At 41.3% G+C, this 288,358-nt stretch overlaps 1 long non-coding RNA gene across 4 annotated transcripts; it reads right to left on the bottom strand.

Annotated features, from left to right (window-relative positions):
• Positions 1–131,059: 131,059 nt before the first annotated feature.
• LOC135178999 (uncharacterized) lies at positions 131,060–275,771 on the bottom strand. Of its 4 annotated transcripts, none has more exons than XR_010303834.1 (5): positions 275,662–275,771; positions 207,649–207,821; positions 179,497–179,685; positions 142,034–142,088; positions 131,060–131,179 (listed from the first exon to the last, which is right to left on the bottom strand). It is a non-coding gene; the product is annotated as an uncharacterized LOC135178999 (long non-coding RNA). The 4 variants fall into 4 exon arrangements; XR_010303833.1 differs by lacking the exon at positions 131,060–131,179 and adding an exon at positions 138,978–139,060; XR_010303835.1 differs by lacking the exons at positions 131,060–131,179; positions 142,034–142,088 and adding an exon at positions 160,721–160,795.
• Between the last annotated feature and the right edge of the window lie 12,587 nt (positions 275,772–288,358).

Genomic DNA, 288,358 nt, shown 5'->3' with positions numbered 1-288,358 from the left:
GATGTGAACTCCCCTATGTACTCCAGACCCTGGATGAAGGAGAGGAAGGCTGGAGGAGGGAATGCTCCCCACTGGATCAGTAACACAAATTAAACATTCACAAGTCCATGGGCCCTGATGAGATGCACCCAAGGGTGCATCTCCTTGTGGAGAGGGACCTGGGGGTCCTGGTGGATAACAAGTTAACCATGGCACAGCAATGTGCCCTTCTGGCCAAGAAGGCCAATGGGATCCTGGGGTGTATTAGGAAGAGTGTGTCCAGCAGATCAAGGGAGCTTCTCCTCCCCCTCTACTCTGCCCTGGTGAGACCTCATCTTGAATACTGTGTTCAGTTTTGGGCTCCCCAGTTTAAGAGAGACAGGGATCTGCTGGAGAGAGTCCAGTGGAGGGATATGAGGATGATTAGGGGAGAGGAGGGCATGGCTTATGAGGAGAGGCTGAGGGACCTGGGGCTTGTTAGTCTGGAGAACAGAAGACTTAGAGGGGATTTGATAACTGCTTATAAGTATCTGAAGGCTGGCCAGGAGTAGGGGGACAGGCTCTGCTCACTTGCTCCCTGGGATAGGACAAGGAGCAATGGGTGTAAGTTGCAGCAAAAGAGGTTCTGCCTCAACACAAGGGGGAACTTCTTTACTGTGAGGGTCACAGAGCACTGGAATAGGCTCCCCAGAGAGGTCGTGGAGTCTTCTTCTCTGGAGACTTTCAAGGCCTGTCTGGATGTGTTCCTCTGTGATCTGTGTTGGATAGTATTGTCCTGCTCTGGCAGGGGGGTTGGACTCAATGACCTCTTTGGGTCCCTTCCAGCCCCTAACATCCTGTGATGCTGTGATGTGGAAGGATTATTTTACTGATAGCCTGTGCTATATAGGCTGGTTATTAAAGAGAAAATACTAACGCTCTGGTCTGTGTATGTGGTGGCTCTGGTGCTCACATTCTGTTATTTACTGAATCAGAAATTAGAAGCATCCATAACATTTACATAAGACAAAGCACCTACTGAACTAATGACTTTTTAAATCTGAGAAAAAGGAGATTATTACAAAAAGTGATCACAAAACAATCTTTGTTCTTATACCCAAGCAGAGTATCTTTCAAAATTTAAATACAGCAGAACTGGCAGTCAGAATGGTCAGGGAGTTTGAAGTAACTTCTTCAAACTTCACAAATCACTCCCCTAACAGTCAGTCTCCCTCTATGCTGGGAAATAATTGTTGTCAAAGTTATAAATGATTCATAAGTGCAGTTATTGCTGATCTTGAAGTGTTCATGTTTCCAGTGTTCATCTTTGCCTGATGTCAAGAACTCAGACCTATACAGATTCACCTTTCTTAATACAAAACCTTGCATTCATGTGCAGACCTGTTCATCTTTCCTTCCAAAACAACAGCTGTCACAACAGTTGTGGTGGTTTAAAACTTACTTTTTATTCAAATGTGTCCAGAAAGTTCCTATCTCTTGTTTATAATTTAGAAGGGTTCATAATTTAGAGGGTTAGTTCTGAACCACCACAACAGTACAGTTTAAAACATTTCTTTCCTATAGAAAAGGGAGGTTTTTTCAGTTCACAGAATCACAGCTTCAAGACTGCACACTTGTATTTGAGCACATCAAGGACTTGAACATCTCCCCTATAAAGAGAGTCTGAGAGCCCTGGGGCTGCTTAGTCTGCAGAAGTGAAGATTGAGAGGAGATCTGATCAATGCATACAAACATCTGAGGGGATGGTGGTCAAGTGGCTGAGGCAAATCTCTTTTCAGTGGTCAGCAGCAATAAGACAAGGAGCAACAGCTACGAACTGGAACAGAGAAGGTTTCAGCTCAACATGAGGAGAAACTTCTTTTTAGGGAGGGTGACAGAGCCCTGGAACAGGCTGCCCAAAGAAGTTGTGGAGTCTCATTCTCTGGAGACTTTCCAAACCCACCTGGATGCATTCCTGTGTGAACTACCCTGGGTGATCCTGCTTGGCAGGGAGGTTGGACTTGATGATTTAAGAGGAGGCTGGATGAGGCACTTAGTGCCATGGTTTAGTTAATTAGAAGGGTTAGGTGATAGGTTGAACTCGATGATCTTCGAAGTATTTCCCAACCTGGTTAATTCTGTGATTCTGTGATCTCTGGAGGTCCCTTCCAACCTCCAAAGTTCTGTGTATCTGTTCACATGCATGCATCTGATCTGCTTACATATTTCATAGGCTAATAATGCAGTTGGAATTCCCTCTTTCTATGCTTCTGTTCAATAAACAGAAAGTCTTTTATAGTCAGGAATCGATGATCATTTGGAACCATTCAAGCTCTACTTCTTTATCCTGATTAGTGAGACTAGCAACACTCCCAATGAACAAAACTGTGATTGCATTAAGTAGAACTGACAAAAGTCCCATTAGAAAACAATGCACTCTGCTATGTTTTCCTATAATGGCACTTTTAAACACAAAAAGTCCCATATTTCTTTTGTCAGTCGGCAGCCAGAAGCTGAAATTCATCCCAAACGTCTCTGTGCTGGCTAAAACAAAGTATTTTATTATAAAGATGCTGCTGCCATCTATTGGGTGACAATACTATAAAAAAAAAAAAAAAGCCCTTTCTCTTTGGCTTCAGAAAGCACAAATAAATGTTCAGATTCACCTGATTTCCTGTGGAGTATTTTTAGCAAGTAGACTACAACAACCTTTCTTTAGTGCACAACATACACCTTGTACAAAGACCTTGGTCACCTCTTAGCTACCATCAGCAATTACATGGAGGAAGACAAAGTTAAATCTAATAGTCACAGCAAAATGATTTAAAAAATCAACAACCCCCCCACCAAACCCAGCCTTTAACACTGCCTCACATCTCAGAAAGATCTTATTGAGATGTTTTCAGGCACAGTGTCACTGAGTGCTAGTGCACTGCTTGCTCTGTTGGAAGTTCTCATTTCCATGTAAGTGGCAATCTTTTGCAATACAAAGAGATTCCTGTGATACACAGAGACTTCACAGGTAGGTTTTTCAAGTAGCCTAGTGAAGCTTCAAAGAAATATTTTGCCCATCTAAGACTGATTTTATTTTCTCATAAAATTTTAATTGAAGCTCTGCTTCCTTCTGTGACACCCCTGCATCAGCTATCTATATCTTAGGCACAGGGAATTTGCATCTTTATGAAGAATACAGGTGTCAGAAGCAGAAGCACTAAAAGCCTATACATGAGCTTTGATAGTTGTAGTTCAGTCCTTGACTTAATAAGACCTCATGGAAGTAACTGTATATGGTGAAATAAATGAAGTAAGTTGGAGATGTGGCCCCTGTGTTTTGGCAGTTCTGGCTGTGCAGAGGCTCTGAAAGTATTGCTCCTCTGCAGAAACCAGACGAATAACAACAGCAACAGAAAGCAACAAATGACAAATGTCCTTCTTATGCTTCCCCTATTGTTATATCTCTGCAAGAATATGACTGCTCAGGGCTTCCTTGTTTCTCTTCTTTCTTAGTTTTCAGTAGAGCAAGAAGACATTTTACCTTTCATGGCCTAGAGATGAGCTGACTGCAGTAAGTACTAGGTATATATCACAGAATGTCATGGCTGGAAGGGACCTCCAAAGCTCATCCAGTCCAACTCCCCTGCAGAGCAAGATCATCTATACCAGATCACACAGGAACACATCCAGGCAAGTTTTGAATATCTCCAGAGAAGGAGACTACATAACCCCCCTGGGCAGCCTGTTCCAGGGTTCTGTCACCCTCACAGAGGAAAAATTCCTCCTCATGTTTCCATGGAACTTCCTATGCCTCAACTTCCATCCATTGCCCTTTGTCCTGTCATTGGGCACCACCGAGCAGAGCCTGGCTCCATCCTCTTGGCACTCATCCTTTACATATTGATAAACATTGATGAGGTCACCTCTCAGTCTCCTTCAAGCAGCACATCCACAGCCCCCTTGGGCTCTCCTCGTAACAGAGACGTTCCATTCCCTTCAGCATCTTTGTGGCTCTGTGCTGGACTTTCTCAAGTCCTTCCTGAACTGGGAGACCCAGAACTGGACACAGTACTTCAGATGTGGCCTCACCGGGGCAGAGTAGAGGTGAAGGAGAACCTCTCTCGACCTACTAACCACAGCCTTTCTAACCCACCCCACGATGGCACTGGCCCTCCTCTATTGATGCATAGACCACTGGCAACCGGCTTGATTGTTTCCGAGATAGAGCTGGAAGGGAGGCAGCTGAAAGCAGTAGGAAGAAAATCTCTCTCCACTTCTAGACAGAACATATGTGACCCAAAACACTGAAGCAACAGTGAGCTGGAACCTTACAATGATAATTGTGCTGGCATAACAGAGAGCAGAATTTTACTTCGCAACCTTTCTGATTTTTTTATTACTGAGGTTAAGCCCAGACAAGTTTATCTAACTGTGTGCTAAGGCAAAGAGCAGACATCCCAGACAGTGCAAGATTCTATCCTGTCATGCTCAGAAACAAAAAAAAAGCAAAACATTTCTTCAGGCTAGCACTCTCCTAGGTAAGTATAAATGCCTCCCATTACCATTAATGGCATAGAAAGGATGGCTAATAACTATTAGACTAGAACTCAGAAGATCTTGCATCTAATTATACTTCTGCTACAGCATTTCTACATGACCTTGGGCCAGACACACAAAAAAAAATCTATCTATGCTTCAGGCTACCACTGGTAAATTGAGATAATGATATATTTGCCCCTTACAGCAGTGTTGTGAGGTTATATTCAGGTTACTCTAATATTAACATTTGTTTTCCACTATTGAAATGATAAAAGCCATTAAAGGTCTATTGCAGTAGGATTAGAAGGGAGTTTGACTTTCTTTTTTTGTATGCTTGCCTTTCCCTTAATACATCTGTTAAAGGAAAAGGGATTCTTTTGGCTGAGCAGCAGTGGGAAGATTTGTGTGGCAAAGCAAGTGCAGAAAAAGAACATGCACTAAAAGAGGGAGAAAGCTACATTCCTACTCTGTGAAGATTGCAGAACCTACCTACAGAAGGGCTGACAATGTGAGCTCTCTGTATGGAACAACCAGGATTTCACCATTATTAAAGGAGAAAAGTCTGCTGATGGAGGGAGTGTGCAATTACAATCTCTGCCAGCTCCAGAGGTATCAGTGCCATGTCAAAGCTGTGCCGTGGAGCTATTTGGACAAACAGCAGGTGAATGTACAGCAAACACAACTTGGATTTGCTTTAACACTAATTGAAAGCCATGGTACAATTTGAGTTATACTGTACTACGCTTCCAGTATTTCTACTGACCCAACCAGCTGTCCTTCTGATTTAAAACAGGCAGATGTTTTCTGTAAGGATTCATGTCCCCTACTATAGATTAGTAATACTTTGCAGCTCCTTTGATGGGTACTAATCAAGTTCCTGCTTTAATAAGCTTTTAAGTCTTTGGTCTCACAGAATCTTCTTTTCCTCATCCTGATGCAAACTTGATCAAGTGTTCACTGGTTATAAAGTAACTCTTCCAGCTGCTAAAAAATAAGGAAAACTCATCATTTTCCTTTCTCCTGTCTGACTTCCTATCTAAACCAGTCACAATTATCTAATGGAAATAGAATGTACCTCCAGCAGCAATAAAAACCACAAAGAAGAGGCCTTACATTTTCTTTTTTTTACATTCAAGGGCTGCAAACACAAGGACTGCTGTGTGCTGAGGTTATCATTTAGCTGCTCTGGAACATGCTACTTGCAACCCAATGTTGTTTATCAAAGCAAATTCTATCTTTAAATGGGATATTCTGAATGCTTGGCTAGTGATGGGCAGACTATATAGACAGACACAAGGTTGAAGATAAGGCTGCAGATATTTGCTCAACCTCACTTCTGCAGCAGTTCAATGCAGGGATGAATATCAAGTAATTTTGAAACACATTTTATTCTAAGTCTCCTGGACTGAAATTCTGTTTTCATTTCTGCTGGAATGTGTCCATTGATATAACACATTCAATTAACAATGCTAGAAATGTAAACAACCCCTCACTGATTAAACTGGCATCACACTTTCATTCTCCCTAGGAGCTGGATGACAATCTGTTAATGTAATGAAATATAGTTCTTTTTATTCCATCCCTCATCTGAGTGGAGCACAAGAAGAAATAGCACATGTGAGTGCAATGAGCCAGAGAAATTCAGTACTGGCCTAGTACATTTGCCTTAGTTATTCAAAAAAAAGGAAAGGGTAGCTCAACATGAGCCAGCAATGTGTGCTTGCAGCTCAAAAGGACAGCCATGTCCTGGGCTGCATCAAAACAAGGGTGACCAACAGGACAAAGGAGGTGATTCTCCCTCTTTATTCTTGCTCTTGGGAGACTTCACCTGAAGCACTGAGTCCAGTTCTGATGCCCACAGTGTAAGGACATCAAATGGCTGGAGCAGGTCTAGAGGAGGGCCATGAAGATCATCAGAGGGCTGGAGAATCTCCCCTGTTGGGACAGTGAGAGTTTGGGCTGCTCAGCCTGGAGAAGAGAAAAAAGATGGCTCTGGGGAGACCTTCACAGTATCACAGCATCATCAGGGTTGGAAGAGACCTCACAGATCATCAAGTCCAACCCTTTACCACAGAGCTCAAGGCTAGACCATGGCACCAAGTGCCACATCCAATCTTGCCTTGAACAGCACCAGGGACGGCGACTCCACCACCTCCCCGGGTAGCCCATTCCAGTAGCCAATGACTCTCTCAGTCAAGAACTTTCTCCTCACCTCAAGCCTAAATCTCCCCTGGTGCAGCTTGAGGCTGTGTCCTCTCGTTCTGGTGCTGGCCACCTGAGAGAAGAGAGCAACCTCCCCCTGGCCACAACCACCCCTCAGGTAGTTGTAGACAGCAATAAGATCACCCCTGAGCCTCCTCTTCTCCAGGCTAACCAATCCCAGCTCCCTCAGCCTCTCCTCGTAGGGCTTGTGCTCAAGATCTCTCACCAGCCTCATCGCCCTTCTCTGGACACGCTCAAGCATCTCGATGTCCCTCAGGTCTGAGGAGCTAACATCAGCCACTTTCCCACTGGAGAAGGAGAGAAATTCCCAGCAAGAGTTAAAAGAAAGGAGTCCTTTGCACAGCAAAAGCTTTATTTATAGTAACTTGGTCAAGTGACAAAATCAGCGTCAGAGCCACTATGGAGCCAAAATCATCCTTTTGCATGTACCACAGGGTGAAACGGAGGGCAGCATTTCTGATTAGGAAAGGTTTATGTGCTCAGTGGCTGCACTATGACCAGATGTAGAAAGAAGCTACTTTGGCTGCTTGTATTGCATTCTGTACTCAACTGGTGTTTGTCTCTCCAGCAGAAAAGACAAGAGACATAACTGTCCAGAATATCAGATGTGGCTGAAAGGTCATTAGCAGCAGTCAACGTTGCTTAAAATTCACATCTCATTTCTCTTAGGTCAGATACTTAAAATTAGTGGAAACCTCATAGTTCATGCTCAGAGCTTTCTTTATGAATAGGAATAGAACATAAAGATAAACAGATATGGTTAACAGATATGGTTTATATGCAGCAATGCAAGTCATAAAAACTCACAGCTGAAAATTATGTAGTGTCTTCATCATTCAGAATCACAGGATAGATGAAGAGCAACCACCCTGTGATCTTTACCCAATGCAATGCATTAGACAACACAACCAAACTGTATATAAAGCTTGTCAAGATAAAGTGCAATTAAAGACCATAACATAAACCTTTGACATCAACCATATGACACTCAGGGAGTGACAGGACTACAGGGAATGAAGCAATGCTGGAGATGGGTAGGTTCAGGCTGGACATGAGGATAAAGTTCTTCAGCATGAGAGTGGTGAGATCCTGGAAGGGCTGCCCAGGGAGGTAGTTGAGGCCCTGTCCCTGAAGGTGTTTAAGGCCAGGCTGGATGGGGCTCTGGCCAGCCTGATCTAGGGTAGGGTGTCTCTGCCCATGGCAGGGGGGGTTGGAACTCGATGATCCTTGTGGACCCTTCCAACCCTGACTGATTCTATGATTCTATGACACTTCATGACATTGTGGTATTTCTCAAATTTCAGTGGTTGAATGTATTCACTTAACAGAAGGTTGTGGGGCATTTTTTAGAAGAGGCAAGTGTTTTAATAATTTGGACTTACACAGATGCATTCAAGATGCTTGCTTACCTTAGTTCAGTGTAATCCTTTCCATTTTCCTTAATGTCTTCTGTCTCTATCTCCCCAACAATTTATAGCCTTCTCCTTTTTTTTCCAGGCTTCCTCACATTTCAGTATCTGTATTGAAGTATCTGTATTGAAATCTGTATTTTTCAGTAATCTGTACTGAAGACAAATAAATAAAAAGAGTAACTGTTAAAATAAAAATCAATGACCTTCTCCTACACACACCTCATGAAAACCCAAGTAAAATAGAGATTGAAAGAGTTCATCTAATGGTACGAGGTCTCTTTATCCACTTTTTATATCAGTCTGTAAAATAGGACTATGGATGGAAGGAGATAACTAAAATGACAGAGAGTCCCTGGTATAAAGACTTTTTCTTCCTTTTGCAGCAGCCCCTCAGAGAAACAATAAGGGAAGCGAAAATATAGAGATTCTGTTCTATAAAGTCTGCAAAGTTCAACTTACAAAAAATACTTGCTCAGTTATGTAGTACAGCCTCCTCCAGAGAAAGCAGAATCAAGACAAGAGACAAATCCTAGTTTAGAATGTCACCAAAATTAGAAAATACTTGGTAAAATTTATGTTTCCTGGCTGCAATCCAAACGTCTTTGGCTCCCATTTCCATTGTAAATGTGCACTGGACCAGTCCACTTTCTCCTTTTCCCTGTGCCACACATTCCTCAAGAACACACATTCTTTTACAGGTGAAGGGAGAGAAACAGTTCAAATTGTGAAAAGAGAAAACCATTTGCTATTGCCCTTAAAGGAAAAATGATCATGGTGAAAGGAAGCAGACGACAGCAATCTTCCAACATCCCTAACTCCACACACCCCAGAGCTGAGATCCATTATAACAAATTTTTAGCCATTCCTGTAGGTGTCAAACAGTACTTAATGAAAGTTGGTAAATTTATGAAAGGAAAAGCTTGTCCATGGACTTTGGAAGATTTTCATTCAGAAGGTTTTCTATCAGCTTCAGAAAATTCAATGATTCCACTGCACAGTGGAGATGTCTCTGTACCATGCTATAGGCATTTCTATACCCTAAGCTATATATACCCTTTACAGAGCCAGTTTGTGACAGTAGAATTAACTAATATAAAGCAAGAATAAAACCATGAGAAAGAAAAAATTATATGATAATCATATTCTTGAAATACTTCAATAACATAATTCAAATTGTTAGTTTTATTTCAGATTTAAATTAGTTGTTGTTTTTTTTTCCCAGTTCAAGAAGGACTTCTTGAGAAAGTCCAGCACAGAGCCACAAAGATGCTGAAGGGAATGGAACATCTCTGTAACAAGGAGAGCCTGAGGGAGCTGGGGCTCTGCTGCTTGGAGAGGAAGAGCTTGAGGAGTGACCTCTTTCATGGTTATAAAGATGTAAAGGGTGAGTGCCAAGAGGATGGTGCCAGGCTCTGCTGGGTGATGCCAAATGACAGGACAGGGGGTGGAAGCTGAGGCATAGGAAATTCCATGGAAACATGAGGAGGAATTTTTTTCACTGTGAGGGGAACAGAACCCTGAAACAGATTGCCCAAGGGAGTGGAGTCTCCCTCTCTGGAGATATTCAAAACCTACCTGGATGTGTCCCTGGGTGATTTGGTATAGGTGATCCTGCTCTGCAGGGAGGTTGGACTGGAAGAGGCTTGGAGGCCCCCTCCAGCCCCTGCAATTCTGTGATTCTCTGTAGTTATGGTGTTGCTGTTGAAGACATTAGCAAAGTATGTGTGACTACACAGCATTAAAAAAGTTCTGTGCCATTTTGCACTGAGTGACTTAGGTGCTACTGCAGAAGCACTGAGTGAGAGAAGCCTGCACTGTTACACAACAAAGTATTTGCTTACACCTAGGTTCAACTAATTCTTAAACATCAGCTCTCTAGAATAATACAGTATCACAGTATCACCAAGGTTGGAAGAGACCTCATAGATCATCAAGTACAGCCCTTTACCACAGAGCTCAAGGCTACACCAGGGCACCAAGAGTCACGTCCAATCCTGCCTTGAACAGCTCCAGGGAAGGCGACTCCACCACCTCCCCGGGCAGCCCATTCCAGTGTCCAATGACTCTCTCAGTGAAGAACTTTCTCCTCACCTCAAGCCTAAATCTCCCCTGGCGCAGCCTGAGGCTGTGTCCTCTCATTCTGGTGATGGCCACCTGAGAGAAGAGAGCAACCTCCCCCTGGCCACAACCACCCTTCAGGTAGTTGTAGACAGCAATAAGGTCACCCCTGAGCCTCCTCTTCTCCAGGCTAACCAATCCCAGCTCCCTCAGCCTCTCCTCGTAGGGCTTGTGCTCAAGATCTCTCACCAGCCTCGTCGCCCTTCTCTGGACACGCTCAAGCATCTCAATGTCCCTCCTAAACTGGGGGGCCCAGAACTGAACACAGTACTCAAGGTGTGGTCTAACCAGTGCAGAATACAGGGGCAGAATGACCTCCCTGCTCCTGCTGACCACACCAATACTGTATGGCCTACAATACATAAGGCAATAGATAGCTGCACAATTACAAGAATTCATAGATCTGCATGCTGTTTGAACCACAGCAACAACTCCTCATGCTCATTCCAATAACATTCAATTAGCTGCAACAAGTCTGAGTTTAACACTTAACCCCGCGCCTCTCTAAGGATGCGCTTGCAAGGAGGTATCACACAGTATCACAGTATCATCAGGGTTGGAAGAGACCTCACAGATCATCAAGTCCAACCCTTTACCACAGAGCTCAAGGCTAGACCATGGCACCAAGTGCCACGTCCAACCTTGTCTTGAAGTGCCCCAGGGACGGCGACTCCACCACATCCCTGGGCAGCCCATTCCAGTGTCCAATGACCCTCTCAGTGAAGAACTTTCTCCTCACCTCAAGCCTAGGTGTAGCTACTAGCTGGTAAAACATATCACCATCTGATCAGAACAAATTATTTTCAAAACATAACTGCCACAAAAAGGTAAAATGAAAGATAAAGTGACAGAAAACCTGCTGCTAAATTCTATTTTCAGCATTGTAATTGGGGTAATATACCATAATTTATTTTAATGAGTAACAATTAAGAAATGGTTTATAGAGTTGCAAGTAATTTCTTTCAATTATTGGTTATTAGTTGTTCAGGCATAATGTGTTTTAATATTGGTTTATCTGAGCTCTAGTAGGTGACTAAAGCCTTTCAGTATATGAGTTCTTTATTTGCAGAGGTATACATTGCCAGGACTATTCTAGCACAAGGCACTTATAAGAAAGATCAGTGACACTCGAAAGTATTTCTGAAGTATCACAAAAACGGTATGTAAAGCAATATAAGAAGGGTGTCAGAGAAAATCCTGATATGGTTAACACTGAATTTTGTTTTATCTAACTGCAGCTACAGTTTAATGGCTCCTGTCTTAATGAAATATTTAAGTTAGCCTGGTTGCAGAGTGGCCTATTATCCTACATATTTTTTCACTTTATTAGGATAAAGAAATATTAGCATGGGAGGCTATGCTAACAAGCCTAAGCACTGCTTGCATTGTTAAAGAACAGGTTCACATCACAGAGGAATGTAAAGTCCCAGAGAACTGGCATCCCTGGAACTGAAAAGGCATTCTACTTATCTAATAGAAGGCAGTCTGTTTTGTGCTAAGAAGAATGGCTTATAACAACAAACAGCCTCTCTGCTATCAGTCATTCTCACATAACACAATATTTATTGTGCTGGCTCTTATCCAGGCTAGAGGGGCTGGGGGCAGAGGGGAAAGAGGGGGAAGGAAACAAATGTTGAACAACTCTCTTCAGAAGGCAAACATTAACCTGACCTAACTTAATGCATCTTAACCTCATCAGGGTGAATCTCATGGGAGTAAAGCCCGTTCTAACAAATCCAGCCATGGAAATGTTCATAACCAGGGTATCAAAAAAAAGGCTTAGGTTGGAAGGGACCTTAGAGATCATCTACTCCAACCCCCCTGCCACAGGCTGGGACACCTCTCAGACAGACTCAGCTCCTCAAGGCCTCATCCAGTCTGCCCCCAGGGAGGAGGCTTCCACAATTTCCCTGGGCAACCTATTTCCAAGCCTCACCATCCCTTTACTGAAGAACCTAGTCTCCCTCAGTTTCAAACCATTCCCCCTGCTGCTGCTGCTAGACACACTTATGACAGGTCCCTCTGCAGCCTTTCTGCAGGATCCCTTCAGGTACTGAAAGGCAGCTTTAAGGTCTCCCTGGAGCCTTCTCTTTAAGCTGAATAACCTCAGGTATAGAGATTTTTTATTTAGTCTTTTACTTGTAATATTCTTTCAGGTTAAATTCATGATCTTTGGGCCTCCATGCATCCAGAAACTTAAAAGTATTCAGCAAACCTTTGAAGAATTTTTTTTGGGGTAGTTCCACTCTAGGTCAGTAAAATTAGGTTAAACCTCCTCAAGAAATGTGGATATATCTAACCACTGTGTATATGTTGCTTTTGCTATATTTTAAAACACTTTTTTTTTATCCAGTTCAGTTTAGCCATCAAAACAATAACACCTCACTTTGATTCATCATTCTCTACTGTAATCATCTGTCAGGACATTAAATAATGAAATATGACTGACAAGTCCCTTTTCATGAAAGTCTTTGTGGCAGTAGGATAATAAACAAATAAATTAATACCAAATACTCTTAAATATCAGTGTCCCATTGCCCTGAAATTCAGCAGAAACTGACAACTTTGCTCTTTTAAGCTCCACAGAAAGTCTTGGTACTTGGATCATTTTTAACTATCAGATGAAGTGAACAAAAAAATGAAGAGGCTATTTCATTTTACTGTTTCTAAACAAATTAAGTTTTATCTGGCAAAGACTGCTGTGATCAGCATGAAGTTTTCATGCATGCTATTTCTCAGGCTGTCGAGGATGGGTTTCCATGAGGATTCATTACTTGTTTTTCCCTTGCAATGAAGCAAAGCCTATTTTGTACAGATAAAAGGTTAACTAAATCCTTCTTAGACAGCAGCACAGAGTACATGAGCAACGCTGCACAAGGAGTATTACAGTCTGCATAATAAATTTATTGAAGCCTTTATTTTCCTGTACATTTAGGATCTTTTCTTTTCCTGCTGAAGATTATATTCATCCTGAAACATTACCCTTCAAGTGTTAAAATGACAAGTGCTGATGAAGGTAAAGCTGATCAGCTGCAAGACTCCCACTGCTGAACATTATAAAGTTTCTGTTGTTCAAACAGCTCAGTTAATTACCCAAATGTGAAGGATATCAGGAGGGGACCTGCTGAGCTTTACAGCTGACTTCCAGGGAATTATCCATAATAGAGCTGTTATAGGAAAATTATGACAGACCCAACGTACAGGGACCTCTGCTTACCTCTCTTGAGGATTTGTGCAGGACTTCATAATCAGAGTTGGGACTCTCCTCAGAATCAAAGGGAAGCTACATTTTGCAGGGGCAAAGCAGTCCAATCAACCTCATGGTGTTTTATCACATAAACCCAGAGAGGATTCCAGAGTCACGCACGTTAATTGCCTGCTGTAAAGATGACTGGCGTTCCTCTGCTGCCAGGGACTGCTTCCTCAAATTTAGGTTCTTAAAATGCCTATCATGCCTTGTCCACGGTTAAAAACATAGTCTATGCATGTATCTTTGAGAAGCTATGTGATGTCTTTAAAACTAAGCACTCAAAATGGGTGTTTACATGACTGTAGTTTCATTAAGTTGTAACAGTCAACATTTTGTGAACCTGGGACATAAAATTCCACAGCAAAAAACAATCAGGGTGAGGAAACCCCAGTGGCCACTAAAGGTGAAAGAATGAGCAGTATTGAGGTGAATTGGGTAAAGCATGGAATGTGCTAGAATTAGCTGCTGGAAAACTCAGACATTTGATAAATCTGCACAGCGCTGCTGATACGCAGCAGTAGCTAAAGCTCTGTGATCCTTTATATCATCAGCACAGTCACTTCAATCTAAACCCAAAGATATTAACTCCAACTCTTCCCTACCTCCCAGAAACCATAATTTCTGCACACAGCACTAGCTGCTGTACTAGCTCTGGGACTGGAAGAACAACAGTTGTCCTATCCCATTGTGCTTCACAAAAGCAGCGTGCCTCATTATTTTTTACTGCTCCCAAGAATCACTCTCCAGTACAGCAACAGAGTCCTGCATTCCCCTGCATGGGCAAGCCTCAGCTGCAGAAAATAGGATAGACTTGTGATTAAGTTACTAAAGAGAAAACTGAAGGCATTGAGGAAGCTTCTAGTGAGGAGTTAACATCTGAAAATCAACAGAGTCAGTATATCCAAAGTAAACAGTTAATTTTCCATGACATGCAATGGAAAATCACAGTACTATCTTATTTTAGACTGAAGTTCACCATTATGATTACATAAGCCTTTTGGAGAGGCCTTTCACCACAGCATCCAGACACTTTCCATTAATCTTTTCTAGACATTCTTTGTTTTTTTTTTTTTTTTAGACATTAACTGTTTTCTCTTTGAAATATTATTTAACTTTTCAGTAACGTTTCTAAGCAGGTGCACCTAACAGCTTCTATAAAATAATGTGCAGCAGAACGAGCAATCTGGGGTGTGATACTATCAGTGGAAGTTATCCCTCCGCTTATTACCATAAAGTCATAACTGGGATGGTATAATAATGGAATGGTAATGGAAATCACATTTCCATAATTGAGATAATCCATATTCTGTAGTACCACAGGTTAATTTGCAAAATTAATTTGATGTGTGATAAACGGCTACGAAATTGTCATGTGACAAATCAAAGCCAAAACCAATGAACAGTTTCTCTGACATAACCATTTCATTTATTATTTTTCTCCCTTCAGAAAGAGAATTCAATTTATTACTTTTCTCCCTACCTTTTTTGCAAGCTTGGAGACTTAAAAAACAGGTAATTTTTTACTACCAAACTCTTCAGCAGTAAGACTGGTAAGAAGACATCATTATTCTGGCCACAAAGCTGATGTGGCCATATACTAATTCTAGCATGGCTCCCTGTTGGGCACACAGCTTGCATGAGAACCCTGACTCAAGTATCCTTTCAAGGCTCAGTAGCCTAACTACCAGTGGTATTGCCTTTGGCAATGTTATGGCAAATCAAAGGACTTGGTTTTAGTCAGCTTTTCCCTTTTCCAGTTGCATTTCCATGTACTTCTCTTGTCCTGGCCACAAAAAAAAAATCTCCAAAGGCAGTGAGGATCACTTCTGTCCTCCAGTCCTGAGTAGCTCGTGGCCTCAAACTATATTGCCCATCAAAACAGTGTCGCCTCTAGACCACCTCTAGAGAAAGAGAGGCACAGAATCACAGAACTTTAGAGGTTGGAAGGGACCTCCAGAGATCACTGAGTCCAACACCCCTACCAAGGCAGGATCACCCAGGGTAGTTCACACAGGAACACATTCATTCAAACCCAAACAGCATCAGAGAAATGTATCAGAAACTTGCAGTAGTCAGCAAAACCTGCAAACTTCAGTAGAAACAGAATCATAGAATCATGGAATCAACCAGATTGGAAGGGACCTCCAAGATCATCCAGTCCAACCTCGCACCCAGCCCTAGCCAGTCAACTAGACCATGGCACTAAGTGCCTCATCCAGGCTTTTCTTGAACACCTCCAGGGACGGTGACTCCACCACCTCCCTGGGCAGCCCATTCCAATGCCAATCACTCTCTCTGGCAAGAACTTCCTCCTAACATCCAGCCTATACTTTCCCCAGCACAACTTGAGACTGTCCCATTGTTCTGTTGCTGGTTGTCTGGGAGAAGAGACCAACCCCCACCTGGCTACAACCTCCCTTCAGGTAGTTGTAGACAGCAATGAGGTCACCCTGAGCCTCCTCTTCTCCAGGCTAAACAACCCCAGCTCCCTCAGCCTCTCCTCATAGGATTTGTGTTCCAGACCCTTCACCAGCTTTGTTGCCCTTCTCTGGACATGTTCCAGCACCTCAACATCTCTCTTGAATTGAGGGGCCCAGAACTGGACACAATACTCAAGGTGTGGCCTGACCAGTGCTGAGTACAGGGGAAGAATAACCTCCTTTGTCCTACTGGCCACACTGTTCCTGATGCAGGCCAGGATGCCATTGGCTCTCTTGGCCACCTGGGCACACTGCTGCCTCATGTTCAACCTACTATCTACCAGTACCCCCAGGTGCCTTTCTTCCTGGCTGCTCTCCAGCCACTCTGTCCCCAGCCTGTAGTGCTGTTTGGGGTTGTTGTGGCCAAAGAGCAGAACCCTGCACTTGGCCTTGTTAAATCTCATCCCGTTGTCCTCTGCACACCCATCCAGCCTGTCCAGGTCCCTCTGCAGGGCTCTCCTACCCTCCAACAGATCAACACCTGCTCCTAGCTTGGTGTCATCTGCAAACTTACTGATGCTGGACTCAATCCCCTCGTCCAGATCATCAGTAAAGATATTGAGCAGGACTGGGCCCAGCACTGATCCCTGGGGAACACCACTAGTGACTGGCTGCCAACTGGAATCACAGTTCCCCAGCAGTATTATATAAACATATGCTCACATCTATTTTGGAACTTCATTTAGTAAAATAGTAAAGCATGAATATGGGTAGAGACACACCAAACACAAGAATTTCAGTCAGCTCCCTTTCTGAGGCAGCAATGTGACTCTCAGTTATGCCTCTAACTCTGAGCAACAGACTCACTGAGTTAACGCCAAGGCGACTCCTCCAATACCTGCGGTCTCACCACAGATCAATGAAGAGATGCATGTCCATAGCCAAGACATCACTAACTGACTATACCTCCAGCTATGACTGTGCAGCTGGTCCTCTCAAATGACAGGCCCAATGTATTGCTCCAATTTTCACAAATTAATTCATAGAGAGCAAGTCTATCTCCTTCAACCCAGAGGAACTATGTCAGCTTGACTGGCTGCAACAGAAAGCTCCTCAAGTGTAATTGCAACAGCATTGCAAATGGTTTTAAAGCAGTGACTTCTCTAGCAATAACTCCCCTTGTGCTCATGTTTACATCCTTACAGGAATCCTTTCTTTGCTTACAGCACTCTGCCTAAGGCTTCAGCCTGTGGCCTTGCTTATTCTAGCTGCTTGTCTTTTCTTACTGTTACAATTCCATGCACTCCTTTACTCATCTTTTTGTTATTATGCAGTATTACATAGAGAGTATTTGCACAGAAGGCCACAGAGGCATTATACACATTGCTGTTACAACAGCTGTTGATAAAAGTCAATGCCTTCTGAGTGCAAATGCCCACTCCATGGATTATGCAATATTTTGTAATTCAGTTACAACTTTAGACACACACTTTAAGCAAATAAAAGGAAAATTCCAAGCACACACACACGTATACACACCCAATGTTTCTAGATAAAAAAACCCCAAAACACCACTGAGTTTATAACAAATTATTCTGGCTAAGTCATTACCCAAACCACTCCAAAAAATCTAAGATGCTTTTCAGATACAAGTTACAAGCTCCAGACAAAGATTTTAAGAGTACTGTTTACTAGACATGAAACCTAAAGTGCTCCTAATGCTGTTCAGAATATCCCAGCTGTACCTCAGTGTCTAACTGGTATTGATATCCCTTTAAATTTCAATAGCTGAACTTCTCCTCCTCAATAACTTTTTTTATTTTAAATTGTCCTGTCAGACTCCTGTAAAGCACATTGCCAAAGCAAACTTCTTGAGATATGTGTACATTAATGGCCTGTCAAACACAGGATCTGAAGTTGATGTAATTTGCAAAGAAACACCTCAGTCGTTTCTGTAGGTTAAGAGGCCAAAGTTCCAGGTTCAGCAATTAAGAAAAGGGCTCACAGCAGGAAGCTTTTGGTCTGTGAAAGAATCAGTCATACTCTGCTCTCAGTGTGCCAAGTCCAGGAAACCATCCCAGCTAACTAGCTAAGCAGAAGTTGTCTAAAATGTAAAGAACATGCTTTAAATATTTGAAATATAAAGCCACAGCTGAAAACAGGATCACAGAATCACAGGACTAATCAGGTAGGAAAAGACCTTGAAGATCATCAAGTCCAATCCATCACCTAACAGCTTCTAGTTAACTAGACCATGGCACCAAGTGCCTCATCCAGTCTCTTTTTAAACACCTCTAGGGATGGTGACTCCACCACCTCCTGGGGCAGCCCACTGCAATGCCAATCACTCTTGCTGTGAAGAACTTCTTCCTAACATCCAGCCTAGACCTGCTCTGGCGCAGCTTGAGGCTGCATCCTCTTGTTCTGTCACTGATTGCTTAGCAGAAGAAACCAACTCCCAGCTGGCTACAACCTCCTTTCACATAGTTGTAGACAGCAATGAGGTCTCCCCTAAGCCTCTTTTCCTGCAGGCTGAACACCCCCAGCTCCCTCAGCCTCTCCTCACAGGGCTGTGCTCCAGACCCCCTCACCAGCCTTGGTATCCTTCTCTGGGCACATTCAAGCACCTCAACATCATTCTTAAATTGAGGGGTCCAGAACTGGACACAGTAGCCAAGGTATGGCCTAACCAGTGCTGAGTACAGAGGCAGAAGGACTTCCCTGGTCCTGCTGGCTACACTATTCCTGATAGAGGCCAGGATGCCGCTGGCCTTCTTGGCCACCTGGGCACGCTACTGGCTCATACTCTTACTGGGTTCCATGTTCTGTAGAGCAGTGGTGAAGGCAGCCAAGGCCTTCTGCAATGCAGGGCTGGGAGACTGGAGGTGGACAGTCCTTTGGTTTCATCCTTCATTGGCTTTTCCCAGCCCCTTCAGTAGGAAACAATATCCCTGCAGATAGGAGCAGAGAAGTTTGGGGAGAAAGGATGACCATGCCTTTCCTGAGAAAGGTTGGACCAGATGATCCTTGAGGTCCCTTCCAACATGTGTTCAAGGATTCCATGATCAACAGCTCACGTTTTTTATCATTAAATTTAGTGGATTGAGTCTTGCCTTCAACAGCTGAGTGGAAAACCCAACCCAACCTAACCTTCCAGCCCCCATAAAAAGGGCGGTGGGGTGTAGGGACTTTGGGATAACTGGCATGAATAGCATGCTATCATCCTGGAGGCAGGGAATTCATGTGGCCAAGTCAGGAATTATAAAAATAGAATCATTTTATTTTCCTGAAAACCCCACCCCAAACTACATACAAAACTAGTTCAGCCTTATTTACAGGTTCTCATTCAGTCGGGAATTCTTCAAAGGATGTCATGAACAAATGTAGAGATTTAGGAAGTCAGGAAATGGAAAAGGCTATCCCTCACTATCAGCCAGGCTCAGCAGAGAATTAAGGGAACAGCAGGCTTTACTCACAGAGGTGAGATAGGTGTTGGGCAATGATCCCTGGCTGGATTTCTCTGTGGCTCGGCTGCCTCCTAACACTGTAAGCAATATCCAGTAGTCTGGATCCACATGGCAGAAGCCCAAGGTGAGTGGAAAAGCCACCAAACTCAGAAATGTCTCTGGACATGGCTGCCATAAGACAGGGATTTGTGGAAACGACGTTGCCTCAGGAGCAGCAGGGGAGAGCCAAACTGCGAGGGTCTCCCCAGTTCGGGATAGCAGCCAAGAAGTTGGCTGTGATATGGCCCAAGAGTAGCTGGGTCTGAGTGCCACCGGCAGCTCTCTCAAATGGACCCCAGGACTTGCCAAGCTTGCAAGTTGGCACAGAATGGCACAAAAGTGGGGAGAGCCATCCAAAGGCAGGGATGGTGTAAAGCCAAGAGGCGTGCAAAAGGTAGGAGCCGTCCAAAAGCGGCGATGGTCCAAAACAGGAATGCTGTCATGGCAAGAACCTGTCCTGTTGGGAGCTCTGTCAAAGGTGGGAACTCTTTCAAGGCGCAAACCACCTCACGCCTTCTCCCTTGCTCTATTTATGCTTTTGTAGGCAAAGTGTCCATCTGCCATTTTATACTGGGCACGAAAACCCAGCTGACCACCAGCCTGACTTCAGCTCAGGCTTCCACATGGGTCAATACACGTGTGGAAAGGCCCCTTTTGCTGTTCCCCCTCCAAGCCTGAAGGGCTGGAGGGGGCAAAGAGGAGGCAGATTTCATGCAACCTTCTCCTTCCCATTCAACCCTGGGTGGGAGGGGGAAGAGAGAAGAAAGGAATTTGGAGTGCTCCGGAACAGCTGTGTATTTGTTTTCCAAATGGAAGCCACAAACAGAAGAAACTGCACTTTACAGAAAATATTCCTATTGCCTTAAAGTTCATTTTCACTTCAAAGACTTCATAAGAAGGATAAAGCTGCTTTCAGAGAGCTTCTTGAATCTGAAAATGAATCCTTGGTATTTCTATTCAACAGCCCAGTGATCCAAGGATTCATTCACTCGAACATGAGGCCTGAGAGCTCTATTCCTTCATCCACATTAGTGAAATAGAGCCAAATTTTCCAGCAGTTCATGAAAGTACTTTAACCACTGAGCTATCGGTTATATGCAGATGGTAACACTGGGAAGTATTGTCTTAAACACTGTGCAGACAGAATGTCTTCAAATATTACAGCCATTTGGTTCTGCTGAAAGGAAGAAGAATAATTCCACTCTACTACCTGCAGCCTGAGGTACATTTCTGAGAAAGAGCTATTACTAAGAGCAGGGGAGACCAAAGTCACTACCTAAAGTAAAAAAATAGCAAAGTCCTACTTTAATTTAGCCAGGCCTTGACAAACATCAGCCTTCTCTGGCCTGGAACACAAACCCTATGAGGAGAGGCTGAGGGAGCTGAGGTTGTTTAGTCTGGAGAAGAGGAGGCTCAGGAGTGACCTCATTGCTGTCTACAACTACCTGAAGGGAGGCTGTAGCCAGGTGGGGGTTGGTCTCTTCTCCCAGACAACCAGCAATAGAACAAGGGGACACAGTCTCAAGTTGTGCCAGGGGAAGTATAGGCTGGATGTTAGGAGGAAGTTCTTGCCAGAGAGAGTGATTGGCATTGGAATGGGCTGCCCAGGGAGATGGTGGAGTCACCATCCCTGGAGGTGTTCAGGAAAAGACTGGATGAGGCATTTAGTGCCATGGTCTAGTTGACTGGCTAGGGCTGGGTGCTAGGTTGGACTGGATGATCTTGGAGGTCTCTTCCAATCTGGTTGATTCTATGATTCTATGATTCTATCAAATTAAGAGATTACAGCCTTTTTTAAGAGATCCCCTCCCCCCCCGCCTTGCTTTCAGCAATCTCTTAGCTTACGGCTTACCCTTGTCAGCCTGTTCATTTGATGTAAGGTGAGACCGCTGCAGTGCTGTTTTGGTCCATAACATTACTTCTAACAGGAATGCCTGCAAAGTCATTAGTGGGTTCAGTGGATCCATTGTTTTGTTCTTTTTATTTTTTTTTACCAGTATCATTCTTTATTGTTCTCTCTCCCCTTTGAACTGAAACATCTCATTTTCAAGCACCGGTGTAAGCAAACAGGGTCTTCTGAAGCACCAGACAAGTTTTTCATGAGAAAGAATTGCATGGCTGCTATATTTCCCAAGAGAGCACACAAATTATTTCTAAAATACAGCCAGTATTCACTATCTAGGAGAATAAAAATCTAGCAGTTTCTCATGAAACAATGTCTCTCGAGGGCCAACTCTCAGGGCTGCTCCTGCGCTATCTAGCTGGTTTTTCATACTAAATTTCTGAAACTGAAATTGATTTTAATCAACTTTTTTTCCCCAACTCATTCCACATTCACTCGCTCCCTATTTTTATTTATTTATATTTTAAAGTCCAGTGATTTTGAGATATTGCCTTTCACATTTATAACCTCAAGGGCATCTGAAGTTCTGATGACATTGTGATCACTAGACTTCAGATGACTCTCAACTTTTATCTTATTTATCATCCTTGTCTTATTTCCCAGCAATATTAGGAGCCTGCACTTTGCTGGATAGTCCAAAATGTATCAGAGAGAGTCCTGTATTACCTCCAGGAAGAGGTAACTTTTCTTATCAATTCCATAATTGCCAGCCCAGTCAATATTAACTAATTGAATTTCCAATGATTAATGATCTTTCCTTTTTATAGGCTTTATCTTCCCTTTCTAAATCTTGCCTAGGAGGCCTATACCAATTTTCAGTGATTTTTAGGTTTTAATTTTCCTATCTTTCATCTTTGTCTAAACTGTGCCTACCCAGGTGTCTAACTACATAAGCCATTTATTTCTTTTGTCAAGTAAGGTTCTTCATACATATTGCCATGTGTCTTTCTGTCCTGCTGTGTCTGTGCCTTTTACAACATGTATTCATCAAAGCCCTTCAATCTTCACTGTGTTTCTTGGAACACGTTTACCAAAAGGATATTAGGAGCGAGACATATTTCTGTATCTAATTAACCTTCTACTTAAAGAGATCTGCTTCTCTAAGAAAGTTGGCAGCTCTGCCTACATGTTATAAGAAGCACTCAGAAAACGTGCATGTTCCTGAAGAAATAAGGCATTTCAGTAAGTGTGGTTTCACTGGATGGTCTCATTTTCTGTTTCACTAAAAGCTGTAGGTATCCTATTTGGAAAAAAAAAAAAAAACAACTCAAAACAAACAAGCAAAAATAGCCAAACAAAACCCAAACTACCCTAACTTGCTTAACATTAACCAGTCACATCTGAAAATTGTAATTTCAACAAGTCTGTGCTACAGTTTTGTTGACATTAAGAATGCTTTTCTGTGTCACCTGTGAAGTTAACTTTGTGATTGCCAGAGAACATTGAAGATATTTCCTATGTGACAGCAGCACTGCTTATTGAGCCAATGACTAATGTTAATAAAGAAGTAGATTGTGTAACCAAGAATGACTACACACTAACCAGGCAGAGGCTAAGCCAGAAAGATCTGACCCCTCTGTGTTGTTTATACTATTGGTTGCTAATTTTACCCTAATGGCATGAAGCAAGATGGAGTCAAAGATAAAGATTTTTCACTATAAAGATTCCATTTCGTTCAGAAGGTGAAAAGGTAACAGAAAACCAAAATCAAGTCCATGCCTCCATACATACAGCAAGCACTCAGCATGGTTGAGCACTGTAAATTCTGCTTTGGTACAGTGTCTAGGTTACCTTCAGCAATGCACTGAGTCATTTTAACCTGTACAGCTTAAGCAAAACCAAAAAAAACCTGAACTCTTGAGACTACAGCTTTGCCTGTGATAGAAATCTTTTGAATGTCATTAAAAGACTTAGTGTTACTTACCTGAGCCACCCACACAGCACTGCACAAGGATACCATGATTTGTTTAGCTGGAAACTTTGATACTTTATCCCAGTATCACCAAGGTTGGATGAGACCTCACTATCACCTTGGAAACAAAAAGTGAATAGGTGATTGTTCCCCTTAAAACATTGGGAGTACTGGATTTATAGCCTTGACAGCTGGCACACTGCTCATAGTCACTGACATGTGCAGTTCAGCAGTAAAACATTGGAGCTTCCTTTTGCAGCCCTGTTGAGATGCCTCAGTCTGGATAGAAGTTGCAGATGAGGACACACATTTTCCTCCCCCTCACTGCCTCCTCACCTACACCCCCTACAATTGGTTCCCAGGTAGAGTGGATCATCTATAATCTTCTCCTTGTTTTTGTAACATAGAGATAAGACTCCTAGTTCATGGTTATTAATTGCTCAATACTTATTAAAGTAATTGTTCAAAATGCAAGTTTAGGAGTTCTGGTCTAAAGAGTCTGTCTTTCTTAAAAAATTTGCTCTCTGTTATATGAGTCAAAATAAATCTTCTAATGCTAGCATATCATTATGTCACACATGGCTCTGCTTTCACCATCAAATGTGATGTTAATGGGAAAAACACCTGGTAATTTTGCACATCATCACATTACATTGTATTCAAACTGACAACTATAATTTAAGAAATACTTAGCCTATACTCAGTCTCCAAAATTGAAACTTAGGTTGTTTTGAAATCACTTTAATCATAAATAACGCTCAGCAGGGAGATGTCTGCAAGGTTTGCTGCTTTATATCCTGTACAAAAGACAGAGAGATAAGTACATGCATAGAGGAAGGGAAGGAGTCATCTCACATGATTATTTTACACTGTGTGATCTGGACAGTCTGGATCAAAGGCCTGCTAAATTGCCTCTGGGAAGCCTCACCTTAGAGCTTTTACTGGAGATTTTTCTCTTTTTCCTTCTGGTGATGTAGACAGGAAAAACAAGGCACAGCTAGATTCCTCCTCTGCCAGCCATGGATACATTTTCAGGCACTTAAGTAAACAGCAAAATTTAAACCAGCCTTGAGGTCTGAAAAGCAGTGCTAAATTAGCCTGCCTAGAAATAACAATAAGACAAAAGAAGCACAAGGATCAATCTTTTGCACACAGATCGTCAAGTTTTCATTTAAATAACACATCACAGGAAAGTATACTCCTATTATAAATATCTAAGTCAGCAGAAGGAAATATGAAGTCCTCAGCATTTAAATAGTGTCATTAATAACACTTCCAGTTGTAAATAAATGAAAACACATTGAACATGCTGTGACCTGCTAGTAGTCTCCGCATGCACAGCTCTCTCTTCTGTACCTGGAATTAGTGTCTAATTATAAGTGAGCTGCTTTTTAGACAGTTGATTTTGGTTGTTATATAAAAGCTTAACTCTTGAGTTCATTTTTAGGAGCAGTAGCAAAAGAGTATAGAATAGTCAACACTATTGAGCATAAACACAGACCAATTTAGGCATGGGGTGTACCCTGGAGCGAGGTCTGCTCCACTGTAGAACACTTTTTTGCCAGTTTAGATCATTTTTACTGATAGAAATGTGAGGTACTCTTTAGTAACAGAAGAGATGGTTAGTGCTCTAATAATCCATCTGCCCTAAAGTAAAACAAGCAAAAAAAAACCCTGCAGTAGAATACATGCAGGCCAAAATTCAGGGTATGATTTGAAAATGTATTCAGTTCGTTCAGCAGAACACAGAGCTGTGTTCTATGTAAAATATCCACTCACAAATACAGCACAGCATGCACTGAAGAATCTAGACTAACAGTTCCTCTGCCTGATATCCAATCACTTCCCTCTCCACACACCCCCCCGCCCCTCCCCCAAATATAATTAATGCAAACCTAATTGTAACTAAATGCAGACAGCAATCCATGACATTCTGGAGGCCTGGCAGCAAGTTAGTGAGTTTTGAGTATCCAATAACTGAGATAAAACTGACTCAGAGAAACAACCGAGCTGTCAGGCTGTCATTTCTAACAGGCAGCATAATGAAACCTATAACAGAGGGCAGTAAAGAGTAAATGCACAATAATAATCTGCTTGGAAATAACAATCTAACAATCATTTCCCTTATTTAAGGATAGCCCTACTTAGTGAATTGTTTATGCATTTATTTGACAGCTATGAAGCAAAGGCAGTAAACCACATGGAATAAATGAGTTTGCATTTGGGGTTTTGTTTTGTGGTTTTGCTTTGTTTTGTTTTCCCCAGGGCATGGCAGCATTTAATTTTAAAGACAAATTCTCTAGGAGAATAATTAAATCCATACAACTCAAATTTTACAGCAATAGTAGCTCTCACAGGCCTAAACACTATTTAAATATATACTGCTTGAATTCTGACCTCAGTGATTCTAACAGGAAGATGGCAAGAAGAAAGAAAAGTACATAATTGCTGAACATTAAACCTATTCAACAAGACCAAGTGCAAAGTCTTGCACCTGGTTTGGGACAATCCCAAGCACCAATGATTGGCAATGGCTGGGCAGTGACTGGCTTGAGAGCAGCCCTGAGGAGAGGAACTTGGGGGTGCTGGTGGATGAGAAGTTCAGCATGAGCCACCAGTGTGCACTTGCAGCCCAGAATGCAAACCAGCTCCTGGGCTGCATCAAGAGAAGTGTGGCCAGCAGAGCAAGGGAGTGATTCTTCCCCTCTAATCCACTTTGGTGAGACCTCACCTAGAGTACTGTATCCAGTTCCGGTGCCCCTACTACAAGAAGGATATGGACATGCTGGAGTGTGTCCAGACAAGGGCCATGAAGATGAACAGAGGGCTGGAGCTCCTCCCCTACGGAAACAAACTGAGAGAGTTGGGGCTGTTCAGTCTGGAGAAGAGAAGGCTCCGAAGTGACTTTATTGTGGACTTCCAGTATCTGAAGGGGACTACAAGAAAGCTGGGGAAGGACTTTTTAGGATGTCAGGTAGCGACAGGGTTGGGGGAACGAAGTAAAATTAGAAGTGGGTAGATTCAGATTGGATGTTAGGAAGAGTTCTTCACCATGACACACTGGAATGGGTTGTCCAGGGAGGTGGTGGGAGCCTCATTCCTGAAGGTTTTTAAGGCCAGGATGGATGTGACTCTGAGCAACCTGATCTAGTGTGAGGTGTCTCTGCCAATGGCAGGCAGGTTGGAGCTAGATGGGGCTTCCACTACCTCCCTGGGCAACCTGACCCAGGGTCTCACCACCTTCATGGTGAAGAACTTCCTCCTAACATCCAATCTGAATGTCCCCACTTCTAGTTTTGCTCCATTTCCCCCAGCCCTATCACTACCTGACATCCTAAAAAGTCCCTCCTCAGCTTTACTATAGGCCCCATTCAGATACTGGAAGGTCACAGTAAGGTCTCCTCGGAGTCCTCTCTTGGCCAGGGCTTTTATGTTCTTATTCAGCATACATTTGAAACAAAGGAAAAGAACTAGAAGCTGTTACAGTATAAATCTAATTGTTTCTTGCAGTGAACAATATATATTTTGTTTTTTCACCACAGACTGTACCTCTCATCCCTGATAAGGGATAACAGTGCTCTTTGTCTCCGCTATAAACTAAGAAACCATCTTTGTCCAGCCTCATTCCTACCACACAATTTGACCATGGAAACACATTCTTTTATGTATCAGTGCTCTGTATTTAGATGAAAATTAATTCTGCTAGTGCAAAATCTTTCAAAGCAAGATGCAGTCACCTAGTCCCACAGCTTTTACTGGAGGGAATAAAAGACATGGAAATTACTGCTGAGAAGAAGAACTGTGAGACTCTATCGTGACTCACAGGGCCTAGCATCCATCCAGTACTGTGCATAGGAAAACCATTTTTGCCAGTTTGAAGCAGGCTAGAATGTTTTGGTGAGAAGAACTAGATTACAGGCTGTGGAAAGAAAACAATGGTGATGTCTACTTCGCTCACAGGCTTGCTGAGATGTATAGGAACAAGAAATAAAAACATTACATAACCACTCTCACTCAGCATCACTCTCACTGGGGCTGCTGGCTGAGCTGCATCTCTCTAACCTCACCCTCCATTTTGGGCTAATCCACTTTGTTTCTTAAACCTCTGGCTGAACCTCCATTCTTCCTTGGGACTGGGGTAAGTTTGAGAGGGGCAGGGGGAAGGTGAAGGGGTGGTTGGGAGACCCTCCTGGGCCTCCCCCTGGGAGGGGAGTTGTGTTTCTGTATTACCTTTTACCTTGTCTATTTCTGTCTATAGCTGTATATACTGTAAATATCTGCTTGTATATTGTGCTAGCTGTAAATAAATAGCTTCATTCATATTTCCAGAGCCAGCTGAGTCTAGTCTGGGTGATTTCTAAAGTGGGTGGGGGGGTGGGAAACACCCAAACCATCACACCATTGCAGATTGTCCTGCCACTCTGGGCTCCCATTATGTACAGTGGTACTGGAGAAAAAAAAAGAGGGAAGAAAAACATGATAGTTTCCTAGCACACTAGAATGTGCTTTTAAAAAACAAGTACATTAATATCTATTTTAATTTACATAAATCCTCTGAAGTTTGGCAAAGAAATATAATAGCCTGGTCTGAAATTGTAATAAAAAAATAATTGTATATATTTTGGTGCTTTCTTCCTGCATACTGTAAAGAATGTCAGGTTTTTTTTGTAGGCAGTTCCTGATGCCTGCAAATATCAAGGCTTAGAAAACAGACATGTGCTATCGTTTTAAATCTAGGAAGGATGTTCTTGCAGCTTCTGCTTGGCTTAATGTCAAATACCATAAGCCAGTAGGATCTTTACTTGTGCACAGAAGTACTGGTGAAAGATGTGGTCTGTTTGGTTTCTATTGTTATTTCCATTATCATAATGAAACATCTGCTATGCATAATGCCACCGTAGGTAGAAAAATCAAACGCACAGGATATTTTCCAAGTTGTGCTTTCTGTTGGCTTGGGGTGGTGCTGGGTTTGTTTGGGTTATTGGTACAGATAGAGCATAGCAAAAAAAAATGTACAGCCTGGCATACAGGGACCAGTTTCAGAAAACTGCTCCCACATCCCTGGATTTGGAGAAGCCACAAAACACTGTTTGCTGTTGTTGCCAGCACCAGTCATTTGTTTTAGTTTAGCTGAATTTATTTTCCCCTTGAACAAAGTAACAGCTGCAACTGCATGGAGGCTTCATTTAGCTTCCAAAACTTAAAGAAGACGAATTTTGAACTGTAATATTCATTGAATAAAGGATAGTAACATCTTCCTTTGCTGCAGCTAAGTGGAATGTATACCTCTCTTCACTGTATAATGGGAAAACAGCTGATATTCCATGGAAACATGAGGAGGAATTTTTTCACTGTGAGGGGAACAGAACCCTGGAACAGGCTCCCCAGGGGGGTTGTGGAGTCTCCCTTTCTGGAGATATTCAAAGCCTGCCTGGACGCATTCCTGCATGATCTGGTAGAGGTGATCCTGCTCTGAATGGGCGTTGGACTGGATGAGCTTCCGAGGTCCCTTCCAGCCCCTGACATTCTGTGATTCTGTGGTATTTTCCCCTGTGTAATGTGGGAACATTTTCAGTGATCCTTTACTCACCACACTTCCACATGTTGTGAGACCTTTGTGTGACTTAAAAAGCATTAAGCTTAGGTTTCAGGTCACTGTGAAATGCCAAACCAGCTGCTGAGAGTACTGAAAGTTCCTTCCTCTACCAGCTGCTTATACAATTTGCTAATTAAGGCTACCAAGAATATCCACTGGTCTCGTTTCATCTATCAAATAACAGACTACATACTCTTTGAGCATGTTAAAAATGAGGAAACACAGGGGAAAGGAGGAAAAAAAAAAAGAAAAACAAAACAAACAGAAAGGAAAAAAAAACACAAAAAAAAAGAAAAGCACAAAAACAAGACAAAAGAGAAGCTTTTAGAAGGATGAGAAATAAGGTCCTTCCTCTTTCTTTTTAATGCAAGCTTTAAAAACACAAAATATTTAGATTCATATCCTTCCTCTGCCAGAGATAACCCACCCCAGTGCTTTATGCCAGACTAAATCATTCACAGACACACTGATGGATGGAACTTTGTATGAACTACTTAAACAGTAATTGCATCACAAATTAAAAAATAAAAAGAACTGCTATCTGGAGCTGAGGACATTTGCCTGTCAGGTGGAATATGATGGGCAAAAGATGCTGAAAAGAGACCTGAAGCACAGTCCTCTATTTCATAGGAGAACACCCTAACTTACAACCTACTGAGGGAAAAGAGGATAAATTACCATCTTTGTTCTATGGCAGATCTGTGAATGTAGTCCTTCGTTTCCTCAGTTTTTATTGCAACTGCTGAAACACTTCTCGCTATTACAAGATACTATTTCAGCATTGCATTCTTGTTTTGGCTATCATGCAAGGGTATTTTTGAGAGACAAATAATGTAAAAGAAACAGCATCATTCAGCTCAGCTTCTGATTATCTGACTGTCTTCTATCATCCCACTGTCGGGTCAGCATCTGCGGAACCACAGAATCAATCAGGTTGGAAAAGACCTCCAAGATCATCCAGTCCAATCTATCACCCAATATCGTCCAATCAACTAAATCATGGCATCAAGTGCCTCATCCAGTCTCTTTTTAAACACCTCCAGGGATGGTGACTCCACCACCTCCCTGGGCAGCCCATTCCAATGCCAATCACTCTTGCTGTGAACTTCTTCCTAACATCCAACCTGAACCTGCCCTGGCACAGCTTGAGGCTGTGTCCTCTTGTTCTGTCACTGTTTGCCTGGGAGAAGCGACCACCAACCCCACCTGACTACAACCTCCTCTTGGGTAGTTGTAGAGAGCAATGAAGTCTCTGAAGTCTCCTCTGAGCCTCTTCTTCTCTAGGCTAAACAACCTCAGCTCCCTCAAACCTCTCCCCACAGGGCAGTGCTCCAGCCCTCTCATCAGCCTTGGTACCCTTTTCTGGACACACTCAAGCATCTCAACATCTTTCTTAAATTGAGGGGCCCAGAACTGGACACAGTACTAAAGGTGTGTCCTAACATAGAATAAAACGGGTTTGCAAAGTTTTACAGCATATAGAGTTTGGGTTGCACAACAAAAAGTTAGTAAGCATATTTCCTACAATTCTCTTTGAGGTGATAACACAGTTTTGAATATTTTTGGAAGGCAGTAGAACATTATTTCAGTGAAAAAAAAAAACAATTAACATTTCTTATGGTGATCAAAGCTTTCCACATTCAAAATAATTGCACCGTAAGCAATGTGGAGCTATCCTGACTTGTTTTAGCATTTAAACCAAAACTGCAACTGAAAAAAACAATCCTGACACATTGTGAAAACGTTCTCCTGTTCCACAGCAAGTTCTCATTAAAGGACTATATCCTTACTTTTCTGTCACTCCCAATTGTTTATTATTGCAAATTAAGTTGATGCTATCAATATCCATAAAGACAGGAAATACCTTAATTCTGGGCCAGAACATGCAGGTGATGTTCTTGCACAAAAATCAGGAACATCAGATTTTTCTTTAGCTTTTCCTTCAGATTTCCATTCTCCTCCCCCCCCCCCCCCTTTTTTTTTTGTTTGTGCCTGTGAATGTTTCCCTATCCTTTATTAACTTAACATTGTCAAGGTTTCTTCCATCTCGTCTCTGCAACATTTTCTGCTACATTATCCCTTAACCAAAATAAGAGTTAAGTTTTAGCTCTAGATCCAAGAATCTTAATTTTTCATGTCTGCAACTAGAGAATACAAATTTGTGCATCTCTCTCATAAATACACTGTGTGTGAGAACGTGGAAAACGTTTTAGTAGGCCTTTCTTTTTATCTTTCTATTGAACAATATTGATAACCCAACATGAAAAACCACACCATATCAGATTTCCACAGCAACAGGCAATACAACTGCAAGAAAAGAATGCAGATCATTTACAGTCTGTAGCCATTTCCTACTTATATACTTTCTCCTGCCTATGTAAACATCCACTTACCACTCTGCATCTTGAGGTGGCATCATAGAAGAAGTTAAAAAATATTGAGACTTTTTCTTCTGCTCTAATCTTAAAAGCAAAAGGAGCATTAATATTCCTTTAAAGGCCTTTTACCCTGTTTTGAGAAAAAAAAAAACATTCTTGGAGTGCTGACCCTGTTTTGAGAAAAAAAAGTTCTTGGAGTGCTGTTGTCAATTCTGTTTTAAAATATCTCACTGCTGTAAAGGTGGAGAAAAAACAGTAACTGCATTGATCTCAGTGCTGATAATGAGTGAATTACGAATGACAGTCTGAAAAATCCAAATCCATATTAAAAAGAACAATGAGAGTTTTAAAGATCTTTTAATTGAACAGAGTAAGTAGAATCTTACATGGTTTAAATAATGTCAACAGAAAAGTTACTGTTTTCAGCTCAGCACACACGGTAAGACTTTGAGAGTCATAAGTACCTAATACCATCTCAGGAATTTAGTAGTGGGTAAAGATTAAAGCTTGCTGTCTCCACAGGGTGCTGAGCTCTTGATTCATGGTTTTTATAACATCAAGTCTGGATTATTGTAATACCCTGTTTGTAGGCCTCTTTGATACAGTGGTTTGCTGTTCACAAGCTTCAACATGCACAGATTATAACAACTCGGATTCTCCGTGGAATTGAACTGTATCAACACCCTCCCAGATTTGACTGCCTTTTTGTCAGATTTAAAATGATTTTTTGAAACATGCATGTTGCCTACTTTCTTTTTTTTTAAGCATTCAATGTGTTTTTTTAATGTTGGTTTTAGCTATTTATTTATTTAAGACGAAATGATTTATCATTTTTTCTGCTTGCTGTGTATTTTGGTGACAGTTGTTTCATTTGCTACTGTTCTGAATTATATAAAATTAATAAGTGATATTAAATCTAATATCCAGGTTTGGATATTTATATACGCAGGTAACAAGCAAAACTAGAACACTTTAAGAAATAGCTAGAAGATGCAAACATTATACTGGAAGAGAAGGTTCTTGTGGTCAACATACCACTTGTGGTCAATATACCACTTATCCACTAGATGAACTCAGAAAGCTCCTTTCTGCTTATGGCAGAGGGCCAACTGGTGAATTACAAGAGGCTTTAAGTATTTACTCACAAAATACTACTTCCTGACTCATGGGGCTAGCTACAGCTTCAGACAGTAGCCAAACACTTTCAGGGAATTCTGTTACTGTCTTGTCAGCTGCTGAGACTTCTGATTTTTCCCAGGCTTCACTGGGAAAAAGAGACAGACAATCTCTGACCTGATCCTGGCTTCTCTGGACGATCTGTGTTTCCCTTCCAGGACTCATCTTGGCAGGTGTAGGCAGAATGTCTTGCAACGTGCAATCTCAGCACAACGTCATGCTGGCTATGCAGGCCAATCTCATGGAGGCAATTAGAGCCTGGTCATGGTAAACTTGAGGCAGTGGGGTTTCCAGGCAGTTCAGGATGCACTGAGGCAACAAACAATAACAGCAGGCAGTAGCAAGCAGCAAGCAAGCACAAATAACAACAGCAGCAAACATTGTGCTACCTGCTCATGTCTAGCAATACAGCAAGAATAATGGGCCTTTGGACATAGATTAGCAAATCAGAATGGCACTTTACCAAGCTTGACCATATTAGGTGAAGCCTAGGCTTTTGTTTTCGTTTCCCACAGTTGCTTCCCCCAGCACAGAAAGAAGGGGTGCAGGGGAACATGTCTGGCCAAGCCAGAGTCCTTAGACTCAGTGGCTCTAGGTTCTTTATCCTCTTTCCAGCAGTTGCTTCTTCCCATAGCAGAAGGAGGGAGAGCACAAAAACATATCTGGGCAAGCCAGGACATCCATAAGCCTATTTTGGCCTATCCAGGCCTACCATGACAGCTACAGATATGCCCTCAATGTCACATGGAATACGGTGAGAGAAAGCACTTGGACCATGCTAAACATTATAAACTCTACAGAACAAATTTCTTAATGCATGCTTTGGTTGTTCTCTTGTTCCATGTTCCAGAGCGTGTCTGTTTGTGGCAAAGTAACCCTAAAAAATCAAAGTGTAAAATATAATTTACTCTTTTTAATTATACTTTTAGTATTTAAAAGCATCACAGAAAAAGAGCAGAAAGTACTTTATGAATCTTTTTTTTTAGAATCACAGAATCAGTCAGGGTTGGAAGGGATCACAAGGATCATCTAGTTCCAACTCCGCTGCCATGGGCAGGGACACCTCACACTAGACCAGGCTGTCTAGAGCCTCTTCCACCCTGGCCTTATCACCTCCAGGGATGGGGCTTCCACCATCTCCCTTGGCAACCCCTTCTAGTGTGTCACCACCTTCATGGTGAACAACTTCTTCCTAACATCCAGTCTGAATCTACCCATTTCTACTTTTGCTCCATTTCCCCCCCAGTTCTATCACTACCTCACATCCTAAAAAGTCCCTCCCCAATTTTACTGTAGACCCCTTTAAGATATTGAAAGGTCACAATATCTTGAGAAGGCTGAGAGGAGTTCTTATCAAGGTCTATAAACATCTGAGGGGCAGGTGTCAGGTTGAAGGCAGCAGGCTCTTTTCAATGGTGCCCAGTGACAGCACAAGGAACAATGGACACAAGCTAGAACACAGCAGGTTCCACCTCAACATGAAGAGAAATTTCTTTATACTGAAGCAGTGGTACAGGCTGCCCAGAGAGGTTGTGGAGTCTCCTTCTCTGGAAACTTACAAAACTCACCTGGATGCATTCCTGTGTTACCTGCCCTAGTGATCCTGCTTTGGCAGAGGTAACAGACTCGATGGTCTCTGGAGGTCCCTTCCAACCCCAAGCATCCTGTGATTCTGCAGTCCATACATATGAGCTATCCCAGCTATGCACTCCAATGACTGAAGGCAGTAAGTTTGTGAGCTCGCTGTACTACTAATTTCTGGAAAGTCATGGAAAGGGGAAGAGATAATAAGTGATTGGAGAACAATACAGTCAGTTGGCAATAGTGTCAACTTATAGAAAAAAGAAATGATTAATCTTTTTAATTGCTATTCTCTGTATCTATTCTCACCACAAAAGAAATACTTATACTAGAAAGAAAAAAAACAGAATCAAATATTTGGGCTTCATTTCAATAGTATTCAGCCATCCAAGGATGACTGCAAATTTCAGTACCAAAAAGACAAAAAAAAATTAGTTGAATATGAAAGCAATATCAAATCAATAAATATTATAACTCCATCTCCAAAAAAAAACTTACATAACAGAAATGTGAACAAGATCGGAGTGAAATTTAACATGAAAAGAAAAAAAAGCAATTAATTACAGTATTTTAAGGGGTTGAAAGATTTAAGAAACATAACCTGGGAAAATACTGTGTGATTTTTTTTTTCCTCTGCTAGGTAAGTAAAATATGTATCGAAGCAAGAAAAAGTGTAATGTCACCGAGTGGAATGTCAATTACCTGTAAGCATCTGAAGGTATAAACAGCAGTTGTGCACATAAATTATTCAGTTTGGTCTATGGGAATGTAATTACATTTTTTTTCTCTCAAAATGGGGGGAAAGGAGATATTGTGAGTGTTGCAGCTGTCTCACAGAACGACAGCAGCCCTGCCTGTTGTGAGAGACAAAGCACAGGGAGCTGCAATGGTTTGAACGATCTTGCATTATCAAAAGAACTGATTGCTAATTAATGTAGAACCTCATCTAGCTACATAGAAATAAACATGAATCTCTCTTACCCTCATTCCTCAGTGCCAGTTCAGTGAGGCCACTGTGTCAGCCCAACTAATGAGAGGTGCAGGGATATGGCAGTATTACGGCAAGTGGTCTCAAATGTGCTTAACTTCATTTTTGTCTTACCTAGTTTTACATATTCCATATTTTTATTCTGATTGCACTCTTTCCCAGTTACATGCTTAAAGCACGTTCACATTCAAAGAATGCTTTGTAAGAATTCCTTCTTGGATGTTTTCTTTCCAGATGAATCTCTCTTCTAAACCACTAAATCACTATCATAATCTCAGACTCACATTAGGGTAACTGAACACAAAACTGCAGACAAGCATCTTCTCTGTACAGACTGTCATGGTCAGTCCCTTTTCTCTAGCTCTTATTTCCCTACTTTTGTAAAAATATGGATTTCCTGGAAAGTTGTGGGGGTTTCCTCTGTGGATTTTTTGTGTTTTGTTTTTTTCTTTTCCCAGCTTAGCTGTTTTTTCCTTGATATAGCACTGATTATATTTCAAAATAGCCTTCACTGATGTGTCTGCTGGGTCTGCTGCTTACACAGGTTATTCACTGCCTTCACACACTGCTCTGGACAAGTCCCTGAGTTACAAAACACTACTAAAAATGATGAATATGAGATATCTTTCAACCAAAGTTTTCGAAGACCTGTCTAAATGTTGGTCAGCTGAGAAATAATTGACTGAAGCACCCTTCCCTTACAGAGTGATGAGACTTCTACTGCAGCAATTTATAAACTAGGCATTTTACAGGATCATTCAGGACTTTTTAATGCTTCACATATCAGAACTTTTTTTTAAGGGAAGAAGAGAAGAGAGGAGAGAGCCCTACATGCCTGCCTTCTCTGCTTGACATACTTGCTCAGTGTTTAAAGAAAAATACTATGCTCAGTACTGGGAAACCCCAATGAAAGGAAAGAATCTCCAGAAAGCATTGTATAAGATGCCTAAATCCCAGGGAGAAGCAGACACATCTTGTCCTCACCATTTTCTACTGCCTGATGGCTCATCTTTTCAGCTGGTTTTGTCTTGTGTGGATGAATTAGACACTGATCTTTCTCAACTGGTACAGAGAGGCAGCATGGCTGAATCTGCTCACAGAGCCTAATGTCTGGTCACAGTGCCTAAACAAGGACATGACAACAGCGCATATGGTTGCTCCAAAGACCCTCTGGGCTTCTAGGTATTCAGTACCCAGTCAATACTATTCCATGCAACTGAGAATTTATTTTTTGACAGCAAGATCATTTACTAAGTGTCACTCTGGCTTTGAAGTCAGTGCTCTGCATTTGTATCATTTCACCTAGCAGCACTTTAAGTGATGTAAATACTAACATGAAATGGCATAGTAAAAGAAAGCCAGAAACACAACAGCTTCTTCAGGCTTCTGGTAAGTTTGCTGCACTTATGACGGAGATTCATCTGCAAAGCCCTAGAAAGGAGCTAAGTTTGCCACTCACAATCCATTCCAAGCTCAGCCAGCAAAACCTGAGAGCTGAACAGCTCAGTGGGCAGAAGTAATGCTGCCTAGCTCTTTATAGTAGATACTGTAATGGATGTTTTTCTTTGTTCAAGAAGTCACCCTTTTACACTAACAGGAGCACTGAAAAGCCTGGAAATACACACTTCCTCAGAAGCCAAACCTCTTGGCACCACAGCACCTCTCCTAAAATCTCTATGTTCATCAAATTGAATTTCTTAATTATCCCTTTTCAAACACCACCTGATAATTTCCTTTTGCAAGTAAAACCTAGAGATTTGGTCCCAGATGTTATTACTTTTGCAGAACTCAGATTCAGTTTTCATGCCTAGTTCAAGAAAACACAGAAGCAGATGGAGTGCAAGGAAACACTCCCTTTGGGCCTAAAGTGTCTGATCTGTAAACCTGGACCAACAATAAATTTCTCTGTACTACTATTTCTTATTTTACAGTGAGAGGAACTATATTCTGTGTATATATACATATATATATATATATATATAATTAATAGCATTTCATAGAATCATAGAATGATTCTATGATTCTGTTCTGTATATACATACATATATATAATTCATAGCAATAAAACAATGAAAAATCTAGACAGCAAATGAAGAAGCACCACCCCCCCCCAAAAACAAATCAAACCAAAACAACAACAAAAAAAAAAAAAACCCCAAAATAAAACCCAAGCCAACAACAGAAAATGAAAGCACTGTGAACAATTATGCAGTGTTGTATATGAGCACAGACTATGTAAGGTATTCACTGGTGTTTTATTCAGTAATCAGTGAAATGCTTCCAGATTGAGAATGTTCTGTAAACATTTTTTTTTTAACCTTAAATCTCATAACGAAAAAGAGGGAATATAAAGGCTGTGCTAATCTTACTGAGAGTACTCCTCAAACTGGTTAGCAGACAACTGTTGCAGAAACCTCCTAGCTGCTGTGGGAACGTGGCCAGAGCTTACATAGAGATCAGCGTGATCAAAAGCAATGCCACATGGACTCCAGACAATTCAATGTGAATTATGTCAGAGACTCTTTATTGGTTGTTCTGACTCTCATTACACAGTCCTTGAGCACAGAGCACACACCTACACATTATCATAATTAGGCAAGGACAACCCAGTCCTCTGCATAAACTCCACCTTGCTTTCCTCATTAAGGAGATGTCCACTATCTACCCTTTCTGAGATAAGGTGGTCAGCAGCTGGTGAGAACCAAGGTCAGCATCTGCCTGTTATTATCCTTCTTCACTTTGCATTCGCACAGATAATAACATTAAGAAAATAAGAGGAAAATTTGCTGGGAAAAAAATGCATTTATGTACATGGGTTAATTAAATGATGGATTATCAAGTTGGTTTACTTTAATGACAATATTCAACAAACATACCAGCCACTTATAGGGAAGACAGATCAAACTCTAGGTGACTTACCTTTCAAGTGGGCAGAGATTTATTCCCTTTCACGAACTTCCCTTTACATGCTATCGTTGTCCAGTGAGGTCAGAGTTCAAAATCAAATACACTGGAGAATGATGAGATAGTAAACATCTCAGTGCTAAAGAATAAAACCTGGTAACAGCCCTTGGACTTAGTTTAGTATGTGCTCTATAGGAAACCGCAACGCTTTTGCTCTAACACACAATCACTATTTACAGAGAAGGTCTCAAAATGTAATGCATTAGGGACATTTTTCCTCTTGCATTTTGTTTCCAGAAATCACACCTGAAGCACACCATCAAAAAATTATGTGATATTGATGCTACTTATGGAACAGATAACAAAACACCCTAATGTCAAAAGTCATTTCATTTTTCCATCAAGAAGAATGAGGCCATCTCTAAACATATTAAAATATTATTCACTTTGACAATAAAACTAGTTCCAAGACATGAACTATTGCTGCATTAGAGAAGGGAAGCAATCAGTATTTTTCATCTTCTAAGAATCTCTATAATACAAAAAAATCCATCATTTCTAATAGAATTGGTAAGTACCTGGAAGGCAAATGCCTTTTCTTTTTTCCAGTGTGAAACCTGGTTTGAAAGAAGCACTTCCAGTTAACTCACTTCTGTAATATGCAGAAAAGTTTAACCAATAATGAGTGAATATTATCTGTAGCTTTTTTTTTGTTGTTGTTGAAATGACATAAATTTTTCATTCCTATTCTGCAGTACATTGTTGTACTATTAAAGAGTCCTAAAGGGATAGACATGTGGCTTCATTTAGTAGTACTACTAGTGGTCATATTTCTAAAGCTATGAAGCTAAAGCAGTTAGTTGTTCAAAGCTGTTAACTGTTATTACCTACTTGCTGTTATATTTTTTTTCTGCTAATCTATTAGACTTACTAGCTTCTATTAAACTAATGGCAACATTTGTGCCATATATACTAGCTTCATGCTATATAAGTATTTTTAAATGTGCTCCATGCCAGCTATCAAATCAAGTAATATAGATGTTAAGAATACAATTTCAATCATTTCATTATGAAAAAGCCTCCTTTTGACTGAGTGGCAATCATCCTTCATGCATTTAATGACACACATACTACAAAAGAAATGCACAAGAATGATGAGTAAACTTTTAACATTACTTTCACGTGCACAAGAACTTCAGTATTTCATCTGTGACAGGCTGACCCTTTCTCTGTCACTGTTTAAGCTGCTGCTGCTCTGTATCAGCTCTAACAGGTGAGTGACTGTCACAAAGACCACTACAAGTCCACAACAGATAGAGCTACAAAGCTAGATAATGGAGATAGAATTCTTCTCTCTGCTTGGGCAAGACAGAATTCTCTATAAGGAAGGGACATGGTCTAGCCTTGAGCTCTGTGGTAAAGGGTTGGACTTGATGATCTGTGAGGTCTCTTCCAACCCTGATGATACTGTGATACTGTGTGATACTGTGACAGTTACTTACCTTTTACTTACTTTAGACATGGTCAAAACAGCCACTCCATATTGCTTACTAACTTCTCCCCTATGAAGCGCTACAGATATACTGAATTCACCCTGCAGAATCAGTCAGGGTTGGAAGGGACCACATGGATCATCTAGTTCCATGGGCAGGGACACCCTACCCTAGATCAGGCTGGCCAGAGCCCCATCCATCCTGGCCTTAAACACCTCCAGGGATGGGGCCTCAACCACCTCTCCATGGGCAACCCATTCCAGGGTCTCACCACTCTCATGCTGAAGAATTTCCTCATCACATCCAGCCTGAACCTACCCATCTCCAGCTTCGCTCCATTCCCCCTAGTCCTGTCACTCCCTGATATCCTAAAAAGTCCCTCCCCAGCTGTTTTTGTAGGCTCCCTTCAGATACTGAAAGGCCACAATAAGGTCACCTCAGAGCCTCCTCTTTTCCAGACTGAAGAGTCAAGTGCCACGTCTAAGGCACAATCAAGTCTGTGTGAGGTTATCACAAGGAATTAAATGTAACTAAGGGCTTTAGCTTTCTCACAGTGTAGTTCTCTGGACCTGCATATGATGGGGAAAAAACAGTACCCTAATTTAATTCACAGTTTTCTGTCAGTTTTACTATCAACATTAATTACTTAAGCCACTGTGACTAAGCAGGTTGTGGTTTACACAATTAAAAGGGTTTACAACATGAAACATACTAAGGTTAGTTAGCTGGAGGCTTTATTGTGATGCCACAGATAGAACAGAACCCATAGAACACATACCTCTTCAGACTGGGCCATCAAAGAGAGACTTGTTCAAGGTCTCTCAGTTTCGTATTTTACCATCTTCATGGCAACTTCTCATCACCATTACTGGAGCAGCTATATCAAAATACCCAAACATCTACAGCTTCCTGAGGATCACAAGTGCATTTTACCAGTGAGGCCAAACCTTGATCTCGAAACAACCTCCTTTTACCTCCAACCTCAGCTGTATTTGAAAGGACATAAACAAAAGTATGTTTCCACATTCTAGTCAAAGCCTCTGAGATACTTGGCCACTTATTTTAGTTAGGCTTCTTAAGCCTGTCAAATATAACCAATTTTTAAAACGTGGATTAAACCAAACCATTTTTATATTGCATTGAATCATAATTTTCTTTAATTCAAAATTGCTACATTCTTTGATGCATGTCATTTTGCAAATATGCTCTGGTTAATGAGACTTTACAAAGTACAAAATTAACAATCAGTTTTCTTATTAAAAGACCAGTAGCTAATGTCTCTTTTCTGTGTGAAAATACAAGCACAAAAGCACAGCATTCAGGCTGAACTTGCAGTTACTATGGTGATATCATGAAGCATCGTAGCAAATGTTATTTTAAAGCATTCTTCCATTTCCTATTCAAATGGTTAGTACAAAATATTCTCTAGTATATTTACTTAATAGCAGATCAATGTCTTTGTTCCTCTCCTGCCAGGCAAACTGCACACACAGAAGAGTCACACTACTTAACAATATTACTATGGGAGACTGGATTACAATAATCAATATGGCTTTCAACACATGCCTTTCATTTTAAACAAAACTCTAAAATTCCATTTCTTGGATTGTCTCCTGCCAGTAATTGTACTGGATTACATTATAACTGTTATTTCCCATAGCAACTAACTGTAGGAACATAGGAGTTACTGCACAAAAATCAGATGTGTGGTCCATCTCATCTGACATCCTGTTTTCCAGACTGTCTGATCATATATGCCCTATAAAAATGCACAAGAAAACTTATGCAGACACACGGAGGAGGAGAAAGAGGTTTAGTGAGACAGCCTCTGTGTCTGGCATGTCTTGTGAAGTTAGCAAAACCACTAAGCACAGTTCTAGTTCCAGAAGTGTGTTTGATAACCCACCACAGGCCTGTTGGATTAGCTGTAATTCTGAGTTACACTGACATAAGAGATTTTGGTCGCCAGCTGGAAGCTGGTGTTTAAGCCATTTGCATCCTGTTGCAACTTAAACAGTGAACACTACAACGAAGGCCTTCCTTGCTTTTCAAATCAATTTAACTTTGAGGGAACAGTACACCTTGTGTCTCAGGAGAGAATCTGATAGTCCACATCCTCTTAAATTCATTAAGTAAGTAGAATTGTTATGTTTGTGCACCTCATGACGAATGTGGCGCTGCTGCTTTACACTAGTTCTCTTTAATGGAATGGATTGGACACAGTCTCAGGAACAGTAAATGGCTACATCTGTGGAAAGAAACCAACCTAGAGTATATTTCCTAAGGATCTATTCTTCCTAATTCTGCCATATTCTATGAAGCCAGCATTTTCTAATTGCATGATGACAGCATTGCCTAATCCTGCATTATCCAACTTCAGTGCCAGCTCTGCTAAACAGTTCAGTGTTTAAGTAGCCATCTGCTGTTAAGCCTTCCAAAGAAAGGGGCATGCATTTACAAGGGCAAACGACCATCTGAACTCAACAGGCACTAATTTTCACTTTGTTGGAAACATGTAAGTCATATATCCAACTATATCTAGGTAGAAAGAGATTACAAAAGCAACAGTCCGAGGGACTTCACAGATCCCAAGATCTTAGGGGTTGGAAGAGATCTCTGGAGATCATCCAGTCCAACCTCCCTGCCAGAGCAGGGACTGGTGCTGTTTAACACCTTTGTCAGCGACATGGACAGCGGAATAGAGTGCACCTTCAGTAAGTTTGCCAATGGCACCAAGTTATACTGCACATTCAACTTGCTAGAGGGCAGGGATCCATCCAGAGGGACCTGGACAGGCTGGAGAGGTGGGCCCAGGCCAATCTCGTGAAATTCAACAAGGCCAAGTGTGAAGTCCTACACCAAGCACAAATCCAGGCTGGGTGGCGAACGGCTGAGAGCAGCCCTGAGCAAAGGGACCTGGGGGTCTGGGGTGATGAAAAGCTCAACACAAGCCGGCAGTGTGAATGCAGCCCAGACAGCAACTGTGGCCCAGACAGCAACTGATCAGTGCTGAGCCCAGTCTGTTTCAACAACTTTATTGATGATCTGGATGAGGGGATTGAGTCCAGCATCAGTAAGTTTGCAGATGACAGCAAGGTAGGAGCAGCTGTGGATCTGTTGGAGGGTAGGAGAGCCCTGCAGAGGGACCTGGACAGGCTGGATGGGTGGGCAGAGGCCAATGGGATGAGATTTAACAAGGCCAAGTGCAGGGTGCAGGATTCTACACTTTGGCCACAACAACCCCAAGCAGCACTACAGGCTGGGGACAGAGTGGCTGGAGAGCAGCCAGGAAGAAAGGGACCTGGGGGTGCTGGTAGATAGTAGGCTGAAGATGAGCCAGCTGTGTGCCCAGGTAGCCAAGAAAGCCAACGGCATACTGGCCTGTATCAGGAACAGTGTGGCCAGTAGGACAAGGGAGGTTATTCTGCCTCTGTACTCAGCACTGGTCAGGCTACACCTTGAGTGCTTTGTCCAGTTCTGGGCTCCTCAATTCAAAAGAGATGTTGAGGTACTGGAATGTGTCCAGAGTCGGGCGACGAAGCTGGTGAGAGACCTGGAACATAAACCCTATGAGGAGAGGCTGAGGGAGCTGGGGTTGTTTAGCCTGGAGAAGAGGAGGGTCAGGGGTGACCTCATTGCTGTCTACAACTGCCTGAAGGGAGGTCGTAGCCAGGTGGGGGTTGGTCTCTTCTCCCAGGCAACCAGCAAAAGAACAAGGTGACACAGTCTCAAGTTGTGCCGGGGAAAGCATAGGCTGGATGTTAGGAGGAAGTTGTTGCCAGAGAGAGTGATTGGCATTGGAATGGGCTGCCCAGGGAGGTGGTGGAGGCACCATCCCTGAAGGTGTTGAAGAAAAGCCTGGATGAGGCACTTAGTGCCATGGTCTGTTTGATTGGATAGGGCTGGGTGCTAGGTTGGCCTGGATGATCTTGGAGGTCTCTTCCTGGTTAATTCTATGATTCTATGACCTAACTGGGCATGTTTCCAGAGAAAAGAAACTGTCAAGGATGAGACACTGAAATTTATTTGGCTTAGGGGACAGATTTGCTGCAAAAAATACAACCAAATTATTTTTGCCAAGAAAACAAAGGGGAGGAAGGGAAGAAAAAGGCTTATTTGATCATCTCTGATATATTTCATTTTACAAAGGAATTTAATAGACCTAAATATATATGTATAAAACCATATACATTTAATTTTCAACATACAGCTAGCATCAATAATATAAATGACCTTAGTGACAAACACAAGTTTTGTCTTAGGTTCAAAGCAGATCTACCAACACTGAGCTGAAAAAAATCCAAGTAATTCCATGGAATTAAAGCAAGAGAATTCAATAAGTGTTGGATTGAAACCTTCAGTTTGTAAACAACATCAGAATTGTTTTCCCTCAAGCATATTACTAAATCACTTCATTTTTCTTTTGTTGTAGAGATTTATCAGTAATTACTGTTGAAAGATTTCCAGGCACCCAATTAGAAAACAAACCAACCCAAAACCAAACAAAAACAAACACAAAGAAACAAACTAAAAGAGAGACCCAGCTGAAGACTGCCAAAAATTCAGACTGTGAATCTGTTAGATGGACAAACATACTGAAATTATGGAATAATCTATTATTCTCTGCAAGAACATTTGCAATGCTCTGCTAATCCATGGTAATATCTTACAATGTCCTTCAAAAAACTGAAGTCAGAGATTGATGTGTCTTTGTTCTCTACCTAACTGGTCCTTTTAAGCTTCTTATGAAAGGAAGTGATTCACAGGTTTCTCCACAGGCTAAAGTTGAAAACTAAGGATGTGATTTGCCAGTTCTTAAATATCTGTTGTTTTACTCATGAAGAAACTCTGCCATGGTGAAAAGCCATTGTCTGGAATAAACTCGACCATGACAGTGTTTCACTCTATGGGAGTTTTTTCTTGGATTCCTTAGCTCTTTCTGCTTTACCTTGTACGATCTAGGGAAGCTCTGAAGTGGCTCTGAGTACAGAACATTTCAAAGATATTACTGGCAGTGACTTCCCACTTAGTTTCCAAGAAAAATCTTAAGACAAAATAACCTTATTTTAAATAGTTTAAGAAATCTACACTGATCACCTTGCCCAAACATTTCAGGATCCCATCAGAGGATTCCAATTTTATATTTTAATACATGGTGCATATATAAAAGCCACTCCAAAAATCTGAGCTTGAATTTGTTTTCTAAGCTTTACCTGATATCTACTTCCTGTGCAGCTCCCATGAATGTAGCCACAGATGTTGAATCAAGGAAGTTGATTTGCCTTTTTTCTAGAAAACCCCACAAAACAGTTATATTTTGTTTGGGTAGACTTGTTCTACATATTCTTGCTCAGAATGTTATTTATTAATCTTATCTATGATCCTTTAAGCAATGATTCAAAGAAACTAAAAATAAACTAGCTCTTCTGCTGGGATGTGACCATGTACTACTTTTAATGGGCCTCACAAACACAGAGGATTTGCCCTCATGAGGAAAGGTTGAAACATTCCACCAGCCAAGCAATTTAAATTCTAAACATTTACTAGAAGACATAAAGGTCAGATATGTACCAGTATCTGTAGACACATCGATATGTTATCTCCTTCTTTGAAGGGAAAGAATTATTAGAGAGAGACGGTAGATGAGAATTGGAAATTAGGTGCAAGCACTTCTGCTAGAATCAGCATCAGGTGAAATTTCACCCATGGGATGATCTATCCTCCCAAACTCAAGTTCTAAAAGATGTGCAGAGCAAGGGAGAATACTCAAAATAAGCTTCAAATCATGTCTATTCTTGCTGAGTATCCTTTTATTCTCACAACAGCAATTATGCCCACTGTTATGCTCACACGAATAGTTTGGGATAATATAAATAACAGAAGCACAAGCAAATGCAAGGGAGTAAAGATGCTGAAAGTTCATCAGAAAGACTGACTGTGAGTCTGGATGCTGGGCTAATTGGGATTCCACTGACTGTTCCTTTCAAAAAATATCCAGAATGCTAACTTACTCTGGAATAATGAAAACCAAATGAAAGCTACATAGTTAATTTGATTTATTTCAGCCTCCCTCCCAAGCTTTGTTTCTCCAATCTGTTCAGCTCCTGCTATTGGTCAGAGTTGATCTCTCTCCTAAATGAACCTCTTTGCAGGGATAAATCTATTTATAAATAGAACACAAATCAAGCAGGCAGGCAGAGCAGTGTCTCCATGATTGTTGAATGGTGACAAAGTTTTTTATCTAGAAAAGGGAAAAAGAAATCTGATAAACTCTTTCTTTTTTTCTTTTTCTTTTGTTTTAATGCCTGGAGTTCTTAAGGCAATTGCTAAATTAGGAGGTGTCTGACCACTAACCCCAGCATAGATTCAGCTTGGTAATGACTGGCAAATCCACAGGGGCAGGACACTGAGGAGGATGGCAGGGCACACTATAAGCTATGTTTAACAGCAAAATCATTTGCATTAAAACAAAAAATAGATAAAACAGGATCCTTGTTCTCAGATCCTGCTAGATTCAACCACGTAGTTGGAAGACAATTCTAAATGTTGTTAGCAAGTCTGAAAGCATCTACAGAAAAGAAAGGAATTTAAACAGTAGATAAAACCATAGCTTTTATGTATCAGCTCTAGGGCTTCAGGACTTAAAGGCATAGCATGGTCAAACTACAAGATAAAGTTAAGACCTTCTAAATTTCAGGAATTAGAAAAAAGAGAATAAATTAAATTGAATTTTCTTTCATAACCACTCCATCAGAACTTCACAACACACCTTGTGTAAGGCAATTTGACAAGAGTTTGGTTTGCAGTAGTTCAAAGTTTGTAAACCAGGTAAAGTAACCTCAGCACTGTGTCTGCCTTTACCACAATAACACCAAAAATCTCAGTAATTAGAGCACTGCTTAACAGTCTTAATGAAAAAATGGAGTCTTAGGCATATGCACAGATCTTACTCAGATCAGTTAAGTGAAAGGGAGAAAAAAAAAGCTATAGAAAACAGAAGAAGCAAGAGGAAAACACAACTAAAACAAGCTAGGAGCAGGTGTTGATCTGTTGGAAGGTAGGAGAGCCCTGCAGAGGGACCTAGACAGGCTGGATGGGCGGGCAGAGGCCAATGGGATGAGCCCATTGGAATGGTCTGCCAGGGAGGTGGTGGAGTCACCGTCTCTGAAGGTGTTCAAGAAAAGACTGGATGGTGGCAAGGTAAGATGATGGACATACTTAATGTATGCTTTCCTTAATGACTTACAGACATTGCTGCCTCTTTGTCTTGGGCCTTACTGGTAATTTTAGCTCAGACAATAAAGACATCTGACAATACTAAAAATCACAGAATCACAGAAACATCCAGGTTCGAAAAGGCCCTCAGGATCACCAAGTCCAACCTATAACCCTGCTCTACAAGATCCATCTTAAACCACAGCCCTAAATACCACATCCAAATGACCCTTAAACACATCCAGGGTCGGTGACTCAACCACCTCCCTGGGCAGCTCATTCCAGTGCCTGACCACTCTCTCCATGAAAAACTTTTTTCCTAATGTCCAGTCTAAACCTCCCCAGTCTCAGCTTAGGCCATTCCCCCTTCTTCTGTCTCAAAATCAGCAGCAGTCTCCCTACAATGTCCCTTCAGGTAGATGTAGACAGCAATGAGGTCTTCCTTCAGCCTCCTCTTTTTCACACTAACCATCCTCTGCTCCGTCAGCCACTCCTCATCAGATTTATTCTCCAGGTCCTTCCCCAGCTTTCTTGCCCTTCTCTGGACTCTCTCCAGCACCTCCACATCTCTCTTGTATTGTAGTGCCCAAAACCAAACACAAGACTCAAGGTGTGGCCTCACCAAAGCTGAGTCCAAGGGCACAATCACCTCCCTGCTCCTGCTGGACACAGCATTTTTAATACAAGCCAGGATGCCATTGGCCTTCTTGGTTGCCTGGGCACACTGCTAGCTCATATTCAGCTCCTGTCTATTACAAACCCCATATCCTTTTCTGCCAGCCACACTGCCCCAAGCCTGTGGTGTTGCTTGGGGTTGTTGTCACACAAATGCAGGACCTGGCATTTGGCATTGTTGCAACTCATGCCATTAATGCCGGCTCATTGATCTAAGCCTACCCAAGTCCCTGTGAAGAGCCTCTCTGCCCTCATTTAAATCAACAGTGCCACCTAACTTGGAAAGAACTGAGTAAAGGGCCTCATGTTAGAGACAGTTTTCAGGCTGAGAGCACAGTTAGCTCCAAATACTTTTTTCAAAATTATTATGAATGATTTCTTAACTTCTCTATCTTCTACACAAGCAATAACATCCTATATTTGTTACATTCTCATTCCCATGACAGAGTATTTCAGCCCAAAGTTACTCCCCAGAAATGATTTCTTTGGGTTTGGGTTTTTTTGTGTGTGTGAAAAGGCAGCTGTTCTTTTTCCCCTTTATCCTCCTCTTTGACTCCTTTCTTCTAGGTACTCTTTAGCACCAACTGATCCATTGCCCAATTAAGTCAACTGTAGGTACATGAGATCCTTCATAAATATTCACAGAGCTCAATAGAAAAGTTGCTGAAAAATCAAATCTGAATGAGAAACTAGGACATCTGTCACATCAACAAGTAAGCCTGAAAATGTAGGTGTTTCATTGGAAGAAACTAAAAGAGAAATGTTAGCTGTGAAAGAGTGACTTGCCTGGTTTTTCACTCTGAACATCAGGGAAAAAGAGAGTCAAAATACCTCTCAAAACCTGATAGGTGTTGCATTTTCTCAAGTCAACCCTGTCAGAAAAAAAAATGTGTATGTTGCTTATCCAGGGTTCCTTGCAAAAAATTCCAGGTATCCAAATGGTTTTAAGAATTCTAAGGGATGTTTAACAACCTTTAGTAAGAGCTCTTACCTATTTGCAGCCAACTTGCTGTCAACAAGGCTGCTTCTCCATGAACAGGCTCTGGGAGCGGATCTCCAGAGAGCTAGGGCAGGCTGCACTGCTGCATCCACTGTGTAACTCCAGGCAGAGCTCTGATGTAGACTCTATTCACTAATATTAGAATATTAGAGTCTGTTATTTACTACATAACTCAGAGGATTCACCTTCCAATTTTTTTCTTTTTCTTAGCAATGTATTATTATTATGCAGCAATTTGAAACTGAGTAAACTATTCTATGATTCTATATTCACAAGGTCATGTAATGACAGGACAAGGAGTAATGGGTGTAAATTGGCAGAGGAGAGATTGAAACTGGATGTTAGGAAAAAGTTCTTTACAGTAAGGGTGGTGAAAAAATGGAACAGATTGCCCTGGGAGGTTGTGGATGCTCCCTCCCTGAAGGTGTTCAAGATTAGGTTGGATGAGGATTTGAGCAACTTGTTCTAGTGGGAGGTGTCCCTGCCTATGGCAGAGGGTTTGAGGTCCCTTCCAACCTAAACCATCCTATGATTCTAATAAATTAGCCTTTACAGAAACAGGCAAGTACATCTTTTCCTCCACCCATGGAAACCTACGTAACCTCCATGGAGTATATAAGCCAGAGGGATGTCCGCACCTCATGTATCCTCTGCAAGGCTTCACAGAATTTCACAGATTATTTCTCATGTGCCTATCAGGGCACTGCTGGAATTCTCCTGAACTGCAAATTCTATACTAGGACTATAGCCCATCATTTTAACTTACATGGAGAGAAAGAGGACTCCCTGCTGATATGTCAGTAACACCAAGGTACTGAGCTGCTCAGTTCCCTTCTTCACTCTGCACAGCTCAAGGATTCTGTGAAACAGATACAGTGTGAGCATGCTTTGGGAAAACTGCATATATCATAAGACTTATGAAAAAGCCTACTTCAGTTTTGGGTTTGCTTGGTTTTAGCATAACTGTGGCCACAGTTACTGAGAAGAGCAGATATGGCAAATCAAAGTCAATACTGTAATTTTTAAATTGATTAGGACCTTTCAGTGTTAGAAAAACACTGCTAATTTTCAGAGAGGCAAACCTTTGAGCATCTGATCATACTGTGTATACAAAACATTTTGTACTTTTAAATGCTTACTTTAAATTACTCCTCTGTTAAAAAAAAAAATAAAGGAAAAAAGTTCAAAGGAAATATTTGAGCTGTTCTTCCCTAATCTCTATTAGTACCTAAGTTCCTTGAACCTGAGCTATCATGTCTGAGTCTTACCCAGTGGAGCTTATAACTTGTTTGATCTGCAGCTATTTGGTTTTTTTGCCTCCTGGAGCAAGTGCCTCCAGACCCACGTGACCTTAAAAGAATTGCTGTTGACTCAGAAATCCTTAATTCAGCTGTCAACTTAAACAGTAGTTTGACTGAAGTTAAAGTTAAATCATCCTGGAATTCACTCAGGCTAACTGAAGCACATTTCTAGTAAAAAGAAAAAAAAACTTTCTCTAAGCTATTCTTAATAAATATCAGAAGAATACAAACATATTAAAATCCTTATGTGTTAGAAGACAAATTCACACAAACATTTTAAAACCAATGAGGCTTTTTTTCCCCCCATGCTTGGCTTGTTAAGGCTGAATGTAACTTGGCATTTCCAAGTAGTTACTTCTGAGTTATTTCCTGGGAAAACTCAACATAATGTGTATGAGAAGAAGCACTCTGTCATGTGCTTAGAACTCATGAACATCTGCTTCAGTTCCACACTAAGGAGACTGGGAATGATTTGGTAGGAGATCAAGGATATTCTCTGCCCATATTGGAACTAGTCAGTAGAAAGCAAACCATTAAGTCATGTGGCACTGCAGTAGTTTATATAGGTCGAAATTGCAGCTCTCCCAAATGAGCTTGAACATACAAAATTTTATGCAAAAGAAAAAAACAACCCAAAAACTTGTGGTGAAAAGACTCATTTATAAATTCTGTAAAAGGTGTAGTGACCTCTCAGATGTTCTGACTACACCTGAAATAGGCTGCATGGATTTAGACAGCAGACAGTAACCAGGTACTACCAAATGGGCCCACCCAAAGAACAGCCTGAACAACAGTCTGCCAGCCATATCCATTTTCTGTGCCACCCCTTTTAGGAAAGCCTGAACTATTGCCAAGATTTTTCCAATTAAAGGCACTATGAAAAATATTTTAGAAGACCAAACAACAACAACGAAATCATTCTAGAAGACATTTACATTATTGTTTCAGCAAGGCAATGAACTACTGTTATATTCCAGAGCTCGTGAAGCACCATACACTTAAAATTCAATGTCACAGCTACCAAAAAAAAACCAACCAAACAAACATAGGTCATGGTTACAGCACTATTTTAGTAGTGATTGTGGAAAAAAGAATTGGAGTCCTTCTCAATGTCCATTTCAGACTGACTTCTTGAAAGGCTGGAAGAGTTCACAGTATCACAGTATCATCAGGGTTGGAAGAGACCTCACAGATCATCAAGTCCAACCCTTTACCACAGAGCTCAAGGCTAGACCATGGCACCAAGTGCCACGTTCAATCCTGCCTTGAACAGCCCCAGGGACGGCGACTCCACCACCTCCCCGGGCAGCCCATTCCAGTAGCAAATGACTCTCTCAGGCCACTAGTTGATATGGTCATTGGCAGTGTTTTGCAAGTGGGTATCTGGGGTAAAAATGAAGTGGTGGTATTACTGAAGATGCTTACTGAAATAATATATCCAAGTCTGTTCTCCATGCACTTAAAATGATGTTGCAAAATTTGAGAGAGTAACAAACTGTAAGAACGATTTCAAGGCTGGAAAATCTGCCTTACAAAAAGAGATTTAAGAGGCTCAATCTATTTAGCTCATCAAAGTCAAGCTTAAGGGATCTATAAGTACAGACATGGAAAGAGGATATCTTACACCAGAGGGCTTTTCCATGTAGCAGGCTAAGATATAACCATCTGCCTTGATTGGAAGCTAAAGCTCAAGGAATGCAAATTAGAAATAAGGTGTTTTAAATGGGAAGAATTATTAACCAGTGAGGAAACTTTATAAGTGATGTTCTGGATTCTCTCCTACCTGAAATGTTTAAAACAAACCTATTTTTTTCACTTTTGTTTCTTAAAAGGCGTGTTGTGGCATGCCTTGATGCTTAGCTAGAGGATTATGAGTCTATCCTTGCAGTCTCCTAAAGGTAGTACCAAGTTTGTGTTGTTCTCCTTCTGGAACAGTCAAATCTTGTGTTCAATCTGTTCAGCACAGGGAGAGAAAGTATTGGACCATCTGCAAAATCCCTCTGGAGTCATAACCACTAAATGTCCCTGTGGGGTCAATCAGTGAGTTGACTCCTCTCTGATTAATAACAACAACTAACAAGTCACTTTCACGGTGAGATTGTGAATGAGATCAACCTCCAGAATAATCCTATGCAAAAGAGCCATTTTCTGGACAAATAATAGACTAAGAATAGAAGACCTCACTGCCAATTACTGCTACACATCTCATCTGGTTATGAGAAAAGGGGAAAACAGGCAGTGTGCATGTTAAGAATTATCAGCCCAGCTAATGTTTTAACAGGTTAATTCCAAATTATTAAATTAATTTAAGAAAGCCTTATTGATAAGCCAGGTTAAATTGTCATGCAGAACATCTCTAGTATATCCCCTTCCAGTGCTTCTCTTGGTCCCAGTGTTAATAGTTTCAGACTGACAAAGCATTCTGAGCTCTTTCTTGGAAAGATTCTCATTGTTCCTGGCAGGGGCTTTTTCCTTCTAAGTATTGGGGTCACTTAGGGGGTTTTGCATATATTTTTTCTTATCACAGTCTTCTTCCTTCTTAGCAGTGCCCAGTTACAGCCTGAAGATTTCCTACAACCCAGTGAACACGAAGAACTGTTGCTTATTATGAAGGGACCACCAAGAGGTGGCAGATGATCCCCAGAGACAGCAACAAATTGTCCCATTAGTAACTGTTATCCCTCCTAAGGCCAGACAGGGCCATGGCAAGGCCAAACAGCTGCTGCTGTTAGGGCAGTTCAAGGCCTCTGATTACCTACTAGTAAATGTCAAAAACTGCTTTCATTGCACAACATTGGAAAATATTATGGAGTAACTCCTTTAGCTGCAGATACCAACCTTTGGTCCAAGTGCATCATCCATTCAAATAATTTGCCATCAGCAACTTTTAATAAGGTAAGAAGCAGAGGACATCATGCATTGTATAAAAAGTAAGAGAGATCTTAAAGAGCTGAACCTTTAGCTGCCTTTAGGACTCATATAATTATTTCTACCTTTCAATTTCTTGATAACAAAACAAAGTTGATGGTTTCTCTGCACCCTTCTTGCAGGTCTTGGTTGTTTAAAATACATGATCTAAGCAAGCAATCATGTGACCTTCCACATAGTCTCCACTAAGAGCTACTTTTGGATCCTAGAGCAAAAGGCATGAACCCCTTATCCAGAAAGTTGCTCACATCTTAGTATTACACATTTTGGTGGAATTTATTCTTGATACCAGTTAGTACTCATTATGGGTTCTGAACCCAAACGATTCACTAGCATCATAATTTTCATCCCAGTTGGTGCAACTGTAAATGCTATTATTCATATAGAAAAATCAGCCTTTAAAGGGTCATAGCTGTATCATTACTTTTTGAAGCTTAATCAGCCCTTCACTGAAAAGCTGATATTACTGCTCTGAATGGCAGGCAACATTCTGTCTGTATGGGGAATATAAATTGAAGGTAGCTGCATGGGACTTCTACCAAAAGCAAATGTTCATTTACATTTTTGTCCAAGCCCTGATTATTTCAAACATTTCCTAGAGTAATTACTCACTTCTAATTTATCCCATGTATGAATCAGGCTTCTCTCCATCCATTTTAGAAGTTTTCTTTCTATGGAAGTAACTCTCAGTATCCTTCAGTAGTTGTTTTCAAGCCCACCTTCCTGTTCAACTCCCACCTCTCTGATCAGCTGCTTCTTGTAAACCCTGTATTTAAAGCCACATGTCTCTTCATAGTACTAAGACAATTAGGTCTAGGAAAGGATTTGATATTATATACAACGCCTGTTCTACTGACAGAAATTGTGGTCTAATGCTCAAACACATCTCATAATCATGCAGTTCAGACATCATCTAGGGACTTCACTTGAGCTGAGAGCAACTAGAAAAGAGAACGCTGAAGGGGGGAATCTTGTAAACACATATCAATATCTTGAACGTGCAGGCCACACAAAAGCTGCAGTTCACATTAGTGCAGAGGATGGACATAAGCAGAAGAGAGCACAAAGGGTAGGGTAACCTCAGAGGAAAATCTTTCACCAGCACAATAGGTGGGAGTCAGCTGTGAGGGGAAGAACAGGAGGACAATCCAGAGAAAGCAATGACAAAAAGCAGCGTTTTCCAAACAATGTTTGCAGCTGCTCTACCAACTAATGGCATTTTCTTTGTACAGATACCACCACGAATTTTTACAGTTGAGTTCTCAAGATAGCCTGAACTTTTCTTTTGGGTAGGACACACCAGTAGAACATTTCATATCCCTCGGCTGGCATATCATTTGCGTTTTCAACACAGGGTTTAGAGAATGGTACCTTATGAGAGCAGAGTTTTACTCTCAGCAAGTACAGTGCATTTATCCACAGCTTCTTGTAGAGGCAGTGATTAAGATTGTTAGCTGCTATGAAAAGGCAAACTGAAGAGCATTCTAACATTTGAATACAAACACCCTAATGGTGGACTGGATGTAGAAAAAAACATTCAAAAGTACTTTTCAGCATTGAATGCTGACAACAAGAAGCAAGCTGCAGTTTGCCAAAACATCCCTCTACGTGTAAAATTGTCTTCAAGCTCAATTATACAATCTATGGAGCAAAGGCTGGACACACACACACTGAGTCAGCTATTAGTTTGTTTTGCTTTGAGTCATTTCCTAGTGTAAGATATCAGTCTTGCATCTGCAGAGCCTGGCAGGTTATTTTTTTTTTTCAAGTTTTTCTTATTTAACCCTGACATCAATGTGTTTGTGCAATATTCACAGTGCTCCTTGGGAAAACTCAGTAGTCAAGCTTTTTTTATGAATAGCACAGTTCAAAGACTGAAAGAGACAGATGTGTGCAGACCATTTGGTGTTTCTTTATTTCTTTCTATCATATATTGATTTTTGCTACAGAGGTGGGAAAAGACTCTTTTGTGAAATAAACTGATTAAAAAAAAAAAAACCAAAACAAAAAAACATGCATACCCCCCCAAAAAAACAACCCCAAAACACAAACTAACACAAACCCACAAGTCTGGTGCAGCTCCGTCAAAAGAAAAAAGGGGGGGGGGGGGGAAATCAGCAACCAACAAAATAACCCCAAAGAATATTTGTTACTTCAGAAACCCAACTTTTCTCTAATTAGGTCTTTTAAAGCTGAAAGTTAGTAGAGGCATCAGATACTTAAATTTTTTACCAAGAAATAGCAGACTTCTTCAGTTTTTCTGAGATGAATTTTCACCTGAATTGGAATAGACATAATTCTATTTTGGATCAGCCACACAGACCAGACTTCATAACTGCAGAGTGCAAGACTGAAGTGACTTGGGTTTTAATCTGAAAGTAAAGCTGCTTGGTGAGTGCTCTACAAAGACCATCTGCCTGTAGAGAAACCACACTAACAGCTTGAAGCACCACTGTTGTTCTGAACCGCTAAATTAGTACAAATAGGACAATGGTGTACATAGAAAAACACATTCAAGCCAATTCTGCTTCCTTAGAACCCAGTATCAACACTTCACAGTATTACAGTATCACAGTATCACCAAGGTTGGAAGAGACCTCACAGATCATCAAGTCCAACCCTGTACCACAGAGCTCAAGGCTAGACCATGGCACCAAGTGCCACGTCCAATCCTGCCTTGAACAGCCCCAGGGATGGCGACTCCACCACCTCCCCGGGCAGCCCATTCCAGTGTCCAATGACTCTCTCAGTGAAGAACTTTCTCCTCACCTCCAGCCTAAATTTCCCCTGGCATAGCTTGAGGCTGTGTCCTCTCGTTCTGGCGCTGGCCACCTGAGAGAAGAGAGCAACCTCCCCCTGGCTACAACCTCCCCTCAGGTAGTTGTAGACAGCAACAAGGTCACCCCTGAGCCTCCTCTTCTCCAGGCTAAACGATCCCAGCTCCCTCAGCCTCTCCTCGTAGGGCTGTGCTCAAGGTCTCTCACCAGCCTCGTCGCCCTTCTCTGGACACGCTCAAGCATCTCAATGTCCCTCCTAAACTGGGGGGCCCAGAACTGAACACAGTACTCAAGGTGTGGTCTAACCAGTGCAGAGTACAGGGGCAGAATGACCTCCCTGCTCCTGCTGACCACACCATTCCTGATGCAGGCCAGGATGCCACTGGCTCTCTTGGCCACCTGGGCACACTGCTGGCTCATGTTCAGGTGGGTATCAATCAGTACCCCCAGATTCCTCTCTGTTTGGCTGCTCTCCAGCCACTCCAACCCCACTTGGTTGATTCCAGAGGATTGATATTGCCTTTCTGAAAGACAAAGAAAGGGTAGGTACCTTGCAGAATTAAATACTCTCACAGGAAATACTTCACTCTAAAAACTTCTGCTCGGTGATGTAAATGCACAAACTAGAGCACAGGAAATGAGCTCTCAAAAAGTATAACTGAGCAGGATTCATTAGTTTCAATAGTTTTCAGTGGGACTTTCTTCTCTGGTACTACTCGTGCCAGAAACATTATTTAAGAATGGCTACATTGAAAGTAGATAATTAAAACCTTTATTATGCACCAGAAACGGTTTGTGCTTTACTTCCAAGTTATAGGATTATTACTTTTTTTCCCTGTTAATTAAGCATTATATGTTAATTCTGCTTTCTTCCTTTAGAGTCATTAGCATATAAATACAGGCACTGACTCTATCTGCAATTCGCTGTAAAAGATTAAGTTTTTAAATTCCAATGGTCTAATCATTAACTCAAAAACAAATATGCTTCATTAAATTACTCTTGTCCTAATATTCCCATTAATAACTGCACATCTAAAATAGAACTGATTCTACAGCTAATTTGGTAAAGATGGATAAATGAAATTTTAAATCATTGAGTATTTACTATTTTAAATGTTATGCTTTGTTTAAGATATAGCTTTGGTTTAGAGGTTGTTTTCCATTTCAAATCCCTCAATTAAAATTGAGTTAGGCATTTCTGGGTTGACATTTCTTATCTTTGGAGCAAATCAAAATAGCAGATGATGTAGTCTCAATATTGATAATTCTCAATACCGAGTCTGATGAGTCTGATATGATGAGTCTCAATACTGATGATTGCAGGAATATCCTGAAGAAGGTTGATACAAAATAGAAGAAATGAAATATCCAGATGGCAAAAAAAATGATAATCTAAGTCCTTCTTGACATTCTATTCATTCTTTGTACCACTATCTATTGAAATTGTATATAGAAATATGTATCAATATTCACTTTTCTTATCACAACAAAAGCAGTGATTTGGCAACACTTGCAGCATCACCAGTGAAGATGAAACGCTGCTGTGTGAGAGCTGGTTATGTTTGTTTTCAGTTTTACAGAACCAAGGAATGGTCAGGGTTGGAAGGGACTCAGAAGGTGATCTAGTCCAATCCCTTCTGCAGTAAGCAGGGGCATTCTCAACTCTATCAGGTTGCCCTGAGCCCTGTCGAACCTCAAAGAGGGGTGATAAGGAACCCACTGGGAAGAAGGGTGATGTTATTCCTACTTCCTGAGTCCTCACACAGCTTCCAGAGTGTGGCAGAAGCAGCTGTGACAGTTGCAGCTAAGAGCAGCATCCACATGTCAATCACTGATCCTACAGAAAGATCAAGGAGCACACAGTCATGGGGTCTATGACTTGGGCACTTTTTGTTTTGGTCTACTTTTTGGAAAAACAGGACTGATTTGAAAGAGAATTTAGAATTAACCAGCATAATCTCCCTCCTATACCTCACCACATGTCAGGGTCTCTTATGTCTTATGTTGACAGCCTTTGTAAATCCGACTGGGTCATGTTTGCTAATCTATAGGGAATTTCCACATCTTCCTTTGCTTATGAGGTCTTGGCAGCTGCCCAGAAGATAGCACCTTCTCTCTGCTGCATTATCAGTTGGAGAAGTTTGTTACTGCTCTCTGCTGCAGACACATTCTTTCACATGCTAAACTGGCTCAGGTGCTAGATTACATAAGACTCTTTATTACTACACAGACACAGCTACATCCATCATCCACATCTTTGAGAGCCTAAAGGAGCTTTCTCTATGGCCTTTTCAGTAGTTAATGTATGTCCTGCAACAGCTTCTCTGGCAAAGTTCTTACAGTAGTGCCCTGTAGGCTATATAGACTGCTAAACCAACTAAATATCCTGATGACAGAGAGAGAGGGATAAGATAAGATACATGGGAAACAATAAGGAATTCAATGTTCCACATAGCCTCAGTTCTACTCTGCAAACTCTCCATGCAACTCAGTCAGAAAATACTGGCAAATCCCACTGAGATATCATACCAGAGTGAAAAAAACTCTCATTCCTTTCTTACCTCAGGCCAGACACATATGAAAACGACCCACTTCAGTCTCAGAGGTAGCAGCTATCAAGCAATGTCTTGGCTCTCTATGGCCTTCCTTCTTCTATAGCATTTTATTTATGCTTGTTTAGTTATACTCTTTTTCCTTGTCATACTGCTTTAAATTGGTCAGACAGCTTTGGCACAGAGACCCTGAAAAATTGGAGGGCTGGACCAACAAAAATCTTGTAAGGTTCAGTAAGCAGCAGCAGAAAGTTCTGCCATGGGGCAGAATTCTCCCACACATTGGTAGAGTCTGGGACAATGAATATTGACCTTTCAAAAAATGACCTGGCAATTGAGTGGCTGCAGGAGTGAATATGAGCCCTCTCTCACTGCAATTAACATGAACCACAGAGTGTGGAAAACAGATCAAAAGGAGTGGTTACTCCCTGCACTCACTGGGCTTTCCCTTCTGGTCCACCTTTATGTATGTGGAGAAATCTGCGAGGATCAGGTAGCCTTCCAGAATAATAAAAATGTTGAAACAGCTGGGCTTGTTTAGCTAGGTGAAGAGGTGACTAAGGAACAATCTAATAGCAACCTACAATTGCTGGAAGGATAGTTACAAAGATGAGGAGGCTAAGCTCATGCTGCTTGATTTCTATCTTTCAATGTCTTACAGCCAGCCAAAGAAAATCTGACTTGGGCCAAACACCTCTGTATGGAGGATATCAAAGAAAGCAGAGCAGGATATGTATACAGAGCATCATTCATTACAACTGCCTGCTCTGAAGAGCAGTATTACCTCTGAAATATGCAAAACAAATATTATCTTAATAAATGGCTATTTTTTAATATATATTAAAACTATGTTTCCCTTTCAAGGAGAGAGATGTGTAGAAATATCCTAAAAATCCATAGGCTGAAAAACAGATTAAAAATCGAATTCTACTAAAGACCTGGCCTCTAAGAAGCAAGATGTAGATCACAGTGGGGGAAAGTCAAATATCAGATCTAAACTCAGTCAAATTTTACCTATATTAGTGTTTCAGATCAAGCACTTAACTCCAGTAAAGTAGCATTGGTTGCTGAAAAAAAAACCAACCAACACCACCACCAACACTCAAAAAAACCCACAACAAAACAAAACAAACACAAGCAAACAAAACACCAAACAAAGGTGTTAAAATGCTGTCAGCCTATTAGATATTCTATTCTTTTCCCATACCAGGAAGAGGATATCATCTAAAATATGGTATTATAAGTACACGCAATTTGCAGGTCACAGATCTGTGTATATAATGCTTGCACCAGGCAATACTTGCTACTTAACAGTAGTGGTCTGGAGAAGAAAACATCTGTCTGTAGCTAATGAGCTGTTTTGCAGCCCTCTCCAGTGTTAATAGCACTGAGCAAAGGTGATGGTGGAAGGCTATCTGCTTTACTTCCTATGGCATTCCAGGGAATTAGCTTTTATAGTGCAATGCCACTGATGTTCCAGCCTATGGTACATATAATTACATTCTCAAGTATGGTCCTCTTGTGTGTTATTCATGCTTTAACATCACTTTTAATTATTATTTTTAAATACACTATGCTTTTTCCAAACTTGGTGTTTCTCAGGATGCACAATAAAAATTTAACTGTATAAAGATCTAGGAAATTCTCAATGATCAATAAACCTGAAGAGACACAATGGGGTTCATAAATATGATAATTTAAGTCATTAGGACCTCTATCTAATATGCACATTCTAAGACTGCTGGCAAAACGATAAGGAGAATGCCTTTCTTCTGTTGTTTGTTCATCCCTTTCAAATAAAATTTTACAGACAAGTATTGTAGTACTTTTTGTTCAACAGCCACTGTATGTAATAAACACTCAAAAAGAGCCACAGAAACTACTCAGATAAGGAGGCAATGAATAATATGGGAACTAGTGGCAACAAATTTTTCTGTGTCAAACCAGAAGGAGTTTCATTTGGGGACTACCAAGAGAAGCAGCATGCTACTGCCTTTCAATTCTAACTCTTGAGTAAGAGAATGCTTTTTTTTTTTTTCTTAAATGCTTTTATTTCATTCATGTAAAAACACAAAACAGACCGGAGAGATCTGATGCATTAATAAGTAGAATCGCTGCTGGCAAAATAGATACTCACTAAAGACTCTCTAAAATCTGTTGCAGAATAATTGTTTGCATTGAGAATTAAAAGAGGAAACAACTGTATCAGAAAAAAAAATCCTTGTAAATTCCACTTTCTATTCATAGAAGGTATAGTACTTAGTAAAGGAGAGACATCTGGTCACAAAATACTTTGATGAAATCAAAACTTCCCACTGTAGGAAAACATCCCAGGGCAGATACCTGCAGCTCTGTATAAAAGTTTTCAAAGATAAACTGCTAAAGGTAACAAATGAAATTTGAGGCACTACTTGCCAGAGGTAGATGGACACAAGAGGCCTATTCTTAAAAGAAAACATTTGGTTTGTTGGGTTGTTTTTTTTTCTTCTCCAGTTCAACTGAATCAGACCACTCAACTGAAATGCAGCTTCTCAAATGAGAAACCAGCTTAAAATAACTTCTGCCAACCTCAGCTGACCCTGACAATTTATCTTTGTGTTTAGATGGATACTCATCACAAAAAGTATCTAACTGCCCTCTCCAAGGATTAATACAAGAAAGATATTTCTCTTCTTTTTTGCTGGCTGGTAAGAAAAAAAGTTTCCCAGCTAGTATCATTTTGTTTAGAAGTCTGGTGCAGTGGGAAAGCTTGAGGATCACTGTCTGATAGATTCTGCCAACTAGATCGTTGAGACAAAAAAAGCCCAAAAGGTAAAGCACATGACCTCTACTGCATATACTCTCTGACCCCTCTTCACAGGCCAGAACTCTAATTTGCCATGAAGATCAGCCAGGTATTTTCAGAGGGAAAAAAAGACTAAACAAGACAAATTATCCCACCCAAACCCCTCCTTCCAATCCTTTAACTGCAGCTTGCCAGCAAATTACTTTTTGAGAAAACCAAATCTCTGGTTTCTCAAGTAGATTCAGAATAGAGTTATACATCATTGCTCTCACTGCTGGGTCAAGCACTCCATATCCTTCCACTCCAGGATCACGGAAAAACAGTGATTTGGTTTAAAATGTTCAAAAGCAAAAATTAACCTGTCCTTGTTCAAGCTACCACTTACAGGTAGCATTGTGATTCTGTGTATAGAGTTCTAAATGAACACATGAACTGAAAAGGTAATTAATTTATTAGAAAGGGCTCTTTTCACAGGTTGTAGTGAGAGCTGAAAGCTTAAAGGGTTTTCTGGTTTAAGTAATTTTTTTTTCCCCCCTGAAGATCAAAAGGAGATTGGAAAAATGATTTCTGTAAGAAGCAGTAGTCTTCTGAAGCAGTGTCATTTACTTTTAGCCATGATGTGATTTTCTTTGGATATAAATGTGCTGAACCTCAATCAGGATGCAGAGCAGCCAGTTAAAGGGGAACTTCAAAAAGCCCTGAAAAAGGGAAACCTGCGTAAAAGTTCACAGTAATTTCTGCATACAGTTCTGAAAAGGAAAGGGCTTTGTAACATGAGTTCTCTATTTGCAATTTAAGGTGCACTGTTCATCTAAGATGCTTTTCTTAAGACTGCTTTTTGCTTTAAGATTCAGACAGACAAAAAATTAGCCTTCAGATGTTTTCTCTTTTAAAAATTCTGTTTCTTCTTACATTTCAGAAGCTGAAAAGTCTTTAAAATGGAGCCTTCTTTACGTAGCTTTTTGGACAAAAAGAATAACATCTTTCCATGCTTTTAATATGTTATAAAAGTAACTCACCTCAGTAGATAAGAATGACTAATCCTTCAAAAATACAGATAAAGAAAGTTGAGAATAGCTAGAATGAAGCTGTAAAATAAAGCATATCCTAACTTAACACATTTTCAGTATTTCAACATATTTCAAATATCTTTCCAAATATGAAATAACAAAGAACAGGATTTTAATAGAGACTGGCAAAGCCTCCAGGAGGCATAGGAAGCTTAATACAAGTCATATGCAAATAAAGCCCTGTGACTTTGTTAAAAATATATGGTCTATGTGAAAACCATAAATATACTAGATTTAAAATTCTCTTTGGAAAATGGCAGTTTTCATCTCAGCTGTAGTTTGAAACAAATATAACGACTTGCCCAACAGAATAAAATGCAAATAGGCAGTTCCCATAGCAATAACAGAGAAACAGAGAGGGGAAAAAAATCAGAAATGAGAAAAATAGGGTGGGAAGGGGAACTACATAAGAGCAAGTCCCTTTGGCAAAACATTGACAGGTGTAATGAAGAAGTACCAGTAGAAGATGTTAATACAGCAGCTTATACTCTCGCTGAACTCTGAAACAGTGAATGTTACAGGATGAATTAATACAAGGGAAGACAGTCACAGATTTGGAGAATGACAAGTTGTCAGTCTTCTCTTAAAACCAGATCACATGCTTGTAAAAGCTGTAACTCAATTCAGACAGCAAGAAACCATAAAGAATCAACAATGCAATTTATATGCTAGCAGCAAAGACGACACCACATCAGATAGTACTGATATAGAAAAGGGGAGAAAGACAGTGTTGATAGGAGTGGTAGCTCTGCACAGCTATAGCATAGGAAACTAAAGTGGCATGGGAACAGAGGAGAACAGACTGCAGAAAGTGTATCGAGGCATCAAGCCAAAAGGGGAACTAAATTTCCAACAGGAGATGGGGACGTAGCAGGTGTTACAAAAATAATATTTCCCAACAGCACTTAGGTGACTGAGAACAATCCCTGATGGGATGCAATCATCAGATGATGATCTCCTGGGAGATAATGCCATTAGTATAGACCACAGGGACCACTCTAAATAGACCAAATATTACACGTCAGGCCGCTTCGCTGCAGAAGGAGACTATCTCTTTGGCAGTCTCTTTCTGTCCCATTTCCCATCACTATAACCAGAACTATGATCCTGCTGTGTACTGCACATGAGGAAACAATCCCACGCAGAACTGCAGTCCCTTTGCTGGGAAACTGTGGAGGCTGCAGCAGCAGCAACTGTCAATGTCTGTTTCACCTTTGCTAGCCTCATCTCTACTGATGTATGGCCCCACCATTCAGAACATACCTAACAAAAAGATTAATCTAATATACATAAGGAATCTGCTGAGGACTTGAGGTACCACAAAAAGCTGGCATGAAGTCTTACAGATAGAGACAGAGCAGGACTGCCACAATTCTGCTGCGAGACAGGCACTCTTTGGGCACTCCAAGGCTATCAAGTGTGGGATTATTTTTAAGGCTTCTCATGTTTTGGTGGCAGTTGTCAGATTTTCTTCCCCAAACACATCAGGGAATCAGAGTGCTGCACAACTGGCTAGACTTTTTGCAAGTTTTTGCAAGTCAGTGCCACATCAGGGACAAAAATGGTAGAACATTACTATCACAAACACTTAAAATGCATAGGTAAAGTTTTCTACTCCTCACTGCACTAGGGGGCATAAATTTCAAATTATATGTTCTGAAACAAGCCTAGATGCTCCTTGATGTTCTCCAAATTCTAGTTCCTGAATTTCCTTTTCTGTGTTTATATCGTCTTACACTGAAAAGACACCAACAATAGTAAATGAGGATATCACACACAATTCCTTGGTTGGTTAAATACACAGCTTTAAGCTTTGATAAGCCGCATCTGGTTTGGAATAAAGAGGAGCAGCCAAAGACAGGTACAGAATTGTATCAGATCCCTGTTCAAAGTGCACAGGGCAAGTCTAGCTATGTAGGTATTGAAACTCATTTTAAGTGCTTTAAAATGTCCAGAATTATGATTGTTGCTTTCTTTTGCCACATCACAGCACTTTATTCTTTCTTTTGACATTTTGACTTGCACTAAAAACGTTATTTTCTTCAATGCAGAGAGAAGCATGGATGTATTTGATATTTTTTCTGGGCTATGGAGTAATTGTTCTAAATTATTTTTTATAGAGCAGTATGTGGATTACTATCTAGGATGAATACCTTAGAAAATGAATGCACTTACACCACTAAAATGATAAATACTGAGGAGAAAGTTCTTCACTGAGAGAGTCACTGGACACTGGAATGGGCTGCCCGGGGAGGTGGTGGAGTCGCCGTCCCTGAAGCTGTTCAAAGTAGGATTGGACGTGACACTTGGTGCCATGGTCTAGCCTTGAGCTCTGTGGTAAAGGGTTGGACTCGATCTATGAGGTCTCTTCCAACCTTGGTGATACTGTGATAAAATAAACAGTAGCCAAAATTTCACATGGAGAAATAATTTTTATACAGGCTTCAACAACACATGAGAATGGAACGACATCTACTTGTCTACGCCTGCATTTTTTACAGCAGAAGGAACTGAAAAAATAAACCCATTCATTGCAGAGCAAGGCTACCCTTTTCCTGTCCATATGCTACTTAGAGCAGTGAAAGCAAATGTACAAATGCGTTTTCAATTATTAATTTGCTCCGTATCTTGGCATCAGAAAGAGAGAAGCTGAATTGTCCTATCGTATAACACATCTAAGTTTGTGGAGGTCAGCTGTGGGAGGAGATAGTGAAGTTTAACAGCATTGGGTTGCATTTTAAGAAGCACACTTATTGGAATGGAATTACTGGAATGTCTTTTTTTACATTGTCTCATTTTCAGTTGACGTGGAAAAGAAGCATAGCACCATAATGTAGAAGATGACATTACTACTGGATTCCTAATAGATGCATTATACATTTAAAGCATATACCATGTATCAGAGTCTACACTGGTATCTCAAGTCTCAAGTTGTGCTGGGGGAGGTATAGGCTGGATGTTAAGGGAAAGTTCTTCACAGAGTGAGTGATTAGCATTGGAATGGGCTGTCCAGGGAGGTGGTGGAGTTGCTGTTCCTGGAGGTGCTCAAGAAAAGCCTGGATGAGGCACTTAGTGACATGGTCTAGTTGATTGGACAGGGATGGGTGATATTTTGGCCTGGATGATCTTGGAGGTCTCTTCCAACCTGGTTGATTCTATGATTCTATAAAACTTCCTGCCATGTGAAGCTGATACGTGATTTTCCCAAGCTCTCATGAATTCTAGAAGAGTTTGGGAAATTTATAACCAGTAAGAACAAAGCTCAGAGAAGAAAAAAAAAAAGTAAACAAAAATTAGAGGCATCAGTATGAACAATAATCCAAATACAGTAAGAAATAAACACAGGATCAACCAGGAAAGATGCTTAAAAAAAAAATAATGATGCAAGAATGAACTCTAGCATAAACACACTGCTAATGACAATACACTTGATGTGGCACTCCTAGCCTATCATTGTTACTTGGCCACTTCTCAAGTTGAAGCAGAATGAACCCAAAATGTAACATCTAAGTTCTAAAATGCTGCCTGGTTTACTACTGCTAGTGTTAAACCCTAAAAATTAAATCAATGCCAAATCTAAGCAGCAGCATATACCTCAAGCTATTGAAAAGACTCCCCAGTCTAACCAGGCTAGCCTCCAAGCAACAGAATTCATAGAGCCTGAAGTTACTGATGAGAAGGCTCATGTTTCTGCTAGGCTCATCAAAATGTAAATAAAAGCACAGCTAGAGAAAAAAACCCAAACAAAACCCCCACAAACCACGAACAAACAAAAGCCAAAAAACACAACCTGTTCTTCCTGATTTCTCCTCCCCTTTTACAGCAAGGGATGCATTTCTTTATGTTTTATCCTGGACTTCTACTTGCAGATTTCAAGCTTTTTCCCCCTGCAACAACAGTGGGGGAAAGACAAAGAGAAAAGAGAGGAAGCAAACTGAAATCCAAACAATAACCTTTGAAATATCGTACACAGTATATTCTTAAGGTTCTGTGAGTGCCACCTGTGACCACTGATAGGAAATAGAATAATATGTGTTATATCCATTTCAATGTTCAATCACAGTACCACAGAACTGTAGAAGTTTGAAGGGACCTTCAGAGATGATTCAGTCCAAACCCCTTCCAAGGCAGGATCACTCAGCGTAGTCCACACAAGAATGCATGCAGGCAGGTTTTGAAAGTCTCCGAAGGACACTCCACCACCTCTCTGAAGGACACTCCACCACCTCTCTGGGCAGCCTGTTCCAGGGCTCTGTCACACTCACTGTAAAGTCTCTTCTCACGTTGAGCTGTAAATTTCTATGTTCCAATTTGTGGTTGTTGCTACAATAGTTGTTGTCATTGGCTTGGCCACAAGGGCACATTGCTGGTCCATGCAGAACTTGCTGTCCACCAGCACTCCAAGGACTTTTTCCATGGAGCTGCTTTCCAGCAGGGCACCCCCAACCTGTACTGATGCCTGCTGTTATTTCTCCCCAGATGCAGGACTCTGCACTTCTGCTTACTGAACCTTATGTGGTTTGCAACTGTCCATCATTCAGCCTGTCCAGGTCTCGTTGGACAGCAGCACAGCCTGAGGGGTGTCAGCCACTCCCCTCCCCCACAGAGAGATTAAATAGAATCTCTTCATGCAACTTGCATTTAAACATGGACAACTCCTAGTAATGGAGGTGTCTAGCTGAACGTGTTAGAAGCAAAAGTTTCTATATGCTTTCCATAGCCTGGCTTTTTGTTAATGACCATCTTGTTTTGGCAAGCAAATATGAAAGCATACCAGTGCCAGGATCCCTAAAACAACAGTAAGTAAATACTCTAGTGACAACAAAAAAAAAAGTCTCAGTCTTACAACAAACAAAAGCCAAAACAAGTGATTTAATTCCATGTATCTGAAATACAGTTTTGCAGTATGAATGTTCATCTCTTTCTGATTTTTCTTATGAGTCAGAGAGAGGACAGGTGAAAAATTCCCAGATTTTGTTACAGCTCTTAGATAAATTTTTCAAAACCAGATGTTTTAAATACAGAATGTTTTTAAATGCAGAGGTAAGGCTCAGAACATATGGGTGCCCACTGACCCAGCCAAATCTAAATCTCTAAGTCTCCAAAGAACTAATGCTAAAGAAACCTGAAATCAAGAAACCATTTTAATGCATATTTTTAATGTGTTTTTACTCTGAAAAAGAAGAAAATCCTATAACCATAGTTACATTTCTAACATTCCTTAACACATCAACCAGAATCCGTAATGATTGCAGCCCCAGTGATAACAATTGCACTGACACCTGAATAGCTTAACAAGAAAATGCAATTTTATATTGCCACAGTACCACTGCTTTTCTTTTCATTAAAGATGAATTATAAATTTGGAATTACTGTAATTTGGGTGAAAAGTGTAGACATTTGACGGAAACGTTAAAGAGTGTAATGTGGGGTTTTGGAACCATACAAAAGAGAAAGGAAAATAGAGCACAAAATTGGACTAGCTCTACTGACAGAAAACAGAGAAGCAGCTGCAACAAATCAGTAGTATGCAATGCTATCATCTATATACAGTTTTCTAGGACACTGAGGCAGAGGAATAGAGAAGTGCTAATTTATTCTTTTTCTTTATGTTGAACATATTCATTGCCATTTGTCAGTGTATGGTCTGCCTTTTTTTTTTTTTCTCCTCTTTTTTTTGTTTTATTTTGCACTCTATTGCAAGATACAGTATTGATTCAAGACTGCAGCTTACTGCTACCTCACTTAACTCTGCTATTGGGTGAGAAATGCTCAGATACAAAATCCATTCCAAACAGTATCAAGGTAGCAATATGCATTGCTGTAACAATTGCTCTGACGGTTGGTAAAACAACAGGTAGCAAGCAGGCATTTTTGCATTGATGGAAGTGTTGTATAAAGCACTGGAGATATCCCTGTAATTTGGCACAGGCTAGCATATTACCCCAAACTGTGATTCTAATGTGCATCTGCTTCCCTTGAAAATAAACAAATAGGGAATGGGCACAGAAGTGTACACTTGTCTTGTTAAAAAGTAAATGACTTAGCATAAAAAAAAACCCTGGTGAGGCTAAAGCAAAGACAGTAGCTGTTTGAGTTAATTGATGCATTCTTTCCTAGTGGATCAAAAGCACAGCTGTTGAAAGGAATAACTTAGAAAGAATGAATAAAAATGCATTGGACCACACCAGATTTGAATTTGATTTCTGAGTATGTAAAAAGCTGAGAGCCTGGACCAGTGTTTATTAAACTACTGTTCCCCATCTCACAGGTCAAGGAATAGTGTCCTTTAGCTTTTTCTGCTGCTTAATTGTTTAGGTGTATTTAAGATATCATATAGACCTTATGGGGTTTTTTTACAGTTGTAGACATGCATATTTGTAACTCCCACCTACCTCTTAGAAAAACACTGATTGGAAAGAAAGTTGCATTCCATAATAATATGAGATGTTGTTCCACCTTATTTTATGCAATGATTCACAAGTGGGAAGAATGAATTCACTCCTAACTCACAAGACAGAGGGTCTCCATGACTAGGTCAGAACTGTTAAGAACTTTTGACCCTCAAAGCTAGTCCTGTGTCTGCAAGAGTCTCCTTATCTTTATAAGCTAAAGCTGGAAAGGTGTCAAGACAGGCATGGTGAAGACTGATTATGTCAAAAATATTAAACTTATATATATATATATATTTTTTTTTTTTTCCTACTCTGGCCTTCATCAGTCATTTACAACCACTGCAGCTTCTTCCAGCTCCCTACTTTGCAGTAACACATCCCAGAAAAGCCTGCCTTGATATAGCAAGAGATCCTGCAGATGAAACCAAAGAGGAGTGGTACCAAAAGCACCTACTGATCTGTAATCTCCCAGCTCAGAGAAAAACTGCCTTTTTCCTGACAACTGCATTCATTCACAATACAACAAATCACAGTCCTTTCTGAACATCAATTTCTGTTAAATAATGTTTCCTCATCATTTAGGCCTTGGGCTATTGTTGCCTAAGGCAACCTATGTAATAAGTCTTCTTATCTCCATTTTACTACTTTGTTCCTGGGTAGCACTTGAAAATGGTGGAAACACTTGCCTCAAGCTTTCTTTAAGTAGCTTTTTATTTCAACATTTTGCATGTGTTGTTTTTTTCTCTCTTTTTTTTTTCTTTGTAACACTTTGTTTCCCTGAAAGTTTAAATCTTCTTGCTACCTCTTCTAATTGATATTATTCTGGTACAGAATACAGAATGTAGACGAGAGAATATAGTTCAGTGCAGAGCTACAAAGATGATGAAGAGAATGGAACATCTCTCTTATAAGGAAAGACTGAGGGAGCTGGGGCTCTTTAGCTTGGAGAAGAAGAGCCTGAGGGGTGACCTCATGAATGTCTATAAATACGTAAAAGTGGGTGCCAGGAGGATGGAGCCAGGCTCTGCTCAGTGATGCCCAATGACAGGACAAGGGGCAACGGTGGAAGTTGAGGCATAGGAAATTTCATGTAAACATGAGGAGATTTTTTTTTCCCTGTGAGGGTGACAGAACACTAGAACAGGCTGCTCAGGGGAGTTGTGGAGTCTCACTCTCTGGAGATATAAAAAACCCACCTGGATGCATTCCTGTGTGATCTCATATAGGTGATCCTGCTCTGCAGGGGGTTTGGAGTGCATGAGCTTTCAAGGTTCCTTCCAGCCCCTCACATTCTGTGATTCAGTGATTTATTTTGCCACCATTTACTCTCTTTTCCTGTATAGCTTTTTATCAGCTTCATCTCTGCTCCTCTTTGCCTTCCACATCAATCACCTTCTCCACTCTGCACTTTTGGCAATATCTGTCAGGACTCTAAATTTAAATACATAAGCCTTAGTGCATCCCCCACCTACCATTAGCTTTTCAAGTGCATGTCTTTTCCCCACATGTGCACACCCATGTGCACCTCCACACACAAAAGGGTATCATCACGGTTTACATCTCCAAAACTATTTACCTTCCTCACACAGACTCTCCACCAGGTCTCTCTTTCCTACTCTGGAGTACAAAAAGGACATGCAGAGAAGAGAATCTTCTTTCTTTTTTTTTTTTTTTTTATTATTTCTGGAGAGGCAAAATCATTAGCTCTGCTTTTCAGCTTCATTTGCTGGTTGGTGTTGGACCAGGGGCATACATGTTAGCTACAATTAGATAATTAGGGAGAAGAGGTATATTGTCAGACTGCCTCTAATTGCCTACTTCTGGGGAATGAGTAAAGTGAAGACTTCTTTAGAGAACACCAGGATAACATGAAGGAAACAGAACCAGCTGCTACTTCAGGAAAAGGTTTTATATCTTACTTCCTGAGCTCATGTGTGTTTGCACTCCACTAACACACTATCACATGCTCCATATGCAATTAAGAGCAGCACTTCTGCATCTACCATTGACAGACTGCCACCCAGTGATTTAAGACTGTAGTCCAGGAGACCATAATTGCAATGCTGGAGGTGACTGCCTATTGCTGTTCTGGAATTCCCACAACTGCCATCGTTTTAGAAAGACTTCCATGAAAAGGCAATGCTTGTTTGCCCACAAAAGTGTCCTCTCTTCTGTTTATATGATTAATTTGAGGTAGATCAGTTACTCGAATATTTCTCTGTGCTTAGTTTTCCCACCTTGCAATAAGCTCAGATCTGTGCCTCCAATCACCTTAGCAGTGCCATTTATTTTGACAAAGTGTAATACAAGTTATTTTGATGAAAGAGAGTGAACCATATTAAAACTGGACAATCTGGTCTCAGCCGTGACAGATTTCAGACTGCCATGCAGAATAAAAATAATTGGAAGTAGAAATAGATCTATTCTTCCCTTCCAAACTTTGGAGATATCCAATTGATCTTCTAGCTTAGAAAAAAAAAACCAACAAAAACCAGAAGCAAAGTAAACTGTCAATTACGGTGTCATCTATCTCTGTCAATCGTAAACATATTTGCCATGCACAGCTACAAACAGCTGTGGAAGATCAATCACTTCATCCAGGACTCCTAGGCCAATTAAGGAATCTTGCAGATGGATAAAGGATTTTTCTTTTTTTCATACAGTATAATGCAGTGCAATTATATCAGGTATTCAAAAACTTGGGTGTATGGTTTAGGTGACTAAAGGAAGTAGTATATTCCTATGGCACTCCTTCAGCACAAAATAGTTCTTTATCTGTGCCTCTTCAGCTGTAATTTTATCCGTGCTGGAGAGCAACTTTTCAGCTAATAGAAACACAGGAGTGTTTAGGTTGGAAAAGATTAATGAATCCAACCTTTAAGCTAGCTCTGTTAAGTCCACCACTAAACCATGTCCTTAAGTGCCACATCTACATGTCTTTTAAGTACCTCCCCAGAGATGGTGACTCCACTACTTCCCTGGGCAGCTTGTTCCAGGGCTTGACAATCCACTCAGTACAGAAATTGTTCCTAATGTCAATCTTAAACCTCCTCTGGTGCAACTTGAAGCAATTTCCTATTGTTTTATCATTTGTTACAAAGGAAAATAGACCATCTCCCACCTCACTACAACCTCTTCTCAGGTAACTGTAGGATTGGCATTGGCCCTCCTGGCCACCAGAGCACAATTCTGGCTCGTGGTCAACCTGCCACCAGTAGGACCATCAGATCCTCTTCCCTTTCACTGACTTCCAATAAGTCAGTCCACAAGTGATACTGTGGTTATTCTTTCACCGGTGCAAGACTCTACACTTGCTCTTGTTGAATTTCTTTCAATTTCTCCCTGTCCAACCCTCCAGCCTGTCCATGTCTGGCTGAATGGCAGCACAGCCTTCTGGTGCGGCAGCCACTCCACCCAGTTTGGTGCCTTCATCAAATTTGCTGACAGTGCACTCTGTGCCCTCATCCAGGTCATTGATGAATATATTGAACAGAACTGGTCCTAGTACTGACCCCTGTGGGACTCCACTAGTTACATGCCTCCATCTAGACTCCATCCCAATGGCCACAACTCTCTGACTTCTTTCCTTCAACCGATTCCCAATCCACATCACTACAGATCAGCCTAAGGACTATCCTCTATGAAATAGTGCAACTGTTAGTGCATTAGAAAACACTGGAAGCTGAAGGAATTTTGAGTTAATTAACCAGATGTCTGGATGGTTCGTAACTGAGGTGTATTCCAGGTTAAGAACTACAGGCATCAGGACTGGCAAGGATCAAAATCACTGAAAAGTGAAAAGGTTCTTGGCAAAACTTGTAGTTAAGTAAGAGGACTTCTTAACACAGGATTTATGTGGGTGGTAAATTTATATAGGAAAATCCAAGGCAGAAAAAGCCAAGAAACTCAGATATAGAAATGATATGTTTAACTCTTTATGCTCTAAATTGCTGAAAGTGTGCATATTATTGAAAAAAAATAATAAAAACTGTTATTTGCCTTCTCATTCGTAAGAATAAGGTATTTGATTTTGGCTCAAACAGAGGTTAGTGAGCTAGAAGGATCATAGGATGTTAGGGGTTGGAAGGGACCCAAAGAGATCGAGTCCAACCCCCCCTTCCAGAGCAGAACAATACTATCTAACACAGATCACAGAGGAACACATCCAGACAGGCCTTGAAAGTCTCCAGAGAAGGAGACTCCACGACCTCTCTGGGGAGCCTGTTCCAGTGCTCTGGGACCTTTAACAGTAAAGAAGTTCCCCCTTGTGTAGAGGCAGAACCTCTTGCTGCAACTTATGCCCGTTGCTCCTGGTCCTATCTCAGGAAGCAAGTGAGCAGAGCCTGTCCCCCCACTCCTGGCCAGGCTTCAGATACTTAAAAACATTTATCAAATCCCCTCTAAGTCTTCTTTTCTCCAGACTAGAAAGCCCCAGGTGCCTCAGCCTCTCCTCATAAGCCATGCCCTCCTCTCCCCTAATCATCCTCATTGCCCTCCACTGGACCCTCTCTAGCAGCTCCCTGCAGCCATGTCTTTGATATGGTCATTCCTATCATTCTGTAATGATCAGAATTTTCTAGTGAAATAGCTGTAATCCAAGAAAGAAACATACAGATGACAGCTAATACTTCAAAAACTACAAGATGAACAGTAGGAATTTAGAGGTTCTCATGGATGACTCTAGCATATATGAAAAAAATAAAATACTCTGTTTAGATGCATTAAAAAAGATAAAAGGCAGAAAAACAGAAGAGTAATAAGCAATCGCAGGAAGCACACTATGTTAGAGTACATTTTTTTTTTCCCTCTACACTTTTCTAAGGCTGCAAACATTAGAAAGATTTTGTAGGAAGATCATTTAGATATCCCCAGAGCTGGAAAACAAGATGTGATGCAATGCTTGCAGAACCTCACATTATTCAATGCACAAAACCAAATACTTAACAGGTGACAGAGGGCACACATGCACACGGATGAAGATATCTGGTTATGAAGATGCTTATGAAGACAAAAAAGCATTGAAATTAGACAACAAATAAAAGACAGTTTCTCAGACAAGAGGGAAACCAGCACGGATTGAGCTAACAAGGAAATTCACAAAATCACTCTGCTCTGGTGAAACCTCACCTGGAGTACTGCGTCCAGTCCTGGAGTCCTCATTATAGGAAGGACATGGACCTGATGGAGCAGGTTCAGAGGAGGGCCACGAAAATGATCAGAGGGTTAGTGCAACTCTATGAGGACAGGCTGAGGGAGCTGGGGGTGTTCAGACTGGAGAGGAGGAGGCAGCCTTCTAGTACCTGAAGTGGGCCTACAGGAAGGATGGAGAAAATATGTTTACAAAGACCTACAGTGACAGGATGAGGAGCAATGGGTTCAAGCCTGAGAGGAGCAGATTTAGATTGGATGTTAGGAACAAGTTCTTTACTATGAGGGTGGTGGAGCACTGGAACAGGTTGCCCTGGAAGGTGGTTGAGGCCCTTTCTCTGGCTTGACAGAGCCCTTGGTGACCTGGTCTAGTGGAGATGCCCCTGCTGACTGCAGGGGTGCCAGACTAAATGACCTCTGGAGGTCCCTTCCAGCCCAGATCATTCTATGATTCTATGAAAATGCTCCTCTGATTTTGAGGAGTAACAGTCAGCCCTATCACCACCATCATTCTCCTTACAGTCTTCAACGCCTTCTGCACCCTTTGTCACTGCAGACCTGCAACCCCCAGCTGCTGGGAGTGAATTGTATTTGTTTCAGTTGGTGACTTCTTTGGCTTCCCTTTCTGACAGCCCACATAGCAGGTTATTGAGAGCTGGCTATCATTTGAAGTTGTCAAAGAAAACAGAAATTAAACCCTCCTTCATATCCATCCCAAAGGGTGGGCAGATTGTGGCTCAGGAATTTGTGAAATGATGAGTCCTACTTCAAGCGTGGACTTCAATAAGATAAATGTCAACACACTGCCTTTCATATGCCTGTGAAACTTGTGATTTCACATTAAAGGCAACAATTATTGTCAGTTTTCGGTACCACAGTTTAACATTGCCATCTTCTTGAGTGAAACTGCTACATACAGACTGTTTCCTCTCTGCAGTATTGTGTTTCCACCAGACATCTGATAAGCTGAAGTCTCCCATGAGAACAAGTAGTTGCAATTGTGAGACTTCTCCTAGCTGCTTACAAACTATTGCATCTGCCTCTTGATCCTGGTTGGGCAGTCTGTAACAGAGTCCCATGAGTCTATTCACGATGAAGTACTGCAGTGATGCTTTTTCAATTACTGTTGCTGGCCTTCTCACAAGTTCACAGTCTCTGGCTTAATTGTGTCAACAGAAGTTCTAGTCTCCTAAAGTGAGGGAATATTCCTTATACACATGCTAAAGACGTGAAGGGTAAGTGGTCTGGGAATCATACATTCTGATTTCCACAAAAAGCAAACATAGAATGGTTTAGGTTGGAAATTACCTCAAATATCATCTAGCTTCAATCCCCCACCAGAGGCACAAGAATCTGTTCCCACTAGAACAGGTCACTCAAGGCCTCATTCAACCTGGCCTTGAACACCTCCAGGGAGGGAGCAGCCACAACCTCCCTGGGCAACCTGTGCCAGTGTCTCACCACCCTCACTGGAAAGAACTTCTTCCTAACATCTAGTTTAAATCTCCCCTCTGCCAGTTTAAAACCATTACCCCTTGTCCTGTCATTACAAGACCTTGTAAATAGTCCCTCCCCAGTCCTCCTGGAGGCCCCTTCAGATACTGGAAGGCCACTCCAAGGTGGCCTTCACTTCTCAAGGCTGAAGAGCCCCAACATGGACACATGAACCTGTTAGATCACTGAGAAATCTCATTATTTGGGCAGTTGAGGGGTTTTACTTTATCCAGGCATGATAATCAACTATTAGGTTTGGAATCAGGAAGAAGTTTCTCTGAGAAAGTGTGTTCAAAGGTGTAACATAACTTGGAAGTTCAGTATTTCCTCTGCAAGCTTTACTTACCTGCTGAAATCATCTATATATATATATATATCTCACTTACCCAATTTCCTGCCAAGACACATGTCTTGATGACACCAAAATCTCTATGGTCTTTGCTTTCTCAGCTTAGCATCCCAAGGAATGAAGTGCTTTAGTCTAATTAAGATCCCTGGGTTTCATGCAGCGTGACCCACAAAAGCCTGTGATATAGGAGAGGTTAGCTGAGATAAAATAATCTCTTCTGATCTTAAACCCTATGAAATCACAGAAGTTTTACAAATTCCAGTTAACAGTGGTGTATATCAATAGTCTGTGTTCTTAGACATGGCTCCTTGATTTCATCTTAGTTCTGCAGTGTCAGCTTTGCTGAGTTTGAACTATGGCAGCTTGTCTTTGATACTCTGGCCCTGTTTTAAACAGCTTCAGAGAAAACTTGTAAGAGGCTGAAGAGGGACTGACACTGAGACAGCTCAACTTCAATTAAATAATAATAAAAAAAGCATTACCTAATTCTTTATTCTTTCAGAGGATTGATCTTAGCAGAGTGTTTAGATTTGGAAGCTTTATATAATAGCTTCAGGCCACTTGGGTAGCTGGGGAATTTTTTTATTATGTTTTTTTTTCAGCCTTTCTTACAGCTCTCACTGTGACAAATTAGAAAGCCAGAAGTAGGTGTGATCTGCTTAATTCAGAAACAGTCACAGAAATGCAAAGTAATAGGTAGCATTTACAGAGACATACAGTGAAGCCTTTGGAGCCCAATGCCTTTTAAATGCATGCCACATGAATATTCAGCCAGATATGTAAATTTAGGATATCTGTCACTTTTAGTAGATTGATCTATTATTTTGGATCAAGGCACAGATCACAAGAAAAGCATATCAAAGTTATCAAACCTTTTATGTTATCCTTGTACAGAATATACTGCAGGTAGTCATGTTTGTTTTCTACTCCCCTTGGCAGTTTGCTTTGTTTCTATAGGAAAAGCAAAATCTGAATTTCTCTTAGTGTTGTCACTCCATATGCCTTGATAAAGTGTTTCATCACCAAAGCTTTACAAATAACCCTTAGCACTTCAAAAGGAGGTTTTGATACTCTAATAGCAAGCCAATGCAGTATCCAGAATCTAAGAATTAGAGTTCTATATTGCACAGAAAGGTAGCTAGAAGATTCAAAAGTCAAATGGATTCAGTGTAACTCCACATTTCATAAAACATGTTACAGGCTCTGCAGTATATTCAGGGAACTATTGTTGCCCTGTTACAGGTAGTATTTCAAAGCAGGCAATTCCACAAAGACCAAAGAGAAAGAAATTATTGACCACTACAGGTTCAGTTAGTTGAGTGGAGACCAATGTGAAGTTTTGGCTAAACCTTGCCACACATTTCAGAATATTATTAAATCAGATAAGCAGATGTTGCTTGCCAGCTATCCTGAACTTGAGTTGAAATTTCTCCACTTTCAAAAAGAAGGGCTTTTTACCTCCTCTTTCTTATTCCTCCAGACTTCTGCCCCAGCCCCCTCCAAAAGGATATACACAACAGTCCTACATGCTGAGGAGTTTTACTTGCCTGTTTGAGGATACACTTCTCTACAGACTTCCAACAAAGCATTTCTTCTCAGGTGGATTCTCTGGGAATAGCTGATAGGTAAATCACAGTCATAATTCCAAAATTATCACTGGGCAGGAGACTAAACTATTCAGCCTTTGTGCAATCTCATTCCACAACAGGGGATAAAAAAGCTTAACTCATTTTTGTCCTTCTTTAGCATGCTCTGTTCTGTTGTTACTGCAAGGGATTAAAAATCCCTGTAGCTTTTCCTCTCAGCTATGCCACTTGGCACAATGAAAGACATCGATTCTTCGAACAAACTCTACCTTATCTATACTTAAACCAGCACAGCTACAATGTTTTTCTTAAAAGTTTAAAATACAACATAGAACAGCCAGGTTTCTTTAGAGAAGGGTCTAGACGTTGATGACAGAGCAGAGAACAAGACTGCAATGACCTAAGTTTCCCAAGTTTAAAAGGAGGGTACCTGACCTGATTATTTAGCTTGGCTAAAGATTTAATTTGTAGGTCCCACTGGTAGTGATAAAGTTAATCTTCTGTGTCACAAATCCGTCAGAATCCTAAATAAGCTCACCACAAAACCACACAACCCAAGCAAACTTTAGTTTCTGATCCACAAAGTTCCAACAACCCTTTCTGTGACTGAGGTGACTATTATCTATATGTCCTGAGCTTCAGTCTCTGGTGTATACTCTAGGGGATCTTGTGCAAACGAATGGTGTTGCTGGAATGTTTTGTTTCAATTAGGAAACTCTCTGTAATTCCTTTCCGTGTTAAGAGGTTGGCATTGGGGAAAAAAAAAAAGGCAAAAAGCAACCTGCATCAGAGGTGTGATTTGCAACAGCACTTATCTGTTAGGCAACAAGCCAATCAATGACAATAAGCCAACAGGAATTAAAGATGAGAAGTGAGTAGATGAGAAACTCATTGAAGAGCAGCAGCAGAACTGGAGGGAAGCTTCTAATAATCTAGCAGAATGCAGTGAGCCCTAAAGAAACTGAGGAACAGGAAAGATGGTTCTAAAGCATACATATTTGCAGGGGTAAGAACACCCTTAAAGGATAAACCTACCCCTTATCGGTGATTCTTCTGAGTGCTTTACACATTTCTATTTTCTAATCAAATTATAAACTATCTTTGAAATATTATTATGCTCTACTAATTAAAATCCTTAAAAGTTGACTAAAACTAAAATGTCTTTAAAAACTTAACAGCTAAAACCAGTGAAAGCTGAAATCACTGAAATGGTATCAGTCATGTTCTGTCTTTCCTTTGGTTCCACCTTCTATATATAACCACGGCATAACTTTAATGAAAAATGCATGGTTTTATCAGACGAGCTCGTTAAAACTAATTTGAGATTATATCTAATCTAAATGAAGAATGTATGTGGAAAAAATGACAGATTTGCTCCAGTCTCTGGATCTCTTAGCAACTGCTCAGACTTCTTCTCTTTTTTTTTTTTAACAGAGTGGGGGGGGGGGAAGAAAGGGAAAAGCAAAAACAAAAGCAAACCCCAAAAGATTCTGAATGTGAGTACATTAAGCCTGTAGAAGTAATCTGAAAGCACTCCAGAAAACCTGGAGTGAATAAAGTGTGCATCTGATGGCACCAAGCAGTGGAGACAGTATGTCTGTTGCTTCTAAGTGGCCCTTCCAAGTAGAGTTAAAAGCCACTAATAGAAGGAGACTGGTTATTGTAGAACATGCATTTGAGATGCTATAATGAAAAGCATACTCTTAAAACCAGTGGTGCCATATTGGCTTGTAAGAACTGGTCAACACTTAGCAATAATTCTATAAGGAAATTTTCAGTTAAGGAAGAAGAGGAAGTGGGACCAATATATTCTGCCACAAGGTCTGCAACGTGTTCAACATCTAGAAGAACAAAAGAAAGCCAAACCACTAAACTGAGTGTTATCCTGATTGTTCAGATTTGCTGTTAGAATCATTGTGCTAGGCAAATTCCAAGTCCAAATTATTCAGGAAAAAGACTGTCCTTGAAATTAGCAGAAAGTCTAAGTATAAGGACTTACATCCAACAGTGTCCTCCTTTATGAGATAGAGAATCTCAGAAAGCATGTTGTTCAGCAGGAACTGGAAGCTGAAAGAATGTTTTTTTTTGACCATTTAAATAACTTTAGGAACTACCACCAATCCCTGCAGCTGCAGGCTCAAAATCTGCAGTGCAAAATCAACACAATGAAGATGCACTAATTCCTCATGAATTATACTGCAAAGGCATCCAGGAAGAACCAAAGCAACCTTTGCCAATAGCTTTATCAGAAGCTGGGTAAAAGGAATTTTGTTATAGAAAATACAGGGTGGTTTTGGTCTAACCTCTCTGGAAAGCCAGAAATCTTGAGTCTGTTCAATTCTGGTCCCAGTTTCCCAGCTGCATTTACTGTTAGAGGTTCATTGTGAATTTTCTGCTATTCAAATACGAAATTGGTGTTCTTAGAATCAATATGTGTGCTCTAAACCAAGTGAAATTAGGTTCAGATAAAACTTGGAAGCATTTTAAAGTGATATTACTGCTGTTATACATCCCAAGCACTCTGAGGTTCCCAGTATACAAATAATGCTGCAGATCAAAATTATTTTTGAGTCACTCTTTTTCTTTTTTTTTTTTTCTTTTTTCTTTTCTTGTGGGTAACATCTGCAGATTTATCTGGAAATATAATATGATGCAAGGCAGTTTCAGAGCACTATAAAAACATTATCAGTATCTGAGAGCACTCTTACCAGGTCATCAGCTATCCAATTTCCCTGATTTTACAGATGGAGAAATTGTGCTATTCAGGAGTTGCAGACCTTGCTTGAAATCGTGGATGAAGATTGACAGAGACAAGATTAGAGTCTCCTGCTCTCAGAACTAAGGCCTGCTCATTCTTGCACTCTGGATAACTACTAAGCAGTGAAGCAAAGCTGCTGTGCTTTGGGTCAGAATATAGGAACTGGTGTGAGATATCAATTAATAAGAGCACATCCAACACTTTTCAGAGAGAAATAGACACTTTAGATTTCATTAAGAAAATACATTCAAAAGATATCTGGAAGTACAACATTCAGTATTCATATGAATGGCAATCCTCAGCAAAAGGGAGCTTGTATAACTGTAGCAATTGTCACCTGAAGGAGGACTGAGCCAAAGAAAATATTTTTTTGCTGTGTACAGGGCCAGATTTGAACTCTAGCACAGACTGCTGGCATTCTCAGCCTTCCCAGAGCCCACATATCACAAAGCCACATCTTATCCTTGAACTGCTGTGGTTTTCACAATTATGGCATGGAATACTGCACATGAACACAAGTGATTCAGTACAAGGCAATATTGAACGGCATGGATGTATGGGGATTCCAGAGGCACTAAACCTGGGGAAATCTTCATCAGTACCACTCCTTGGTCAAGATAGGATGTGCATTTAAAACAGCCTTTCCAGTAGCTTCTGTGGTACTCTCCATCTACCCCAGAGCATGGTACAAATGTTATTGTTTTCTTTCACTCTTTGCCAGCTGAAGGATGGCTGTGTCTTAACTGAACTCCACAGCTTTCAGATACAGCTTCACACATTGCTCTGGGCTACCAGCACTTAACATATGACTGGTTCACAAAAACCTAGATTAAGAGTATACTTCTAGAGACAAGCAGAAGCAACAATGTGACTGACATTGGCCTGAGGCTGTGACTATAACTTCAAAAAGTTGTAGAAAAGAGCTACTGGCTACCCACAGAAACACAGACTTCAGCATTTTGGCTTTCATTTTTCTAGTGTATTGCAGTGGATGGCTAGCAAACAGGATTTCTTGGCTGCTTCTCACAGACAAGCATCCAAAACAAGCACTCTCATAGCTAAAGAGTTTAATGATAGATAGAAAGAACCAGAGAAAGTCCTGTGTGTATTTAAAAAGCCCTGAAACAATTCAATGGTTTAAAGTCCTTTGCACAGATAAGAACTCAAAAACAGTTAAGGTTTTGAACACCATGTCAACAAAGAACTGAGCAAAATATTACAGTCTCCATTTGTCTGCACTTGAACTGGGGTGGGGGGACAGGGACATGACAGGGGAGGAGGTTATTGTTGTGGAGTAAAAAGACAAAAAATGGAGTTGTTATTCTTTCCTGGCAAAATTAATTTGTGTAAGGCATAACATGCACTCAGCTACAGCAGGATAATGAAAATACTGAAAGTAATGTCCTGAGCATGTGTAGAGGTGGAAAATTTCATAAGGTAAAAATGAAAGTCTTACTGTAATGTATTAACCGAGCAGACTTACTCTCCTATCCTTTCAGGAGAGCTGGGTTACATTAATTACACACAATACAAATAATGATGTTCAGTTTTCATTAATCTACTGGAAAAAAGCAAACCTATCCTCTTCCTTCACTTCTGGAAAGTTCAGTTCCTTGAAACACTGTGATAGGGCAGGCAAGACTAGGACAAAGGGGAAGGAAAGCACTATTTAGCTTTTTTGTTTCACACTCATGGATTTCTCATTCAAGGGAAAAGCGGAGGAATGTTGGAATATTTTATATCACAGCTCTTTACATTTACATATTTTATATAACATCTCCATGGCCCATAATTGTACTAATACAATGTGCATTTTATATTGAGTATATGCTTAGATATTTATGCTCTTCCCCACCCCCCCACCCCCAAAAAAAAAAATAATGATGAATTTGTTTTATGACCTGTAAAGGACATTTGCCAGCAGCATAATGATTCTCATGCCTGAGATTATAGATTTCAAAAAAAATGTTACTAAGTAGCTATTATTTTTTTACTTCAGTGAGATGAGACATAGAGAAAAGACACAAAATGTCTCAGACAGAAACAGTCTCTCTCCAGAAATTAGGGATTTTATAGATCATCCCATGCACGACCATGACATTGATGAAAGGAAGCTCTTTGTACAGATGAACCCAGTCCAGAGCACTGGAAAAGTTTAATGGCCATTTCACCTTATGCAGCTCTCAAACATTATACATATAATTTTTATTATGACCAATAAAACCTATTTCCAGCCCGTTGCAGATGGGCTCTATTTAATGGTCAGTTTCTTAATGTCATCATCTTTGCTGCTACAGTGTAAAAGGTAATGATAATTCCATAGCAGAGCACAGCATTGCTGCATGTAGATCAGATTATCTGGGTCAATTTAAATGTTATTACTGGGTCGATTGAATTGGCCTGAGGCACCATTGATTTAAAATAAATCTCCATATTGTTTTATTACACTGTAGGCTATATATCAATTCTAATAAAGACTAAACCAAAATCTCTGTGTAAACCTTATGCAGGGAATTAATCACAGGTTTATGGAGTTGTCATAGACTGCAGCATAGACAACACTAGAAATGTGACATCTAAAAGATGTTGTGTAATTCAGTAATGTCTGGTTTAGATTGCAACTGGGGTGTATATGATGCAGAAACAACAGTAAAGTTCTTCCTTTTTTAATTGAAAGAGATTATTAAGAAGTTTCAGGGCAGAAAAGGAAAACTATTTTTACAGCATGATTTGGGCTTCCTCCCTTTTCTTTATTATTCTGAGCATGTTTCAGAGGAAGACGCTTCTCAATTATATATGAGGGGCAGGAGTTCAATCTGAACAAACTAAGAGCACAGAGTACTTTTACAGAGGTAAATTCAGTCAGAAATTGTTGTTTCCTAAAAAGTCTAAATTTCACATTAAATTGGATATCCAACATCATTCAGAGATGAAAAGCGTAGAAGCTCAACAAGATGTTGGCAATAAATCACAAAATTACTTTTCTTGTGGTCTCATTAAGCTGCTTTCTCTTTCTGCACTACTCCTGGAAATACATTTCTAATTTGTTGATTCCACAGAAAGCAAGAGAAATAAAGCACATAACAGATTATTCATTTTTACAGCAGTATGCACAGGCCACTTTCCAAAAATTAGTGCCCTGTACCTTACACAAAATCCTTGGGGAATTCTTTAATATATAAAACTTTTTAGTTTTTCCTTTGTTAATGAATTAATTACCCTGTCCTCCAGTAACACAGTTACAATATTGAGCACTGTCCATATGTTTTCCAAAGCAAAGGAACATGTATTGGTCTAGAATTTCCTATCCGATACCTCCAGAATGTAGAGCATATAAGTCATGGTGCCTTCCTGGAAGAAGACCCTGGATGAAGGAGAGGAAGCCTGGAGGAGGGAATGCTCCCCACTGGTCAGACTGGGTTAGGGGTCAGCTACACAAATTAAACATTCACAAGTCCATGGGCCCTGATGAGATGCACCCAAGGGTGCTGAGAGGACTGGCTGATATTATTGTTCTACCACTTTCCATCATCTTTGCCAAATCGTGGCAGACAGGAGAGGTGCCTCACTCCAGTCTTCAAAAGGGCAAGAAAGAGGTTCCAGGAAACTATAGACCAGTCAGCCTCCCCTCCATCCCTGGAAAAATGATGGAGCAGCTCCTGTTGGAGGGCATCTCAAGGCACTTGGAAGAGAAGAAGGTTATCAGGAGTAGTCAGCATGGATTTACCAAGGGGAAGTCATGCTTAACTAACCTGATAGCATTCTATGATGCCATAACTGAATGGGTAGATTCAGGGAAACCAGGGGATTTAGTCTACCTTGACCTTAGCAAGGCCTTTGGCACCATTTCCCATGAAATTTTAGTGAGCAAGCTGAGGAAGTGTGGCATGGAAGAGCAGACAGCGAGGTGGGTTAGGAACGGGTTGCAGGACAGAGTTCAGAGGGTGGTGATCAACGGTGCCAGGCCCAGCTGGAAAGATATGACTGGTGGTGTCCCCCAGGGATCAGTGCTGGGGCCAGTCCTGTTCAACATCTTCATCAATGACACTGATGAGGGCACAGAGTGTCTGCTCAGCAAGTTTGATGACAACACCAAGCTGGGAGGCTTGGCTGAGACAGCTGAAGGCTGTGCGGCCATCCAGAGAGACCTGGACAGACTGGAGAGCTGTGCACAGAGGAACCAGATGAGGTTCAACAAGGACAAGTGCAGAGTCCTGCACCTAGGAAGGAATAACAAACTGCACCAGTACAGGCTGGGAGGTGATCTGCTGGAAAGCAGCCCTGTGGAGAGGGACCTGGGGGTCCTGGTGGTTAACAAATTAACCACAGCACAGCAATGTGCCCTTGTGGCCAAGAAGGCCAATGGGATCCTGGGGTGTATTAGGAGGAGTGTGCGCAGCAGATTAAGGGAGGTTTTCCACCCCCTTTACTCTGCACTGGTGAGACCTCATCTTGAGTACTGTGTTCAGTTTTGGGCTCCCCAGTTTAAGAGGGACAGGGATCTGCTGGAGAGGGTCCAGTGGAGGGCTATGAGGATGATTAGGGGACAGGAGAGCATGGCTTATAAGGAGAGGCTGAGAGACCTGGGACTTTTTAGTCTGGAAAAGAGAAGACTTAGAAGGGATTTGATAAATGTTTAGAAGTATCCAAAGGCTGGCCATGAGTCGGGGGGACAGGCTCTGCTCACTTGCTCCCTGGGATAGGACAAGGAGCAATGGGTGTAAATTGCAGCAAAAGAGGTTCTGCCTCAAGACGAGGGGGAATTTCTTTACTGTAAGGGTCAGAGAGTACTGGAATAGGCTTCCCAGAGAGGTTGTGGGGTCTCCTTCTCTGGAGACTTTCAAGGCCTGTCTGGATGTGTTCCTCTGTGATCTGTGTTAGATAGTATTGTCCTGCTCTGGCAGGGGGGGTGGTCTCGATGATCTCCTTGGGTCCCTTCTAACTCCTAACATCCTGTGATCCTGTAATCCTGTGCCTTTAAAGTATACATGGATAATTAAAATTTTTAGATGCTTTAATTCATTACCTCCATTTTCTGGGTCACCTGATTTCTATAATTCCCAAATCAGCTCTGAAAACTCTACTTCATACCATAGGTAGTCATCGATCAAAGACTCAGGTCTAGAAGTAAAATACAGTTATCTCTGTGTGAAGTACAGAGACATTGCTCAAGATATCAAACATAACTATAATAACTGATCTGTGAAATAAATTATTTGTGGGTAAAAAACTGCATTCAAGTCTTCATTTATATTGCAAAGTCTATCTTTTGGCACTTAGAGAGGAACTCAATTGTAGAGTAATATACAAATACTTACTTGAAGATCACATTTCCCATAAAGCCAGATTAGGCATTTCCAAAATGTATATCTGGAAGACACTCTGATTAGATACAGGTACTCTTTACTGGTTCCAGAGTAAATATTCAACATAAATTACTTTCTTAATGTCTTTCAAAATCTTCACTGGTTTAGACAGCATGCATTTTGTTTGTTTTAATGATACACCAAAGTAATTTTTAGTCAATACTTCCTGTCCCATGAGTCTTGTATTTACAGCAAATGCCTCTTTAAATTCTGGCAACACTGAGTCAAGGTATTAGAACTGTCTATTCCCAGATCTGGACTTCAGGTTGGTTTGGCTTTTTTGGCTGGTGAATATGACTGAAATTATTAAATAGTTACAGGCTTTGTCTTGAGATTATTTCTCTTCTGTAATCACCTTATTCTCATAACTAAGTATCATAAAATATTCATCAATAATTAATAGAACTCTCTAAATTCCTCTTCGAAAGAAAACAGACATGTAATCAAACTCCTGCCAGAGACAGAGGCAAATGTGCACTTCTTAAGATTTACCAAAGTAAAGTCTCCCAAATGCACAATTTTATTCATTTTGTGTGTGTGTGTGTTAATATCTGTTTTCTTTCTCTTAACTAAGACAAACTCACCTTGAGAATATTTCTGCATTAAAAATACATCCCTATGCTAATGCAAAGGAGTAAAGAAGAAAAAGAAAAATCACCAAGAGTACTAAGGTTCAATAAGTCTAAGTACAACAATCAATACTTATAGAACAACAAATCATCTTAGCTAGGAACCTTTCAAAGACTGCCACAGTATCAGCCTGATCAATTTTCAACACTACCAAGATATCTTTATAAGTCTTTATAGGAAACTTGTCTTTGAAGGTATTGTCTTAATGTTACTGCAGTACTAAACAGGTTGAAAACCTTTTACACCTACAAACTCTGGTGTACCTAAATACTAATTCATCCCATGCATTATTTTCTATGCTTATGAGTCGAGATTATAGAATCACAGAATCAAACAGATTGGAAGAGACCTCTAAGATCATCCAGTCCAACCTATCACCCAGCCCTAGCCAATCAACTAGACGATGACACTAAGTGCACCATCCAGGCTTTTCTACCTTTCTGGCAAGGACAATAAATTCTCTAAGAAAATCACCACCAAGGATCAGTCTGTAGCTTGAGCCTTTGAGAGCACAAGCAGCAGAGGCCCCAAGGGTATAAATGTAAGTAAAAAATGGTCAATTATAGATTAATAAGAGAATGCATCTTCAGAGTGTTGGGCAGAAATATTTTGGGTGCATAATAAAGAGAACAAAGAACACATAGCCAGCAACTCACATGTACTAAATGTAACAACAAGGGATAAAAGACAGTCATAAGCCCACAAAGAAAGAGCAGAGTGAATTGCTGTACCATTGTCATCCCCAGTTAAGATTCCTGCACCTGACCAATGCAGCTGCCTGTCTGATGCAGGTTGTCCTCCCCTTTCAGAGAAAAAGAACACTGTTTTTTTGATTTGCAATTCACCACACATAGCTATTGCAGACTCAGCAATCTTAGCTAAATGATTATATTTAATATATCTTTGTGAAGCAATTTAGAATCCCAAAAAGCAGCATCTGTGTTTTCTGCTCCCTACACTCATGCCAAGACAACCGATAGTGCAGAACCAAATCAGAGCAAACTTGAATGCAGCAATATGAAAGAGATAAAAAATGAGAGCTTTTGAGCACTGACTAATGACTCTCAATGTGTGAGGATCTTACATTTCTCTTTGTGTCCTAACAAATAGCGTTCTTGGGCAAAAAGTAATTTGAAGTACACCTATGCATGCCTGAACAGTCTTAACAAAAGTAATGAACTAAACTGATCAAATGTGTCTATATTGTTTCCTGCAATTCTGTGGGAAACCTGTTTTAAATTATTTGGCTGACATAAATCAGTGTTGATAACTGAGTTTAAGGGGGCCACAGCAATTAACATGAGTGAGCTTGCAGTGGCTTTGTAACACAACCAGTGCATTCTTTACTTTCAAAACCTATGCCTTTATCTAACAACTTTATAAGTCCTGAGAAGCATGCACCATAATCAAGTAAAACATTCTGTGTTTTCACAGCTCTGTAACTAATGTTGGGGTTGCTTTTGTTGTTTCCCCTCTTTTAAAAATCCATACCGCATCATGTCTCTCTAGACATCCGTGTGTCTGTGTGCTCAACTGATGTGCTGTCATGACACAGTACTGCATAACAGAATGGTCCAACTTGGCAGAACCACAGATAAAAACCACACTTCTTGTAAAACAGTGATGGTTGGAGTACAGAAGAGAATGGGCCTAAAGAGACAGCAATCCCATTTACAAATTTACAGCAACACATGCAGAATTTCCACTTACCAGAGACTGTAAGCTATTGGTTTTGGAAAAAGGGTATTCCAGCCATCAGTGATGGCAGAGGTGTCAGATGCTATCTGCCCTTCTCTTCAAGCAGAAACAGACCAGCTCTGTGCCTGCCTGGGTACTATTAACCAAAGGAGAGTTATTATGTTAAGGTAATTTCTTTCAATTGTCTACCATCCCGAGGCTCAACCCTTTAAAATCAGCTTTCTGTCCTGTCCCTTCACAAGCATTCTTCTTACCTTTCACATACAAGTCATGTCTTAAACTTCCTTTGGACATTCATTAAGTGAAATGAAACACAGACAAAAAAAGAGGCACATTTCCAAATAAGCCTCCTTCCAAATCTTTCCTCTCCTGTTTATTTTTGGTTTGTGTTTTCTTTTAAATACAGACACACTGTCACATCTCCTGTCTTTCAAAACCACAGTCTGAGCTTCATCTTTGACTTAGCTTTCTGTTCCCTTCCAAACAGCTTACCTATCAATAACTTGTCACTTCTCTCAACTCAATATTGTCATCACACAGTATTCTTCCTGCCACCATTTTTGCCTTGTGGATTTTTGTTCTGCCACCAAAAGAATGCCAGCTTTATCTCACTTCATCCAACACTCCTCACGTTCCTGTTTACTTATATACAGTCCACATGAGCTAATTAGCAGTTTTATTTTTGTTTTTCAGTATTTTCTCTAAATTTCACCATCCTCAGAGCACCTTTCTTATTAGCACCTTTATGTTCATTCCTAGCCTGGTCCTTCTATATGAGAGAATCTTAAAGTCCTCAGAATCATACCATTATAAGTCTCAAAATTAACTTCAATTTCTTCTGCTGCTCTACCATCTTGGAAATTCTCCCAGCTGATAAGGAACAACATAATTCATTTAGAAAAGCTATCTTATCAAAACTGAATCACCCCATCATTACAGATACCTTCACCTTCTGCCTCCTCAGCTGCTCTGTATCATTGGAGTGGAAACTATCATTTAATATAACTATAGTATAGAGTCTTGATTAGCTTGATGATCTCTGGGAGTCATAGAATCAACCAGGTTGCAAGAGACCTCCAAGATCATCCAGGCCAACCTAGCACCCAGCCCTAGCCAGTCAACTAGACCATGGCACTAAGTGCCTCATCCAGTCTTTTCTTGAACACCTCCAGGGATGGTGCCTCCACCACCTCCCCAGGCAGCCCATTCCAATGTAACTAATTGTGGGAGAATTTCTCCCGCAGCGGGGCAGGAGCTGTAAACATCAAACCTTGTGATGGGAAATGTCCTTGGAGTCTTGCAGGCTCCCAGAAAGCTAGGCTGTGGACTGTGAGCAACCCACGCACACCTGATAAGGGGTGGAACCTGCCGGCCCCTGAGGCAAGCACAGCTCCAGGGGGCTGACCTCTGCCAGCCCCCTGGGGTGGGAACCACAGGTTGTTTACCACAGGGTAACCTATCTCTGCCTTACACATAACTTTGAGCCAATCTGTACCTTCCACTTGTACCAGCCCCAGGCTGGTTGTGCACACCTCCTCTGGGCACTATATAAATCGCTATATCACCTTAATAAAGCGTACTGATGTACTGATGCATCGCAGCCACAGAGTCGAGTCGTCAGTACCCCGATCTCACCTCTCGCCAGCCTCCAGACCCCAACAACTAATAAATGCAGAAGAAATGAAACCTACCTGGGAGCCCAGCAACAGGTCACGTAGAAACTTCTGTATTGATGTTAGGGCTGTGCATGGTCTCTTTAATATAGACATCTGAAATGTAATGGTTTGGAGTGAAATTATGGCTCCACTGAAGTCTGCTTTTTATGACTGTCTTATTTTGGCAATGTTGTAAGTTAAAGAATATCTGTGTATAAAATTAACTACAGAAAATGGCATATATTTTTGCTTTCCTCTGTTCTGCAGCACTGTATTATTGTATTTACAGCAAACCCAGTATAACAGAATGTTCTGGTTTTCATCCTTGATTTCATAAGGGAGCTATTTCTTTTTCTTTCAAGTTTATGAAGCTGATAGCTGTGTGTCAATTTTGCAAGCTTGATAGATGTGCTCTGTTAAAGGAGGAGATCAAAGGGAAAGATGGTGGGCCTGAAAGTTTGGGCTGTGGCGACAGAGGACTGTGCTGACAAGCAGTGCTGCCAGGGCACAGCAAGAGCCAGCTTCTTCCCTAGGGATAGTAAGCTAGGGGCCAAAGAGGACCACTGTGCCAGTCATGATCTCGCCAAGGCACCACCAGCCCTCAGGTTCTGCACACAGCTGGCAGAGCTGTGCTGCTAAGAAGGCCCAAGAACAAGTAACCCCAGTGTGGTAGTTTGAGGGATCCCAGGTCCCCCTTACACAAAACTGTAGGGACAGAGGCCCATCCCAGGGGGATGGACTGGCTCATCCCAGGACATTCTAATACTGTTATTCTGTTTCTGAAACAAGCTCAAGGTTCAGAGAGAGCCTTGACAGAAGCAGCTGGTCAATACCTTGGGCCTAAAGTCCATCCAGGAGATAGGGCCAGATACAAGCTACAATACAGGTGGCAAGAGGCCTGGCCTAGGGACAGGCTGCCCACATTGCAGAGTCCTTGGTTCACAGCAGACAGGGCTGGAGACAGGCACAGCTATAACATAGCTGCTGTGGGTTAACCCCAAGTGGTAACCAAGTCCCACAGAGCTGCTTTCTCCTTCCTAGTGGAATGAAGGGTAGTCCTGGAAGAGCAGAAGTGAGAAAATTCATGGGTCAAGAAAAACACAGTTTAAAAGCTATGCACACAAGCAAAGAAAAGCAAAGCAAGGAATCCATTAAGCATTTCTCATCAGCAGACAGGTGTTCAGCCATCTCTGGGAAAGCAGGGTCCTGTCATGCCTAAGGATTACTTAGGAAGACAAGCATCATCACGCTGAATGTTCCTCCTTTCCTTCTTTCTCCCCCCTTTAGATGCTGAGCATGATGGAATATCCCTTTGGTCAGCTGCAGTCATCTGTCCTGGATGTGTTCTCTCCAAGCTCTTGCTCACCCTCAGCCTATTTGCTGGTTAAGTGAGGAGCAGAAAGGCCTTGACTGGAGCTGGAGCTGTTTCGCCTGGAGAAGAGGAGGCTCAGAGGAGACCTTATTGCTCTCTACAACTACCTGAAAGGAGGTTGTAGTGAGATGGGGTTGGTCTCCCCACCCAGGCAACCAGTGAAAGAACAAGAGGACACAGTTTCAAACTGTGCCAGGGCCAGTTAGGAAGAAGTTCTTCACAGCAAGAGTGATTGGCATCGCAATGGGCTGCCCAGGGAGGTGTGGAGGCACCATCCCTGGAGGTGTTTAAAAAGAGACTGTATGAGGCATTTAGTGCCATGGTTTAGTTAATTAGAAGGTGTTAAGTGATAGGTTGGGCTGGGTGATCTTGAAGGTCTTTTCCAACCCAGTTGATGCTGTGTGATCTGTGTATAAGCACTGCTCAGCAATGACTAAAACATCCCTTTGTTATCAGCACTTCTCAGTACAAATCCAAAACATCCCCCCACACTAGCTACTATGAAGAAAATTCACTGAATCCCAGACAAAATTAGCACAACAGCTCAAGCGGGGACTCAGATGGGCTTGTGAAATGATCCTCTGAGCTGGGCTTATGGAATGGTCCTCTTCAAAGCTGTTCAACAAGACTATTAAGGGTGTGTGGTGCAGACAGGCCTCACAAGAGCTGCTCACTCTCAATTCCTTTCTTTTTCTTTTTTTCCCTTCCTTTTTCTACCAACTACAGAGCACAAAAGCTGAATACAGGTTGCCTCATTTCCTCTGTGAGTGGCATCCTGTGTGCACATCTAAGAATAACACTTCAAAGAATAAAATGCTGCAAGTGTTCTTCATACCTAAGGGAAATAAAATTAAACACTGTTTGCATATGCCAAGTTCTTGAGCGACCTCTTGAAGAACTTCTTCAACACAGCTCCATCTGTCAGAATCTATGGCTCTGCACAGATGATGCTCTTCTTTGGACTGTTAAAATTCTTGTACAGCTGCACACAAGAGAAAAATTCTGGCTACTACTGAAAACAGTGAGTTTTGTTCACTGGAGCTGGGATTTCATCCTTACTTTTTCACTATTCTGACAGGTTTATCCATGAATGTCAACGATACATTTGGAAAGGCTGAGCAAGACCTCCCCTGGGAGCTGAACTAAAAACAGAACAGTAACAGAAACTTTTGCATTTCAAAGGAGGTTCTTGAGACCAAGTAGGTTGCAATGAAATAGAACAGTGGTTCTTTCCTTATTCTTTTATGTAGCCTGATGCAATGCTTTTAAGATTCATTTCTCTCTTACTCATGCTCCATGTATTTGTCAGTCAAATTTTCTCAGTCATTAACCATTCATTTGCTCTTCTGTAATTTATTATGTTATTCATTTTACAAGACAGTGTGCAAGGTTTCCTGCTTGTCTGTTCAAGTAAGGCATAATGCTTTATGCTAACCTTCACAAGTCATACTGAACTTGTCAGGAATATTTATCATCTGAGTTGAAGAGGTTATCTACACAGTTCTCAGTTTATGATGCTGTTCATTAGTTTACTGTTGTTTCACTATTCATCAGTTGGAAAACATAAAAAAATTTAATGCTCTTCATCTGTGAACTTGAAAACAAACCAACCAACCAACAAAAAACCCAAACTAAACCAAAAAAATTAAACATCAATTTGTGTTTGTCTTAATAAAACCAATATATAACACTGAAGCTGGATTAAATCCAAAACATGGCCTATTCCTTTTCAGTCACATTTAAGAGCTCACTGATTACACAAAAGCTTCTTCCTAAGGAAAACTGAGTGTTTTGCCACATATATCCCTCTAGCTTTTGAGGGGCTTCTTGGAAAATTTGGTAGCTAAGGCATCTCTTCTATAAGCAGCATTAATGTAGTGCTTCCCAGCACTTTTATATATCTCAAGCCCTGTACTTGAATGCCTAAAGGCATATTCATAAATCATAAATTTCTAAGTTGACTTTTTTGTTTGGCTGTTTAATTGCAGCTCGGATTGACCTCAGCACTTCCAAATATGTAGCCTATTTTTATTTAGAAGTCTGTATCTCCAAAGGAAGATTAAAAAGAGGCATCTCAACTAGACAACACTGATTTCAGTTGCATAATGTAATAACTCACCATCACCAAATATTGTCATAATTTCCCTTTGATTTTGCCCTCAAACAGGTAATTCACACTAAACACAGTACCGGGAGGCAAAATATGTACGCTATACAGCATACAGTGGCAGTTTGGATCCAGGTGGATTTTAGGCCAAAGACAAGAAGTAACAGTAAGTGAAAAGCTGCTCCTCCACTTTATTAAAGACTCTTTTCTTTGTTTACTAGGGTAAGTCGGTGCTTGTAAATACCCATAGGGAAAAATTAAACTCCCATTTACACAGTAAAAACTTACTTATGTGTAGGGTAGAAAAAAATCTAAGATCCTTATGAACCACCACTCTTACCAAAGAAGTTGTTTGCAGTAAGAAAATTTTGAATGCATTATTTTGCTGTGCTTGAAATGGTGTTTTGACCTCTTCCTTTTAATGTGTTTAAAACAGAGTTTAGCTAATTTCACTTTTTGCTTGCTGGGCAGTTCTTAAATGATTTATGGTTGCTGACTCCCATAGTTTTGAAATCTAGAAGTACTGCCAAAAGTATAACTGATCCTGTTCTTCACTTCAATAGTTTGTGTTTTATAATTTCTATGCAGACCACCAGAAACCTCTACTGCAGATATACCAACATTTGACATTTTGTTTGAGAATTTTTCAACTACTACATGATGTAAAAGGCAACAGAGATAGAACTGAATTATGTTTTCTTATTCTTGGAACTGGGAAAGAAGCCCTGGACATATTAAGGTGGTCACCCATTACAGGACTCACAAGCAGAAAAACTTTCACTGTTTTTCCTACGAAGGATGAAATACATAATAAAGACATGGTCACAGAATAGAGATATATCAGTTAGAAAGCACCTACAATGATCATCTAGTCCAACTGGTTATGATGCTTAGATCTTTTTTGCAGTGTATAATACATACACTAATAAAAACCATTCAGAATGAGCATATGTGCAGGACAAGCAATATGAAATATTTCTTTCTTTCAAAACTGTTAGTGATAAGAAATTCTGATGCACAAAGTGTTAAACCTGTGTTGAAGCTCCACTACTACAAGCAGTTAAACTACATCTCTATCATGATTTATGTGATTATATTCACACAGGTTACTTTACTGGTCAAATTCCACAAGTAAAAGCAGGAAGATCACATCTCAGAGCAAAATCTTGAGAGCCAAGTATCCTCTTCCTCCTTAGCCTACACTGCAAACTGCAAAACAGCTATAAATACATCTGCTGTTACCTAATCAGCAGGTACAGTTGTGTCAATGAGAGTCAGGAAGAAAAGAAAGATTTTACTCAGCCCTTTCAGTGCCTTAGAACTAAGAGGAAGTTCTTCCCAGAGAGAGTGATTTGCCATTGGAATGGGCTGCCCAGGGAGGTGGAGGAGGCACAATCCCTGGAGGTGTTCAAGAAAAGCCTGGATGAGGCACTTAGTGCCATGGTCTAGTTGACTGGCTAGGGCTGGGGGATAGGTTGGCCTGGATGATCTTGGAGGTCTCTTCCAACCTGGTTGATTCTATGATTCTATGATTTAGGCAACACCCATACACAATGGCCCATCTCTTGCAGGTAGAACTTAAGCCCATTTGTAAGAGTATTGCATTATAAAACTGTTCTAATAGTAGAAGGCTTTCTTCAGTTTCACATTAGCCCCTAATGCACAACATTTGTAACTGTTCATACTTTTGGTGTACTCAATTACCAGTTTTATTCTATCAGTGCCCAGAAAACCGTGGTCATTACTTTCAATAAGCAGTCACATAACTGACTTCAGATGGGTCTAGATAAGAAATTAGAAATAATGATGAGAGGATTTAAATAAATTATGTGTAGGCTGAACCTAATTCTGATTTCAATTTCATTGACTGTATACTAATTTAACTACAAGGACCTAATAGAGGTGGTATAATTTACGCCACTGCCACTGGCCTATATTTCAAACACAGGCCATAATTCCACACTTCAGTGCTACCTAGTCCCTCAGTATAACAATGAAAGTCCTTTTTACTAAAAACAAGAAACCAAAAAACTCTCTTTGTGTCTATAAACACCCACACACGTACATAGAAAATATAGATTATTGTGGTGGAGGCCCTGTAGGCCCGAACAGAGGCTTCTTTATGCCCCTACATGCCTGGACATGTTTTTCTGCCAGGACCCCTGGTTGTAAACAGGTTGTGTAACACACACACACACAACTCGTGTATCCCTGGGGTCCTCCCATGTGATCCCCATATTTGGGAGAATCCAGGCAAGAGCCTCCTGCCTATTATGGTAAGGTTTGGCTTACTGCCAACCTGATTGGTCACTCTGATGGCCAAAGGGGCGCGTTAATCTTGGCCCACAGCCCATAAAGAGGAGTGCAGAAGAGTACCACGTGTTCAGACTCAGCTCAGCTCTGTTCAGCTCAGCTCTCTGACCCACATTGCAGCGTCCTGCTGCCCTGACTCACCTGCAAGGCCCAGACACAGAGTCTGGCCTTCACTTGCAGCTCACCAAGGCACAGACCTCGTGCATTGATTTCAATTCACAACTAACCTTAGAAGCAGAGCTCACTCAAGCCTGCGCCCATTTATATATGTAAGGAGCCGATAGAACCTCCTAAGATCAGCAGTGCATATCTGCAAGCTATATTAATATCAGGACCTGGTCCTGATCTTGATTTATCTATGGAGCTCAGTCTCCCAGCAGCCTAGCACACTTTGCATGCCCGCTGCTTATTGCCTGGTAAGAGAACCAGGAAGGCAGACTTCTAGATTGTCTGCACACCCACACACACACGGCCTGAACCTGTGTAAAGGGACCGTGCCAGAGCCAGCATGGACATTCTCCTCCTGTTCCTGGAATCCTGCCAGCTGATAATCCCTGGACGCAATATCCAGAAGAAGAAGCAGCAGCGTCGAGGCCGAGATCATTCCACGCCAGGAGAACAAAAGGTTAGAGAAAGAAACCTGTTTACCCCAGAGACTGGGAAGATTTATCATTTCCCTCTCAAGCCGGGAAGATTCCAGCATCCAAGGATCCATGGGCAAACATCCTCTGAAGTCTGGACATTGGGCACAGGCTGTGACACAACCCCGGGAGGGTGATTATTAATAGCAAGACTTCTAAGTAAGCTTTAATTCCTTCTGTAATATAAGTTGCCTCTGCCTTAGAGCAGAAAGAGTTTTCAGCCCCTCTGCTGGGCAAATAGCAATAAGCTCCCAAGTGGCACTAAGCCAAAGGGAAACCTCTCTCTGTGAACAGTCGAAATAGTTTTGCCAGTTATTGACCAAATCCCTGTATATATTATATTTCTAATTGTTTTCATAACCTTGCACTAGAACTAAATAGTGATACACAGTGATTGGGGTGGCAAGAGTTCATAAATATTAATTTTAATAAATTATATTTTTATATAAAATTAATACTGCCTCAAATTAATTTCTCACCTCCACCAAATAGGCATAGAGAACCCCCTCCACAACAATTATATGAAGCAAAATATGTTTTCCTGCTGCTCAGACGTTAAGAAGCCTGTCTATAAACCAAAATGCTTAGGATTATATCTTTGTTAGCATGTTAATTAACCTGTTATATGTAAAGAGGAGGGGAAAAAAAAATACATTTAAAAATAAAGAGCAGTTAAAGCAACTGTTTTAGAAAAGGAAGCCAAACAGTGAACAAAGATTCAAGCAACATGAAAAATAATGTTCTTAGATTAAAAGATGCTGACTTTCTTACTCCTCATGTCGACAATATATTATCACACTTCCAATGGAGACACACTTCTCACTGAAAAGTCCATATTTTAGGCAGAATTTACCTGTCTTGGCTAAATTAAATGTAAACAGATTTCCAAGATGAAAACTTCCCTATATAAAGTAACAGCTACCTCTACTCTGACGTCAATGCTAACAATGCAGCAGAAAAGATTAAGCAAACCCATGCAAAAATGGAAGTGAAAACTTTAAAACTGGAATTTGCTTGTGATTTCATCAGCTCTGCCCAGATACTTCGTAAAATAACACCACACTGAGATCCACTTTTCATTGTTGCAATATTTTCATGTAAATCTCCACAACCGCAGAAGCAAATATATGGATATATGGATAAAATAGCTTAATTTGTGACATTCACTACTGACCTATTTTAAGTTCATAACCCAGGTTATCCACCTTTCATCACTGTTCTCCAGTGGAAAGACCTTCAGTCAGTGATAGAGGCATATGTTGCACCGAGCAGAGCAACATTTTCCCATGTAAACAAAGAACTCTGCTCCATCCACTGCGGCCATCCTGTCTCGTTATTTTAATCACAGTGCAGCACTTACAGTTGTCAGGGAAAGGGCTGCTCCCATTGGCTCCATCTGGCAAGCTGTGTGTCAGTTTAATGGACATGTATTCCAAGCCTTCTTATGCCTGTGGCCATGTTTGAATTCAGCTGCCTCAGTGGAACACCTAATAAGCAATTTTAAAAAATAAATACTTTAATGAAGTAGCAAGGTTGGTCTTCAGGGTTAATAGATATTTACCTAATTAAAATGCTCAGAGATTTTTTTTTCATGTTTTCTACATTCATTAGGGTTTTTGCTTTGATTTTATTTCCCCCTTATTCCCTCCATCAGTTATTTTTCTATCACCAAAGGTGATTCTTGTTTTATAATCATGACAGGAGTATATTAGCACGTGGACCTAATTATCATCCTCCCAAGGTTTCTAAATAGATGCAGTCTTATAATGGGGATTTCTCATGTAGAGTTGCAGCAGAGGTACACCACACGAGCTCAGTTATACTAACTCTCCCTTTTGGAAAACTGCATCATCTCTCAGAGGCTGGTCAAAAATAGAACAGAATTCAAGGCATCTCCATCTGGCTTTATGTTTTTCTACATTTAGAAGCTTGAGCAGAGAAGAATTTGTGACTAAAATATTTTTACCACTCCAAATGTGAGGATTGGCACTTGTTGTAATAAAGTTGTGTTACTCATGTACAGACTAGTAAATAATGAGTACTCCACACAAGTGCATGCTTAATAATTTTGGTTAATAATTGGTTCACAGATTATGGGAAGAACACATAGATTATGAATAGAAAACCCAGGCATAGGTTACAAACAGACAACCTAGTCTAAGTATGCACTGATTTAAAGGACAGAAAATGATGTTTTAAAAACAAAGAGAAAAAAACCCATAACAGGCAAACAGATAGAAGAAAAAAGACAAGAAAGTAAAAGAACGCTGTTGTAATGACAGTGAAACTGTCGCTTCATAAAACACACATTTGCACTAATTGAAATGACATATTAATGCATTGTTCCAGATCTCATTTGCCATAGCTTTTGTTTCACAAATTTTCTCTGTGCATTAGCATACCTCAGATTAATAAAATTTATATGCCTTTTTAAATTGCAGTATCCTTATAATTACCTTGGACACAAATTGCAAAAATTCCATTGCCTTCATTAAGCCTGTAGTGATATGTGGCTCAGAGGATCAGTAATTAGACAGCTAACAGGTAGTTTACTGTACTTTTCCACTCTGCCTTCCAATTTTTTTGGCCATTCTCCCATAGCTTATTGAAGAAGTAGCCTTTGCGTGCTGACATTTTCCTTATTCCCTGGCTGAAGACATCACCTGCATGGAGTTTCATGAAATCCACAATCTTATAAATCACCACTGAATTGTGCAGAAATTAGTTTACTTTCTTTCTAATTAAATGTTGCTGCATGCAGCAACTAAAACTGTGAAACTGTAAATCATACTGTGGCTGTTAACAATTAATGAAGGTTATTCTTCCTCTGTACTCAGCACTGGTCAGGCCACACCTTGAGTACTGTGTCCAGTTCTGGGCCCCTCAATTCAAGAGAGATGTTGAGGTGCTGGAACATGTCCAGAGAAGGGCAACAAAGCTGGTGAGTGGCCTGGAACACAAACCCTATGAGAAGAGGCTGAGGGAGCTGGGGTTGTTTAGCCTGGAGAAGAGGAGGGTCAGGGGGGACCTCATTGCTGTCTACAACTCCCTGAAAGGGAGGTTGTAGCCAGGTGGGGGTTGGTCTCTTCTCCCAGGCAACCAGCAACAGAACAAGGGGACACAGTCTCAAGCTGTGCCAGGGGAGGTCTAGGCTGGATGTTAGGAGGAAGTTCTTCCCAGAGAGAGTGATTTGCATTGGAATGGGCTGCCCAGGGAGGTGGTGGAGGCACCATCCCTGGAGGTGTGCAAGAAAAGCCTGGATGAGGCACTTAGTGCCATGGTCTAGTTGACTGGATAGGGCTGGGGGATAGGTTGGCCTGGATGATCTTGGAGGTCTCTTCCAACCTGGTTGATTCTATGATTCATTCTCCACATTAGAGAGCATGAGGATCAAGTAAATCTTCAGTCCAGACTCATGGCAGATAACTCCCCAGTTTTTGAGTTCATCAGTAATCTTGACAAAGGGTTGTCACATATTCATAGGAAGCTAGAAACAGGCAAGAGAGCAAACTGTTAATCCCACTTGTGCTCTTCCCTCAAACCAGGGAGCCACAACCTGCCTGAGCTTTCACTTTTCATTGCTCAGGGCTGTGCCTATGCTAGCTGTGCTGGACAGCCAGTGCCATAAACATGGCAGCTATGTCCCTGCTTCTGCTGCTTCAGAGGTGACAGCAGCTCTACTGAGGCTTTTTGTTGTTATTTAACAGCACTATCTCTTTTGCTGTGGTTTGCAGCATCACTTACAGAGCTAGTAATAAGGGATATTTTATACCTTTCACTGTCCTAACTAGGAAAAGAACACTTTACTTTTATCTGAAATGCAGCTCCAAAACACAAGCTATATCCTGTTCCAAATTTGTCTATATGCCATTTAAGTCTTTAAGCAGGGGAAAAAAAAACAAACAGCAAAACCCCCCAACACATCATACAATACAATGAGATTTAGTAGGATGGCAGACTTCTACCTGACATTCTGATAGTTAAATCCAGATTTTTTCTACTTGGTTAGAAGCTTATTTCAAAGAGCATTAAAAATAAAATTTATACAAAAGGACACACAAAGCAAAAATCCTTCCAAAGCACAGTAAGACATGAGGCAAACACTGGTTTACTTATGGGAAACTACCCAAGCATCCAGCACCTTCACTGTGTTCACTTCCGGCTCAGTAAAGAAAACAACATATCAAGATAAAACAAAACAAACCCAAGCATATTAGAATAGAGAAAAAATAAATCTGTGTACCGTTCACTAATCCAGGAAGCAAAGCAAAGCTTGGAGATTTTTAAGTGTTTGATTAAACTGAAATATCTTATCTACAAGTATGTTAAGACCTCATGTGTAAAAGGCAGTGTATGTGGCCAGAGAGTCCATTAGATAGACTACATTGTTTGTAGGTGTGGATAATCTGCTGTCAAGGAAACATGGAATTTAAGTTGTAATGGATGATCTGTTAAAATACAGAAACATTTGCTCTTCTCAAAGTCAGCTTCGATTTGCTGCTTTCCAGCTATTCTAAGGGTCTGCACCTTAAATACAATGCCAGTGAACTCTTGAACCGAGAAACTAAATGCTGCAGAAGTGAATACTGATGGAGTTTGAAGAGGCCTTTTGCTTCTTAAAAGCATTAGGCTTTAAAGCATTGAGCTGACCCAAAGATGGAGCTGAAGCAATCAAGATCTAGCAGAACATGACAACTGCTCCAGGGTGGTCTCAGTCCCTCATGAAATATCCTGCCTAGCCATCAGAACAAAGATATCTACAGCACAAAGCCAGCACAAATAAAACAAACATATTCCTGTTTTCAGTTGCATCTTCAGCAAATAAACCACTCACTTTGTTAGTCATATAGTTTATCCTATTAGTCTTAAATCAAAGGACATGAAACAATAGGAGAAGAGCATTCTCACTGTGTGTTGGATTTGTACAATAGAGAAGAGTAGAGGACTGCTTTAGACAGGCTCCACGCTTCATTCCACTACTTTCAGGTGTGTGTACACCAGAGAAAGTGTACACAAGAGAAAGGGAGGAGAATTGGGCAGGTCTTTTTGCTCACAAGGGATTATTAGATATCCCACCTCATCACAGATTTTCTATCTGTATCTCCTCTGAGAATGATTTAATGCTTAAAATGTTCTAAGTGATTGCAAAAACCCTGCAGAACCATATTCTTTTGATCTCTGGTTAGCTATCACTTAGGTGTGCTCTGCTTACAGTTCTGACAGATCAATAAAGGATGCACACAGCCAAGCTTTTTGAAAGGTGTAAAGTTTTGCTTTTGTTTTGGCAGTCAGGATCCAAACCAGCTGAAGCTATTGAAGCTTTAGAATTTCATCAAACGCAGACTGTCAGCTGTGGTACACAGAAGGTTAATACTGTATTTCTTAGCCCTAGAGCGATGAAAATACACAATCAGTGACTTCAGGAAACCCATCTAAGCCCTGCATGTACATTTTTCACTTCACCAACTACTCCAGTGGTAGCCAGTAGATCTAATTTCAGCAAGTTTGTGTTCCTGACAGCAGTCACATCAAATTACAGAATCTTCCAGACTTAGCTGGCACCTTCATCTCAGCCTTTCTATCAAATAATATGCCTGTTGCCTTCATCATACAATCCTTAATTATTTGAAAATCAGCAGCCTGCTGCTTGTGCCAGCAAAGACAATGAGGAAGGAATAGTGCTCCTTCCAATGCACATGGCTGGACACCCTTCAGAGACATCTGATTTGATTGCCAGCAACAATATTCCATTGATATTCTTTTTAAGATCTATGGCTCAAGGCCCTTTTCCTGAAGAATGAGCTTATGCACACACACATTAAAACCTGCAGGACTTTTTTTCCTTGGTGACAGAGATGCTGCGAATTTCAGTTGTGACTTTGCAACAGATGCTGCTTGGTGGATAAGTATGATGTGTCCCCGGGGCCACTATATTGTGTTGGAAAAAAAGAGTAGGAGGATAGGTGAAGATTGTTTACTACAAAAGAATGCTGTGCATAAATCTCACAGGAGACTCACAAAATATCTTATCCTATTCCCAGACAAAGGTGTTCTAATTTCTTGGGATCAGATACAAACTCCAAAGGGGATCAAGTTCAACACAGCAAACTAAGCAATCCATCAACAACCTCATTACATTCTATTGACCCAGAACAAATTCCAGAAGCACCACAGTTACCTCTGAAAGCTGGAACAGTATCTATCAATTTCTGGCCTCTGGGTCTTGTCATTACCTGACATCTCCACTGCTAAAACCACTCCTTAGGAATCTTCTCCTCATTTCTGTAACCTGATTATTTAGACTGGATGCCAGTACCTAACAAAATGCTCCAGGCTAAATTCTAGCAGGCAGCATCACATGAGGGATTTTGTTCCTTATAAAATCCTGCCTCTCATTAAGAATGTAAAATATTTAAAAATAGGCTTCTTTAGAGATCACACTCTGATACTTGCCTGTGTGCTACCACGCAGTTCACAAAACATGGCCAGAGGGCAAGTCTGACTCCTGTCTGTCTTAGCTACAAAAGAATCAAATCTCACTAATTTAACAAACAAAGAAACCAACAAAAAAAACCCCAAACAAACCAAAAAAAATGACACATATATAAAAAAGGGGGGAAAATAACACAAAACTAGAACAGACAAGTGGACCAGCTTATATCACATACATATAATAAACTTTCTTCCTTTATTCCCTCATAGGGGAAGAATTCAATCTCTTTGGGACAGGGATCTATCTGTGTCTGATTTGAGCACAGACAGCTACACCACTTTTGTGTATACTATCAATCACAATAAAATAACCAAACTGTGGTGGAAGGCTACATAGGGCCAAATAGGCTCACATATGCCTTGCCTGGACATGTTTTCCTGCCCAAACATGTTTTTCTGCCTAAACCAGAGGTAAACACATGAAACGGACAAAGGAGGCACAACAGCCCTGGCACCACAAAGCCTGGCCTGCCCAGGTTATATGATGAGGTTGTAAACAGGTTCCATAAGCCCATGCACTTAGCTTAGCGTGTGGCCCACCTATGCTCATCCCATATTTGGGGTACCAGACTTGTGGACCCTTCCTAATTTGGTGTATTTTGGCTGGCTGCCAGAAGCCTATTGGACAATATTGTGGCCAAAGAACCATCAATCTTGACCCACATCTGATAAATAGGGCAATCCAGCTAAACAAGATGCTCTTGCCACTCTCTCCACTCACCTCTCCCTGCCTGCTGCCTGGAGCCACTGCCTTTATCCGTTATACCTGACCCTTAGTTCCAGGGCACTCTGCACCGATCCAGTGGGTGATCGGACAAGGCGTTCCCAGTCAGCCACCGCTCCAGCTCGCCACATCAGCCCGATCATGTCTGTGGAATCTTCTCAGGCAGCCTACCCCAATTCGAATTGAACTATCAGCTCCACGAGAAATCAACCACATAGCCTTTGATATATATATATTTTTTGGGACCACAGATACTGAGACTTCCAACTAGTGAGTATTTGAACTCCCTTGATTCAAGCTGCTAAGGAATTTCACTACCTTTACCAGTGGCACTTTATGCCACAAGACTCTGACCAGAACACTTCCAAAACCTCTACCAAGTTGCTTAATTTGGCTGTAAATAGACAGGAGAGACAGGCAAGGGAGAAAGGGCGGGGGAGTGGCTCTGTATATTAGGGATGCTCTGGATGTCATGGAGGTAGAAATCAGGGATGATCAAGTTGAGTCATTATGGGTGAGACTTAAGGCGAAGGCCAACAAGGCTGATATCCTGGTTGGAGTCTGTTACAGACCACCCAACCAGGAAGAAGAGGTTGATTTATTACTCTTTAAGCAACTGGAGGCTGCCTCAAGATCACCTGCCCTTGTTCTGGTGGGCGACTTTAACCTACCAGACATCTGCTGGGACTTAAACACTGCAGAGAAGAAGCAGTCTAGAAGGTTTCTGCAATGTGTGGAAGACAACTTCCTATCCCAGCTGTTACGTGAGCCTACCAGGGGGGCAGCCCTGCTTGACCTGCTGCTCACAAATAGAGAGGGGCTGGTAGGGGATGTGGTGGTTGGAGGCTGCCTGGGGTCCAGTGACCATGAAATTATAGAGTTTTCAATACGTGGAGAAACCAGGAGGGGCATCAACAGAACCTCCACACTGGACTTCCGAAGGGCAGACTTCAGCCTATTTAAGGAACTAATTCAGAAAGTTCCTTGGGAAATAGCCCTTAGAAACAAAGGGGTCCAGGAAGGTTGGACCTGCTTCAAGAAAGAACTCCTGAAGGCACAGGAGCAGGCAGTGCCACTGAGCCGGAAGATGAGCCGACGAGGGAGGCAGCCAGGCTGGATGGGCAGGGAGCTGCTGAAGGAATTAAAGATTAAAAAGAGAGTGTATCACCTTTGGAAAAGAGGGGAGGTGTCCCAGGAGAAGTTCAAGGAGGTTGCTAGGTCTTGTAGAGGAAAAATTAGAGAGGCAAAAGCCCACTTGGAGCTCAGGCTGGCCACAGCTGCCAAGGAAAATAAAAAGTGTTTCTTTAAATATATGAATAGCAAGAGAAGGGCCAAGGACAACCTCCAGTCCTTGTTAGATAGAGAGGGGAATAGAGTGACAAAGGATGAGGAAAAGGCAGAGGTGCTTAACACCTTCTTTGCCTCAATCTTCACTAGTGGGACAGGTTGTCTCCAGGACAGCTGGACTCCTGAAGTGGTGGATGGAGTCAGGGACCAGTACAGTCCCCCTCTAATCCATGAGGAAGCAGTAAGGGATCTGCTAAGTCACTTGGATCCTCACAAGTCCATGGGACCGGATGGGATCCACCCTAGGGTGCTGAGAGAGCTGGCAGCTGAGCTGGCCAAGCCACTCTCCATCATTTATCAGCAGTCCTGGCTCACTGGAGAGGTCCCTGAAGACTGGAAGCTGGCCAATGTGATTCCCATACACAAGAAGGGTCGTAAGGAGGAGCCAGAAAACTACAGACCTGTGAGCCTGACCTCAGTGCCAGGCAAGGTCATGGAACAGGTCATCTTGGGTGCCATCACAAAGCACCTACAGGATAGCCAAGGGATCAGGCCCAGCCAGCATGGGTTTAGGAAGGGCAGGTCCTGCCTCACCAACCTGATCTCCTTTTATGATCAGGTTACCCGCCTGGTGAATGTGGGGAAGGCTGTGGATGTAGTCTACTTGGACTTCAGCAAAGCCTTTGACACTGTCTGCCACAAGAAGCTCCTAGCCAAGCTGGCAGCTCATGGTTTGGACAGATTCACTCTGTGCTGGATCAAGAACTGGCTGGATGGCAGAGCTCAGAGAGTGGTGGTGAATGGTGCCACGTCCAGTTGGCAGCCAGTCACAAGTGGTGTTCCCCAAGGATCAGTGCTGGGCCCAGTCCTGTTCAATATCTTTATTGATGATCTGGACGAGGGCATTGAGTCCAGCATCAGTAAGTTTGCAGATGACACCAAGCTAGGAGCAGGTGTTGATCTGTTGGAAGGTAGGAGAGCCCTGCAGAGGGACCTGGACAGGCTGGATGGGTGGGCAGAGGCCAATGAGATGAGATTTAACAAGGCCAAGTGCAGGGTTCTGCACTTTGGCCACAATAACCCCAAGCAGCGCTATAGGCTGGGGACTGAGTGGCTGGAGAGCAGCCAGGAGGAAAGGGACCTGGGGGTACTGATAGATAGTAAGCTGAAGATGAGCCAGCAGTGTGCCCAGGTGGCCAAGAGAGCCAATGGCATCCTGGCCTGCATCAGGAACAGTGTGGCCAGTAGGACAAGGGAGGTTATTCTTCCCCTGTACTCAGCACTGGTCAGGCCACACCTTGAGTACTGTGTCCAGTTCTGGGCCCCTCAATTCAAGAAAGATGTTGAGGTACTGGAACATGTCCAGAGAAGGGCAACGAAGCTGGTGAGGGGCCTGGAACACAAATCCTATGAGGAGAGGTTGAGAGAACTGGGCCTGTTTAGCCTGGAGAAGAGGAGGCTCAGGGGTGATCTTATTACTGTCTACAACTACCTGAAGGGACATTGTAGCCAGGTGGGGGTTGGCCTCTTCTCCCAGGTAACCAGCAATAGAACAAGGGGACACAGTCTCAAGTTGTGCCAGGGTAGGTATAGGCTGGATGTTAGGAAGAAGTTTTTCACAGAGAGAGTGATTTCCCATTGGAATGGGCTGCCCAGGGAGGTGGTGGAGGCACCGTCCCTGGGGGTCTTCAAGAAAAGACTGGATGAGGCACTCAGTGCCATGGTCTAGTTGACTGGCTAGGGCTGGGTGATAGGTTGGACTGGATGATCTTTGAGGTCTCTTCCAACCTGGTTGATTCTATGATTCTATGATTCTATGATTCTGTAAAACAGTTTCACCAGCTGTGTACAAAGAGTTTGTGTGGGTTAGCTGTACATAAGTTTGGGGGAAATTCTCTTTGTATATATTAATAAATTATTTAGTAACCTCAAATCGGCCTCATATCTCACCCCAAACACAGACTCAAACCCCTCTGTAACACAAATGCACACATGAGGAATATGCTTTGCACATGTTTCTTGCTAGTGGCTCAGCAGAACTGCTCTTTTCAAGGATGCCCACTAGTACATTGGGAAAACAAGAAAACTGCACTGGAAAGATAAAAAGAAATGGAGTATAAGGATTGTCTTTTTCTCATAGTCTGATGACTTTTCAGGGTGAGGGAAGTAGACAGTGCTATTGGCAAGAAATGAATATTAAAATCTAAAACACAAAAAGATATGCTAGGTCAAGTCCCAGTTCTGTGAAGCACTATGAGTGTGAACCGTAAAAACCATCCAATTGTTACAACTGTATTGAACTGTACACTGTGCATTTATTTTTGTTTACTGCTTCATGCCACAGATATTGCCTAATTCCAAATCTCAGCCACATGCAGGAAAACGTATTTGTGCTGCAATCTAAACGAACTAATAAAAACAAAATTCAACCATTTAGAACTCAAATATTCATGAGAGACTCAGGGAACAATGAAACTGAATTGCTTCAGCTATCCTAAAGGAACAAGAGTCAAGAAAACACAGGAGTAACTAGAAACTGTTCTACTGTGTCTTCACACTTCATTCTTTATTATTCTTTTGCCTCTTTCTCCTCTTACTTCAAATCAAGCGGTTTTACTCCCATTTTGTGGATACTACACCTGGCTACCCAGGTGGGTCACATGCATTTATTTACATTTCAGCCTGTGGAGCTAAATTACTGTAAAATCAAAATAGGAAATTATTCTGCCCACTTGGGTGAACTTCCTTTGTCACAGCATAGTCACCTGACCAGATGATGTTATTTATGTGTGTGCATTTTCACACAGCTCCAAGTAAATATTGAAATTCATTTAAAAAAATCTAATCTAATTCTTTGACCTTTATAAATGACATTGCAGCTGCCAGGACTACCCTTAATGCTTGCACTACCAATCTTCCATCCCCCAGACCTTATCAGACTGTGCTGCCTACCCACAACCTCTTTACACACCATGCTAGGACAAAGGCTGCAGCTAGCCTACTCCCCTCCAGCTCCTTTCCACCCCTCAAAGCTGCTCACCATGTTAGCAGCCTTCTGCATCACCTCAATGCACAGCCAACTCTCTGAAGCCCCAGTTAGGGCTTCTGCATCATCATCTACATAACCTTTAAAATCATTCCAAATACATCTCTAAATCCAAAACCTGCTTCAAATTATATAAGTTCTTGCCCATTTCAATGTCAAGAAAAAAAACAGATATAGTATGTGAAGAATATAAGAAAAAAAATATCTCAAAGGGGGAAATATTTTTAAGGTTTTGTTCTAGAAAACTATTTTTCCTTACTGGCTTCTTATTGACAAATTTTTACATGTTCTTTAATGTTGACAAAAATCTCATGCCAATGTAGAATGTCTGTTGGCATTTCCTTACAGTTTCCAAACCTTAAATAATGTACACAGTTCAGAGAAGTCCGAACTGATACACATTTATGAAAACAGTGTAAGAAGACGCAAATAAATGAGACAAAAAAAAAAAAAACCTAAACAAACAAAAACCAAACCACTTTAAGCAACTTTGATAATAAAATTTTACTACCCTCTTTCTGTTCAGCAATTTCAATTCTTAGGTCATTATTTTGGTCGGAGAGCTGCTCAAACTACGGGGCTTCAAAAAGTTCTTGAGTGATTCTATGTCTTTTAAACTAGACATGTTCAATGATTTAACTTCCTAATGGGAGGAAATTAGTGACAAATTAATTTCTGATTCTCCCCCTTGCAGAGCATTGCTTCTCAGAAGTTGGTAGCAAACGGTGGTTACATTAAGCCTTTATCTTCTGAGTTACTGGAGATCTGGATCTGAACGCGCACTATAGATGATATCTCTGTCTTTTAAGCCATCATTCCTCCTAAAGAGAGAAAGTCAGTTCCTCCTAGCACAGCTGGAAGAGTTGCATGGAAGATGATATTCTTTCCTTGCCCTTATCGGTAAATCACCTCAATTAAACCATGATTAATGTTTAGCTCAGAGTCACATAAACTTGCCTAAGAGCTGATAGTACATAAATCAAGATGGCTGGGTGTCAACTGTTAAAAGGCTGCACTCAGTGCATACCATACATCCCATGCCAAACAAAGGCTTGCCTCCCCTCGCTGCAGAAATTTGCTAACATGTGAAATGAAGAGCTAAAAACACCCAACCTGTCTGTTCTGTTTGCTATCAAACACAGCTAAAAAATGCAAACAGAAATATGGTTACAGTACCAATTACAAGTTACAGGAATATGCTTTAGAGTTTACACTCTATTTTCTACTCCTTTTACTTGCATGATGAGCTAAAGAATACTTAAGCTGGAAGATGGATAAAGCTGTCATGTTCTTTCAAAATAAGAAGTCTAGATACATCTCAGAAACTTTGATAAAAATTTCGTTAAGTCTGAGTCATTCAGCTCTATTGTTTGACCTGTCATCTCCACATGCAATCAAGTCATCTCTCTTTACACTCAGGCAAGGAATGGCTCTGGTGAGCTCCACAGCAGTTTCCTTTCAAAAAAGTAATAAAAAGACTTCTGAGCATTTGGCAATGTCAACCAGGAAGGCTGGCAAGCTGGCTCTTCTAAATAATTGGCATATGAGTCCCAGACATGCAGAGCAAGACAGCGTGCATGCAGAAAAAGAGAGTAAAACACAGTGCACAACAACTCAGGTGTTACGAATTCAACAGCCCCCCTGATACTACTGTGCTGAGCAATCCTTTTTAACATGTTAAGAATGCACAAAGTCTATACAACATTTTAAATTGTAAAGCTTCCATCTTTTGATACCAACAGTAGTTCTCCTGTGAAGACAGACTGAAAGAGCTAGGGATGTTTAGTCTTGAGAAACAAAGGCTGAAAGGGGATCTTATCAACATCTATAAATGTCTGAGGGGTGAGTGACTAGATGAAGGTGGCAAGCTCTTTTCAGTGAGGCCCAGTGATAGATTAAGGAACAATGGGTACAAGCCAAAATACAGAATGTCGCACCCCAAGATGAGGAGACACTTCCTTACAGTGAGAGTGATTGCAAACTGGAACAGGCTGCCCAGAGAGGATGTGGAGTCTCCTTCACTAGAGACATTCAAAATCTCCCTGGGTATGTTTCTGTGCAGCCAGCCCTAGGTGATCCTGCCTTGGCAAAGGGGTTGGACTCATGATCTCTGGAAGTCCCTTCCAACCCCTAACATTCTGTGGTTCTGTGATCTCAGCTGGTGCTGAGATGAGAGTGCCATCTTACAGATGTAACTAACAATGGTTGCAGTAACATCACCACAAGTCCACTCATCCAGGAAAAGCATTCCTAGAACTATGAAGTCAGTAAAAGGCAGTGAAAATAACAAGCAAGAAATACAAAAGCAACTTATGATGAAAAAAAAATGTAAAATCAGTTAATTGCCAGGGGGTAGCTACTATCAGTTCTGCTGTATTTAATCAATACTGATTATAAAGTTTAAAGTTGCTCACTGTGGTCAACAGTTCCATACTATGCTCTCTGGAATAGTTCAATGCTGCATGAAACACAGTACTTCATGCAATGTGTAGTATTGAACACTGATGGTAAAGTCATTCTGTGTCATCTCTGCCATTCAGCACTGCGCAAGATCCAGTTTCAGACAAATATGCAAACAGCAATTAAAATGACAAGTCAGGCTCATATTTGCAGAATGGCAGATATCTACAAATGGCCTAAACTCCTCAGTTCTTTCAGATGACTTCTCTAAATGTCTAAGACTGTTTACCAACGTCCACGTTCAGTTTGGATTAGACGTGCATTAGGTAATTAGACATTTGAAATAGCTGTTAGAATTGTCAGCTGGCTTCCTCCTCTCAAAAGGCCAAAGTAGCTGACAATGGGTAATAACTAAATATTTCATGTGAAAAAGGATATGCAGACATAATTACTGCTGCAACCTCATCAGACCAGCCAAGTCCAATTAAGTGTCATGCTACAGTTACAAAAGGGCTATGAGATTTCCCTTAAAAATGACAACTCAGCTATGGTGACACACAGACAATGAAACTACCCAAGGAGCAACAGGAACATGACTTCCATGTAGGTCTGTGCGTAATGCTATGAAAAAGACCCTTTTCTTCCACATAATTCAAAAGCCATTACTGAAATTGAAGTACAACTGAAATATTCAACCTGTAGCCAAGAAAGAATACTTTGTGGAGTTTGGCCATTGGAATGGGCTGCCCAGGGAGGTGGTAGAGTCACCACCCCTGGAGGTGTTCAAGAAAAGCCTGCATGAGGCACTTAGTGCCATGGTCTAGTTGATTGGACAGGGCTGGGTTGGCCTGGATGATCTTGGAGGTCTCTTCCAACCTGGCTGATTCTATGATTCTGTGATTCTTTACATAGTACACGCTAAGGTCAGATGAAAATGAGACTTTTTACTGTGGCAAGAGTTTTGTGAAGACTTTTCTCAGTGCAGTGTGGAATGAGAAAGGCTGTTTGAAATCTGGAAAGTTAATGGACCCTTAATATGATTTCCTGCTCATCTATATTTCTGAATGTTTAATACACCCTTTTTCAATTATTCATATGGTTTGGTTTTGCCTGTAAACAGATTGTAGAAGATTCATATTTTAATGGTCAATTTAATAATAATTAAGATACTTAGTAATAGAGTATACCAGTAATTAGAAATGTAAATAGTTACATTATTACAGAGGTAATTCTTTTGAGAGCCTCCTGTGTTTGATTTGGAGGGAAAAACAATTTAAAAGGTTATTAACTACTTTAAGGACATTTTCATGAAGCGGGAAATCACAGAATGGGAAAAATCACAGGTTGGAAAAGACCTTCGAGTCCAACCTATCACCTAACCCTTCTAATGAACTAAACCATGGCACTAAGTGCCTTATCCAGCCTCCTCTTAAACACCTCCAGGGATGAAGACTCCACCACCTCCCTGGGCAGCCCATTCCAATCACTCTCTCTGGCAAGGACTTCCTCCTAACATCCAGCCTAGACCTCCACTGACACAACTTGAGACTGTGTCCCCTTGTTCTTTTGCTGGTTACCTGGGAGAAGAGACCAACTCCTATCCTGGCTACAGCCTCCCTTCAAGCAGCTGTAGACAGCATTGAGGTCTCCCCTGAGACTCCTCTTCACCAGGCTAAACAATGCCAGCTCCCTCAGTCTCTCCTCACAGGGCTGTGTTCCAGGCCTCTCACCAGTTTTGTCACCCTCCTCTGGACACTTTCCTTTATTTCAACATCTCTCTTGAATTGAGGGGCCCAGAACTGGACACAGTACTCAAGGTGTGGCCTGACCAGCAATGAGTACAGGGGAGGAAAAACCTCCCTTGTCCTACTGGCCACACCATTTCTGATACAGGCCAGGATGCTATGATATAGGCCAGGATGCCAGAGACTGTATGTATCCCAGAAATTATGTCAGACTCTCATATATCAGCATGTATTAAAACAAGACTCTGATTCTTAAGGACGGATGTAAAGATGACACAAACACATTTTCTATCTCTGACTCTGTGCACATACACCAACATTCTTCATAATTTCTTTAATGCAGCAATGACTTTTCCTCATTTGAGAAACATCTCTCAGAAATAAAAGGCAATCATTGCAGCATTATCATATCCCATTATTTCTAGAAGTGGCTGCCTGTCTTAAGTTAGAACAAGGATTCTTTTACTTCTTCCACAGGGCTCTGTCATTTTCAATATATTTGTGCTGAATAATATTGATCCTTATTTAATTTAAAAATTTAATGGTGCTTCAGCTCAGTTCCTGCCACCTTACTTACTATGCAGAGCAACTGAGCTATGCTAATGCTTGCTGTGGTAACAATGAACAATTTGCTCAGATTTTACTATTAGGAGACACTAAACTCTTCAAGTGTAGCACGCTAATCATGTTCTAATTCTTCATCCATCTCTTTTGAACTTGCCCACATACCTCCCCCTAAATCTGCTGGCAATCCCATGCCACTGAATGTCAATACAGTTCCTAGAACTGTTCAGGATATATTTTATCTTGCTCAAGGACTTCTCCTAATAATATGAATATGTACACAGAATATCTTAAACCAATTGGCAGCCAGTCACCTTTTTCTCAGCCAAGACAGCTATTTAGCATTTTAATTTCTTCTCTTAAAAATGCAAGAGAATGCAGAAGTTTAACACTGCCTTTAACCCAATCACAGTTCTGACTTTCGTTCCTATTCAAGCAGTGGTGCCTGTGCTACATGCTAATCAAATATCATTCAGCCAAGGGGATGAAATCCCAGGCTTAAAGAAGTAAAGCTTCTGTAAGTTTTCTTTTTGTTGTTGTTGTTGTTATTTTGGATTAGTTTTCTGCTGTTTTGCTTTGTCATGCCATCAGTCTGAATGGGAAGACTTGACAGAATCTCTGGCACATCGCAGTCCACTCCTACTGACGATCCGAACAAAGGTATTCAGATTTGCACTCTCACATAATAACAGCTTTGCAGCCCTAGTAGAATACCCTTTACCTTCAAAACTAGATAAGCTGCAAAGACATTTTTTGTTGTTGTGGGCTTTTTCCTTAAAAAAACAGATGAAAAATCACTTACTTTGATTTTTTCAGTATTACAGCTGCATTCAAAATGCAGACAGCACTACACAGTATTGAAAACAATCCTTCATCTCATAGTGTGAACTGAGGAATCAATGTATGCATCCTACAGTATCCTGATTATCTGCTGAGATAAGATGAGGGCATGCATCACCTCATCCTCCCCACTCTTTCTGAAAAGGGCATCAGTGTGTTTGAGCTGCACAGCTAACCAAGGCAGTCAGAGACCTGAGTCGGATGACACACCATAATCAAGTATCAACAGAGAGGTGTATGGGGGTGTGTGTTTAAAAACAGAGGAGTGAAAGGAAAGGAAATATGCAGCATTTCTGCACTTACCTAGAATCCATTTGTTTGCTTTCCTGAAACATGTTTATTTCAAACAACGGAACATAATCTGATATTGAAAATCCTTCAGAAGAGGGTAGGTAATTCCTGACTTGAGAGGGGGTTGCAAGCAGCACTACATCTCAGAAACAGACATTTTAGTTACCCCTGAAATGAAACAACATCTCGTAAAAACCAGAGAAAACTCAGTTCTAAGCATGAGGTTTGTGAATTACAAGATCCTGTTTACATGCTGCATTACAGCTTCACTTTTTTCTGTCTGTAAACTTCATTTTGCTGTCGATGCCATTTGTTTAATTTTTGAGTCTCTTTCACGAGTGGATTAAATTCTGGGAGCTCCAAATAATGGTTTACACCCACATATAGAAGATAACTTGTCTGCAAAATTAAAACACTGCAGAAAAAAAAAAAAATATATTACTGTCTAAACGACTTTCCAGGCTTTTATTTCAATGGAAATCTACATTACATGGTCAGCAGCATTCACTGCATCTGTATACACTGTCAGCATTTCCTATGCTACGGGAAGCAGGTAGCCTTGAAGAGATGTGCCACACTGGTTCTCCATCTATGTTTTTTTAACACATAGGAATTACTATAGACCCAACCCCCTATTTCAAAATCCCAGTAAAAAAAAGCTCCACGGTTTTCATAAATCTAAGCACTTTTTAAAGCTGTCAAAAACTATCAGTCAAATTTAGCTCATAAAGCACTAAACAAGCCTGGGCTGGTAGTTATATGAATCTGGATCATGAATTTCTAACCTGCCTTGTCCCTATTATATATTTACAGCAGACAAAGACCTCAATACAAAGTAGATTATTAATTTTTGGGGTTAGTAGAGGTGATTGTGTGTCATACTACAGATAAAATCTTTATTTTAGGCAAGTCAACAGTTATCAGGAGCTCTGCAACAGAATTAGAAGTTTTGTTCCACTAATACTGGATCTGAGTGAGGCATTTGACTCTGTCCTACATGACATCCTGGTCACCAAACTGGAATAACATGGACTTGATGGGTGGAGTACTGCTGGATAAGGAATTAGCTGGATGGTCGCATGCAGAGAGTTATGATCAAAGGCATAATGTCCACCTGGAGACCAGTGACAAGTGGCATCCCTCAGGGGTCAGTGCAGGGACCGGTGCTGTTTGACATCTTTGTCAGTGATATGGACAGAGGAATCGAGTGCACCCTCAACAAGTTTGCAGATGACATCAAGCTGTGTGGCACAGGTGATGTAATAGAGGGCAGGGATGCCATCCAGAGGGACCTGGACATGCTGGAGAGATGGGCTCAGGCCAGCCTCAAGCCAAGTGTAAAGTCCTGCATCTGGGTTGGCACAATCCCAAGCACAGATATAGGTTGGATGGTGAATGTCTGGAGGGCAGCCCTGAGGAAAATGACCTGGGGATCTGGGGTGATGAAAAGCTCAACATGAGCCAGCAGTGTGCATGTGCAGCCCAGACAGCCAACCGTGTCCTGAGCTGCAGCAAGAGCAGTGTGGCCAGCAGGGCAAGGGAGGGGATTCTGCCCCTTTACTCTGCTCTCGTCAGACCCCACTTGGAGTACTGTGTGCAGTTCTGGAGCCTCCAACACAAGAAGGACGTCAAACTGTTAGAGCAAATGAAGAGGAGGGCCATGAAGATGATCAGCAGGCTGCAGCAGCTCTGCTATGAGGACAGGCTACAAGAGCTGGGGCTCTGGAGCCTGGAGAAGAAAAGGCTTCGAGGAGACCTTATAGTGGCCTTCCAGTATCTGAAGGGGACCTACATTAAGGCTGGGGAGGGACTATTTACAAGGTCTTATAATGACAGGACAAAGAGTAATGGGTTTAAACTGGAAGAGGGGAGATTCAAACTAAATGTTAGGAAAGGGTTCCTTACAGTGAGCGTGTGGTGAGACACTGGCACACGTTGCCAAGGGAGGTTGTGGCTGCTCCTTCACTGGAGGTGTTCAAGGCCAGGTTGGATGAGGCCTTGAGCAACCTGTTCTAGTGGGAGGTGTCCCTGCCAGGGTGTTGGAACTGGATGATCTTTGAGGTGCCTTCTAACCTAAACCATTCTGTGGTTCTATGATTCTATGAATACCATGTATTAGATGACAAAGTTTTCATCTTTCGTCATGGTGAGTCTTAATACTTGTAGAGGAACTTTTACAAAGTCAAAAACAGTTAAATAATTTCATGCACCTACTTTCATGGGTGTGGGAATGCAAAGTGAAGAAGGATAATAACAGGCGGATGCTGACCTTGGTTTCCACCAGCTGCTGGCTACTTTATCTCAGAAAGGACAGATAGTGGACACCTTGTTAATGAGGAAAACAAGGCATGTTTTATGCTGATGGAGTAGGTTGTCCTTGACTAATTATGCTAATGTCTAGGTGTATGCTTTATGCCCTAAGGGTATATATTGAGACCCGAAATGATCAATAAACATCTCTGGCATAATTCACATTGAATCATCTGGAGTCTACGTGGCATTGCCTTGATCACATTGATCTGTGGGGCCTTGACCACATTTCCCACGGCAAGCTAAACAGACTTCTACAACATATGGGTTCATGATATCCACTTCCATTGGTTTGGAGTGTCTCACAGAGGCGTTCGCTGCATTTTTACCTCACCTGAACACAGGTGTAAGGGAAAGACAGTTATTCATGAAGGAGTCATCATTCATTATCACTGATCAACCAAAGTGAAGTCTATCATACTAATAAAAAAAACAGGCTTGATCAATGTACTCGATCAAAAATTTGTGGTCATTTGTTTAATACCTGAGTGTTGTCAATTTTATGAAATTCTACATAGAGGTAAGAAAGTTTATAAACCCTGACTCCAGGAAAAAAAAAAAAAAAGGAAAACAGACTGAAAAGAGCTAAAGTCTCTGCAGGCTTGGTAATATCTGGTGACATACCAATTCAGTAAGGAATTCATACATACAAAAGACTTGAGACTGGGTTAAAGGCAATTATTAAAATTTGCAACATTTATATTACTGTGGAGAAATTGAATTCAGCTTTTCCAAGCATTTCTGTATTTGGCCAAAACCAGACCCTGAAACAGACCAATAAATTCTCTGCTGTCATTCACTGCCTTTCCAATTACCAAGCTTCATTCCACTTCTCAGAGGAGTAAGAGACATGAAAGACAGCTCTGTGAATGACTGATTAACATGGAAAAGATCATTTCATGAAGATTATATTGTATTCCTAACAAGATCAAAAGTGTGCACTAAATTATTGTGATGATAATTACCTTCAGCAGAATGTGTCTTATTGTTAAAAAGCAATAATAAGGTACCTTAAGAGGCAGAATAATTACACTTAACTGCTGTAATTAATAAGTTAATTCTCAGGCAAAGATGATTCATATCATAGAAATTATGTAACTGCTGCCATTTAAATTCTTACTGCAATACCTTAATGCAATTTAAATTGAGCATTGTTAATATTTCTAAGCCTTCACTTCAATAAAGTAAGAGCAGAAATTTAGTTCAGGAAGATGACCATTTCATTTCTGTGTCACTGGACTGCATTGCCTGAAACTGAATATCAAAATCTGCATATGTAATCCAAATGGGGAGAAGGGAGGGAGAAGAGAGCAGAGGTTAATATGTGTACACACACCTTTTGTGACATTAGTTTGTTCCTCTTCTAGCAGGTGTCATTCCAAAAAGAAGTCTTTGATATCAAAGACATTTTACCATCAAGCATCGATTCTTGTGTTTCACTGCATGATGAAAAAGAAATTTCACAGAAAGAATTAGTTATCTACTCACCTATAAAGAATCTCTGCCAGAATTTGTTATTTGATATAATTTAAACAGTGAAGCTCATTAATTGCCTTAAGATCTATTTTTCTCTGATAACCTACATTTTTATTTCTGAGTGATCTTCAGAAAGCCAAAAAATTCACAGTGATTTCAGTCATGGTTTTTAATAAATTCATTATAATACTGTGAGAATAAAACAGCTCCCAGACTACCTGGACTTTACTAACAATAGTTCTAGGTGATGTCTAAAGGACACAACACCCAGTGTCTTTATTACACAGGAAGCCATACAGGTCTTCATTTCTCTGAAGATCATACACACAGGTTTTCAAATGTCATGCATGATTTATGGAAGACTTACTGCAAATAAAATACCACTCTGCTTGTTGACATCCCAGACAGAATCACAGAATCAACCAGGATGGAAGAGACCTCCAAGATCATCCAGGCCAACCTAGCACCCAGCCCTATCCAGTCAACTAGACCATGGCACTAAGTGCCTCATCCAGGCTTTTCTGGAACACCTCCAGGGACGGTGACTCCACCACCTCCCTGGGCAGCCCATTCCAATGCAAATCACTCACTCTGGCAAGAACTTCCTCCTAACATCCAGCCTAGACCTCCACTGACAGAACTTGAGACTGTGTCCCCTTGTTCTATTGCTGGTTGTCTGGAAGAAGAGACCAACCCCCCACCTAGCTACAACCTCCCTCCACGTAGTTGTAGACAGCAATGAGGTCACCCCGAGCCTCCTCTTCTCCAGGCTAAACAACCCCAGCTCCCTCAGCCTCTCCTCACAGGGCTGTGTTCCAGGCCCCTCACCAGCTTTGTTGCTTTTCTCTGGACTTGTTCCAGCACCTCAACATCTCTCTTGAATTGAGGAGCCCAGAACTGGGCACAGGACTTAAGGTGTGGCCTGACCAGTGTTGAGTACAGGGGAAGAATAACCTCCCTGGTACTACTAGCCACACTGTTCCTGATACATGCCAGGATGCCATTGGCTCTCTTGGCCACCTACGCATCACTTCATGATTGGGGGATTCACTGGCTTCAAAAACTGCTTCCTCAAAAACTAAATATATAAATGTTTCTTTGTTAGTTGTTCAAGAAGAGAAATCCTACACTTTTTCAATCTGAGAGTAAGTACATTTTCTACTGTGTCTTAAATACTTCAGTAAATTTCTCCCCAGATACTCTGCAGGAAACTTGCCATTAAGTTGAGGAAGAACTTCTTTACTGTAAAGGTGGCAGGCTGCCCAGAGAGGTGGCGAAGTCTCCTTCTCTGGAGACTTTCAAGCTCTGTCTGGATGCATTCCTGTACTACCTGAGCTAGATTCGATGGTCCTGTTCTGGCAGGGAGGTTGGACTCCAAGATCTATGGAGGTTTCTTCCAGCCCCTAACATCCTGTGAGTTGATGATGTGAAAAACATCACTTTCTGGCTACAGTACAGCCCAGACCTGGAATTGCAGACTTGTATCTCTAGGCATCATTAAAGAACTCCAAAACTCAGGTCTATTCTCCCTTATCCCTACTTGCAAAGGTGTTGAAATGTTCAATGACAGTTGCAGAAGACAACAGAACACTTAATCTACAAGGCATATATATGAAGTCAGGTACATTTTCTTAATGGAGATGTAGGAAGTCTCAGAGATGTTCTTCTTCAAGCACCCTTTCCTTCCACAACAGATCAGTTACACTAAGAGACACTTTTCATTGTTAATTAGACCATAAATATTTTAAGTGACAAAAAGTTCAACTTTAAATCTTTTTCCTAACTTTACTTTTTGTGCAGACACTTCCAAAAACCTGTGGCTCATTATGCTGTACAGACTGACCTGAAATAGAAGCAGTAATTAATTCTATAATAACAAAAAGGAGTATTAATTATCTGGAAGAGTTTAAACTCCGCTAAATTATTATTTCCACCATAATTATCAGGGCCACTGGTTATCATCAAAAGCAATTAAGAATATCCCAAGACAGCAGAGAATCAAGGGATCACAATAAACTTTTCAGATCATCTCTGCAAGGCTGTGACCTACCCAAAGGCCCACCTAAGTTACAGGGAAGAGATAGGGAGGGTGTCAGACCTGAACTCAAACTCACAGTTGAGAAACTCAAACACTAAAACTGAAACACCTCCAGTTCAGATTGTAAATTTAATTTTGGCATTCAAGAAGATATGGAAAAATCATAGAAGTGTTCATGTTTCCAAAGAATTCTTTGAGAAACAAACCCAACCAAAACAAACCCCAACAAAAAAAGCTGTTCTCCTATTTGAGAGAAGCAGTTCTGTTTGAGCAGCTTTCAGCACTTACCACACAATTTAACACATGCAGCTCACTTAGACCTTACATAATCAAGGATTTGCACACCAGTTGGGTAAAGAATGTTTCAAACTATTTTATCAAGTAGATGTATATAAAAAAAGTTCAAAGCAATTCAAGTCTTAGAGTCTCTTCTCATTGTAGTGCCATGGAAAACTACTCCCTGTGTTGTGGTTTGATATGGGAGCCTTTAAAACCATCAACTTGAGGGACCTCCGGAAGAGGTTCAGAGCATCCAGAGGTGGAAAGGAAATTGTAATCTTTTGTTATTTCATTTCCATAATGTCCTGCATCTCCAGTATAAAACTGCACAGAGGGCTGGAGCACCTCTCCTACGAGGAGAGGCTGAGGGAGTTGGGGCTGTCCAGTCTAGAGAGGAGAAAGCTCCCAGGAGACCTCATTATGGCCTTTCAGTATCTTAAAGGGGCCTACAAGAAAGCTGGCAAGGGACATTTTAGAATGTCAAGTAATGATAGGACTGGGGGGAATGGAACAAAGCCAGAAATGGGTAGATTCAGACTGGATATTAGGAGGAAGTTCTTCACCATGAAGGTGGTGAGACCCTGGAACAGGTTGCCAAGGGAGGTGGTGGAAGCCCCATCCAGGCCAGGCTGGATTAGGCTCTAGACAGCCTGCTCTAGTGTGAGGTGTCCCTGCCCATGGCAGCAAGGTTGGCCCCTTCCAATCCTGACTGATTCTGTGATTCTATGATTCTAAGCCATCCCAGCTCTTTCTCCCCCTTTTCCTCTCTCTTTCCTGATGTTGCTCCCCTACCTTTGCAGATGAGGGAAGTAAGGCCTGTAGTGGCCTTGCAGGGGCCCAGAGCAGCTGAGCTGAATCTTAGCTGTGCCACACAGTAACAGGGAGCAGGGGTGGGCAGAGTCATGCTGAGTGGGGGAGGGGGAGGTGGTGCATGTGAGGCCTGGATTTTTGGCCTGGCTTGGTGGAAAGCTTTCCCAAACAGCTTCCCTGGTTGGGAAGGCTTTGGCTGAGTGGGCTTCTGCGTTAAGGCCAGGCTATGGCTTTCGTGTATTTGATATGCTTTGCACAGTAGCATGCAGTTTATGAATCACACTTGAATCTCCAGTAATGTTTTGTATTTCTACCCAGTCCTGTGTGGAGTTTCTCTTTACCTACTTTGAGAACAATCAGAGATCCTGTCACAGGATCACAGGATGTTAGGGGTTGGAAGGGACCTCCAGAGATCACAGACTCCAAACCCTCTGCCAGAGCAGGAACACAGAATCTAGCACAGGTCACAGAGCAACACATCCAGACAGGGCTGGAAAGTCTCCAGAGGAGGAGACTCCACAATCTCTCTGAGCAGCCTGTTCCAGCGCTCTGGGACCCTTACAGTCAAGAAGATCTACCTCATGTTGAGGAGGAACTTCCTGTGCTGTAGCTCATACCCACTGCCCCTTGTCCTATCCCAGGGCACAACTGAGAAGAGTTTGTCTCCTCCTTGTTAACCCCCAGCCCTCAGATATTTATAAACATTGGTTAGATCCCCTCTAAGTCTTCTCTTCACCAACCAAACAGCCCCAGGTCCTGCAGCCTCTCCTCTCAGGGCAATGCTCCAGCCCCTTCAGCATCTTCACAGCTCTCTCAGACTCCAGTAGATCCTTGCTCCTCTTGAACTGTCTCATTCCTTAAACTGAGACACCTTGAAAGACATTAGGTGAAATTCACACAAAAGCCAACATTCTATCAGTCACTGTTACAGTCACAGCAAGGTTCCCTGTGAGTTTCACAATACTGATTTTCCACTCTGGTCCTCCAGACTATCCAGCCGTGTCTCCCTGCAGCTAACATACAGATCCCATCTTTGCTCTCCCCCCCTGCTTCAGAGCAGCCAAGTTACCTGAATCCTGACCCTGCTGCCACACATGTCACCAGTTAACCTCCCATTTGGGATAATCAAAGACATCTTTCTCACTTCAAGGAGCGCAAGTCAAACCACACAGAATATATCTTTTAAGAAATGTCCCTCAAAATGCAAAAAGATTGCTGTGGAAAGAATAGAGAATGCTTCAACCCTTGACATATGTGAGTTAGAAACCACTTCGTTCACTGATGCTCCCTGCCTGAACAGAAGCCACAAGCAATCATTCTGGTAGAAAAGACTTATCACCTTTCCAAGCCTATCTGAACATACACTAATGAAAAGGTGAACACATAACGAGCACAGGCTTTTTATGAAGGACTTCTGTCCATCATACACAAGTCCATATTCTGAGATCTCTCATCGTTGCTCCCTCTACAAGGCATATTCAATACTCTGGTCTTGCTGTCAAGTCACTGCAACTGGAAATTGGTGGTTTTCAGAAGCAATATAAAAATACCACTCAAACATAGGTAGGGAATTGAATTAATGGAACACAATAGTCATCTGTATTGACTTAGGTATTCTAACCTTTTTAATCTAAGACTATGTGTGTTTAGTTTGCCAAACACTTGCAATCCTGGGAATCAGGAACACAGAGAAGAAAAAGACAGTATTATGCAGATAAATGACAGAAGCCTGCTTATCAAAGAAGAGTTCAAGATGTAGCTTCTGTTCCTCTCTCTGCCTCAGCTAGAGGCACATTTTCTCAGTGTCCTGATGTTCCTCTTCCTGAGATTCATCATCAGTCTTGTTTTTTTCTACAATCCAGTTATTTCTGTAACTGAATTCATCAGCTAAAGTGCTGACCCTCTAAGAACAAAATCTCTACATATACACTAGCAGATGAGTACTTCGTTCAGTTTCTACTGATGCTGAGCAGATAAAGAGACACCATGCTAACATCTCAGCACTCCCTCTGGCTTCAAAAGGAACATCAACATTCTCAGTGTTCAAACCCAAAAGTCTGTCTTCTAGATCTGGGGATCATGTTTGAAGCTATCACCAATAAGTAGCACTGATGATATAATAATTTATTTCATTTAAATACTGGGGTTTTGCTTATTAAAAATCCCTAAGAATCAATAAATACTTTTGAAGATAAACTAAACCAGCTGTTAAATGATAAATGAAAACAGCTCTTGTATAGATGATCAAAGTTTTAAAACCATAAAAGCTTCTCTACAGGTGCTAATTTTACTACTTGAATAAAATTAATAAGACTCTCCATAAAACCACAGGAGATCCTTAGATTACATGGGTAATCAGCAAGGAAATTTATTGTGGATTCGCCAAGCACAAAATGTTTGTGTAATGTATGCAAAAGTGGCACTTTATTCTCTGCAGTGAACAATTCTGAGCCCTTATAACAGAAAAATATTTAATAGTTTGAAAACTCTTGAGGCATAGTTTTAAAAAGTTGTTCAGTTGTGATTAATTCAACTCACGACAAACTAGTAATGAAGGTAAGACTGCTTTCTATCAATATTCAGTAGGATCCATTATTAAAGCAACTATTTAAGGTTAAACAATGGATATAGAGACAACTGAAAATCCAACCTGATGTCTAGGGAAGCAAGATTTAGGGAAGTGAGACTCACCAGTTGGATAGTACTTTAATCTGAAAAGCTAAACTGCTTTTCATTATCTGATATCCTAACACTTGAATAAAATAAAATATTAAAAGACGTTTTTCATCACGTGTAATTGCAGCCATTCTGCTTCTTTAAGGAAGATTTTCTTTCAGGCTACTGTGCATTTAGAATCACAGAGTACCAGGAAGGGTACTGGAAGGGACCTTGAAAGCTCATCCAGTCCAACCCTCCTGCAGAGCAGGATCACCTATACCAGATCACACAGGAACACATCCAGGTAGGTTGTTTATCTCCAGAGGAGACTCCACAACCTCCCTGGGCAGCCTGTTCCAGGGTTCTGTCACCTTCACAGGGAAAAAAATCCTCCTCATGTTTCCATGGAACTTCCTATGCCTCAGCTTCCACCCACTGCCCCTTGTCCTGTCACTGGGCATCATCCAGCAGAGTCTGGCTCCACCTTTCTGGCACTCATCCTTTCCATATTGATAAATATTGATGAAGTCACCCCTCAGGCACCTCTTCTCCAGGCTAAAAAGCCCCAGCAGAATGCACTGCTTGCGTAGCAGATCTAGCTCAACAGCTACCAATAGACTGCTACCATGCACCGTTTCCTGGCTGCTCTATGTATAATGTATTTATTTACAGGACTACTTATTACTGTCAGCCTCATGTATGTTTCACAAACTGCTTTGGATGAAGCTCTGGCAGTAGACCCAAAGAGGAAATTCTGTCCCATTTGTGCTATTAAATTCTCAGCAAATTATGCCCCCTGAGAACCAGAGCAAAGCTCAGCTTCTATCTTGTTTCAAAAATCTTTTATTACAATGCAACATGGAATCATGAGTTTGTGTTCAATACTCTGCATCTGATATCTATTGATTGCTGCAATGAATTGCTTTTGTTTTACACTTTTGGGTTTAATTAAGTAGACCAAAATTGTCAATACATTGTGGCTGTTCAACTGGCGCACAAACGAAACTAAGTAATGCCTTGCCGTGACTAGCTATTAATGTTCTGTCGATGAAACAAGCAAAGGGACTGCATGGGTCAAGGAATTAGAAATAGTAACAGAATACAGAGCCTCTAATTTTTAAATTAAATGCTCAGTACAGATGAACATAGCTAAAATGATGGTAATTCAAGGATTCTCATTTACTTATCCTGCATGTGTTACGTGGAATGAGTTTACTGATAACAGCTTAGTTTCTAGCATCCATACCTTGCAAGTCATCACCAATTGGCATCCCTTGCTAAGTACCCTTATATAGTACAGTGCTTAAAGACACCATCTGTCTGTGCTTACATCCTGGACAGAGGTAAGCAAACTCTGCCTACTTTCAGAGATGACTGAAAGTCATATGGCTGGGTCACTACAGTGCTAAACCACAGCAAACACATCCTACAGACAGGCCACAAATACTGGCTGGAGCTTGTGAACACAAGAAGACTTCCACGTGGCTTTGGAGATGAATCTGTGTCATGTTCTGTAGGTCTATAGAGTGGGCAATAGCAACATACAGTGTGGATATGCTCACTGACAGCTGAGGGAAGAGGCTTTGTATCCAGTAATCTGGGGACCGATCTGCACTGTGACACTTTTAACTGTTCACTCCCATTACAGGACCATAATACAGTAAAGCAAATAGACTCAATACTGCAGACTATGCTGCACTTGTCAAGCAGGGGAAAAAAATGAAGAACTCCATTTCCAGAGCTTTGGTGCTTCTCAAGGATATTATATTAAAGCTTATGCAAAGAAAGAAGCTATGTTTGCTGAGGTAAATTGGTACATCTTTTTTGACAGTAATGTACATTCGGAGAACTGAAAAAACTTGCCCCAGAATATGAATTAAAACTCAGCTTCCCTGCTTAAAACAGACGTTGTACATTTACAGAAGTTATCCGTTCCAATGTATTACATTCCTGTATCTGTTCTCTGCAGAGTCATCATCTGAAAATCATCTGGACATGTGTAATTTCTAAGATATAACTGGTGAATTTGAAGAGATGCTCTCAAATTGTTCATCACTAACCAGAAGTGCAGGTTATCTATAAGTTGGATGTCCTTGACCGTGCTTTCTCAGGCTCTCAGTGTTTTCCCTTTCCTACATATATCTATCAGCTTCCCTTTACACTTCCAAGCCTCACCCTTTGTCAAAAAAAACAGCATGCAGCTACAAATATTTCTAAGGCACTCAGTTCTGGAAAAGCTATCTGACCTGGCTTCCAAAGTATCTAAATGCTCCCAGAACTTTGGAAATCTTCCTTTTTACCCAGGATTTTCATGCCTCTTCTTTCCAAATAGCTTATCATGCTGAATCTCCTTTTAAAATCACCTCAGCCTCTTTCCCCCCTCCCTCCACAAGCATATGTAAATATGTGCATTTATATAGAGAGAGGTTTGCTGGGTCTTAGCTGATGCAGATTTCCTGTGATGCCTTCAGCCATTTTCTCCCTGACTGCAAGCAAACCACTCTCACTAATATTTCAGTTTACTGCTTAAGGACACATACTAATCTTGTGTTCTGGCCAAAGAAAATCAGACCACCTCCAACAACAAAGCATCATGTTTGTGATAACACATCACACCTATAGGAAAATAAGTTACACAGAAAGATAAGATTCAGCAACTTGTAGAAGATTTATATTTTGGAATAATATTTATGTTTTCATACTCTCTGCAAACACAAATGCAAGGCACGAATCATGCCCTTTAACATATTTCCCAGTTTTTTTCCTGAGACTAGATCAGATGGAACATTTCATCAGAGCCCTTGTAATCATGCAAACAAAAAACATGAGCATCTGCATTTTAAGTATTAACTGCTAAAGCACCGTGAAAACCTCAGCACTGGCAGATTAGGTCTGGCTCCTCTGCCAAAGAGTGGGCTTCAATACTCTTTACCCTGAAAGCATTCCACATGAATATGAAATTTAGCTTTCATAGCTGGGACACATATCCCAAAAAGCTTTACCATTGTTAAATTTAATTCTGATAAAGAACACAGTAATTTTTACGCTGCATTGTTTATATACGAATTAAAGAAAACATTCAGGAGCCTAAAATGCAAATAATTACATCCATTTCTCCAAACAGATAACTTTGAATTCTATTAATGTTACTTCATCATCTGCAAAAGTGTGTGTTTACATACACATACTTTCTGCATTGTGATGGGTTAGTTCCATCCATTAATGGTCCCTCGCTTTGTGACTGATCTTTACAATTTAGCTTATTTGGCCATAAACAAAAGAACAAAAACCAACAGGCTACTCCTTAATCACAGAATGGTCTAGATTGGATAAGATCTCCAAAGGCCATCTAGTTTAACTCCCTCTGCAGTAAGCAGGGACCTCAACTAGATCAGGTTGCCCAGAGCCCTGTTAAGCCTCACTTTCAATATCTCCAGAGATGGGACCAGAATCACCTTCCTGGGCAACCTGTTCCAGTATTCCACCATCTTTGTAGTAAAGAACCTGTTCCTAATATCCAATAAACAATCCTACTTAATCACAAAGTCAAAAAGATGTTAAAAGCACAGCCAGCTGCCTACCATTACAGAATCACATAATCAATCAAGTTGGAAAAGACCTCTGAGATGATCGAGTCCAACCTATCACCCAACACCATCTAATCAACTAAACCATGGCACAAGTGCCATTTCCAGCTTAAACACCTCAGGGGTGACTCCACCAGCTCCACGGGCAGCCCATTCCAATGCTAATCACCCTGTGAAGAACTTCTTCCTAATATCCACTCTAAATTTCCCCTGGTGCAGCTTGAGACTGTGTCCCCTTGTTCTGTCGCAGGTTGCCTGGGAGAAGAGACAAACCCCCACCTGGCTACAATCTCCTTTCAGGTTGTCACAGAGAACAGTAAGGTCTCCCCTGAGCCTCCTCTTCTCCAGGCTTAACAGCCCCAGGTCTCTCAGCCGCTCCTCATGGGGCTGTGCTCCAGCCCCAGCTCCCTGACCAGCCTTGTTGTCTACTTCATAGACTAGAGTCATGTTTTCAGCAATGTTTAAGCTGGGCAACATAGGATTCCTGCCTTTGAGTCTAGCCAGGCTGCTAAAGCTGGAAATGGTATTCACAGAGTGCTACGCCCAAAAAGCTCTCTCTGAAAAAAATGCCTGAGAAGATGACAGAATGAGACAGCCAAATGGTGTGTACAGTGCCCTTGAGAAAAGATCAAGATTTAGAGCAATAATAACCACAGAAGTAAGTACACAGACAAAATCCAAACCGTGCACATAAGGTAAAAATTGGCATAATATACATGCCTTGGCAGAGCTGTAACTTCAGTTTCTCTCTCTCCTGCCCCCTTCTACTATATATCAAGACTTGTGTGTGTATGGCATGGTCAAAAGAATATAAGCCTAAGGAGTGCGGATTTTATAAGCAGCCTGAGATTCCAGCCTCTGAAATCCCCAGGGCCACTTGGAAAATCTCAAGCTAAATGTTTAGCCGAGTTACTATCTGCCTTTCTTTCAAACTGCAGATCCCAGTTGTTCTCAGAATTTCCTAATGCAGAACATGCTTATCCATGAAACATAAGCTGGGCTTCGGATGAAACCTTTGCCCTGCATTCTCTCCACAGATACAAACTGCCTGTCAATATCCTACAGCGCAGCTACCCTTCAGCTCACATCGCATTTAGGTGTTTCTGCAGTTTAGGATTTAGGAGGCTTCAGAAACCAGCTTCTTAAAGCATTTTCAGCAAACTCTAATGTAAAACAAAACAAAACAAACCGTTGTTGGTCTAGACCAGTTTTTTTTTTCTGTGATGTAAAAGAATGTAAGGTAGTTAAAAACACAAAGCAGCTCGGAAAGGAAGCAGGCAGTCTAGATAAAAGTACTTAAGATTAATTTAACATGCGCAGGATTTCCCAATTAAAACTTTCACATTAGCACTGCATTTTAAACAGTTAATCTCCTAACGAGACATCCCCAGCAATGAGAAGTGAATCGCAGGACTGAACATGGCCCTGAGGCCCGCATCTGGAAGAGGCTGTGCTTGGAAATGCTGGATTGATGCTGTGGACTGGTTTTGCGAAGAGCTGCACTGCCACCTACTGTCCCCTCGCCTTTTCCCATCGGGAGCTGCCACTAGAAGAGAGAAGTCCTTCACAGAACGTGGCACGCTGCTGACCGAAGTCCACATAAAAAAACCCTAATGTAATTTAATTCTCCATGCACACAAAGTTTAGATGAGTTTTTGGCTACTCTGATAGCTGGCAAGGCTGATTGTTTCTTTTGTTCTACCTTCTCGACATAACATAATAAAAGCATAAGCAGGCTGTGCTGAAAAATGTGGGAGAGCCTGTGCAAAAGTCTGGTTTTTTCTCTCTCTCTTATTCCCAGACCTCCACTGTCATACCTCTGAATCCTGGCTGACCTCCAGTCATCTCAGCTAATGACAGTCCAACCGACTCATCCCAGAGAGATATGTTGCGGTTGACTTCTTCCCTTCCCTTAGGGCCCAAAGGCATTACCTCTGTGTGCATCTGATCTCCAAGAGTCTAGATGTGAAGGAATCTTGCACAGCAGCCCACGGCACTGCTGTGGAGTTAGTAGCTTAATTGAAACCAAAGTTTTGCTGAGGTTTTCTCCCAGGGTCATTTTGACAGCTAAATTTGCAAATCAATTACCATATCGAGAACAGCTACTCCCTTTCCTAGCAGAAAAGGGAGTAGCCTCACTGCCTACTGCTTGTGAAATACATTTTCATAAGCAGCAGAAAACAAAGAGAATTAATATTTCTGAATGCAAAAGAAAGACACTTAACTAACAGAGAAATAGGGGAGAGCATCAGGATAAATAAATGTGTCAGCTGTGCTCTCCATACATTCTAGCCAACTGGAGCAACAATTTGTCTAGGATTTAAGATACAGCTGATAACTGAGTGGGTTTTCTGCTCTTTGCTTTCACTGTGTATGCAAATGGAATTATAGATATATAGGTGAGAGAATTCCTACCCTCGTGTTTATAGCTGTTTGGTAACTTTAAAGCACAGACCTATCCGAGTTGCTGCCGGGAAAATAAGAGAGTTACATATCATTTGCAAGCACCCTGGGGGGAAAACATCTCCAGCTCAGTGTATGTCAAAGGTGTCTCAGAAGACTCTGAGCACATGCTCACAGAAGCATACACCCTTCCTACACTACAATCAAAATGCCTACAAAACAAGCAAGACAGAGGCAGTTTAACTGCATTTTCTAAAGGCTAGGGTTTTTTTTTTCACTCGTGTAATAGGAGCTCCTCCAACTCACACTTCAGTGAGATTCATCTGCGTAATAACTGGGGGAAAAATTCTAGCCATCTTGACACTATCTCTCTTCTCTTCCTTCCAGCCTAGGGACACTCCACAGTCCAAGCTCAATACAAGACAGCTACTAAATGTGTGAGTCTCCATTTGGTGTCCTTTTACGAGATACACAATATGGCCGCAGCACCAAAGCGTTTATGCATTCAGACTCTAGAAAAGAGACGTTCCTTTTTAAAAGCATACATACAGTAAAATAATCCTTGAGCAGACAATTTCCATACATTTCAACATGAAAAGTCTCTTTTCACTTTTCACTCATCAAGAGAATGGTTCTGAAGAAGTAATTCTGTTAGAAATTCTATGCTGTTACTCTGAAATTAAAATCTTGCATTTATCTGCTTGTTGTCTTACATGCTGCAAAGCTTCTACTGCAAATACATTCAGAATTTTTGATTCCATCACAAGAACAGTGGCAACAGAGGTAATAAAACACAATCTTTTTGTTCTGTCTTTAGAAAAATGCTAACTTTTCTTCCCACTGGAAAATTCTTAAGTCTTTCTAGCAACATTGCCCAAGAGTTACGTTTAATATGGTGTATTATGTAGTATTAACAAAGAAAGTTGTACTTATCCTATTCCTTATATCCACTGTGTTTGAATTAATCTAATGGATCTGCTTCAATGAGGGATAGTTGATCTTCAAGCCATCTCTACAAAAGCCCTTTGGGCAGCAGAGTCTAATTAATGATATGTTTTCATCTTGTCTTTACATAAAATCATCTGACAAGACAAATTAAGTAGAAACAGAGGACCAGAAACAAATTTTAAGAAGACTAATCTACACTTTCTGTAGCTGCCCTGCTGGATTTCACCCTTAGCTGGCCAAACCACCACCACATTTGGCCAAAGTCAGTTGTAAGTTTTCTCTATGTTAGTAAAAGCTTTGTCCAGCAAAAACATCCGGGCAGAAGTGCAAAAGCTTGATGTTCTATAGCACAACAAGTGTTTAAGCAGTTCTTAATCCAAAAGCATTTTGAATTGCTGCTGTGAATCAAAACTATTGAATTTCTTACCAAGTTTAGTTTCACAGCACTGTTTTCTTTTCCTCTGTTCTTTTCTATTTCCTCTCCCTCACACTGATTCTCTTGGTATCCTTTCTCTTTACACGAAAAAAAATCCACATCCAACAGTGCTTGACCTGAACCTTCAAACCTACAATGTTCAGCTGCATCCCTGATAGGAAAAATAGGGTATTTTCAAAAGAAACTACAGTGAATATGAGAATCAGTGGAGGAGTAAGTAATAAAATCTGTGGAAAAATCATGAAGATAGTTTTGACAAATAAACACTTTTTAATTAAATCAACACATATCACTTCTCTCTATTATAGTTTGTGAAGGACCCATCCTACAATGCATTCTGTTTTGCAAGTTACTGCTTTTAGCACTGGAAAAGCAGAGACAAAGGTCAGAACTTGAGATGCTGTAAATGTTGGGACTTGTTGGTACATAATAACACTGTTCTAATAGCAAGAAAGACTAAGCAAAATCTTGATGCACTGCAATGCAGACCCAAGCCTTCTACTGTTTGCAGTGAACACAGAATTCACTTAATGAGCAAGCCTCATTTACATACAGCAGGTATGACGTTATTCAGGCTAATAAACAATCTCTGGCTCTCAAGTAGAGATGCAGCCTTTCAGAGCCCCAGTGTCGCTCTCTGACACAGTGTGAGTGAAGTACTGGCCAGCTTCCTGCTGAGGAATGACAGAATGTGCAAATGACAACATGGCAACTTAACTCAGCAAAATAAAGACAACCTCCCAAATGACAGTAGGCAACACACACAGAGAAACACCCAGGCTAATAAGAACGCTACATTACTAGGCTTTAGCTGTAGTTTTTCCCAATATGGCTGTTCAAGGCAAGATTGGACGTGGCACTTGGTACCATGGTCTAGCCTTGAGCTCTGTAGTAAAGGGTTGGACTTGATGATCTGTGAGGACTCTTCCAATCCTAATAATACTGTGATACTACTAATAACCTTGTCCCTGCTACAATAGCAAACAGCATCACCAACTACTATGACCAAGTATGCTGACAGTTGCAGAGGGGGATTTCTCAGTACCTACGCCTATTTGGCAGAGGAGAGAAATTAATTGGGGTGATATAAATTTTATATAAAAATATAATTTATTAAATCCAATATTCTGAACTCTCGCCACCCCCAACCACTGTGTATTAATATTCAGTTTGGTACATAGTTATGAAAACAATTGGGATAAAATATGTACAGGGATTTGTTATTTAACTAGCAAACATTCAAACTATAAACAGAGAGAGGAGTTTTCCCCGTGGCTTACTGCCGTTTGGATTCTTTATGCTATTTGCCCAGCAGAGCAGGCTGAAACTCTTTCTGCTCTACAGCAGAGGTGACTTATATTACAGAGGTATTAAAGCTTTTACTCACAATTCTTATCAGTTATTAATCACTCTCCCAGGCTGCATCACAGCCTGTGCCTAGTGTCCAATTCTCCAGGGTCTCTGCCTGTGGACTCTGAGGCTGGAATCTTCCCGGCTTGAGGGGAGAGGATAAATCTTCCCAGTTTCTGAGGAAATAGGCTTTCTCTAACCTTTGTTCTCCTGTTGAGGGACGATCTCTGCCTTTGGTGCTGCTGTCTTCTTCTGGATGCTGTGTCCAGGGATTATCAGCTGGCAGGGTTTCGGGAGGAGGAGAATGGTTGTTCATGGCTTCAGGCCATCTGTGTGTGTGCAGACAATTCAGAGTTTGCTTCCTGGTTATCTCAGCAGCAGTGGCTTTTACCAGGCAATGGTAGGCAGCAGCATGCAAAGTGTGCGCGGCTGCTGGGAGTCTGAGCTCCGTAGATAAAGGCAATGCAGGATCTAGTCCTGGTAGCAATAGTGTGCAGATGTGCACAGCTGGCTTAGAAGGCTATAGGCTCCTTATATATATATGCGCAGGCTTAAATGAGCTCTGCATCTAAGGTACGCAGGCAGGTGAGCTGCGAATGAGTCAAAGCATGAGGTCTGAGCCTCTGAGCATCAGACCTATGCAATGGCATCCGAGCGCAGGGGCTGCAAGTGAGGGTTAGAGCTGTGTCTGAGCTGTGCAGGTGAGTCAGAGCTGAGCTGAGCTGCGGGTAGGGTCAGAGCACGTTGTTTACCTGTGCACCTCTATTTATTGACTGTGGGCTGAGATTAATGGCCTCTTTTGGCCACTAGAGTGACCAATCAGGTTGGCAGTCAGCCAAACCTTACCATAATAGGCAGAAGCTCTTGCCTGGACTTTCCCAAATATGGGGATCACATGGATTTACCCCAGGGACACACGAGCTGGGTGTGTGTGGCTTACACAACCTGTTTACAACCAGGGGTCCTGGCAGAAAGACATGTCTAGGAAAGGCAAAGCATAAACAAGCCTCTTTTCGGGCCACAGACCCTCCACGACACTGACTAACCGGCAAAGCTCTTCACAGAATAACAGAATATATCTGGTTGAAAGAGAGCTCCAAGATGATCCAATATAACCCTCAACCCAACACTGAAAGCCATGTACCAAGTGCCAGGTCCACAAGCCATGTGAACACCCCCAGGGATGGTGATTGCACTACTGCCCTGGGCAGACCATTTCAATGCCTGAGAGCCTTTTCAGTGAAGAAATATTTCCTAATATCCAGTCTGAACCTCTCTGGCACAGTTTGTAACCATTTCCTCTAGTCCTGTCGCTTGACAACAAGGAGAAGAGGCTGTTCCCCTCCTCACTCCAATCTCCTTTCAGGTAGTTGTAGACAGTTTCCTCTTTTTCAGACTGAACGATCCCAGCTCCCTCAGATGCTACTTGTTAGTTATGCATTCTAGGCCCTTCACCAGCCTCTTTGCCCTTCTCTGGACACAGCTTAGCACCTCAATGTCCTTCCTGCACTGAGGAGCCCACAATTGAACTGCACTCCAGGTGTGGCCTCACCAGTGCTGAGTACAGGGATATGGATCACCTCCCTGCTCCTCCTGGCTGAGTGTTTCTAATACAATCTACTAAGATGCTACTGGTCTTCTTGGCTACCTGGGCACACTGATGACTCAGAGTCAGCCTACTGACTGTCTTTTTCTGGTCACAAACTGTATTACTGGTATTCTAAGACAAAATTTGGAGAAGTATCTATAATACCTGCATATATAGGTGGTTTCTGCTAACTAACAGTTTAAAGTTCTCCCTTATAAATACCTACTGACAAGCATAGGTCATTTTAGGGCAAAGCTTCCTGGAAGAAGTAGCATAGCTAGCAAAAGTAAGAAGAGAAATGAAAATTGTTACACAGCATCTATCAGTTTACTTGGAGATTCAAGTTGGCGTTAGGCAGGTAGGCTTTACAGATCCTCCTGCCCACCTCCAAGGCAACTATCTCACCAGCAGCTTGGTCCTGTGAATACAAGGATTGCAGTAGTACATCTTACTCAGGAGCCAATATGTCTTGAGGGATTTAATTTTAATGTTTCCTGGTTATTTTGACTTCAGCTGATTAAACAGACTAATATGTTAGCAACTAGTGTAGATTTGGTGCAGAACACTGTCCCTCATTTTCTCCCAGATATTCTTTCTATTTTGCATGTTTGTATTCTTAACAAGACTTACCAAGGAAATGAAAAGCAGAAAGAAGAGTGTGCTTTCAACTTCAATTATCAGTTTGAAAGTGCAGTTCTGTACCCCGAATGCTTTACAAACAGAATTTTTTGGGTTTTGATCTCCAAGATGGTTAGGAAATATAAACACATTCAAGAGTTGGAAAATATTCCTGATACGCAGTCTCATTTCAAAAGAAGAGCAGCTCAATCCTAGGCATAATAATAGTTTTGTTAAAGTATTGTCTTTAAGTAAAGGTGGTTAAGCTTAAACCGTCACATTTTAAGGGAAAACACTTTCTTTTTTTTCCCTGCTGTGCACAGGGAGTTGCAAAAGCGCCAATGAATTAAAGAGATCAGTAAAATGTTCTTCTTGTTTTCCAGATGCTGGCAATAATAATGCAAAGCAATATGCTCTACATAGTAACATCATCTTCGTGAATAACTGACTAGTATGGAGCATGCTTGAAATAAAGACAGTCTTCATCCCACAGTTCTTCCAATCAAAGAGAACAGAAGTTGAGACACAGAAAGGAAAATTCTAACTGAAACTTTGCAGCTCAGATAGACAGGATATTGTTGAGCTGAGTACCACCTTTGAAGTGAGACAAAGTTAAATTAATATTACTTGTCCACATAGAAGGATTTTATACATTGATGATACTTAAAACTATTTGTTCCTGGTTTTCACCAGTGGTTTCTACACAGCCATGTATGAAGCATGGCTGCTGAACATAAGCGACCCTCGGAGATCCATCTAATGCTCAGCTGCTAGAAAGAACAGATTTGAGTTTAATAAATCCTAACTATTGGACATGGTCAAATCTTTTGTTTCAAGATTTACAACTAAGTTTATATGTGACAAAGTTTATTTGCCTCTTATCTGGGTAAGCATTGCTGAAGAGTGTTGCCTTTAGACACAGAACAGTCATTTGTTTCTGAGTTAGTGTCAGATTTAACATCAAGTGAGCCATCCCATTTCCAAGCTGCTCTATGAATCATAGAATCATAGAATCAACCAGGTTGGAAGAGACCTCCAAGGTCATCCAGTCCAACCTAGCACCCAGCCCTATCCAGTCAACTAGACCATGGCACCGAGTGCCTCGTCCAGTCTTTTCTTGAAGACCTCCAGGGACGGTGCCTCCACCACCTCCCTGGGCAGCCCATTCCAATGGCAAGTCACTTTCTCTGGCAAGAACTTCCTCCTAACATCCAGCCTATACTTCCCCTGGCACAACTTGAGACTGTGTCCCCTTCTATTGCTGGTTGCCTGGGAGAAGAGACCAACCCCCACCTGGCTACAACCTCCCTTCAGGTAGTTGTAGAGAGCAATGAGGTCACCCCTGAGCCTCCTCTTCTCCAGGCTAAACAACCCCAGCTCCCTCAGCCTCTCCTCATAGGATTTGTGTTCCAGGCCCCTCACCAGCTTTGTCGCCCTTCTCTGGACACGTTCCAGCACCTCAACATCTCTCTTGAAGCTGCATACGGCAGGATAGTATTTGCAATCGATGGTACAGGAGTCCATAGATCCAGCAGAAGGCTTTACCAAGCACCTTCTCCATGGAGGAAAGCTATGACTCTGTTTCCTTGCCAGGTTGCTCAAGGCCTCATCCAGCCTAGCCTTGAACATCTTCAAGAAGGGAGCATCCACACCTTCCCTGGGTAACTTGTTCCAGTGTCTCACCATCCTTACTGTAAAGAATTTCTTTGTAATATCTAGTCTAGATCTACCCTCCTCAAGCTTCAGTCCATTCCCTCTCACCCTGACACTACAAGCTCTTGTCAAAAATTCTTCCTCAGCTTTCTTGTAGGTCCCCTTGGGGTACTGGAAGGCTGCTGTATCATCCTGGAGCCTTTTTTTGTGCTGTACTGGTATAGCTTTTAAAAAGGTACCTGATTTTTTAGGACACTACTTGAGTCTACAGAACACAGGGAACTTTCCAGGGCATTAGACGAGACTGGAATCAGTCTATGTTTAGGATCTGGTGGAAGCACACAGACCTTTAGAGAGAATCAGCTAACAAACTGAATTTGATACTTTGCCCTGCTGTATTATAGACAGAGTAAACTGTTTTCATACCCTGATCTTAAGTCTTCAGAAAGGACAAAACCTTTTCTCACAATACTGGATACACATTGCAATGTGAGAAAAGAACTGCTCTGCAACAAGTATAATTAATGCACATTTAATATGAAAGTTATTATGTAGCACCAATTAATTATTAAAACCACACATTAATTTCTGTCCCCTTCCACGTGCTAATTAAATAACATCCTTTCAGAGTTTGTGTTTCTATTAGAGCTGCTCAGTTTGAAAATCAGAACCACTCTTGTGAATGTGTTAACCTCTGCAGTAGTTTTCAGATAGTCCTCTCCTGAGAGGCAGGAGATGACAGATGCTAATGCACGGTGCTTCTCTGGTGTGTCTTAACTTGCTTGCATTCATTCGTGTACTGAATCATCATCTAATGGTGTTACAACTAGAAAGGATTATGATTTCACTGAATATAGGCTCCTATTAATTACTAACTTTTTTACAGAACACTAGAGATTGGAAGGCATCTCCAGAGATCATCAAGTACAAGGCCCCTGCCAAGCAGGATCAACCAGGGTAGTTCACACAGGAATACATCCAAGTGGGTTCTGAAAGTCTCCAGGGAAGGGGACTCTCTGGGCAGCCTGTTCCAGTGCTGTCACCCTCACTGTAAAAAGTTTCTCCTCATGTTGAGGTGAAACCTTCTGTGTTCCAGTCTGTAGCTGCTGCTCCTTGTCTTATTGCTGTGAATCACCAAAAAGAGATTGATTTCCATGATACCTTTGCAGAAAGCTCTAAGATATCACAGTTTTAGTGGTTTCTCTAGACTTGAGGGAAAAATACGATTTATAGAAACACTCTATTTTCACGTTCTTTGTGGCAATAAAGGGGACATAGAAACCATTTCTTAATATAGGATCACAAATGAAATGGCACTAACACCACTAAGTATTTGCAGATATGCATCCAGTTATAGATGCATCATGATGCATTTGTGACTTATTTCAGTCACTTTCCATAAACACTCCAATGAACACATTTATCTTCACACAAATATGCACTGAAAAAAACCCAGAGCTGATGTAATTGTATGGCTATGCAGCTGCAGAAGTCTTTCTATTAGATGTGTTTGTGTGTATTTTGAAACATTTTGTGGCATTATGGTTCATCTGATCATAGCAGAGAAATAAAAGCTGGACTTGCTGCTCGATCATACAATGGCTTAGGGTAGAAGGGACTTAGACATCATCTACTCCAACCTCTCTGCCATGGGCAGAGATGCCTCTCAGCTAGACTTGGCTGCTCAAGAACTCATCCGAGGGAGGAGGCATCCACAACCTCCTGGGTAACCTGATGTATAGGGTTAACACTCCTGGGGCAGTAACCCTGAACCTGACCCACACCTGATCAAAATCCCACTACCTTCATACTGAAGAACTTCTTCCTAAGATCCAGTCTAAACCTGCCCTCCCTCAGCTTAAAACTATTGCCTCTTGTCCTGTTGCTAGACAGCCTTATGAAAAGTCCCTCTCCAGAATGCCTATAGGATCCCTTCAGCTACTGGAAGGCAGCTGAAAGATTCCTCCAGAGTCTTCTCTTTTGTAGGTTGACCAACCCCAGCTCCCTCAGGCTGTTGTCATAGCAGCCCTCAGATCATCTTTGTGGCCCTCCTCTGGACTTGCTCCAACACTTACATGTTCTTCTTATGCTGGGGACACCAGAACTGAACTGCAGTATTCAAGGTGAGGTTTCACAGGAGCAGAGTCAAGGGGCAGAACCACCTCTCTATTGAAATCCAGATAACCCAAAGATGACTGACTCATTTTAAAGCCAACAGAACACAAAAAAGCAGACTGAAAGTGGTAGTAAGTCAGTGCTCTATTACTCAAATTCAGTCATAGTGAAGTCTTTAGATAGGCAAACTATAATTTATAAAGTCAATTTGTATTATGACCAGGGTACCAGAGTACAGCAGCTAATAATGACTTCTAACACTCATTTCAGTAATGCCTGAATCTGTTTTGTCTACAAGCCTGCCTTTTCCTGCTGTATTACCCACACGTGTTTCAGACAGGAATACTGCATTAAAATAGCTTGGTAAAGATACTTAATGCATCTTTTAGAAATTAGAGGCATGTATTAGCTGTTATCACTCCTTTAGAATGTCCATACTCATGTTTTCAGGTTGATAAATTTAAAATTAATGAGACATTAATGATGCATTTGCCATCAAAACTATTTAACAACAATTTTATGAGTTCAGACTAATTAATCCTGTTAAATCTTTAATTAACAGTATAGTAGATGCATGCTGTGTAATGGAAGCAATGAATTCAGTTCCATTTTCCTCTGTTTTGTTAAGAGTATCACCTAACATGAAGCTGATAATACTTTCATCCAACAATTACTATCAAATGAAAGGCAAGTAAGATGAAAGCTTAGACCTTCATGCAGCATTTGAAGCTAAGCATATAGGGGGAGTTTTCTGTTATATGTGTTCATGTGATTAAATCTAAGCAGGCCAACAAGTGGTACATTGGACTGAGGCCCAGAGATTTAAAGGAAAAATCAATCCTTTGAAAGCCACCAAGAAACCCAAGTGGGGAAAGGCAGGGCTTTCACTCACCAAGATTTAGGAGGACAGTCAAAAATGATTAACTGGAATCAATTTGCACACATTTGATGCTCCATATTTAGATCACACAAATTACTTCATACTAGCAAATCAATACTCACATTTGTTGTAAGCTCTAGACTGATGATCCCTTGCATCTCTGAAAAGACTATAGAGCACTTTTATGCATTAATAATTTATATAAGGCTTTCTCTAGGCATATAGATTATAATAGGTACTTATAAATACACCTTTAATTAGTATAAAAGCTAAACTACAAAGCATTCACTAACTGTTTGCAAACTGTTTGCAAACAGTCAAAGAAAACAATGCAGTGCTGGATTTGCAAAATCCTCCTCTTTTACTGGGCTGTGTGCTGTTTAGCACTTTTCCCAACAGAAATCCAATCTCATTGTAAACAGTGACTGCTATAAACAGACTAGGTGAGCAGTATTTGTTTCTTTGGAAATAACCACCCAAACTACTTAAAATATTTTCAAGCAAAAAGATCAGGGGGGTGGGTTTTCTGGATTTTTTTTTTTTTTTTTTTGCAAGAATCTGGTTAGAATAAATTGGAAACAATACCTGAGATAGCAATCCATCCAAATGGGGTGTCTAATGTAGTGATGAGTTGGTTGGAGTGAGAAGTGGGAAATACAGGTTCTAAACTGGGTACTGTCAGTGAAAGCATGCCCATTAGTAATAAAAATAGGTAGGTGCAAACTTATTGTCTGCTGTCAGAGTAGTCCTCAGTTGAAACTCGCGAGATTGTATTACCAGAGATGGGCTAACAAGCCCACTAAGAGCTAAAGCAAATTCCTTTAAGTTCAGGTTCCTGCTTTTAGACCAGACCCCTCTCATCTCTCACCTCCTAACTGAATTGGTGCTCAGTCATGGGAAAGTCTCTTTGTCTTCTTGTTTCCCCTCCCACTTTCTGTATCATAGCCACTCAGAGTAAAAGCTCTGCAGAGCAATGCAGGCACAATCTCAGCTGGGACTTCTAGATGCTTCTATAATATGAACAGTAGCAATAAATCAGGAGAGGATAATGGAAGTGTCAACTGAGTCCTAAGTGTAGCAGCAGAGCTGTAATGTACTGTACTATACCCTACATGTAACACCATTCTTCAAGAAGGGCTTTGCACAGCATGGTTCATTCCACTACAATAATAAATGTATTCATGATGCATCTCCAAGTACTACCCAGCACTAAAAATTAATCACAGTAATGTTACCTTCACTTCTCTCCAAGAAGAAGATCATACTTTTTGGATGTGATGCCATTCTGTACAGATCTTGACAAACTGGAAATTCTTTAATGAAGTAATAAGACTGTACCAGGAGCACATGATTCATCTTGAGGCAGTGGTATATAAAAGGAGAGAGATGGAATAAGCAAGGCAATTCAATTTATACCTGTTTCGCTGTGCCTGTTTATATTGTTATTTCTAACTGCTCTAGATTCCAGCAGATACTTCCTTTGCCACTCCTCCCATTCACTGTGATCAATAGTTTCTTAGAGGTTCAGGAGGTGCTGCAAGATACACAGGAAGTGTCAGCAAATGTATGTATTGCTAGCACACAATCAGAGAGCAATTTTTAATTCTCCCACAAGGCAACTGTGCTCTTTCAAAATCTGAGATATTACCACCAATGCTTTATCATTTCTCTCACAAACCAGTAAACATTGCCACTGGTAATCCCATGAATGTAACTGTAAAGAGCACAAGCAGTTAGCTTTTTCTGTTCCTGCTGTTCTTTATTACTAGATGCTTGCTCAGCCCACACTGCTCTGCATTCTATTTTCAACAGGTTCAGCTGATATAAAGTGTTTCATAATTTTGTAAATCCAAGTATCAGATGTTTTCCTAAACCCTCAATAAATGTTGCTTTGTACCTGTTTCACTGTTACCTACTAATTTAGTAATATTCCAATGAATTACATATATCAGTCTCAGTGTCCTCTTTGTGAATAGATGCCAGGAGAATTCACAGTGAATCACATGGTTTGTGTCTGAACATCCTGTGCTTTTGCCAGTATTTCCTATATCTTCCCAAGCAAATTAGTGCATTCCCTTAGTTCCCACTACTCTACAAAAACATTTTTCTCTCCCCTATTCCTAACGACATTTATTAGTCCTCCTGGCAGAGGACCTTCCTTTCTTCTATTGCTCTATAATTTTTGAATCCTAATATATGATTCTTCTGAGCCTGATTCGTTGTCAGCTTTTGATCGTTCTAATTGCCTTATTATCATCTGCTCTCATACAGTGATAAAGACTTTTAATGTTTCATGTGCTAGGAACAAAATGGAAAAAATGTGAGCAAAATCCCTCTTTGTTCCTGGAATATTACCACCTCTACAGTTCATAATCATTAGGGTGAAGAATTCATTGTGGTCCTCTCTTATGTCAAAGTTTCATCCTTTCAGCGGCCCTGCCGTCTCTTTCATATTTTGTTCTCTTGAGCAGCAAAGTGAATTGATCATTGCTGCTGCTCCTTTTGCCACCTGCTATTTCATATGCTACTTTAACATCCCAGAATAATGATTTTTACCAACTTCTTTAATTTTTCTATGAACTGTATGTCTCATGCATTTTTTTTTTTACTATAGCTTCTTGTACCTCTGGATAATTAAAAAAAAAAAAAAAGTCACATCATCATTACATTTGTTCAGGGTCTAAATTTTATAATCTCAGCTCTCTTGTTCACTACAAGAACAAGCTTTGCAAAGCAGAGATTTCAAAACACGACTGAACTTTTGCAGCTCTGCCCATCATTTTGAGTTCTGTCCTTTGAGAAACTAGAAATGGCTCCAAATAATACAGCCTTTACCACCCTCCAAGAAACGTTGCCTTTGAATATCAGAATTCAGAAGCATTGACTAAGTTACACCAAGAACCACCAAAATCCTAATTAAAAAACCTTCCCAGATTATCTTCCAATAATTTTGTAGCCAAATTAATTCAAAAGGAAATAAACTTCAATTTTCAAACTGAGATTTGTTAATTTATTTTCAGTCAACTAAAATTGCTCATAGAAATGTGCCAGCTTCAAAAGGGTTTTTTTTCTCCAGAAGGACTCCTCCTAAATCCATAATGGAGTTAGTGTTCAAAATAAAAGCCCAAATCAGAAATAATAGGGAGAAAAGAACACTTCTGCCCAGGTATAGCACAAATACATCTGACCCCAGGAGATTATCCTAACACTTCAATCTAAAAGTGTTTTGTGGGCTTTTTTTACATTGCTAAAGCAAGCACAGATGAGGGCAAGGAAGAATAAATTTGCTGAGGAACAACTGAAGGAGCTGGTGATGATTAGGTTGAAAAAGAGTAGTCTGAGGAGAAACCTCATTGCTGTCTACAGCTACCTGAAAGAAGGTTGTGGAGAGGTTGGTGCTGGTCTCTTCTCACAGGTAAATAGTGATAGAACAAGAGGGAATGGCCTCAAGCTGTGACAGGGTAGGTTTAGACTGGATATTAGGAAACATTTTTTTCCCAGCAAGAGTGGTTAGGCACTGGAATGGGCTGCTCAGGAAGGTGGTGGAGTCACCAACCCTGGATATGTTTGGATATCATTTGGATGTGGTGCTTGCAGACATGGTTTAGGGCGCACCTTGTAGAGTAGGGATATCAGTTGGACTTGGGGATATCGAGGGGCTTTTCCAACCTGACTGTTTCTGTGAATCTGATTCAGCAAGTTCTTCAGTCAAGTAATTATATCCAGCCTAAAAATGAAAGTGGATTTTGAAATATTGTTGTCATTACATTCCTTTTAGTCAAAGAAATACCCTTCCTTACATTTCATTTTCTGGGTGCCCGTTTGGTGCAAAAGCTAGAACTTTTATAGAGAGCTCTATCTGAAATGTCACTGCTATACACTGCCTCATCTCAGTGAATCCCACGTGAATGACCTACCCAATCTGAAAACATAAAACTCCCTGCAAAATTCACAGGTTTCTCACTCTTTCCTCTCATTCCTCCACCTAGAAAATGTAACAGTACACAGACCTGATTCTCAAAAGCGGCCTACAAATCACATTTCAAGAGCAGTCTCAAAACTAAAATTTGTGACACATCAGGACATTTGATATCGCCAACTAGATCAGGATACAGAATTTCCTCATGTTCGCGTCTGTGAGCGCACCCCCTTCAGTTTCAGCTCCTTCACAGGACTGAGAGTAAACTCTAGGTCAGACTGCTGCAAAGAATGGGTTTTAGGAGGAGATGCAGCCTGCAGCACAGCCCTGCCTGCCAGCCTCTGACATTTATCAAGGGATGCATTGCACTGAATTACACCCATCAAGAAAGATTCCAAGTAACTACTTACCAAGGTGTAAAACTAAGCCAGGAGGTACTCAGAAGCACTCATTCCTGTGGGTAGCCTGAAAGATAGTACAACTTTTAACAATAATGAACAAACGAGGAAGAAGTTACAGGGGTTATGTGTGTCCCTGGGATCTGGGCTGGTGTCTTGCACTAGTGCTGAGCAGTGCTGGGCTGTGTACACATACAGAATTGTTCATTAGCTCCCATGGAATAGGCTGCTCAGGGAGGTGGTGGAGTCGCCATCCCTGGAGGTGTTCAAGAAAAGACTGGATGAGGCACTTAGTGCTATGGTCTAGTTGACTGGCTAGGGCTGGGTGCTAGGTTGGACTGGATGATCTTGGAGGTCTCTTCCAACCTGGTTGATTCTATAAGTTTGTTCTTGTTGTAACAAACACTTAATGTAATTTATAGTCAAACTATCATGTAACAGAGATTTAGGATTGTGCTCACTTCATGATACTGACCTCTAAGAAACTTTTAGGTTGTTGGAGATTTGGTTTTTTTACAGACAATGCAAATGATTGATTATATGACTTGTACACAAGAAAACAACTACAGATTAGTAGCAAAAAGGTTAAACATTCAAAAGTATTCAGGTACAGAAGGTAAGACAAAAAGTACTTTCAAACTGCAGCAATGAAAAGAAATCATTAAATGCCCAAGAATGTTTAAAGTCCAAAGAAAATAAATGCACATAAAACAGGGCAATTGTTTTCAGCAAGTCTAAACACAAAACTTGCATTGTTCTCCCTGAAATTGTTTTTCAGGCTCATTTAATTAATGGTACACAGCTATGTGAACACTTTCAAACTGGTCTGCAGCAAGTTTCTTGTGATTGAGCATAAGTCAGTAAGAAATCTACTTAAGGTAAATCAATATAAGCCTTTTGTTAAACAATTTAAGAGTATGTATATGTGGGCTTCAGGATTGTAACTGAATTGATTTATTTAAGTGTGAGTTCAATTAAGCAGGTGCAGGTTTTGTTTGTGGACAAGGCCTAAAGGTGTGACACATTGTCTTGTCTGCACTGACTCCAAACATACCTTTAATGTTTATTAGAAGTTTAATCTTGTTAATGTTATGGCCTTTTTCCAAAAGGGCAAAATGCCAACTTTATTTATACATCCTGTGATCTCTCTCTTGCTCAGAAAACTATTACAGTATCACCAAGGTTGGAAGAGACCTCACAGATCATCAAGTCCAACCCTTTACCACAGTGCCCAAGGCTAGACCATGGCACCAAGTGCCACGTCCAACCTTGCCTTGAACTGCCCCAGGGACGATGCCTCCACCACCCCCCCAGGCAGCCCATTCCAGTGTCCAATGACTCTCTCAGTGAAGAACTTTCTCCTCACCTCGAGCCGAAATTTCCCCTGGCGCAGCCTGAGGCTGTGTCCTCTTGTTCTGGTGCTGGCCACCTGAGAGAAGAGAGCAACCTCCCCCTGGCCACAACCACCCTTCAGGTAGTTGTAGACAGCAATAAGGTCACCCCTGAGCCTCCTCTTCTCCAGGCTAAACAACCCCAGCTCCCTCAGCCTCTCCTCGTAGGGCTTGTGCTCGAGGCTTCTCACCAGCCTCGTTGCCCTTCTCTGGACACGCTCGAGCATCTCAGTGTCCTTCCTAAACTGGGGGGCCCAGAACTGAACGCAGTACTCAAGGTGTGGTCTGACCAGTGCAGAGTACAGGGGCAGAATGACCTCCCTGCTCCTGCTGACCACACCATTCCTGATGCAGGCCAGGATGCCACTGGCTCTCTTGGCCACCTGGGCACACTGCTGGCTCATGTTCAGGCGGGTATCAATCAGTACCCCCAGATCCCTCTCTGTCTGGCTGCTCTCCAGCCACTCTGACCCCAGCCTGTTTCTGTGCATGGGGTTGTTGTGGCCAAAGTGCAGCACCCTGCACTTCGAGCTATTGAATGCCATCCCCTTGGACTCTGCCCATCTGTGCAGGCGGTCAAGGTCCCGCTGCAGAGCCCTTCTGCCCTCCAACTCAGTCACATCTGCCCCCAGCTTAGTGTCATCTGCAAACTTGCTGATGACTGACTCGATGCCCTCATCCGGATCATCTATGAAGATGTTAAAGAGGATGGGGCCCAGCACAGATCCCTGAGGGACACCACTAGTGACTGGCCGCCAGCTGGATGTGGCACCATTCACCACCACTCTCTGGGTCCGGCCCTCCAGCCAGTTCCTAACCCAGCACAGAGTGTTGCCATCCAAGCCACGGGCTGACAGCTTAGCCAGCAGTTTGCTGTGGGGGACAGTGTCAAAGGCCTTGCTGAAGTCCAGATAGACCACATCCACAGGCCTCCCCACATCCTCTTGCTAATCTTTTAAATACCTGCAATCAAATCCTAAACTAAACTTCACTGATTCAGGTGGCGACAAAACAGCTTAGTTCCCTTACTCATTAGGATAGTAAGTAGTATATTGTTCAAAGGATGGGTTTCTTCAAGGCTACAAGTAGAAAACACGTTCCGTGACTATTAATAGCAGGCCTATGACTGCTTTGAACACCACTAGTAATGATGTGTTCACCGTTGTGAAACGAGAGAGCTGAGATGGGACTACAAACCAGAAGCTCTTCACTCTCAGAAAAAAAAAAACACTTGTTGGGTCCTGCAGGACACAACATGATTGTTAACATGGAAATGACACTGCTTTAAGATATCAGAATGGTGGGGGACTTCATGTGGTCCACACAGATTTCTCCCAGAATACAGCAATGTGTATTAGGCTGCTTAATATATCTAACTACACTTTCTATTAGTGTTCAACACCCCTAAACCCAGGGCAGAGTGTATTATGACCTACCTACTAATCAAGAGAAGCATAATCTTAATCTGGTGTCAAAGACTCTGGATACAGGCCCACAGACATGCTTATCTCTAATTTTCTTTGACAGATTGCTCCCTAGCTGACTGCTTCCCAACACAAAGAGGAATCATTCTTTTGTAATGTCACAAGATGCAAGGCACAACTCTAAACATTTCAAAAAACAACAATCATCTCCACAAAGAAAGCTTAGCTGATACTGCACTTCTAGCAAGCTTCCTGCCCCCATGTCTCTCAAACACGTGTGAGGTCTGCAGGATTTAGGCCACAGGTAATCACAGTATCACAGTATCATCAAGGTTGGAAGAGACCTCACAGATCATCAAGTCCAACCCTTTACCACAGAGCTCAAGGCTAGACCATGGCACCAAGTGCCACGTCCAACCTTGCCTTGAACAGCTCCAGGGACGGCGACTCCACCACCTCCCCGGGCAGCCCATTCCAGTGTCCAATGACTCTCTCAGTGAAGAACTTTCTCCTCACCTCCAGCCTAAATCTCCCCTGGCACAGCCTGAGGCTGTGTCCTCTCATTCTGGCGCTGGCCACCTGAGAGAAGAGAGCAACCTCCTCCTGGCCACAACCACCCCTCAAGGTAGTTGTAGACAGCAATAAGGTCACCCCTGAGCCTCCTCTTCTCCAGGCTAAACAATCAAAATCAGAAAGATTTGCAAACAGACCTGTATATTACAGGCTGATCATTAAACTGTGTCCTTCTAAACTCCCACACCTTGAATTTAAGTGACAACATCTTTCATGTAAGCAGATTCCTTGAAAGACTGCTGTTACATTACCTGGCGTGCCATCAATGTCATCACGTTACTCTATGCAACAGCATGAAATAACGCAGAGGAACAGACACTCTTCTCACTCTAGGTTAAATTCAGTGAACAAACGCAAGGGTGTATTTCTGCTAAAGCAGTTGTGGTTTTGTAAGAAAACGAAAATGTTCCTGTCTTGCATCTTGAATAATAGATAGCCACAGAGCCAGTTACGCAGCCAGTGGGAAAAAAAAAACAGAAATGAAAAAATAAACCAACAAAAGAAAACCCACAGCAACAATCAATCCATAGCTATGCCACATATTGCAAATTAACAAGTAGCATCATATTTTAAGGAACATATTCTAAGTAATAACCATTTATCCAGGACTGCAAATGTATGCAATACATTACAAGAATCTAAAGACACGTTCCTTTGTCAGGATTGCTTACAAGCTACCAGTTATAAATATTATAATCAGGCTTTTCTACTTTTCCTGTCAGTGTGGTGCCAGAGTGCCTTTCTATTAGTGCATTAAGTGACATGACTAGCATTTTTCTGTCTTTCTGTCCCCAGGTGGGAAATTGCATGTATTTAAAAATAATTAATATTTGATTTTTTTTATCTATGATGTGCACGCACATTCACTGGCAAATGCAGACAGAACAATATAGATCACCTTTTACTGTGCTGAATTTAAAGTACCAGACAAGACTACTGTATTGAAATAAGTGTATTTATATGCTGAACTGGTGAGGAACAACAACTAGAAATGTCTTGAGGAATATGTTTTATACCCTTACCAGCAAATATTTTACATTATTCACCCTGCAGATTAACCACTGGTGAACACTTTGGATGCATTTTCAAATCTGCCTGGCACTGGCCTAGCTTTGCTTCCAACTGGAAGTTTTATCACATAGTGTAATGGGAGCAGAGCTGGGCCACTGCTCAGTGCATCTGCAAGCTCCAGGCTCTGAAGGTAGTGTGAGTGTGTAAGCACACCAGAGAGCTCAGGAGTCCCTGACTGGCTGCTCAGGGACCTAATTAATCTGCCCCAGTTCCCTTTCGATCTGATGTTGCTCTTTGTTTCCCTCCATATGCATGAAGTGCAAACTTTCTTCCTGCTACATAAACTGTAGTCACCCATAAAAGTTTGCTGTTTTTCATAGACAGTCACAGTTAACTTTACCACCATAATCCTCACCACTTCCATTTTATGACAGAATGGAAACCAAAAAATTTCAAATGCTAAAATCTTACACTGAAATTGTGAATTTTAGAGAAAATCTGCATCACCTCCCACACATGGTTACATTGGAACAAGATCTGTGAGGTACCCAAGGAAATTCTGTCTCTGTATTACCTAGTGCTATTTTATGTATTACACTGACTAATCACAGTATCACCAAGGTTGGAAGAGACCTCACAGATCATCAAGTCCAACCCTTTACCACAGAGCTCAAAGCCAGACCATGGCACCAAGTGCCACGTCCAGTCTTGCCTTGAACAGCTCCAGGGATGGCGACTCCACCACCTCCCCGGGCAGCCCATTCCAGTAGCCAATGACTCTCTCAGGCCACTACTTTATTGCAATCTCTTCCTTATCTTTTAATTTCCAAGACACCCAGAGACTTGAAATCTCAGTCAACTGAAGAATACATATTTTAATCAGGTTTGGGAGGAAAATGAAGATACTCCAAAATACGTTTTTGCACTGGGACATGACATGAAGAGCACTTTACAAAGATGCTCATAATTGAATGACCCTGTACAACTTTTTTGACATTGGAAGGAAAGCATGGAACATCTAGATCCAGTTTTGAAACACCTAAGCCAGATCACTTGTCAAAAACAATGAGTCCTTCCCAGCTATTGAGTGTGTTCCTGGCATTTCCTTGGGAAATAAGCTCCCAAGAACAGACTACACAAACTCAGAGGGGAAAAAAGATTTTATATTATTACCTATCTTCTCAGCTACCTCACCTAGATTTCAATAAATGGTAACTACAAAATCTATTTCTGCTTAATGTTTTATGTAGATATCTCCTTTTGCTCTTACAAAAGAAAAACGAAAAAAGGAGGGTGGGGGAAGTGCTTTATAGCAAAGAATCACAAACTCTACAGCAGAAAGATGTGAAAAGCTCCATTAACAAGAAAGACTTTTGAAAGGAGTGGTGAATTATGCAGCAGCCTGACGTTCAGAGTGCATTACAGTACTGGCGTACACCTTCTCACAGCCTCATCCCCCAAACCCACCAGTGCAGCCAACTGCACTCATTTTTATTGCCAGAGTCTAAAATGACAAAGTTTCCAACTTCATTCCTCCTTCACATACCAAGACCTGTTGACAGAATTATATTTTCCATGAGTGCTCTCAAGAAGCATGTCATTATCCTCCAGAGTTTTATTGTCACAATACTATCGTGACTGGCATCTACAGAGAATTCCCAAGCCCTGAAAGGCTGACCAGGCAGATTTTCTTATAGATCTGTATCTCCTCTTTCCCTTATATCTGTACTGTCATAAGGTATCACAGTATCACCAAGATTGGAAGAGACCTCATAGATCATCAAGTCCAACCCTTTACCACAGAGCTCAAGGCTAGACCATGGCACCAAGTGCCACATAAGGTCATTTCATATCTTCCCTTACTCTAATGTGCTTCACACCACCTTTCTAAGCATCCTTGTGACTTTTCCAGTGGTCAAAAGACAGCTTATGTAGTCACTAGAGAGTTATTGTTCATGCTGAACGAGCTGCTGCCTGCAACCAAACAGAAAACAAACCAGATTCATTGTTCCTGACTTTCCCTCAGTGCACAGGGAGGACAAACATTTAGTTTTCTCTCTTCTGCCTATCTTTGGGCTTTCATGCAACTCGCAACTTAAGATTCCTACCTTCCTTCGAATTCAGATGAAGTTTAACAGCTGGTTCAAATACTACTAGGGAAAGATTAGCAGAGGAGCAATCAGCTTTCAGCCCTGCCCTCAAAAACAAAAGCACAGAAGAAAAATCAGGTCTGTTCAAGAGTTCATCGACAAGTAAAGGCAGCAATTGTGTGGCACCTTTCTAGCAGAGAAAACTAGAACAATTTCACTGCACCTCCTAATGAGGCCAGATCAGGGCACAGGAGTATATGCAAAATCATCTGTTTCAAAGATCAGAGCTCACCTTGTCCTGTCATTCCCCAATACTTAATATTGCAAATAGGTAACAGCAAAGAACCAGGACAGCACAGTCATCAGCGTTAAGCTATTTATTATGTTTCATACTGGCTGTACTTGTATGCTTTACATCTGCATCTGTTAAATATGTCTCTCATTCTGCTGGGATGCCTATTCTTGATTACAAAGTAATCAAGAAGCAAAGGGCACATCCAAATGCAGCCGGAGATAATCTCAGAAATGGATTTAAGTCTAAAGTTGTCTTGCTTACGTATTTAAGCCAGCCAGCACATGAAGAAAGTCACATAACTGACACCAAGACTAGGTCCAGAGCAAGAGTGGGAATGACATAGCAGTTAAGGGGGCTGATCTCAGATGCAGGGATAGCCAAGCTCCGCTGGGGATTTCCTACAAGTTTCTCTCATGCCTGAAGGAAAAGCATTGTGGCACAGGGCCAGCAGGATATTGATATGCACAAATTTTGTTCACCCAAGATGGCTTGGGAGAAAAACAAACAGCACTTGAATAAAGATATACTTTTTAAAAAATAATCTTTGTTGATCCACCTTTAAACATTCTGTGTCTCCCTAAACCACAGAAAATACAGATTGCCTGCTATCTAGAGTTTTGAGAGGAAAATGCAAACCACAACCAAATTCTGGCAAAATTCCCAACCAGCAAGAATAAAAGCATTTAACTCCTTAAAAGCATATTTTAGATTGCTCATAGCATACAAAGATTTAATAATGTTAACATCACTGGACCACATCCTGGTCTGGATGAAGAAACAAGACATTTTTAACAGACCTTAACTAAAGCTGAACCTGAATGACCCTCGGTACTGGCTAGTTGACTGTTTATACACTCTAATCCTGCTTCTTTAACAAGGGTGTTCAGATCAGCTTTGGACTGAATGTGCAGTGAGACCAGGCATGCTGAAACACATGGAGCCTCAGGACACCCTTACTGTGAGCTGCAGAGCCTTCCCCACTGGAGGCTCAGGACCCATGCTCTGCCAGTCTGTGCTCACCACTTGAACCTGGTAATCTCTAAACTGCCTGTAAAGTATTATTAATCATCTTATTTTTGACAGTTCACCATCAAAAACTGTTGTGGGAAAAAAACAATCTTATAGATCTGTAGTTTTATATTATTTTACAGATACAGAGAAGATTACATTAAAATATCCCAATATCATTTAATCATCTTCATACTCTAACATTATTTCTTTCCCTATTTTGGCCACATTCAATTAAAAGACAACTTCAAATTAGAGAAGAGCAGATTTAGATGGCATGTTAGGAATAGAATCTTTACTATGAGGGTGGTGGAACACTGGAAAAGGTTTCCCAGGGAGCTAGTTGGGGACCCTTCCCTGAAGATTTTAAAAGTGAGGACAGAGAGGGCTCTAGGCAACCTGATCTAGTTGAGAATACCCCTGCTGGCTGCATGGACATTAGACTAGATGATCTTTGGACATCCCTTCCAGCTTGGACCATTCTATGATAACCAAACAACATGATTAAAGTAGTTGGGTAAAGATATTTTAATTCCAATGTTACACTAAGTCTAGTGGTAAATTAAGATGATATTGAAGAAAGTCGATGGTCATACAAATGTATGAGAAAATATTTAATATGGAATTTTAGCTTTTTACTTATTTTCACTAAACCAATAAATTCAAGTCAATTATAACTAAATAAATAAATTCTTCAGTGGCTACAAGAAGATTCCTTTGGTGGTCAGTGGTCAGTTTGGTGACCAAACAACCACAATACCCAAGATACTGTTCCTATTTTGCCAATGGGGACTAAATACAATACAAAAAATATATAAGAAATTAAACCTCCCACATTAATGAAGAATCTCCTGTACTCTTATCCAGTAAACAGTTCCTGCTACACTTTTAAACACAATAGATTATACATAAACCATGTTTGGACTGGATTATTCTGCTTTTAAAAGACAAAGCAGATTTTTCAACCTCAGCTCCATTCATTAGTGTGCTTTTTGAATTAGGCTCCAAAAGCTACAATAATTAAAACCATATGTAGAGCAGAAATGTGTCGGGTTTTATGTTACGTTACATCTTCAGCACGGTTATAAGCTCAGTCTGCCTGATGTGAGTCTTAATTTTCTACTCAATCTTAGGCTGAGTCCCACTGGGAAACTGAGATATTGTGATTATTAAGAAAAGCAGAGCAAGAAGGGATTAAAGACTCCCTGCTAATGAGTAGAAAAGAGAGATGTGTCAATCTACAGTGTAGTATCTCTAAATCGAGCTGCCAAACAGTAAACAAGAATAGGAAATAAACTATTCTTCACCACAAGGACATTTTTAGATGTTCCTAGGTAATAAGTGCAAAATGAACAAAAATCACAAAATCACTCAGGTTGGAAAAGTCCCTCAGGATCACTAAGTCCAACTGACATTCCTACTGTACAAGGTGCACCCCAAATCATATCCCCAAGCATCATATCCAAATGACTTTTAAAAACAAATATTGGTAGAAAGAGAAAACCCCACAGCAGTCATGCACAAATTGGAATTTATGTTCTGACTATTTTCCTTACAGCTTTTGACAGAGCAAATATAACACAGACATCTGGCATATCCATTAAATATTTGAGAAGACAGATGAATAATGAAGGTCCAGTAAGATACTGCTAGTTTTGTTCACTTTATGTCTACTTACCCCAAATGATTAAAATAAGGAAGAGAATTTGGCTTTTCACTGCAAAGGAAAACAGTTTGCCTGTGGAGCTGTGCTCAACAACAAAAGCATTGAACTGATCAAAAATATCACCCTCAGCAGGTCTGCAGATGACGCCAAGCCATGTGGCACAATCAACTTGCTAGAGGGCAGAGATGCCATCCAGAGGGACCTGGGCATGCTGGAGAGGTGGGCTCAGGCCAGCCTCATGAAATTCAATGAGGCTAAGTGTAAGGTCCTGCACCTGGGTTGGTGCAGTTCCATGCACAAATCCAGGATGGGTCGTGGATGGCTGGAGAGCAGCACTGAGGAAAAAGCACCTGAGGGTCTGGGTTGATGAAAAGCTCAACATGAGCCAGCAATGTATGCATGCAGCCCACACAGCAACCATGTCCTCAGCTGCAGCAAGAGAAGCATGGACAGCAGGGCAAGGGAGGGGATTCTGCCTCTTTACTCTGCTATCATCAGACCCCACCTGGAGTACTGTGTGGAGTTCTAGAGCCTCCAACACAAGAAGGACATGCAACTGTTGGAGCCAGTCCAGAGGAGGCCACGAAGACTATCAGAGGACTGGAGCACCTCTGCTATGAGGGCAAGCTACAAGAGCTGGGGCTCTTAGCCTGGAGAAGAGAAGGCTTCGAGGAGACCTTGTACTAGCCTTCCACTATCTGAAGGGGGCCTACAGGAAGGCTGGGGAGGGACTACTGAAAATGTCTTCTAATGACAGGATGAAGGGTAATGGGTTTAAACTGGCAGAGGGGAGAATCAAACTAGATGTTAGGAAAGGGTTCTTACCAGTGAGGGTGGTGAGACACCGGCACAGGTTGCCCAGGGAGGTTGTGGATGCTCCATCCCTGGAGGTGTTCAAGGCCAGGTTGAATGAGGCCTTGAGCAACCTGTTCTAGTGGGAGGTGTCCCTGCCTATGGTGAGGGGTTGGAACTGGATGATCCTTGAGGTCCCTTCCAACCTAAACCATTCTGTGACTCTATGCTCAGCAACTCTGCAAACAAAATGTTTATAAATTACAGTTTTCCAGAGTTGTTTGATGTGCTTATTGGGTCTTTAACCTTCAGAAACTCTGACTTACATTCCTTGTATTCCCAGAATCCTAACTCCACATAACTTAGAAAAATTACTAGTATTACAAAGAAAAATGTCTTTGAAGGTTAGCCTTAATGTCAATACTTTACAAAGAGTGATAGTACAACATCAGGTAAATCGGTTTTGTTTGCAGTATTGTTGAACAGAGACCACCTTCTCATCAGACCTTAGAACACTTTAGAAAGAAGGAAAAGTTCCTTAGATGGAGAAAATTAGAGAGGAAAATCAAAATGAATCATAGAATCAACCAGCTTGGAAGAGACCTCCAAGATCATCCAGTCCAACCTATCAGCCAGCCCTGTCCAGTCAACTAGACCATGGCACTAAGTGCCTCATCCAGTCTCTTCTTGAACACCTCCAGTACTAAATATTTTTTAACATTCGCATTTTTGCAAAACTGTATTTATAAATTACCAAGAGGAACATGATGCTACTTGACAATTAGCACAAAGACTGCTGGAGTTGTAGACTTGTCTACATCTATCAGATGATTTCAAAGTATCCTTAAAGTACATTTGGCAATCTGGAAAAAAAAAGAGCATCCTGACCTTGCCTCACACACATCAAATTATCTGCAACTCAAAGGTGAAAGAAGTGAAAAATAACAAAACCAACACATTCTTCTCTGTGCAAACTGAAGCTAGTGTTGGGTGACAACAGGTACTCAAGTAAAATCAGTCAGGGAACGTACATCACAGTTGTTCATTGTCTCTTACAGTAGGTCTTGACACTTGTTCCAACACTCAGCTATGTGGCACAACAGAACATGCACAACTTGAGTTTTAGCTCTAGAAGCACACAGTCAAAAACGTAGCTATGTTTACTACTAACACCAGACTGCAGGATTAGAGGAAACCTTTATGGTCACCTAGAATTAGTATTCCTATAAATACCTACCAAGATAAAAGTAGATTCTCTAGTCTCACTCAAGAGTTTCTGCTTAAGCCTGTAAGGACTACAGAAGTCACATTTTCCACCACGTATGAGCTTCACACTTCATGAAGTCTGTTACACTATAAGCAATCCCTCATGTCTTGGTTCCTACCCAAACATTGTTTGCTCACACCCTGATTACCAATACCTACATTGCTCCAAATACCAGTGATTTAAGCTCTTGATGTTCAGATCTCTCAGTCTGTGCATCATCTGCACACAGGGTCACTAACGATGCTGTTTAGCGCAAGCCAATATCCATTCCTATTTAAGGCCATGAGACCTGTGCCTGCCTGATTAGTCATCACTTCTTCAGCCACTCTTCATTCATTCAGCATATACTCGGATCACTTTGAATTGTTCTACCTGCTTCATCAACATTCTTTGCCCTCCCAACTCCCCCTTTGCCATTAAAAAAAGCCTCCCTACATCAGTAGCTCTCTTATGTATCAACCCAAACTGTAATCTCATGCCAAGCGTGTCATATTAGCTTTACAGAACCTGTGTTTCACAAGTCTAACAATTATCATTACCCTTATTTAATTCTTTATAATTAAGTCCTAGATCAGCCATGCCATTATTTTGCCTAAGACAGATGTCAGTCTGACAAGCCTACAATTACCATTGTTATCTCTTTCACCCTTTCAAAACATTGGCTCAACAGTAGATTTCTTCTCATCTTCTGGAATTTTCCAGTTTCTATTTTACTGAAAAGCAACAGGAATGGTCCACGGAGCTACTCACATTTTTTTTTAAGTATTTGGACATCTAACACAAAGAAATGTTGGATATGAAAGGTCCCAGGTTAGTAGCCTGTGTCCATTTTCGTCCTTGTTAATTCTTGAAAGAAGATATTTCAGCTTCAGCATCATCATATGCCTATAACCCTGTTTCTTTTCCACAGAGAAGCAGGAAGATCACCAAGAATTTTAAACTATACATATTAGCTGAATTAGGCTCCACCTGTCTTGGGAAAGGCATCAAGTGAGGCACTAAGGGAGACATAGATGGAACTGCTGCTAAAAGAAAGAAAAGGGTTGCAAGGGGAGATTAGCAGTCTTGGAGAACACAGAAAATGCAAAAAAGTTTTGTTTCCCAAGGCAAGGACTAAAAAGTTAGGGATTTGAAGGGAGAGCAGCAATTTGGAGGCTTAAGGTGTAAAATCCGTAAGCATAAATGAAAATCTGTTCAAAATGAATCCCTACAAACTTAAGTAATGAGTTTTCTCATGTCATCTCTTACCACCTCACAACTCCTGGGCTGTCACCAACCCCTTATCTGCTTCTGCTCAGTCAACAATCTCCCTGCTTGTACTCTCTCTGGGCCTCCTAAATCCACTTAGATGAGGTCGCAGAATGGCCTTTAGGGTTTGTTTTTTTTTTGCTACAAAAGGTGGACAGGTTAGCACAGAATTCAGAAAAGCAGTTGGTTAAATATGTAACAGGAAAGTTTACCTCATTGTCACACACATTTCTGCCTTTTCCACAGAGTAACAAGCTAATGTCATCCTTAGAATTTTTTTCCTCTAGAACAAAACTTCATTAAAAGTCTTTAATTCCAGTGGTCACAGGCTTCTCCTCGAGTCCTGCTGCTTCCTTTGCAAACATCTTCATTTCCTAACGTCTTATTTGTATTCATTTATTCATTGCTATCATCATCCCTTTTCCCCCCATTTGTTTCATTATATATTACAGCTGCTTTCTCTGTCCCTGTAAACCTTGCAAGTTTTCAACTGCTGGATATTGGTCATTAAAAAATGCCAATGAACTGACCCTGGGATGTTTTGCTCAAGACATCCCTATTTTGATAAATCTTTTGTCAAAACCAGCAGAGGACTCAGATGGGATTAGAGCCACAAAGATGCTCAGAGAGCTGAAGCACATCTCCTGCGAGGACAAGCTACAAGAGTTGGGGCTCTGCAGCCTGGAGAAGAGAAGATTTCAAGGAGACCTTGTAGTAGCCATCCAGTATCTGAAGGGGGCTGACAGGAAGGCTGAGGAGGGAAGGCTTTACAAGGTCTTGTAATGACAGGACGAGGAGTAATGGGTTGAAACTGGAAGAAGGGAGATTCAAAGCAGATGTTAGGAAAGGGTTCTTTACAGTGAGGGTGGTGAGACACCGGCACAGGTTGCCCAGGGAGGTTGTGGCTGATCCCTCCCTGGAGGTGTTCAAGGCCAGGTTGGATGAGGCTTGGAGTGACCTGTTCTAGTGGGAGGTGTCCCTGCCTATGGTGAGGGGTTGGAACTGGATGAGCTTTAAGGTCCCTTCCAACCTAAACCATCCTATGATTCTATGGAATCATAGAATTAGGATTGCCATGGGGTCACACACCACTCTGGGTTCCTGGTGCTGGGGTAAGTCAGCCAAGTGCAATGACAGAAGTGTTTAATTACCAAAACAGGAACAAACAACCAACAACAAAACCACCACAAACCCACCAAAAATAATCAACAAGCCGGAAGCAAACAACAAACATACACACTCCCAAAAACCCATAAACCACACCACACTTAGAAAAGGAGCAAGAGAAGGCCTTGGAGGAACGGGACGAGGGGCAACAGTTTGAAACTGGAGCAGGGTAGGTTCAGGTCAGACTTAAGGAAGAAGTTCTTTACAGTGACAGTGGTAACAAAATTCTGTGACAGGTTGCCCAGAGATGTGGTTGAGACCCTGCCCCTGGAGATATTCAAGATCAGACTCAGTGTGGCCCTGGGCAGCCTGCTCTAGTTGGAGGTGTCCCTGCTGACTGCAGAGGGGTTGAACAAGATGACCTTTGAGGGTCTCTTCCAAGCCAATGCTTGTGACTCTGTGATTCCTTCAACCTCTTTTGAAGCAGAGACATCTAAACAGGGGCTGCAAAATCACAAAACAATATTGCAGGTCTTAGTATCCATTTGTCTGCATTAGCAGTGCTTGCTCAGTTCTCCATGGCTCACTCAATTCCAACATTCTCTATTTTTAAATGTCTTCACCTCACTCCTGGAATGTCTCTGGAAGTGATGGGCTTCTCTGCGGGTGAGAGTGACTGACAGGTGCTGTGCAGGCACGTGTGTAATGAATGTCACAGACAACTCGGAGGCCTCCTTAGAGAACACCACTGGGAGAGACAGCTTGTCTTCTGGCAGTTTGTAAATAGAAATCCAGTGGGAGTTAGAGGGATTTGAGTTACCAGTCACTATATTCCTGCCTGCTCTCTACGGGAACCAGCAGAATAAACAAGTACTTTTCATCACAGCACTCCCCATCCACAGTAAAGGCAGTGTCTATTCAGAACAGACTGTTACAAAGGATAATCTCCCTTTTGTCTTACCAACATCCCAGCTGCGCCATTACAACTGCAGTTGCGGCCACATAGTTCTCACACACCTACATCTCCACAAGATGCATTTTTATAGTGTGCCTATCCTCCCCTCTTTCAAACAGAGCACACATGCCATGCACAAATGGTGGACAGGAGCCTGAAATCAAGCATCTTTAGGGAGTAATAACATAAAGACGACTTCTGTTGTTTATTTCACTCAGTGATGCCTGATCTTGAGCAAACAGTTTGCCAAGGGCTCCCTTCTACATCAATGCTGGGGGCATGCTTTCAATATAAATTGTTCCCATTCAGAATCATCAACTACATTCTACATTTATCAGAGCTTTTCTATTCTTTTTCTCCTTTTTCTTTCTTTTTGTTTGTTTGCTTGGGTTTGTTTTCTTTTGTTTCTCTTACTGCACATTTCTATCAGCAGAGCAGAAGAGCAAAGATGAGCAGCAACACCCAGAGTTTTATTCAGGAAAGCCTTGGGACACAAACACAGTTGTTACCTTTTGGTCTGCATCTCCCTAAGACAGCTGACAGGCACAAGAGAATTGTATGCTCTAAGGCTGTACTCAGGAACTGGCAGCTGACACAAGAGCACATACACCTTCAGAACAGTATCTGTGTCACTGTGAATGGCTAAGAGGCAAAAAGCCAGCAGGTGGCACTCAGAAACACGTGCAGGTGCCTGGGTGAGGCCACGATCCTGCGCACTACAAGAGCCAGCTCTTTCTCAGCACTATGTTGTCTACATAACCAGAGAGAGAAAAGAAACAACCAAACAAGAAAAACAAATTCCTACTATGCAGAGAGTCTGATATTTAATCGAACACCAGAGAAACATCTATTAACTCAGTCCTAGCTGAAATACTGTGTTAAAGCCATCTCCAAAGTCACACTCACAAGACCCGGCCAGGGAAATCAACATCCTTTGGTCCATTTCCCTCTCTGCACGCCAGTGTCATTTGCCTGTACAAAGGAGACTTCCATGCATGATCACGTTTCTTCAGTCTCAAGAGGGAACAAATTGTATCAGCATTCTGTGACAGACACCTGCTGGTATGGGACTGGTTATCTTTTTCCTCTGCCTTCAGATTTGTGGTGAAGCATCTGAACATCAGCAGGCAGCTGTACCTGTTCACTGAAAGTGATGATCAGCGTCCTAGTATTTTTGCTGCTCTGCTTTATTTTGACTTGTAGCCGTTTGCTAAAATTAGCACATGTCCAGGCTCAAAGCTGAAGCTCTCATCTCTATTGCCAGACATTTAGCTCTGATTTAGTAATGATTAAACCAAAGTTGCTTCGCTTTGTGAAAAAGCATCACTAATGGCCACCAGCTTCCTCTGTCAATAAATAAGAAGTCAGTGCTGCCTGTCACTCCCTGAAAGACACTGAACCCAAGCCTGCCACTTTAAGCACAGGTCTCATTATGTATTCTCTTTCTTCCACACAGCCTGTTATCAAAATAGACTTCCTTTCATATTTCTCAGTTTTTAAAAGTTTAAAGCTCGACATTTACAGGTTGAGTTTTGGGGTTTGGTTTTTTTTTTCCCTTCCCTTAATTAGACTCCCTGGAAAAAAAAAAAAAAAGACCTCAAAAAATGTGCAAGGTTGGGTCACATTGCTAAAAAATTTAGCTCCTACATTTTCACAGTTCCTTCCCAAGCCTATACCTGACAATTTACAGAAGACTTTATACATAGGTCATTAAGAACAAAGCCCATGCTTAATACTCTTTCTAAAAGGCTAGCCACGACACTAATTCCAAGATCAAGCAGGCTCTTAAAGTGGTGAGGCTGACAAGATATTCAGAGAACCCACAACAGGGATGAAGTAGAATAATGCTTACATCTCTTTCTTTTTTCTTTTTTAATATGAGACCTAGAGTTCAGGGTGTACTCAGCACAAAAAAACAAAACACAAATAAGCATATCCCTTCTCACCACCAAGAAATCCAGTAAGAGCAAAACTTTTAATTGAGACCTACACAGAACAGTTTCTGAGGTAAAACTAAAAGCTCAGAAGTACTTCAAGACACGATAACAATTCATACAGTGCTTCAAAATCCTTCATACTCCAACTACAGAGTCAGCGTTGATGAATGTGTCTCCTGATAAGAGGGAGAAACACTACAGTACTCTGCACTGGTTAGCCCACACCTTGAGTACTGTGTTCAGTTCTGGGCCCCCCAGTTTAGGAGGGACATTGAGATGCTTGAGCGTGTCCAGAGAAGGGCAACGAGGCTGGTGAGAGGCCTTGAGCACAAGCCCTACGAGGAGAGGCTGAGGGAGCTGGGATTGTTTAGCCTGGAGAAGAGGAGGCTCAGGGGTGACCTTATTGCTGTCTACAACTACCTGAGGGGTGGTTGTGGCCAGGAGGAGGTTGCTCTCTTCTCTCAGGTGGCCAGCACCAGAATGAGAGAACACAGCCTCAGGCTGTGCCAGGGGAAATTTAGGCTGGAGGTGAGGAGAAAGTTCTTCACTGAGAGAGTCATTGGACACTGGAATGGGCTGCCCGGGGAGGTGGTGGAGTCACCATCCCTGGGGCTGTTCAAGGCAAGGTTGGACGTGGCACTTGGTGCCATGGTCTAGCCTTGAGCTCTGTGGTAAAGAGTTGGACTTGATGATCTGTGAGGTCTCTTCCAACCCTGATAATACATGCTCAGATTTAATTTATGTGATCCAAACCTGTATTTCGCAGAATCATAGAATGTCAGGGAGACTGGAAGGGACCTCGAAAGATCATCCAGTCCAACCCTCCCGACCAGAGCAGAATCACCTATAACAGATCACACAGGAATGTGTCCAGGTGGGTTTTAAGTATCCCCTGAGAAGGAGATTCCACAATCCCCCTGGGCAGCCTGTTCCAGGGTTGCAACCCTCAAAGAGAAAAAAATCCTCATCATGTTTAACTGAAACTTCCTGTGCCTCAACCTCTACCCATTGCCCCTTGTCCTGTCACAGGGCATCATCAAGCAGAGACTGGCTCCATCCTCCTGGCACCCACACTTTACATATTGGTAAACAAGAATGAGGTCACCTCTCAGGCTCCTCTTCTCCAAGCTGCAGAGCCCCAGCTCTCTCAGGTGCTCCTCACAACAGAGATGTTCCACTCCCTCATCCTTGTGGCTCTGCATTCCCTCTAAATGACCAGATGAGAAATTTCAGAGGTATATTTTTCCATTCCTCCCCACAAGAGGAATAAATATAGCATACATTGCTAACCTGTTTCTGTTCTACTGCTTTTACTAAAATAATTACACTCTACATATCCTCACAGGCCATGGGGATATATATATGTTATTAACTCTAGTTCAACCCTTGGGTGAATAAATAAATAATTGTAGCTTGAGGAATTTGGTAGCTGGCTTTACAAATTGCAGACTATTTTGGGGTAAGCTAGACCCAAACTTTACAATCCTGATTAAATGAGAAGATCATTTTCTTCACCATTGAATCAGAGCTCTGCTATAACCATCAGATTTCAAAAGCAGTGCTCAGAAACTGTCAGCCTGAATGGAATCCTCACGCATTTCAGACTTCATGTTTTGCAGATTTGACTTCAAGGATATTACTGTCCCAATTACTCTGCTGCTTTTGTCTGACATAAAAATTTAATTTAGATAAGGTGAAACAAATAAGATACTGAAACATTTATTTTTATTATAAAAGAGAACAAAGCAACTTTTGTGTTTGTATTTCCTTTTCCCCGTAATTTCAAAGAGGTAGACTCTGTCATGGAGAAATCATTCATGTTACTGTTTGATTACATACTTTGCTTATAGCTATAAATTAAATATCAAGTACAAGTGAACTGCACTTTAAACATTAATCAGAAATCACATACCTATTGTACAGTGGATGGCAGGAAGGGCTCTACGTTGATCTGAGTGGATTAATTCATTCTGGCTGACTTAATTACATAGCTTAAAATATTTTCTCTGCCTGTTTCAGGAGATTAAGAAACATTGCTATACATTAATGAACTCAAACCAGCAGAACACACTGTAGCTTGTTAACACCTTTCCCAGGAGTTGAATAAAAAAAAGCCCACCCCAGAATCTATTTTGTTGTCTCTGTCCAGCTTCAAACCAGAAACACAGACAAAGACCTACCTAAACATTCACTGTGCACAAAGTATCTGCACTTGGAAATACTTACCTGTTGGTACCCAGTACTATAGAAAAATCCACACTCCCTTCCTAACTGTCCAACTGAGTTAAGTATTCAGGATTTGGCTGCATGTCCACAAAGAAAACTCAACAAAGACTTAGGGCTATGGATAAGCCTGGGATAAGCATCATCACTGTCAGTAGCTTGAAGCTCAGATCCCTCTTTATCCTGATGATAATTTCTAGTTAAATGTGAAGATATCAGAGTTTTTGTGATAACTGCCTTGATTCAAGAAGAAGAAAACCAGCAAAATCAAAACCTTAGCACAGTAAATTGTATTAGAAGCTTCTGATGCATAACAAGGGATTTTTTTTTCTCTCAGCTGCAAATGGCTACAAGCACATGATATATAGGCTTACAGAATTCCAAAATGGAAAGCACTTTAAAGTTATATAAGGTTTAAGGCAGTTCCTCTTTCTCTGCCTTTTTACAGAAAGTTTTCTGAGCCTTAGATAGCAACTGACACAGGTGTCAGAATATATTTGCACAGGCTGTACATAAAATGCTGACATTTGGAGAAAAATATTATTTCTTTTAATCAGATTTGTATCAAAGAAGTAGAGTCCCTCATTCTAAGATGAGTGACTATAATTAGATGGTTCTCTAAGCAAAACCTCCTACTCCCCCAGCTTTTGATACAACTATAAGTTATTTACTCATAGAATAAGCCCTGCACCAAGTTAATGAGATGCACAATAAATGCATCATTAATTTATGCTAGATGCTACTCTGTTCTCTTCATATCTATTGCCATTATCCTCCCACAGCACTCAAGCTAATTCTAATTGATGCTTTCCATCAGCAAATTAAAAAACAATATACTCCAGACTACAGTGATGAAAAACATAGAGTGAAGCAGTATGTTCTAAGAGAACACCACACTTTGTTATCTTTATGGTGCAGAATGAAAGGAATTAAAGAGTTCTGTGCAAGTCTCAGTGCTTTTATGATAATAAGCAGATAGCCCTTATTTGTTTTGATTGGATGGCACAAATGCATTGTCCTGTTACGAATTATTGATTTGGTTGAAAATCAGTAGTTGCCTGATTTAATACCTACAGGTGTTTCCTTCTGATAGTTTACATTTGCAATTTAAATTGCATTTAGACAGCTTAAATGACTAATCTTCAACTCATAGCCACACTTCTCTACAGAAAATAGAAACCCAGTGTCAAACACCTTTCTTTGTTGGAAACATCATTGGTGAAAAATTGGTTATTTGTCCTACTAGATGGAGAAATAACCACAAAGTTTTAACAGGAGCAGAAGCTGAGGAGGGAGAAAAGGAGATTTTACAAGTTGCTCTAGTAAATGGTTGTCAACAGTTCCAAACATTGCATGTTTTGTCTGCACGCAGAAACGATTTTGTGCTCTCACTGAGGGGCAAGAAAGGAGTTGCAGCTTATTTTGGGCTGATCTGTGGTGCTGCAAGCTGTCAGGGCACAGAGAAAGCAATGAGGACAATGTTCAATGAGAAGACCACAGAAATAATCTATTTTTTATAATTTTTATGAGAAAATACAATATTAGGGCAAAGACCTTTCCACTAATGCCTGCTGAGATCTTGCAGCTTAGGTATATGTCAAAGACCTGTTTTTTTCCCAAATGCCTAGTAATAAGCAAAAACGCCAAACCTCTTGTTTTGAGATGTATGGCATATTCCATTCCAGTTATTGTCCTGTAGCCAGCTTCAAAATATAGCTGAAAGCACAACTGGAGATATGCAACTTCTCTACACCAGGTAAGTCTTCCCTCATAACCTGCATGAGGAATGATTTAAGGATTTAATGGATACACAACAGCGTATCTAAGTCCAATTGTAAGTGTTCACTCAAAGCAGTAATTAAAAATCTTCTCTCCAATTACACTGTTCAACAACCAAAATTCCTGCTTCCCAACTCCTGTATCTGAAATGCTCCCTCCTGCAGTTAATGCCAAACAACGGGGGCAGGGTACGCAGAGAAAGAACTGATGTTTCGCTCTGTCTGTGTTCTCTGCCCTTGAGTTTTGCTCTGAGCACAACTGATCCTGTGCCTTGTACACTCAGAATATTATCTTTTCTGGGTGTGTCTGTCGCCACACTGTACTTCCAAGGAGAAATGCTGTGATGGAGCATTCAACTTGCTGAGGGATCCAGCAAAGAGGTGAAGCCAGTTACCAGTCTGCTCGCACAGAGTGCTGTGATGCTTAGGAACCCAAGCTCTTGACCTTTTTCAAATATTAATTCATTGCCACGTGGGTATAACCTGCTGAGTGACATTACAGCCAGGCTCCATTGCTCCATTCAAGCAAGTATGACCCTAAGAGCTGCAGGTGAATGAAAAAGGGAGTGAAAGCATAGTTGTTACCAACCCAAGTCTCCATCAAACCACCAGGAGAGCTCCAGACTTACAGAATAACCAGCAGCCAGCCAAGAGGTTTGAACAAACACCAGCAGGATGCCATTCAGGGGAACAAATGCCACTTCTTGAAAAACAGATCACAGGCTGCTGGGGAGTCCACAGCTACCAAGCCACACTGTAAGCAGCCACAGGCGCTGATTCTTCTGTCAAAGTATCAGAGGAGCTGCAAAGGGGAATAGGACTCTAAAGGCTCACAGAGACAGAAAGTGTTCATCTTAGTTACTACTACGAGAGGAAGTACTGTGCATGTGTCATTCACTTTTAGCACCTAGTTAATATTTTAAAGATATTCTTGAGTACTTCTTATAATTTTTTTTCTTCTGTTTTAATGCCCTCTGACAACCTTGAAAATCCAATGTCTTTCCCTATTAATTTTGTCCCTTTCTATTTGACACACTCATTTATCTGAGTTTCTTAGCAAGGCTCAAATTGATATCTTTTGCTTTCCCTCTCCCTTCTTTGAGAAGTCCGGCTTGCTTCACTTGCAGAAAATAAAATATCTTGGAGTAAACAGCACACTACGAAGAATTCAGCAACTTCATCTCAGCTTCCCAGGGCATGAGCAGGAACGGAAGAATGCCACAAAAAGGTGTATCTGTAACAGCAGACACTAAATAGTAGGTAAGGAAATAAAAGGATATTCAAACAGCTTGGATCCAAGCATCCTAGTCTTATGTTGCAGAGGGGGATTTCTCAGTGCCTACACCTAATCGGTGGAGGAGAGAAATTAATTGGAGCAATATAATTTTATATAAAAATACAGATTTATTAAATTCCATATTCTGAACTCTCGCCACCCCCAACCACTGTATATTAATACTCAGTTCAGTACATGGTTATGAAAACAATTTAGGAGAAAAAACGCACAGGGAATCTGTTATTTAACTAGCAAACATTCAAACTATAAACAGAGAGAGGAGTTTTCCCCGCGGCTTACTGCTGTTTGGAGTCTTTATGTTATTTGCCCAGCAGAGCAGGCTGAAACTCTTTCTGCTCTACAGCAGAGGTGACTTATATTACAGAGGTATTAAAGCTTTTACTCACAAGTCTTATTAATTATTAATCACCCTCCCGGGCTGCGTCACAGCCTGTGTCTAATGTCCAATTCTCCAGGGTCTCTGCCTGTGGACTCTGAGGCTGGAATCTTCCCGGCTTGAGAGGAGAGGATAAATCTTCCCAGTTTCTGGGGAAATAGGCTTTCTCTAACCTTTGTTCTCCTGCCTTTGGTGCTGCTGGCTCCTTCTGGATGCTGTGTCCAGGAATTATCAGCTGGCAGGACTTGAGGTATCGCAGGAGGAGAATATCATGCTGTCTCTGGCACGGTTGTTCACGGCTAGCAGGCTGTGTCTGCGTGTAGACTATCCGGAATCTGCTTCCTGGTTATCTCAGTGGCAATGGCGCTTACCAGGCAATGGTAGGCAGTGGGCATACAAAGTGTGCGCGGCTGCTGGGAGTCTGAGCGGCTGAGCGCTGCAAGTGAGGGTCAGAGCACATGTCTGAGCCATGCAGGTGAGTCAGAGCAGCAGGGCACTGCAACGGGGTCTGAGCTGAGCACGTTGTTTACCTGTGCACCCCTATGTATTGACTGTGGGCCAAGATTAATGGCCTCTTTGGCCACTAGAATGACCAATCAGGTTGGCAGTCAGTCAAACCTTACCATAATAGGCAGAAGCTCTTGCCTGGGCTATCCCAAATATGGGGATCACATGGATTTACCCCAGGGAGACACGAGCTGGGTGTGTGGGGGCTTACACAACCTGTTTACAAGCACGGGTCCTGGCAGAAAAACATGTCCAGGCAAGGCAAGGTGTAAATAAGCCTCTTTTCTGGCCTACAGACCCTCCACGGCATCTTAAAATTTGGATTGCTAAGTAAAAACTTAGAACACCCAAAGTCAACTCAAGCAAGCTAGGGCTCCCACTACGGAATTGAAGCAGAAAAATCCAAAGCTACAGTCCTGAAATCCGTAACTCAGCATCTGCCTAACCTGAAGGTGGCTAACACCTAGTTATATACTCTATGTCAATTTCCAAGCTATGTTCTTTTGTACATTAATGTTGTTTCCTAAGCTGACAGATGCTTTCCATGCCCATAACTGCCTCACTTAAATAGAGTTTTAAGGCAAAACAGTATGCAAGCAATCCCACTTATGCCCACAGGTGACCAAATCCAATACAGTGTTTTAGCATACCGTTAAAACATCCCACCTCGGACACTTGGTGTCCAAGGGTCTATAGATACCTACTTTGCCAAACAAATTACGTGGGAAAGCTCCCCTAGCACTCAGTGAAAAAGGCAAATCAAAGCTAAAAGCAGAAAAGCCCTGAACTGAATTCAGGAAGTCTGTCTTTGCTGACAACTGCAGAAGCCTGGCTAGACAACTCTGATGATTAAATTAAATACCTATAGTAAAGTGCCAATGTCAAGCAATGCAAACAGTTCCCCTTCATCCTAAAATAAGAGATGGTGAAGACAGCATTCAGTAACCTTTCATTCAGTATCTCAAGCCCTCTTCTCTGAGCAGTTTAGGTCCTGTAGCCAGTGACTGTTGAATGTAAATTGCACAAATACTGCTGTAAGCAGAGAGGAGATGCTGATAGCCCTCCTTCTGCAGGCGTATTTCAGCAATGTGAGTCATGGTCTCACTTCTCCTATCTCTTTTCCTGTGACTGTTAAATGGTTTTCTACACAGTGGATCAGCTTCAAGGGCAAAGTTAAGATTGCTGATTGCAGCCCCACTCAGTTTATGATTCACATCACTTTCCTGGTGATAAAGAGAATATGCCTGACACAAAGCAGCAGCTCTATGACTATCACTCCTGCCCAGCTCTGTTTTAGAAATATACATGGTCACTTCTTAAAGAAGCTGGTTAGAAGCCAGCTATTTCCATTAGGAAATACTCCTTTAGAGTGGAGGTGGCACAAACAGAGAGGTGTGCATACAGCTCTGAATAATACGACAGCGAGTAAGAGGGTGGGATTTCATTCTGTGATTTTTCAGTCATTTAATTCACCATGCACAGAACGTATGATCATAGTTTGTTGCCCAAGGATCTGTTTGCAGCACAGACCTTGCAGATACTTAAACTCTTTATCAAAACTAGCCACAGTGTGCCCATCATTGTAAGCAACTGTGTTGTCGAGAATATGTGACCGTAAGAGAGCTAAATATGTGGATAAACACAAGGAAGCTGATTTGGCAGAACAATGAAGGCAGGAAAGGAGACTGATAAGGATTGCTGTGTTACCTTGAAGTGGACATTTTCATCTGAAGAGGATGTGGAATTCTTTATCACAGGTGGTTAAGAGAAACAGCATAATGACTTTCATTCATTTAACACAGGAGAAATATCATGCATTCTTCAAGCCAGTGTGTGATAAAGCAAGTAAATACCAAGAGAAAGACCCACAGAAGGATTAAACTTAGAAGGTTGTTTACATTCATCACTCTTTCCCTTGGAGTATGAGGTCTAAGTAAACTATAACACTTCCACAAACACTTAGGAAAGTGTCAGGTTTCCCAGCAACCAGATAAAGATCACAGGATGTCAGGGGTTGGAAGGGACCCAAAGAGATCATCAAGTCCAACCCCTCTTCCAGAGCAGGACCATACAATCTAATTCAGGTCACAGAGGAACTAGCTTCCATGAAATCTTTGATCTCCTTCAGATCCTGGAATCCAAGAATAGTTATCCTGGCATGTGCTGGTTTGAGGCAAATATTTACTGAGAGAAATTAAAACCTTAGCTTTGAGAAGAAAGGAAAAAGAAAAACCAACAGTAACCTATATCCCTCAGTATTCTGCTGAGAAACACTAGTCAAAATACAGGTAAGACAGACACTTCTCACACACTTCTTAGCTCCCACTTGGAGCAGTGCCTTCTTTCTGGTGGTCTGGTTTCTGTGGTTGACTGTACCTTTAACTCTCTAATCCAACTAACCCTTTTTAACTTTAACCTCCTTATCATCTTTTTCTGACATCTCACCTCAGATCTCCAGATTTATCACATGAGATATATGTGGGTTGAACTGGCTATTTCTGAAGGGAGGGAAAGAGAGAGGGGGAAGGGGGTTTGGGCCAGGAGCCCTCCTGAGGACTTTGATTGTTTCTGGGAGGGGTACTGTGGTTCTGTGTTACTTTTAATTTGTATATGACTGTATATATTTGTGTATATATGCCTGTATATTGTGCTAAGCTGTAAATATAGCTTCATTCTTAATTTCTAGCTCAGCTGAGTCTAGTCTGGGTGATTTCATAAGAGTGGAGGGGGCAGGTAACACCCAAACTGTCACATGGCATCATATAAATAGACCTGCTTTACCATTTGACATACCTCAAAGCAGTGGCATAATTATGGCTTATCCAGTGAAGGACTTTGGCTTCAACTGTGATGACTTCACATTTGAAGCTTAACTTTTATGTTTTAATAGATAAAACTTTGCCTACCTCTGCTACATGACACAGGTATGACATCACCAAACATCATACACTTTCATCCTAGCAACACCACTTCACTATCTTTCAAAAGTCAAATTCATAAACAAGGCATTTGTTCCCTATTATTTTATTAAATCACTAAAGATGTTGATATAATCATCTAATAATCTTTTTTCCTAATGCCTGCATCAGAGAAGGATTTGAAGATGTGCCATCCTGTTAAATGGAACCCTGTAATAATGATTTCAAATGCCTTTTCTGTAATAGGCTTTTGCTTCTGAAAATTCATCTCTCAGAAATAAAACTCTTAGAAAACCCCATTACTGTTTGTTTTTTTCCTATGATATTTCTAGGTAGTTAGCATTTCTCTATGTTCCTTACCTATCACCTACTTTTAAAAGCCACTACAAAGTTTTAAATGTTTTTTTTTTTTTAACAGTTGCTTCATTTTTTTAAACATTTTGTTCCTTATGTAATACATTCTCTTTATTTGCAGAAAATGTTCCATCTGCTCTTGTTGGGAAGGATCTGTGTGCACTGTATTGTAACAGGATTTCATTCTTGCCCTTACACTGCTGAGAAAGAAAATGCTGCTGAAGAAATGTGTTGGTCTTTGGGAATAAATGACCCTTCCAAAAAGTTAAGATTGAATTGACACTTCCATACACATTTAAACCACTGGAATTCACATAGAGAGGTAAGGGGAGAGAAGTCAGAAGTGACTGTTTCATAAGTCCATAGTCTTCACTCCCCACCACTCTCTCTTTCTGTGCAGAGATCTCACATTTTCCAAATGATGGTTATCCAGTCTTAAATGGATTACTTTAAAAAATCTGCCTGAACTCACAATTTGTCTATGTAAACAAATACAGAGGTTAGTTTCCATCTTTCTTTTCATTTCTCGAATAGAAGTGTAAAGTACTTTTGGTAACCTTATTAACACTCTCCTAGTACAAAAAGGGAGAGAATGGTCCCAGGAAATATTCCACAATGTAACACCACAGGAGATGTGGAATGGTAAAGGATAATCATCAGCAGGGAGGATATATTCAGCCACCTGAGCCCTATCTTTCAGGTATCCCATGTTTCTCTTGACCTCTCGAGTCATATGCCACTAGCCAACATATTTACTTCACACACTCTACTTGAAATCACAACTGGGAGAGCATCATTTCGGCATGCATTACCTTTAACACAAAACATGCAGTAGAATGAGGTATTTTTAATTTGTCCCTGTATTCAGGTGGGCACATGAGAATATTGAGCTTCATCTAAAAACAAAACCTCCATCAACTGTGGAGCTAATGAAGTCTAGTCTGATACAGCTCCCTGCCCCCAAGGCCTTCTCAGAACACCACAATAAATCCTAACTCACAGTCATCACAAAAAAACCACACCTAAGACAGCAAGCTGCTGCCATACAGGCTGTAGTAACACATCAGTACTACCAGGCTTCCCTTCATTGGAGATGGTAAATCCTTTTCTCCTCAAATTCCATTCTTTTTAATCTTTCTGAAATTGTCCAGCTATGTTCAAAAGTTATTGAATGGTGAGGCACAGATAGAAGTTTTAGACCATCATTTCCTTAAAAAAACTCAGTAAAACAAGATCTGTAGACATTAAGAAAATAGTATGAATGTAGCACACGCACAATGAGACCTGCTCTGCTAGTTTGAAGCTAGCTAGAATTTTTTGGTGAGAAGAACTAGATTACAGGCTGTGAAAAGGAAACAATGGTGACGTCTACTTCACTCATAGGCTTGCTGAGAGGTATAAGAGCAAGAATCTAAACACTGATAAGCAAGTTGCTCTCTGCCCGGGCTGTGGGCTGCATTTCTCTCTAATCTCACCTTCCATCTCTCTGATTAATTCACCTGCTTCCTAACCCCTCTGGCTGACCCTCCATTCTTCCTTGGGTACAAGGCAATGTCTGGGGTAAGGTAGAGAGGGGAAGGAGAAGGGGGAAGGGTGGTTGGGAGCCCCTCCTGGGGACTCAGGTTTCTGGAAGGGGTCTTGTGTTTTTGTATTACCTTTCACCCTGTATATTTCTGTCTATAACTGTATATACTGTAAATATCTGCTTGTATATTGTGCTAGCTGTAAATATAAGCTTCATTCAAATTTCCAGAGCTGGCTGAGTCTAGTCTGGGTGATTTCTAAAGTAGGGGGGAGGGAGAAGGCTGGGTAACACCCAAATCATCACACCTTCAAAGAGAGACACAGCTCAAGTCTTTGGAAGGTGTCCTATATTTCAATTCAATATTTGGGCAAGAGACAGCCTACCAAAAACATTTTAGGAATGGTAATAGTAAATATAATACAAGAACACATCTGGAAAATCTGACTGTCCATTTTGCTTCACAGCTTTACCACTCAGAGAGGAAGGATTCCAAAGCAGATGTTGTTAATAATGGATAGATATTGATAAGGTTTCTTAGAAATCTAGGATATGCCTTCCTGTTCAGGAAAGAGCTTCAATTTCTAGTGCAAATAGTACTCTCCTACATATGATGTCCTCTCAGTAGAAAAAATACCAGCATCACAGACTGGAAAAAATGTAAGATTCACTGTGCTTGCCTTTCTTCTTAACTAGTACCCTGCTATTCTGGTTTGAGGTAAATTGGAATATTTTAGTGAGAAAAATTAGAATATAGGCTGCAAAAAGAAAACAGTGGTGAAGTCTATTTCACTCACAGGTTCACTGAGATGTGTAAAAACAAGAACACAAATATAGATGAGAGTGTGTGTGTGCGCGCCTCTGTTGGAGTGTGTTTCTGCTTGGATCTGTGTAACTAATCCTTCTGCTTCTGACCTCCCTTGCTGATCCTCCAAACTCACCTTGCACATAAGGCAAATTCTGGGATAAGGTAGAGGGGTGGAAAAAAGGTGGAAGGGTGGTTGGGAGCCCCTCCTGGGGACTCTGAGTTCTGGGAGGACTGTTGTGTTTTCTGTATTACTTTAAACTTGTATATTTCTGTCAATAGCTGTAAATATGGTAATATATTGTAAATATCTGTTTGTATATTGTGCTAAGCTGTGAATATAAAGCTTCATTCCTTAACTCCAGCCAGCTGAGTCTAGTCCGGGTGATTTCATAAGAGTAGGGGGGCAAGTAACTCCCAAACCATCACACCTGTTTATCAAGATCTGATTAGTCCAGTGGTCTTATTCACGTATATTAGGTCAAGAAATAACAGGGCAAATACACTTTCACGTAACTTGAGTAACCAAGATAAATATCTCATTCTGCAAATTATACTCAAAGGAGCACTTGCAAATTCTACAAGCCTGATGTGATTGTTAAGATTATTTGATGAACTACATAAAACACACCCATTCATCTAAGAAAAATCATTAGCAGGTCATGGGTAATTCACAGATAGACAGACTGATTAAATCCCAAAGCAGTTTGTGCTAGTTTGAAGCAAGCTAGAGTGTTTTGGTACAAGAACTAGATAACAGGCAGTGAAATGAAAACAATTGATGTCAACTTTGCCTGCCGTGCAAAAGGTCCCAAGTTCGATTCCTGTCCAGACTCTGTGGCATTGTTTTTAATGTGATGGTTTGGGGGTTACCCCACCCCCCACTCTTTGTATTTGCCCCAGCTAACTCAGACGGACCCTGGGAATATAGATGAAGCAATTTATTTACAGCTAGCAGAATTTACAAGCAGCTATTTACAATATATACAGTTATATACAATTATATACAGAAATATACAAAGGATAAACAATACAAAAGCACAACTCCCCTCCCAGAAACCTGAGTCCCCAGGAGGGGCTCTCAGACCACCCCAACACCTCCCCCCGGCCCTCTCAACCTTACCCCAGTTCTCAGGAAGAAGAGAGGTGCAGCCAAGAGGTTAGGGAGCAAGGTTAGTAGGAGCAGGGTTAATGAGATGTGACCAGGTCTAAGGCAAAAGCAAGAGTGAGAGACAAAATGGAGAATGTTTTCTTCTTCTTCCCAGAGTTCTCAGCGAGACTATGAGAGAAGTTGACATCAATTGTTTTCATTTCACTGCCCGTTATCAAGTTCTTGTACCAAAACACTCTAGCTTGCTTCAAACTAGCACACAGTTATATGCAATGAATGTCTCGACCTGCTCTGTTCAGCATGGGCATGTTGCAGAACTCAAGTATATTGGCTCTTTCCTGACACTTCATAGACCATTGCATATATTATTCCAACTATTCCATAGATTAGGGCAAGAAAAAGATATTAAGTTAACAAGGCACTTCTGAAAAATCCAGCAATTGCAGTGATTCATACACCAAAATCTGAAACTCTTTTGTGGGTCCCAATAAAATTTGAGTTTAAATCTTTTCTTGAATAAGCTATGGAATATAAACCCAATCGTGTTGTACATTTTTATTGGGAAAATGCCTTCACTCTCAGTATATCAGTTCACAGGTGCTCATTTGATTCTAGCCAAATAAATTATTGTAGGGTTATTTAGAGTCCTCTTCCAGTAGAGTTACTCCATGTGTGAAGAGCCTATTGATTTCACTGGAACTTCTATTACACTATCAGCTATGAAGTCTTATTTCTTTCTCATTTAAAATCCTCACTGCTGTGTTTGCTCATTTCATTTTATTACTGGTTCAAACTGTTGTGATATTCCAGCTAACATATCCAGAGTAAAGCCATGAAATGAGACTGAAAATCAGAACACTCATGGTGAAGATGGTCACTCATGAAGAGAAGGCTCACCTATTTTCATTGAAGATTGCTAGCCACAAAGAAGCTAATCGTTAAATGACAATCTTTCTTAACTCAAATATACCAGATAATCTTATTTGTATCTATTGTTTTTACAGAAACCTCCTTGAATGTAAGCTTCATTCTATTTAATAATTACAATTACTTAAAAGCAAAATTGACTACTTACAGGTACAAGCACTGATTATGTTAATTTAAATTAGAACTGCTTTTTGTTTGGTGTGATCATGTACTTTTAAGTCCTTGAGACAATCATGCTTCAAGCATATTCGGTACAGAGTATATGCACTGATAACTTTCATATGGTAATAAGTTTCCAATTTCATGTAAATCTTTTTTTCTTCTTTTTGTTTTTTTTAACTGAAAGCATTTATCTTTTATTCATTACATAATCCTCTTTACATACAATAGCTAGACAAAATATCAGTAATAATCTGTTCCATTCTTCATATCGCTTGAGAGCTCTCTGCAGACCAAATTTTGATTTCTGTGTTTTCTGGCTGCTAGGCTTTCCATATCTTGCTTGGTCCATTTGCTGCTTACATAAAAATTGGGAAACTCTGATCTTCTGATCTAAGCACACCCACGCCTTGATTCAGTAAAAGTACTTAAAGCCCCTGTATTCATGGCTGGCTGTGGCATAAACATTGTCTGCTTGAGTGCTTAAAATCAGGCAAGGGCTTAAGTGTTTTGCTGCATCTTTAAGAAACCTGTTTTAATATTCAAGGCATTATAGCCATCCCCATGACTGCCCTGAGATGATGCCATGCTAATAATCAGCTAGGTTCCATGGACATGGAAAGAGTTCCCTGAAGAACCACAGGTCTTTATATATCACCTGCATGCTATTTACAATATTTTTTTTTCCTTCTTTTTAGTCTCCACACAATGAAATTTAAAGCATCACTAGGTACTGTTTAATATATTCAGAATAACCCTCATGTGCTGGACACTGGGATGTTCAAAGAGCTCAAATGCATGTTTATGGCTCTGTAGAGCCTCAGTAAAGACAGTGGAGATGAGATTTAACATTGTCTAAGCCAGGCAATTATTTCTTCTTGGTAATTACTGGAGACACAGGTGTTTCCACAGAATTACTTACATCAACAAAATTATGAGATGCATCACATACTCTCTGTATTTTGGCTTCCCTCTGCTGACTACAGCAGGAATCTCTATAACCACACCAGTTAAAAGCATGACACTGCCAATGATTCCCATCCTGCGGAAAGTCTCAACCCTCTCAGTTTTTATCCTTAAAATACGTTTTTTTTCTTTAAGGTGTCTTTATAGATTTGTCCATTACTCCAAAGCATTGAAATTCTGAGGGTGGAGGATCCATTAAAACAGGTGGCACTTGAAATGGTATTTTGCACTAGTTTCTCTATAAGCATTAGGCCATAAAAGACAACACTACTGGAGCAGCACACACCAGATAAAATCATCAAACTACTGTCACTAGTCTAAATGTTGGAACTCTATCTCTGGTTCTTCACCCAGTAGTCCATTGCCAGTTTTCCTTCAGAAAAGACTCCAATGATGTCCTTCAGCATTTAACTTACAAAGAATAGAATTGCACTGTGCACAAAGTAGGTTGCCTAGATGCTAGATGGTCATGCAAACACAACACAAGCAGTACAAAGAGAGGCTGAGTGAGCTACAGTTGTTTGCCCTTGAGGAGAGTAGGCTCAGGGGGGGACCTACTGCTCACTACAGCTACCTGAAGGGAGGTTGTAGCCAGGTTGGGGTTGGTTTCTTCTCTCAGGCAACCAGTGATAGAACAAGAGGACATAGTCTCAAGCTGCACCTGCAGAGGGTTAGGCTGGATGTTAGGAAGAAGTTCTTCACAGAAAGAGTGATTGGCATTGCAATGGGCTGACCCAGGAGGCGGTGGAGTCACCATCCCTGGAGGTGTTTAAGAGGAGACTGGATGAGGCACTTAGTGTCACGGTTTAGTTAATTAGAAGGTGTTAGGTAATAAGTTGGACTCGATTTTGAGGGTCTTTTCCAACCTGGTTAATTCTGTGATTCTGTGAAGTTGCCTAACTTGCTAAGTGGATGCCAATCTATCTGACAGTTGGTTCTAATGGTGTGACCACAGTTTCTGCACTCCTTTTTCAGGCAGAAACAGTTCACAAAGATAAGGTCACTCCAAGAAATGTCAGGCAAATCACCATCCAATGTGCAAACTGTGCCTCTAAAGGAGGCTGCTGTGATTTGTGACTTCAGGGTTTACTTTTCCATTGTTCACATTCCTGAGAAAATCGCTGTGGAGCTCATTTGTTCCAGAGCATGCACAGCCAGAACTCCAGCCCAGAGAACTTGCAGAAGGCATGACCACCAAATGCACTGCTCTTTTGTTCACAGAGTAGCATCTTTCAGAGGTCAAAGGAAAATAAGCCTGATAAGCTGATGCCAAGCTATACTTCACTGCAGAGATGGCTGACTGAAAGGGGCAAAGTCAAAGACTTGTTTGAAGCTAGGATCATCCAAGTACATCCTCCACAGCCAATTTCTCAAACATAATACAGGAAGAGAAAAACCACAGCAGCTTGCAAGCAGCTTAAGAGATTGAAAGGACATCTAGGGCTGTTTGTTTACAATAAGAATGTTTAAAGTTTCAGTCATTGGTTTATATGCTTTGGGGAGGTGGTGGCTTATAACCTTCTCCTGGAATTAAAATGATTACCAATATGGCTATTTAAAGCTGTGTTTTAAATAGGCCACTATACATCTTCCACCTCATACTAAAAAAAATAATAAAACTGGACTGAAAGCTAATTTTTCAATAGGAACTCAGGTGATACCATACCAGCTGTCCTACTTTTTTAATTTCTTTTTATCACTAGGACTGGAACTCAAGTTAAGGGAATCTGAGTTCAGTGCATTGACCATTGCGAAATTTCACTACATCAGAGAAAGCAAAAGGAGACGGCGTGGAAAGTCAGCTACACCAAAGAGCAAAATACAGCTGAATATTCACCATCACCTATGTCTCTTCTGTAGCACATGTAATCATCATGGCTTTCCTATCTCTGAAAAGTGAAACGGAGTCCTCAGAGGAATTATGGAAACATCTGGACATCCAGGTTCAACCCTCTGCACTGCTGTATTTGGTGTATCAGATGCAATTAGCCTTGCCTACATTAGGGGATGCAGAGATGCATAAAGGGAGTGCAAATATCAAAATATTCCTGTGTAGGATCTTCTGCTTGGGTTACTAATGACAAAAATTGACTTTGAAATAAGAATGAAGCACATTGCTTGAAAACCCACCCTTTGCAGCTTAGGTCAAAAATTGGCTCCAGTTAGGTCATTAGTAATGAAACATTATCACGACATCTAAATAAAGAGCATGCCCACAGGCAGAAACTGCAGGGTTCAGCAGCTGTCATGCACAGGCTCAGTGGTTGTCAGCAGTGCCTATTTCATGCTCCCAAGTGCATTTATGGGTAGGAAAAAAAAATCCCCAATAAAAAACCCAACACCCCACCCCCCCAACAGTTAAAAAGAATATATACTATTTTTTAAAATTTATTCTTGTCCTTTCTAGTATTTAGAAGAAAATACTGAGTAAGATATATTTTGTGCCTGAATCTGGCCCAATTCTGGCTATTCAAAGAGATCAAAACAAGGCTAAGTTGTGACTTTAAAGCTGGTTCTGACATTACTGTCCAGTATTCACTTAATTAGGTCACACACAGCTGTACTAACTGGCTAAGATAATTTGGTTGCACACAGATCCTTCTGCTTACCCATGCTCTAAGTGGATATTCTTGTAAAGACCACTTTTTTTATTGCACAGTTAATTAGGTGCATCAGCACCTCCTTTAAGTGATGTGGTTAACATTATCTTGTTAACATTATCCTTCTCAAGTTGCCTGAATGTATTGCCTATCCATGGAGGTAGAAGCCAGACTATGTGAATGGCTCTCAGGTATGAACGGTTCTTGAGAACTGCAATGCTCAGGGGAGGAAATGCTTAGGGAAAAGTTGTACATTACAGGTGGAGGGCAAGGCAAACAGAGGTGACAGACTCTACACCACAAAGAATAGCTGTGACTTAACAGCAAATTGACCCTGCTTTTACCAAGTCCAAGTCCTTAGCCTCTAGACCATCCTTCCAAGTACATATTAATTCCTTATGCACCCATCACCAAGCTTACCAGGTTTAAAATATTGTGTGTCGCTCTAATCTTCAAAGAAAAGTGATTTTAATATATTACCTCATCACATCCACAAGCATCTTCTCTATTACCATTTTAGGGGGCTGTGGTGGAAATGAATAATCTGTTATATTTCTGTATGAATATTGATTTTATTAATAATATTTTTTAAATCAGGAAAATTCCCTGAGATTCTTTGGATTTTTCAGTCAACAGGAAGTAGTTGCACCAAGAGTATTTACGAACATGGAATTAAACAATTTAAACAATCAGAACTTGGAAAAATAGAAATGCAAAACCAGGAAAAATCCTATCTATGCTTATGGAGTCCAGCATATGTACTCATGACACTTTGGTCTCTGAGTAAGTTTCCTTTACAAAGATACTTCCAAAACCCACAATAATGACCCCACGGTAAAATACAAAACATTCCAGGCAGAGGAGAAGACAGAACTGAGTTACTGCTGCTGAGGTAGTGCAAGCTGCAAATAGGTGGCCGCAAATGGGATGCTGCTGCCGGTGGAGGTCAGTGCAGAAAGTTGGTTTCCAAATCACCCCCCATAAAACACATCATTTGAAAATGCAGCTGGCCAATAGGCACTAGCATCACTGTTCTGGTCAATGAATTCAAAGCTTTGTGCCTGGTGTGACCACATAGGCACGTTGAGGGGCAGCACAAGACACCTGATGCATGGTGCTAAGCCCCTTGCCCTCAAGCCTTTACTGGGGCCAAACCCTCCATTACTTTGCTTATTCTACTCAACTCCGGACCCACAACAGGAGGAGGACAGCAAGGGTTAAACAGGCTTGGCAGGATTTATGCCCTACCAGGACAGGGGCTCTAACAAAGGGAGGATAGATGGGAGAATGTGAGTTGACATTAAAGTGTTTTTCTCAGGGTCTAGAATAACACTGGCCAAGGATCTGTTTTCAACACATTCAATATTGATGTGCTATCAAAGAAGCTTTTTACCCCCTCTTTTATACATTGGTATGTGCAGCTGTTAATACATTAGAAGATTTCAATTTCAATAAAGTTGTTCCACGTGCTGTGAAATAATCTATTTCTAGTGTAAATGAAATAGTCATCCTTAAATGTAGCTTTTTAAAAGTGGATATTTTTGGTTCAGTTCTAACCTGGAAAAATCAATCAGAAATCTCTTGCATCTGAACAAAAAATTGAAGCTGTCTGAATTATTAAAATGCACACAAGTCCAAAATACATCTTGTGTAAATCTTAGCAAGATAAATAGAAAAGTCATTTTTAAAAACAAACAACATTGTCAGTGAAATATTTCACTGACAAAATGAACATTTCAGCCTAAGAATAGGATGAATTAAAAAGTGTTAAAGATGAGCGTGTAGGCAAAGTTCTGTTTGGAAAGTTTAAAGAGATAAGGAAATTCTGAAACTTGTCTCCTGAAACTTCATTCTTGACTTTCCACATTTTTCCTGTAAACAGTGCTAAAACCTGATAATTATGAAGTAACAAGCTTCAAACTATAAATGAGACAATAAGGACTCAAGTCAAATATACTCTTCCAGGGAAAAGAAAAACAGAAAGCCCCATAAACATGGCTTGACAAATCCTTTGTAGTTCCTTAACTACCCAGCTCCCAGCGTGGTAACTTAGGACAGTCTGAGGTCTCACTGACTTGTACCTTGAGCTCTGTAGTTCAGAAAAGCATATCTAGCTTCAGGACACTGCTAGAATGCAAAGATTCTTAGTATCAGCATCATCTTCTACTCAATAGGTTCCTCTATGCAAAGAAAAACTCCTGTCTAGGTGGTTAAAGCAGTTTTTCAGCTCTTCTATGAAGGAAAGTTAGTGAAAAGGGTATGCTGTGCATGTAGACATGGCAATACCAACACTTCACTGGACTAGTAGATACAAGAGGACTTAACCAAGGACGTGTTCTTTATTTTGTTTCAATTGGTTGTTTCTTTTCGTTTGTAAGATCACCTAATTTTTCAAGTGTCAATCGATAGGACAAGCCCCAAGTACTGTTTTAACACTGGAGTGGGAAGTAATTCAGTTCATTAAAGCTGTGTATGTGTATTTTTGTAGTCCTGGTGTTTTGCTCTAGGAGTATACAGTAACAGACAAAGAGTACATTAACATGTAGATACTGTCTGAAAAAGACAGGCTGGAAGAAAACAGCATCCCCCTTCATTATTAGCTATGGATAATGATGAAGGGGGTTTTGCACTAGCTGCATTCTGGTTTTAATCTAGCTGTAAAATACTAGAACATAACTGAGGAGAAAACAAACATTATTGCCTAACCAAAACCAAACTCATTTAGAATAATTGAGCTGAATTTCCATCTGATCTCACTAACAGGTATCCTCAGCATAATTTATGAACATTTCATTTTGAAATATTTATTGCAATTTTTGAAGGTGGATTGGTAAAGATCACTTCAGCTCTCCACATTACTCCTCTAATGCTCACGCTTTAATTGAGTTTATCCATCAATGTCGTGGACTGTTTGGAGAATGGATGCGGGGCTAGCACTCTTAGCGCTGCGTGTGGAAAGGACTTTGAGTTAATTAACAACAGTATCTCTGCAGAGAAGTTAAAGGCTACATTCATTCCGTTCTAATAAATTGCATTCAGGCTCTTTGTTTGGACAGAGAGTGGTGAATGATGTCCAGATCTGTTTCTTAGAAGTGGCAGGACATGAAATAGTGATAGGTTGCAGAATGGTAGTAAGTTCAAACCACCAAAAAAGAATTAAAATATTACCTTCTTAGAAATGTACCAGTGGTGCTATGCTGCTTATCCAGGAAACACTGCTGCTTCCTTGCTTCTCTGCTAATTTCATCTGCTGGGATGAAAATCCAGTTTCAGAAACAATATGGCAAATCCAGGTATGGTCTTCCACCTTGAATGCATGAGACATTCCTTGCTGCTATTGCCTTGGCATCTAAGGTACTGAAAAGTTAAAATAATTACACACATGAGGTTTGCATTCAAAAGAGACCAAGACATTTTGAGTATGTCTTGATATTGCCAAACAGGCCTCATTTAGCTTCCATGGCTTTCAATGCATCTTAATTTCTTCTGCTTTTTGTGCTCTCCACTGAACATCTTAAAAATAATAGCCAGGTAAATTTGTTTTATGAAAAACTCATTCTGTTTAACAAATGAAGCACAGAGTTTGACTTACACCATGAAATAGAGAGAAGATAATGCTCACTTAAGGTCTCCCTAACTACAGTTAAACACCAGGACAAGCAGTACTGTTTTCCAGTATTTGAGGAAGGTAGAGAATGTGACATTAAACAGATGTATGATGAAATGTATCCTCTGCTTCTTTTTTTACAGTAACTTCTAACCCAGCATGTCAGAGGCAGTAACAACATCTGACAGAAGTAGGAGCAACAGTGGTTATTCTCATTTTATTCCAGAAATCTTATGTTTTAATGCCAAAAAGTGAGAAGCAAGAATTTCACAGAGAGATAAATGGAAGCAGAAATACACAAATCAGTGCTGAAAGGGAGGAGTGGTGATGCTAAACAGAACTTGTGACCTGAGAAAAGAGCAAGAACCACTGATAAGTCATTCAGCAAAAACTGATAAGCAATTCCGAAGTATTGATTCTAGCTTTCATCTTCCTAGGCTATGTAAGCAAAGAAGTAAACAGCAGGACAACTTCAAAACCAGAACTATTCAATAGAGCCAACAAAGATCAAAGTAGTCTTGAACGTACTTTATCGTTTCTCGACGGCAAATAATTGTTAAGTGAAAGATAACACAAATGCATGAAAGCAAAACAAGAGTCATGCATTTTGCACTAAAAACCATACATAATGGCTAATTAGAGCATCTAGTGACATACCAGCTTAAGTTGAAAGAGAAAAAAAGTGTTAAGTGTTACTATGACATCTTGAGGTTGACTAACACTAAGTAATTCCACAGTATTTTAGCGCGCTTAAGGCTGAATCCTCTGTGTGGGGTTTGCTTAGCTTTGGTGTGGGTTTGTTTGTTTTCTTGTTGAAATTAAAAGGATAGGTCAGAAGCTGTCAAGAAACAAGAATGATTAGGTGCCTCCCTTAAAAGATGATAACATTTCACCTGGCTTAGAAACGTTGTTGGAATTGAGCAGTCCTGTGAATAATCCTAAAATCTGGCTGAGGTGCTGCTTTGATTCAAGGTAGCTGTAATGAAGTAACAAGCACCACCTAAAAACTATCCCTTTATGGTAAGGAAAATCCAGTTCAGTCTGCAGAAATAAAATGAAGCAACCTCTGTAGTGCAGAATCACAGAATTAACCAGGATGGAAAAGACCTCTAGGATCATCGAGCCCATCCTATCACCTAACTCTTCTAATTAACTAAACCACAGCACTAGGTGCCCCATTCTGCCTCCTTTTAAACACCTCCAGGGATGGTGACTCCACCACCTCCCTGGGCAACCTATTCCAATGGGCAGTCCTCTTTCCTTAAAGAATTTCTTCATAATGCCCAGCCGAAACCTGGTCTGGTGCAGTTTGAGACTGCATTCTCTTGTTCTGTCACTGGGTGCCTGGAGGAAGAGACCATCCCTCAGCTGGCTACAGCCTCCTTTCAGATAGCTGTAGACAGCCATGAGGTCTGCCCTGAGCCTCCTCTTCTCCAAGCTTAAAATAGGGAAGCAGAAACATTATTGTATCTAGTATTCCACAGATTCACCTTTCCATGAGAACTCTATTGAACCGTGTGAAGTCAAGCAATGCTCAGTATCTGAAGAATCATATAATAGAGTGTTTCTTGTGTCTAACATGTATAAATGTAACAATAGATGGAAATCCCTATGAATAAATAGCAAGTATCCCTTACTGGCAGAGTTTGTATACCTTTCTGTTGCCTGCACACATCTTCCCACTTCTCAGAGATTTTCTATGGAGCACTTCTTGTAATAAGAAACAGAGACATAAGAACATCAGAAATACTTTTTAAAAGAAAGAGATTCCAGAAGAAAGAAAACATTAATGTCATTAATTCACCTTTAGGGAAGGCTTTCAGGTAATGTAAATTGTAAAGGTCATTAAGGGGTCTACAACAGTTGACATCAGGCAGAAATGATCTGTGCTGCCATTTTTTGTACTTCAGCCATTTTCAACTTATAAAAGTCTGCAGTCCACAAAACTTTCCAGTGCAGATCCCATCAAAAATTTTCTCACATAGAGTTGTAAAACATATACTCACTTTGCTTTTCCTAATTTGCAGTTTGCTTGGAAGCAATCAACAGATCCTCACCTCATGAATGAGTAGGTCAAAGTCACGATTCCCTACTCCAGCTCCTTGTGCAAGCAATCTGTGGCAACCAGACTGTAAGTACTGCTTGGGAAAATTTATGTTGGGTTCACTCCTTTAATCCCCTCATGAATCTGGACTGAACATGCTTTAAAGTTCTGTTGTTCTTTATTTAATTCACAATTTTCACACAAAAACCAGCTAAAAAATACTGGCTTACAGCAGGTTTAAATAATTCTTATTTTTCTTAATGAAAAACTGAATCATGAAACACAGAAACAGCCTGCCCAGAGACACTGTGGAACCACAGGATCATAAAATGCTAGGGGTTGGAAGGGACTTCCAGAGATCATAGGCTCCAAAGACCCTGCCAGAGCAGGAACATAGAATGTAGCACAGGTTGCACAGGAACACATCCAGACAGGGCTGGAAAGTCTTCAAAGGAGACTCCACAACCACTCTGGGCAGCCTGTTCCAGTGCTCTGTCACCCTTACAGTCAGGAAGTTCTTCCTCATATTGAGGTGGAACTTCCTGTGCTGTAGTTTATACCCATAGCCCCTAGTCCTATCACAAGGCACAGCTGAGAAGAGTTTGTCCCCTCCCTCTTGACCCCCAGCCCTCAGAAATTCACAAACATTGATTAGATCCTCTCTAAGTCTTCTCTTCACCAGACCAAACAGCCCGAGATCACTCAGGCTCTCATCACAGGGCAGTGCTCCAGCCCCTTAAGCATCTTCATAGCCCTCTCTTGGACTCTTTCCAACAGATCCCTGTCCCTGCTGAACTGTGGAGCCCAAAACTGAACAAAATATTCCAGGCAAGGTCTCACTAGGGCAGAGTAGAGAGGGAGAAGAACACCCCTCAATCTGCTGGCCACATTCCTGTTAATGCACCATAGGATCCCAATGACCTTCTTGGCCAAAAGGGCACATTGCTGCCCCATGGGTAGCTTCTTGTCCACCTGCACTCCTAGGTCCTTCTCCACAGGGCTGACTTCCATTCTTGCAAGCATGCAAAAACCTCATCACGCACAGCCACTAGCTATCCGTTCTAAACTGGACCTACTCTGAGTTGGAGACTGGACTAGTTGATTTCTTCCACTCCATGTGAAGCTGTGACTGTGAAGGAGATGACAGCACAGAGATGTGCTGGACTATCCTAGACATTCAGCAACCATGCATGTTTCAATCCTATTTTTCCAGTGATCTGCAAGCTCCCATGGCTTTACCCATTATAATATTTGTGTGGTCCCATCGCTGTATTTTTATCAATTCAGCCAACCTAAATTTCCTAACAGCCATGTTAACTACTCTTCAGGGCTAGATTTGTGTTGAGGAACTCCTGTGTGTATCATTGCCCAGCACTAAAATTCAATGTTGCTGTAGGTCACAGACATCATACTAGCAATAGGTAAGCTAATCATCCAATTACTGGAAACAGTGGCAATTCCAACAGACTCATTGTGGCAAAGTATATTCCCTGAGGGGAGAAGGGGTTTAGTTTCATAGAATGATAGAATTACAGGGGCTGGAAGGGACCTTGAAAGATCACCCAGTCCAATCCCCCTGCCAGAGCAGAATCACCTATACAAGACCACACAGAAACTTGTCCAGGTGGGTTTTAAGTATCTCCAGAAAGAGAGACTCCACAACTTCACTGGGCAGCCTCTTCCAGGGTTTGTCCTGGAGTCCTGTATACCCCTAAATTCCTCTCCTGCCATGGCTTGAATGGGAGGGGGAAAGCCGCCTGGTTCCCCCCCCGCCTCGCCTGCCCTGCAGGCATGAAGGGGGTGAGCAAAGGGGTCCTGCCCGCACGAGGAGTGCCCGGTGCAGTGCCCGCGCTGGAACCGGGCTGGGATTGGCTGTGCCTTTCGCACCTAAGGAAGTGGTAACTCTGCCCTTTGTCTAGAGAGGGTATAAATATTGGGGGTTCCCGCCTTGGAATTCATTCCCCCTTAGAGTTCGTTACTGCCTGAACCTTCGTGCTTGCCTGAGAGTTCCCCCACTCTCGCCTGGCCTGGATGCAGAGAGATCTTCAAAGACTGCTTCATCTATTGACACCCTCTGCAAGCTTAACGACCCTTAATGGTCCACCTGCAGCTGCTGAAAGGGAACGAGAGAGGGGCAGACCGCACGAGGAAGTCAGCCTGATCGTGAGTTACTTTGGCTCAACTTTATTAGTAAGAAAACACTATTAATTAATAGCTAAAGCCTTTTCCAACTTCTGAGTTCCAAAATAGTCAGATTATCAATGGCATTCCTGTAGATATTCTCAAGCAACTGAATCTGGTAATTAAACTAAATCAATCTTTGTATGTGTAGTTTTGGGGGCGGGTTTTGGGAAAATAACTCTATTTTTGTATAAAAATTCCCGACTCGGCCACAATAATTCCTGCCTCCACAACAGGGTTCTGTCACCCACACAGGGAAAAAAATTCTCATGTTTCCATGGAACTTCTTGTCTCAGCCTCCACCCACTGCCTCTTGCCCTGTCATTGGGCATCACCCAGCAGAGCCTGGCTCCAGACTCCTGACACTCACCCTTTACACATTTATAAACATTGATGAGGTCAGCTCTCAGTCTCCTCTTCTCCAAGCAGCACAGCATCAGCTCCCTCAGGCTCTCCTCTTAACAGAGATGTTCCATCCCCTTCATCATCTTAGTGGCTCTGTGCTGGACTCTCTCATGCAGTTCTATGTGCCTCTTGAAGTAGGGTCCCAGAACTGGACACAGTACTCCAGATGCATCCTCACCAGGGCAGAGTAGAGGGGCAGGAGAACCTCTCTCAACCTACTAACGACAGCCTTTCTAATACATCCCAGAGTAGCATTGCCCCTCCTGGACATGAGTGCACATTGCTGGCTCATGGGCAACCTCCCATCAACTAGGACCCCTAAATCCTTTCCTTCCTGATGGTTCTGCTTAAATTCTTAAGGTAGTACAGAAGGACTTGGAATAGCTCACAGAAACATATAGAAACAAGACATGAAGTGAATGTGACTCCAGTGCACCATGTGTGATTCTTACAGACTCAAACCAGCACAAATTAATGCACATGTTGTACTACAATTGATTTATACCAGGATCATCCTAATTAAAGTTCAGACACTTCCAAGACATGGCAGTCACAAGTTAGGCCCTGCTTGACTTTGTTGATTCAAGGTTTGGGTTGGTCTGGGGAGGGTTGCATACAATTATGGAGTAATGAGGTGGGTCACTCTGCCTCTAGAGAAGCAGCATAATTTAGGGTTGACTGAGTGTTGGGCACTCAGACAACCACTATAGTTGGTCATTGCTTCTTCCTTGTTTTCACTAAATGTACTTAGATCACATCAGTCACGCAAACTCTACAAATCCACCCTTATTTAAAGCTACTTAAATTGGCTTCTTTGCTTTCTGGAACGTAAGGCCATGCTTTTTACAAATTACATGACCACTTTTTTCCTCAGTGTATAGTTTTCATTTGCTCAGTGACAGATATGTACATTATTATTATTTACTACTTCACCAAACTTAGCTTTGCCTGCAAATAATATGAGAATTACCCCAAATTGTCTTCCAGAAGAACTGAATGTGAGGCTGTTTGCCAGGTAAATCCAAATAATCATTTTCCTCTGAATGTTAAAGCTGCTAAGGAAATATTGAGATGCACAAATTCTTATCCTTCTAACTTAAATCATAACTACAATATTAATATTTTATAATGTTGCTTTTTTTCAGCTGAGATGCCTTCTTGACAGATACATGACGACATACCACCATGTCTGCAAAGTATGGGGACGCCAGTCTCAATATTGTTCTGCTGTCAGCAAGTAGTCCAGTTTGAAGTCCTAATGCCTCTATCTATACTAGCTAGTCTACATGAAAAAAGAACCAAAAGAGCTTACCAACTTGCTGAGTTAGATCAAGCAGTGCTATGTAATTCGAAGCCCCATGTGGAGACCAGTGTGGTTCCACATGACAAGTTTTTCTTTTTTTTTATACTATTTACTCAAACAAGCAGGAAATTTCACACTGATTAATTGCATTAAAAGTTAAGAATGAAAAACAAAGCTCCCCAAAAGGCAGAACATAAAGGCATACTGTCAACAGAGCTCAGAGTCTTTAAACACAAGTATTACAATACGAACGCTGCCTTGCATAATACGCATGTGCACTGTGGGTTTTTCCCTTTCCTTTTCCCTCTTTGTCTCCCAGCCAGTATGACCCATTCTCTTCCACTAGGAAAAGGCCAAGTGCTGTGATTGAGTCAATTTTGTCCTCTGGAAAAGAAGCATGGTGACATCAAATGAGAAGGATCTCCTCTCTAGTAACCCTAAAACTGACTGACCAGTAGGCTAGTGTTTCAGACACAGTGTAAAAATGAAGTAAGCACATGGTGAAAAAAGTCCTCAGAATCAAGTGACTAGCAGGTCAAAGGTTTTAAAAGCTGGTGTGCTAAGCATTCCAATGAATAGGAACTGGGAGTTGAATTCAGGAACTCCAAGACTGATGGAAAACTGGAGCAAGTTCAACACTTAAAATTAGTGAAAAGTTTCTGCTTTACATTTAGTTCTACACTAAAAGTAGACAATAAAAGACACAAGCAAAGTCTCAAGATAGCTGTGAAGATAAATTCTTTAGGGGTTGTGAAACAGTCCAGCACTACAGCTCAAGACTGCAATGAAGGAACACACAAGGAAAAGAGCAATTTTGTACTCTGTGGGGTTTGGATGGCAAAGTAAATAAGGCTTAGGGGTATGCACCATATGATGCAATACAATCAAACGTTGAACAATTAACCCCATGGTGACCACTGTACATCTGTGTAGAGCTGCAAATATGAACTATACACACTCAGTGTAAAACAGGAGGGTCCTGTGGGGGGGGAAAAAAAACCTTATTTTTTAATGTGAACTCAAGAGAATTAAAATGCTTTCATTATTAGCCTTCCAACTGTATATAGACAAAGGAGATGAATAAAAATTCACAGATTTCCCACACCCTAACATTTGAAAAACTGATATTCTCTATTTCTAAATGGAGTGTAAAATACATACACTGAAATTAACACAAAGTCTGCTGATTGACTCAATTACTTTTCGGCATCATTTAATAGACAGGAGATACTTTCCCTTTGGTTATACTGCTTTTAAAGATATACATGGAATATATGTGCACTTGAACCATTTCGCTATTTTAAATGACTGTAACAATTAAATTTTATTCAAGTATTTTAAGTTCTTTTTCTGTGTACTCCTGTTGATGCTATTAACATCTTCTATTTAGGTACTAAGATTTTTTTTATGTGCTTTTTTATGTACTCGGTTAAATAATATGACAACATAAAACTAGGCATTACTCTTCCTATAGCTAACTCTGAAAGGATTCACAACCTGCCTCCTGTCTCACATGGAACAACAATGAAATTGACACTGAAAGCAGAGATACTCAGTTTCTGAAGAGCTGAAGTGTAAGGCAATAAGCAGATGACATCTGCTTCCCACAAAAAGGGGGCTACTAAGAATATATTGTCCTCCCCCTCCTACAGGTCGTGATGGGCCTTGACCTAGCCTACACCAGCTATGGGACTGGCATGGAGGGGTATTCTGCCACCTACACCAACTGTGGCAGAGGAGAGAAATTAATTGGTGTGAGATAATAGTCTATAAAAATATATATTTATTAACTTCAATATTCTGAACTCTTGCCACCCCCAACCACTGTAATTTAATATTAAAAGTATCCTACACAGTTATGGAAGACATTCTAGGATTAATATCAACAGTGACTTGTTAATAACAAGCAAACATTCAAACTATAAACAGAGAGAGGATTTTTCCCCATGGCTTAATGCTGCTCAGGGTCCATATACTATTTGCCCAGCCTAGCAGGCTGAAAACTGATTCTGCTCTGTGGCAGAGGCAACATGTTACAGAGGCATTAAAGCATTTACTTACAATTCTTATTAAACATCAATCACCCTCCAGGGCTATGTCACAGCCTATTACTAGTGTCCAAACTTCAGGGGAGCTTTGCCTGTGGACTTGGAGGCTGGAATCCTCCCGGCTTCAGGGGAAAGGAGAATCTTCCCAGCTTGTGGGGAAATAGTCTCTGACCTTGTGCTACTGGCTTCTTCTGGATGCTCTGTGCAGCGATCCTTAGGCAGGACCTCAGGTGCAGAGGCAGGCTGTCGTGCTGTCTCAGCACGATGTAACGCTGGCTACTCAGTCCGATCGCGTGCAGACAATTCAGAGTCTGCTTCCTGGTAACTCGGCAGCAATGGCATTTACCAGGCAATGCTAAGGCAGCAGGCATGCAATAGTACATGCGGCTGCATGGGAGCCTGAGCTCCATTGGTAAAGTTAGGCAATACAGAATCTGGTCCTGACAACTCACCACAGTGGTGTGCAAGTGTGCACAGCTGGATGGGAGACTACAGGAGATTCTGTCTCCGTAATAACAGCAAAGCAAGTAGGCATACAGTGCTGCTGAGTCTGAGCCTAATAACGAGTAAGCGAGCAAGGCAGCCTGTGCTAGCAAGTGAGTCCCTATTTATTGAATGTGGGCAGAGATTAATGCCCCCTTGGCAGTCAGCCAAACCTCACCATAATAGGCAAAAGCCACAGGCCTGGACTTTCTAAACATGGGAATCACATGGGCCTAGGAGCAGGCAGGCAGGAGCTGGGCATGTGGGGGCTTACACAACATGTTTACAAACAGGGGTCCTGGGCAGACCAGACTTTATGGCACCAGGCCTATTGTGCCCCTTCTATCCATTTAATGCGTTTACCTCTGGTGCAGCCAGAAAAACATGTCCAGGCAAGGTAAGGCATAAATAAGCCTCTTTTTGAGCCTACAGGCCCTCCACAACAGGGACTGGTACGTGCATGTTTTCACAAAGTTACTTTGGGCCCAAGCCAACAGTACAAGCCACAGAAGTCACCAAATCCCCACAGAAGATCTGCACGAGCCCCGAGTGATACAGAAAGATCTACCTCAGCTTTTTTTACTGAGATGAATCTCACTCCAAGAGGAAACACTGCTGAGAGCAGTGACAAGCAGAAAGATGTCTCTCAAAACAATTTTATATTAAAGATATTGTCCTTATTATCACAGTATCACAGTATTATTAGGATTGGAAGAGACCTCATAGATCATCAAGTCCAACCCTTCACCACAGAGCTCAAGGCTAGACCATGGCACCAAGTGCCACGTCCAATCCTGCCTTGAACAGCCCCAGGGACGGCAACTCCACCACCTCCCCGGGCAGCCCATTCCAGTGTCCAACAACTCTCTCAGTGAAGAATTTTCTCCTCACCTCCAACCTAAATGTCCCCTGGCGCAGCCTGAGGCTGTGTCCTCTCGTTCTGGTGCTGGCCACCTGAGAGAAGAGAGCAACATCCTCCTGGCCACAACCACCCCTCAGGTAGTTGTAGACAGCAATAAGGTCTCCCCTGAGCCTCCTCTTCTCCAGGCTAAACAATCCCAGCTCCCTCAGCCTCTCCTCGTAGGGCTTGTGCTCAAGGCCTCTCACCAGCCTCATCGCCCTTCTCTGGACACGCTCAAGCATCTCAATGTCCCTCCTAAACTGGGGGGCCCAGTTCATTTAAAGCACGTTTAAAACATCTTTGAATATGTGCTGATGTATAAACTTCCCCTTTGTTAAATCACAGCAGAGCTTTGTCACACATTTACCTCCTCTCAAGTCTTTCTTCACCCCTCAGGAACTACAACAAAAGCTCGTAAGTGCATATTGCAGACTTTAAAAACAATCTAAATAATAGTTTGGGAGAAAACTTAATCATTAGGAAGCCTTTGGGTGCATTCCGATTCTAGACTTGTTCCTGTAAAAGTCCAAATTCCACTCAGAGGGTATGCAATAAGCCAGAAATATCTGAATTTACAAAGCAGAGACATCTTCTCAAACAGCATCAACACAGAAAGACAAACGAAATGTAGTCTTCAACACAAGAAGCTAAGAAGCACTGTTTATGGCTCTGCTTCCAACATTGCATGTTTGCTTTTACTGCTGTGCCACGGTCAAGTGAAAACTCAGGTTGTTACTGAAATGTCACTAAGCAGCATTTCTGAGGATGTACATTTGAAATCTGTGTCTAAAGATATGATTGATTCAGCTGACCTTTCCATGTTACTGTGCATACAGATATTCTAATGGCTAATGCAGAAAGCTACTGCATGTGTCATACTCCATACTCCTGCTTGGTTTAACCTTCCACTCTATGTATGTATAAAAATAACAAAATGTCAGCACCAGAAAAATAAATTCGCCCAAAAAACTGTAACTATTACAAAACCTATGACATTTTTCATTTGCTTTCACCCCAAAACAAGGTAAAAGATGAAATAAGCTCTTTAGTAAGATGCTTGTAAAGTACCACTGCCAGCATAAAGCACTGCCAGCAGAGCATCATAGAATGGCTTAGGTTGGAAGGGGCCTTCAAGATCATCTCCTCCAAGATCCCCACCATGGGCAGGGACACCTCAACTAGACTCAGCTGCTCCAGAGCAACATACAGATAAGACCTAATCTAGCTCCAAATGAACTAGCCCAGGCTTCCCAGTCTCAGTAACACGAAGTTTCTGCAGGTGTACTTAACCTGCTGGAATGGAACTTATCTGGACTCGGTGTACTCCCAACAAAATAAACCACACACCTTGTCAATTAAAATGGTGTGTCCTGTGTGAGGGGCACTGAAGCCTTTCCTTCCGTTCCTGTACCCACTAAGACATGACCTCTCCCTTATTTGCTGTGTTTGATGTCAAAACTAACACCAAATACTATATGCAGAAAATAGGACAGGTATAAAGAAATAAAAGTAAGATCCCTTCTAGCCATAAACTGCTGTTGTTTGACCTCATAGTCTGTGCTTAGGAACACATCCATTTCAAAAACATTACCAATCCACCAGCACACTTCTACATATGCTGTGGGCATGTTCTGGTTTGCTTATGGGAAAGTGTTTTCTGTGTAAATTAATTGCTTCTTCATGAGCTGTCAAATGCATAAAGCATACAAAGCAGCTAGAAACCACACAACAATACCATATTATCTCACAAACCTGACCTTCATTAGGAACAACTTGGGAAAGCATTATAATATATACAGAGTAATTTAAATGGTGAGGTTCTTGATGGAATAATAGAGGTTTGTCATATAAAATGCAGCTAACAAAAAAAGCTTGCAGTCTTAACATGCCCCTTAGATAATTTAAATACAATTTTTACAGCAAGAAATTAAAGCTTGAAGACTTGGATATCCTGAATGGTGAACAAATTTAATACTTCACGTAGATGGAGGGGGGGATTATGTGCCAAGGAAGGAAAGGAGAGGTTGACAGCTTTATCACAGCCATTCGCAGACTATTAAAGTTAGTCCTGAGCCAATTCAGGCTTCTGCTTTATGCTGTAGTGTGCTCTCTTCTATTGCCAAGAATAACTGGAAAGCAGCAGGCAATCCAAACACATGGCAAGAGGATGGACACATCAGCCTCTGCTGAGAGAACTACCCACAGGAATAGGTATTCTCAAGTGAAATTCCTTTTTTCCACCCCACTGAAAAAGCAGAGAAAATACAGACTCAAGCTAGCAGTATGTCCAGGTAGCCAGGAGAGCCAATGGCATCTGTCCTGGATCAGGAACAGTGTGGCCAGTAGGACAAGGGAGGTTATTCTGCCCATATACTCAGCACTGGTCAGGCCACACCTTGAGTACTGTGTCCAGTTCTGGGCTCCTCAATTCAAGAGAAATGTTGAGGTGCTGGAACATGTCCAGAAGAGGGCGACAAAGCTGGTGAGGGGCCTGGAGCACAGCCCTATGTGGAGAGGCTGAGGGATCTGGGGTTGTTTAGCCTGGAGAAGAGGAGGCTCAGAGGTGACCTCATTGCTGTCTACAACTACATGAAGAGAGGCTGTAGTCAGGTGGGATTGGTCTCTTCTGTCAGGCAACCAGCAACAGAACAAGGGGACACAGTCTCAAGTTGTGCCAGGGAAGGTATAGACTTGATGTTAGGAGGAAATTCTTCACAAAGAGAGTGATTTGCCCTTGGAATGGGCTGCCCAGGGAAGTGGTGGAGTCACCGTCCCTGGAGGTGTTCAAGAAAAGCCTGGATGAGGCACTTAGTGCCATGGTCTAGTTGATTGACTAGGGCTGGGTGCTAGGTTGGACTGGATGATCTTGGAGGTCTCTTCCAACCTGGTTGATTCTATGATTCTATAATCAATCATGCACCCATTGTTGCACTGGCACTCTGGGAATCAGAGAATGGTTGCAGTTTCATCCATTGCTTGTTAACTGAATCACAAAACTATTTCAGTGAAATAAAAGTAGTCTGATCCTACCCTGAGATTTCAGTTATTACATCTTGAAACGTATGAAATCCACATTTTTGCTAAAGACGAAGTGAGAAAGGTTTCAAGGTTAAGGAAAACTGGACTGCCATCCAAAACTGCTGTAGCTTCCACAGACCTTCATGAGCTCAGCCCAAGGGATTGTTAATGCAGCTGGGACACTCTGGCATCTCTCCAATGCTACTCCAGGGTGACAGTCTACCTTGTAAAGCCCACAGTTGAGTCTGTGCTGAAGCTCATAGCTTATAATATCTGAGTCTTTCTGGATTGTTCTTCTTAAATCCTAAGCAAGAGTCACAGATCATCCTCACTTGTCAGGACAAAAAGCATAGTAGATGGAGCCATGGTGGTTCCTGCAGAAGTGGTACACTCACAGCTCTGTACTGGTGAGGCAGCAGATAAGAGTCCATTCCAGAGGGCAGCACAGGTTTGGACTTTTAGTGGGCCATACAACATTGATGTCCAAGCATAGGTGGCCCCAAGATATCAGATCTTATGAATCATCATAATGTTGTTAACAGGAAAAAAATTATACAGAATTTCAAGAGATCTCTTGAATTTAGTGAATTAAAATTGTTTTCCCCTTCAGAGTAAAACAAATAGATTCATGTTACTAAGGAAACCTGTCTGGGCAAGTATCTAGGTAAGAGCAACAACAACAAAAGCCTAATTCCATTGTTAATAAGGTTCTTTTCTCTCATGATATTTGTGGCATAAGCTAAAAGCATGAGTATATTATTACAATGGCACTCAATAGGGTGACCTAGGTAACTCATTCACAGTTTGCTGCTTAAAAAATCTTTGATACATTTATCCAAAATAGATGTCATTAAAACATTTACACCACACCTTGATATCCTGTGTTCTGTTTCTATGATAAATGCAAGTTGTACCTTAAATTAGCCACAGTGTTGGTACATAAGCATTTCAATCTCAAATTTCTGCCACTACCTTCTTATGAAAGCAAACTGCCAAGATTCTAAAACAGGAACAGACTATAAAAGAATCTCAAACATTCCCCATGCAATGAATGAGTGTCTAATGGAGATCAACACTGAATATATAAATCCAAAATGTCAAAAAAGAATGAAATATGCTCCAAGTGTCTAAATTCACTGGCAGACAACCCACCTGTCTAATGTCAGACTACCAACTGAAAGATAAAGAGAACATGAAGCAGAAAAGAGTCTTTTTGTATGACAGGTGGGAAAAAAAATTAAGCCTAAATTCCCCTTAACAAAACCTCATATGAACAATTCTCTTAATATGCCAGGGCCTATGCATACATCTACTAATGTAAGTATAAGGAAATATATACCAGGAACCAACTACAACATTTAATGTATGAAGATAAAACATCAGCACATATTTATAGCATTATACTGATATACAATCATTTCATAGAATCAACCAGGCTGGAAGAGACCTCCAAGAGCATCCATCCCAACCTAGCACTCAGCCCTAGCCAATCAACTAGACCATGGCACTAAGTGCCTCATCCAGGCTTTTCTTGAACACCTCCAGGGACAGTGCCTCCACCACTTCCCTGGGCAGCCCATTCCAATGCCAATCACTCTCTCTGTGAAGAACTTCCTCCTAACATCAAGTCCATACCTTCCCTGGCACAACTTGAGACTGTGTCCCCATGTTCTGTTGCTGGTTGCCTGCCAGAAGAGACCAATCCCACCTGGCTACAGACTCTCTTCATGTAGTTGTAGACAGCAATGAGGTCACCCCTGAGCCTCCTCTTCTCCAGGCTGAACAGCCCCAGCTCCCTCAGCCTCTCCTCATAGGGCTGTGCTCCAGGCCCCTCACCAGCTTCACTGCCCTTCTCTGGACACATTCCAGCACCTCAACATTTCTCTGGAATTGAGGAGCCCAGAACTGGACACAGGACTCAAGGTGTGGTCTGACCAGTGCTGAGTACAGGGGCAGAATAACCTCCCTTGTCCTACTGGCCACACTGTTCCTGATACAGGCCAGATGCCATTGGCTCTCTTGGCTACATGGGCACACTGCTGGCTCATGTTCAGCTATTATTTACCAGTACCCCCAGGTCCCTTTCTGTCTGACTGCTCTCCAGCCATTCTGTCCCCAGCCTGTTGCACTGCTTGGGGTTGTTGTGGCCAAATTGTAGAACCCTGAACTTGGTCTTGTTAAATCTCATCCCACTGGCCTCTGCCCACCCATCCAGCCTGGCCAGGTCCCTCTGCAGGGCTCTCCTACCCTGCAACAGCTCCACACCTGCTCCTAGGTTGGTGTCATCTTCAGACTTACTGATGATGGACTCAATCTTCTGGTCCAGATAATCAATAATGATATTGAACAGGACCAGCTCCAACACTGATCCCTGGGGGACACCACTAGTGACTGGCTGGCTACAGATGTATAGACATATATATCCCATATCTATGGAGAAATAATAAGTTTGTAGGTGGAGTAAAATGTCTTCTATTAGGCTAAACACTGCAATTGATAAAACAATCAAGCGTCAATACACAGAAATCCTTCTTTGAGTGAGGATGACGTAAATCTGCACATACATCATCTGTTCTAACAAACAAAAAAAGCTATTAGTTCCATTTACAAATCTCTTTTGTCTGTGTCCTTGAGACTTTGTTAGAGCAAAAGCATCATTACTTTTACCCAGACATGTCTACCGTTTAATTTAACACAACTATTGTGTTTGATGAAAGCTGCACTCTCACTTGAACTATTACTGAATTTCTTAAAAAAAACCCAAACCCAACCTTCTGCAGCACATCTCAAAAAAAGGGTGAAAATCCCCTCTTAATCTGGCTTTTGGATATACAAAAACTCTTGGGGGATCCTTTCAAACAGCTGACAAATCTGTCCACAAGTAAAATTATCTTTTAAATGTTGATGAAAGTAGTTGCTCTCTAAACTGAAGAGAGGTATAAAAAGTTAATCCACATTTAGCATACAAAATTCTTTGAGATCATTTTCGAAGAGAACCACTCAAAAAAGTAATTCCTACCAGAATTCAAAGAGAATAACAGAACACACAAACTACAGTTCAAGAAAGAATAGACATTTTAAAACATTTGCTGAATCTAACCTGAAATAGCTGTTAATTAACTGTTTTTTTAGAGGATTAAGTAGATGCTTAACCATCTCAGTTGAAAAATAAACATTAAACACCAGACAATTTCAGGTTCTTAACAGAATTTATCTGCAAATTCAAAGTACAATGACGGGAAATTTTTTTTCTGTGTGAATTTAGGTGGAGAATATTTTGCATGCATTTTGTTGTGCAGAAATAGTTTAAGCCTCAGCCCTGTGAAAAACACTTTCTAAATCTGTGAGCTTTCAGTGGCTAACTTTCATCTCCAAGGCGTTTTGGTCTCGCCTAAGAACTCCATGCTGCTAAAGTTCCTGACGTTGAGCATGTTATATTATTTGACATAGTCTAGCAATAATCAGCATTTATTTCAAAGTTAAATAATACAATTTACACAAATAAATCTCTAGGTTACCTGAAGAATAAAAATGTTACAAGCGGGGGGTATTATTTTGGCCGTTGTGTCTAATGGATTACTGCTGGATTAATAGACTCCCTGGGAAAAGCATTGTTAAACCAGAATTTTCATGACAGGGAAAGACACTTCAAACTCACTTCTGAGTAGAACATGCATTAAGAGGCAGTGTTTACCAGTAGGGTTTGGATTTCTTGCCCCAAAGAGACAAGCTGAAGAAATAAAAAGACAGTTGTACAGAACAGAGAAAGAGCTGAGCAGAGAGACTCCTCAAAGAGGGTATGGGCACATTAGGAGCAATGATAAAAAAATAAATGGTCTTAATTTAAATGGAGAGAAAATTCTATTAAAGGTGTTGTGCTAGTTTGAAGCAGAGTAGAATGTTTTGGTGAGAACAACTAGCTTACAGGCTCGCCATTTTGTCTCATTCTGGTTTGGGTGGCTGACTGAGCAACATCTTACTCCCTAACCTCACCTCCCATTTGGCCTAACCCACTTTGCTTCATAACCTCTTGGCTGAACCTCTATTCTTCCTTAGGACTGGGGTAAGGCTGAGAGGGGCAGGGGGAAGGTGCAGGGGTGGTTGGGAGCCCCTCCTGGGGACTCAGGTTTCTGGGAGGGGAGTTGTGTTTCTGCATTACCTTTTACCTTGTATATTTCTGTATATAACTGTAGGTACTGTAAATATCTGCTTGTATGTTGTGCTACCTGTAAATAAATAGCTTCATTTATATTTCCAGAGCCAGCTGAGTCTAGTCTGGGTGATTTCTAAAGGGGGGGGGGGGGGGGGGGGGGGGCGAGGTGAACACCCAAACCATCACAGGTGCCCAGAAGAAGGTAGCCTCAGCAGATCAAGTGGAAGTTGACTGTAGCATAACTTTAGCTAACAGATGAGAAAACAGACATCACAGAATCACAGAATTCACCATGTTTGAAAAGATCTTCAAGATCATCAGGTTCAACCTAACACCTTCTAGCTAACTAAACCATGGCAACAAGTGCCTCATCCAACCTCCTTTTAAACACCTCCAGGGATAGCGACTCCACCACCTCCTGGGACAGCCCATTCCAATGCCAGTCACCCTTGCTGTGAAGAACTTCTTCCTAACATCCAGCCTGAACCTGCCCTGGCACAGCTTAAGGCTGTGTCCTCTTGTTCTGTCACTGGGTGCTTGGGAGAAGAGACCAACCCCACCTGGCTACAACCTCCTTTCAGGTAGTTGTAGAGAGCAATAAGGTCTCCCCTGAGCTTCCTCTTCTCCAGGTTGAACAGCTACAGCACTTTAAGCTGCTACTCATAGGTCTGTGCTCCAGACTCCTCACCAGCCTTGGTGCCCTTCTCTGGACATGTTCAAGCACCTCAACATCTTTCTTAAATGCTGCAGAAGAGGTCTCATCAGACCCTGGCAGTACAGGGACTGGAGAGAGAACAGAGCTCTGAGTTGAGGTGTCTGGGACTATCATTAATGACATATAACTGTCTAGGGTTCTTTGGTAAGTATTCTGTCTACCATGACAGCAAGGCACTCAAATATAAATCAGAGCAAAGATGAGAAAACAAGCTGCTGATTGCCATCTACAACATGGAGTATGATGCATCCACAAAAGTACAAGTAGTCCTAATGCAACAAACTGCTTGCAACAGATTTACTAGAATGAAATAATGTTTATTCTCTCAAGATAGGATTAATAATAGCAAAGCAATTTATACTCCCTTTAAACCAGTAGGCAGAGCCAGGCAGCCAGTACAGTCATGATAATTTCTGACTTACTTGTCTCCAGTGCAATAAATTTAGATGAAGGATCCTCTATGCAAATTGGAAACAGATATCTGATCTGAAAGAAAGTGATGCTGTATGAAACAATTTGTAGGGCTGTGTCAGGCCACACTGAGTAATGATCCTCATGCTATAAATTAGTGTGATATGAAACCCAGCTAAACCAGAAGCATTTTCTGTTGGACCTACACTGAGATACAAGATTATATAAGAGACAGGTCAGGCAATAAGTGTTCTAATTGTCCACACATGCTTTGTATTAAAAATTGCTGGCAAGAGTACAACTATGAATTCAGTGAAGGGTTTTGGGTTTTTTTACATTTAGGAATGCATCATTATAGAACAGTAACAACACATGAGCTCTAGAAAGCTCAGAGGCTGATCCTGGTAAAGCCTGCAGTGCCTCAACTGCATGCCCAAATCGGCACTCTGTCTCTCAAACAAAGACAAAATACTACAGACACACAGTTTCTTTTAAGTTCCACCTACAGCTCCACCCAAAATTCGTGCAAGAGGGGCCCTTGTCACCTTTGCATCCATTTTTAATATACTGAGAAAACTTCTTTGATTTTTCAGAATTAAAAAAAGAATTGAGTTCTTATTCTGTTGCCACAATAGATCAAGTGGAAAGTTAAAGGAGACTCTCTACTATTCTATCCCCTGGTGAAACAAAAGGACACCAGTACGTATCAGTTACTACAGTCCCTAGACTATAACATCAAACAAGCACAGCCAAAATACACTGCCATGTCCCTGTTCACACCTCCTGCCTTAAGCATGAGTATAGGAAACAACACAGCACCTAAGAGGTCACCTTTCCAGGGCTTTTGTGAATTCTAGGCATGATCCACGCATTGATTAAAGTCCTGCTGCATTACCTGAGTGCTCTTCCTTCCTAAATTAAATTTGCATTGCAGGAAACCATCAAAGCCAGCATGTAGACTACTGAAGTTCAATGCATGCAAGTGTATGGAAAGCAGGCATTTCTACCAGAACAAGGAGGAGAATGAAGAATCTAGCTATTAATAGAGGTGCTTGAACACATCCAGAGGAGGGCACCAAGGCTGGTGAGAGGGCTGGAGCACAGCCCTGTGAGGAGAGGCTGATGGAGCTGGAGGTGTTCAGCCTGGAGAAGAGGAGGCTCAGGGCGGACCTCATTGCTCTCTACAACTGCCTGAGGGGAGGTGGTAGCCAGGTGGAGTTGGTCTCTTCTCCCAGGCAACCAGGGACAGAACAAGCAGACACAGACTCAAACTGCACCAGGGCAGGTTTAGGTTGGAGGTCAGGAAGAAGTTCTTCACAGCAGGAGAGACTGGCATTGCAATGGACTGCCCCAGGCGGTAGTGGAGTCACCATCCCTGGAGGTGTTTAAAAGGAGGCTGGATGAGGCACTTAGTGCCATGGTTTAGTTAATCAGAAGGTATTAGGTGATAAGCTGGACTCCATCTTGAAGGTTGTTTCCAACCTGGTTAATTCTGTGTGATACATACACAAGCAAAACAAACAAACAAACAAACAATAATACCCAACAACTCAAAAGTCTGATTTCACATGTACTAAGCAGTTCCCTAAGCTGAGTGGCACCTCTGAGAGAAGAGGTGTAGAACGGGTGTTCAAAAGTCACCAGATATTTACTTTCAATCACAGAGGTTGTCATTAATTATGGCCAAATCAATTACTAAAGCTCTGTGTTAGGGTGAAACATATTTAGGTCTAACTTACATCAGGCTGTCATCAAATACATCTTTGAAGTGTTTTGCAGTTGCATGGCACTAATGTATGAAATTGTTTACAAGCACTGAGTAAATTCATACCCATATCACTGGAATTCTGAATTTAGGGTGGTGTCATGTACAATTTGTCTGAAGTTAGTGTGAACTGTTTGCCTCGATAGGATGTGGCTGTGCCATCCTCTTGGTTTTTAACACTACCGGTAATAGCATGTGGCTCAATCTGCTGGAAAGGAGCTTATTCTGCTGCTCCCTTTCCGGATGTTCATATCTTTATAGCTTGTTTCATCTGCATTTAGCACTTCTTGAATGTAGGCATTGGGGGGGGGGAATTCACCTTGCTCTCCTTGGAAAATGAGCAGGAATTCCAAGCTACGTCATGTCCTTAGCAACTGTGAAAACTGTGATTTTGGGCTTGTACATAAGGCATTAGCTCAGTCACACAAATGCAGAATCATTACAAAGAGGCTCCTATTGAGCTCAATATTCAGCTCCTTCAGTGCTTTGCACATCTGACTTTGTCACAGCACTTGTCCCAGAACGATTGAAATTGATACTTAATATATATAGGAGAAACTAGAACGGTTACAGATACACTGTAAGCCCCGAACTGTCAGTTTGGAACTTTCACTTTTGACTTACTCAATGCAAGATGAAAGCTGTATGGGCTGGTGTTTGGGGTTTGGGTTTTTTTCCTGACTTGTCTTTATAACATCATAAGCAACGAGATAAACCCAAAGACAGTGACAGCACAGGGCATCATGCTTGACAGTTCCACAGATGTGCCTTCACTGGGAAAATTCCTGCTCTATAAAAAAACCCCTGTGTTTATAATCTGAGAATAAAAAAATCTAGAGAGGCTTTTCTGGTAATTTTATGCTTTCAATAATCTTGACTCTACAAACAACAGATCAACATCTCCCCCTCCTCCCCCCCCCCCATTAAAAAAGTAATCAACATAACATACATATTTACCTCAAGTTCACAAACCATTTGCTCCTACACTGACATTTCATTATGTCCTATGAGACTTTTCAGTAAACTTCAGTTTCCAGAAAACAAAAGTAAAAACATGTTACTGATTTACCCAGATTAATCTCTAGGCATCTAAAAGCAAAATAAGATTTTTCAGGGAAGCCTCAGCTATCCTGCAGTATTTTCTACAGAAAACTTCCACAATTGTTTTTTTATTTCATATGTTTTCCCCACTCAGAACTGTGTTTGAAAATATTTGAGACAGCTGCTGACTTTGACTGAATATCTGGCAGAAACTAAAATTCAAACATTAGTATCAAAAAAGCTGGAGTAACACACTCACAGATGTTCACAGGGAAGGGAAGATCATTGCCTCTGTGAAACTGGAATGCTTGGAAACACGTGGGTATGCCTGCACCTGCCTATAGCACACTTTGTGTGCTTAGTTCCACAGATGAGGATTTTTGCTGCTTTAAAGGAACAGAAATCAGCAAGCAAACAGAAACTCCAAACAAAAGCATAAACCCAAGAACAAACCAAGAAATGCTTTTCACTGATTCTAATCTGCACATAGCCTTGCCAAACAGTTTCCCACTGCGTACTAATAATTCTTTGCGGGTTGCCAGGTATTACTTTACAGCCAGCATGAACATATCAAAGCATTTAATTTCCACCTTGCTGCCCTAAGTAATTTGTCAGTCGTTATAAATACCATTAACACCTCATTTGTAATTCAAACCCAAGTACTATCCTTAATGTGTTTTTTTCCCTGGCCCTCACATCACTGAGATATTTTCATCTCACTGCATCTTCCCACACTAATTTTCTAAAGAGAAGACTTTCTTGTGTGTCCAGATGAAGTTAGAACTTTGGCCTTCTATCTGACATATTGCCATCTTCTCTTGTCATCCTTGACCTCCTCCATTTTAGACTATAGAAATCCACTCAAAACACAGCACAAAAAGTCAATTCTCCTCATTAATTGCATGTACCCTGTCAACTCTCTTTTCCCTCAATGGCTTTCTCTTTTCTCTGCATTAAGCACAAAATTGCCTTTCTGTACCACCAGTTCTGGTGTGCAGGAAGGTGCCACTCTCTTGCTTTCCCCACTAGTGCCCCACCTGTTGAATTTGCAAAGATGTTTCTATAGTCTCCTTTGCAGGCCATCATTTATAGCTGGAAACATTGCAGATACAGTGAAGAAGGATGGGGAGGAGTTGCTCCAGGTGCCAGAAAAACATATTGCTCTGCACTCCATAGCAAAGACCATGGTGAGGCAGGCTGCATCCTGGAGCTCATGAAGGTTAAAAGTGGAGCTAATATCCACCTGCAGCTCATGGAGTATTTCACATCAGAGCAGGAGACTGTAACCCAGTGGGAAGCCTGTACTGGAGCATGGTCCTGGCAATATCTCTGGACCCATAGAGACAGGAGCCCACTCTGAAGGAGGCTTGCTGGCAGAACTTATGACTCCATGGGGGATTCATACTGGAGCAATCTGCTTCAGAAGGACTGCATCCAGTGTGGAAAGCATCTGTGCTGGACAGTTCATGAAGAAATGAAGCCCATGGGAAGAACTCACACTGAAGAACTGAACAGGGAACTGTCTCCAAAGGCAGGGAACCCATGCTGGAGCAGGGAAAGTGAAACAAGCCTTCCCACTGAGGAGAGGCACAGACAGCATGTGACAAACTGACTGCAGTCCACATTTCCTGTCCCCTTGCTGCTGATGGAGAGAGGTAGAGAAAATCAGGCGTGAAGTTACGCCAGAGAAGAAGAGAGGACTGGGAGGGAGGTACTTTTAAGATTTAGTTTTATTTCTCATAATCTTACCCTGATTTTATTGGTATTTAATTAATTTTCCCCTAAATTAAATCTGTTTCTCCTGTGACAGTAAACTGGTGAATGATCTCTCCCTATTTGTCATATATATATATGTGTGTGTGTGTGTGTATATACACACACAATGAGCCTTTCATTTTATTTTAGTCCTTGTCTAGCTGAGGAGAGGAGGAATGCAGCAGCTTTGGTGGGCACCTGGTGTCCAGCCAGGGTCAACTCGCCCTAATCCAATGCAATGTTGAGATATTTGCATCAAAACCTGTATTCTCTCATTAATAAATGTCTAATTAGATTCAGCTTGTCATTTAGCACCCTAATAGTCATTGCTCAAATTATACTTTGCAGTGGGAAGTTAAAATTCAAAAATGACCCCAAGTAAAACTGTCGATGTTCAGATAATTAACAGCAGTTCTCTGCCCTGCCCAAGAGTGTTCTATACCTCAGTTAAGGGAACATCCACTGGCCACATCAAGCTCTGCCACCTTCTAGAAGAAACCAAAGCAATTTATACTGTTATTGTTTTGTGACTAATATTTCCTAATATTTAACAGAGTTGCTGGAAATCCAAAGAAGCTGTAAACAACCAGGGAACAATGTAAAGCCAGAAGTGAAAAAATATTTAAAGAGAAGTAAAGAGGATTTCAAATCCATTTTACACAGCTGCATCTGCTGTGACAGTTTATTAAGCTGCAAGGCAAGAGTTTTTTTTTTCTTGCTGAAATATTTACCATAAGCTAAATAGAATTGTCACAGTGTCTGAAGTCACTGCTGTGGAAAGCTGAACATTAGCATTCCCAAATGAGAACATTACTTGATTGATTCACTGAGTGAAAGGGTGAGCAAAATCAGATCAAAATGGAAGCCAACGTGAAGCACTCAGAACTGTGGAGGGAACTGAAAGTGGGAGAAAAGCTGGAAGGGAGAAGTAACAAGCTTTGTGTGTTGGTGGATAGGAAACAGCTGAGAATTTGCCATTTCTTTCACAGCCTCCAGGCTCTGATGGTGTACCAAGCAGAAAGCACATTCATTGGAACCTTCCTTTCTGCAAGAGAACTTGCACAATTTCATGACAGCTTGAAAGGAAACCTGATTTTTCTTCAAGGAAGCAACCTTGGTTGAGTAGAGCAATATGTAAAATGATGATGTGAGGTTTGGTTTTTTTTCTGAATCCATTACCATAAGGTAAGATTATTTTAAGTTGCAGCACCCATAAATAATGTATTATTAGAACTGGTAGAAAAGCAGCAGCACAAAGCTGTTCATCTCCCAGCTAAGCCACCACTGGAAACCTCTCTCAAAACCAGCTGCCAAGTGCAACAAGCTGGATCTGCTATCACCAAGCCCTTGAAGAGACACCTTTAGTTCTAACTAAATCCTTCTTTACTAAATCCATGTTACATCTGTGGTCACATGAAATAGGAGAGCCACTGGTATGCAATGCCAAAATAAATGTTTGATACACAATACCAAAATAAATGCTTGAAAATCCAAACCTGCAGGTTCAGCAGGTTAATTTCAACACTACAGTAACCATGACAGTGCCCACATGTGAACAGAGCAACTCTGTGGGGTAAAGCAGAGCAAAGACTGAGGGAAAAACACACAGAAACAAGAAGCAAATCCTGCCTGCCTGACTCCTGCAAACACTTCTGCAGAAGCCAACTGAACTACCTCTGTCAATCAGGCACTCAAGATGTTATCTCTCATTTTTCCACCTTGGTGTTTAGAGAGAAATCATTGCACTGTGTGTGCCACATAGTTAGACCCTAGAATAAAAGACAATGACCTTTAAGAGCTTGTTCCTAATTAAAGATACCCATTTGAAATCACAGAAGTAGTTCTGACACCTTTGGCAATCCATGGATATTAACTGTAATCTGAAAAGGCACCAAAACACAGTTTGCAGTTAAATGTTCTTCAAAGTCTAGTTCTTTTTAAACAAGGAACTATTTGAACACACTGCTAATAGTTTTTCTTTCAAGTCCCCTGAAAGTATTTGCAACATTTTGTTTTATGATTATCAATAGTAAAGCTGAGAGAGTAAATAACTATCATAGAATCAATCAGGTTGGAGATGTTGCAGTAGATTTTGACATTACATATTGCAAGAGAAGTCAAAGGTTTTGTGGTAGGATATTACAATTCTTAGAGGCCATTATATGCAGCCTAAAAACCTGGAAAAGAAGCTGTGCCATGACAATTTGCCTGTAGCACGAATTTTGTTGTCACATATTGTATTCCTAGAACACAAGTTGTTCTAGAAGCAAACCAAGCTTAAGTTGCACTGTGCTCTCCTTACTATAACAAGTGCAGGCTCCTCCAATATTTTCATAATCTGCATGATCTCATGACCTTCAGTTTCTTAGTAAAGGCTGTGTGGAGCTTGAACTCTTTACAGAGTCACTTTTTACTGCTTTTTCTCTCAGGGAGAAGTTGAGTGGCTGAAGAATGGGAATCATCAACAATAATTATATCTTCCAGCCAGTTAATACTTTTATGAAACTTGCAGATTTGATATCTCCAAGTCTTGCCAAAAGATGCTTAAGTAGACAAGAGAGCAGCTCAGCAGCAGCAGATATTAGGCATATCAACCTTCAGAATTCAGAATATATTTGAAAACCAAAACTGAATTAACACAATGAAAGAAGGATAATAGCTTCTAAAAAGAAGACTAGTATAGTTTAGGCTGAGAAGCAACAAGGAATAGCAGAAGTCTAGTTTGGAAAGGAAGGTGTTTTCCAGGTGGGCACCCCTGGAATATTATACCCATCCAAACAACAATAACTCATTTTCACTCCCAGCATGACCAGCACTGAAAAGCTCTTATGTGGCTCACTTTCACTGAAAACCTCATTGATTTTTTTTTTTATTATTTACATAGTAATGGAAAGGATATTCACTGGCCACAAGAGAAAGAACTAAGAAATCACATTCAATGACAGAGGGTGAAATAATTGCCTAGTTAAGTCATAACTGCAGGAAATTAGGAAAATTCATGAAATATGCATGAGTATCGGTGTGATCAGTACACTTATCAGGCTTCTATTCTGCTGTTTTCATCTGCAATATGCATGCTAAAGGGGAAAGAGAGAGGTGGGAGGAGAAAGTAGAGTGGGAGAGAAAGAGCAAGGAAGGTCTGTGTGTGCTGCATCTGCTCTGCGACTTAAAATATTAAGATGGATTTTAAAAACAAGCTTCAACTTGTTAATGTCACATGAAAGATATTTTCATTATCATCTTGTGATACTTAAAACTAGTATTTTCCATCTATACCTATACATATTAACAGGTTCATACCTAGGGATACTAGGAAAGTGCAGTGAATCCAATGCAGCTCAGATAGTAAACAACTGAGGCTTAAAACCAAGATACACCAGTGCCATACTTGACCCATTCACGAAATTCAATACACGTAGGAATCCTGACTACAAACCTGAACATTTTCACCCCATACCTGTCTTTGAAATCTTGAAATATAAGTTCATAGTGCTGGGGACAAATTGTTTCCAGGCCTTCTCCCTCTATATTCTGAGATCCTGCTGACCTGTAGTGTAACCTTCCCGGTGACTCTAAATGATTCCCTGCTTTTCATGGCACTCTCCAGATTCTGGAGGGCACATCACTCAGTCTCATTGGGCCTATTCAGTGAAAGAACAGCCAAATGAATGCTTGAACGTCAACTTTTAACCTGATGGATTCAATTTTGAGTATTATTCTCCTTATTTAAACTCCTTAGCATTGCTCAGAAGTGCAGAAGGAAGGAAAATTAAAAAAAAATCTGGGAAAGGATTATGACTACCCAACATTCAGCCCTACGATGAGAGCAAAGTCATCACAGAAACTTCTGTGTGGGAAAGGATGAGGAGTGCCAAAACAGGTTTCTTAATATCTAAGCAGCTTATTTTGCATTTAAACCCATGCCCCTGACAGCGTGAATTGATACAAAAGCAAAGTTAATAAAAAAGAGTGAGAAGCACTCAAGAAAACATCCCTGGATACAATGACACTTGTGGGAAGGAGTCAAGATTCTGCATTCCTTTTCACACCTATCACACCAGTGAGTAAATTTTCCTACATTCACCCCCAGCAATGCTGCAGAGCATCAAATACAGAACAGACCTTGAAATAATGAGGACATTTACTATGAGTACAGAAAGGAAGTATCTTTATAGTAGATTTCCAGCAGCTTTTCACCTCCATAGTATATCCTAACTACATTTCCCCTAGTTCCGTAAATGATTTAAGCAGCTAAACTTTCAACCAATCTGACCATGCAAATACTCTGTCAACAAGAAACACCATTCATTTAACTCAAATGCTAGTTATGTATCAAAGTGGCTTCAGTAAATCAAAAAGTAAAAGTTGAGAGACCTGTTCTAGTTGGAAGTGTCTCTGCCTATGGCACAGGGTTGGAAGTAGATGATCTTTGAGGTCCCTTCGAACCTCAACCACTCCATGATTCCTTTGTCAGTCCTTACCTTAACCTAAATCCTGGAGGGCATCAGAGATTGTTGCAAATACCTGTTCTGCATTTTCAGCACGTGTATCCAACCAAGCACATCCTCAGATTCTAAAGAACAGTACAAATCTAAGCCTTTGCAGTGCTGGATGCTTCATTTAAGAGTACTGGTGCTGCAGAAACGCATCACAACAGCAGGCTTCAGAGAAGTCCTCCAGCATCTTTTTCCATTTGCTCATTTCATTCAAGCCTTTAACCAACTTTAGTTCTTCTACGTCACAGTCCCTGACTTGCAGTTCAAGCAAAGGACGTATGAACCATGCAGAAAGCTTGTGTGTTAAACTGCTGGGCTCCACTTTGATGGGTTAGGTTTAGAGGTGCGCAAGCATCAGAGTTGTTACGAAACCTTTTCCCTGTTGTTATTTGAGTTTATGCATGAAGCCACCACGAAGACATATTTTTAGTCTTGTAAGTGTTTTCCCCCTCTCTGTTAATTATCAAGTACCTGACTGATTGCTCATGATTGATGACTGTTGGGGAGAAGGTTCAGCAGGTGTTAACAGTTTGGTTAATGTGAGTGGCACAGAGGAAGGAAGTGGCCCAGAATTCCATCAGACTGTGCTGGCTGTAAATGGTTTGCGTGTGTGAATTTGTGTTGTAAAAGTCAAAATGGAATTCTCTGCAATGTGTTATTACTAAAAAGAGTATGATTATTCCTGATCTTTGCTTATGGGAACTGTTGTTTATTTAAACTTCTAAGTGATGCAGAAGGTATAGTCAAGTGGAATAATCAGTCAAAATTCTGCAAACTGAACTCAGCACTGGAAAAATTAATGCAACATAATCTAAAATTACCTATCCAAAAAATAACTTGACATAATTAATTCACATTAAAGGCTTGAATCATTTTTTAAGTCAGCAATCCATTAGAAAATCATCTTAACAGCCCAATGACTTCCTCAGATCTCAGAAGTTCATTGTATCCAAAATTTAAAACTGATCTGTCATTAACTCAACCACAGACTCACCTTTCTGGTGTCTTCTGCTTCAGTGAACTCTGTGCTGTTGTGGTTATTTTTTCCTGTGTTCTTCAGCATTCCTCCCCATGCTATGTTTAGTTAGCTGCTCTTAGAAGCAGATCTGAAGGGAGTAGGCTGGTGTTTCTGCCTTCGTAGCACTTCAGTGAAAGAAATCAGGGTACCTAAAAAAAAAATTCTGAAAGATTAGGGTTTATGTAATCTCCTGTAACCCACTACATGCATGGGATGTAAACAACTAAAATGACTAACACACATAATGCAAGTACTTGTGCATACAAACTTGGAGAGCACAGATATGAGAGAGATGACCTTTTGATTGTGCTACTTGTGTTTTGATGCTAAAATGTATTTACCTTAATTTTGAAATGCAGATTATACAAACCTGCATTTGTAAATCAAGATAAATTTGACACAGTCATCTCTTATAAACTATCAAATAAGAGGTCAATTTCTGATTCTCCCCCTCCTGTCATCACTTCATTACTATAAATATCACTGAAATTAATTTAAAATTCCTACTTCAGAACTTCTTAAAATTTTAGCCAATTTTCTATTCAAAGGTTCTTATGATAAATTAATTCCAAACTCAAAGTTTAAATCATGTTCATCTAGCACTAGGAAAAAAGAGCTTCCCAAATAAAGCATAAACCTAAACCTGTTGCATTTACAGCTACAGTAATTGTGTGCTTGATGGTTACAAGGCAGTTTCTTTTGGGGTATTTCAGCCCATTGGAAGCACCAAGAACTGCTGTTTACATCTGTCATGGAGGCAGGGAATTAACGTGGCCAAGTCAGGAAATATATAAAGATAGAATTATTTTATTTTTCCTGGAACCCTGCCCCCAAAAGTATAGACAAAAACTAATTTAGTTTATTAGCAGACTCAGTTCAATCAGGAATATCTTACAAAGGATATTATAGGTAAATTTGGCTATTTTGGAAGTCAGGAAATGGAAAAGGCTAAGCCATAAACACAGCTTTACCCCACTATCAATAAGGCTGAGCAAAAGATTAAGGGAAAAGCTTACTCATGGATGTAAGCTAGGCACTTGGCAAAGATCCCTGATGGATTCTCCTGCAGGAGCAGCCTTCTGACGTTACCAGCAATGTCCAATAAAAGAGACCTGCACCACAGCAGTCCGAGACGAGTCACAGAGCTACCAAACTCAGAAATGTCTCACACACTCCTTCCCAAGCGGGATGGTCACAGGACAATGATGCCCTCACAATGGCAGGGGGAGAGCTCCAAAATTGCTGGGATCCCCAGTCCAGCAGGCAGTCAGCAACTAGCTACGGAATAGGGTCTGAGGGAGGGTGGTCCAGGTGCTGCCAGCTCTCTCTCTCTCTCTCAAAAGACTCAAGGCTTGTGAAGTCCACCAGATTGCACAAAGAGTGCAAAAGAACGGGGAAGGTAGGACCCGTCCAAAGCGGGGACAGTCCAGTCACGGCAGGAACTTGTCCTTCATGGTGGCAGGGCACTCTGCATGCAGGAACTATTAAGGCAGGAAGCACCCCAAGGCAGGAAACCTTGCTATATTTATCCCTTTCTCCTCCACAAAGTGTCCATTTACCATTACTAGGCACAAAAACACAGCCAACCACCAGCCTGATTTCAGTGCAGGCATCTGCACGGCTCACCCCACATGCCGTAAGGAGCTTTTGCTGTCCCTTCCTTCAGGCCTACAGGACAGGGAACAGGTTTTTCACCCCTGCCCTCTCCCATCCAAACCACCGAGTGAGAAGAATGTGAGGTATCCAGGACAACACCAAGAATTATTTAGAAAATAGTTTCATCAAATAAAGCTCCTGAGTTTTAAAAGAGGTTAAAATCTTTGTGTCAAAATCCTGACAAGTTCCAACAGAAACACAGAAACAAACAAACAAACAAAAAAAAAAAAAGACAACAACAAATAAAACCAAACCAAAACAAGAAACCTCCCACCAAAAACCATGAAAACAAAACAAAACACCAACAAAAACAAAAGCCAAACACACCAACCAAACAAAAATAGGAAATCAGGGACAGATAACTGAGCAAGTTAAAGGTTCAAAATCCTGAATTTCTTTCCCTTCTGACTCAACTAAAGAAATACACCCAAAGCAGTTTTCTTGTTACTTTCAGTATTGACTGAATACAGCTCCAGTACTTGAAACAAAATACGAATGCAAAGGAAACATGGAAAGCAGCAAAACCACCAGGTACATTAAGTGTTGACAATAAACCTGCTGAGGTCAAAACCACAGAAACACAGGAACCTCCAGTAAGAGCATGGCTGTTAGTGCTCCCTTCTGAACAGCACACATTTCTGGATTAGATGCTTCTCTGAAGAGAATTTTTACAGCCTCTTCCTGAAGTGGCAGTCAGACATTACGATGTACTGCCAGTGGCTCACAAATAGTGCTTTCTGAAGCCACTACTTCTAGTTGCTGTGTAGCATACCAAGAATGGTTCACAGAAGAAAACACTGGAAACTATCATATTTAAATATTGTGACACAAGCCACAGCCTTTTCTTTTTCCAGTTTGAAGAGGAGACTCAATTATTCTTTGGAGTAGGTACAACCTGCACTGGACATGTCTACCTGAAAAATATACAGTCACACACATATATATATATGGTGTCCATCTACATATACACCAACACATCTGGCATGCCTGTATTGTCTCCATGACATCAGTAGAATGTTACCTCCCTATCTTGTCAGTCACCATGACTTCCCTACCTCACCTTGTAAAGGGCTGATGATAAAGAGAAAAAAATCTCTGCAACCAGTCTCTGGAATACAGGCAAGTACTATTATGGGAGTTTCCATCTCTTATATCAGTTATATTTCATATATATACTACTTAGGAGCGTGGATCTCCAGAGGCAACAGCTTTGTGATGACAATTTCCCCAGTCAATCTACTCTTGTGGTACTCTTCCAGTATGAACTCTCAAATAATGAAAGAATACATTTCCTATGGAATGAAAAAAGACAAATAGAGAGGAAAAAAACTCTTACTGTTCCTAATCTCTAAGGCTAGATATTTCATAGAATCCTAGAATTGTTGGGCTATTCTCCTGAAAAGCAACTACTTTTTTAGAAAGGAAATTTACAATATTTGTGGTTGTTATCAGGAATGGCTTATCAGATGTTTTTGTCAACTGTACAAGGTACTATCCAATGCAGTATTCAGCAAACCTTTTTAAGGACAGGCAAGGGAACTGCACTAGGTAGAAGTCAAGAGCAGAAGCGTTACTCACAGGAGGTAAATGAGTTCTATCTGCACAGCCTGACAGAACAACGCAAAATTTTAGTAAAAAGCTTTGAAGTAGTGTCAGATGACAGAGGCAAAAGCATTAAGTTTAATGGCATAAATAGATGGAGAATAAACTATGAGTAAACGGGACTACCTAGGATTCTTCAAGCTGTCTGAACTACGTAAGTGAAAGTCACTGAATGACACTATTTCTGGTGTTGTTAGTACAGCCACAAAATACTTAAATGCAGATGCTGATTTTATTAATTCATCCTTTTAAAATGGATTTATAAATCAATTTCTCTTGAAATTAAGTCTATAAATAACACTTATTGTTTTTAAGGGAAGAGCTGGTTAGAGAGACACCCCCACCCCCCCTCAGGAAAACACAAAAATGGTGATTAACAAGGTAATGTTATCAAATTCAGATCATCATTAGCACTTCTGGTGAGTCAAGTAAGTCTCACCTTAGATGTGATTAGTACAGCATCTATCCGTTCTGCCTAGCATGCATGATTTACATTAATCAAAGACCTGGTAAGGCTAGACTTTAGAGTCCAGTCCACCAAAATCACCTCTAAAGATGGTTCCTTCTAGCCCCTATCATTACTGCTTGGTTTATGCCTTGAAGTATGAGGAGTTTTAGGCCTATTTATTTCTATCTCATCTAATATAACTCTACGTGTTCTCATTACCCATATAGACATCTAATCCCACTAAGCTCTTTACCTTCTTGATATCTCATGGCAATAATTTCCATAAGATAATTACATACTGGGTAGAAAAACATTTCCCTTCAATTTCTGTCATCTCTCTATACATAATCTCTTCACCTCTTACAGTCCTATAAGGAATCTTCTGCTCCTCAGAAATCCACTGTTTGGCATTCAGACCTCCACCAATGCAGGTGGTAAGCCTGACTGGCTCCTCTTTCTTCTAAGTGACAGAGATCTGACCTCAGCGAAGTCACTCAACACTTGTCTTTTCTAATTCAACTCACCTCTAACATTTTCTTCGTATCTAAATCACCTGGTCCTGTGTGTTCCCCAAATTGATCACATTTTCCAGGTGTTGGTTTTGTGTCATCACGTGCACTCTCAAGCCTTCACCATGTCTAACCTCAGTTGTTACTACATATCTTACTCGTCTGTCCTTCTCTGTACCCTAAACCAAAATGATTCTATGACTTCACCTCGATATCACATTTTTTCTTGAAGGCCTTCTTCAGCAACTCATGTTCCCCTACCTAAGCTGCTTATTTGTGCCATTACTGCCTTTTTGAATCTTCACTTAACGAGTTTTTAGAGAAACTTTCCCAAGCTTTTTGATAAGGCATAGTATTTGTGTAAGAGTTTGTGGCAATTATCTGAACCATGAAGAAGGAAAGCAAAGAGAAAAGCTGACACAATGCACAGACAGTTCCCACTGAACTTCCCAAGGTTGCAGAAATATTAGGAAGTAGAAGCTGGAAAATTCTGTTTTCTCATTTTCATTTTCTTTAAACCTTCATTTCACAGAATCACAGAAACATCCAGGTTGGAAAAGCCCCTCAGGATCACCAAGTCCAACCTAGAACCCTACTCTACAAGATTCACTTTAAACCATATCCCTAAGCATCACATCCAAACAACCCTTAAACACATCTAGAGTTGATGACTCCATCACTGCCCTGGGCAGTTCATTCCAGTGCATTTCCTATTTAAGTGAGAAAGGAAAAGAACCAATCCTACATAACTATTAGCCCAAACCAAACTCTACCTTGCACGTAAGCCTAAATTTCTGTTAAAACTGGAAGTGCCAGGCCCACAACCTGAGCTGACAAAACCCTTCCCCTTGTCCTTACAGTATTATGGATACAACTGGCACTTTGGTCTTCCAAACCAGGCTTTTTTTTTTCCCCCTCTTCCTCTTTCAAATGATCAATCCTGATAATTAAAACCAAAACACAGCTCTCAGTACACACCACTGCAGAAAAATACGGTTGTGGCAAGAAATAAAATCAAGAAGAAAGCAACAAGATTGAGCACAACTAACACAAAGGTGATACAGAGATTCCAGAACAGTACGGCATAAAAGAAATACCTAAGTCATTGCAGCAGCTAAGAAAGCAAGTCACAACAGACAGCCGTGGACAGAGAAGAGCACAGTGGCATCCTTTATCACTCCTTTCTTCAAAATATTGTGGGCAGAATCCAACCACCAAAGTCTTTGAGTCTGTGATGGTTTGGGTGTTACCTGCCCCCCCACACTTTGGAAATCACCCAGACTAGACTCAGATGCCTCTGGAAATTGAATGAAGCTTATATGTACAGCTAGCACAATATACAAGCAGATATTTACAGTATATGTAGTTATATACAGAAATATACAAGGGAAAAGGTAATACAGAAACACAACTCCCCTCCCAGTAAACCTGAGTCCCCAGGAGGGGCTCCCAACCACCCCTTCACCTTCCACCTACCCCTCTCAACCTTACCCCAGTCCCAAGGAAGAACGGAGGTTCAGCCAGAGGGTAGGAAGCAAAGTGGATTAATCAGAGAAACTGATGGTGAGGTTAGAGAGAGAGATGCAGCTCGGAGCTCCCCAGCAGGAGAAGTGCCAAATATATGTTTTGCTTCTTCTTGCATCTCTCAGCAAACCTATGAGTGAAGTAGACATCACTACTGCTTTTCCTTTCACAGCCTGTAATCTAGTTGTTCTCACCAAAACATTCTAGCTAGCTTCAAACTAGCACAGAGTCATTGACACATGTGGTAGTTTGGAGGGGCATCCCAGGCTCCCTTAGGCAAACGACACAGTCCCGTCGCAGGATAGTGTAATGCTGTTGTTCTGCTCCACTCTCCAGTAACACAGCTTATAAGACAGTGCCTGGCTGATATCTTTCTCCTCTCCTCTTCTCTCTGTCTTTCCTCTCTTCGTTTCTCTCCGTGCAGAGCACATCCCTACTTATCTCACGGTCTGTGTGGAGCAGATGCTGCAAGCTGGCAGGGCACTTTGAGCTGCGTCATGCAGCCTGCTGAGGCCTTGTAGGCCTAAGCTGGGGAGGGCAGCTGTGGCCTACTCTCAGGCCTGCTGAGGGTGGAAGGGGTGGAGGACTGTAGAAGGTTTTCGTCTGACAGACTTGGCCTCACTTGTGGATGTATTCATTCTACCTGATTGCCTTCTGCATATATGCACCTTTGAGCTTCCAGTCGGTGTGCACTATCTTCATTCTTACTCCTCAAAAGGAGTCCGTGGCACTTCTGTCCTCCAGTCCCAGGCAGCTCATGGCCCCAAACTCTCTCTGCTTCCTTCAGCCATTCTTTTCAGGTATTGTTCACACACGGAAGGCTTCCTTCACAACACAGATTCAGAAGATCTTCTTTAAAACCTGCCATTCTTTCTGATGGCAAGATGCTAACTGCCAGAAGAAATCCAGTGTCTTTTGTCATCTGATTTGTCAGGATGAGAGACCAAATTAGTCATTTTTAAATGATACTTGATTGAATTATGGTATTATAGGCAGACTGTAATTAAATAATGTGCAAATGGGGCCCACATGAGCAGACTAAAAGCTATGACTTTAATGGCAGCTATGTTTCCATGACGCAGACACATCATCCCCGTAAATGGTTTCACACACATCTCTGAAACGCTGGTATGTATGGGGGGTTTGCTGTTCATACATGTGCTAGGCAATCTCTTTTCATCAAGAAACCTGTGGTTTAAATGAAGAAAGCATGGTAACTGAATTACCTAATTGTAAACATTTGATTCTGCCTTCAGGGCACGTGAGCAACGAAGAAATGTGTTTAATAAAATAAGAAGTATGACTGACTTTGGTTAATTTACCAAAATCCTGAAGGGTCACCATGTTCTGCATTAGCAGCAGGTAAAGCTGCTCTTGGCCACAGTAAAATGCTGTGCATCAGCAAAGATGGGCTCCATAATCAAATAATAGATTAAGGACATATATTTAAAACTCTGCTTGCACAGTACTTTGACCAATAAGTGTCCTTTGCTGGGCCATGTAGGCTTTAATTTGCTACCTTGTCACAATTATCTGCAGCTGTGAACTTATGGGGCTCAATCACGTCAAAAAAATGCACCCATAAATATTTTTCTGACCTGTACAAGTTTGGGGTATTATTATTTCTTTTAAGCAAAATTTATGCTTTAGCTCTGTTGTAAAAGAGATCATTTTTGTACACAAGCATACCAAATCTGGCTTAAGGATGATTTGATCTTACCATGACTACTGATATGCATCCCAGGACAGTTGGAGGCGAACTAATGGTTACTTAGTTCTACCTAGAGAATGGTATTGTGTGATGGTTTGGGTGTTCCCTGCCCCCCACACTTTAGAAATACCCAACTAGTCTCAGCCAGCTCTAGGAATATGAATGAAGCTTTTATTTACAGCTAGCACAATGTACAAGCAGATATTTACAGTATATACAGTTATAGACAGAAATAGGCAAGGTAAAAGGTAATACAGAAGCGCAACTCCCCTCCCAGAAATCTGAGTCTCCAGGAGGGGCTCTCAACCACCCCTGCACCTTCCCCCTGCCCCTCTCAACCTTACCCCAGTCCCAGGGAAGAATAGTGGTTTGGCCAAGAGGTTAAGAAGCAAAGGTGAGTGGAAGGTGAGGTTAGGGAGATGCAGCTCAGTCAGCAGCCAGAGCGAGAGTGCGACAAAATGGCAAGAGTGTTATCTAGCCTTGAGCTCTGTGGTAAAGGGTTGGACTTGATGATCTATGAGGTCTCTTTCAACCTTGATGATACTGTGATACTGTAATGTTTACTTTCTTCAGCAAGACTGAGGGGAGTAGATATCACCATTGTTTTCCTTTCACAGCCTATGATCTAGTTCTTGTCACCAAAACATTCTAGCCTGCTTCAAAGTAGCACATATTGGAATAGCATCCAAAAGCCAAGGCATGTAATCATTCCGCATTATACCAGATATTGATGTTCTGTTTTACTTAAATCCCAAACTTAAAGTTCAGCTGTGATAACTTTCCCAGTTCAGTACAAGGGAAGTAACCTTCACAAAGGAAAACCACAAAAGAAAATCTCTCGTTCTTAAACAGGAACATTCTGGCCTTATCCTTTCTGCATTTAATGGCTATGAATCAATTGTTAAAATGCAGACTCTCTAAATTACTCACTAAAAATATCTATGAAAAAAAACCCACAGTATCATAACTATATGTAAAATTAAAGCTGCAAAAACAGACAGTAAACGGAGCATACAGAACCATCTTTGTTCGCAAATGTTTTGTCATGACCACCCCCAGGATGGAAACTATGAGCCAAATGTAAACACTTTCATTATCAGATATTATTATGTCTACAGCAACATGTTTTATATCATGTACACAATGTACATTATTTGCATAGGTTGTACCCCTAACGTTACACTTTCCTCTGTTCCTTATTTTCACCAAAATATTCTTCTTGATTCTAGCAGTATCACTGATGGAAGATCCTCCAAAACCAGCCTAGGCAGCTACTTGCATTTTTATTTAGTTTTCTCTTTGCAAAGTAGTATAAACAATTTCAAAGGATTTTTCTACAGTGGAGTCTATGCTATATTAAGCTCATTGCAACCATAAATCATTAATTCAAGCAGTTCCTAACATTCTTTAAAGTAACCTAGAAGATTAAAATGTTCACTCTCCCTCTCATGGTATCAAGTTTTCAGATTTATCACTGCCATAGAAGCTCAGCCTCTGCAAGTTGCGTGCATATTTGCTGGGGAGAAGGAAACAGCCCCTTTCCAGGACACTGATTTCATTTTGAGAGGATAAGCCACTTATGACAGAAACAGCTCCTTGTATTTGAAGAAGAAAAGAAGCAAAAGAACCAGCAGTTTGCAAAATGAGATTTTAGAATAACTTGCCATGGTCCATCCAAGTAGCCAAGGCCATTAGCAAAGAAGGTCATTAAGCTTTTATGACAGAAGATATAACTGAGCTTTCTTCACCGAGTTATTGTCCATGGAATCACAGTTTACTTCCCTAGCTAAGAAGTTCTTCACCAGAGAGGTCCTCACAATGGTGATAAATAAAATCACAGAATGATCCAGACTGGAAGGGATCTCCAAAAGTCATCTAGTCCAATTCCACCCTCCCCACACCCCACCCCTCCACAGTCAGCAGGGACAGCCTCAACTAGACCAGGTTACCCAGAACCCCATTGAGTGTCACCTTAAATATCTCTGGGTAAAGGGTCTCAACCACCTCTCTGGGCAATAATCTGTGTGAGTCTTCCTTCATGACCAACCTAATTTTTAACTTATATAAAAATCTTACAATCCTTTTTGTTTTGGCTGTTTTCCTTTAAAAGCTCTTTATGATACTGCAGTATTCAGAATACAAAACTCTGAGTCATTAATACACTGCCCCATCAGAAAAAGGATATTATTGGTCATCTCTAAAAAACTTTGAATGTCAGCACTGCAGAGGCTAGAATGAACAGACAACAAGACTGAGTACTGCAAGTTCTTCTACGTATTTAGCAAAAAAAAACACTTCACAAATACTTCATACATCTAAAAGACCAAAGGTGCATAACTCTGCACAATTCCTCTGATGTTAATTTTAGTTTAGTTTCAGCTACTAATTCCATGCAAAGCCCAAAACATTGTGAACTATACCATCTATTAACTCCCAGAACAGAAATTCTATGCAGGCCCATCAACATCCATGGCACTAACTAGGGAGTGTAATGCCACTGAGTTAAATGATGGCTAAAGATTATTTTTTATAGAGCACTTTAAAATTTTTGATGGACTGTGCTGATCTTATCTCAATTAAATTATATTGTATATATTTAAAGGGCTGCTAGTTGCATGACACAAGCATGAATATTGCTACAGCAACAGACTAACAAGAACTACAGTCCAGTCTTTGAAAACAATAAATTAGTTTTAAATATTAAGTTAAAACATGGCAGTCTGTAGTAGCTCAGTTTCCAAACAATAAACCATCTGCCTCATTAAATCATCAAGAGCACTCATCCTTTCCTTCCTCTTGGCTAAATCTGTTCTCAAAACTGTTGAGCTGTAGCCAGGCCTAATTCACTACCCTTTCAAGAGCTGTTCTTCTTCTGAACAGCTAAGCACCATCAGCTGGCTTTCTCACTTAGCTGCCACTCTTCCCTTCTAGCTGGAAAAAAAATAATTCTTTATTGGTTTCATAGTCAGTAAAGTGAGTACTACACATAGCAACTTAGCAGGGGAAGGTGGTGGATACTCTAATTGCCCCACTTCTCTGCCTCTGCCAGAAAACAGGCATCTTCACAAGAAATAAGAAATACTGTCAGTCATACTTAGTTCTAGCAGAGACTAGTGAGCATCTCCCCTTAACATATCAAAGCACTGCTAAGACTGCTTTACGAATACTGCCAAATGTATACAAATATCTCACCTTACAGACAGCAATCTGAGTGTTTGTTAACCAGAAGCAGATCTGCCACACAGTCAGAACCAAGAGACAAATCAGACAAATATTGGATTGAAGAATTCAAAATACATCAGAGTTTTTTGGTGGGTTTTTGGTGGGTTTTTTTGGGGGTTTTAAACCTGGAATAAAATGAGCTGATTACACTACAGCATGTGGCCTACAGTAAGACTCACATCCATAGGTGGTAAATCTTATCCAGAAACTGTGAACAGAATCACAGCTACTTCAGAGTCTTGATGGCAATGCCACTGAAGTAACAGAAGACGTAGGAATGGTTACCAGTAGCACTACAGTTATCAAAGGCAGCCAGAAAAGGGTCAGAACACAGCTCCATAGGGGGGGAAAAAAAGTCTGCAGAGAACAACCAAATTTCATGCAGACCCCAAAGAAGACTTGGAAAAAGCAGTCACATGGCCCACACTTTACCTCACATCACTTTCCTTGCATGTTCATGACATATTTGACTAACACTTGTTTAATAACTTCCAAATAATTCCTTCATCTCATTGGACAACGTGCACCACTGCATAATTGTCTTCATCACTTGAGATTGTTTTTAGAAGTGTTTGCATGCACAAAATGGACACAACCTGTAAGGAGGTGATCTCGGTGCTGAATGAAGCAACCTGCTTCATTTAAATGGTTCTCGTTTTTCCTGCAACTACAATGCCTTCTGTTCCTTCAACAAGGCAATGCTGGTGATGTAGTTGCAGTTCGTAATTCACACTAAGTCCTGTATCCTGAGAAATTACTGCCTGGTTATCCCTATCTGAGCACAGCATCTCAGCAGGATGCACTTCAAAAGGAGAGGGGAAAACAGCAGGGGAAAAAAATCCAGCACAGCAAACCTGTTGAGCCAAATTTTCTTCTACTAATCTGAGAAATTACTGCAGCCCAACCAGGCCTGGCATCATGAGCAACTAGGAGAAAAGTGCTTTCAATGTCAATACTAAAAGGAATCTGATTCAGCATGGATCCGACTCCACACAATGCACACCTCTAGTTGGGCAATGTACCACTCAGATTCACTTCAGAAGTTTTATTTTGCTTAATAAGCAAAATCTTGTTTAAGAAAAGAGATTATTTTTCTCAGGCATTAATCAAAATAGGAGATGTTATCAGTTCTTCCTTGATGCTTCCTGCTGCAGAAAAGTAACACTGGACATCCTGACCACATTTTAAGACTGTGACTATTCTCACTGGCCTGAAATTCTGTTCGTGGCCTTTATTCCAAATTTATTACCCTAAATACTGCTGTTTCAATCACAAATTTACTGAGCTGTTTCATTCCAGAAGAGTTCATCTTCCTTTGGACACTCCCTTCCCTCCCTCCCCCCATTTATAATAACTACTGTGCCATTCTGTTGCATAGTAGCCCTTCCCTCCAGATAATTTCCTCTCCCTTTTTCATGACAGAGATAGATGCATCTGCTAAGTCGTAGAAAAGTAAACTTGACAACATTTTCTACTTCCAACTCAATTTCTAATCTGTTTCTACATTGACTCTTTTGCTCCAGTTAACAAAAAAATGATGTCTCTGAGCTCATATCAATTTTAATATTTACAAGCTGTCAAAATGATTCACATTCCTCACTGAAGTCTTAGCTCAGGTGTTTCATTGATCAGGTCCCAAATCCCTTTCTTTAAGATGAGTCTTAAATCAATCTCTTAGAGCAGGCAACTTCCCTCACAGAAAGTGAAAGAAAAAACCAACATTTTTAGTACAGATAAAAGCAAAAGACCTAATTCCTATTTAGTTAAGGAATTGATTGATGACAGCAACTTCCTGAAGTTTCAAGAGAATTTATGTAAACAATCAGCTGCAGTGAGAGGAAATACTGTGACATCAGTGCCAGGTTGTAGTGAGGGGCCTCAAGAAGGACATTCAAGTGCTTAGAGCATGTCCAAAGAACAGTAACTAAGCTGGTGAAGGGTCTGGAACAAGTCTCACGAGGAATGGGTGAGGGAACTGGGGTTGTTTAGTCTGGAAGACAGGAGGCTTAGGGGAGACCTCATGGCAGCTCCCTGAAAAGAGGTTGGAGGTCAGTCTCTTCTCACATGCAGCAAGTGACAGGAGAGGATAAAATGTGCTCAAGTTGTGCCAGGGGAGGTTCAAGTTGGGTACTAGGGAAAATTTTGTCACAGAAAGGGTTATCAATTGTTGGAACAGGCTGCCAGGGAGATGGAGTTGCCATCCCTGGAGGTGTTTAAAAGACATGTGGATATGGTGTTGAGGGATATGGTTTAGTGGTAGTGGCTTAGCAGTCGTGATGGAACTGCAAGCTCTAGACAAGCAGTTGGACTTGATTTCAAAGGCCTCTTCCAATCTCAACAGTTCTGTGATTCTCTGATCTTCCCTTGTGAGCATATCCACACAGCTGGAGTCCCTCAAGTGCTCCTGAGGGCAAGACCTCAGTGCAAAGGAGATTTCATGAAGCCCTTCCCCACCTCTGTGATCACAGCTTGCTGACAGAAGAGGCAAAGACAGAAGCAAGTTCCAAACCCTTCATGTAAAACAATCTCAATCATGTCAGATAGGGCTGCAAAGATTCAGCAATAAAACATTCTTCAGATTTTAAATAACACATTTGGATGGGAAAAAGAAAAATTCATACAAGTGATTTTAAATAAATAAGTACATGTTTCTTCATGACCAAGCACTGCAGTAGTGCATTGTCTTCTCACAGCTTCATACTCTATTTCCAGCTGTGAAAGATCCAAGCTGAAGACTGAAAACACAAGACTCTTCAGCCTGGAGGGATTCTCTAAGTCCAGAGACAAGCAGCCCTGCAAGACAAGTGTTAAATTTCTACGCATAGCTGTGAACTCAATGTCAACATCGAAGAGGAGGAGGAAAAAAACCTGCAATTTTATGTCTCCACCAATCAACTTTCTCCTTACAGTCAGCCTTATTTTATTAATGCAAACACACATTCATGTCCCATTAATTTCAGAAGGAAGGCCAGGCAGCAACATATCACAGTTCATCAGGTAAGGCCTTCAATATTGAAACAACCTCAGAATTTTCACAGTGCCTTGAGCTGCATTGAATATCCTCCAACTCTTAAATCTTACCCTTGAGACAACACAGTTAGGCCAATTTCACATTTAATTTCTCACTCTTAGAAAGTTTGACTTTTCCACCTCAGCATACCTTAAAAACTGAAGACATTCTTTGCAATAATAAAATAACTTCTTTCAAGGATGCATGAGATAATTTGATGATCACTCTTTAAAGTGGCAGCTTAAGCTTTTTTTATTGCTAAGCTGATAGCATCAATTATATCAATATATAAATGCTCTGCAGAAGCTTTAACATCTTTGTGTAACAGCAACTTCTCCCAGCTGGCCTGCAATTACAGTGGGGTAAACCTCAAGGTCAGAATTTGACAGTAGCATCTATCTCTTCTTTCTGTCATTACCAAGGAAGAATGGTCAGATTAACTTTCATAACAGTAATTTAAGGGTTAGGCTTCCTTTGAGGTCACATCTAGCAATTTTAGGTAAATTTTAGTAACATGTATCCTTATGATATTGAAGAATGACTCCCAGTTCCAGACCATGATGGACAAGGATTTCAGTTTCATGTAATATACACTGATGGCTTTTTTCCCTCCTCTGTTAGTATTTTTTGTTAGGTTTTTTTCCCTTCAGTGAAAAGAAAATATTCTTGTCTTTAATGGATACAGAACAAGAGCAGTTGTAAGACCTGTTTTGCAAACACATCTCACCAGAGCCGAGTTCAAGGAAGTGATTGTCCCCTTGGACTCTGCTCTGGTGAGGACACACCTCGAGTGCTGGGTTCAGTTTGGGGCACCTCATTACAAGAGGGATGTGGAGGTGCTGGAGCAAGTACAGAGAAAGGCAACAAAGCATGGGAAGGGCCTGGAGAAAAAAATCTGATTAGGAGTTGGGGATGGTTAGTTTGAAAAAGAGGAGGCTGAGGGGAGACCTCATGGCTGTCTACAGCTACCTGAAAGGATGTTGTGGAGGCACTGGTGCTGGTCTCTTCTCACAGGTAAATAGTGATTGAATAAGAGGGAATGGCTTCAAGCTGTGACTGGGTAGGTTTAGATTCCATATTAGGAAAAAAAAAAATTCCCAGCAAGAGTGGTCAGGCATTGGAATGGGCTGCCCAAAGCCATTTGGATGTGGTGCTTGGAGCTATGGTTTAGGGTGCACGTTGTAGAGTCAGGATATTGGTTGGAGTTGGTGATCCTGAGGGGCTTTTCCAATCTGAATGTTTCTGTGATTCTAAGATTCTGAGTGTGGTTTTGCCCCTCTGGGTAATTCTTTCAATAGAGTTACTCACATGAAGAAGCTGCTCATGTGGGTGTGCAGTGAGTTACTGTTAATACACAATTTCAAGATCTGGGGACTGAAGAAGCAGGTATCAAGTAGCCTGAGACTTGCAATAAAATGGTGGAAGCTGGTGATACAAAGGACAAGCAAAGGCAATCCAGATTGATTAATGGATTTCTGAGTTTGCAGCTGTTACACATACACATTTCTTCTGGCTTCCTGCAGTTCTTAATCAAGATAAGCATCAGCAAGAGACACATTAGCAAAAGCATCCTAAAAATGTGAATATATAAAATGATGCACTTGTGCTCTTATACACACACTGCTCACTGTCTTTTAATAACTAGGGAACTGCATACCCACTCCCTGTATCACTGCATAGATACTGCTTAAAGGTCTCTTGTGGAAATTTGTTATCCAGTAATACAGATTTTTACCATTTCCCAAAAGTCTTACTAAAAACAATAATCATGAGATGATTGTTGTATATCCTCTTGCTGTCACTCTCTTTCCATCTCCCCCACCCCCTGAGCAGTTCACCACTATAAAAGAGATAATTACAAGTTTCAGAAGTGTATAAAAGTAGACAAAAGTTGGAAACTTCCTTTCCTTACTCTTTTTTTGGCTGAAAAATATTTGGAGTTTGTGTTTCTAAACTTAAATAAAAACTGCTCACTTGATGGGTCTTTTATGACATGTTCCACCCCAGAGCACAAACTTACACTGCTAGGAACAGGGGACTGTAATTGAAATAGTAACAAACCTCTCAACTACAGCAGTGCTATCAAAGCATGATTACAATTGGTTTACTTTTGAACTGGGAGCTCCCATCTTCCATCCATCTAGAAACTTTAAAGCTAGTGTCATGTTTTCAAAGATGGTGAAAAGATAAAATCAAGCTATAGTGCAAGATAACAGGCAACAATATAGCTGTACTCTTAAAGCTGAAGGAAAGTGTGTAAAAGCTTAGTATAAAAAAAGCATCAGTGACAATTTTGACAAAGCAGCTTCATTAACACCAGCATACTCAGATGTACAAAAACATCTGATAAGAAAGTATTAAAAAAGGATAAAAGCAAGGGGCAAAAAGGATAAACTGGAAGGTTTGTATTTGCCTTTACGTGTCACAAGTCCTCAAAACTTTTCAGCATTTTAAAATCCTCATACTAACTATAGGCACAGCATTAATACACAAAAGCTGCACTTACGCTCCATCACAAGACTACTTGACACTCTTTGATACTAAAGCACAGTCACTGCTAGTCAAGAACCTTCCATAAACACCAACTTATGCACATGCCAATCCAGAGGATTTTTTCCAACACATAAGCTATTACATAAGGAACCACCTATGGTCACCATTCTCACACTTCAAATGTGCATAGCCAAGGCAAAACGTTGCTGTGATGCACCAAACTCCAGACCAGTTCATTCTACACAACAAAATACTTGCAGCTATGAAATTTTCAAGAGGAAAGGAAAAGAAACAAACCCCAAACACATTTTCCTAAATACCCAAGAATACATAGTACTAAATATTTGCCCTTAAAATGAAACCACCTTACCATAAGCATCACTGAAGCCACAACTGACTTCAAAGCATTTTGGGGGGCTGGTCTGCCCTCAGTAATTAAAAAGGATTCCTTCATAAATGTCGAATCCATTTCACAACACAAAGCACCTCTTTAGATGACTCAACATGTGAATGAAGTTATTAGAGTAACTCAGACCCATATTTCTCAGCAATAAAATACTGAAGTGTAAAATATTGTTTTCTTGATACCAGCTTTCACTGAAACTCAACCAGCTAAAGCATGGATGCAGCAGTTAAACACAATCCCTTCCATGCAAAATGACACAGAAATTCACTTGGTCTATGAAAGTTCGTGTCTCCCCACTCATTGGTAGGAATTCACAGCCCATTCACTGCAACAATTTCCACCAACTGCAGAAAAATACAAGTAATAAAGAAGCAAAAAGATCTTTCATAATTTTTTAGCAGACTTTGCTGAGTACTTAAAAGCCTTGATTCCTATCTAGTTCAGTCTACATGTATGCTATGGGAAAGCAGAAGGAAGAATAAAGTCACTGACAGGCAGCTGGACAACATCTAAACAAAACACCTCTTTAGGTGCATTTCATTTTGCTCTCAAAGGAAACCAGAGGTGTTTTGATATTTGTTATCCACTACTGCCATTAACACAAGCACATACAGAGCCAGCGTCGTTGCACCAACGTTCACAACCTCCTGATACAGACAATGCCATTCAATAATTAACAAAGTAATCTGCACTGCTTTACCCCAGAAAATGATTTACAGAACAAACAGGTGTAAACATTTATCCACATATAAGTTAGGTATGCATGGATGGATGGCATACTTAGGTAACGCTAACTCGTTAATTCTTGTCCTTTAATCCCATCAGGCTAGTAACATTCATCACTGATTTTAGTCAAATTCAAATCACAAGTACTTTACAAGACTAATATATAGTCTCAAGTGCTCTCCGAAATCCTCCTGTGAATAATCTTTACTGCTCTGGTTAGTGAAAGGTAAAAGATTTTAGCGACATACAGGAACTGTGACATGATTTCATCTTCCCATTATGAGAGCATCTTACATTAGAGTTCAGCCATAAACTTCCATCTTTTTCTGTCTTAAAAGAATTACCTGAGCAAATTGCTCTTTTTAAAAGCACTATTAAAGGATATTTCCATAGAACAAAGAAATTACTTACAGCACAACATGCACATGTTCCAAGCTTTCTGACACATAAATTGAGTTAGAATTGTTGTCACCTGACCAAAGCACCAGGCTGAGCAGATTTCACAGTAAACACCGGACACGTTGCCCTGCTCATCTCCACGACTGGCAGGGGGACTATTTATGAATAGCAAATACTTTGGCTTTCAGCAAACACAAGGTCGCACCAAATGTCAGGCCTCTCAACATTTTTGGAGAGAAAGTCACCTTCAGGCTATCTGGCAAAAATCTTCCCAAGTTAGAATTCAAATGATGTCAATCAGATACTGTTGCATCATCTAATTTCCAACAGTATAGTTTCCAGAGATTAAAATTATAAATATTTAATAGTACTTATAGAGTAAGTATTTGGTTGTGCTAGTTAGAAGCAAGCTGGAATGTTTTGGTAAAAGAACTTGATAACAGGCAGTGGAATGAAAAACAATTGATGTCAACTTCTCTCACAGTTACACTGAGAGCTCTGGGAAGAAGAAGTAAACTTTCTCCATTTTGTTTCTTCTTCTGCCTTTGCCTGCAGACCTGGTCACATCTCATTAACCTTGTCCCCACTAACCTTGCTCCCTAACCTCTTGGCTGCACCTCTCTTCTTCCTGAGAACTGGGGTAAGGTTGAGAGGGCCGGGGGAGGTGTTGGGGTGGTTTGAGAGCCCCTCCTGGGGACTCAGGTTTCTGGGAGGGGAGTTGTGCTTTTGTATTGTTTATCCTTTGTATATTTCTGTATATAATTGTATATAACTGTATATATTGTAAATAGCTGCTTGTAAATTCTGCTAGCTGTAAATAAATTGCTTCATCTATATTCCCAGAGGCCGTCTGAGTTAGCTGGGGCAAATACAAAGTGTGGGGGGGGGTGGGTAAGAGCCCAAACCATCACACTGGTATATACTTGCCAAATGTAATTATGTGCCTTCTCACATTTAGAAGAGTAAGTCTTAATTTTGATCACAAACACTCAGACAAGTGGAATTTCTGAAAACATTTCCAGCTTCTTGTCTGCCTACTGGATACAGTTCTCCACATACCACAGAGCACTTCTTAGAGATGCTCCCCATTCCAGAGTGCTTACATCCATGACTATTCTCAGGAGCTGTTATCATCTGTTTGATAGCCACAACACAAGTCAGAAGAGATGACAGTGATGAGAAAGGCATGGAGGGGCTGCTGGGACCTCCAGTCTTTTGAGCCTCTGTCCCAGCCTAAAATAAATAGAAATTCTCAGGTCTTGTCAAGGTTAGAAAACTGATCTTGCTTTGAGCAGAGACTCTCACAGGAGCCTGGCTGCAGGGTACAGCACTCTGAACTTCATTTTTAATAAGGTTTAGACTGTCCCACTGTAACAGGAAAGCAATCCCTGATGTAACCACTCAAGGTTAAAATTTCAAAAATCTTCATTAAAAAAAATTGCTGGTTTACCATCCTGATTCATGGTACACTGCCTTTACTAATTAAATTAATAGCTACACTTGCTTACTAAAGAGATTAACTTCTGCATTGCCCTCACTAGATGGGTTAGTTGCTAGGCAGCTCTCACTGGAGGTTTGGCACTGTGTTCTTATCTCTGAGGACAAAGGCTGCTATGCATCTTTCACGAGGAGAATGAATGCTACACTGCTCTCAGTAAGAGCATTCATCTCAGTCTTTATATCTCAATTGCTTTCCTTTAATTATTTTAATCACTTGGTGCATTCTAGTGTTGCAAGCCTATTTAATCTGGAGTATATTTCGACTTGTATGCTATGGAATTGCTTCCATTTTTTCCTCCCTTGTCACTCTACAACATCACCATTACTTCCAAGTCATTTGTGACAGTCTTGCACTCCAGAGCCTGCCAAGTCTGCTGCTGCAGTAATGCTCAGCCTGGTATCTAAGCCCTTCTCAGTATTCTCCTCTCCATTGAACTGCTCATTGTCAAACATTTGTTTACTTCACTCATTTTATTCCACACTTCATACCTAGGAAATTACACCTTTTATTAACAGTCTCATCGTGCCAAATGCCTAAGCAATACAAGCAGCACAATTCCCATGACATTGCTGAGGACATGATTTATGGCACCAACAGTCTAGTCCCCTTTTCTGGACTTCTAGGTACCCCAGATATGGGTACAACAGCTCCCTTTGCAGCATCCAGATGATTCCTGAAGAATTAGATGGCAGCTTTGTTTTTTCACTGACACTCTGGCCTTTTTTCCCTAGTGACTGAATCCACATAGAGCGCACATCCCTGTGCCACATCAGCAGCTGGGGAAAATCAGCTTAGCTCTGCAGATCTCAAAGCTAGGACACAGCTCCTAACCTCCAAAACAAAACAACCCAGAAGTAAAACAACTAAAATCTCCAAGTTTAAACTACAACTGCAATTAACTCCTGGGCTACCTCTGTCACATATTCTTAACAAAACAACACAGATTCTAAAAATGATCTGCCCAGCAGTGATACTGAGAGTATGCTTCTAGTGGATTGGCTTGTAAAATGATGCAGTGACTACTGAATGGGAAGAAATTAATTGCAGCTGAAAGCTATAGTCCTTTCTTAAGTTAACTTCTAAGTTACATGAAAACTTTATTCTTTCATAATTTACAATTTTTATATAACCATGTCAGGCAAATTTACACCAACCTGTGCTTTGCTATTTTGCTTCTTGCCACACAGCTCATTTTATCCCTTTCTGAGTACTCACTGTCCCCTGGGTGTTACTCCCATAATACAATTATTCCAAAAAGTACCACTTAACTGGATGGCCCAAACTCTAGAGAGATCAATATAAAAAAACCTTGAATAATTAATAAAACATCCATACAAATTCAAATTCCCTTGTTCAATAAAGAAATCATACAATTTATATTCTTTGTAATGAATATGTGAGCACAGGCAAGTTGAAACATTGTTATAAATAATTTGCCTACCCTTTTGCTCACTTGTGAGAACTGGCAAGGTTTCTTCCAATTATAAAGGGTGGAAAAAAAAAACCAACCAGTCAGCAGTACTTCATTTTTTTTCCCCAAGAACAAACAAATAATACTCTCCTGGCTATGGACAACATAAGACCTCAACATGAGGAGAAACAGTCAGTGTGACAGAGCGCTGGGACTGAGAGGTTCTGGCATCTCCTTCCCTGGAGAATTTCAAACCCCACCTGGATGCATTCCTGTGTGAACTACCCCAAGTGATCCTGCTTGGCAGAGGGGTTGGCCTTGATGACCTCTGGAGGTCCCTTCCAACCTCTAAGGTTCTGTGATTGTGTGAAGACAACACAAGAAAGACAACACGACAGAGAAAGTTGGTCAACTCTGTGAAAATATGAAGTTCTTAAGGCTGGGATGAAAAAAGTGATAAAATCTTCAGAAGTTGAAAAGAAACTGATAATGTTGACCTCATAAGAATAACAAATCATGCTTTTGTTTTTAAACAAGGTTAAATCATGCCATGAGATGCCAGTAAGGATTCTGATCTTTTTCAGCATGCCAGGAACTGTTAAAAAAAAATAATTAAAAACTCAAACTGTCTTTTTTTCCCCTGTAAATATCAAACTGATGACTGCTCAGAACAAAAACATAAGGTATCCACCTTGCTCTAAGGCACTTCTCTTACAATGTGTCAAGGGTTTTTTTGACATTTCATGGAAATATAGTGAATATTCAGAAATTTGCCTGAAAATTTAGCTCTTCTGGGACATAATTTTGAAGTATAGTCTGCTAATGATGAATTAGTTACTGGGAAGTATTTGAGACTGACAGGCATAATTTATACTGTAAAGTCACACTTTCTCCCCACCTCTACCCCCTCCCCCCCAACTCTTTTCTTAGCACATGGAAAAGATTGCTTTAGAAAGATGTGCAAATATGTGTGCAGGAGACCCTTGAGTTTTAAGATTCAAGGAAAAATATTGCAGTTTCTATGAATCTCAAAGCACTTGGGATAAAAAAAAAAAATCAGAGAGTAATGCAAAAAGTAATATGATCATGTTCTGCTACTTGGAATAGTAAAATATATAATCTACGTATGATTATCATCTAATAGAAGGATGCTAATTGTATAACAACCGAGGAATACAGCAACTCTCAATGCATTTAAACTCTTTCCCTTCCGACCAGCTCTTGATTCTGTTTTTATTTTTTCATAATCAAGCACATCCACACCTACAGGCTTTGCTACTTCAGAGTTGCAGCCATTGCAAAATGAAAATAAAAGAAAAATCAGAATTGTTAGGTTTTACCTTGGTTACACAACAAAACAGTTTAGAGACATCCAGCTGCTTCAAAATTGACAGCTGTACAGTGGATGATGTTAACGCTTGAGTACAAAACATGGCATAATTTACTTCAGAACAGAACAATTTGAAAAGAGGCAGACAACATGAGTTTTTTGTCAACTCTGCATAAGACCCTATTGATTGCCTATTTCTCCTCCTCAGCTGAAACTCTGAAAATCTTGGCAAGGCTTGGAAGCCAAAGGTGCTAGAGCAGAAGTTCCACAAACACCACTCAGGTTCTCCAGTATCTTACCAGGGACATTCGCTCTGTAACTGGCTCACTGCTTACTGAGAAAGTATAAACTGAGAAAAAAGGAAGGATTCCTAAGCAGTATCAGCCAATGCACTTAATGTGAAACAAAGTAGTTATTAGAGAATTTTTTCATTCTGTTTTTTGTTTGGTTTTGTTTGTTTCTTTGGAAGGAAGTTACAGGCAGTAAGATGAAAACGTTAGAAAGATGCAGAGGAGGTACGCTGTGACATAGAGAGGAATGTAACATTTAGCACAACATTTAAGTCAATAGAAATAGCAGCTAAAAATGTCCTCCATACATCAAGTGACAAAAGACAAAAGCTGTACAATTTGTACTATCTTCAGCAGAAAATGCACACAGATTACTGTGGGTCCACCAGCACGTTATGAGCCTGCCTGCTATGACATCAGTCGAGTTAGCTGTGTGTGTATTTCTATACAGATATTTAGAGAGTGCTATTTCTGAGTTCATTGCTGATCTCCCTGTATGAGCATGAGAAGAGTTACTGCAGATCCTGTCCAAGCCAATGGCAATCAGATGGACAGTATTTTCTCTCTGTTCTGCCCCTGCTGCTTATCTTCACTGCTAGACATCATTCAGATGTTTTAATGGCTACAGATTTTGGAGTAAACACCTTAGACCTTAAAACTTTCACTGAGATCAGGTGATTGTACATTTGCAACTGCATTATGCAGGACAGGTAGGCTATAGCTAACACATCAGAAGTGTAGTTTCTGACAAGGCCTGAAAGCTTAGACACATGCTATCTTTTTAAGACCATATATAGAGGTTCATAAATGAAATGTCTGAGTGAAATTTTATTTATCCTCAGCAGCACACAAGCAGGTATTTTTGTACTGATATTTTACCAAATGTATCTGACCATCCTGCTGCCACAGTAATTCAAGGCAGTCCAGCCAGGCAAACAATGAGACAGGAAAAAGAATGCAAAAGATGTCAGGGACAGTAACTGGGGTAACAGATAATAAAATCTAATGGAAATGTGTTACTTCCTCCTCTGGTAAAAGCTACAAGAATCACAGAACTTTAGAGGTTGGAAGGGACCTCCAGAGATCGAGTGCAACCTTCCTGCCAAGCAGGGTCACCCAGGGTAGTTCACAGAGGAATGCATCCAGGCAGGTTTCGAAAGTCTCCAGAGAAGGAGACTCCACAGCCTCTCTGGGCAGCCTGTTCCAGGGGTCTGCCACCCTCACTGTAAAGAAGTTCCTCCTCACATTGAGCTGAAACCTTCTCTGTCCAGTTTGTAGCTGTTGCTCCTTGTCTTATTGCTGCTGACCACCAAAAAGAGCTTGGCCCCAGCCACTCAACACCCACCACTCAGATATGTGTACAATTGATCAGATCTCCCCTCAGTCTTCTTTTCTCCAGACTAAACAACCTTACATTTCCCAGTCTCAATAGTCCCCCAGTCATCCTCGTGGCTCTCTGCTAGACTCTGTCCAGCAGGTCCCTGTCTCTCCTAACTGGGGAGCCCAAAATTGGACACAGCATTCCAGGTGTGGTCTCAACAGGGCAGAGTAGAGGAGAAGATAGTGCCAGTCTCTCAAAATCAGTACGATTCAAAAAGTATACACAATCACTGAACTACACCATTCATGGCAAGTAATGAACCATGATAATGTACTTTGATATATGAAGATATTTAGAAGACTCATAAGGGTTGTTTGGAGTAAGAATAGGTTTATAAACTGGTTTGCACTGTCAGCTGAAATGCTTCTGAATCTGAAATTTCTTCAGCACTATTATGCTTGCCAGATTATTGGAAGAGAATAAACCATCTTCATCAGTCGTTCTTGTTTGAATCTTCATCATGCAAGATGACAGAGAAAGAGCTTTTGTTGTAGGCACTCCCGATATAATTCAGATAGAGAAAGATCTTCCAAATTTATATTCCATTTCCATTATTGATGTTCAGTGTGAGAATCATATTTGGATCCGTTGTTTCAATTTCTTTGTCTAAATGTTTAATCAGGACAGGATTTGTATCCACTTCATACCCCAAAACTCTCAAAGCCTTTCCAAAAATGAAGTAGATACATGTAAACCAAAAAAAAACAAAGATAAGACTTATTTTTTCCCCAGGACACTTTTGCAACTGCAGATGCTATCAGTGGCATTTGAATCCCAGTCTCTACAAGGTACCATCATCACAGAAGACATCTCAGTACGAACAAACCTCTTCATTTTATAAACTCACCACCTAGATTCATGGAGCTTCAAACCTCACACTTAGCATTTTGACCACAACGAAATGCACAGATTAGTTTCCATTTTTTGTATTATCTCAGAGAGTGTTTTCTATCTGGGACACTGAAAAATCAGAAAAATTAAGTACCTGAGAACTTAGATGTTGCCTTCTTCCTTCCTTTTTATTTTAACCAGAAGAGAGCAAAAGGACATTACAGGTGAAGCAAACATTACTGAAGGACAACCTTCCTCCACTGAAGGAACAAGAAATGTCATTCTCTCCACAGCAAGGACTCAAAAAGAAAAATAAAAAGCTGTATCTATAGCAATGAAGAAATGGACAGCTCCCATATCTGTAACCCATGCAAAACCTGCCCAGAGGATAGTCTGCTCAGTTATCAGCTTTCTGTATTTAGCGTGGAAATCATGACACTGCAAACTACTTGACTGCTGAAGGACAGCATAAACAAAATTCTCCAAACTGGGAATTTGATCAAATTTTTTTTTTAAGTTTCAAATTTTCATTCAAGAAAGAATAACATCCTCCAGCTCTGCCAACACTCACTGCCTGCTACTCTGTCTCCTTCCTGAAAAGATGCTCTGCTAGAATGGTGCTGCAATGCACTCAGACTAGTCACTTGCACATCACAACACTACAATGTCTTCACAAGGGCTTCATGCCCAGAAGGGATGTGAATCAGCTAGTCATAACAGTAACCCAGGAATCCAGGTCAGACTATGGAAAATGTTTCCTGTACTGTTACTACAAATACAGAGCAGTATCATCCAAAAGTCTCCAAATAATGGGCAACATAGAAACCCAGAGGAAGCTAGCCAAAAGCGGTCAGCCTGCTTACTGGGTAGTGAAGTATGTGACTGTAGAGCAATAAAAAGCAGGAGTGATGAGCTTCACATCAATCAGATTGTGATGGTTTGGGCTCTTACCCACCCCCCACACTTTTGTATTTGCCCCAGCTAACTCAGACGGACCCTGGGAATATAGATGAAGCAATTTATTTACAGCTAGCAGAATTTACAAGCAGCTATTTACAATATATACAGTTATATACAATTATATACAGAAAAATACAAAGGATAAACAATACAAAAGCACAACTCCCCTCCCAGAAACCTGAGTCCCCAGGAGGGGCTCTCAAACCACCCCAACACCTCCCCCAGCCCCTCTCAACCTTACCCCAGTTCTCAGGAAGAAGAGAGGTGCGGCCAAGAGGTTAGGGAGCAAGGTTAGTAGGAGCAAGGTTAATGAGATGTGACCAGGTCTGAAGGCAAAGGCAGAAGAAAAAGACAAAAAGGAGAAAATTTACTACTTCTTCCCAGAGCTCTCAGCGAGACTGTGAGAGAAGTTGACATCAATTGTTTTTCATTCCACTGCCTGTTATCAAGTTTTTACCAAAACATGCCAGCTTGCTTCTAACCAGCACACAGATGAACAAACTGCTACACATCCTGGATTTGACACAACTAATGCACCTCAAGGTACACAAAACTACAGTGAGTTTCCACAACAGAACAGCTATGTTATTTTCCCATATTCTTTTGCTTATATTCTGCCATTTAAAGAATATTCTTACAGTTTAATTGATTTATGGCCTAACTGCTGCCAAATTGTAATTCTTAACAACAACAAAATCTGTGTCTTTGTAGTTTAGTAAGTAGGTAAACAAGAGGAACACCAGAGTAACACCAGAGAAAAGCCAGAGAAACACCGCAGTAACAAAAGCCTGGAAATAATTTGAGCCAAAGCAATTTCAGACATTGTCTTCACTGAAAACGATTTTACACGAAGCTTTGCTTGATTTCAAATCACAAAGAGTGATCTGGTACAGAAAATGCTGATCTGGCAAAGAGGACTTGAACTAGATGATCTCTCGAAGTCCCTCCCAGCCCCTGACATTATGTGATTCTGTGATTCTGGTTCCAATGTAACACTATTTTACTATCAGCTCTTACAAGAAATTTGAAAGAAGAGACCACAGGTAAAATATTATATTTGGTCTCCACCTCCTGTTTTTAGAGAAGGGCTTAAAAAATAATCCTTCAATTAGGATCTAAAAATTTCTAACTTATGCAACTATTTTTCATACAGTTGGGTCCCAATGAATAAATTCACTATTTTTTTTTCCACCCACAGGATATGCCTCTTCTTAAAATTCTGTTTGAGAAGAATTATTCCTCTCAAGTGCAAACTCCATTATTCATAGGGCTCTAAGCAACCCCCTACTTAGAAGAATCCTCTCGTGTCAGTCAATGGGCATTCGACAAGATTAAAACAAGCAGGATTTGGCACTGAACGACACAGCCAATGTGTTGTTTTCTCTTCACTTGCTGTTTTAAAATGGTCAGGCTACAAAAATTCTTCTTCTACCACTTTTCCATACAATTTCTCACAGAAATTCTTTCAGTTTTATATAAAGAAGACTTAAGCCAGAAGAATTTGTTACACAAGTTCTTTTCAGACACCTAGGTTCTCATAAAAATAGCAACAGAAAGGAATTGCTCTGGCTCTCTTTGATGTTGCAGATGTCTCTGAGTGTCCCTTTCCTAAGAAACAGGTGAATTATACCTTTAACAAAATACCTTTTCTTACCTTTTCTCCCCTGACAAAAGATTCCTGAACCTGATCTCATTTCTCACTACTGGACTGCACGAGAAGTTAATTAAAATATATATATATATGGTTGAAAAATCCAAGCTAACATAAATATTGAATTAATTGCATTTCAATATATGTCTTCTTTTTTTACCTCAGCACTGAGAAGGAAAATAAAAATCCTCTAGATTTTCTTAGAAATGAACAAATGTCACAGCTGCTTCGAAACAGTTATTCACATCTTTGCAAATTGTATTTTCCATGCACTTTGTGGACCATTAAGATGATCTAATTTATGAACTGAAAGGATTGCTCCTCAGAAAGTGCAGTCCCTGGGCTATTCACAGTGCCAGAGCACTCAAAGTTAACTGCTGACTGAAGTCTCACAATAACAACTGACATTTCATTTAACATTTTAACTAAAATAGTTATCTCTCCAAATCACTCATGCCATGTTGAAGTAAATCTTCACTGCAATACTGAAACTTGAGCCTACAAAACTACAGAAGTAGGACTTTTCGAATGATACCTCTAAGACAATCTACAGAGAGTATCAAGTGTGTGGCACCAATTCACAAACAGTACTTACAGCCTGGTTACAGAGGCAGCTAAAACTCACAATAGGAAAAATCACCTAAAAAAAGAGCTCTTTATCAAAACGTTTAGGCAAAGCCTAGTACTAGAATTAGAGGGTTTTTTCCACTCATAAAACTGAGAGCAGAAATTACTTCAGTGTTTCCCAGTCCTCTCCAATTTGAAGTCAGTATCAAATGCTGTGTGCATGTTTATGAGAGCAGAACAAGGTTGGACTCTCTGCTTGGGGTTCACACTTGTTTCGTTTTAATTAAGGAATGCTTTGCCAAGTTCCCCAGGCTAATACAAGTCTAATTGAAGTCAATACTAAGTCCAATACATTGCCATATGTGCAATCTACATTCACATCCTAAGCTCACCTCAAGCAGATAAGATACTGTGGGTGGACCTAATAGAGCTTGCAAAGGGACATGAACAGTTCACATCCCTTGAGATGCCAAAAAACAGTACCAGCAGCCTGCTGGAAGCTGAAAATAAAGAAGGAAGATGTAGCATCAGAACTGAGCTGCAGTCAGTGAGCTCCACGTGGACTTGGCTGAAAGATATGGACTAACTGAAAGTGTCTGCTGCTTGTTTCTATGGCAATGCCTCTGTGGTAAGCCTTGGTACACCCTCTCCCCAACAAGAACAACAACAAAACCCACAAAAATTCCAGGTGCCAAGGCCACTCACTTTGGAGCTGAGGCTTCTGGACAGAAGAGGTTCATTTCCTCGAACAAGCAAAGCCCAGTAAATCAAGAATGACCAAAATCCTCATGGTTTAAATCAAAAAGACACAAGGGAGGGAAGGAATTGGAGATTACAAACAAGCAGCACAGAAGTTGGAAGTTTAACCCCTACATTATTTCAGCTGCTACTGAAGGAAGGCTTTACAGTACTGTGGGCAAACAGCCAGAGAGAGAAGGCAAGGAAGGTACAAATGTACATCAGTTTCAAACTGTCAACCCTTGAATCTAGTTCCAGTTTAACAGTAAACACTAGAATATATTGTCATCATCACTGCTCACCACACTTAACCCCCTGGAGCTATCAAGAGAAGACAGTGAACAGAATTAGTAGCCTTTCACCTTGGAGGGCTGAATGCAGAGGTAAGTCCCAGTACCTCAGAAGGCAGTTAAGGAGGCCAGTCATCAGGTTTTGTCTCCAGTGTGTTCCAATGGCCCTCAGACACTCACTGGACTTCCACACTTTTTTCTTTTCGGGTTTCTCCCACCCTCCATCCAATTTAAAGTGAAAAGTCATGTAGTGGGGAACGTCTGACATCTAATCCTCCTTGTATTGGATGTTGATGACTGTCAGCGATATTGGAGCTATGTCAGTGTGGAAAACAAAGATGCCAATTAAAGACAGCCTTAAGCAATCCCAGATTTGAACAGTCATGAACACAAAGGCTGGGATGTGAAGTGTGATGCAGAAAAGAAACTTTCAGGAGACCATTATTTCACTTTTAGTCAAACATTTCAAGTTCAACCTGAGGATTTCTTAAGCAGAAGATGAAGCAGAGGAGGAAGATTTTCTAATCATAAGATTTGCTCATTCTGCCTCATACATTTCTTCTGCAGCACCTGTTAACATGACACTGGCTGTAAGCCAGGTGAAGTAGCACATAAACTACCTCCAACATTTACACAGCATGGAAATCTTACAGCAAAGTACAGACATGTCTTAGGCCTTTTTTACTCTAGGACCTATTGCTAATTACTTCATACATTCACTTGATTAAAGAAGAACTTGTCCAAAAATAATACATACTTTAATATTTGCTGCAGAAATGTTTTGCTGAATGCATTTTATTTGAATATATTTGCCTACCTAAAAAAAAAAAAAAAAAAAAAACAGTTAAGGAAGCAAAAATGAAAGCGGTAGCCAAGAACATGTTATATGACACACAATGAAGAGCCAGAGGGCATGTGAAATCAAGGAGACTTGGACCTCTGCACTGTTCTATAGACAACTTACAGTGAAGTATTTCATGGGAACTGTGGCCAGCTGGCAAAGAAGCCACCGCTACAAAAACAAGATACATCAATGATAATTAGATCCGACAACTCATTCAGACCAAATGGTCAAGTGTTTGGTTCTATTTACACTTCTACACTATGCCTGGAAAACCCTGCAATTGGCTACATTTGTTATTTGCTTTATCTGCTCTTACATTCTCACCTTCTATTTTTAAAAGTACTAAAAAAATGCACCTGTCTTATTTTTTCCCCAGAATTGCATGCAGATACCTGTTTTAAATTCATTAAAAATTGAGTGCTGTTAATCACTCTGCAGCTTTTTTTCAGACGTTTTTAACTGGCAGCATCTGAGTCCAGCATCAGTAAGTTTGCAGATGACACCAAGCTAGGAGCAGGTGTCGATCTGTTGGAGGGTAGGACAGCCCTGCAGAGGGACCTAGACAGGTTGGATGGGTGGACAGAGGCAAAAGGGTTCTGCACTTTGGCCACAACAACCCCAAGCAGCACTACAGGCTGGGGACTGAGTGGCTGGAGAGCAGCCAGGAAGAAAGGGACCTGGGGGTACTGGTAGATAGTAGGCTGAAGATGAGCCAGCAGTGTGCCCAGGTAGCCAAGAGTGCCAGTGGCTTCCTGGCCTATATCTGGAGTAGTGTGGCCAGTAGGACAAGGGAGGCTATTCTGCCCCTGTACTCAGCACTGGTCAGGTCACACCTTGAGTCCTGTGTCCAGTTGTGGGCTCCTCAATTCAAGAGAGATGTTGAGGTGCTGGAACGTGTCCAGAGAAGGGCAACAAAGCTGGTGAGGAGCCTGGAACACAAACCCTATGAGGAGAGGCTGAGGGAGCTGGGGTTGTTTAGTCTACAGAAGAGGAGGCTCAGGAGTGACCTCATTGCTGTCTGCAACTACCTGAAGGGAGGTTGTAGCCAGGTGGGGCTTGGTCTCTTCTCCCAGACAACCAGCAACAGAACAAGGGGACACAGTCTCAAGTTGTGCCAGGGGAAGTATAGGCTGGATGTTAGGAGGAAGTTCTTGCCAGAGAGTGATTGACATTGGAATGGGCTGCCCAGGGAGGTGGTGGAGTCACCGTCCCTGGAGATGTTCAAGAAAAGCCTGGATGAGGCATTGCCGTGGGATTTTTTAAAGAGAGCTGACAAATTAAACTCTCAAATCAAACTGGAGAGAAGATACAGAATTATATTTAGAGAGAATACAGCGATAGACATTACAAAAGCAATTACCATGGCAAACTCCCTTGAAGTTTCCCCCATCCCCAAAAAACTAAATCTGCACTCCCCAATGCTCCAATCCTCTCCCCCACCCCCCTGCTATCCAAAAGACCTACTGCATACATGTTCCCAATAAATTGGCTCCCTCCACACACTCAGGGCAGGAGGAGGAAAGGAGAGCGAACTGACCTTGTTGTCAGTCTATAAAGAGATAGCAGAATTATGGGATTGAATAACAATCTTCTAGTCCCAGAAATTTTTTTTTTAACCCTATAGCCTCAACCTGGGACAGGCATTTAGTGCCAATGTCTAGTAGACTGGATAGGGCTGGGTGATAAGTTGGACTGGATGATCTTGGAGGTCTCTTCCAACCTGGTTGATTCTATGATTCGACTCTATGGAGCTACTCTTTCCAAATCATCCTTTTTTGCCATCCACAACAAACACGTAATTATTTACAGGAGATTTTTAGTAAGTCTGAACATACTCGCTCCAGAGTAGATAAAAATTACTGTCAGATACTGAACTAGCATCTTTGTAATACTGTCCATAAATCAAGTGTCACAGTTTTGTAGGAATTAACTACTGTTGGCAGTACTAAGCAGGACTGTACTTGAACAAGTGCATGCCATCTTGGCCAAAAAAAAATACCAAACCAAGCCTAGAGTCTTTATGATTGCAACAGAAAGGCTTGGATCAGGCTATCAAGTATCTGTTACCTATGCTGGGCATGTGTCACACCAAGTTCCCAAAGTAATAAACAGAAAGAAAGAAAGTACAAGGAAAAGGAGGGCAAGGGAGAGTGAAATGCTAAAGTTGCGTCAAATCTTCGTTTTGGAGGTGTTAGCCTCTCCACTACTCACAAGGAAAGCCTAAGGATGTGAGATTAGTCACCTCAAGTAGATCAGATTAACCCAGCCCAAACTACATATTCAAACAAATCTGACCAGCCCTCAACACTGCTTCAAGTGCACTGAAAATACTCTAGTTGATCTTTGAGTTGCCCACTAAATATTGCTTTTCCCAAGACCTTACACTCATGAGCCTGCCAATCTCATCTGGTTCTACCTTGGGGTATGGAGGATAAAAAAAAATGTAGAAAGAATTAAAACCACTTCACTGATCTACAGAATTAATTTTAGAAAAGATCTGCCAGCAGTGGTTCTGGATGTGGAACGAGTCAGGAGCAGAGTGCTTCCAACTCCTGAAGACTTTAGCAGGAGCTAGTAACACCTGCCCATCACAATTCAGACCTCAAATTTCTCAAGACCTAGAATAACTCTGTACCCTACTAGTAAGCTAAATATGTATTATATGTGTTTGTTCCCTGGGTATAAGTCTTTTGTCAGAGATAGCAGCTTGCACTGCTTTGCTATGAGAAGCACAGAGATGAGTTGTGAAAAATACAAAACAGCTGAATTTAGAAGAGCACTCTGGATTGGGATGTTTTTATTACTTTTATCTTTCATGTAATGTACCATTGCAAGCTAGAAAACGCAGTAGCAGCAGACAAGAGGTTTTCAAAATGAAACTTAGACACTGCATACTCTATAGCTTATATCAATTGCCAGGGTTTGAGCAGGACTGAGAAGAACTAAACAGTCTGAGAAATAAGGAGAATAGACAGGGTAAGGCTAAGGTCACTTTGATAAGAAGCACAGCTGCAGGGAGATGGCCTTGGGGAGGCTAGAAGAAGTTAGCTGCTATCTGTAGCTGAGCTGTGCGAGGGGGCCTTGAAGGGGGGCAGGCTGGTCAGCCCTGGGAACAAGCAAAATGTTTCTGTAAGGGAGCCTATCAAGATTACATATGTATGTACTGAATCCACTACATAAGCACCACTCTTAGCTTCAATAAGCAGATTGACCTTCTATGTATCATATTGGTATAAGCTCGTGTCTTTCCAGTCTCCCACACAGCCTTTGAGCAACCCAGCAATAAATAAATATTTGTACAGACTTACAGCTTTAGTACTAGGTCAGAGGTGCATTGGGCAACAATTCCACAAAAAAAGGTGAATAAATCAGACTACTATTATAGATCCTAGCTGTTTTTGATGAAGAAAACAAATCTGAACAACAAAATTGAGCCCAGTAAGAAAAACAAAACAAGAACTGAATGTTGAGCAATTACAAACACAATCAACTGTTCCAAACTTCATTTACAGCTTGCTTTACTCTTGTTTACTGTACATAATGACTGCACATAATTACACCCAAATGCATATAGCTGCACTCTTAATAATAGTTCCAGAAAAAGAGAGAAAAAAAGATACAAAAGATTTGTGCTTCTAAAAAAACTTCTCTTTTTCCTAAAGCCACATTTTAGACACATATATAAAACTACAGCCAAGCTAATTATAAGCCCTAATAATCTGCTGGGAGCAAGACTCATTCAAATCCACATAACATACTGACAAAAGCTATTGCTGGGTAGGTCGTTCAATTCACAGGACCTTACAACCCCATTGAAAATTTCAGAGGGAAAGAAAACATAAAAAAAATCAAAGCCTTTGTTACTTACTATATAGACCTTTTTGCCAGTTCAAGTTTAAGACCTTTTTAAAAATGCACAGTCAGCAGCATAGCTTTTAAAGGTAAAATGAGGCCTTTAAAGCAGGCATCCCACTGAGCATTCTACCACTGTGCTGCCTGTGGAGTGTAAAAAACAAGGGCAAAGATGGGACTGAAACTCTCAAACACTCTCTTACAATGGCTTTCATCTTCTCTTCCAAATCTGTAACCTTTGAAGAGAGAAGGAAATGCAGGTAACGCGTTTACAAATAGGCTGGAGCCTGCTACGCTTTTAAATGAAACTCACAAAGGGCACAAACATTCACTGGAATCTCATTATGTTATTTAAAGGGACACTTTCAAGGCTGGCAGACCCCCAGTTTGACCATTCTTTGTAGTTTCATTTATTGGAGAAGTTCACGTACTTTCTCAGACTCTTTTAATGATTCATCACATTCTTCCTCTCAAAATCAAACCAATTAAAGGGGGCACTGATACATAATAATATGAGAAGGAAATCTGCCTGAGACAAGTTACAAATCCACCCTTACCCTACATCCTTTGCAGGGAGGATACCGCCATTTAGCTGACAAAATATCCATCACTTCACATGTTTATTAACAGTCTGTTAGAAAAGCTAAAGAAGCAATAAGGAACCAAAACTGAGTGCTGGAGAACTCAGGAGTAACTTTGCAACAAGGAAATATGCAGAAATGGAAGATGAAAATGTGTTTGGTGAAGATAACAACTGTAGATGTCATATTTCAGTGCACCTTGAAAACAATCAAATGAGCACTAGACTCTGCAAGGCTGAGAATTAAAAGCAACACACAGTAGCCTGGAAAGTTTCTCTAAGAAACACTCTCCAGAAACAAAAAGGAGGCAGTAACAGAAACAAAGCTTCAGAAACAAATCTAATTTCATATCATAGTAGACATGACCCAATGAGATGTATAAACACTTTAAACAAAAAGTCACAAGGTTACTTTGCTATCTACTTTTAAAGTACTGGGCTGGTTTTGGGTTTTTTTTCAAGGGTACAGAATCTTTACAGTAACTTCTTATTTTCTTGTCTATTTTTTTCCTTGTTCAATTTTGACCACAAGAGTTTTGTTAGATCTGGATTTTTTAGATTCCTTATAGCATATCCAGAGGACATTTCTGTTTAACTTCTGCTGATCAGAAATTTGTCACAACTCTACTGTTTTAAGACTCACATGCTGGCAACATTATAACCCAGAATGGTCTTACTGTCTTTTAAACACCACCACAAACACTTCAATAGAAATATTCCGTATTTCCCAGAAGCAGAAAGGTCAATAAGACACTTATGTAACTGGAAATAGTTCTGAAGGAACTTGATATGGCCTCTATTGTATACTTTGTGCAATGTAGTCCCTCAGAAACTCTAATTCTTCCCAAATAGAATCATAGAATAAACCAGGTTGGAAGAGACCTCCAAGATCATCCAGTCCAACCTATCACCCTGCCCTATCCAATCAACTAGACCATGGCATTTTCAACACATCAGCTTATCCATGACTATTTTAGCAATAGGTAATGGACAGATAATGTCAAAAGAGTTCAGAACAATTTATCCAAGATCTCTCTTAGTTAGCAACATACACAAATACCAAAATAACCCATTTGCAGCTGAAATTAGAGTGGAGCTTATGGAACACATAAAATTATTTTGAGCAATAGCACTGGAGCCATGTGGTATCTACAGAAAAAAAATAAAGAGAAATCAGAGTTTTCCATCATTCAGATTCTTGCTAAGTTCCCATTCATACTCATAAAATGAGGATCCTGCTCTATGTTAAGCCCCCTTTCCCATCTTCACTCCCTTTATCAAATGCATCTAAACCTGCGCCCATCAGCACACAAAAATTGATACAGAAACATGTGTAGCCAAATTACTGGACTCTGAGCACTACCACATCAACCACTGTACACAAAAGTGACCACAGAAAAAACCACAAGTGTACATAAATCGCTACTGGGAAAAAGAATGGCAACTGAGGGAAATGATGTTTTAGCCTGGAATTCATGGAATCATAGAATCAACCAGCTTGGAAGAGACCTCCAAGATCATCCAGGCCAACCTAGCACCCTAGCCAGTCAACTAGACCATGGCACTAAGTGCCTCTGCCAGTCTTTTCTTGAACAACTCCAAGGACAGCGACTCCACCACCTCCCTGGGCAGCCCATTCTAATGGCAAATCACTCTCTCTGGGAAGAACTTCCTCCTAACACCCAGCCTATACCTCCCCTGGCACAACTTGACACTGCATCCCCTTGTTCTGTTGTTGCTTACCTGGGAGAAGAGACCAACCCCACCTGGCTACAACCTCCTTTCAGATAGTTGTAGACAGCAATGAGGTCACCCCTGAGCCTCCTCTTCTCCAGGCTAAACAACCCCAGCTCCCTCAGCCTCTCCTCACAGGGCTCTGTTCCAGGCCCCTCACCAGGTCTGTCACCCTTCTCTGGACACGTTCCAGCACCTCAACATCTCTCTTGAATTGAGGAGCCCAGAACTGGACACAGTACTCAAGGTGTGGCCTGAACAACGATGAGTACAGGGAAAGAATAACCTCCCTTGTCCTACTGGCCACACTGTTCCTGATATAGGCCAGGATGCCATTGGCTCTCTTAAAGGGCAGCTTATTAATACTGGAATTCATTAAACCAGCATTGTGATAGCCACTCCTAAAGTATTCATAATAATAATTTCCTTTTTTTTTCATGAGTAAGGAAAAAAATAAAGCTTTTTGCAGTTCCTCTATTACCGAGCTTTAAACTGAGTCTTGGAAACGTTATCTGAAGGAATAGTTCCACTCCACCACAGCTTGACTACAAGACTCTCACAGCTAAGAAGACTGAGGCAAGATCCAGAGCCATCCCTGTTACTCGAAAGGAAGGCAGCACTCAGAGAATTTCTGCCTCTAATCACTGACTTTCAATCATTTTTTTTTCAAATCAGAATTTTTCTGCACTATAGCTGTTTGTTGACAGTTTCAGCCTGATTGAAGTAGCAGTTCAATATATTCCCAAAGTGAACGTAGTAGTGTGGGCTAGCTGTGTATTTATCTAGCTTTACTTCCTGATGTAGGCTAACCTATGTTTAAAACCTGATGCAATATGATATGTGAAGACCAAAACCTCCACTATATTAAAAACATTTTTAAGAATTAACCTAAATAAGTTTATTTAGAGTATGTTTGATTTATAAGCTTGAGTTTACAAAAATCTTTGCAATGGGGAACTGTGCAACCTAACAACTGAAGTATACTCTGCCAGGAGTGATTTAGGGAAACTCTGTCTGAACTGCAGAAAGGGTTATGGCATGCATGGCCTATGAAAAGTCACCAGAGACTGACAAAGAATAGCAATTCAGCTTCCAGAGCCTAAAAAAACCATAAATTCTCTTGAGCGCTCTCAGTGGCCGAAGGCAAAGATACAGAATGCAAACAATGACTGCAGGTTTTAAGCTCTTTCAGAGCTCTCAGTTCTTCAATAAAACCTTTCCTGGGCTATCAACATTACTACCCAACTTGGGCCCACAAAATGTTATTTCCTCCCCCACAGAAAACATGCCCATTAACATAAACTATTGCTCCATTCAGGTGGTATCTGAGAGACTTTAAATAAACCAAGCCTCAGTATCTAGCCCAGTCCAATAATGCAGTGGTTGAATCAATTAACTGTGTTGGAAGAGGTACAAATTTGGATTCCTGTTGTGGCTGTTTGGATCCACTCCTGACTAACACTTCAGCAGGGCTTGAGGCAGTGTGGCTGGAAAGCTGCCACTAGGAGTTACAACTAGGAGTCGTAACAAACAAACAACTGAGTAGGAGCCAGCAGTGTGCCCGTGTGACAAAGAAAGCCAATGGCATCCCTTGGCTTGTATTAGAAATCCTGTGTTTAGCAGGGATAGGGAGGTGATTGTCCCCTTGTACTCGGTTCAAGTGAGGCCACAACTTGAGTATTGTGTTCAGTTTTGGGGTACTTCATTACAGCAGCAAGAGTAGTCAGGCTTTGGAAAGGGCTGCCAGGGACGCAGTGGAGTCACCAACCCTGGATGTGTTTAAAAGCTGTTTGGATGTAGAACTTGAGGATATGTTTTCAGGGTGAACTTAGTGGAGTAGGGGTAATGGTTGGACTGGATGATCCTGTGGGTCTTCTCCAACCAGTATGTTTTTGTAGTTCTGTTATCTTGAAACTTGTTCTAATTAGTAAAAAGCTGTGTAAGATGTAGAGATTACAGTTTCCCAAAATCTGCATACAAGATGGCCAAATTCACCTGACAAATCACTTCTTCATCAATAAAGTTCATTTCTTCACACTCCTCTCAGTCTTGTCCCTACAGGACTGGTGCCACTGCCTTAAGCCAGCTCTGACATTCATCATAATAATATTTAAGGAGGCACTTCAGCACACCAACTACCAGATACCTACTCATAGTACTTCTGTCTTTCAAGTTAGTGTGATCATTTGGTAATTACCCACCCCACACACACACAATGAAATCACCCAGGCTAAACTCAGCCAGCTGGAGGTTAAGGAATGAAGCTTTATATTCACAGCTTAGCACAATATACAAGCAGATATTCACAATATACTGCAATATTTACAGCTATATACAGAAATATACAAGTTAAAAGTGATACAGAAACATAATACCTCTCCTAGAAATCAGAATCCCCAGAAGGAGCTCCCAACCACTCTTCCACCTTCTTTCCACCCCTCTACCTTATCCCAGAGTCTGCCTTACATGCAAGGTGAGTTGCGAGGATCAGCAAAGGAGGTTAGAAGCAGAGTGATTAGTTGGGTTACACAGAACCAAGAAGAACAGCAGAAGCCCGGGAGAAAACACAGACTCCAACAGATAGACACTGTCTTAGCTATGTGTCCCCTTGTTTTCCTACATGTCAGCAAGCATATGAGTGAAGTAGACATCACTACTGTTTCCAATTAGCATTTCAAATTTTTCACCAGAGTTTGTACAAGGTAAAGACAGTTTCTTTCCATTAGCTTTCACCATCTTTAAGGATCCTTCAATCCATCAGCAATAATTTAGCAGATAAATTTTTATTACAGGTTTTGAATATTTCCTTCAGGAAATGATTTACAGTATTACTGCCTCACTTCTGTTAATCTCTGACTGTGAAAAATTGGTTCTGGACTTTAAACACCAACACTCCTCTTGAAATACACTTCTGAGTATAAATTTCTCCTACATCTTTTTAAACTGACATTGCAGTCAAAAGAATAAGGGAAACCAGAAGTAATGGTCACAAAAGTAAGACAGCACAGCCAGATGAGATTCTCTCTCACCCTGTCCTTTTGAGAAGGGGTAAGAGGAGCATCAAGCATGCACAATGCATGAAGAAAACTGAGTCGTCTTCCACCTATGAGTTCTTGGGAATTTGCCACCTTCAGTTTCATGGATCAAAGTGTCATCATAAAAATGGCATTAGGATAGTGGCACCTGCAGCTAAATCAGGGTAAGTTCATTAAAACCTGATTGTATCTGCAGTGGCATTCAGTTACAGGGCCTAAGAGCTAATCACTGGCAATGTGTATTATCAATTCACTAGAGTCAAGTCTGAGGTTTGAAACTGCACCAATCTGTCAAAAAATCCTGCCAGAGCAAACCCTAATCTCTAAGTGACATACAAACATATGTATATTCCATTGAAACAGAAAGTGAGCTGCTGCCTGGTCAATCTCAGAGGATACATTTTCCCTGGAAGGACAAGTGCTCCATGGTGTGCAGTACCATAGCTTCCCTCTAGTTCCTGCTCTGCCTGCACAAAGCACACCTGAAAGCACAGGAGCAGCTACCAATGACTATGATAACTCTGCTGCTAGAAAGAAGATAGCAAAAGTAAGCATTAAAGTGATAGCACAAAGCTTGACAAGTCTGCGTTTCTCTATTACAACCAAATATCTTTGCAAGGATATGTGAAAGCCCCAGCAAGCCTCCAGGGCTACAACTGGTGTGTTACTGATGTGGATTAAAGTTGTTTAAAAAGTGGCAGCCACTTGTCTGCATGGCTTTATCCCATATATTTCTATATTTTAACTAGTTATTGAAGAAGTTTTGTTCCTGTACCAACAGTTTCTGTATCTGAATTGGAAGGCAGGCAAGCTTTAAAACTCCTATTGAGTTCACGGGGCCATGTTCTTACCACGAGGAGTTTCTAAAATGCTTTTTGCTGTTAGTAGATACCATTAGATCTGCTGACCTGATATGGGCATTGTCTTATTTTTCAGTATTCTGCTGCGCATTATAAACCCTGCACAGTAGAAGTCAGAAGTGATTACAGAGCAACCATGGCAAAACACAAGACATGAAAGAAGTATTTTTTTATTTTCATCTTTATACTAAAAGTCAAATAAACTTGAACATTATCCTGCTTTATAGGTTAATAAAATACATGAGAAATTAATTACTAGCAGGAATAAATATTTCTAGTGAAAGCATCATGATAAGAACAAGTTAAACAGCCTCTTGGTGGAAGTGCTTGCCCTGAAGGGCAAGAGATATGCCAACCTAATAACTTCACCAGGGGTTATGAAAAATTTGCACATTGCCTGACAGCCTAAGGTAAAGTCTTATGGTAGCTCTTCAAGTGGATAAAAGGGAAAATGGAATGCATTGCAGAGAGGTACCGTTTATCTAAATCAATGGAGACATTTCCTACTGCATTGACCTTCACTGCATCTTGAGGAGTATAAAAAGCATTAAGGAACATTTTAAAAACACCCAGGGGTTTTCTTTATCTAAGTTTTTGCTCTGATCAAATAAACTGGAACTCTTTATTATAGATATTTCCCATATTTCAAGTTAATGTACATTTCTCTGCAGCACAGCCACCTAAATAATCTTAACACTTCATGAGGGCCCTGACAGTCTTCCAGAAATGTCATATTCCTCCCCTGACGAACATCTCTCAGAACAGTAGCTTTGCAATGTCCCCTTGCACTGACACTAACTGAAATGATTATCTTAAAGATGACCAGGATCAAGCAGTGAAATGGTAGGACCACTGTCATGGAGGCCCTGTAGGCCCAAACAGAGGCTTCCTCAATGACCCTACGTGCCTGGACATGTTTTTCTGCCAGGACCCCTGGTTGTAAATAAGTTATGTAACAAACACACACCCAGCTCATGTATCCCTGGGGTCCGCCCATGTGATCCCCATATTTGGGAGAGTCCAGGCAAGAGCCTCCTGCCTATTATAGTAAGGTTTGGCTTACTGCCAACCTGATTGGTCACTCTGGTGCGGCCAAAGGGCCATTAATCTCAGCCCACAGTCTATAAAGAGGGGTGCAAAGGAGCACCACGTTTTCAGATTCAGCTCAGTTCTGATTCAGACCAGCTCTGACCCTGCCTGCAGCGCAGCTCTCTGACCCACCTGCAAGGATCAGACACGGAGTCTGACCTTCACCTGAAGTGCTCAGCCGCTCATACACACACACTCAGAAGCCCTGCATTGCTCTGATGCTTTCTGAGGAACAAACCTCATGCTTTGATCCAATTCGCAGTTAACCTACCTGTGTACTTTAGATGCAGTAGCTCATTCAAGCCTGCACCCATAATGAGCCAGTAGAACCTCCTAAAGCCAGCTGTGCATATTTGCAAGCTATATCATTTATCTACGGAGCTCAGACACCCAGCTTCTTGCCTGGTGAAAGCCATAGCAGCTAAGAAAACCAGGACTGCAGACCTTTGGACTGTCTGCACCCACACACACAGCCTGCTAGATGTGAAGAGGACCGTGCCAGAAATGGCAAGGACATTCTCCTCCTGCTCCTGGAATCCTGCCTGCTGATAATCCCGAAGAAGGAGACAGTAGCATCGAGGCAGAGACCGTCCCTCGCCAGGAGAACAAAAGGTTAGAGAAAGAAACCTGTTTACCCCAGAGACTGGGAAGATTTATCATTTCCCTCTCAAGCCAGGAAGATTACAGCCCCACAGAGTCCACAGGCAGAGCCCTTGGAAGTCCAGACACCGGGCACAGGCTGTGACGCAACCCCAGGAGGGTGATCAATAATTAATAACAACACTCATAAGTAAAGCTTTAATTCCTCTGTAATATAAGGTGCCTCTGCCTTAGAGCAGACAGAGTTTTCAGCCCACCCTGCTGGGCAAGTAGCATAGCCCCAAGCGACACTAAGCCAAAGGGGAATCTCTCTCTGCTTATAGTTGATGTTTTGCCAGTTATTAACCAGATTCCTGTATATATTATATTTCTAAATTGTTTTCATAAACTTGCACAAAAAGAACTGAACAGTGGTGGGGGGTGGCAAGAGTTTGTAAATATTAATTTTAATAAATTATATTTTTATTAAAACACCAATACCACCTCAAATTCATTTCTCACCTCCGCCAAACAGGCGCCGGCATAGAGAACCCCCTCCACAACACCACTGTTTAAGAACAACACAAGTACTAAAGAGTAAAGAACCATGAGTGTGTGTAAACCGACCCTGTGTGACAGAATTCACCTGCATCTGTTCTCTTATTCCAGTGTTTATGTGAATTAATACAGAAAGGTCATCTCTGGCACTTAAGACAGTAAATTGTTTTATTCCTAGCTCTTTTCTCATGAAGACCCAGAAATAAATCAGGCAGAAGTAACATCAGCAGCTAAACCAATGAGCAGAATTTCAGTAAGCCAAAATGGGCATGGCTTGGAGCCTGTGTGTCACCTTAGCACAAGTGATTCACTGTCCAATTAACCCAAATTTATAGAGATGTTCATGATCAGAGAATAGTACACAGACATGAAATAAGGATACATTGCACTTAGAATTTTTGCGGACTTTTCATCTCTCAATTGTTGCAGGTTGTGAACCAAGTTTTCACAGAAGAAAATAGTAAATGCAAGCTTTGCACACAGACAGCAAGTGTAATTCACCCCCAGGGCTCTTTGTATCTGTAGTAATTCAAAACTCTACTAAATTCACAGTGTTTAAGTAAGGCAATGCTAAACCCACTTTTTCCTACTTATGGCAATATACAGCACTGCATTAAGCAGCAGCTTCTATTACATGAGGCACATTCCTATCTATAAATGACCTTCAGTCTTTGAGTCATCTCCAGTGCACTTTTGCCATTCTAACGTTCTATTTGCGTCTAAATTTGAGCTTTGCCATATTTCCTTTTGCTTTCTTCATAAGCTGTGACTTTTACCTAGCTAAACATCAAGGTCCATTTCCTGTATCTTTTCCCAAATCTCTCAACAAAGCTATGTTTGATTGTATACAAAAAACTGGCCAAAAATCTACAAGTTAATTGACACCTTGTTGTGGAGGGCCTGAAGCCCCAAAAATAGGCTTATTTATGCCTTGTCCTGCCTGGACATGTTTTTCTGCCCAAACCAGAGGTAAACACATTAAACGGATAAAAGGGGCACAAAAGACCTGGTGCCACAAAGTCTGGTCTGCCAGGACCCCTGTTTGTAAACATGTTGTGTAAGCCCCCACACGCTCAGCTTGTGCTTCCCTGGTGTAAGCCCATGTGAGTCCCATATTTGGGGAAAGTCCAGGCAAGTGCATTTGCCTATTATGGTAAGGTTTGGCTGATTGCCAACCTGACTGGTCATTCTAGTGGCCAAAGGGCCATTGATCTCAGCCCACATACAATAAATAGGGGTACACAAGTAAACAACATGCTCAGACTCTCCCGATTGCCCAGACTCCCCTGACTGCATACTTACTTGCAGAGCTCACTTAAGCCTGCCTATATATACATGGAGCCCATAGTCTCCCAGCCAGCTGTGCACATCTGCACGCCACTGTGTTATCAGGACCAGACCCTGTATTGCCTGCCTTTACCTACGGAGTGCAGACTCACGAGCAGCTCTGCACACCTTGCATGCCTGCTGCTTTATCATTACCTGGTAAGCGCCATTGTCACTGTGTTACCAGGAAGCAGACTCCACTTGTCTGAACGCGATCAGCCTGTCTGGCCGGCATTACATCGTGCCGAGACAGCACGGCATCCTCCCTCTGCACCTGAGATCCTGCCTAAGAATCCCTGGACAGAGCATCCAGAAGAAGCCAGGAGACAAGGGCAGAGATTGCATCCTTCACCTGGAGAACAAGGTCAGAGATAGTCATTTCCTCACAAGCTGGGAAGAATCTTCTTTCCTCTCAAGCCAGGAGGATTCCAGCCTCAAAGTGCACAGGCAAAGCTCCCCTGAAGTTTGGACACTAGTAACAGGCAGCAGTGTGCCCAGGTGGCCAAGAGAGCCAATGGCATCCTGGCCTGTATCTGGAACAGTGTGGCCAGTAGGACAAGGGAGGTTATTCTTCCCCTGTACTCAGCACTGGTCAGGTCACACCTTGAGTACTGTGTCCAGTTCTGGGCCCCACAATTCAAGAGAGATGTTGAGGTGCTGGAACATGTCCAGAGAAGGGCAACAAAGCTGGTGAGGGGCCTGGAGCACAAATCCTATGAGGAGAGGTTGAGGGAGCTGGGGTTGTTTAGCCTGGAGAAGAGGAGGCTCAGGGGTGACCTCATTGCTGTCTACAACTACCTGAAGGGAGGTTGTAGCCAGGTGGGGGTTGGGCTCTTCTGCCAGGCAACCAGCAACAGAACAAGGGGACACAGTCTCAAGTTGTGCCAGGGGAAGTATAGCCTGGATGTTAGGAGGAAGTTGTTGGCAGAGAGTGATTGGCATTGGAATGGGCTGCCCAGGAAGGTGATGGAGTCACCATTCCTGGAAGTGTTCCAGAAAAGCCTGGCTGAGGCACTTAGTGCCATGGTCTAATTGACTGGCTAGGGCTGGGTGCTAGGTTAGACTGGATGATCTTGGAGGTCTCTTCCAACCTGGTTGATTCTATGATAGCCCTGGAGGGTGACTGATAAGAACTGTAAGTAAATGCTTTAATGCCTCTGTAATATCCATTGTCTCTACCATAGAGCAGAATCAGTTTCCAGCCTGCTCTGCTGGGAGAACAGTATATAGACCCCAAGCGGCATTAAGCCAGGAGGAAAAATCCTCTCTCTGTTTACAGTTTGAATGTTTGCTAGTTATTAATAAGTTACTGTAGATATTTATCCTAGAATGTTTTCATGACCGTGTAGAATCTTCTTAATATTAAATTACAGTGGTTGGGGGTGGCGAGAGTTCAGAATATTGAGTTTAATAAAATTCTATAAAAATAGATATTATCTCGCACCAATTAACTTCTCCCCTCTGCCAAAATTGGCGTAGGCAGCAGAATATCCCTCCACAACACACCTTTCATATAAATAACAAAATAAGGTATGTAAAGCCTTTCATTTAACATCATGGGAGTGACATCCCATCACAAGTAAATTTTATCAGGTATGAGCAAGTAAACTTCAGGCTCTGTAAATACTTCTCATACATAACTTACCAAGCTTACATGCGTATTATATAGTTGCAGGTTCGAGTTTGAGTTTCTGCATACCATTAGTAACTACTGCACTGTGCAATACTTATTTTAATTCTGGGTAGTTTTTCCTTGCTATGCAGTCATTTTTTTTCATTACACTTCCAAAGCAGCAGATTTATTTCTGAAAAGTGTTAACAGATACAGGTTTTCCTGCATTATAAGTAAACTGCATAGAGCAATTATAGTCATCAGTCAGATCACAAGATTATTCCATAAAGCCTGACAACAAGAGCACAGAACAGTGGCAGAATAAACACAGTTATCAATAACACTTTTTAAAAGCCATTGATCAGAAGATCAGAAATACGCTGCCTTAAGATTTGTCACAGGGATTCTCATTTTACATCCACAGCCAACAAAATAGCTGCTTTTAAAACTCAGAGTAAAGGACTGAGTGTCTTTCCTGCCAATTTCATTGAGCCCTCTGTATCTTGCCTTTAAATTGAATGCACGGAGGAGTTCTTGGGCTTTATACTCTGCTCTTCTCAAAATTAATGTGAGTCATATAAAGCACCTGACACTGGTAATCATTCCTTTATATTTAAAATATATGTAGTTAGAACAAATGTATGACTCACTTGGCTACATTCCATAGCTGTGCTACTGTACCTGAATAGTTCTGCAGCACTCCACCTTCTGTACATATTGCATGCTTTAAAGCTGTCTAGTGTAGCAGATAAATCTGAGCAATCACCTATTTTGTAATGATTTCTCCTGACAGCCTACATTACATTTTGGAGAGCCTTGAGTACAACATTTCCAGCAGTTCCCTCAACCAATAGCATAAATTTTGTTCAACTGCAACAGAGTGCTGTGCAAGATCTATTTGCCGAGCACTTAAGTGTGGTTACACCATCAAAAGCGAGAAATGAAACTGCATCAAATTCCACTGGCAGTAATTAATTTGTTATTTTGAAGGGAAATAATAAGAGCTGAGCTACCAACAAAGATTAAATTCATACAATCACGACACAGAAACATACCTTTAAATTTCCAATTAAGTGAATGAGGAGTTAAACCCCCATAGAAGAAGGCCACTATAAATATTCCTAGGGTCCCTTGATAAGGATTTTGGCAACAGGTTGAAAGAAGCTAGTGCTCTGAAACATCACCTAACAGTAGGTAAATTCCTATGTACACAGATATTTCTTAAATACTATATAGAAGGCGGCCACCAAGGCCAGGGAGGGAACTGGAGCACAGCCCTCTGAGGAAAGGCTGAGGGAGCTGGGAGTGCTCAGCCTGGAGTAAAGAAGGTTCAGGGCAGACCTTATTGCTCTCTACACTTAACCTGAAGGGAGGTTGTAGTCAGGTGGGGTGGGTCTCTTCTCCCAGGCACCCAGGGACAGAACAAGAGGACACAGTCTCAAACTGTGCCAGGGCAGATTCAGGCTGGATGTTAGGAAGAAGTTCTTCACAGCAAGAATGACTGTCATTGGAATGGGCTGCCCAGGGAGGTGAAGTCACCATCCCTGGAGGTGTTTAAAAGGAGACTGAATGAGGCACTTCATGCAATGGTTGATTAGAAGGTGATGGGTGATAGGTTGGACCTAATGATCTGGAAGGTCTTTTCCAACCTGGTTAATTCTGTAAATCCTGGGTCTCCAGGGTGATGAAGAATCAGTGGATATTTGTCCTTGTATGCAAAATCTGACATATTTTGAGAAGTCATTAACTGCTTCCATTTCTTTCCAGGTATTTTAAAGTAATTTTAGTCTGAAAGTAGTTCTTTAAAACAAAAGATGACTGTAAATATACTATCTTTACTGTTGTTCCTTAGGGACAGTCAAAACCCCTGCTCCAAGAGTGGGTTTATGCAAGTTACACACAAGCTAAACTTGTCACACTGTGTTTCTTGTACTGAGAAAGGCAACTACCCGATCATAGTACTTCTGAAAAAAATAGAGTTGTGAGTTGTATCTCTAGAAAATAAATGCCTGCCCAATTCTTTCCCCTCAAGAGACTGGGAGTAGGAGTATGAGAAAGGAGTGCTGCCATTTTTTTTAAAGGATGAAGGTATAAAATGGACTACAGACAAGGAGGAAACTATACCAAATAGGAGACTAGTTGACTTAAAGCTAACAGACTGGTGAGAAATGGCCAGTACATAAACTGACTCTTACAAAGCAAACAGTACATAAACACATCACACTGAACAACAAAATAGGACTGGAATGAGGGGGGAGAAAAAAAGCAGTGACATTTCACCCAGAAAATGCCTACCCTACACATAGCATTTCCAGAAAAGCTCACCAAGAAGAGACTGAATGGAAGACTGCCTAATAGCTGATCTAAGGATATATCCTTTACAGCCTTGGTTTTTCACTAAATTCCCAATTTATAAGTACTTTTGATAAGTACTTTCAATTCCACACACCACCACCAGAATGTAAACTGGAAAGCCAGAGGGAAAAAACCAGAAAGGAAGGAACTTTCTACCCACAGTAAGAATATCCTAGTGCCAACAATTCCAGTTTCAGTCAGTCTCTGAGCACTTGCTGCGGAGTATAAGAAACTGTCTTGTGACAGAAAGATCAAAGGCTTGGGTTTGAAAGTTGAGTCTGAAATCCTTTTGCTTTGGTGTTCCTAACTATGAAAGAGGATAATAGCACGTCCCTCCCACAAATAAGCTCTAGGATGATACAGACATCTATCAAGAGGTACTTGCATAACACAGTGATAAGTACTCTAATTTTTTATTACAAAAATAAGCCACATTTTGGTCCATAAAATAAGACGACAGAGTTCTGTGCACTGAAGGCATTTTTGGGAAACCATGGTCCCATTTTGAAGCGGTGTATGTAGAATCAACCAGAAAGGCAACTAGCCCATATGTGGCCTTGAAATAGCACTTTTCTGATGCAAACAATCTGTAGGTGCACTAAGCACCACTACCATGAAAAAAAGTGTGAGAGCAGTTACTGAAACAGAACCAGCAAAGTGGAGAGGTTTTCAGCTCACAAATGTAAGTAAACCCAGCAGGAAGACCAGAAGAAGCCCATACAGCCTATTCACAGTCACACAACCACAGAATGTTAGGGGCCGGAAGGGACCTCAAAAGCTCATCCAGTCTGACCCCACTGTCAGAGCAGGATCACCTATGCCAGATCACACTGGAATGCATCCAGGTGGGTTTTGAGTATCTCCAAAGAGGGAGACACCACAACTCCCCTGGGCAGCCTGTTCCAGGGCTCTGTCACACTCACAGGGAAAAAACTTTTCCTCATGTTTCCATTGAACTTCATATGCCTCAGCTTCTACTCATTGTCTCTTGTCCTGTCATTGGGCATCACCGAGCAGAGTCTGGCTCCAGCCTCCTGGCACTCACCTTTACATATTGATAAACACAAATGAGGTCAGCCCTCAGGCTCCTACTCCCCAAACTAGAGACCCAGCTCCCTCAGTCTCTCCTGCTTCTGCCTGGTGATGGTTATAAACCTTAAGGTGGCCACACTTCTGCTCTCTGTCCTTCTTGTAGACCCCTCTTATCTTATTCCTGAAAACTGCACTTTGTACCTAAATTAATTTGCAGAGCATCAACAGCTTCTCAAGTCTGTCTTTAATTTTTCTCCAGCACTCCTTGCCAGTAAACATAATATCTTATCCAGTGGGGGACCTGTTTACACACAAGACAGAGAATTTTGGTCAGTCCAGTAGGGACATATCTGCAGAGGTGCAGTTTCCTCCCCACAGCTTGGATTTCCTATAATTAAACCAGTGAAAGTCGTTGTTTTATCAAAGGACTTTGGCAATCTTATACAGTGAGGTACTGAATATGGTGACAAACTGTCCACAGAGCACACCCTGGGCTGCAGGAGCACAGCACTTTCTACATTCTGCTGAGTTGCTCCTCACAGAAGCAGCAACTCGTGTCAGTGATTAACAAGAAGCTGGTGCAGATTCAGCAGTTAGAGGCCAGCAAACTACGAGCTGCAGTGGCAACTGCAGTAAGTGAATTTAAAATTAGATACCAAAAACTTTTAAGAACAGAAGATAGAGGAAAAGAGGAAAGTTCTGAAGCATTGTAACTGGATTAAAAATGCTGTAAAACACTTTCTGCATTCTGTATTTGAGTAAATGTCTCCAGCAAGCTTTATTTACTCTCTAATAATGTGTGTTAACAACCATAATCTCTACTTTCAATGGCAGCAAATTATGAGCCCTTTCTTTATAACTGTTCTTTCAAGGGCACTTAAATAAAGAGAACTGTAGCAGTCTTCCTTGAGAAGTGTGGGTACAGTGGATAATTAACACAGATTTGTCTTACAAATGAATGTGCTTTCACTGTGATATTTATGTCTGGTTTGCACCAGAAGCAAGACAACCTCTTGGACAGTGTTACACGCTGTCCCATTCTTCAGATTTAGACAAAAAGAGTCACTGAAGGAAAAGAAGAATTTTAGCACAATTATTTTCAGGTTCACTAGCTTAAATTCCCTGATCTGTGCTTACACTGAAGTTCAGCTCTATACTCTTATTGATAACACAATCATCACATTGACTCTTTCTGTTGTTCCACCTGTCTGAGAAGACCTGAAGACGACTTGTGTATTTTTACAAGCAAACAAAATTTATGAAGAATGAGTGTGGAACAACTCTCCCCAGCCTCACCCAGATTTCATTCTGAAAGAATGTCATTCCTTGAGAAATTTCAGTAATCTGTGCTGTAACAGTAATAATTTCATTCATGCACAGAATGTTCATCCAGGAAATTAAATATTGTTTTCTTGACCTGAGATTCACAGGTATGTTATATGATGTACATATGCTCTCTTTTTAACCAGGTGCACCCAAGAAAAACACAGCACACCACATACAAAATACTATTCCCTCCTCGTCTCCTCATTGAACAAAACACAAGTTTTAGCCAAGGAGGAGCACTCTAAAAGTAGACCTAAAAATTAAGGACTCATATGAAATGTACTTCTGTATCACTTCATTACAAACAGATTAGAAATAAATATCACGCAGAAATATTTCAACGTGGAGCAGCTAGAAAGATTAGGCATTGTTATGTGTACTAAGCCTAGAAAGCAGTTACTCCAGTTGTGCCAGGGGAGGTATAGGCTGAATATTAGGAGAAAGTTTTTCAGAGAGAGAACAATTTGCCACTGGAATGGGCTGCCCAGGGAGGTGATGGAGTCACCATCTCTGGAGATGTTCAGTACAAGACTGGATGAGGCACATAGTGCCGTGACCTAGTTGATTGGATAGGGCTGGGTTAGGTAAAATGATAATTGGACTGGATGATCTTGGAGGTCTTCTATGAAGACAGAAGGGAGACTGCACATTATAAGAACTCCCAGCACAAAATGGTAACTTAAACCTTCTTTGAAAACTAAGGGACCACCTGGAACAGAACTAAGGTTGTGTAGCTTCTGCAGCCAGTATGTACATTGCAATATCAAGTCAACATCACACACTGGGCCCACTGTGAACACCTACAATTCTGAAACTATGTTGAAAACTTAGAAAATATTCAGAAAGAAACCAGAGGAATGACTGAGGCTCTGCCTGCACTTAGGCATTCCATTATCTCAATCTCATAATCACTTCTTGCATTGAAGATTTATTAGTGTAACTTAATCACAAGCAATGATATCTTAACAGACACTTCTGACAGCAGAAGGCACTTTAATCTGACAGGTAGTTAAAGCAAAATCTAGAAACTAACTGCTAAGATAAGACCAGAAACAAAGAGGTGCACACTTTTAACAGCAAGAGGGAATTCTAGGACAACTCTCCCAGGTATGTGCCCAATTCTCTGCACCTCATAGACTGAACTGATTTTGAATGTCACAAATTCACTCCATGAGGTACATATTTGCTGTTGAAATTGCAACAGAATGCAATTATGCAAAGATTGGACTACAGAGAAGGTCAAATAACATAGAAGGTCATAACGATTCCTCCTTTTAAACCTCCCAGTCAGCCTTGTGTACTGTCTGTGAAATGTAAATATTAAACATTGTTCTTTGTTTTGGAAATTTTTTATGTCTGCTTGCATAGCAAAATTAGAAGCTGCAGAGCACTCCTTACTCAGCTAGTGTGCTATTAAGTACAATAAACACAGTAAGCACAACAATTTCTTAGGAAATTAAGACTGGAAACTGTTGTGAAGCATGCACCTCACCGTCTTCACCACTCATTGCTTATTGATTGCAGCTGTCCAAATTAAATTAGTACATACCTGTGGGATCCTCCCAGATGTTTTAGGGCAGAGGGATTGCCTGCTTGTGGTAACATCTTAAATGTAGTTTCCATTACCTTAGGACAACCTTCCTTTGCTAGACGAAATACCATTTAGTCCTGTCAAATCAATTAACCTCATCTTTCTTTCTGAGTCCATGTTAAGTCTGCCTGTATTGATATCCTTTGTCAGGCACTATTATCTACTGTGTATTTTCATACCATCTAGCAGAGTAAGGCTCTCACCTAAGAAGGTATCACTGCAAAAAGTGATAGCAACTAAAATGAAAATAGCCAAGACAGACTCTTCCTACTTGCTTTAAATGCCCTCTGCTGCTGACCTGGATTTTGTAAACTACTTAGTATTTGCTTATGTTCTCACAAGAGACTGAGAAATTTGAATATTGTAATCTTAAGTACCACAACTGTCACCTACCCATTAGCTGCACCTAAAATACTCCAAAGTTTACCTCCACAAACTCATTCTCTACAAGCTTAATTTTCAATTCAACACAAAACAAATCAAATTTATTATTGTGAGTAAACAGATGGAGAACTAAATATTTTCATCTGCTAAGAAGTTCCAGTCCAGAGCCAAGTTCTACTGAAAAAGTGAAAAGGACTCAAGTACACATGCAAACAAGTCCATTGCCATGGCAAGACAAAACAGGCACCCTTTCAGTGCAAGCCTGGTGTCAGCTCAGGGGACACATGTAGTGGGCTGAGCAACTTCCTCCCCACCCGCAGCTGAAATTTACCAGACCAGCTCAGAGGCTTGGAAGTAAGCTAAAGCTCTGTTTAGAGCAAAGCTAAATTTACACAATATATTTACATATATTTACAATTACATACAATTGAGAAATAATACAGAAATCCAAATTTCCTCCCTCCCCAGACAAAGAAGAGAAGTTCAGTATCCTGAGTTAGGGTGGATACAACCCCATGCAGAGATACAGGCTGGGGTCAGAGTGGCTGGAGAGCACCCAGACAGAGAGGGATCTGGGGGTGCTGATTGATACCCGCCTGAACATGATCCAGCAGTGTGCCCAGGTGGCCAAGAGAGCCAGTGGCATCCTGGCCTGCATCAGGAGTGGTGTGGTCAGCAGGAGCAGGGAGGTCATTCTGCCCCTGTACTCTGCACTGGTTAGACCACACCTTGAGTACTGTGTTCAGTTCTGGGGCCCCCAGTTTAGGAGGGACATTGAGATGCTTGAGCGTGTCCAGAGAAGGGCGACGAGGCTGGTGAGAGGCCTTGAGCACAGCCCTATGAGGAGAGGCTGAGGGAGCTGAGATTGTTTAGCCTGGAGAAGAGGAGGCTCAGGGATGACCTTATTGCTGTCTACGACTACCTGAGGGGTGGTTGTGGCCAGGAGGAGGTTGCTCTCTTCTCTCAGGTGGCCAGCACCAGAACAAGAGGACACAGCCTCAGGCTGTGCCAGGGGAGATTTAGGCGAGGAGAAAGTTCTTCACTGAGAGAGTCATTGGACACTGGAATGGGCTGCCCGGGGAGGTGGTGGAGTCGCCGACCCTGGAGCTGTTCAAGTCAGGATTGGACGTGGCACTTGGTGCCATGGTCTAGCCTTGAGCTCTGTGGTATAGGGTTGGACTTGATGATCTGTGAGGTCTCTTCCAACCCTGATGATACTGTGATAGTAGTGTAAACTCACTACCACATGGACTTTTGTAAAGTCAGGAATAACAAAATTGTATTTCTCGCAATTTAAACTCAATATAATCATGTATGGGCACTAAACAGTCATGGTTTGTGCTATATTGCCTATGATGTACAGTTTGAATGGCAATTGGCAACTTCACATTCTCTATATTATGCTGTCCAACAACTGCAGACTCATCTGAGAGCTCAGGCCTAATGGACAACTTCAATCTGACTCCAAAAGCTTCTGCAGTTGCTATTCCAAAGGTCTATTTATAGCCCTTGAGATCTTTGAAGCACCCTTCTCTCAGAAGGTCAATTCCCAAAATGCAAGGTGCATTTGGACCCATTACAATGGCATGCCTTCCCCAATCACTCCCAGTTAAACTTACCTCTGCCTCCAACCTGGGCAATTCTTTACCCTCCTGTAATTCCAGAAATAGTAATAGATTCCATTTCTTTATGATTTGAGGGCATCAACGTACATTGAACACCTGTGTCAACTAGAGCCCTACGTTTTTGAATCTTCAAGGTACCAGGCCACCTAACAAATACATTCCAGTATATTCAGTTACATTCCTGGTCATATAATGACATTATCATAGAATCAACCAGGTTGGAAGAGACCTCCAAGATCATCCAGTCCAACCTAGCACCCAGCCCTAGCCAGTCAACTAGACCATGGCACTAAGTGCCTCATCCAGTCTTTGCTTGAAGACCTCCAAGGAGGCCACTGCCTGGAAAGAGGCAGGGCCCCCCTAATGTTGACCATTGCAAGTACAATTGGAGCAGTGTTTAATGGTATCAGCTGAATCACTGCCAGAATCGATTGAGTCATTTGGGGAAACTGAGGCAACTCCTATTTTAGTCTTGTCATTGTGCAACTCTCTCACTCTTTTCAGGAGAAATGAGGTAGGTTTCTCATCCCACTCATCCATGTTTTCACCAAACTGGTCATGTAAGTGTGGTGGAGGGTCACATACAGACCCCAGATGACCGTGTTTACAAATCTATTCATGCCCGGACATGTTGTCCCCCCGAAAGATGTTACCCTGCCCAAACCTGGGGAAAACAAGTTAAGGGGGACAAAGGAGCACAATAAGCCTGGTGCCTTCAAGTCTGGCCTGGCCTGCTTGAAGGTCGAAGTAAACACATTATGTAAGCTCACGCGTCTAGAGTGGGGATCTACCTGAGCCCTCTCCATATTTGGGGGTACCGGACCTGTGGATTTCACCTTATTTGGTATGTTTTGGCCTACTGCCAGACCCTTATTGGACAGATTTGTGGCCAAGGACTATCAATCTCGGGCTCAAACCTCATAAAAGGGACAATTCAGTGTTCCTGCCACCACTCCTAGCCGCTTTGCCGCTTTTGGGACCATCACCGCTGCATGATTCCAGCCCACGGCACGTCACACCAGCCCAGGGAAATTGACCAAGGCACTCCTGGCCAGCCGCCGCCCCAGCCCGCTGTTCCCAGCTCCATCGTGCCCGTGGAGCCTCAGACAGCCGCCCCAATAATCCCTGAACTGAACTATTCAGACCCACGAGGGTCAACAGCGTGGCTTTTGCTACACATATTTGGGATCACCGAAACTGGGAATGCAGCCAGTGAGTAACTGAGAGATCTCAACTCGGGCAGCATGGGCTCTCAGTAATTTTACCAGTGGCACTTTGATGCCGCAGACTCTCTATCCAAACCTCTCCATAACCTCTGCTAAATTCCTGACTTTTTGCTGTAAATAGACATTCTGTAATATAATTTCACAACCGCATACAAAGAACTTGTGTAGGGGTAGCTGTATATAGTTTGGGGAAGGGGGGAATTCCTTGTGTATATAATATTAAATTATTTAAACCCTTTTAAATTTGGCCTCATATTTCTTCCCCCCAAAACCCAGACAAACCCCTTCACAACAGTAAGATTACCCCAAGAGACCCACCTGACTGTTGTTGTCTATTTCTAAGCAAGTTAGTTTGAATTGGTCTTCTGGGAGGATGCCTATCTCTGATGGCTGAGACATGTACCCACTCCAATGGCAATGAGGAAAGGTCACTGAACTTCACCAACTGGGATAGGGAGGTTTTAAATTCCTCCTTCAGTTGTTTCGTGCCATCTTTTGTCTCTTCTGCCATAGTATTTATATCTGACACCATGGCATTAAATGTGAGGCTGTCCTCCATCTGCCTCATCTGATCAGCAAACTCACCAACAGTCAGAGGAGTTGTTTCCACATCTTTTGCCACCATTTCACTTGCCAGTGTACGTGCATAACTGCAGGGAGCCAGCTGAACAAGTTTTTTTAGGAGAGCACGGCTCACAGGTACCTCACCAAGGTCCTCTGTTGCATAATCTCCATAGATTAGCTCTCTTATAGCCATCTCTTGCAAGCAACCTAACCCCCTGTTCAACTGTGTTCCAGCGTGGAGGTCTCCAGGCCAAGTCATCCCTGCTGGGGTACTGCAGCAGCCCAAATGTCAGTACGTGTGACCAGAGGTTAGAACTGCTGCTGAGATGTCCTAAGCGCTTATCTATGCCATCATCTCTCGAGAAAAACCCCAACTGCCTCACTGTCTGAGGGCTGATTTCTACAGTATCCATATCTCCATCCCAACACCCATTTAACCAACTCATCAACAGTTCTCATTCTTTCCAGGCATAATCTTGCCTAATATACCTGACCTCCTTCCTTAGTATTGGGGCTTTCTCTTCATCATTACTATTATCTGTTTCCTGAGTATATTTTCCCTTAGCAATAGCCTTTCCATTCCTTTTACTCACAGGGTACCAGCCTTTGTACCAGTAGATGTACCCTCTCCCTTCGCTTCAGGAGTTAACTACTGAAACTCCTCAACAGCAGCAAAAGGGTCCCTAACAGTTCCCTCCTTGGGATTACCCTGCTCTGGTTTATCTCCCATCATCATCTGAGCTATCTCGACCCCCAATACGAGATGCCTTTTTTTTCTCTGTTTTAATTGGAGCAATGGAGATCTAAACTCTTCCATTCGAATCTTCCTAATTCGTGTCCTAATGTGGGAGGTGCCTTTCATGGAATCATTTAAGCCTGGTTTGTCTGGCTGGCTCTGTGCCTTATACGGTGGTGGAACTGGGGCTGCGGCAGAGGGACCCTTTCCCACAGCAGAAGCAGCCAGGTTAGCAGAGACAAGCGGGGCTAAAGCGGGAGCAGCGGCATTAGCAGGCTCCATGGCATTAGTGGGCTCGCCCTCCGAGGACCCCCCCCCCGCATCCCCCGGTACCGCTTCTGGTGCCCCGGCTGCAGGCGAAAGACCCTTAGCCTCAGCAGCCCCTCTAATGGTGGACGCTCTGCTGTCAGGGACCCTCCTACGGATCAAAACGTTCGAGCCACATTCTTCGCCAACAAGCTCCTCAGCTTTGTCCACCCGAGGGACTCTGCCATAGCCCACACCGTTTGCAGCCAAACCCGCTGGCGCTGCCGCAGCCCTCTATGACTGCACCGCCGCAGGGGTTCCACCGCTTCCACTCTTACTTTCCTCCGTTCCGTTCGGTACTAACGGGAACCTGACTCCACGTTCCGGGGCAGTGGGGTACGGGGCATATGCAGCTACTTTCTCCTCTTTCAGAGGTTCTGAGGCAGGACGTTTTGCTGCTCTGCAGAGTAATCCGTCTGCCCAGTGCCCTGACCTTCCCTCCCACGCTTCGGTTGCAGACTGTCTTTAACCCTTATCTCTCTGCTACTGCCTCCAGAGAAGGTAAAGATCTCACTTGTTTATTCCTGCATTTCTCTCTTCTCCAAACTACAATCAGATCTACAACAGCAGCCAGAAACATAAAACACATTAGGCAAGCCAATGGATAACTCAGGTCTTCCAAATAACTCTTAGTCTCTGACACAAGCATCACATACAGCATACCCTCAGCTACTTTCATAAACCCTAAAATAGCCATAACAAAATTTCCAACCTTTGTTAACACAGCTTTTACTCAGTTCCAAACCATCTCAGCCAAAAAAGAGCACACATGATATTGCACCATGGAAGTAAAGCACTGCTAGACCAGTAAGGTCAAAATTGAACCAAAAATGGGCCAGAATATACCAAACAAAATCTTCTTTTTTCCTCAGCTTCCTCATCCTGATTATCAATCAAAAAAATCAAACCAAGGTTGTGCCCCATGTTGGATGCCAAAATCAATGTCCTGGGTTAGGGTGGATCCCTCCCCTGGTAGAGTAAAATCACTACAACGTGGATTTTTTGGAAAGTCAGGAAAAACTAAATTGTATTTCTTATTGTTTAAACTAAATATAACACTATAAGGAGAATAAACTACTACAGAAATATAATAACCTTAAGGAAGATGGGGAAGGGGACAAGTGGCAGTGAAGCAGCAAAAGGAGCAGCAGCCAAAACAGCAACGGGGGAAGATAGCAGTAGGTGCAGCAGAAGCAGCATGGGGAAGGTACAAGCTGTGCGTCCCAACATGAAGCTCTTTCTGCTCCAATGAAATCATATTAGCTTATGCACTGTTGCCATTGTATGGCCCATCCCTAGAATGTTCATCTCTCCACTCAGAGCTTCCACTTCTAAGTTTCTCTTGTCCAGATTTTCTTCTCTATCTAAGCTAGAAGTCTAGCTCAAATGTCCACACCCAGAAGAGGCCCAATACCACCCTCTCCCCATCTCCCAGAGAGAAACAACCAGCAAGGCTTACATGTTATCTATTAGCCAAGGTTAGTGGAAGAGATTAGAGCAGAGGAGAAGCAAAGAGGGACAAATTGTTTGTACTTTGGCTTTTTATCCCTTTTTGCAAACCAACGAAAGATATAGACTTTATCATTATTTCCTTTCTACAACCAATGATCTCATTTGTCTTATTACAATACTCCAATAAGCCTTAAACCAGCACAACACATTACTTTCTACAGGAGTTTACAGCTGAGTGTCCCTTTTCAAGCTGTCAAAGACAGAGAAGGAACTAAGGATCCCAGATCATATCCAGCTAAACATCCCTGTCCTAATCTCCTCAGCCATTCTGGAGGACTTCCAGGAACTTGGAAAAGAGGGACATATATCTCAGAAGCACAGCTATCATCTTTTACAGCCTGGTCTTATGCACAGAACTGCCAGACATAATAAATTCAGATAGAAGAGAGTCTGAGATAACCCACATAAAGAACTGCTCATTGAACTCATCTAATCCATACCACAGCCAATAAGCGTGGAAGCAGGCTATTAAGCATGAAGTCTACAACTGCCTTGTTAAGTGCCTGCAAGCTCTTGGATGAATGGAAGCAGGGTTCAATTTTTGTGCAAGACTTTACCATCACATTGCCTGCTATTGGATTTTGAATGCATTGGAACTCTTTATGAATTTTTTATAAATGTTACTTAATATGCAAGAGCTATGAGAGTGTGCATTAACTGGAGAAACACTGCAATTTGTGGGAGATAGGAGCAATTTTCCTACCCTCAGCTAAAGAGAAATAGAGAGCTAGCCTTTTACCATATGGCTTGTTCTCAGCCATCATCTAACACAGATCTTTTGGCCCAACAAAATTCCATGCTTTCACAATCAGCACCCTGTCCACTCCTGACAGTTTCCGAGGTCCCTTACATTTTTTATTCTCTCCATGCAAAGCTCTGTTGCAATGAAAGCAAGATACACTCTTCACAGAATCATGGAATTTCATGAAGAATTATGTTCCAGATAATACTTCCATGATATATTTCATATAATACTTCTATACTACATAATACTCTTCTATGAAGAATTATATTCTAGATAATATTTTAATGCATATTCTATATAATGCTTCTATACTATGTAATATTCTCCTATGAAGAATTATATTCTAGATAATACTTTCATTTATATTCATATAATACTTCTATACTATGTAATACTCTTCTGAGTACTGTGTCCAGTTCTGGGCCACTCAATTCAAGAGAGATACTGAGGTACTGGAATGTGTCCAGAGAAGGGCAACGAAGCTGGTGAAAGGCCTGGAACACAAACCCTATGAGGAGAGGCTGAGGGAGCTGGGGGTGTGCAGCCTGGAGAAGAGGAGGCTCAGGGGTGACCTCATTGCTGTCTACAACTACCTGAAGGGAGGTTGTAGCCAGGTGGAGTTGATCTTTTCCTCCAGGCAACCAGCAACAGAACAAGGGGACACAGTCTCAAGTCATGCCAGGGGAGGCAGAGGCTTGATATTAGGAGGAAGTCCTTGACAGAGAGAGTGGTTTACCATTGGAATGCACTGTCCAGGGAGGTAGTGGAGTGGCCATCCCTGGAGGTGTTCAAGAAGAGACTGGATGAGGCACTCAGTGCCATAATCTAGTTGATTGGATAGGGCTGGGTGATAGATTGGACTGGATGACCTTGGAGGTCTCTTCCAACCTGGTTGATTCTATGAAGAATTCTATTCTAGATAATACTTTCATGTATATTGCATATAATACTGTGTAATACTCTCCTATGAAGAATTATATTCCATATAATACTTTTCATCTTAACACTGCTTCACTGGGCAGCAGTGGGAAATAAGTTAGTTAGGAGATGTCATTCACCCTAGATGTGTATGTGAGCTGCTTTCTTCCTCCAGAATAATAAAGCTTTGGTGCCCAAAATGACAATTTTTTCCTACAAATCTACCCACCAAACATGACTCAGAATGTAAAAATCACTTAAAGCCAGGGAATTTCCTGACCAAAGAGTGGCCTTCTCTCTGAATTACTTTTTGCTAGTACTTAAATGATTTGATGGTAATCTCAACTAACTCAAATGACTGAATCATCTTTATTCTGTTCCTCAGCTGATTAACAAGAATCTCAGTTTGGTAATGGTCATATACTTGTAGGCAGCAATGAGATCTCTCTAGCTGAGCTGTTCAGAGCTACCCGACCCCTACTGAGTTCTTGCAGTGTTCCTATGGGATTACTGTTTCTCAGTTTCTCTTCATTTACAAGCTCCAGTTGTACACTCCAGTACAATCCTTAACCTGATCATATCTAGTATTACAATTGCAAGCAAAAGAGGTCTTATATTCTTGACTATTTAAAGCTTGTCAATGTTTCCCATATAAACCTGCCTATTTTTCCTCCACACAGCTCACTTCAATGGAAAATTATTTAGCAAACCACAGCTGTACATTATTTTGTGTCTGTGGGTTTTTTATTATTATTTCCTTTGTTAGAGGAACTTGGGAGTTTAACATTTTTGCTTTTAATTACCTCTACAATTTTCATCCACCATTCACCATCCTCTCAGTCTGTTTTTCTTTTATGAAAAATGACTGTATAAAAAACTTCCAACAGTACAAGCCCACAGGCTTGAATTTTACTTGCATAGAATTATTGATAAGAACAATGTAAAACGTCCTTCTGATAAAGCATGTTTCCTCAGAAACCATGCTTATTCATTTATTAGTAATGGTAAAAACTGCCAGGAGCTGTATTTCTTATGCCTCTGTGTAAAGAACAAACTGCCTCAAGGCTAAACATCTTCTACAAAATATCTTCCCCTCTGCAAAGTGGCAACATCTTTATGCTAATGATTAAAAATATTCTATCCTTGGATTTTTCAGAAGAAAAACCTTTTCTTTCCCTCTTCTCTTTGCATGTTATCATACTTCATTCATAAATAAGATCCCTGTAACATCTATAGCATGGTATAAGTCATACCAACATGTAACTTCTCAGAAGAACTTCTAGCAAGTCAGTGGAATACTCACAGAATCACAGAATTAACCAGATTGGAAAAAAACTTTTACAAGATTGAGTCCAATCTATCACCTAACCCTTCTCATTAACTAAACCATGGCACTAAATGCCTCACACAGTCTCCTTTTAAACCTCCAGAGACAGCGACTTCACCACCTCTGCTTTCAGTCCATTCCAATGGCCAATCCATTCACCCACCCACCCACCATCCATGCAATGGTATAGGGTTGAAGTGATGTGGCTGTAAAGCTGTCTAGCAGAAAGGGACCTGAGAGTTGTAATTGACAAGCAGGTAAATGTGAGCCAGCAGTGTGCCCAGGAAAGCTGATCATAGAATGCTTTAGGTTGGAAGGGACCTCAAAGATCATCTAGTTCCAACTCCCCTGCCATAGGCAGCACACCTCCCACTAGAACAGGTCACTCAGTGGTGTCCTGGGTTGTCTAATAAATAGTGTGTCCAGCAGGAGTGGGAAGTGGTTGTCCCTCTGTATTCAGCACTACTGAGGCCACACCTTGAGTATAGTGTCCTGTTTTGGGCACATCAGTACAAGAGAGATATTGATATATTGGAGCAAGTGTAGAGGAGGGCAACAAAACAAGCAAAAGACCCAGAGAACAAATGTTATGAAGAGCAAATGAAGCAGTTAGGGCTGTTCAGTTTGAAGAAGAGGCGGCTAAGAGACGACCTCATACCTCTCTACAGCTACCTGAAAGGACATTGTAGTGGTTGGTGCTAGTCTCTTCTCACAGGTAATTAGTGATAGAACAAGAGGGAATGGCCTCAAGATGCAACTTGTTAGGTTTGCAATGGACATCAGGAAACATTTTTTTCACAGCAAAATCATAGAACCAACCAGGTTGGAAGAGACCTCCAAGATCATCCAGTCCAAGCTAGCATCCAGCCCTATCCAGTCAACTAGACCATGGCACTAAGTGCCTCAGACAGGCTTTTCTGGAACACCTCCAGGGATGGTGACTCCACCACCTCCCTGGGCAGCCCATTCCAATGCCAATCACTCTCTCTGCCAACAACTTCCTCCTAACATCCAGCCTATGCTTCCCCTGGCACAACTTGAGACTGTGTCTCCTTGTTCTGTTGCTGGTTGCCTGGGACTAGAGACCAACCCCCACCTGGCTACAATGTCCCTTCAGGTAGTTGTAGACAGCAATGAGGCCCCCCCTGAGCCTCCTCTTCTCCAGGCTAAACACCCCCAGCTCCCTCAGCCTCTCCTCATAGGGTTTGTGTTCCAGGCCCCTCACCAGCTCTGTTGCCCTCCTCTGGACACGTTCCAGCACCTCAACATCTCTCTTGAATTGAGGGGCCCAGAACTGGACACAGGACTCAAGGTGTGGCCTGACCAGTGCTGAGTACAGAGGAAGAATAAACTCCCTTATAGAAGTGGTCAGACACTGGAATGTGCTGCCCAGGGAGGTGTCTGAGTCACCAACCCTGGATGTGTTCAAAGATCGTTTAGGTGTGGTGTCTGGGGATATGGTTTAAGGATGAACTTTGCAGAATAGCATCAATGCTTGGACTTTATGATCCTGAGGGTCTTTTCCAATCTGAATGATTCTATGGTTCTATGGTAAAATGTGTCAGGTAACTGGCTGGAAGACCAAGCCAGTTATCAAGCCAAAGAATGGGAGTTTTTCAGCTTAACCTTCAAAGCAGGATTCTGCCTGGTAAGACACAGCAGGGAAGTTCACCTTTTGTTAAATATGTAATGAATTCATACCTAACCTCTCTCAGCTATGCACCCAAAGGCCTGCTGAAGATCCCTCATGTAGGAGCTAAAGATGCTACTGGCTCACAAATTCATCAGAAAAAAATTTACAATAAGGAAGAGTTAGAATGATTTTTTTTTTTCCAGGGACCTGACTTTATGGGCCTCCTCTTTTGAAGTCATATTTTAGGTTAGTATTTTTAGGTTAATATTTCTTCTGGATTTCTAATGAAGTCCTTCATTAGGTTTGGATGGGTAGCTGATATATTGCAATGGATGCCTCCCTAGGATTGCACAGATTTCCATTTATCGTCATCACATTTTTTTTCCATCTGCCATTGACAGTAGAAGAGCAAAATGCAATTATCATCACTACACTGAGACCAAATCAAGCAGCCAGTTTTGCTCATATCAGACTCAATATTACTTCACTTTATAAATAATAGTTCTTATGACAAGTTCTAATAAATCTCCACATAATCTATATGCTCAGAAGGGAATGGATCACCCACTAAATGTCACTTTCTGTTCCACTACTTGAGAGCAACCGTAGTAGTTCTTAATAGAATGGACTTCAATTGGCAGTGCAGAGCCAAAGCAATCGGCACCTCTGCTTGCAGCTTTTGCCAGAGCGGTGAATGAGAGATGTGGTTAACTGCTACGTCCAATGATGACATGAGATATTTCACAATATAGTTTAAAAATGGATTATTGATAAAGTTTTTGGCCAGTTCCCAAGCACAAACTTAACCTTAGAACATTAAGGGCTTCTCCCAGCCATCACATAAATGAATAGAAAAGTATTTCCCTGTAGAAACAACTCCTTTATAGAACTAGGTTAGCACATTACAGATTATAAACATGTCTTCTGCAGTCACCAAAAGTCATCAGACAAAAGCTGGAGTCAAACCAGTGAGTACTGTTAAAGTGGAACTCTCAGAGCTCTGTTGTCTGGATGTTTCTGACCAGGTCTAATTATACTTACTTGCCTTGCAAAAGCCTTTTGAGAGTTACAGACTGAAATCACAACATAAGTAACTAGTTATTATTTTGAGAGTCTTAATCAAGACTGTTTCTTGCACAGCTTCTCTCAGCTCACTCAACTACAACAGCCTGTGTCACAAAACATGGCCAGCAAGAGAAACTCAAAGCTGGTTAACTCTTACAGCTCAGGCAGCCATGCTGCACTCCCAGCAGCCTGCAAAGCACTGGCTCTGCATCCACAGTCCTAGTCTACTTCCCAGAAATACTGATACTAGCATCTAAATATTCCCTGGTAGTAACTGCATTAGAAAAGCTCTATATTGAAACTGTGTTGTGTTCTCAGCTCCTAAAGAAAGGAAAGCATCCATTTTCTTATCATTTGTTGATACACAGCCCAAATCTGTCCCATTTCCTACCTCACCTTTTGAATCTCAAGAGTTCTGCTTCTGTCACAATTATGATCTGATCTCTTAATAAAAGGTTCCTTTAGGGAAGGTGGAGTTACCTTGTTAAATGGCATTTGTCACCTTGAAGAGTCAAAGGCAAAGATGCTGCTAGCAGACTTGTACAAGACACTAAAACACAATAGCTTTTTTATTACTATTTTTAGTGTTTAAGAACCTACTTATTCCCCAGGATTCACACTCCCTGGAGGTGTTCAAGAAAAGACTGCATGAGGCGCTTAGAGCCACAGTCCAGTTGATTGGATAGGGCTGGGTGATCTTGGAGGTCTCTTCCAACTTGATTGATTTTATGATTCTACACTCTTTGTGTTTTCTGTGCAATCAGTTAAATTTATGTCATTTACCTATTTAACAGGTAAAACATTATCATTTCAAACAAATGAGAACCAAAATGCTCATTTACAGAAGTTTTGTTCTATGGGACATCAAACTGGGCTTTTTTTTTGGTATCTCAATACATACACATACTAAAATCACTGCATTCCTTATAGGCAAAAGGAACAAGAAAATCAGATTATGGCATTCATCTTAAATACAGAGATTTTATTTACTGTTCTTTCATACATTCTATTATGCCCTAGCACTATCCAGCATCTTCGAAGAACACATTTTTCATAGGCTTTGATAGAATTATATTCTCTCATGTTTTTTTTTCTCCAAGACACTGAACACGAGCCAACAACTCACACTAAACTGCTGAAATTTAATATTACCTGAAGTGCTGTGCTGTGCAAAGCTTGGCAGAAACAACCATTTAGAAGGTTTTATGTTTGTTACCTTGGCCAAAATCCAATAAGGTCAGTAATCACCTGGCCTTCCAAAACCTGTTTGTAACCATACAGGAAAAGGTAGATTTATGTTTCAGACAACTTGGGCCTAGCTTGAGACTAAGCCTCCACATTTCTTCACCCCAGTTTCAGCTTCATATTGAGTCTGCCTAATGTGCAAGAAGTTCCCTACACTGCTATATTCAGGGTTTGCCTTTGAGACAAGGAAGCCACATATTTTGATCTTCCATCATGGGCACAGAGGGAAGTACATTACATGGCATGACTCTGGTGATACATTTTAAGCTTGATCCTAAGTTGAAATTCTCAACGACACCTTCAGAGAGAGCTGTGCAAAAATCACACACGCAAAACCAAGAACTCCTCTGCAAACAAACCAAAGGAACCAAATCAACCAAACAACAAACTTACAGAAACTCCACAAAAATACCACCTAAGATGATTAAATTTACTATTGCGTTTACCACCCTCCTCTAGCAGCAAGGACTGGAAAAGCCCAGGATGAGTAAAGCGTTTTCAAACCAACAGTGCAGTGCTTCCACCTGAGCTATACAGTCAAACTTCCACAAATCCACAGGCTCAGGCCACACACTTATCCCTGCTGGAGAACAGAACCACCTTACTGCTAGACAACTCCATCTGCAGCTGTCTGTTTTCCAGTAAGCTGGTGCAAAACCTCAACCTCTGGAGCATACTTCATCAGATGAAGAATGTTAAAAATGTACTGGAAGTAAATGAAGACACATTCTATTAGAGGGCTGTTTAAACCTGAACTACTTGCTTCATAACAAGAAGTCTATGACACTGCAGTCCTAAATATTGATTTTGTATTCATTGTCATTGACAGAAGCAATTCTGCTTTTGCTGAAAGTAATAAATACAACTTTAAACAGAATAAGGCCCTTTCAGCAAGAAATTTTACATCTATCTGTTTATAAGCCTAAAATTAAAACCTCTAGAACTGGAAAAAAAAAATAACCAAGAGGGTTTTCAAAAATTTAAAACTCTATCATGCATAAATGGAGCTCATCAGAGAAAGTAATTTCCCTGCAGAAAACACTCCATCTTTTGTTTTATGTAAGTTAGCAACATGAATATTTTATTCTTAGTGAAACTGCCGTTACCCTTTTGCATTTCATAGCTTTGCTTGGTAGCTCAGATAAATAGGGCTGGTTTGGTTTTTTTTTTTCCCTCCTGTCTTTGCTGTTCAAGTCTACTGCAATTACAAATTGTCACACCTCAATAGATATTAGAGTTTGCAATTTGGCATTAGCAGCAGCATCCTTTGTCCCTAACATCCCTTCCAGATGTTAGGGACAGTAAGTAGATGGGAAGAAAAGAGAACAAATGGGTGCATAGAGGGAAGTTATTCTCAAGATATGCATCATTATCTGGAAAGCACATTGATGATCAACTGTCTTCAGGTGGCTTCAGTTTCTCAGAACTGTTTTCAACCTGGGCAAAACTACAGGGGGTGTAGTAAAGCCACCTAACACTGCATATCCACATGGAAGCAATGGCCTAAATGAAGACTGAATGGAATTTACCACTCAGATGCATTTCAGCTTCAGGATGAGAATAATATAATCAGTACAGTGGGTAACATATTGCATTGCTGGGAGCTGTGCACAAAACTGTGATCAGAACAGGCTGCACAAGAGCCTACACAAAATTCTATTTGAAATGAGCCTCATCACAAGCAGCTTAAAAGTAACTTTTTTAGTCTATCTTCTCCAAATTTTCAGCTTGATTATCTGACCTATATACATTTCCATTTCCATCATAAATTCTCTTCTTGGAGACCAATTTTGGTTTTCATTTTAATTGAAGTGAAAGAGTGGCTGATGTTCTTGCTCAGTGTTGTTGGCTTGGTCTTTTTTTCCCCAGTTATTTTAACATTTTCTTCTTTTGGGATTTTTCAGTTGGTTTTTTATATCATGAACACTTCCAGAAAATATTTTTATCATGTATTAGATCTTCTATCTAAACAGGAAAACATACTCTTCTGCAAATTTGCTCTTCCACATAGACATTTTGCAGTGCAGGGAGTGAACAAGGTTAGAGCACAAAGGGCAGGGCAACAGGACATATTTAAAACAAGGCCAGCATGCCCCTGAACCCTCTGGCTGGCTGAGTGACAGAGGGCAGCACTTTTTGAAGGCATTAGTTCAGGATAGTAATGCTAAAACAATATTGCCCTTGGCTAATTAGCTCTGCCAATCCAGACTAAATTGCACAGACTTAAACTGACAGATTCATACTATTTCCATGGCCAGTGCTGAAGTGCTAACTCCTGGACCTACATACAGTGTTCACATGACCCAGGCCGTGCACGCCGTGTCAGTCACTCTCTCTTGTGTGTATACCATGGTTTGGGAGTTACCCACCCCCCCACACAATTAAATCACCCAGACTAGACTCAGCTGGCTAGAGTTAAGGAATGAAGCCTTACAGTCACAGCTTAGCACAATATACAAGCAGGTATTTACAATACATTACAAATATATACAGCTATATACAGAAGTACACAAGTTAAAAGTAGTACAGAAACACTGTACCCCTCCCAGAAATCAGGGTCCCCAGGAGGGGCTCCCAACCAACCTTCTACCTTCTGTCCACCCCTCTGCCTTTATCCCAGAGTACACCTTACATGCAAAGTGAGTTAGAAGCAGAAGTAGTTAGGTTACACAGCAAAAGCCCAGGGAGAAAAGCACAGGCACCTATTCCAACAGAGACTCTTAACACTGTCTTACCTAAGTTTGTGTTCTTGCTTTTTATACATCTCAGTGAACCTATGAGTGAAGTAGACATCACCACTGTTTTCTTTTCACAGCCTATAATCTTTCTCACTAAAATATTCCAATTAGCCTCAAACTAGCACAATGTAGATGTCCAACTACTGATGTGTAAAAGAACCAAATTTATGCTAGGAATGACTTTATTTGCATCACACTACAAGGCAGATCACCAGCACACTTTGTCAATTAGACCATATAAGAAGAGTCTACACCACAAAAACACTTACCAACTACAATACTGTAAGCCTGTATGAGAAAGCTTTGTCACTCTAGCTTAAAAATAATCAAGCCAATATCTGTGCTCCAGAACAGGTTAGTTTAATCATGCAAGAAGGAAAAGACTAGCACTGTCCAGTAAATGTAATTGGGTAACAAGAAGCACTAGGGAAAAAAAGACATTGGTATTTGAGATTATTGGTGAAGGTCCAACTTCCTCTAATGAAGTTTAGAAGACTATGAGATGTGGTGTGCTTCAAAACACATTTTATCTCAGCCATCTGCTTCCTGTTTTCATCCTCTACAATAAAATATTTTCCAGATTGTTTATTGTGAGAGTCTGAAAATATTTGCATAGGTGAGGACACAAAATCTTTGTAATTAAGACATTATGGCAAGAGCACCTCATACTTTAAAAGTTTTAAAAGTTGTTTCAAAAACATATTGTTGGGAAGAGAACACACAAACCAGGTGGCTCACAGCCACTGATATATTGCAATTAAATCTGCTCTCCTTCCAACACATTAAAATTACAGATTTGGATATCAGTTGGGAATACACTGTTGCACAACTAAACTATTTGGAGAGAGGAACCAAAATGTGCACACAATTCACTCAGAAAAAGAAACTCTCCTGCAGATGCCCAGGAAGTACATATAGATTTCTATCTATACTCACCAAGGTGTCGTGTGAGGGTCTCGCATTAATTCCCCCTTCATAACAGTCCGTGAGACTCCTTAGGTTTAATTCTCTAGAGGACAAGCTCTGAGCTGCAAAGGCTGCTTCTGTGGAGCAAGAGCAAAAGAGCTCTACTCTACAGCAGAACTCCCTTTATACTCCTGAGGATTTGGCTGTGATCAATTACTCAATTAGTTGGAGGGCTGTTTTCCCCAAGCAAACAAAAGAACCTTAGAGAGAAGGGCACCAGAAACCAGGTGCAGCTGATCTTTATTAGCTTCTAGCAAGGCTGGGCTCAAGGCCTGTCAGCATGTGCACCTGTGGGGTGTAGTTGTGCCTGCCACACATGCATCATTATTTAGAATCACAGAATCATAGAATCAACCAGGATGGAAGAGATCTCCAAGATCATCCAGTCCAACCTAGCACCCCGCCCCAGCCAGTCAACTAGACCATGGCACTAAGTGCCTCAGCCAGTCTTTTCTTGAACACCTCCAGGGATGATGACTCCACCACATCCTGGGCAGCCCATTCCAATGCCAATCACTCTCTCTGCCAACAACTTCCTCCTAACATCCAGCCTATGCTTCCCCTGGCACAACTGGAGACTGTGTCCCCTTGTTCTGTTGCTGGTTGCCTGGGAGAAGAGACCAACCCCCACCTGGCTACAGCCTCCCTTCAGGTAGTTGTAGACAGCAATGAGGTCACCCCTGAGCCTCCTCTTCTCCAGGCTAAACACCCCCAGCTCCCTCAGCCTCTCCTCATAGTGTTTGTGTTCCAGGCCCCTCACCAGTTTTGTTGCCCTTCTCTGGACACATTCCAGCACCTCAACATCTCTCTTGAATTGAGGAGCCCAGAACTGGACACAGTACTCAAGGTGTGGCCTGACCAGTGCTGAATACAGGGGAAGAATAACCTCCCTTGTCCTACTGGCCACACTGTTCCTGATGCAGGCCAGGATGCCATTGGCTCTCTTGGCCACCTGGGTACACTGCTGGCTCATCTTCAGCCTACTCTCTACCAGTACCCCCAGGTCCCTTTCCTCCTGGCTGCTTTCCAGCCACTCAGTCCCCAGCCTGTAGCGCTGCTTGGGGATGTTGTGGCCAAAGTGCAGAACCCTGCACTTGGCCTTGTTAAATCTCATCCCATTGGCCTCTGTCCACCCTTCCAGCCTGTCCAGGTCCCTCTGCAGGGCTCTCCTACCTTCCAACAGATCAACACCTGCTCCTAGCTTGGTGTCATCTGCAAACTTACTGATGCTGGACTCAATCCCCTCATCCAGATCATCAATAAAGATATTGAACAGGACTGGGCCCAGCATTGATCCTTGGGGAACGCCACTAGTGGCAGCTGCCAACTGGATGTGGCACCATTCACCACCACTCTCTGGACTCTGCCTTCCAGCCAGTTCTTGATCCAGCACAAAGCGAAATCTGTCCAAGCCACTTGCTGCCAGCTTTGCCATGAGCTTGTTGTGGCAGACAGTGTCAAAGGCTTTGCTGAAGTCCAAGTAGACTATACCCACAGCCTTCCCCACATTCAGCAGGCAGGTAACCTGATCATAAAAGGAGATCAGGTTGGTGAGACAAGACCTGCCCTTCCTAAACCCATGCTGGCTGGGCCTGATCCCTTGGCCATCCTGCAGGTGCTTTGCGGTGGCACTCAAGATGACCTGTTCCATCACCTTGGAACTGAGGTCAGGCTGACAGGTCTGTAGTTTTCTGGCTCCTCCTTACGACCCTGCTCTACAGTTAAAAGTCTGAGAAGACAAGCAACTTGCCATTTCTGATTACTGCCAAACAAGAAGAGCAAAATTTAACTATGTCTTAGCTCAGCAAGTGGTGTAAAGGCAGAGTTTGTTACTATGTAGGATGGGAATTTTAAAACTTGGGTGGGAGAGTAGAGTATGAGCTGAACTAGAGAATCTGACGTTGGCATTCAAATCCCACTCTTGTGGAATCATAAGCCAAATCAGTGAAATTGTTTTGTTTTACAGCAGTTCACATTTATGTTATAATCCATCCCCGTGAATTCTTCTTAGTATTAAGAGATTGGTGATCCTGCTTCATCTTTGGATTTGTGGTCAACATATTTCACCTACTTTGTAAATAACTGCTGCATTGTTATAGACAGTCATTGCCTGCTTGCTTTATTTTACACCAAGAGGTCCTAACATTCTGTATAAAATATGCTGATGTATATCTCAAATTACTTTCTATACAGACCTAAAATCACTGTAGATATTAGTGGATATTTATTGTTAAGGCTCATGTCTCTAGTTCTTCCTCTCTTCATCTACTCCAATTTGTCTTCAATTCTTTCAGTGTCCTTAACCTCATTAGTGGCTGTAGGGACTGTGAAGTTTTCTTCACTGGAAACAGTACTCATGATATATAAATACTTAATCACCTCTGATTTAATGTTGGCAAGAAAATACAGCAAAAAACAGCTGCCACTTCCACTATGAAATCTTTTAAGAAGAGCTATAACACGAGGAGGTGACTCCTATGAAAGATGCTGAGAGTAAACCAGAATCTAAATCCTGACTGATGGTGACCAAAAGTTACATCTGGTAACATTTATAAATTAATTAGTAAGTGTTATGTAGTAAAAGAAGTTTGAATGCACTGAGATAAGCTGAACTTTCTAGAAGTCCTCAGGGTCTTCTGTATTTCAAAAACCACAAAGACCTTTAGGTCAGCTGTTTCCACTCTGAAGCAGAAGTTCAGCTGGGACCACAAATATAATTTCCTAATTGCAGACATAGTGAAACCATTAGAAGGAGTCTCTTTTCAGCTTAGGATCTCAGACAGAGAAATAATAACCACCCAACTTTGGTGGCTGAAGCTGCTGTATTAACTAGTATTTAAAGACAACCCTCTAGATCAGGCAAATTATCAGTGACCATCAACTGCAGTGCTTTAGACAGAGGTGATTTTCTGGTTCCTTCACAGTTGGATTTTGATGTTAGACTGTCTTTTAAAAATACAGCCATAAATCACAGCTGTTCTCTGTATTTTACTGTAAAACACGGGGGGAAATGGCATAACTCATAAATAGAATCTTGTGCTGATACTCAAATCTATCACTGAAAGCAGCAGTTTAACTCCGTTTCAAAGTGGTTACTCAACTCATCCATTAAGTCACACTTCCAAAAATCAGCTTAATTTTATCATCAGGCTCATACTGCTTTATTCTCTTTACCTGTTATGACATTGCATTTAACAACTAATGTTTCACACAACCTTTTAACTCTGTTATTCAGAACGTAAACACTGAACACATAGAAGCCAATGCAAGGAAATAACTTTCCTGAGGAGCTGGATTATTTCCTAATTGTTTATTATATATGTATTTGCTTGCCAGAAATCAAGATTTAAATTCCACCTTCTTCAAAGCATTAATGTTCTTTGTATCTCCAAAGCATTTATATTTAATTTCACAGCAGTGTTACAATTCAAGTGCTATATTTTAATGTCTGCAACAGCCAATTGTTGATTTATTTTCTTTCAGGCAAAATGCAAATAATCTCTTAAGAGGTTTGCTCACAACTCCTGTGTTTGGGTTAATATATTTGCAGTGAATAAATTAAAAGAAGTCTAAATATGACTTTTTAAATGCCTTCTTCAATTTAAAACTCCATTCATAAGTTTTTTTGTATGAGAAGCAACTAGAAATGAACTCATTAGTGAACTTGGGCCACCTCTAGTATAAGGGTTTGGCAGCTGTGAACTTTGGGGGTAAGGTTAAACTCAAAAGTTTTCTTCACTTTTACCCTTCTCATCCTCTTCCACATGCCACCAGTAGGGAGGAAAAGAGCAGATGTGTGGTGCTTAGTTGCTGACTGGGGTTTAACTATGACACAAGAATTCAAAATTCCAGTGACTAAGGCTGCTGCCTTACTCTTCTCCAAGTTGCTTAACAAAATAGATAGTTATTCTAATAACTTTGTTCTCAAAACTAGGAGGGTTTCTTCTGCCAGTTGACCGGGCATATTTTTGTCCCCACATCAGTAACAGCTACTGAAAATTATCAAAATGTAAATCCTTTAAAGCAAAGTTTGAAGCTAGCTAGAATGCTTTGGTGAGAAGAACTAGATTACAGTTTTAGTACTAGATTGCTAAGCTGGGGGCAGATGTGACTTAGTTGGAGGGCAGAAGGGCTCTGCAGCGGGACCTTGACTGCCTGGACAGATGGGCAGAGTCCAATGGGATGGCATTCAATAGCTCCAAGTGCAGGGTGCTGCACTTTGGCCACTGCAACCCCATGCAGAGATACAGGCTGGGGTCGGAGTGGCTGGAGAGCAGCCAGACAGAGAGGGATCTGGGGGTGCTGATTGATACCCACCTGAACATGAGCCAGCAGTGTGCCCAGGTGGCCAAGAGAGCCAGTGGCATCCTGGCCTGCTTCAGGAATGGTGTGGTCAGCAGGAGCAGGGAGGTCATTCTGCCCCTGTACTCTGCACTGGTTAGACCACACCTTGAGTACTGTGTTCAGTTCTGGGCCCCCCAGTTTAGGAGGGACATTGAGATGCTTGAGTGTGTCCAGAGAAGGGCGACGAGGCTGGTGAGAGGCCTTGAGCACAGCCCTACGAGGAGAGGCTGAGGGAGCTGGGATTGTTTAGCCTGGAGAAGAGGAGGCTCAGGGGTGACCTTATTGCTGTCTACAACTACCTGAGGGGTGGTTGTGGCCAGGAGGAGGTTGCTCTCTTCTCTCAGGTGGCCAGAACGAGAGGACACAGCCTCAGGCTGTGCCAGGGGAGATTTAGGCTTGAGGTGAGGAGAAAGTTCTTCACTGAGAGAGTCACTGGACACTGGAATGGGCTGCCCGGGGAGGTGGTGGAGTCACCGTCCCTGGAGCTGTTCAAGGCAAGGTTGGACGTGGCACTTGGTGCCATGGTCTAGCCTTGAGCTCTGTGGTAAAGGGTTGGACTTGATGATCTGTGAGGTCTCTTCCAACCCTGATGATACTGTGATACTGTGTGATACTGTGATACAGGCTGTGAAAGAGAAACATGGCAATGTCTACTTCGCTCATAGGCTTGCTGAGATGTATAAGAACAAGAGTATAAACATAGATAAGGGAGTTGCTCTCTGTCCAGCCTCTGGGCTGCATTTTCCTCTCTAACATAACTTGATTAATCCACCTGCTTCCTAATCCCCCTGGCCAACTCTCCATTCTTCCTTGGGCACAAGGCAACATCTGGGGCAAGGTAGAGGGGTGGGAGAAGGTGGAGGGGCAGTTGGAAGCCCCTCCTGGGAACTCAGGCTTCTGGGAGGGCTGTTGTGTTTCTGTATTACCTTTTACCTTGTACATTTCTCTATATAACTGCATATATATTGTAAATACCTGCTTGTATACTGTGCTAAGCTGTAAATATAAGCTTCATTCAATTTCCAGAGCTGGCTGAGTCCAGTCTGGGTGCTGTCCAAAGTGTGTGGGAGGTGGGTAACACCCAAACCATCACATAAAAGGATTTATTATTTTTAATTATCATCCATGTCAGTTGAACAATATACACTGCTCTCAGCTGACAGACATGACACGTCGGTGAGATGGGCATCTCTAACTTTCACAGGCTAGCATGACAAAGATCAAGCCATTGTTCAGAAAACAGAACATCTGATAACATGGACCGAGTTACAAATACTTACAACTTGTCTTTCATAATCACCCTGATAATCAGAGAATCACAGAAACATTCAGGTTGGAAAAGCCCCTCAGGATCACCAAGTCCAGCTGATATCCCGACTCTACAAGGTGCACCCCTGAACCATAGCCCCAGGCACATCCAAACGACTTTTAGACACATCCAGGATTGGTGACTCCACCACCTCCCTGGACAGCCCATTCCAATGCCTGGCCACTCTTGCTGGGAAAATTATTTTCCTATTATCTAGTCTAAACCTACCCAGTTGTGGCTCGAGACCAATCCCTCTGGTTCTTTCACTATTTACCTGTGAGAACAGACCAGCACCAACCTCTGCACCACCTCCTATCAGGTAGCTATAGACAGCCATGAGGTCTCCCCTCAGCCTCCTCTTTATCACACTAATCATCCCCAGCTCCTTCAGTCACTCCTCATCAGATTTATTTTCCAGGCCCTTTCCCAGCTTTGTTTTCCTCCTCTGCACTGGCTCCAGCACCTCCACATCTCTCTTGTAACGAGGTGCCCAAAACTGAACACAAAACTCAATTGTGGCCTCACCAGAGCAGAGTACAAGAGGACAATCACCTCCCTACTCCTGAATCAAGTGGCTCTGGTTTTAGAATCAGTCTGCATATTTCTGTTTCCCTTCTTTACTCTGAAATGCCCTCCACAGATTCCCAGTGACATTATTCACAACATCTTGACATGATGTAACCATGATGGGTTTGCATCACTGAGATCTCTAAAGACCTGGAAGAGTATCTCAACTGATGCTGTAATATCATGTCTGTGAATCCACAGTGACATGCCTAGGAGATTGTTATGACCACAAAAAAGCCTTCTGGAGCAATTAAGAACTTTGCAGCACTTTAAAACATAATAAGGAAGGAATATGAGCTGAACTTTCTTTCACACCACCAAATTTACACTAACCTTCACATTAAAGTAGAACACCTTACCTATACTTGCAGATTAGACTTAGAGGCTAGATGCAGATAACTCAAAATTACAATATTGAACTTGTGGATTGTTTACTGGCTTGAGTTATGGATGAAGATTTCCAATGTTGTGCAGCTTAATCATCTCAGAATGGGACTTCCAAGTAGCATAGTTCATAAAAGGTGCTTCAAATATATGATCAAAAGTGCTGGAGTGAGACACACACTCCTAGAAGATGTATTTTTATTAACTGGAACACATTCCTCTTTTAATGATCTAGAATCCTGACTTGTTTATTCCAGTCAAATGTAAACATGGGGTTTGGGTTTGGTTGGGTTTTTTTTTGGTTGGCCGTGGTTGGTTTGTTTTGGGGGCAGAGGGGAGGGTTCTGGGGGGGGGGGGGGGTTTAGGGGAGTTTGGTTTGGTTTTTCTTTTAAAACTAAACAGGAGTCCTCCAGGAATGATAAAGAGAAAAGCTCAACTTCTGGAAGCTCAACCAGGACACAGGAAACCTCTGCTGTATTTCTCCCTGTCTCTGAAACACATTCAGGTGGCAGCTGAGGGTTTTTTCGGGCAAGAACAAGGAAGTTAAAGTAGTTAAGTCCATACCCTGATGAGCTGCCATCTCCTTGCATAAGGACTAGGTTATATGAGCTGGGCCAAGGCCCTGCTCACTTCTTTGCCTCACCAGCCACTTGGTGACTCAGCTGGAGGAAGAACAGGGTCTACTGGACATGTTCTCAATAAATTTGCTGTACCACCCTAGTCAAGTGAGACTGTGGCTGTGCACAGTGAGGCATCATAGGAGCAAGAGCTTTAATTTCCTTCAGAGAGTCATAATTTCAGATGCAAGACAAAAAAGCAAGTGTTAGGTAGGACTTAAACCCTTAAGCCATTTTTTGTGGCAAAAGCTCTAATTGCCTATATATCATGCTGTGTTATCTGCTTGGCACATAAAGCTTGTCTATAAATACATAACTTTTAAAATCCATATTGCTGCATGGTACTGAACAAATTGAAATGGAAATATGTCGGTTTTCTGCTCGTTTTAAAGCTCCAGATTAAAAAGCAAGTACCCTAAAATGAGTGGTCTGTTTATTTTGGAGTAGGGGGGTTATTTTTGCAAAATCAGTGTGCTTTTAACTAAGCATTTAGGTTTATGTGAAGATTCTGTTCAATGCAGTCTTGGGCATAACAGTCACAGAAATTGCAATGTTTTTCTTAAGTTGCATTAAGAAAAGGTCATCTCAGCTAGATATGTGGCACTAATAGCACTGGCATTAACAGTATTTATTTGCTCCCACAAAACAAACCATTCACAACACATCTTCCTCAATTATGTTCAGTTAATCTGGCCAGACATAAGAACTGAGTATCTCCTTTGCTGCTCGCCACCTTGCTGGGGCAGTCAACAACAGGAGCTAACTGATACACTTCCTGCTTTGTGACTGCATGCAAAATAATCCAGTGGTGAAGTGTTTTAGCCAGGAAAGTGGGATATCAGTAGCTGCCAAACTTCCCTCTCCTCCTTGGAATTTATGGAAGATCACAGTAATAATTTATTGCACTGTGACTGAGAGTCCATCATGTATTAGAGCTCATCTCTTCTGTGATTTAAAACCACCTACAAGAGTGTTTTAGAGCTATTTCTGAGATTCCCTGAGCTGTTTTAGTCTGTATGAATCATGAAGCCAGTGAAAAGTTTTATCAAGTTTCACTGTTCTTCATTTATTTTTTTTTCATATCTAGAACAACAGAGAGCTCCAGCCTGAATCTTTTGGGGGTACACAGGGAGGAGCATCACTGAACCCTTTGGGTCAAATTTGTTCTCTTTCAGTGCAACATGAGGCTGGGCACACCAGGCCCAGTGCTTGTGCACACTGTGGGAACATTCCTGGGTCATAGCATGAACATGATTAAGGTTGATTTTAGACACATTCAGTGGTCCCAGATTGTGCTCTGTGATCTGTCAGCCAAAGGGAAAAAATATTTTTTTAAATTCTAATGTTAGATGAAGAACTTATAAACAATAACCTTAAAAGAAGTCTGCTCCCAGAAACATTACTCATCCCAGTACAGTCCGAGCATGCTGGCTGGTAGAGGTACACCACTCAACTTTGACAGGCCTTCTGGCTGAGAACTTGTATTTGAGCTGCATGGACCAGTTTGAATTTCAGAGCCACAGGTCTCTGAAGACATCCAAAAAAGGTGCAGGGAAAAGCCAGTTACAATTTGAAAAGGCTTATGCAGAGAAAATGAATCCTTAATTAGTTTACTAAATTAAAATTTCTATTATGTCCTTCCTTGCATGCTTTTTTTCTGATTGAAAACCAATTTATACGATAATAGAAAATAATCTTGGACAGACAGATAAACCAGACTCTGAATTTGTCCTCACTTGTCCTCCAAACTTTGGTTTGAAGCAGCATTTGCTTGCACACAGGCTGTCAGACACACACTTCTTTGATCTGGACAAATACAAAAACATCCACATTCATCTTGAGAAGATGAATTTAGCAGCCACATTTCAAAGCACTGCTTTTCACACAATTACAGAATTAACCAGGTTGGAAAAGGCCTTTGAGATCATCAAGTCCAACCTATCACCTAACACCCTCTAATTAACTAAACCATGGCACTAAGTGCCTCATCCAGTCTCCTCTTAAACACCTCCAGGGATGGTGACTTCACCACTTCCCCAGGCAGCCCATTTCAATGCCAATCACTCTTACTGTGAAGAACTTCTTCCTAACATCCAGCCTAAACCTGTCCTGGCACAGTTTGAGACTGTGTCCTCTTGTTCTGTCCCTGAGTGCCTGGGAGAAGAGACCAACTCCACCTGACTACAATCTCCTCTCAGGTAGTTGTAGAGAGCAATAAGGTCTGCCCTGAGCCTCCTCTTCTCCAGGCTGAACACCCCCAGCTGCCTCAGCCACTCCTTGTAGGGCTGTGCTCCAGCCCCTTCACCAGCCTTTCTGCCCTTCTCTGGACACATTTGAGCTGTAACACAAGAGGCACAGAACTGTACAAAAGCATAGCCACAGTTTTGTTTGGAATAACATAAAGATAAAAAGCTTGATTAAAGGCTAATTGCAATCTCAGTAGCATTTTATGCCTTTTCCATAACTGAATGGCATATATGGCACTGCAAAGGAAGGTTCAAGCTATCACAGTGGGATATAAAAATGTTGTGTGACTGCAATAGCTACAAACAAAAAGCAGCAGGCAGCATTCTAGATTCTGCAAGGCTTCTAACACATTTTAGGCTTCTCTTGATTCCAATTATAAAATAACAAACTTGGTGCAAACTGAAAGATAAGATTAAGTGGTTTCCATTACTCTCAATTGAGGCAGTCTGTGTCTTCCAAAGCTAACTCTAATTAAAATGACTGCCATAAATTATATACATCACCTCAAACTGGAAATTCCCATTTTAGGCTCCTAGGAAAATTATAAGACTGAACTAAAGAGGGACACTAAGTAGCACTGGAGATACTTCCAGGGAGCAACAGCAACAGCAGAATATGAAACAAATAATTCAAGTAGTGGAGAGCAAAAGAAACACCAAAGCACTTAGAGTAGAAATGTCCTACCTTTATTTTTCCATTGTTGCCTGAGAAACTAAGTCACCCTTTGAAGTGTGTCAAGCATGCTAACATGAAGAATGTTCACCAAAATCTGAACATTTAGCTTACTTTTGGGAAATAAAGCCCTAGGCTCACATAAAGATAAAAATCTCAAGAAGAAACATTTTCTGCATGATTAATCTTCAGCTCTCCATCTATGGTTAAAAACCTGCCCCAGACTCACAGCACATTGGCCACTCTTTTATGGCAAGGTTGTGAAGGTGCTTAAAGAACCATTTTGTAGCAGGCTTCAGCAGAGCCTGCTGAGAAATGCACAACAGCTACTGAACACTTTCTTCTTCCTTTTTTTAAGCTTAGATGCTGGTATCACAGTAAATCCATCCTCAGATTTAGACCCAACCTTACACAACTTTCTCCAGAATATTCTGAGGCATCCTGCTTTGTGCCAGTGAGAACTAAAAAAAAAGCACACACTTGTTGCCCAGCTGTAACACACAGAAGTCCTAGCAGTCCTCCACTTACACCAATTTCCTACAGCTCTTAACTGTTTATTTCAGTACAATTAGTCTAGATTTACACTAGCTCAGTTGAGATGACAACCAAAACACCTATCCAGCTGAAACCACAGGACACAGCTGAAATACCTAAGGTGACATCTGATGAGGAAATCAGGATTAAATTCTTTTCTTGTACTTACATTTTGCCCCTCCCAGGAATGCTGTCTTTATCTATCCTTAGCAAATTTAACAATTACTAGTAGTGATTCCAGGTAGCACAACACCTGTAAGGTTAAACTGTAGCAGAAGAGTTTCTCCCTGCATCAGCTATTACACTCCCCAGCAATTCTTGGTCACAACTGGAGAGCGGAGCCTCCCCACACATACAGCATGTGTGCAGCCACCCTGCTTTAGGGGCTGAATGACTCCTGTGGCCCGCAGCAGTCCCAGAGGTTCCTCCTTTGCAATTTAGACATAGCCTGGAAGTCTCATAAATGCCTTGGTATCTCATAATGAGGTACCAAGTGCATCTCGTCTAAAAGTAGATTATTGCAAAGAGGGTGCATGCTGAATTTCAACCTAGCAGGAGGTTATCCAAAGGCACTGGAGTCAAGATATGTAACAGTGAAGTACATGCTGACAGAAGATTGAAATGTTGAAACAATTTTTCTAAAGCCTTCCCTTAAAATAAAGCTCCTTTCCTGGCTCAAGAAAATTGAGTAATATTTCATGTCTGCAGTTATTTGTGATGATGAAAAGGAGCTCATCTGCTGACAACCTGTCCCTTATACATCAAGTGCTTCTCTTAACAGTGTGAGAGGAAGAAGACAGCTAAGTGTGAATTAAGTGAAAAGAATCAGGTCTCTGTACATTCCAAAATAAGGGCTAGTCATGAAGTGTATTTATATGTGTGCCCATAAATTGGTCGACCATAATTAAAAGCTGTCCCAAAATGAGTCTTACTCTCTCCATCCCACAACTTCATTGTTTCAACGTATTGAAACAGCAGACAAAAATCCCCAAGACAGGTTATAAATGCAGCCTCGTGAGAGCTAGAATTCAATTACATTTGTTTCTAAGAACCAAGCTCTTTAGTGGAATACAACACTTGTGAACCAGCACAGCAGCATTTCCAAATCAAAGGTTTCCAGCTTTCTGCCTAAAGCTGAAAGTTTCTGTTTTTCAAGTGTTTCATTTTTCTGCTAAGAAGTCAAAACTGTCTGTAAAGTGCACATAGTTCTCACACAGAAAATAATTTTAATAAAGAAAATAGGTTCAATGGAATATTTTGGGCCACTTCTACAATGAATTCATGCTGGTTTGCCTTTTACAAAGCAACAGTGTGAAGCCTTCAAGGTTCAGAGTTAATCCAGCAGAGCAGCGTCAACCCCACTGAATTTTAATCACAGAGTGCACCCAGCACACCCACAATGGCCAACCTCACACTGTTCATTTAAATCAAGTCCAAAAAAAAAAAGAAAAAAGGAAAAAAGAAAAGGAAGAAAATCCCCACTTTTTTTCCTCTTGGTGGAGCCTTCTTACATTTGGATGCATTTGAATTACGCTGTTTTATCTCCGGTGACAAATCTGTTCTACCTTGGCTGCACCAACATCTCAGACACATGCTATTTCTTTTATTCATTTCCCTTGTGCTTTACCTCAGTACCTAATGCGCTGTCAGAATCAGAGAAGCCATCCATAAGTATTATGTGATGAGTAACTGCTGTATATGCAAGCACACAGGAGAAATGAGCTTTCATTTTTTCATTGCAATCATTTACATAGCGAATATGATCCCATATAAATTACTTCTTGTCATCTCTTTCCATTTGATCAGCTGAAGGATCCTGCTATTGAAACGAGGAGAAAGAAAGGAAACTATCAGCAATTTGACACTCCTTTATACTTAGAGTTTGAAGGTTTGTACAGTTTTATATTCAAACTGCTATACTTTCTGATGGTTTCTCCTCTTAGAAGAGGATTCCTTTGATAGTTAGACAACTTCTATCTCACTTCTCCAGGCT

This window comes from Pogoniulus pusillus, chromosome 10 (assembly GCF_015220805.1).
Source record: "Pogoniulus pusillus isolate bPogPus1 chromosome 10, bPogPus1.pri, whole genome shotgun sequence".
NCBI classification, from domain to species: Eukaryota; Metazoa; Chordata; class Aves; order Piciformes; family Lybiidae; genus Pogoniulus; species Pogoniulus pusillus.
The sequence above is the reverse complement of the archived record's forward strand: the minus strand, read 5'-3'. Positions and strand labels throughout refer to the sequence as shown.